A 288,358-nucleotide genomic window follows, 5' to 3' on the forward strand; every position below is an offset into this window, starting at 1 on the left:
TAGCATGTAACACTAACATCCTGTGCCATTTAAAAATGTCTGATTCAGGGTCTACTCCGTAACTGGTGACTTCACTCTAAAACCTCACTCTGGCCCTTCTCATTATAGGGCAGACAGTTCTTAGGTATTACATACTCCTGTTTAGTTTTTAGGTATCATTTTATTCTGGTGGAGACATTACCCTTCTTTTAACAAAATGCGCTACATTTCTCCTCAGGAAATGAAACAAAACCGTTAACGTCGATGTCGAAAATGTTTTTATAATTCCACTATCTGTGATCTTAAAGGATATGACTATATTCACAATGTCAGTTCAACTGATGCACAGAAAATTCATTCAATCTGCTATGGAACCGAAGCATTCCTGCGGCCAATTCAGAAATACATATTCGTAGATGTGAAATACTTAAAATTTCCGATTCTGCAGGTGTTTCTGTACAACAGAAATTGCTGTTCACCTGCGAACTCTTCTTAGCACCAGGACATCTAAATACCAGCACTAATATTTGTACGGGAGAATGAAGAATAGTTTCACTACAGAAACCGCTAGATCTTATTTCTTGGTGACTTTAAATCCTTGCACCAAACTAATAAGCAGATCACCCTTTTTTTTTTGTTTGAGACGTCCACTAGGGTTAATGGACAAATTATGACGAATGCTAGGGATAATAACACTGTCTACTATCGTTAATGATAGATAAAAACTCTAGACTAGACACGATGAGTAGTTTCCAGCTACAGCTACGACTTTATAGCATTGGGAACAACATCGTATTTTTTGCAGAAGTTCTCCAGTCGCCATTATTGCAAGTGAACACAGGGAAATATTGACTGTTCATCTATGCTGAAACCTAATCAGGTAAACTTTTGAGAAAATAATTCTGCTAGTTGTGGGTGCCATAATGTCGTCAGAAGACTGACATTTCGGACCAGTAAGCTAGTTTCTTTACGAAAATCGTTCTTAAAAATACGAATTTTATGCTCGGTTAAACACACAAAACTGCCTGTCAATTACTTCTCAAGATGGTCTCTGCGAATGTAATTTCAAGTGAGGCTTTTAAAATGCGACGCTACTTAGTATACTTTCCATGACAAGATAATTAGATGTAATTACAAAACTGTAGCTTCTGGGCCATTCGTGAGTTGCTTGGACACGTGTAAACAAGAGTATATTTATGTGATGTGAGCACGGTGCCACACTGTTCTTGAAGCGTTCATGTTGTCAGACACCTGTCGTGCTTAAATGCAGGTAATTTCATGCAGCTGCATATGGCAAAGCTTTCTGAGTCGGCTTCGACTCGTCGCATTATGTTATATTCCTCTCTGAAACTTAAATGATGTTATCGTTTAGTGTCCTTTTTTATTACGGAAGCTAACTCATTACGCATCGAAACTCATATGAGGATACCGAAAATACCTTCCTATCTTTCCAAGCCAATAAAATAAAAACAAGACGTAGATAAGAAGCGTCATAGTAGCCACTATGGTTGGCTGTAACTCTTCCTCAGATCCAAGTAAATTCAGACGTTCCCACGACATATACTATATGTCACGATCATGGTTTACTACAGTGACTGTCAGAAAAGTAGCGAAGGTATCCGAGATCGTTATTTATACAAAACTGTTAAGTTAATTCAGCCTGCAGATAGCTGCTTTTCTTCCAAATTGCCGGTTTGGGGCATTGTCACCCATCCTCAGATAACATATTCTAGCTACAGAGTAACGTTTCGTAAAGGAACTGTCAGTTTACTGATATCTAGCCAGCAGAGTGGAATAGAGGCGGAAGAAGTCACATTTGTAATGCCAACAGCCTAGTAAAAGGGAGCGGAAGAATGGACAGCAGTTCAATATATTTTCTTGCTCTTGCGACAGGAAACTAAAGCTGTAATAAATGGCATGAGGACGCAAGAGACAACGAAAACCAATGATTTAAGACTCATTAGGTGTATTCGCAGGACATGTGGCGTGTAAGCAAAAAGGGTAATTTCTCCAGTGGCAAAATATTCTGGATCAAAAGATTCGTGACTCCTGCAGCGGACTGTCTAGTGGGAGATGGTCATGAGAAGAAGAGGGAATAAGCAACGTAATTGCAACATTCTGCAAGTCTAAGAGTGGCACGCCAGAAGTTTGAAGTTGGCATGGAACTTAGAATATCTGAAAAGAAAAATGTTTAAGCTCAATCTACATACAGTAAAGGTCAACGAAGTGAAATGGACAAAAGGTACGTATTTCAGAGCTTACGGTTGTAGGATCATATCAGTAGCAGCAGACGATGGTATAAGGGTAGTTCCCCTAAAGGAGGAAGAATCAGCAATGATCAACGACATGAGGATGCAGAAGGCAATGGAAACCAGTGCATTAAAGACACGTAACGTGTATCCACAGGACATGTGGCCTGTAGTTGAAGAAGTGTCATGATGATCTCTCCATTGGCAAAAGATTCCGGAATAGTCCCCCATTCGGATCTCCGGGAGGGGACTGCCAAGGGACGAGTAGGAAAGTAGTTCTCATCGCAATTGATGCCAAACTAAAGCCGACAATAATAGTTCAGGTTTTCATGTCGACGTTGCAAGCAGAAGATGAAGAGACACAGGGTATTGAACTAGTAATTCAATACGTAAAGGGAAGTAAAAATGTAATAGTCATGGAAAACTGGAATGCGGTTGTAGGGGACGGAGCAGAAAAAGTCGGAGAATGTGGAATGTGTGCTTGATGGTGTAAATGAGAAAGGGGAAAAGACTAATTGAGTTCTGCAACAAATTTCAGGTAATAATAGCTAATACCCTATTCAAGAATCAACTGACGATGAGGTATACTTGGAAAATACCAGGAGACACGTGAAAATTCCAGCTGGGTTACATTATGGTCAGACAGAAATTGCGAAATCAGATACTGCATTGTAAGCCGTACTCATGGCAGAGACAGACACAGATGCTAATTAATTAATGAAGAATAGTGGACTGAAGTTTAATAGAATCATGCGCTAGGTGTATGTGGAAGGACTTGATATGTTAAAGTACTGAGGAACAATGGATAAGGAATACCACAGCAGGCAGTGAATATCTCTAAAAGCACCAATCGTGAATGTTGGACAGACAAAGACATGCTTAAGAATGTAACTGAGAAGAAACGTTGGTTAACAGAAGAAATATGAGAACGAAATCCTTCACGACGGCCTATTGGATCAAACATCTCGGACTTCTTGCAGCGACAGTTCGGGAAAAGACCTCGAGCTTTCGACGACGAGGTATGTCCTTGAATGTTTTATACAACAGAAGAAATACTTCAACTGATCGACGACTGAAGAAATACAAAAATGTTCCGGGAAAGAAAGAAATACAGAGAAATCCAGCAATAAAAATCACTTAGAAGATATATAAATAGGAAGTACAGGAAGCCAAAATGAAATGGCCGCAGCAAAAACGTGAAGAAATAGAAAAACAATTCATAGTCTGTAGATCCAACACACAGATAAGTCTAAATAATCGGAGGTGAAATGCAAAACAAGGGCCGCTACATTAAGAGTGCAATAAGAATTCCACTGTTAAACGCTCAGAAGAGAGCGGATAGGTGAAACGAGTACATTGAAGGTCTGTGTCAGAGGGTGGAATTTTCAGATGATATGGCAGAAAAGAAACTGGAGACGATATGGAAGATATAGAGGATCCGGCGTAGGAAAATGAGCTTAAAAGAGCTTTGGAAGACTTGAGATTAATTAAGGCAGAAGGGATTGTTGACACCTCATTGGATTATCTAACATTATTCGAGGAAGGCACACCATACAATTATTCAAGTTGGTGTGTACAATATCTGATAGAGGAAATATACCTTCAGTCTTTATGAAAAATAACATCCACCATCCATTCAATTCCTGAAACGTAAGTGCAGGTTACGTGCTAGAACTTTCATACAATCGGTTTAACAGCTCACGCTTCCAAGCTGCTGACAATAATAAAATAGAGAAGCGTAGAATACAAAACTGAGAAACTGTTTCACGACATGAGTTTGACTTTAGGAAAATTAAAAACGGGGGGACGGCAGTCTCCACGTTACAACTGATAGAGAAAGCAAGACTGAAGAAGGTTCAAGACAAGTTAATGGAATTTGTCGCCGTGGAAAAAGTGTTAGACAGTGTAAAACTGTGTAAATGTTAGAAGACAATATGTGCAACAACAAAGAGTGGACAGTAAGCCTGAGAGACCACGAACCAAATGCCCAAATCAAAAAGGATGTAAGGCAGGAATACTGTCTTTCTCCTCCACTGTTCAGTCTATACATCGAAGTAGCAATGGCAGAAATAAAAGAAAGGTTCACCAGTGGAGAAAAAATTTAGAGTGAAAGAATACCTTGGAAAAACAACTCATGACGGATGAAGCTAGGAGGACATAATAGCACAAGCACAGGTGCAAGTACAGGCACAGACAAAGAAAGCATTCCCTGCCAAAAGAAGTCTACTAGTATCAAACATAGGCCTTTATTTTGAGGAATAAGTTTCTGAAAATGTCGTTTTGGAGGTTACTATGAGAAAAAGATTGAATAATCAACGAAAGGATAATGTTCTACGAGTCGGCGCGTGGAATGTCAGAAGCTTGAACGTGGTAGGGAAACGAGAAAATCTGAAAAGGGAAATGCAAAGGCTCAATCTAGATATGGTAGGGGTCAGTGAAGTGAAGTGGAAGGAAGACAAGGATTTCTGGTCAGATGAGAATCGGGTAATATCAACAGCAGCAGAAAGTGGTATAACAGGTGTAGGATTCGTTATGAATAGGATGGTAGGGCAGAGCGTCTGTTACTGTGAACAGTTCAGTGACCGGGTTGTTCTAATCAGAATCGACGGCAGACCAACACTGACAAGATAGTTCAGGTATACATGCCGCCGTCGCAATCTGAAGATGAACAGATAGAGAAAGTGTATGAGGATATTGAAAGGGTAATGCAGTATGTAAAGGGGGACGAAAATCTAATAGTCATGGGCGACTGGAATGCAGTTGTAGGGGAAGGAATAGAAGAAAAGGTTACAGGAGAATATGGGCTTGGGACAAGGAATGAAAGAGGAGAAAGACCAATTGAGTTCTGTAACAAGTTTCAGCTAGTAATAGCGAATACGCTGTTCAAGAGTCACAAGAGGAGGAGGTATACTTGGAAAAGTCCGGGAGATACGGGAACATTTCAATTAGATTACATCATGGTCAGACAGAGATTCCGAAATCAGATACTGGATTGTAAGGCGTACCCAGGAGCAGATATAGACTCAGATCACAATATAGTAGTGATGAAGAGTAGGCTGAAGTTCAAGACATTAGTCAGGAAGAATCAATACGCTAGGAAGTGGGATACGGAAGTTCTAAGGAATGACGAGATACGTTTGAAGTTCTCTAACGCTATAGATACTGCAATAAGGAATAGCGCAGTAGGCAACACAGGTGAAGAGGAATGGACGTCTCTAAAAAGGGCCATCACAGAAGTTGGGAAGGAAAACATAGGTACAAAGAAGGTAGCAGCGAAGAAACCATGGGTAACAGAAGAAACACGTCACTTGATTGATGAAAGGAGGAAGTACAAACATGTTCCGGGAAAATCAGGAATACAGAAATACAAGTCGCTGAGGAATGAAATAAATAGGAAGTGCAGGGAAACTAGGACGAAGTGGCTGCAGGAAAAATGTGAAGACATCGAAAAAGATATGATTGTCGGAAGGACAGACTCAGCATACAGGAAAGGCAAAACAACCTTTGGTGACATTAAAAGCAACGGTGGTAACATTAAGAGTGCAACGGGAATTCCACTGTTAAATGCAGAGGAGAGAGCAGATAGGTGGAAATAATACATTGAAAGCTTCTATGAGGGTGATGACTTGTCTGATGTGATAGAAGAAGAAACAGGAGTCCATTTAGAAGAGATAGGGGATCCAGTATTAGAATCGGAATTTAAAAGAGCTTTGGAGGACTTACGGTCAAATAAGGCAGAAGGCATAGATAACATTCCATCAGAATTTCTAAAATCTTTAGGGGAAGTGGCAAAACAAAACAACTCTTCACGTTGGTGTGTAGAATATATGAGTCTGGCGACATACCATCTGACTTTCGGAAAAGCATCATCCACACAATTCCGAAGACGGCAAGAGCGGACAAGTGCGAGAATTATCGCACAATCAGCTTAACAGCTCATGCATCGAAGCTGCTTGCAAGAATAATACGCAGAAGAATGGAAAAGAAAATTGAGAATGCGCTAGGTGACGATCAGTTTGGCTTTAGGAACAGTAAAGGCACGAGAGAGGCAATTCTGACGAAGCACGGCTAAAGAAATATCAAGTCACGTTCATAGGATTTGTCGACCTGGAAAAAGCGTTCGACAATATAAAATGGTGCAAGCTGTTCGAGATACTGAAAAAAGTAGGGGTAAGCTATAGGGAGAGACGGGTCATATACAATATGTACAACAACCAAGAGGGAATAATAAGAGTGGACAATCAAGAAAGAAGTGCTCGTATTAAGAAGGATGTAAACAAGGCTGTAGCCTTTCGCCCCTACTCTTCAATCTGTACATCGAGGAAGCAATGATGGAAATAAAAGAATGGTTCAGTAGTGGAATTAAAATAGAATGTGAAAGGATATCAATGATACGATTCGCTGATGACATTGCTATCCTGAGTGAAAGTGAAGAAGAATTAAATGATCTGCTGAACCGAATGAACAGTCTAATGAGTACACAGTATGGTTTGAGAGTAAATCGGAGAAAGACGAAGGTAATGAGAAGTAGTAGAAGTAAGAACAGCGAGAAACTTAACATCAGGATTGATGGTCACGAAGTCAATGAAGTTAAGGAATTCTGCTACCTAGGCAGTAAAACAACCAATGACGGACGGCGCAAGGAGGACATCAAAAGCAGACTCGCTATCGCAAAAAAGGCATTTCTGGGCAAGAGAAGTCTACTAATATCAAATACCGGCCTTAATTTGAGGAAGAAATTTCTGAGGATGTACGTCTGGAGAACAGCATTGTATGGGAGTGAAACAAGGACTGTGGGAAAATCGGAACAGAAGAGAATAGAAGCATTTGAGATGTGGTGCTATAGACGAATGTTGAAAATTAGGTGGACTGATAAGGTAAGGAATGAGGAGGTTCTACGCAGATTCGGAGAGGAAAGGAATGTGTGCAAAACACTGATACGGAGAAGGGACAGGATGATAGGACATCTGCTAAGACATGAGGGAATGACTTCCATGGTACTAGAGGGAACTGTAGAGGGCAAAAACTGTAAAGGAAAACAGAGATTGGAATATGTCAAGCATATAATTGAGGACGTAGGTTGCAAGTGCTACTCAGAGATGAAGAGGTTAGCTCAGGAAACGAATTCGTGGCGGGCCAAATCAAACCAGTCAGCAGACTGATGACAAAAAAAAAAAGTAGTTTTGGAGAACAGCATGGTGTGGTTGTGAGTAAAGAACTGTGTTAAAATCGGAACAGAAATGAATCGAAGCGTTAGATTTGGTGCTACAAAAGAACGTTGAAAATTATGTTGATCGGCAAGGTAAGGAATGAGCAGGCTCTCCGCAGAATTGCCGAAGAAAGGAACACATGGAAAATACCACGACAGGAAGACATGACAAGATGATAGGACACTGTAGAGAGTAAAAAATGGAGACGAAGACAAAGACTATAATGCATTTAACAGATAACTTAATACATAGTTTTCAAGTGCTTCTCTGCAAAGAAGACGTTGGCACAGGAGAGAAGTTCTTAGCTGGCTGCATCAGACCATTCAGAAGACTGTCAACTATGCTGGATTTTTTTCATAGATCTTTACCTCGTTTGTATGTTGTCTGACATATATAACACCCACACGGATATTTATACAGACGGGTCAAAAGATGCAACTCGTACGTAATGACGTAATGTATACATCAATGAGCGGCAGTCAAATGAAAATGAGATAGACGAAAAAAGTAACTAAATGGTTTATTACTTCAGAATGAATTGCCATCACTGTGATAAAAGACAGTCGATGCTTCCATGAAAAAAATGGTTCCGGTTGCCCTAAGGAACAATGATTGTATCTGGGAATGCATTCCGTCATCCAAAGCAAAACAGCGGCCTCCAATGTATTCCTTAAGGGCTTCAAATATATGCAAAACGTGTGGGGAGTGATAGAGACTGTGTATTTACCAGCAAAAAGTCTGCAACGCAGGCGATATAACCTTAGTAAGTATTTGACCTTACAAGTCTCCCCATTTGATTACTATACTTTGGAGCCATGAAGGAAGACATTCGCGGCGGTCGATTTGCTTCGAATGATGAGGTGCACGCCCGTGGATTCGTGGGCAAGCTCAAACATTTTTCCTTGAAGACACTGACCGTCTTGTCTCACAGAGGAATGAGTTTATTAAGTTATGGCGATGAGTTTTGAAATAATAAACAGTTTGCTTACTACTTTCCCATCTGTCTAGTTTAATTTCGCTTGCCATTATAAACTCACCTCCGTAGTCTGCTGAGATATCTACTACGTCAACGAATTCAATTGAAATAGTACTCGTCATAAAGTACGTTTCGCAGGTCGAATTATTATTACGCTGTAGAAATCTTATCGCTTCTGTCTCTATGCTGTTCATTTTTGGAACACAACCTACGGCCAGCTTAGAGACAGAAATGATGACAGTTTGTGCAGGACATGACCATCAGTTTACAGGACACTGCTCAAGCACGTACAGTGCAAGATGTTACTGATTTGTTTGACTGATTGGGCTGCTAAGTGCTATACCACCTACTGTACTCCCCTGACTTAAGCCCTCGTAAGTTCAACTCGGTTTCTAAGCTGAAGGAAACACTTCACGTAATTCGCTTGAGAACTGCTACAAACTCGTCGGGCAATAGACGGCGCCGCTCAAACAGCCAACACAACTGGTACTGCTAAGAGTATCCTACGACTTCCACATCAGTGGTAACGGGGTCATTCACAATGCTGATGACTACCTTGAAGGTCAGTGAAACTTTGATACACGTATCTATTTTGTACAAGCTGTAAATAAATAGTTGCTACTATTAAAGTTCCAACCCTGGTATATCTCTGACTTCCTCTACAGTTTTTACCGCCTACGGCTTCCACTATTACCATGGAAATTGTTCCATGCTGTCTCAACAGATGACCCACCATCCTGTCCCATTTTCACGTCAGTGTTTTCCACATGTCCCTTTCCTCGCCTATCCCACTGAGAAATTCCTCATTGCACATCTTATCAGTGCACCTAATTTTCAACATTCTTCTGTAGGAGTACATAACAAATGCTTCGATTATCTTCTGTTCTAGTTTTCCCCACGGCCCATGTGTGACGAGACTAGACGGAAGACAGTGACCCCTATCTTTGGACACAGAAAAGTTTACACTTGCTGGAGTGCCTCGTTATCGAGCCTATAACATGGACGATACTGTACAGTAGGTTACACTCATGCTAGCAAGATGGCGATCGTTCCGCGCTGGACACGTCGTCCTTCTGCAGGTGAAAGGGACATGTCACTTTGTTTAACACATCCCTGTTTTGCTGTTGCTGTTTTCTGTGTTTTAAGTAACTTGATTAAGTCTAGCGCCGAATAGTTGCTTTGAAATACCTTACGCTGTGTATTGAGCGATATTGCTCCAGCTGTAATGACCTCGATACTGACAGAATATTAAACCCTGATCTTGCTCCCACTATCTTCCTGTGAACATATTCTCAATATTAAACTCTATCGCTGTGGAAAATCTTGTGCCAGCCATAAAGTTGACAGTATGACTCTCTCATTTACAGTTTTAACTCGGTCGTTCGCTGGAGTTGCTCCCTTATGGACGAGGCACTCTGGCATACACCTTCACGTTTCCACCTGGCAGGGACATTCCTCACGGCCTTAGGTTGGTGTTGCACTGAGGTCTCCCGTCGCACGTGACAGTGTACTACTTGGCCTACTTAGGCATTGTACCTCTGCAGCTCTCATCACTTGCTTTGGCAAGCGATTATATACATCCTCTCAGTTTTATTTCCTTTAGCCCATTCTTTCGGTGTTACGTATCTTTCACAATCCTTAACGTATAATGCGCACCTGCAATAACAGATTATTCGGTTAAAGGTTAATAAATGCAAGATAATTCTCATCACGTTGCAAACCATATGTAATTACATCATAAAGGGTCTCAACTTACCATAAGACATGGAGCTACATTTGCTAAGTGTTGTAGACACCAAAAAAACTGGTGGATTTCTTATATGTAACAAGGAGTATCTCATGAGAATCCTGTAATAAGCTGTGGTATATTTCACGTTAAATGAGTTTATTAACTTATATCTCGATTGTCCATATCAAAATACTCGTGAAGTGCAATTGGTAAATCTACGTCAGAAAGGCCAGACTTCTCTGAGTGTATCTCAGGGTGTTTAGGAACTGTACTGAATAATTTAGGCATTCCTTCTTGTAGTTGTGTCTTTTAGACTCGATACAAAGTTGCCAGAGTTTTATAAGGACTAATTTTTGGCTTTTGCAAAGATCGTGTGCACCTATAGTCGTGAGAAGCTGTCTCAACCAATTTGGATAACGTGTCTGTGCACTGAGAGCTACTAGTTGGACATTTTTTTTTTTACCAGCGCCTAGTTATTTCTATGCACGCAGAAAAAGTAGCTGGGTGTATTGGCCAAATGTTCACCGTATATGCTTGTGTAAGAAGCAGGGCAAGAATCCTGATCTAAATTTGAATTGCTGATTTTCACAAATTATTCTCGACAGTTTTTCACTTCACGAAATCATGGTCGATTCTCATCTCCATCTCTACCGAAACGGACCGATCTTGCGTCTTTAATTATTGTTAATATAAACAGGAAGTAAAAAAAAATTTCTTCATTTCCACCAGACCATTAGATGTGTCTCATTAACTCGCTCAATAACAGAGACTGAAATGGACTGTAAATGTTTTGAAAGAACAAAACTTGCATGAGGATGGCCAGACTTTCGTATTAGGACAATAACTATGAGTAAATTATTAGAAACAGTAGGCCTATACAGAGCCATACAGATATAAATTTTGTTCGCAAACTAATCTATCAGAACGTAGTTTCTGTTAAGGACGACATGTCTGGTTCCTGGATTATGACGACAAGTGAAGCAAGTACCATTAGAACCAAATTATTTCATTTCAGTGCTGGAAAATTATATTCTATAAATGGTAAACTACGACACTCTCTATAAAACTTGTTCTAATGGGCTTTTGGGTAGCTAGATTTATTCCAGTCATAAATTTGCATCACAACTCCTAGAAACAACCAATATTCTCATCAGGGTTAGTACAGACCTTGTCCATACACACAGTTTTTCTCTGTACATCTCTGTACAGCACCTATTTCTGGACTGCATGGCATATGTCACACAAATATGTGCCCTACTTTGAGCAAACCGTCTATTGCCTTGCCTTTTCATCCATTTTCTTCTGCGTCTTCTTCGTTTTTACCCTTTTTAGTCCAAATAATCTTATACCTTCTTGCAAGAATAAATTTCAAATGCAAAAGTTTTATTTTCTTCGCTTTCTCTGTGGAAAAACTTTATCTCTTGTGCGGCTCTGTTCCCCAAAAGCTGAATTTTAGTTACTTATTTCTAAATTCCGTATTATTGTTTCACAACACCGGCAGCCGATCGTTGGTGAATGATTTCTTTATTTACAAAAGCGTATTAATTCTGGCAGTAGCTTCAACCACCCTGCATACATTTATTTCGAAGATAGAAGAAAACTTTCTTGTAACGTAAATCTTGCAAATCTGATGTTTCGATTTTATCTTTGTTCTCTCTACAGTCTTAATTTTATTTATCATTGACCCAAATTCTTGGCTTAGAGTAGTGCCCTGTTCAATTGGTATCTCTCGTAAGGCTTCGTTACATCCAGCGAACGAGATTGCGTAAATTTCAGATACTATGTAGAACCAGAGCCCCGTATTCTACGGACATTAACAGGAGAATAAGATCTCTATTGTCTTTCACTTCTGGAGTGAGCATTCCTTTCACTATCTCAGCTTACCAACATAAAGAAGATATTTGGTTCCGCTGGCATGTACCGTTGGTAACAGGAGGTCTTTCTTAACATGGCTCTTCCATTTTTTTCAGTTTGATTTTAGTGTATACTACATGTGATTGATTGCTTTATATACTTTATCACTATCCGTCTAAAGAGTCTTAACGATCTAATACAGAAAAAACGACGCACCGCGAAGAGCAGTAACCGGAAAGTGCAGCCGAAATATCTCCGTCCTTCCGTAATCCTAGAATGAATTCAAATGGTTCAAATGGCTCTAAGTACCATGGGACTTAACTTCTGAGGTCAACAGTCCCCTAGAGCTTAGAGATACTTAACCGTAAGTAACCTAAGGACGTCACACACATACATGCCCGAGGCAGGATTCGAGCCTGCGTAGCGGTCGCGCGGTTCCAAACTGCAGTGCCTAGAAGCGCTTCGCCACCCGGCCGGCTAGAACGAATTAAGTGCAACTTTTAGGCTAGCGTCGCCCCGATAGCTGAGTGCTCAGCACTGCGGTCTATTAAGCCAATGGGCGCGGGTTCGATTCCCGGTTAGGTTGCAGATTTTTCTCCGCTCAGGGACTGTGTGTTGTGTTGTTCTCATTATCGTTTCATCACCATCAGTAGAAGGCAACGAGAAACCAACACTGGAATCATTTCCCTACACGCTCCTGCGGTGGACCTCTCTGACGAGGCTTCCCCCATGACAAGACCTACCGTAAGGCAAGACACGACGTAAAATTTTAGGCTAGACGTTGAAATGGATTTGAGAGGGGCCGACTTAAAACGTTCAGTGCAGAATTGCAACGTAATTTTAGACCCTACTGACACGAATTTATCGTTAATGTAGCAAGTTACAACTAAGGTATTTGTTGTGTCTTTGGGAAGTGTTGTATGTTTGAGGTTTTACCGTAGTGCAATCGCTAAGGCCCTGGCTTTAATGCCCAAGCCAAACACACACACACCCACACACACACACACACACACACACATACATGCGCGCGCGCACGCACGTACGCACATTGGCAGGCCGCACGGGAAACGGGAGAAAGAGCAGGGGGGGGGGGGGGGGGGGGGTATCTCTCTAGAGACGGTAGTGCGTCGGATGGGCACACATGGTGAAACAGGGAGCTGTATACGAATTTCCTTTGTGGCAGTACTACAAATTTGGTAGAAATTTCTTATATTCCGAGCGCTTTTGGGATGATGGAGGAATAAAAGAGAGAAGGGTGGACGGAAGGGAAGCCACACGGAGAATATGTGGGCGTTCTCTGAAGTGCCGTAGCGCGGAAGGGAGGGAGGGGCGGATGGCGCAGGTGAAACTGAAGAGCGGCGGCGGGCATCTTGGTGGCGGTGACCTGCGCTGGAGGGGCGGAGGCCGCTAATGAGGAAGCCAGAGGGGTGCCGTGGCGGCGCTGCAGACAGGCACCGCGCCCGGGGGCTGCGGGCGCCAGACGCGGAGGCGGCACGCACGGCCGCGCGAGCGTGTGAGCCTACTCGCAAACTTCGGGCCAAAAATTGTCATACATGGCGGCACTCAAATGTGATTAGATTTCCACAGTTAGGCGGCGCCGTCCCGGCACTGCCACGCCGGGATATGACGCGGGGCGTGCGCGCCATGATTACGGCCGAGTCGGCCGCTCGGGCCGCACTGCTGCCGGCTCTGCCTCTCCCGCCCACCCGCCCACCTCTTTCGGCCCGCGTAATCTATGGCAGCGGACGCCACCCTACAGGATGCCTCCGAAACTCATTTAACTTTTCCACGACGGAACTTTTTCCTCCTCTTGCGACTGGGCAGGCACAAAAAAAAAAAAAAAAAATCCGTCGCTGTTCACGGCAGCTAACGCGGATAGAGAAAGAGAGAGGAGGGAAAAGGGGAGGAGGGGGGGGGGGGGGAGTGAGGAAGCGAGGTAGGACGGTAGGACGCTAAAAAAAAATAAAAAAAATGGCAAGCTTGCCAGGAGGAGAGTAAAGGGAGGCTGAAAAGATAGCCGCCGTTGATATAATATTCATAATTTTTTACAGTTTTGTTGATCATTGTTTTTAATTGCGCCTAGTAACAAATTACAAAAGACGCACCGCCCGGGCGCGGGAGCCACCGAAATTGTCGCTCTACCGGCAATTATGTGTGGCCCCCCCTCCCGCATACTGTGGCCCCCTCCACCCCCGCCGCACCCACGGAGAGGTGCAGGCGGCGCGCCGCGGCGCTAGGAGGCAGGCGTCACGGCTTGCGGCCGCGCAGCGTCGCGACGGCCCGCGCCCGTGACAGCCGATCGCGGCGCGCAGGTCGGCGCATCGCTCAGCCGCCGCCGACCTGTTTTTCCCATTTGCTGCCCCACCGGCGGGGTATAGTTCCTCATTTGTTCCCATCTCTCCGTCCGACACGTCACGAATGACAGAATGCGCGAGCTCCGGTCGACGGTGCTTGTGGAAAGGTAATTTTCTCCCTGAATTCTGCCAGAAGAGGCCACTTTCACGGACTGGTACTTTACTTCTATTCCAAGTATACAAGCTCTGATGATTTGCATTGAGAGAAATAATATATTACAGTAATATAATTTCAATTCGTTTCGGGTCGTTATTTTATCCTACTTCAGATTCCAACAACGCTATAATTACAAAAAATGAGACGATTAAACTACACTGAAGGTATTTAATGTATCGTGTTCATCATGTAGTATGATCCCAAGATGCATCCAAGTTGACGCATCACTTATAGGCTCCTGTGTACCGACGAATGAAGTTAAAAGAACACCTAAGCCACACAGTTGGTATCAAGCTGTGATCGAAATGTGAATAGACATTGTATCAATAGAAAATCACGAAATGTATGAAAACGAATAGGTCACGAGCATGTCTATTACTAAAGACTAATCGAAAAGCCAGCCGGATTGACCGAGCGGTTCAAGCGCTGCAGTCTGGAACCTCGCGACCGCTACGGTCGCAGTTTCGAATCCTGCCTCGGGCATGGATGTGTGTGATGTCCTTAGCTTAGTCAGGTTTAAGCAGTTCTAAGTTCTAGGGGACTGATGACCACAGCAGTTAAGTCACATAGTGCTCAGAGCCACTAAACGAAAAGGAATTGTATCTTTCATCTACTACGACTGGTTCAGTTATTAAGAATTGATTAGGCTGACGATTCCACGTGAGTGTGACAAGAGTGCTGCTATTCTCTATTTACGTAAATGATTTATTGTACATGCTGAGCAGGGATCTTCGGTTGTTCGCTGATAGTGCTGTGGTGTATCGTATCATTGAGTAACTGTAGGGGGATACAAGATGACTCCTCCCGAACAGGCCATGAAAACCCAACGGTACCGACCGGCCGCCGTGTCATCGTTAGCCCATAGGCGTCATTGCATGCGGATATGGAGGAGCATGTGGTCAGCACATCGCTCTCCCGGCCGTATGTAAGTTTCTCAATCACGTAGATCCTCAGTTTGCCTGACAAGGGCTCAGAGCACCCTGCTTGCCAACAGCGCTCGGCAGAGCGGATGGTCATCCATCCAATCGCTAGCACAGCCAGAAAGCGCTTAACTTCGGTGATCTGACGGGAACCGATGTTATCACTGCAACAAAGCCGTTGGCAATTCAGGATGAGGTAGACAAAATTTCTAAAAAAACAAAATGGCTCTGAGCACTATGGGACTTAACATCTGAGGTCATCAGTCCCCTAAAACTTAGAACTACTTAAACCTAACTAACCTAAGGACATCATACACATCCATGCCCGAGGCAGGATTCGAACCTGCGACCGTAGCAGTAGCGCGGTTCCGGACGGAAGCCCCTGGAACCGCTCGGCCACCGCTGCCGGCTCAAAATTTCTAGTTCGTGTGACGACTGGCATCTATGTCCGAAGGTAGAAAAACGTAAGTTGGACAAAAATTCCATAGTGAAGGCGAATGAGCTACTTCAGTTTATTGGGAGAATTTTACGAAAGTGTGATTCACCTGTGAAGCAGACTGCTTATAGGGTACTAGCACGGCCAACTCTCTGAGTGCTGCTCGAGTGTTTGGTGTCCCTGTCTCGTCGTGTTGATGGACGATAACAAAGCAGTTCAGAGGCGGCCTACTAGATTTGTTACCAGTAGTGTCGAAGAACATGCAAATGTAACCGAGATGGTTTGGGAACTCAAATGGGCACCCCTGCAAGGTAGGCAAAGTTCTTTTCCTGGAGCTCTAGTGTGAGAACTTAGAGACACCTTTCCCTTCCTCTGTTTCCTCGTGGAACAGGAAAGGACGCAACTAGTACAATGTGCCCTCCGCCGAGAACCATTTGGTGACCTGTGGAGTGTGGATGCAGGTGTAGGCAGGTAGGATGGTAATCGGAATCTTCCAAGTCGTGGTCGAAGCGATGTCTTCTGGCCGTTGTGTCATCCTCTGCCCTGGTGTTTGCGGTGTGGCGGGATACTCCTCCGTGGTCCGCCAACCCCTCCCCCCTCCCCCTCCCAAGGCTGCCTTGGCAGACTGTCCAGACCGTAGAGTCGCTACTAACAGCTCCTCGGTTGACATCACGAGGCTGAGTGCACCCCGTAAAATTTCTCCCACCAAGGGAAAATTCTAAGCAGTAACAGACAGGAGTCGAACCCGCCTCCACTTCGCACGCCAGCCACCTGGGCTGAGCACGCAGCTATGGCGACGGACTAAATTCCTCGTAGAGGCGCCTAGAAATTATCTCTTAGTCACGTGGCGCATCTGCCTAAGATCGCATAAGCCCACAATATTCTGCAAGTTATGTAACAGAAGACTGCTGCCGATTGCTGCTAGTGGGGAAGGAGTCCTTGCTCGTTGCTCACCGACGGAGAAAGCCTCGTTGGCCGACGCCAGGAAAGAAATGATCCGTGCTCGCTTTTCTGGCTATGTCTCGCTTCTGACCATGCACTCAATCCGTGCGCTAGCGAGACGCCTTTACAATATTTTGACCACTGCTACAGCAGTAAATAAACCAACAGTCTTTCTAGTTAGCAGCAGTTTTGCCGTATTAACCTGTAGAGATGCAGTTCTTATCAATTCTGCCTGACGATCCTTCGTTTTTTGACAATGAGTGGTCTGAAAATAATATGGATAGTAATTTTATGTACATCTTCCTCTATGAGTGGCTCATATGTACACCGTTTCAGTGCTTGAATGCAAATGTATAATTAGCATTTGAAAGTTTCCGGCTCGGCAAAAAACGAAAAAGGAACAAACAGGAAAGAGAGAGATACAGAGACGTCTCTAGAAATATGGCTTTTATTTTGTATTTTATGCACTCTAAGACTAATTAATTAATTAATATCTGGCGAAGAAGTGAGTACTTAACACCCTGAGCAGCATCGTAACTGAAAGTTAGTCCTATTTCCTAGGTTTCCCACCTGACAATGTGCGGCGGCGCAGTTCCCTTTCGTCCTTTACTGCAACTATCTGTGAACTTGTTGCAGCAGATCGCCGGTAGGAAAGCCGAGCGGAATCCCACCGTACTGCAACTCTTACCAGGCTGCATACAACGTAACTATTGCAAGAATCCCGAAAAGGTCTCAATTTTGAAGAAAGGTGTAAATACTGGCGATACTTCGGTATATTCTGAAACTTGATAATACATACGTTCACTGACAAGCTCGTGCTAATCTTAACCTAGTCATGCACAAACCCTTTCATTCACATTAGCAATCGTTTGGTAACGTATTTCCCGAAATCTGAACAGCTACAAAGGACGGATTGTTCTTGAATGAAAATGCTCCTCATACTATTAAGTTTATCGGTGTCTAATGCACTGAAGTTTTTAGTCACTGATCTGCTCAATATGCCACGCGAAATTTCTGTCTTTTCTCAGAAACAAAATTACTTAAAAATCCGTACTTTCCAAAAAACTTACTGGAATAAATATACCTTCACTTTAAAGCACTTTTAAAACATGTAGCACAGCTAAATCGTTGAAAGCTGAGCTCCGACTCTTAGACTGCAGTAAGCATTCTCTATGTCTAACAGAAAAGATGCGCGAAGAATACTCTGTTCTGATTGGTTAATTTTCTTTAAGGTCAATAGAAAAACATTATTCCCCCGCGTTAGTCCGCGCTCTCGAACTGTACTTTTTCTCGGAATAAATTTGTAACATTCCGATGTTTTGTTTATACTTGACGTTATTAAATTTTTTGATTTGCAGTCGAATTAGCTTTCTTTTTACCATAAACTTACCTAACATACTGCGGTACAAAATTCCCCGTCGTGTGCATTCACACTGTCTTAAAATTTCTCACACTAGTTCGTACAGCGTTTATCAATAGAACAATGGAAATTTGTGGTACGGCCTTATGGCACCAAACTGCTGAGGTCATCGGTCGTTTAGCTTACACACTACTTAATCCAAGTTAAACTGACTTACGCTAAGGACAACACACACACCCATGCTCGAGGGAGGACTCGAACCTCCGACGGGAGGAACCGCGCGGAAATAGAACAATGATCTACATATTTACTCTAGACCAAATTCAAGCACCATTCACACAACTGAAAGCATAAACAAAACTGTACAGAAAAAAGTAAATAAAAGAAGCCTTCAAGAAACAAACAGAACAATCCACAAGAACATTCTCTTAGCCTGTTTCTTGAATGTCTCTGCGCACTACTGCCCTCTAGCAGATGAAAATGAAAACTACGAACTCGACTGCATCCGCTTCAGACCATCTGTCACTGTCCACGCATGAGTCATTTTCCCGATACACAGGCTGCAGACGGGAACGATATACGGCGTCACACCTCAAATACACTGGGCTGCCTGTCTGCATTTTCTGGAAGCTCGCGTTTGGCTCTCCACCTCTGCTAGATGATGACTGTTAACCAATAAGAGCTTCCATTGCAACAAGTGACCGGGCTGTCGCACTGTGGAGAAGCAGGCGTCCTCGTTTCTCGTGATACAGCTAGAGGACTACCGTACAACTCCATTCTCTTCCCGTACGGACTTTCCGTTACGAAAACAAATTTCTTTTCTCAATAGCCATGGTCCTCTGGCTCGTCTTATTAAATCTGCGAGGCGCCCAAACTCAAGTATTCATCCACTGTGCTTTCCGGTTTTCTTAGGAAGGTGGTCAGACCACATACATTTATTTATTTACAAATCAAGTTCATGGAACGTGTCAGTACATGAAATTACAACATAAAAGTAATAGCAAATAAAAATAAATGTTTATGAACCAGAAAAAAGTCAGTCCATAAATTTAAGTAAATGCAATCAACAATACAATAAGAATCAGCTTACTTTTTCAAGGAACTCCTTGACACAATAGAAGGAGTTGCCCATGAGGAAACTCTTCAGTTTAGATTCCAAAGCGAGTGGATTACTGGTAAGATTTTTGAATTAGAGTGGTAGCATATTGAAAATGGATGCAGCAGTATACTGCACACCTTTTTGCACAACAGTTAAGGAAGTCCGACCCAAATGCAGGTTTGAATTTTGGCGAATATTAACCGAGTGAAAGCTGTTATTCTTGGGAATAAGCCAATATTGTTAACGAGAAATGACAGTAAGGAATATCTATATTGAGAGGCCAATGTCAAAATATCCAGACTCGTGAACTGGGGTTGACATGAACTTACACCACTTATTGCCCGAACCTCTCGTTTCTCAGCCAAAAATATCCTTTTAGAGTGGGTAAAGTTATGCCAAAATATAATACCATATGGCATAAGCGAATGAAAATAAGCAAAGTAAACTAATTTTTGTGTCGAACGATCACTCACTTCATATATCATTCGAATAGTAAAAATGGTAGCATAAAGTCATTGAACAGGATCCTGAACCTGGGATTTCCACGACAGTTTCCAATCGATCTGAACACCTAAAAATTTGGACTGTTCAGTTTCACTAATCGTATGGCCATTCTGTGAAATTAGTAAGTCAGGTTTTGATGAATTGTGTGTTAGAAACTGAAAAAACTGACTCTTACTGTGATTTAGCGTTAGTTTATTTTCTACAAGCCGTGACGTTAGGTCATGTACTGCTGTATTTGAAATCGAGCCAATGTTGCACACAACATCCTTTACTACCAAGCTAGTGTCATCAGCAAAAAGAAATATTTTAGAGGTACCTGTAATATTAGAGGGCATATCATTTATATAAATATTGACCAGGAGTGGCCCCAACACTGAACCCTAGGGCACTTCCCACTTGACAGTATTCCCCTCAGACCCACATCATATCCGTTATCAATATTGTGAATAATGACCTTTTGCTGCCTGTTGTTAACCAGTTATGAGCTACCTCCCGTATTCCGTTAAGGTCCAACTTCTGGAGCAATATTTTGTGATCAACACAATCAAATGTCTTAGTTAAATCAAAAAATATGCCAAACGTTCGAAACCTTTCGTTTAGCCCATCCAGTACCTCACAGAGAAAAGAGAATATAGCATTTTCAGTTGTTAAACGACGTCTGAAGCCGAACTGTGCATTTGATAGCAAATCGAGTGATATAAAATGATCAGTTATCGTTACATTCACAGCCTTTTCAATAACTTTTGCGAAGCGTAATTAGTGAACCTCTAAGCGATCAGCAGCATTGTGGACACAGGGCCCTGACACTGGCACGGCTCGGCCAGCTAAGCAGTCGGCCATACAGGGTCGCCACACCTCGTTCCTAACCTAAGAGTGTGCTCATCCCCGCAGGTCTTACGGGATGTCGGACTCGCTGTTCATGGGCAAAGTTCCAGTCTGGAGTTCACCAGCTCCGATAAATTCATCATACGATTTGCTTGCAACTTCCACCAGCACATAGAAAGATGAGTAAGATATTAGATGACATCCTAACCCCGCAATCACTGAAGTTCCTTGTTATAACCGCGAACATCTTCAACTCAGTTCGATCAACTCAGACCAAATGAATTTAAATAAAATATTAAAATGAAACATGAGATATATCAGTCCGGTAATAGAGTGTGACGTATCAGATGTAAACAGCCTCCTTGTTTGTGTTACCAAACCATGAGTCTTCTGTCAACTGTGTCTCTCAAAGCACTACATCTTCAACACGACGCCAAATATGGGTTTGATAGTATATTTCTGAAAAGAAAAGAAAAAATAGACATCGGCATGGTTAGGTAGGGAAGCTCACACATTATGTCACACAAAGCTAGTATCAATACATGTGAGTGGATTAACTTTCTAATTAGTACCACCTATGTAGGCTACTCCTTGACGTCACCTGTAAATTCAGTAAAGCCTTCTTTAGTGCAAGTGACCCAGTCGAACCAGAGAATATTGTATGCCTATGGTATCAGCAGGCAGGCTACTTTCATCTGCCACAGGCTTCAGAAGGACAGTGACGGGCCTGTATCTGGCTGTCGGAATCTATAGGATTTCATAAACGACTTGTTTGTCCCATCAGAAAGATTAGATATAGCCTATATTGCTAAGAAAACTTTTTTTATTTCCAGGCAACACGCATTTATATTTCCGCAACTTCTTACTCATTGTAACTGCTATTACTAACAATCTAAAACGATGTCATTGCCGCAACAACAAATCATCTCGATGTACATTGTGACAGTCAACAAAGTCAGGACTGCCTCCATGAGAACCATTTCAGCCATGAACAATCAACAGTTTCCCAAAGCTCTACTGGTTACCAAGCCACCCCCAGTCACCCGTCCATGCTGACAGCCTGCAAGTTGGTTATTATTAATGGCACACTTAACGCTATGACTTTATCAGCTCCATCAACAGTGGTGATACCTTCCTTATACGACTCACAGTAAATTCCAACCAAACAACGCTCAAGCACAAGACTCTGATCCCAGAAAAATCTAATGTCTTACGAGTCTTCAGTCCGCTATATACATTCACGTCTTGATGATAACGATAGTGTCCCACTACAGTCGTAGCAATTACTATCGAACGTTTTGGTAGGTGGCGAGATCAGCATTGTTTGCTTTGATTCTAATATCACTAACGCAATAAAGTGTGACACATATTGCCATGGGGAAGTTACTCCACAGAACTCGTCGTGTTATCTGTAGCACCTGAGCAATACGGTCTGATGTGGCCCAGTGAGAGTAACATTTTACCTATCTAGCCTATTATACAAGATTTTAACTGACATAGATGCTGCTTTTTGCTGTTGTACTTCAACCACCAACAAGGAATTCTGCGATGGGGAAAGAACCTCGTTTATCTCAGAGAGTCCAGTCTTGTTGACTGTAGCTTCTCCGATGCAACTCCTATGTAGTAGCATGAATAATTAGCACACTGATTTGAAAATTTCTGCACAACGATGTTATATGTGGTTCCTACTAATAGTACTAAATGTCGTTATTTTCTCAAAAGTTAAGAGGCTGGAATGAAACATCGTCACTTATTTTGTATAGTGTAATATAACGTAAAAACAGCTTCAAGAAGCAGAAAAGTTCAGTTACTGTTCATTTGTTATCAGCATAGTCGATAATGAACGAATGATGAGTAAATTCAATCCTAAGACTGAGGACATCGACAGTGATACACCTGTTGATTTTAATTCTGGCTGGTCGACTGCACAGAATGAAATAAACGCCTTGACGGAGATGCGCTGACTCTTCTGTTTACACTACCATTTACCACTTTATGTAAAACACAGTGTGTTATTGGATGTGGCTGATGAAGCAAACACATGCTTGAATCACGGGGAATATAACTGGGTGTGTGACAGGGACAGCTTCTTTGTATGTTAATCACATGATTCCTGCAACAGATTACGTGTTTCTTTAAATGTGTTACCTGCAAACAAAGAAACGAATTATATGAGCTAATCAGCAAAAATATTTGTTTCCGGAATGAAATTATCGTCAACAGGGAAGAGTAGTCCAAAGACTCATGTTTTTATTAGATTATCTAAGAAACACTATTTACTACCCATTAATTTGTCTCACAGGTCATGCTTTGTTTTAAAAATATTTCTAATTTTTCTAGTGTATCTGTTCCTAAAATTTACTTGTTCTGTAATTGAATTTTATGAATAACGCTCGTAACTAAATACGCAAGCAACACTGCCACAATGATCATAAATATTAAAAATGTGTCCTAGTAACAAACATTCCTCCCTATTAGACTTGGATAAGATAGTGTTAAATTGTATCCACGACAAGCATTGAAATAGGAAAAATTCAGTTAAAACGTTTGATGAAATAACAACCAGTAATAACAAAATCCCAAAAACAAATAAAAAAGGAACAAATGAAATATTTTTGGGAAGCTGCATCAACGTAATTGATGATGTCTTATACTCACTGGCAGAGCGTCATGCAAACTAGATGTAAACGTAGTCAGAATAGCACAATGTTTAACCTATTCGTGTAACGATTTGTGTAATATTTTATAACATTTTCGTTACATAATTCGACAGAGTTGGTTAGGCATAAGATCTTTCTTATTTTTTATGTGAACAGTCTTCATGGTGATCAGTACAATAATCACACTTCCCCTGATGTTCAGGCTTTATCCTAATTTGAATGTTTATAAAATGCAAGAAAATTAATTGTTAGTAATGACATTACGTTACTGAAGCACTGGAGTCATAATACATGCAGCAATGAGAATTGTTTATTTTGGTAAAAATGACTCTTGTACGCTTCCTTGTAGCTGTTCCCTGGCATTAAAGAAGTCGATAATTCACGAAAAATTTCATAATATGTATCTCTACCTCATTAAGTAGCATAACAAAATATTCTTGGGATAAGAAAGATAAGGAGAAATTTTTAATATATGTAGGGATGTAGACAGCGTATTTGAGAGGTCCGAATAATTAGGTACTACATTTTAATTTGCTTCATATTATTGTAAGAACTTTTACACTATTGCACCGAGTGGCGTACTGGTTAGCATTCTGGACTCACATTCGGGAGGACGACGGCTCAATCCCCTGTCCGGCCATCTTGATTTAGGTTTTTCGCTTTAGGCAAATGCGGGGATGGCTCCTTAGAAACGGCACCTCTGACTTCCTTCCCCATTCTTCCCTGACCGATGACTTCGCTGTTTGGTCCCCTCCCCCGAATCAAACAAGCAACCAAACACTATTGCAGAAGAATTAGTCCCTAATCAAGTGTTGTGTGACCGTTATGTACAATCTGTTACTCATAAGCAAGTGATCAGAACTATATTGAATGGAATTTCTCCTAACAAATGGATACACAGCATTTATTCTTATTTCTTTGCTTGTGGAGATGAATAATTTGAGAGTTTCTCACATGCACAACGAAGTTAACCAAGAGTTATGTAAGAAATTATGTATACTCTTTCCAGAAAAATAGCAGTCTACACAATGATATTGCTTAGAAAGACTTGTTCTCGTTCAAAGTAGCTCGAAAATATGACAGAGGACGCAGCGGTACCAAACGAAAGACGAGAAGGTTCTTGACTGTTTGTTGTGTGGAGAACTAGAAAGTCGTGCTTTGGTGTATTACGAAGGAAGCGTCTGAGTCAGCACCCTCCTGTCAAAAGTTCAAACTAAGATGTATTCATAACGGAAGATACGGCAGTTATAACAACTGAGCGTGAGAAACTATAATTTTTAAATGAAGATCCTTAAAACTAATGAAATTTCGGACGAATCTTCAACTAATATCGTCTGTGTGGGACAGAAGTAAATGAAATGACAACCCAAAATAAAACAAACGCAGCCATCGATATTAGAGTGTGATATAATACTGCGAAAAATATTCAAGAAACAAAATGAACAATACTAGTCTCTGCAACACTTCGTCTACTGAGTGGAAGTTCTGAACTGCTGGAATAAATGCTTTAATGGCTACAGCGTAGGTTCTGGGTTTCCGGATCGAGTGATTTCATAACACTAAAGATAATACTTTACCAAACACATTCATATGAGAGCTGGAGAAAAAAATTTTTAACACAGAAATGTTTTCAGTCGAGTAGGAATTTTGTTAAGTTTCTTCCTTTAATAAAAAAACCGGTCATTACGCTATTTAAAACTTTTATATTCATCGAAAATTACAAGATCGTTAGAGGTTCTTGGATGTAGAATTGTTATTGATGATTTGCGCAGGCGTTATCCACTTGATGAAAATAATTTTCTTCTTTGTGGCAATAAATGCAGCAATTAATCTTACTGCATAGGATATTTCAGGAAAAACAAAAAAAATATTTGAGGTGAGGTGCTAACGATGATTTATGGTAAAAAGTTGCAACAAACATGAGTCTGTTTTTCTGAAGCATGGAAACAGTGAGGAGCACACTTTCTTCACGAACACGAACCAGCTATACAATTTCATTCATCGGTAGCTGGAGTGCGCCGATTAATTTAATTAATAGTAATTGCTACTATAGGTACAATCGTTTGTGACTTGCGCTGTAAAGTTTGTACCCGATAGCGGTCTCCAGACGACAGATTAACAACTTTCTTGAGACTGCTCAACAAACTGTTGTTACCTTAAGAAACAGTCTAATAGGATATATACAATGTGCTGTACAACGAGCTTCCGTTATCACTGCACACGTTGTTGACAGGAACGTTTCCTGCATCTGATCCTACGGACGAGTGATCACTAACACTGGCCATATGCACATTGGTGAAGGGTCACCACAATTAACTCTCTTTCTAATCTATGAAGTTTTTCGATTTTTATATATCCTTTCCTTTAGTTTTTATACATGCTACACATTTGTCATACTTTTACACGAGCTTTCTTCACGTTCTACTACTTGTTTCTTTCGAAAAACGTTGCATATAACACACTGAACCTATTGTGGATGCTGCCTAATTTACGATACATGACAGATATATCACTACACTATGTTATTCACAGGCAAATACGAAATAAATTTAGCGGAAAACCGAAATTATGTTGGTTGACGCATTCCTGACATTAACAGGTAGTCAGTTCAGTTGTAAGGTTCTGATGAAACTTCAAGTGACAAGCTGCGTAGTTGTATGACGTACTACAACTCAGTAAGTAGGTCATTTCAGAAGATCTAGAAGACCAAACTCTTCAGTACTAGTTTATTTCACTGACTGAACTGAACCGTGCTTTCTTCATTTTAGTAATTGTAATTCAAAGATATCCCTTAAACTGTTTATCAGGAGTGACACTGGCAGCAACAAGTGCCGTAGAAGATAACTGCTTGGTCATGCTGCCGTCCCACGTTAGAAATTCCCAAGTATTTTGTATATTACCTGTTGCTGTATCAGATTTTGAATTTAAGCAGTTACTTAATGTTAACTCACTGAACTGCAAATACGTCCGCTTCTGCCTTTCCCCAGAACACGATCTTGGCTGATTTATTCCAAACTCTTAAGCAGCCTTATATGTGGTATAATGTAAACCCAAAAAACAAAAGAAATTGAAGGTAACGAAGTACTATAAAATTGTGTGATATATAGTAAAGGGTGCATTACTTTACACGAAAATTAAAACTGTAGCCGTGAAACAATCCTGAAATATACTCCCAGTTTAATGAATAAAGCTCCAAACGAACGTTGTAATGGTACTGAGAGGTGAATATCGACATTGCAGGTCTTTATTTACATTCTGATCATTGTTTTACTCTTAAGAAAGGACACGGTTATATTACCAACAGTTGTGCTCGATGGCTGTTCGTGCAACATATTTTTTGAAAAAGCGCTTAGATTATTCTATGTGCTGCTATCGAATAACGGATACACTCCTACATCTCAGATCTTCGATATAATAAAAATATTTGGTTGTATTTTTGACTTGAAGTAATAGTAAATGCAGTGCATTATCAGTTCCAGCATAGTTAATGATTTGTTAATGTAATATCTCATCCCTAACTAAAGCCCATCTGCATTAAATTCTCTGTAAACGTTTCTTCCACATGGTATAATTTTATTGCATATATGAACATTTATCAGCAAACACTCAACGGAAACCTAACAAAAGCGTCTTGCGCTATAAGATCTGGTGGGTTAGTCAGCCTAATCGCTTAATCACTTCTTCAGTTTAATGACAACGGCAGTCACCAACATTTGCCCTCTTATTTCCAACATCGTTATTCATGAACGATATTCAGCACCTTATTAACCCTTGAATCTTTAAGAAACTTACGGATTCAAGCGAAAGAAATATCAGTTATCGGTTTCTTCCCAGGGCAACAGTCGAAAGGTTAAACGCTGATGGACCTAGAACCTCATTTGAAAGCATGTAGCAGCATACCAATAACACGTAATTGTATTTCTGCTTGAGTAGAGGAACACTTTTGGTGAATTGCAGAAGTCTCTCTCAGTGAAGATCATAAAAGTGGCTTCATTCGAAAAGAGACAAAAAATAAAAGACTACAAAAGAAGAAAAAGTATAGAAAGAGATTATATCTAATGAAATTCCTTCATTGGCATGTGTATGGATGAGATACGACTTGATTACTAACTACTTTGCGTCCAACCAAGAATTATGGAAATAAAATGATGACTTTCAGTTTTCTAAAAAAAAGTAATTTTTCTCATTGTACTTCCTTCACTGAATTGAGTGGCACACTCTGCCTACTATTCATAAGAAATCGATTTTCGAAGAACCTGTTCTCCTTTAGGTGAACTAAATAACATAATAAAAGTTCTTGGAATGTTTGTGAAAAATTCACGATGTCTTGTCGTTACGAGTACACACAGTGGAGATAATGTTGTTACAGATGAAGCAGATTCCTCTGAAGAGTGACTACTTTATCGTGCTTGTCTGATCAGTAACATATTCTTTCGTATTCATGTGTGTATAAATAAGTACCTCATCTACACTGAGATATAGATGACAACAACCTAAAATGGAAATACTAGTTCTGTTTTACAAATAAAAGACCTGGGAGTACTCACCACTCTTGCTTGAAACTGTTGTCAGTGTAGGTACGTTACGATTACGTATAATCAATATCATTGGTAATCAATACTTCAATGAGAGAAATTTTTATAATATAATGTTCTTCTATAGAGTCAGCCCTGACTTTAAAATTTATCTTAATTATAAGATTTTTTAATTGATTTACAAAAACGCAAGTTCTTATGTGTAACAAACGCAGTATGTAAATTAACAGATTTGGTTTTCACACTTCTCCTTCAGGAAGCTCCACTACAGTTTTCTTGCATTTCTGTGACATTGCGTAGTTCCGTAATGAATTGTCGATCTTCCCCTTGAGGCATTTCGTGTAGTCCACAAATGAGTTCGGCCTCTCTTGGAACAATATTTTGTTACTTTTCTTTCTGTAACGCCTCTTTGCGAAGTGTCAGCACTCAGCAACAATAATCCTTTGAATTATCCAAAAATTCTTGTTGCACACCCGTGTGACGTCACATTTTTCAGAATTATGTTTTCTGTGGCTGTTATATTTCTGTTTACTAAACTGGAAGGATGGCGGGAGTAGGTTTGCCAGTATTTATTCCTAAAAATTTAGGTATTACAAGGATAAATTACATGAGTCACTTCTCAAGTATATCCAGTATTTTGGAAATGTAAAGAAGAGCAAGGTATTATATAATTTTTAGAATCAGAAGATAAAATTTTATGTTTAAATATTCGTGCGTACCGGAAATTGTTTCCGATTTTGCTTCATAATTATCGCTGTCGAAAACCTCTCCAATGCTTTTCATATACAAAGGAACTGTCAGGAACTACCTGAATGTCGGAAGGTGAAGTACATTCGTCTGTCCGTGATGGAACTCTGGTGTACAACTCTATTTTTCTAACACAAGTTAGAACAGTTGTTTTTATTTAAGTGGTTTTCGAATTCATTTGAAGTTTACCGTTTCACCATTGCAGACGAAACGCACAGCAACTGAAGATACAAGAAAAACTGGTTCCTGTTCATGTGTTAGTAAATGCTGCCTGAAACCTGAAAGGTATTTATATAATTTTCAACAATTATTAACACTGAAACGAGTACTTTGAGATTCTACCTCTCAATATTTTTCGGTTTCATCACTTGTTTGGGATCTGCTTATATAGTCACTTCAATTGTTCAGGTTACATAAGGATAACATTATATTTTTTCATGCTGCACCACCTATTTCCCAAACAATCATCATACGTATCACCACATAAATTGAAGTACAATGAAATATACGGAATAAATATTACTCACAATAACAAAACAAAATCTGAAAGAATAAGATACCACAGTTTTTGGAGCTGTCACTCTCAGATGAGGAACAGAAACAACAAATTACAGCAAGCTCTAACTAAAAATTACACATTTACGGAGGAAGAAGAAAAAATTACACATTTATGGCGGAAGAAGAGTGAGGGTACACTGCGGCAGATGAGGTGTAATCGTCTACAGTAACCAATGCAACAGACGAAAATGAGTGATAGTATAAGATGTTAATTTGCAGAAGAAATTTCTGTTGTAGGGAAGTGGAACATGAGCTGTGTGAAATCTAGAAAGAAGAGAATCTAAACGTCTGGGATGAACTGCTATACGGATGTGTTCGCAGTTAGATTGAATGAGAAGATAAGAAACGAGGAGGTTCCCCGTAGAATCGGCAAGGAAATAAATATGTGGGAAACACTCACAAGAAAAGTATTAGAGGAAGCTGTAGTGGGTAAAAACTTTGGGTAAGACAGAGATAACTGAAGAAATTGCGTGTGCTATTATCAGATGAAGATAATGGTACAGGAGAAGAATTTACGGCAGGCCTTATCAAATTTGTCTAAGGAATGATGACCCTTGTTCATAATTGTAAAGTGTGATATAAGAGGGAACAATAAGAACAAAATAACAGAAACGTGGTAATTTAAAGCGTATGGAACTAGGAAATATCGACATGTTAGTGACCAGAAGGTTAGAAGAAAATATGCTTTGACTGAGTCAAAACATTTAAAACTTATTACACTTTCCTTTTGGATAATTTAAAAATATATACGATATTGTTTACTTACTACGAAAGGTTTTCCTTGCAAAAACAGAAGGTAACGGAAGGGTCAGGTAACTAAACATGGAAACCGAAGGGAAACAGTGCTAATGCAACCTTCGGTTCTCACTTTATAACATATGGATAATACTAGTAACAGAATGTATTATAAATTAAAGTTACGTAGATTTCAGCAGCAATAAATTAGTTAAAATAGGCATAACCGAAATTGTATAACAGACTTTGATTATATTTACTTTAAACATTTGAGGTTTAACGTCGACGTCGGTCTCTTGAGTCCTTGAATACAACGCAGCAATCTGAGAACAGATTGCCAATTGATTTATTTTTTATGAGCGTAACCCTCTATTAGACTACGCGTGCTGCATTAATAGCCTCTTATACTCATCGATAATCAAAGCTATAAATTTGAAAACTTGCTCACAACCTCGCAGTTCCGCCTCTTAGTGAGACGGTTTTACGAACACTTTGCTGAAAAGATATAAACCATAAGAACATCAGTAAACGTAAATGTAAAAGTAATTACAGCTGCATGGTAAATGTATTAAATTACGTGGTTTTTATTTCTTGTAAAAATATAATTTATTATAGCGCACCTTTAGAAAACTTCGGTAATCTGTCAGACAGAAATGATACTAGTACACCAAACTTAACAGTAGCTATTAGAAACAGCAGTACCGGAGCCATAAAAATTTAATTTTGAAAAATTTCTTAACTTTATCTGTACTACAAAACAACAGTAAATATTAGTAGCACTCTCAGTACTGTGTTATTATGACCCGAATGCGTCACCAGTTTAGCAGAGGTTCACAATTCCTGTATATGAAATAAACTGAATACTATTTATCTCTTCCTTTAGCATCCGCGTGTACTGCTTTCTCTTACGAAGAAAGTTTTTTACAAAAATTATCTCTTTAGAAACTTAATTTAAAACAGTAATTATCACGATATGCAAGAAGGAACGTTTGGTGAAAATTTTCCAATATAACGGTTTAAAATTATAGAAAGAGTAAACTAAAGAATATCAGAGGTGACCAGACACACTCTGGTAACTAAAAAACGCTGACAAAAATTACAGCTACACAATCAATCTACGATCGGCGGACTGCAGTCGGTCACTGGTAATAAAACTAATTACGTCGAGGAAAACACCAAAAATCACTTGCTTCTGTGTAGTCTTAAGTTACAAGTTACTGGAGACAAGAACAGAAATCTTAATAAACGCTGCTACATGAAATTACTGGTTAAATAAACCATCCATTTTTTAAAAAAAAATTATCTTAAGAACACACTGCTCTTACAATCTTCAAATATGAACAGCTCACTGTCAAATGTCATCCCACGTTCTAAAGATTTTCTCCTTTTCAGCGAGCATCTCGCTGCCTCTACGAAATATATGTAACATATTACACGAAACAAACTACTGCTTGATGTCGAATATTAAACATGTAAAAACAGGACACCTCAACACACAGCACGTTTCCTGTATAAAACTGGGCTATCGGAAGAAAACAAAACCGTAACAAAAACAGCAATAATTTGTAGCATTTTTTTCCAACTATATGCCGTCAGAATTTTCACCAAGACTTGAGGAATTATGTACTGTAAGCATCACATCTGAGGAGTTTCAGCAGAAGTCACATAAAAGTTCGTAGCATGAGTTCATATTTTTCAAGTTTTTTCATCTATCGAGGGGTTGGCTTGTGACAGAAATGTGTAGATGGCATTGAAATGTTGCCGTAGTTGGCTCTATAAAGGATGTTGTTCATGTTACGCTTGATAGTTTCCAAAGAGTTCGAAATTGTGTCGCGAAGGTTTCCGCAAGACAGAAACGTACTTTTTTTAAAATTTTATCCATTGTTTTTCAGTGTTTCGTCCGCGACTGTTTTACTTTCGTAAAATGAAAGAAGAAACCGCCTTCAATCACAAGTTGCGTTTATTTACTGCACTATGCATTTCGAGCCCTGGAGACTCATCTTCAGGTGCTTTTTAGTAATTTACATCAGTTTTTTTAGTTGTTTGCCTGTTGATATTACATTTTTGTTTTACAACATATTATATTGTAGATGTAAGTTTAACAGCGTTAGTAATATGAAACTAACTTACAGTTTAACATTGTATGATGTCTGCTTCTGTTGTGCAGTTGGTATACGCAATACACATATATCCCAGTATGTACTACAAAATTAAAGACGTGTATTGGGTATACCAACTGCACAACAGAAGCAGACATCATAAAATGTTAAACTGTAAGGTAGTTTCATGTTATTAACGCTGTTAAACTTATATCTACAATATACCATGTCGTACCACAAGAATTGAATATCAACAGGCAAGCAACTAAAAAAAATCCTGATGTAAATCACTAAAAAGCACCTGAAGATTAGCCTCCAGGGCCCGAAATGCATAGTGCAGTAAATAAAAGCAACTTGTGACTGAAGGCGGTTTGTTCTTCATTTTACGAAACGTACTTTGCTGCATCAAATTTATCAGTCAACACAAGACAGTCTGTCCGTCTTTGAATGAAGAAAACAGCTCTGTTTATCACTGGTTAGTGTTGAACTTCCACAAGTAACAGCCAAGAGGGACAGTAAAGTGTCCTGTGTGGCGTAAACATTGGATAGCAGTGTGGAATTTGCTCCACGTCGGCAGTTTTCCCCTAGATACTTCCTAAATTTCAAGGACTTGGAGTTGAAACCACTTTTTAGCAGTTGCCGAATGACGTGGAAATGTATTCAGCTCCGCAGATCGGTTATATTTGTGAGCGAATACTTTTATTGACTATGCCCATTATATGTCGAACGCCTATTTGATGAGTCTAACGCTTCGCTCTGTTCTATTAAGGATCAAAATGCCTTTATTGTGGGGATACTCTGCTAACCACATATCAGCAGCAGGATTTCTTGCGCGTCTCGCTGGCGTATTCACGAGAACATCTTGGGTAAGTGTAATTCAAACATTTTGGAAATGAATGACCGTGACACATATCCGAGAATCCCAAAAACTAGGTCAAGGTCGCCGCTGTTCACCCGAGAAAGACGGCGCTCCTTACCTGCACATCTAAGCCACTCGCCGCAAGAGCCGCAGACGCTGCTTTGCACAGGTCACCGAGGCCAGCACTGAATAGCCGGCCGCGGCCAGCTTGCAGAAATGCTTCTTTTGCCATCTGCACGGGACCAGCTCCCGAATGGGTCCGGCCTACGGACATTCGCGCGGGACCTGTTGCGAGGGCATCATTGTGTCGGCGGCAAAATTCTGCAGCCGCCAGCCAACTGGTGCATTTTGCATACGGAGTGACCACACCCAACAGAGCCCCAGGGTCGGCGGGATAATCGGACCCTTCCCAAAATCGCAACGGGGCCCCGCAGGACCGGTTGACGGCCAACGGACGCGGCCGGCGGGCCACAGCGCGCAGCGCCGAGCTCAGCTGCGTTTCGCAGAAGCGCCATTGTCCGAGGCGGTGGGCCGCCCCTACGGCAGGGGGCGCCGACTCGTTCGGCGGCCGAAACGCTGCGCGCTGCACTATTGCCCTGAACGGACAAATCAGCAACACCGCCGCTTCTCCTCTACTCGTCTTTTTTTTTTGCCTATGGCTCTCCAGTTAGACGTCGAACTAAGAAATTAGCAGTTCGAGCCTTTTTTATGAGTCAGTTGGAAGCTGTATTCGAAGGTGTGTTTACGTAGTAAAAAAGAGTACAGATTTTTTTAACGATGACCTGTTTCCGCTGAGAGGGTAACTTTACGTACTACTTTTACTTGCCACTAGCCAATTTCTACCTCGGCATCGTTACGAATCATAAGCATTTAACTAATTAAGTAGAAATAATCATAGAAGCGAGGAGTTAATATAAATTAAGACAAGGTCATCACAATAAATTTCGTGTCAAAGCGATTTAGAAAAGATTACTGTATGGTGTGGCAGGTGGCAGTTGACGCTAAATAACGAAAAAAGTGTGAGGTGACCCACATGAGTTCCAAAAGAAATCCGTTGCAATTCGATTACTCGATAAATAGTACAGTTCTCAAGGCTGTCAAATCAACTAAGTACCTGGGTGTTAAAATAACGAACAACTTCAGATGGAAAGACCACATAGATAATATTGTGGGGAAGGCGAGCCAAAGGTTGCGTTTCATTGGCAGGACACTTAGAAGATGCAACAAGTCCACTAAAGAGACAGCTTACACTACACTCGTTCGTCCTGTGTTAGAATATTGCTGCGCGGTGTGGAATCCTTACCAGGTGGGATTGACGGAGGACACCGAAAGGGTGCAAAAAAGGGCAGCTCGTTTTGTATTATCACGTAACAGGGGAGAGAGTGTGGCAGATATGATACGCGAGTTGCGATGGAAGTCATTAAAGCAAGGACGTTTTTCGTCGCGGCGAGATTTATTTACGAAATTTCGGTCACCAACTTTCTCTTCCGAATGCGAAAACATTTTGTTGAGTCCAACCTAAATAGGTAGGAATGATCATCAAAATAAAACAAGAGAAATCAGAGCTCGAACAGAAAGGTTTAGGTGTTCGTTTTTCCCGGGCGCAGTTCGGCAGTGGAATGGTAGAGAGATAGTATGATTGTGGTTCGATGAACCCTCTGCCAAGCACTTAAATGTGAATTGCAGAATAATAATGTAGATGTAAATGTTATGGTTCAAATGGCTCTGAGCACTATGAAACTTAACTTCTGAAGTCATCAGTCGCCTATAACTTATAACTAATTATACCTAACTAACCTAAGGACACCACACACATCCATGCCCGAGGCAGTATTGGAACCTGCGACCGTAGCGGTCACGCAGTTCCAGACTGAAGCGCCTAGAACCGCTCGGCCACAACGGCCGGCATTTCGCGTTATGAAATTATTTTGCAGAACGTCTGATCAAATATTTAATATACCTTGCAAGTGTTTAGTTTTCTTTTTTTTTTCTTAAGTAAGTTCAGTCTAAGCATACGTATTCAAGACTGTCTCTCTTTTCTGAATACAGTGCAAAGCCTAGATAACTTTTGTCTGTAGAATGGGGGAAGAGAAGAGCTAGGCATTATTTATAAAAGAAAAAAAAGAGTGAAAATTGTTCATTTTTAGCTCTCCGTATTCGTAATAGTTCTCATAAAAGAGATGCTTATTAGATTTCCAGTCCATTTCATATCTGACTTCATACAAAATCAGAGGTTAAGGAGAAAATAACTTTCGTAAGTACTGAAATATTCACAAATAGGCACGGTAATAGTTCGTGATAAAACTGTTTCTTTTTTATTTACTTAACCATAAATATAGATTACGCTTATGAAAACATTTTTGCCGTAATATTACTTTTGCAGATTTCTAAACAACGTGTTAAATATTATTTTCCTGCCTAATTGTGAACTATACTGTACTCATCGGTAGACCGACATTATTTGTTATAAGTGGAGTAACGACATTATGACAAGAAAGGAAATTCTGAAACACAAACGTATCTCTCAGCGCTACAGGTGTCTGTCGAATCTTAAATTCAACTCCGCAACTGAGGCTGTTAATTTTGAATTTAATATTTATACAGTTGCTGACAGGGCCGCGAAATGCTGAAAATATTGTCTGTCGAATATGTCTAACTATACGTACTCACGCCTGTCTCTCGTCTGTCAATACAGCGCAAAGCCTATTTAACGTATCATAATAACTGTCACAGGGTTACGCATTTTCACTTTCCTTCTATTTAGTTTGAAGTATAAAGGTGGTAAGATATTGTTACCGTACCTCATATTAAAAAGTTCGGCATTCCAAAGCTGGGCGCCTTCAGCTTAGAGAATGAAAAATTTAGTATTCACGTCTGATGGGCTAACTTTTTAGTTTTTGTTTTTAGTACATATTTTGGAAATAGGTATTACTCTCATTACATCAAGAGCTATCTCTTAAAAACAAATGTCGACACGTTTAAATCTGTAGACCAAACTGGTGTGGAAAATAGTGGGTGATAGAGAAGCGAGTGGTGACAGGAAAAATAAAATGGGAATGGGCTGCTATTGGTTTGCTGACGTCATGTACAACGAATGATCCATATTCTGCCAAATTAATCTACATCATTACAACCCAGTAACACGAAGTTGATGCAAAGCTCAATGCCTGAACTCAGGGTATTTATTACGCTGTGCAAAGAGTGTTTCTTGGTAATTTATACATTTCTTACATTTACATTTAGACATTTATGTATGTTATACGTCTACTGCTTGTGGACCAAACACAAAGTCAAAAAATTAAATGTTTGAAAGAATTCAGAGGCACTTTTCAAGCACCGTAGACGTAAGACTTCTGACCATGAGTTTGAAAGCGGCCAACAAAAAATGAAAGAACTATATAAACTAATAGTCTAAGATAAAAGACGTTTTCATTTAACCATTTACTTATACCTGTGGTCTCAGTTAAGAAGTGATCAACTGAAGAGTAGTGCTGTAGATAAGTTTGGCAAAATATGTATGTATGTGTTGATGGAGCTGTCTAAAGTTATGGTGACTCTACTGTACTACTGTGATGGTGTTATCCTAACGCACGAGCATCACCTGCGACCATTTCTGCGAAAGAAGCGCGACACTTCCTGTGCCACCCACCCATCATTTTGCACGACAATGAGAAGGCGCATACAGCGCAAGCTGTGGCTGCTGTGTTCGGTCGATGGGACTGGGAAGTACTGTACCATCCACCATACTCCTCGAACTTAAGCCCTTGTGACTTTTATTTGATTCCGAAGATGAAGGAACCACTTCGTGGCATTCGCTTCAGAAGTGTTCCAAAGATTCGACAGGCAGTAGACAGCTCCATTCGCACCATCAACAGAACAGGCTCTGCTCAACGGTATACTACGCCTTCCCTATCGCTGGCAACGGGCTCTACACAACGCTGGTGACTACTTTGAAGGATAGTAACAGGGGAAAACAAGTAACTCTTTTATGTCGGTTGTGAATAAATAGTTGCCACTATTTAAGTTCCAACCCTCGTATAAAATGCAAAGAAATTTTTTCGCCTTCCTCTGCTTTAGTTTATAAATTCTGTAATTTAGTATTCATTGAATTGTGTCAGTACAGGTGCTTTACATTATTTTAGTGGCCTTTCCCCACTTAAACTTATTAAGAGATTTCTTGTAAAAAACATATGTAAGGGAGATTATAACTTAAATAAACATGTCTGTTGATTATATGAAGCAGAACATGTTTTTTTTTCTGAAACTGTAGGTAAGTCTTCTATTTAATGCCTATCTTTCATATCATGTTTAAATAAATATCTAAATCCTTACATAAATAATTTGCAAATGTTGAATGAACGTTGATGAAAGTAATAAACACGCTGAGTTTAGGCACTGAACTTTGTATGAACTTCCCCGTGACGGTGTTGTAATGCTGTAGATAAGTTTGGCAAAATATGTATCTGTTGTTGTAGACGTCGTTATTAAACTAACAGCCCATTTCAATCTTAGTAGACCTGTCTTTATTCGCATCTCCGACACCCACAATTTACTATACTATTATTCATCAGTATATTTAAAAGAGCTGACATCTGTTTTTAAGAGGGGTTCTTCAAGTAATAAGTGCAATATTTATCTCCAAAACACGTCCTAGAAGCCAAAAACTAAAAACATTTTCCATCATACCTGAATTTGATTATGTTCTAAGCTCAAGTCGCCTGGCCTTGGATTGTTGAACTTTCTGATACAAGGTACACCAATAGAACCTTACCACCTGTACACTTCAACACAAGTAGACGAAAACTGCAACATCCATAATGCTGTCACACTTATAATGAAAAGTTATACACGTTTTTCAATATATTCAGAGAACAGAGACAGTTGTGAATACGTATGCTTACACTTAACTCACTAAGAAATTACACGTTTGACAGGCACCTGTTGCATTGAGAAAAATGTTCGTGTGTTAAAATTTCCATTCTTGTAATTAAGGTTTATAAGAAATAATATAAGTTTACAGCTGTGGATGTAATTGTTGACAATTAGACGGGAAAATAATATTTAGCACATTTCCTGCACCCCTCTGAAAATATATAATACACTGCATGACTAACATTAAGGCAAAATATCTTCATAAGCGTAATCTGTATTTGAAGTTAATTGAAGATGAAGATAAATAATTTTATCATGGGCTCCTACCGTCGGTTTTTGTAAATACATCAATTCTTTTAAAAATTATCTTTTGTTAAACCAAGAATAAAATGTACTGGAGATTGAATGAAATTATCTTTTGCGAAAGCGATTACAATTATGAAGAGCTACCGACAATTTTCAGTAGTTTTTTTTCTTTTACAAATAACTCCTTTCTCTTATTTTCATTCTTTCAATCCTGCGAAAAATTTACAAACTTGGTATACTAAATATCTGATCAGACTTTAATAAAAAATTTCATAGCCAGAAGTGTATTGTGTTCTGGTTGTCTCAATTTATGTTAACTTCTCATTACTAAAGTTATTTCCACTAAGTGAGTGAAATTTAGTATGTCTAAAGTACTCTGCAAAGCCTTAGTCAGACAAGATCAAATCTGCCATGTTGAAAATCAGTTTGACCTTAAATATCAGCATATCTATAGTTTCCATGCGAAAGTTAATGCCTGATGATTAACACACTAATAAAAACTCATTATACCTAACATGTATCAATTACGTTTTTTTTTCACTCAACGTTGTCATTCATTAATTTATTGGAAAATCTGTAAATCTTCTGTTGGAAATATTCAGCCAATGATCTAAAAAGGATCTGTACCATATAGATATTTTGTAGAACTGTATGCCGTAATTTATAAATATCTTTTCCTTTTGTCTATCGTTACTTCTTTCCGTTGCATCAGACAACTTAGGAATATTATCTGCTAATGCAGCATGCAATATCACTTACTATGATACAGAAACTATGAGACCTAGTTTATTTATTTTTAACTTATGATTCTAGTGGGAAGTTATGCACATTAAAACACACTAAGACATTTTACTGATATAGGGGTATGTTGTCACATTGTCATATTATGCACATTGGAGATACGAAAAAAGTTTTAGAACTGTTTTCACCTCATTTAGTCACTAGCGAACTGACAATAGCAAGCTCAAAATTTGACCAATGGATTGCAGACCACTACCTGGGTGATGAAAAGCGAATGTGTTGAGGAGCGAATAATAGATGGATTTTTCAATTGTCTGATAACGTTTGAACTCTATGATGTTAAGAGAAGTGAGACAATAATTATCAATAAAATATGGGGTATAGTACATTCTTGCTATTAGGGAACAATACGTTTACTGTTAAATGAAGCTAAAATCTTAAAAGAATATTTTTTCCTCTTTTAAAATCAACTTTACGAAGCCCAATATTGACTCATGCATAGAATCGGAGGCTATTTCAAATTTACTCTGCGAAATAGATGTGAACTCTACTGTGTAAAAAATGAATTATATTTTACTGACTGGTAGAAACTATTCAAGATACTGAATGTTGTGCACTATGATTAGGAATATATACAAAAATTATTCTGTAGAAAAAGACTGTGTGAGACGAGAATTAATAGCTAACAGTGAAAAACAAAAATTTTGAATTTTCTTCCGTTGATTGTATAGTTGTCAGCTTAACATTGAGAAACTGAGTTTTCAGCTTAACATTGAGAAACTGAAGACTATCTGTACAGTGAAATGATTCTAAAGTAAGGAGAACGGTTTCTCTATCCTTTAAGTGAGATTTCTAGACGATATACTTCTTGTAACAGCGTGTGCTAAAATCCTCTGGGCGTACTAGCGAACTACTTCCCACAACTTTTAAGAATTTCGAGTTCATTCCGACCACTAAAAAAATTTATAAAAAATACAATTTAGAAAGGACATAATCTTCGACGTGCAATCTTATTAAACGTATTTATTCACAATGTGTGGGGATTCGGTGATTGATTCCATCCTCGAGCGGCGACTGACTATGAAGGACGCCAGTACATATCGTTCCTGTTAACGGAGCACTGTCCTCATCTCAACTATGTTTAACTATTCCACTTTTATAATAAAAAGGGAGGAGCCCTCATTTTATATATACATAAAGGAACGTAGCACTTCATATAATAACTACTATGAAATCCACGAAACCTGCGCAGATAATTTTTCGTGTGCGAGTCCACCAGGTGCGGAATTTGAAAGCCCCAATTCATGACAATGATCAAGAAAACAAGGAAACTTGATAATAAATTATCACAAATAGCAGTCAGTCAGTTTCTAGTTTCTAGGCACTACAGTTACAAACAACAGAAGTTGATAATAAAAATAGTTATAGTATTATAAAGTAAATCAAAATTTTTGGAAAGCAGGAATTAGTAACTCACAAAGTGCATCTGCAATTTGTTACTATAGGACTACGAATGCTGCGTACTACAAACAACAAGCAAGACGTGCTCATGCACGAGGCAGCTGTAATAATGCAAAAATTAGGGGAGACCAGCTTAATAAGTAAGAAATTCATTGAACCAGAATATCTATTTGCCCACTGTGCAGACGAAGAAAACACAATACAATGGCCATTCAGTGTAATGCATTTATTTGCCTTCGAAGGAAAAAAAGTTGTTGACAGAGACATGAAAGAAATAGTTTCTTCGGAGAATTTAATAATATTTCCAAGAGGTAGAAAGATATCGAAACTTAAAGAAGAAAGTCAGAAACGTAAATACAGAACTGAAAAACACAGAGTGAGCTACGGGATGACAGAGTGTTATTTACGAAAATTTGTATGGTTCGTTCGTCTGAGTTGCACGAACATACAATTTATTATCCTCCTACATGTTTCTACCTTATCGTCAAAAACAGGTGTTTTCACTGTAGAAATGCAGTATCTACCAAGATAATGAATCAATCTAGATGAGTAAATTTGGATAGCATTAATAAAGAAGATGTCACGTTTCTCTGAGAAAAGTTTCATTTGAAATCCTTGAGATTCACCATGTACATAACTTCACACTTGGCAGATGTTAGTATATTTCTTCAGTGAAAGGGCCCATTTTTGACGATGACAAGTCTCCACGTCGGAGAATTTTAAAGACTGACAGAAGCTGAAGCAAAATCTTTAGCGGTACCACTTGGAACTGGCCCAAAGGCCGGATTGCGACTGTTAAATAAATAATTTCTACACTTAATGAAGAATACGCTGTCCTTCAAAAATTCTACACGACTGTGAACCCCGACCACGAGACGTTAAGTACTCTCATGGATGAGGTATGTGCCTATTGTTACACAGATGTAACGGAGGCCAGACTGGGTGTCTCGTCAATGAGAGTATTCGGTTGGTGCTTTCTTGTACAAAACTATTAATGCCTTTTGGCAACCAAGAGTGCGGTATGAGAAAGAGCGAGTCTACCAGAGAAAGGTAACCACCGCAGCGATGAATTGTATATTCATGCAAATGCGCCGCATAAAATAATTTTTATAAGAATTTTCCTCATCTGCCGGCCTACCATCACGAAGCAGAATATCTAAAGTGTGTTGTTTCTGTCACATCAAGAAGAATAATTTTCTTTTCCCCCGTCACGGGGAAGTTCACACAAAGTTCAGTGGCTAAACTCTGCTAACGGTATACTATTCCTTCCTCATTTCTGGAAACGTCTTCTACATAACGCTGGTGATTACTTTGAAGGACAGTAACGGGTGGAAACATGTAACTCTTTTGTATCGGTTTTGAATAAATAGTTGCCGCTATTTAAGTTCGAACCCTCGAAGTTGTAGTAGGAATTGCTGAACACACGCAATCCATTATTTATAGTAGCAGTAGGTACCGCTAAAGGACATGATGTTCAGTTTTGTAAACATTAACACCATCATGAAAGTTATGACCTGACTTTTGAAGAATTTTTGATTGAATTTTAGATATGTTACATGATTTTGCTTATCTTATCGCTTTTAAGACAGATCTGGAGCATCCCCAGAAATAGGGCAGCTGTAGTCTCCCGAAATAGCGTTAGACCACTGCTCTTTACACCTCTTCTTCAGGACTGCAATAGCTTTGTACGTCAGAAACTACTTCTCAGTGTTCAGCGAAGAAGTCGGGCTGGGAATCAAGGAAGTGTGTGGACAATTTTTTTTCTAACAAGACCTCAGTTCGCCCACAGGTTCTTAAAATTCTTGTGCTCCATTTCCATAGATATTGAGAAAAGATTTTTAAAACTTTCTGCACACAGCTGCCCCATCGCCACGTGACGTTTCATCTAACTTCTTGTCCCTGAAAAGCTCTTGAACCTATTGACCAAAGGAGATATTTTCTTGGACATTAGATTCATTCAGTCGTGAGGAGTTTTCACTAATTTGATTTTAGCCCTCGATGCTTGATTAATTCTGGTTACAAAATTGTTACGAATTACGTGAAAATCACTCGAGAACAAATTACAAACAGTATCACCTACAATACAAACTGTATAAATTGGTATCATCTGAGTGATGAAAAACGTTTTTGTTGTAAGGCTTCATTTTGGCCATATGTAACAACTACATACATTTCGCTAAGAATGCCTTCTGTTTTCCTTTATGGATGAAAACCTTTGTAGTACAAAACCAGAACTGTGATTAAATTTTTTATGTTGATTTTCTGCACAATGAAGCTGATGGGCATAAGCTTGTTTCTTGCAGTTTGCATTTTCATTGTTGCATGGTGTTATCGAAGTGTTATGTAAACATAAAAATTGTTGCAGATTATGTTTTAAAGGAAATAGATAATTATTGTCATATCATTGTACTGTGATAATAGAAATATGTGTACAAGAAAACGCGCTTTCTGATCAGTCCGGATGGAAAATGAACAGGCGGAGCTTCATCCGCTGGTTACTCTTGCGTCATTTATAATGTAGGAACGCCTTACCACAACACAAAACATTTGTGCTATTTACGGAAGAAAAGTAAACCAATTATTCGTGCATTTGTCTGGAATACGATTTCTGTCTTGAGGTGCACGAAACTTTGTTCCATTAAAGATACTTCTTCAGTCCTAGTATTTCTCGACACAGACTGGAAGATAACGGTAACAGCTATTCTTTGAACCATACCACTGCTGCTATAGGATTCTCTATAAAATATTCTTTAACAGAGATGACAAACACCAAATTTCAAAGATATAGCTTTGAAAATGTTTAGGCAAAGAAATATTCTCATAAAACGGTTCACCCTCTATTTCACTCCCTCAGAGGTCGAATTTCCAAAAACACTGATATGCGTATTTCAGTTCCATGTTTTATTTCTAATAGAGAAGACAAATGCAAATTTTTTTTTTACATTTGGCTTCAAAAAGCTTGCGCAGTGAAATTTTTCTGTACCATTTTTCACACTCCGTTTCAACTTTTTAAACAGCTAAACATTCATATCTTTATTTTAGATCGCGAAATCAAGTACCAATTCTCGTAATTCTAGCTTCAAAATTGCCTTAATATTCTTCAAGCTAAATTTTCATCCCCTATTTCGGCCTCTTATGGGTCAGCTAGTCGGTCAGGACATTGCCTTTTATATACAAAGATTTTCAGCTGAAAGAGCGGTAGAGCTCGTAAAAAATAATTTGCGGCCGACCCCATGACAAAACAAGTGAGCTACCAAAATAATTCTGAGCCGCACATTCGCCAAACCCACTTTGACTGATAAGTAACATCTCTGTTTAGCAAGAGCCTTCTAGGTAGCAGAGTAATATGGTGGGGCTGAATTGTTTCTTCATTTCTGTATCAATGAAAATTGTGGAAGTACCTTTCCGAGAATGATGAGCACCGGTCAGTGTTATGATTTGGTTGAAACATGTTGTTAGTTCTCCATAGTTTTCCAACATGCTAGACAGAAAATCATAATGTCTCGTATGCAGTACGCAGCAAACGCTTGCGAATAGCGATTTTTTTTCTTTGTGCGGTGCTCATGCACAGCCTCGTAAATTTAGTTATGATGCTAAGACGATAGTACTGAACAAAATGGTTTTCTTAATTAAGGTGTATATCGTTATTGGAAAAAAAATTCATTAGATTTCGGCAGCTAGAACAGGCAATTTAATTTTGTCACATGATTTTTGATATATTTCACTGTGGAATTTTCGTAATGTGCTGTTTTGGTTATTCTTCGTATTTCATACCTGCTAAAAACAGTCCTGTTCCTACAACACAAAATCAAACCTCGTTTCTTTGTCAGTCAATACTTTCGTTGCCTGCAACACGTTCGAGTTTAACGACTCCTTCACAGGGAACTACCAAATACCTCTATAGTCTGGTGGACAACCCAAAATGGGCCATCTTCTAAGGTAACGGGTTCCTTAGAATTCGCAGGAGAATATGAAAAAATAATCCTAATTAATTAATTCTTGCATTTGTGTACATCATAGTCTCTGTATTTTAATGTTGAGTTAATTTTTTGAAAATTCAGCTTCAGTACTGATGCACGGACTACGTAAGCGTAGGATCAATGAATTTCGCAAGAAGCTCCTGAAGAAATTCCTGTACCCCAAGAAATATTAGAAATTTTGTGTTGCGCGTTAGCAATTTTCATTTCCAAAGCGTCTTATTCCTCACATTTAACTGATTTATCTTCGTCGATACAGCCATTGTCAGTGATATATGACTGTGTGAAGCATTAAGGACTTTCTCAGCAGTGTCTCAAGGTGTCTAACGAAGATATGTAACATACGGGAATCTATGAAGACGAGCTATGCAGTTCATAAGGCATAAAAATCAAATCGCTTAGGGGTCTTATTTTTCTCGTAAGATCGAACCGTAACAGTACTGAAAACACGGATTGACTACGAAGAATCTTTTCATTCACAAAACAGCGCATATTACATTATGTGGGTATGTTTCAGAACCTATGGCTTCCTTTGTTAAATATTTCGTGTAGATTGTATTTTTTCTCTTGAGGAAGTACATTTCTCGTATTTGTGCATGTCTTGCGATTTTCCTATAGCCTTATTATTATTATGAGCAGACGTTACTAGATATTTGCCCATAGTAAAATAACAAAACCTTAATTACAAGACTGGATAGTAATGCGAAACATGTAAACGATCACTAAATAATTGTACGTATTTTTTTCTTCGGAAGTGATAATCATCTAAGAACACGAGTAGCAAAATAACGAAGTGAGAAACGATGGATGTATAAATGCATTGTCAAGGGAGTCGGGTCCGAGTAGACGAATGCGAGGAGCAACAGCACTCGCAGCCATTTCTAAGGAACCATTCTGCCATGCAGTTGATGCAAATGTGAAGAACCGTGTAAAATCGAAATTAGAATGGCTGTATGGCGTTTAGAATATCACATCTCCCAAAAGTATAGTCCCTCATTCTGACTTAGTGAACGTCGTACAGAATGGCATGGCCCACTGTACTTCCTTTAGGTGTACAAAAGCAGATCGTTCTCGGATATATTATGTAAATTAAAAGTCATTATCTGTAGCATTTACTAGTCATCTATGGACTCAACCATCATTACGTGTTTTATATGATTTTTTCCCACATGGTTCAAATTTGTTTTGCCGATCTTCCTGTGTACGCTCATAGGCTATAAGCTATGGGAAATTACCGCCTACTTAAATGAATTACAGCCGCCTACAGAACTACGACACGTTAATTATGACGAAGGTTTTGCTGACAGCGACACTGTAGGATAGGGTGGGGCGTGTTTGTACGGCGAGAATACAAGGTGCTCTAGTTGGCAGTTGTTGTTTCTAGCTTTGCTGTTTCTGTGCAGGGTCAAGTGTGCTGTCACTCATTCCTTACAGAACAGAATAACGACAACTGGCATATGTTTAAATTTGACATATATGGCCGCATTTGCTTTTCTGGCAGTTTCATAAAAAAAGTTCTTTCTTACGGCAACTGGGCCGAGTACTGAGACAGGAAAGAAACGAGTTTCTTTTCTACTGTTTGTATGGTACTTGTTGTTCTCGGTTTTTGCGATTTTGCAAATGGTTTGTGAACTTTTGTGGGGTTTTGTGATGGATGTCACTATTTTAATTGTGCCAATTTATTAACTGTAGTTATTTATAGGCAAAAGTGAAGACCTAAGTCTTTTAAATTCGTTTTAAATGTTTTACGCCTGTGTTTAAGGGAATGAATTGGTTCAGACTGACAGCTCATATTTCGTTTAGGCGCTCTCACTGGCTTCAGTATGTTGTTCAACACACGTTTATAGCTATCGTAGTATATGTGTACCTCCGTCATTGACGTTAGCGAATATTTTCAATTTAGTAACTGACCTGATAATCATCTGGCACATTAGCTATCAACTTTTTAGTACGCCTACAACCATGCTAATAAAAAGGAAGCTCAGAATAAATGTTTAGTGTCGTAGGAAACTAAACGTGATACATAACACGCGATGCTGATAATGACCTGTCGCTGACAATGGAGACTACTGTGTTCTTTCTGTTGGCACGAAAAATTTCAGTTACCGTAGATACTTTACATGGCACACATTCGTAACAAAAAATATTGCAGATTGCGTCACCACCTTTTTGCTTTTGTGCGAACGTCATTTCTTTACTGCTTTCTTCGGAAAGTAAATTTTCAGGTGATGTAATTTCTTCCGATTGGGTCTTTTATTTCTTCATGCACGTGATATATTAAAGTAATACTTACGAAAAGCCCGAATAAGTGGAACGATGAAGTGCAACTATTTGTACTGGCAAAATGACTGTTTTAATTTCGTTAATATTTGCAGATATAAACATTAAAAAATGCAACAGTACATTGTATGATATGATTACGAATATCAAATGAGAATGACGTACGTCTCTTAAAAACATGAATCATTAACAGAATAGCCAATACCGTGACCTTGGATTTTCCTTCAACGTAAAATTATTTGCAAATTAAGAAACTTTGGGTATGATGAAAATTCCCTTTTTACATCTTTAGATCTATTAGGTAATAAAAGGAACTCATTGGGGCACCAAGAAAACTGAATATTACCGATCTGTATGAACAAGTTGTTGACACACTTTGTTCAACTACAAATTCCTTGCTTTTCAATGGATGCGCCAATTCTCTTTCGACGTTAGCAGCATTCAAATTAATTTCTAACGCTCATGAGCATCATATCGGTTACTCGATAGTATGTACATTTTACCTTCATTATGCACACATCAAGAAAAACTCTCGGTTCCGAGAGTTCTGGAACCTGTGCAGAAAACTGGAATAGAGATCAACATAAACATCATATCCTCCCTTTTTATCGTTCATAAAAACCACACATGTTGTACCACCATACACCGATATCTTCAGAGGTGGTGGTCCAGATTGCTGTACACACCGGTACATCTAGTACCCAGAAGCACGTCCTCTTCCATTGATGCATGCCTGTATTCGTCGTGGCATACTATACACACGTTCATCAAGCACTGTTGGTCCAGATTGTCCCACTCCTCAACGGCGATTCGACGTAGATCCCTCAGTGTGGTTGGTGGGTCATGTCGTCCATAAACAGCCATTTCAATCTATCCTAGGCATGTTCGACAGGGTTTATGTCTCGAGAAGATGCTGGCCACTCTAGTCATGCGATGTCGTTATCCTGAATGAAGTCATTCACAAGATGTACACGAAGGGAGGGTGAATTGTCGTCCATGAAGACGAATGTCTCGCCAATGCGCTGCCGATTGGTTGTACTATCGGCCAGAGGATGGCACTCACGTATCGAGCCGCCGTAACGGTGCCTTCCATGGCCACCAGCCGTCTACGTTGGCCCCACATAATCTACCCTAAAAGAGCAGGAAATCTCCACCTCGCTGCTCTCACTGGACAGTATGTCAAAGGCGTACAGCCTTACCGGGTTACCTCCAAACACGTCTCCGACGATTGTCTCGTTGAAGGCACATGCGACACTCATCGGTGAAGAGAACGTGATGCCAGTCGTGAGCGGTCCATTCGGCATGTTGTTGGACCCATTTATATCGCGCTGCATGGTGTCGTGGTTGCAAAGATGGACTTGCCGTGGACGTCGAGAGTGAAGTAGCGCATCGTGTAACCTATTGCGCACAGTTTGAGTCGTAACACCAAGAACATTATTCATCTTTGTGACGTTGCTGGCAGGGTCCATCCCAGCCATGATCCATAGGCAGCGATCACCCACTACAGTAGTAGCCCTTGCGCGGCCTGAGCAAGGAACGTCATCGACAGTTCCTGTCTTTCTGTATCTCCTCCATGTCCGAACAGCATCGCTTTGGTTCTCTCCAAGACGCCTGGACACTTCCCTTTGAGAACCCTTCCTGGAACAAAGTAACAATGCGGGCGTGATCGAACCGCGGTACTGACCGTCTAGGCATGGTTGAACTACAGACAACAAGAGCCGTGTACGTCTTTCCTGGTGGAGTCACTGCAACTGATAAGCTGTCGAAACCACTCAGTCTAATAGGCGCTGCTCATGCATGTTGTGTACATCTTTGGGCGGGTTTAGTGACGCCCCTGAACAGTGATATGGACGGTGTCTGTGATACGATATCCACAGTCAACATCAGTCTGCAGGACTCTGGGATCCGCGGTGATGCAAAACTTTTTTGACGTGTGTATGTCCACCAAGAAATATTGATAAGTGCTTAGAACCTTTTCTCAGGTGCTAATGAAATTTCATGCTTTCAGTATACACTAGATCTGGAGTGCAAATACATGGTCGACTAGATTTTCAGTTTCTTATTCCTTTATTTGAGTATCGAACTTCAATTATTGTAATGAAGAAAGACCGAGAAATGTAGAAATACTGGGAATAGTGTCTAACACTCTAGATTCCATTTGCCATTGGAAACTTTTTAAGTCTGAATCGGGCTGCATCATCTATATCGTTTGAAGAAAGAACCTAAAGCAAATGTTGCAAAATTTACTGTACAATGCAGTGTATACTATGTACTATTGTTTGCTTTTGGGACGGACTGCGAACATTCTTACTACTGTTAATTTTAACAGCTTTTTAAAAATATTTCTATATTGCAATGCAGTTAACTGGATCTACAGCTGTGATATTAATCTGTATAGAGAGAAGAAATACCACCAGGCACCTACTATATGCATTTTTGTGTAAAATGACCGTAGGGCATTAGGTGCATAATGTATTTTCTTTTCGTTCCGGATGTTAACAATTCCGCTGTAGATGAACGTGAACATTGTATACCAATTGCAATATAAAATTTTAAACATTAAAAATTTTAATTTATCCCATTTGCATTCGTTGCTGACAAATTCTTGTGAAGAATGAATGATTCTATCAACATTCAGAAATAGTCCGGCCACAGGTAATGAATAAAAAAAAGGTGAGCGTCACTAAAATTTCCACACACACAGAGTACGTGGAAATGATTCTGTATTCCTTGACAGCACAGGGAAACATTAGCGCAACAGGCTCGAATCTGAAGAAATTTGCAGCACGTAGTTACAACAGTTTCTTTCACTGTTGAAACTCACATTTACGACAGGTTAGAGCAGTGTTAAGTTAAGCTAGGAACACGCGATGTTGCGGTCAGTTACTATCAACAAAATATTGTCAGGGGTATTTAATGTGCCATTGTCGTTGCAGCACCGTCATCAATTTTTTTTATCAAAATGAACTGTCTCCATATTTTTAACCACGTGAATTACGTAAAAGATCAAATAAAAATAAAACCTGCTAATGATATTTTACATGGTAGAATGTCTCAGATAATAACAGATATAGCTTACTACTAAATCACATACAGTAAAGGAAGTAGTTAGCCTATTCTTTATTCAAACTGCCCACTTTCGTCGTTCACTTCCTATTACAGTCTATGGAATGGAACTGTATCTCACATCATAGTAAATTATGTAAAAGATACTGACTAAGGCTTCGGGTTACTCATTTGCGACTATTGTTTACGCATTTTAGTTCACCAATAACAGAGAAAAATTCCTAATTGTAGCTTCGCAAAAATTACATGTCATTTAGGTGGTGGCATTCAGTTTTTGTTGAAAGGGCCTTACCAGTACCATCAACTATTGTGTAAGTAATCAGACATTTCTAAATATGTTTCATAAATGAGGCCTTATTGATATATACTTTTAGAAACTTGTCTATTGCTCCAAATCGTAGCGTACTCTTAAAGCGTCTAGTGGATGGCAGTCTATATTTATGTAACGTTTCTTGAATCTTTCTGATAAATATGAAATTCTAAGAGATTAAAGTGAATATAATATATTTATTGTAGTTCGTTAGATCAGCTAAAGAAATTTTTTATCATTGTGGGGAAAAAAACATGTGATAGGAGAGCTGGCAGACGTTTTTTCATCTAATACCTGTAACGAGGTGCAGAAAATTTAATTTTTTGGATGTAATATGTACGTTAAAGACAAGTATAGACCTCAGACTTAACGTTATACCTCGAAATTAAAAGAAATTGTATCTGGTTAGTATAACAGCCAAGTACGTACGTCATTCTCTCACAGCACAATATTATTACCTTTGCCAAAATGTTGAGAACAGTACTGAAAAAAATCGTTATTTTTCTTTAAGTTAAGTACAAAAAAAGGGTTCTAATGGCTCTGAGCACTTTGGGACCTAACATCTGTGGTCATCAGTCCCCTAGAACTTAGAACTACTTAAACCTAACTAACCTAAGGACATCACACACATCCATGCCCGAGGCAGGATTCGAACCTGCTACTGTAGCAGTAAAGTACAAGTAGAACATTTTGTTACCTACATTGTAGAAATGCTCCCTGATGTACTGAATGATATCATATCACTATACAATAATTATTAGAACTATAAATTTTAAAAATTTTTATTGGCTAAGGTCGAGCAACCATGCGGCAACTTAATTATAGGACGTATGTATAGCCAACTCGGTTGTACAGAATTGTTGTCAAATTGACCATGATTTCGACAGCACTAAGGCGTGTTTCATCTGAATAAAAATTACATAGGATTACATAGAATATCACCATGGGTGCAAAACATCTGAACAAAAATTTGACGAGAGCGTTTTTGATCAGATATTTTTCACCCATGGTGTGATTACATGTAATTCTATGTAATTTTTATTCCTGTGAAGACCGCCTTAGTGCTGTCAAAACCATGGTCAATTTGACAATAATTTTGTCCAACCGAGGTGGCTATACACACAACCTGTAATTATATTATAGTTAGTATCGTCTGTTGTCGAAATTCTAGATATTGTATCGATGTCATAAAAATTGAACTGCATATAACAAAATGGTGATCAACCGTACGAAGAAGTTATAGGACCTGATCCATGGTCTTAAAATGATACACTACACGTAAACCTGCATTTGCTACTTTAATCTGAGAATTAACCATAGCAAGTAGCGATTTGCAGCTATTACTGAAATAATTTCTTGATTTCTCTGTAACTGACCAGCCATTTGAAGCGCATCTTCGATGCAGTGCGTTTTTTATTTCAACGGAAACAAATTAGCTTTTGTCTTGTGAATGCAGCTGTATCACGTAAAGTTGCCTCAAATGCAAATGTTCTGCGTTGTAAAGTCTTCACTGGAAATCTATCAAACGGCAGTGAAAACTCTGAAATTTATATGGAATTCCATACCAAGTTTATTTATATGTATTTCTCAAAACAACAATAGAATCATCATTATCAGTGTCTACTTCAATACCATTACTTCACGTGCGCAAAAAATGCGTTCAACTTGATAGTATCCTACATCGACGTAAACCTACAATAGTTATACTTTCCGTATAATAGGTGACGTCGTAGCAATTCAAAATGAAGAACTTGAAAATTAGGGACTATATTGTAGTAGCGTCGGAAAATAAAGACAAGGTTTGTTCTGTTTACTATTGGAGAAAAATACGTTTTCCTGTGTGTATGTCTACTTTCTTTTGCCACTGTTAAGGTTACATATACACGTGATTTTTATTCTGTGCCCATCTATATAAATGCACATTTCAAATTTTATAAGTGCTCTCTTTTACAGTATTTCAGGTCTCAAAAATATAATATACCTGCAAACAGAAGTGATTAGATGAGACTGTAGAATTAGGACCTAGGTCATTTAATCTGGTTATTGTAATAAGTAACTGGTTGGTTAGGAGTTAATGAGTTGTTATTCTTGTACTCGGAAGCGATGGATTTATTTTGGCGACGTAATATGTGTTTTGTTTTTAAAGCAGCTGTTTTATTGGATGGGACGAGCGTTGGTCGTGTGTGTCTAGCCTCTGGTCCTGTATTGAAGATATGGACGCCAGGCGGAGGGGGCTACCGGTATCCGACGAGAAAGTATCTTCTGTTAAGTAGGACAATTAGAAAGTTCATGCTGTGGACAGGTTATCTATCATCAGTGTCACACAAACATCCTCACGGTCGTTAACCCAGCGCATCTTATAGTCATTAGAAACTGTACGCTTCAACCTGCTTCCCATCGTTTAATGTTTTTCTCGATCTTAGGAATTCAGTCGGCTGGTTTCTGGCCTGTCTTCCATGACACTGGCGTTGCCTCCAGACCGCTGCCTGCGAAGAACAAGTCGATCGCAGCGAAGTACTGTGATAGAGAGTTCTGCTTAGAGAGTGTGAAATGAAATTTGGAAATTTGTTTCTAGTACTTATGGGACAAAACTGCTGAGGTCATCGGTTCCTAAGATGACACACTACTTAATCTCATTTAAAGTAACTTACCCTACGAACAGTATACACACCCATGCTCGGGAGCCGCGCGAAGCGTGGCAATATGCCTCAGAATGCGCGGGTACACCGTGCGGCTAGAGTGAAACGAATGAGATTTTGTAATACGTAATTGCTCGTAGAAGTTTAACTTTTCAGTTATGTTATGGATCACATTACATTAAGTATAATTTATGGCCTTCTACGTTGATCGAATGATGGAAGTTAATGTGTGCTGAATGAGAACTCGAGGTATGATGCCTACATTCCGCGGATAGCCTTCTACCATTGAACCACCTGTGTAGGCCTGGCCGTACGACATATACGCATAGTCTTCTTTTGTGCACATATATTCAAATGTACTTTTCGAATTATGTAAGTTCCATTGGCCTCCTTGTGTAATTAATATTAAAGATCGGTACGCTATTTTAATTTCCGTTGTTTACCTATTAATATTATGATTTGGTGTACCATACGATTAGGATACGATATTATTTGCCGTGCTTTCTTTCTATTCTTTCCCAATACCGTCGAGGCTGAGGACTAGTACTTCCAGGGAAAAAGATGTAGGGGAGAATTTTGGACATTTATCATGTAATAGTTTTACAGTATGTTAATTCTCTCGGAGGAGTCAGTCCCGTGGTATTGCAGAAGTGGATCAGACGATTTAGAAGGAAATGCGGGGGTAGAAGTGGTAAACTGTATCCTCTGATCCGCGGTTGAGACTTAGTTGGTACTTCAGTTGATACCGTTCGTGAAGGGCAGCCATCTGCAATCACTTGTAGTCGACGAATGACTACCATTGCAGCATTTCAATTGTATAGCTTAAAATCAGTACAGCTTACTCTCTCTCAAGTGTGAAAGACTTTCATCTCATATATCTGTCTCAGTTTCTGACCTCCTAAGACCGCGGTAGTTAACATGGTTGCTGCGAAATGAGAAAAACATAGCTAATGACAGATACTCTGTGACATATGTTTGTTATTGTTGTATATCCATACTCCAACTGAAATAATGCATATTATGTTAAACCATTCTCTTCATTAAATCTGGAGTCGAAACACGGAAGCTAATAAGGATTTTTGTGATATCTTCCTCAGTACAGTACAACAGACAACTCCAATGGCACTCAAGATATAATGACACATCGCTACAAATGACCACTATTTGGGCTATCGCCATGTGCACTAATTTCGACAGCAGCCTTAAGGGGTTGGCAGCACTGAACCACAGCAAATAATCTGCAGCATTATTGTTTATAGACAAGAATACTTTGTGACAAGTGTAACTGACGTCGACCAGGTACTGACTAACGTCTTACCACACACAAACTAAGCATTTTAGGCAAATACGGTGTCTACCTTCCAAGTGTACAATTTGAGTGTTCTGGCGCGCAAGAATGCCTTTGAAACGCAAGTATATAAAATATAGGGGATAAACAAAAGATATAATGAAATCAATTTTATCTTCGTCGATTGCAATAAACTGTTTAATTATACCAGTGACTAAGAACAGTGACTGGCAACAAGAGACGAAGATCGGTCAGCGTATTTTGCTGCTCATGTGCTTGAAGATCATATAGGTGGGGACATTTATATACAGGAATACGTTTATGGCTCTGCCTGTTTCTGAATTCACTTAAGGGCAGGGTAGCTAATGTAGTTTGGAAATAGGCATTAGGCCGAGGTCTATCCCCAGCTCTTAGTGAAATAAATGATTTTTTTTTCTTGTGTTATGTAAACTTTTCTACGGTACACGTCTTTCATACCGTTTAATACAATGGACTTTTTGTGGAAATATTGCTCTCTCCTGATACACAGGTTTTTTTTCAAAAACACTGATCCGATTTCACAATTCTGTATCTTCTAACGAATGAAAACAGAGAAACGGTCTAAATTTTATAAACATTTACCCTGACACTTTTTGTAAATTGCCGGTATGTGTAGTAGTTGTTTGGGGTCCCCTTGGTACCGCTAGGTTGTTTCCCCGCTCGCTCGTTCATCGAAATCATTCTCTAATTTCGAGAACTTGCCTAAAATATCATTCTTTAACGGGACGGAGTACCATCGTATTTGCAGCTGCGTGTAATAGCAGTTCTTAGCAGTGGGCTACCTCAATGATGGACCACCCATAAGCAGCTCACATTGCACCACTAGCCTCCAAGGTTGTGTTATCTCATGAGCAATATTTTTTTTTTTTTTGATTGGGCCACATAATCGTCAAAAGGATGGTATGTTCTTTCCACGCATTGTGGATGTGATTGGCTGGCGTAATCCATAAAACTGCGACCACTAGCAACAATTTATTAATTTCAAATATAAAAATTAAGACAGTAGTCACTACCCAGAAAAAATATTTTGTGGTCTGCCAACCTGTATAACTTTATAATAAAGTCTGTTAGTGAATAATAGGTTGAATTTAGCAACATAACCCAGATCTGTCCAAGACCAAGGCCGTATTAGGTTGTTCAAACTTACACTTGCACACCAAATAGATCCCTGCTGTCAGTCTTGTAATCTGCGACAAAGTGCCAGTGCTGCATAATCACCAGATAAATATGCATCGGTCGGAGGTATATCACAAGTTTAGCAATTTTAGAGGCTTGCTGCTTGTCCGGTTTCTGAAGCGTCGCCCTCAGCACGGTGTCACACTACTCATCGTGGGTGGATGCCCACCAGTGAATACTGACTGTTTCTCTTCTGTAGGTCGCACTTGCTGCTCGGTGCACTATCCAGCGCCTAATTTCTCATGGTGGGTCGTACCTGGTTTCTTAGCCACTGTGTCTGTTTGCCAAACTTAGAGCAGCCAAAGGTGGCCACACCAGTTCAAACATCCCATTAGAAAAATCTATAAATTACTGTGCTGGTAAACCTCTTACGTGTCAGCTAAATGAAATATTCTAACTACTGAAGGCAGTAACTACTGATATGCATAGTTAGCAAAGGAAAGATTTTGATAGAGAACGAACAATGTATTTACCTTAATAGTGTTCAAAACTCATAATATCAGTTCATGACATCCATTCTTACAAATTTCGTTTTTCTGACGGAAACACGTCCAGATCGTCCGTTCTCAAAACTCTGCCATCTCTCTTCCCACATCCACCACAGCTGGCGGCTCACCTACAACTGCACAACGCTACGCGCTGTTCGCATCCAACAGGCCAACACTACAATAGCGAATATGCCGCATCCAACAGGCCAACACTACAATAGCGAATATTCCAACAATGCAAACCAGCCACAGATTGCACACAGCACATCCAGTGATTTTCATACAGAGCGCTACGTGGCGTTACCAACATAAAAACCTAAACAGCCTACTTCCACAGTACCCATGGCAACACACCCCATTGCCCATGACCGCCACGTGAGGCAAGGCCTTTTCTATACCCCTTTTTCTTTTCTTTGCTGAAACAGCTTTTTACTTATATAAAATAACATTTCTGTGAAATGGAAACATAAGTAAGTTGTTTGCTAGCTTAGAAATGGATAAACAAAAGATGTAACAGATGATAGGTTTCAGAACCTCCACCTCGATGCCTGCGTGGGATTACCTCGGTATTTGTCGCCAATGTGTTGATTCCCAGACACCACACTTCGTTGCATGTTAGAGGTAGGAAAATTTGATTAAGCTAGACCTCGCTTGTTGGATATGACACACAGAGAACTAATATTTTACACCTTTAGAGTTCCCTTGGTAACAATACATCGACACTGTTAAAAATACTAATTTTTAGTTATGTACAGTTTTACAGTGAACTTCCGGTAACAGTGACCGAACGCTGTTTAGGCTAATTGTATGTGCATGTAAAGAGGTAGATATTAATTTGAACGATACCACCAGATCATAATTGGACCGTTGAGATCAACTCCTGTACCTTGGCCGACAGCTCTCAGTAGCACTGCTCCACCGCATTTGAGATGACAAGGAACAATGACCGGTGAATAGGAAGATATTACTAACTTTGAGGTTTCCCAAAGACTGCGTGTCCAGGAAATTGTGATCAGTTCATCCACCATGCCTCTCAGAGAAACCACTCTGGACAGCTCGTGAAATTCAACAGCTTAAGACTGAAGATGTGTGGAAGGAGGCATGGAGAAACAACAGGATCGTACGTCGCCTCCGCCATATACTCGTATCTGGCTTGCTACTTGCTGGAAAACCTCGTGTCAACTGAACAGAATCCGATGTAGAACTATAAGAACTAAGTCCATCATGTACAAATGGTAACTCTCAGTTTTTGCATGCTGTGTCTGTTGAACCTTCAGAGGAGAACATCGTCCTTTTTACAGTGGTTATTTGGAGGATATCTATCATGAATTCGTGTGCTGTAGAGCTCAATGGATAGACTCTCTTGCTGGCACTGTGTAAGTTCGATTGAGACCAGAGTTCTTGCATATTGATTTTGTACTTTATTGTGTGCATACTACGGTGAACTGTACATGCATATCAATATGATAAATAATAATAGTTTAGCCCTGTGTATCTATATATTCTCAAAGCGTCTGGAGTTCATAGTAAGTTAACATTAAATGTCTTCTGCTTCTTCTTCTCTTTTTTTTTTCTTCCTCTCCTATCCCATGGGTTCTCTCATTTTGCTGCATACTGACTTGCCCTCTGTATGGCCTAGCGCTTACTGACTCTAGATTTCGTGCTGTCCTGGTGGATGAGTTGTACCAAGCACACCAGGCACCGCAGCAAGTGCGTCATGCGGGAATTTGAAACGCGCCGAAACATCCGGCACTCACTGTCTATATGCCTGCCTCTGGGTGAAGTGACACGCCGCATAGCGGCAACAGCGTATTCGCTAACTCCAGACATGGCTCGCAAAAGTACGGGACTGGTTGGATTACCGTCTGGCTGTTTCTTTTGCGACCGGTGTCGAGACACATGGAATACTTGTGAAAGGTAAATGAGAACTTTCACCCTTAACGTAATTGTAAACAAGTGCCCTAAAGTTTTGGTTTGATGCAGGTAAAAAATACAGCCTTGTGAAATCATGTGGCTGTTTTGAAGATCCAAAAAAAAGTTATCTTTGCACAGTGCTCAAAATAAATGTTGCTTATTGCGTTATTATGAGTACTCGAATGACGCGACATTGATTGTGTTCTGTGAGGTACAGTCATAAGAAAAGAAAAGTAAAGAAGAAAAACTCACTTAGATTGATAAACTAAAAAAAAAAAGAAAAATGAAACATTACAAAATATTCCAGTACAAACTCAGAAGTTTCTCCTCACTGTCATCTAGCATAACGCATTGTTTATCAACCGACAGGACCTCCTTGTACTGGAGTCTCTTTTGAATGTGGTACTGCTTACCAAATTGTCCAGATAAACCTGTCGAATACTGTCCCATTCGTCCACAGCGTCATCTGTGATGCCCTGTAGGGTCTCCGGTGGGACATAACGATTGTAAATCGCTCGTTTTAGCATGGCCCATGGATTCGTAGTGCAGTCGAAACCTGGAGAATGTGGGGGCCTATTCCATCCGCCTGATTCCAGGTTCCACTAGGAAGGTGTTCACAATATTGTGGCGTTGGGAGTCGTGCACTGCCGTTCATCAGAGGGAATCGCACCTCAGCTCGTTCAGTAAATGGAGCCACAACGCGTACAGTGATGTCACCCCGATCCTTCATGTCTATAAAGTTAGACAACGTTGTCTATGGAATGCATCGATCTGGTGCTACATTCACGTTAAAATCAACAGTCCAGATCGCGGTAATATTCGTTTTATTTACCGATTTCAGATTATGTTAAAGCCATCTTCAGAACTTTTGGCTTCCTATGGCTGGTTCTGGCGGCTCCTCGGTTTTCTCCTGATACCGCAGACAGTGTGCGAGAAAACCGACAAGCCGCCAGCACCAGTGAAAATTCTGAAGATGACTTTAACATAAGCCGAAACCGGTGAATGAAACAAATATAATTGTGATGTGGACTGTTGGTTTCATCCTAGCTCCTTCATGTATTGGCTCATGGGGTGTCCTGCAGCTATACATGTTGCCGCATCAAAAACGTGGCTGAATCGCCTTGATAATGGTGGCAGTCTACGGTATACCTTAGGTGTGAATGCCGTCCTCGTTGTCTCCACACACGACTACCAGTATTGCCAGAATGGAGACGGACACGAGTCTCATCAGAAAACAACTGGACTTCCGAGTCCACAAAGAGTCATACTGTACCCAAGCGAGACGAGCCCGTCTCCGATCCCGATTTCGAAGAGAGGCGCACGATGGAATAGCCGAGCGGTTCTTAGCGCTACAGTCTGGAACCGAGCGATCCCTACGGTCGCAGGTTCGAATTATGCCTCGGGCATTGATGTGTGTGATGTCCTTAGGTTGGTTAGATTTAAGTAGTTCTATGTTCAAGGGGATTGATGACCTCGGAAGTTGAGTCCCACAGTGCTCAGAGCCATTTGAACCATTTTCAGAAGAGACGCGTTGAGTGGTCTTGTTGGACGTAATCCCTGATCTTCGAGCCGATTTCGTATCGTTTGTGTAGACACCTCCACTCTTGTAGCTGCTTGAAACTGAGGCCGTAGACGGTAGCATTGTGTTCAGGATTTGTGGTTGCTGACATAACGCAAATATCGAACCTGGACATCTGCTGATTTTCTTCCGAGGCCACTTCTGTGACAATCCACAACTGAATCTGGTCGAAATAAGCTTGTTCCAGATTCCACAGATATTACTTTGACTCAGAGGAACATTCGTTTCTACAACCACCTGTCACATTCGATGGAGCATTGTATACGGGGCGTCTGATTATTATTGTTGTCTGAATCATACTACAGCAATAAAACTGTCATAATGGAGGACACAGTACGCGTACTGCAATGTTTATAGGTAACATGGTTGCCACAGACAGCACATACTTCCCCCTCACGATTGAATTTCAGTAAGAATTACTTTACAAAACAACTTATTTGTATCATACTGTGTTTCTGGATCAGAGTGTTCAGTATGATAGTTTCTGCACTACTCACCATTTATTTTGACCACTGTAGTAAGTCTACGTTGAGCTGGCCGGTGTGACCGAGTGGTTCTAGGCACTTCAGTCTGGAGCCTCGCGACCGCTACGGTCGCAGGTTGGAATGCTGCCTCGGGCATGGGTGAGTGTGATGTGCTTACGTTATTTAGTTCTAGGGCACTGATGACCTCAGATGTAAAGTTTGTTTGGTGCTCAGCGCCACTTGATCCACTTCAAAAAAAAAAAAAAAAATGGCTCAAATGGCTCTGAGCACTATGGGACTTAACATCTGTGGTCATCAGTCCCCTAGAACTTAGAATTACTTAAACCTAACTAACCTAAGAACTTCACACACATCCATGCCCGAGGCATGATTCGAACCTGCGATCGTAGCGGTCACGCGGTTCCAGACTGAAGCGCCTAGAACCGCACGCTCACATCGGCCGGCCTTGAACCGCTTCTCTACGTTAAAATTTATCGGTTCATGTAGAAGATACATTCTGTCGAAATCTGATAGATCTATTTGAAACTCTCTGTGTAGCATACATCTAGCTTGTGTGAGAGAATTTTCCAGCTCTAATTTTCCGGTTCCATCCAAGAATGCTTGATCTCCTTCACGAGAGATGATCTGTATGGCAACATCGAGCAGCAACGCATATTACTCTGCGCCTTACACCACATGGTGGATATTGAAGATGTAGGTGTAATCAAATAGCTTCCCAACCGTTATTGCGACTGGTAAAACATACCAGAAACGGAACTTACCATCGTCGCGTACAAAGCGTCAGCCGGCAGCGGGGCGCTCTGATAAAGCGAAGCGAGCCGCGCGCGGGTTTTACAGTCGGGACGGAGGCGCTTCCCAAATAATAGGAGCAGTATCAGGCGGTGATTAACGGTGCAGCCAGTGGCCACTCTGCCTGGGATGGGAAGCGCGGCGCGTCCTGCGCCAGCGAGAGCGGGCGCAGTCGCCAGGATTTAGTGCGCCACGCTGTTTGCGTAGCGCGTTCCGCTGTCGCGCCATTAGGGCTGGCGCGCCAGCGGATGAAGACGCCTCGCGAGGCCGGCGCCGGGGAACCACCAGGCGAGGCGCGCCGGGGCGCCCAGCGTCCGGGGAACCACCGTCGCCAGGCTGCCAAGGAGCGCCAGCCTAATGGCCGCCGCGCCCCGCATCCTCCTTACCGAAACGCTGTAGCGCGGCTGCCCGTGGGTGCCTAAATTTTTCGTAGAGTACCGGTGGAGGCAGAGGCGTGGGCGTAGAGCAGGGGGCGTCTCCACCCGGCGGACAGGGGGCGGGGCCACCCGGGGCGAGTACTAATGCGCTCCGCAGACACGCAGAGTGCTCCTGCGGGCCGTGCGTGCGCGCGTGCCGGCGCCGGCCGCCGCGCAATTGCATTTGCATGGCCGAATAACACGGGACGCCAAAAAAATATATGGCTTTCAGAAATTATGTATGCCAGCCTATTTAAAAAATAAATTGTAAAGAAAGAGCGCAATGGAAAAAGGCACTAAGTCTTTTTTATCCGGAGGGCTGAAGGTTTTATTGCGAATTGCGAAGATATGGGCCGCTGGAACCTTTCCCGCCCACTCGCTCCCTCCATTGTAGTGCGAGGCAGCGTGGTATTTCTGCTTCGCGAAATGCCGAGGCGTACGGAATATGCTGATAGTGCGGGGGTCGGGCGACGGCGAGAACCGAATTCTGGGGAGTGTCCGCTTTCAAACGCGATACGGCATTAGCTATAGTGGGCGTTACTGGTAACTGGAAACAAGGCCAAAATATGGAAATTCAGATGATGGCACGAAAGGGAAGGAGCACATTGGTACCAAACAAACCATTAGATGTCGTTTGTAATGTCTTCGTTGTCAGATGCCATGATTGTCCCATGGTATCTGTATACAACGTTTGATTTTACGGATCTGTGCTCTGTAAGTAAACACAAGAGCAACCAGCTTCTGTGCCCAATGTTCCTCACACGTGCTGGCTTGGAGATCGCGGACACAACCACAGCAAATTCTGACCGCTTCTTGTATCACTGCTGTAACCTCCTTCAGTGCCAGACTTCGACTCGAACCTCTAACCTTTCCTTTTTTTTGCGAGAAGGTATTCTACCAATGAGCGATGCACGACTCAAATCAGCGCAAACGCCGCTGCAGAGTGAAAATTTCATTCTGGAAACCATCTCTCAGGCTGTGCCTAAACTATGTCTTTACAGTGTCCTTGCTTACAGCGTAAGGCAGAGGAACTTATGTGAAGTTTGCAAAGTAGATTTTCAAGTGCTGGTCGAAGTAAAGCTATTACGGCGTGTCGAATTTGGAAAGCTCTGTGGTATATGCTGGTCCGGGGCACAGGTTTAATCTCCCACGAGGTTTGAAATCAGCGTACATACCGCTACAGATTAAAAATTTCATTGAGTTGTTAAAAATCTATATTCGGTGCGTTTGTAGCGTATCCCATCCTCAGAGTGTAGTGTCACATAAAGATATTCTGAACATCGATGTTCAACTTATTTGTAGAGGATCCGCACCGTTGTGGAGAATGTCCATCCTTGACGCTATAGTCGGTATTACCGTAGTTAACGCGTCAAATATAAATTTTTAACATGTAATCAATTGATTTTGAATGACCCATTGCAGCAGAGTGTTCAGAATTTACGTCGTGGTGGCAAGCCTCGTATGTGACCTCATATCGCAACTAGAGCAGCTACATCAGGTTCAAACAAACCCGTTTGAGGAAACTTTTATCCTGATCACTTGGCCACAACATGCAATAATATTGGTGGCGTACAGTCCCTGATCCGTAGCCTATGTCGCAATGGTCTCCACTCGACTTCCCATACGCTCATACGACCATCAGCAAATACGACGAACCATTTCCACACATATGCACCACGTTTCCATCTGGCAGTGTGTGTGGGCTTAGATTCCCAATAAGAATAAGAATAAGTTAAGTCTTATGAAAATAATACGTCGCTGTGAAATGAAAACAAAACAGTAGTAAAAACGAAGTCGTTTTCTTCATATCCGCAAATCTGTAAAACAGAATCCGATGCTTGGTCACCTCGTGCCATGCTTGGGTCTTCCTTGGCATGCTGATCACAAGGAGGTGGGGACATCGCTGATCAAGACTGCCTCGTTCTCAGATGGCGGCATTCCTGTGGCCATCCTGTGTAAGAGTTGGGTCGTTACGACACCGTGATAGTTAGGGTCCAAGCATGCCTAATCGTGTTCCTGTCAGCTGATGCTACAAGCCAGTCCATTCGGTCCATCCTATCAACCTGTAGATAGACGGGTGCGGAGTGCTCTCTACCGTATTGTTTGAACCAATCATCCGAATTCAGAAGCCTTCGACAGTTTTCTGAGGCCTCCTACACTATAACACCAATGTACTAATAGAATCCCAGAACTGAATTCCTGAGATGTGCATCGGAAACTAGCTACTATCCTATCTACGATGATCATCAAGCATTACACAAATCCTGCACTCCTCCGTGAAGAGGACTCTGTGCCATCGATGCAGGTAGCATTTCAAGTGTTATTTTGCTTGCTTTCCTGGACCATCATTGTGCTTTTGGATTGCACTGTCACTAGTAATGTATAGAAACGACTGTCTGCTGTCTGGATCCAAGTAACTCTTCCAGTTTACTCCAGGTAAATGGAACACCTGGTTCTGCTACATGTTTCACCGGGCACCTGCGAAAAATGATCTGCAGGTAGCCGTCAGAGACTGATGACCGCAGGCGACCACTAGGAGACAGATCTTCAACGTTCTGTGTCTCATTAGGGTGGCTGGATGCTCGAAAAACATGAGTTCGTCGCGTAACGTGAGAGTGTGAGTGTCCTAAGCCTGAAACGATTCTTCGACGCCTGTTAACAGAGTGAAAAGCGAACACGAGCTACATTTTTTTGTAAAAGCTGGACACAAAGCTGTCTCTTCTGAACAGCAATTAGAATGTGGGATCATTTTTACCTCCATTGCAATGGCACATGACGATTTTCTACGATCTAAAGGACTATTAAGAAAAATATTCCTACCGTAACTGTCAAACTATGCAAGCTTTCAGGCCGGAACAAATTTTTGTAGCAGATTAGAATTCGAAAACCCTTTCTTGAGCTTTAGTTTGATCGACTGACTTTTTCACGCTATACGATTTTGTCAAAGCCAACGATTCACCGCGTTCATCTTCAGTACAAATAGCAAATCTTTTCCGGATTTTGGGGCCTCACAGTTAAGATTTAACAGCTCAATCAAACTAAATTTTTACGAGTAAACAAAACATCTGCACGAGGACAGGAACAAATCATATATTTTTTATACGTACATTTATAGGTATGTTCCCACAGCAATAAACAATAAATTTACAATATGTGCCGTTGTAAAGATGCATTTGTGCTGATTTTCTTCGATTCCCAGGCAAGTGATGATACTGGAAATGGAAAGTGACAATAAGCGACAGCAAAAATGTTGCTTTGTTACAACAAATACCATATGATGAAGATTCAAGGTAGACTACTACATAATATCTTATATCATATTCACTTCAATTTCCATCACTTGTACTTCCTAAGAGTAATAAAAGGAAAAAGTCGTTGCATTAGAAAGGAATAAGCAAAAGCTGAATTAAAAATCAAATCTTGAATATAGGAGAAAACTTCGAGGGCTTGTGAGGCAATCGGTGTAAAAAGAAAGGAAATCAAAATATGAAAATACTCCTATAATTAACAGTAATTTACAACAAATTTACTGATTAACGAGCTAAAATTTCTCAGAGTGACATTTCAATTCATAATTGCAGCATAAATTAAAAATATCATAAGACTAACGTTTTCCAGGTTTCCAGGCACTTCAGTGTCGTTCAGTGTACATCAAAAATTATTAGACAAAAATATAATAAGTTGTAATTTTGTAAACCTAGAACAGTGTGCAATTTAAGAAAAATAGTTAGTGAATAAGGTACATATACGAAACTTACATTGCCCATTTTCAATCGAAGAATCCTTAATTGAACAAAGATAAACAAATCATGTCACAAAGACATAAGAAAGAAAAGAAAGTGCGTTATCACAGATAAGAGAAGAGAAAAATGTATACAGAAACATGACATTACAAAGGGACAACATAATCTGTGATATCACCTACACGGTTCAAAATAATAAGGTTAGTTTAACGGCACAAAATCGTTGAAAGTGGGAACAAATTGCCTACTTCTTCCTCTTAATTGATAAAGTAGATTTTTTTAACATTCTTCATCTCACAGATTTTTCGTAAGAGAAACGACAATTTTGATGTTTGAGTGAACACACTATCCTTTGATCTGTATAATCAGGTGTATTGCAGGAGTGTTGGCAGGGATACCTGGACCATGGTTCAGACGCCTCAGTGCAAAAGGTTTCCCTTATTGAAAGCACTGGAAAACTGTCTACCATAGTTGTCCAACTGCGAGTTTTATGCCTTAGGACTAACGTTTCACAATAGATAACTATGGTGTGTTGTTTATGGTTTGTCTTGTTGACAATGGTAACAAAAGAAAAGTATCAGCAGTCTACTCCGCATGATTCTTTTCAAGGATTATGCACCGTTAATTTCCCCACCTCAAGTAATCCTTGTGCACCCCACCCATAAGATAGCTGACAGGTTATAAAATTGAACCGGGGAATTAACGCTTTAAGTGACGAAACATCTTATCTAGCAAACAATGAAATAAATGCCAATAAGTCATCTTTGGGAATGGCAGTCCATAAAACTGTTAATTTGTTATATGTATTTGTAAGTGCCTCTTGATTTAATGGCTGGTAAATATTTATACCGGTAAATCAGGAGCGCAAAATTTGGAGCGAAGTTTGAAAACTCTAGACAAAATTAACAACGTCAACTTCTGTTAGTAAACATATGCCATAGGAAGGAAGACATTTAATCAGTAAAATTTAATGTCGCGAATAACTTATTTCACAATAATCTGTTTGCTTACATGTAGCGCACGGAAGAAAACAAGCTTTAAATATGCTCACAAACGATTCCCACGGTGAATACTTTGTAATGTACTTAACATTACTGTGAACTGAACTTACTGTGGCAGGTGATAAATGCTAGCCGAATACAAAACCAGCTCTGAAGACGACTGCCTCAAAGAACATCAGTAAATATTTATACCATTAGTCATTTATTCGCCGGCATCTCAATCCTGTTAGTTTGTAAGCACAAACATTCTGCTTATACTTATCAGAGAAACTATTGTGAATATATTAGTGCTAATACCATTGAGTGGTTGTAGCAAACAAAGTAATAAATGTCAGTGATGGCCAGTGATATATTTATTTACCAGTATTACTTAAAGGGATAATAATACAGTTTACAGTTCACGAAATGTACTTCCACACCACATCATAATCAGTGAATGAATTATATTAAGGGAAGATTACAGGATACTATGAGGTTAGTTTGTGGATCTACAGTTACCAAGCGTTAGCATTCCAATCGACTGGGTCACGTCTATGGATGAAACAATAAATTCTGAGCATTTCATGAACCAAATGTCAACATCAGATGAACTACATGCTAACTATTAAAATATTTAACTTAATTTTTTTCTATGAGCTAATATTTCCTGTGATCCGTCGAAAAGTGTCTCCGAAAGAAATCCTCATATGAAACTTTGTGCTAGAAAAGCAATGTTTCAGACTAGAATTATACATTTTTCGGAAACGTTATCAAGGTAATATTTGCAGAGAAATTTCCAGTTAAAGCCTTTGTGTGCCAAAAGCAGGTACACAGTTTGTAGGTACAGTGAATTCTTAGTAATTTTCATGGGATGATTTAGTTCCAGTGACGTGATTTTGAAGGTTAAAAAGACATCTTTGTTCAGCAAGATTAGCTGACAATATCTAGATTTATGTTTAATCTGAAAGCTTAAATAAATCAATACGCTTCTTCGTAGAAAACTCATTATTATTTACGTTAGTGCTATAGAGAGATATAACTGTGTCTATGCCTTAGTGCAGATACGATAATACAGACGAAGGCAGAAGCACTGTTATTAAGTTAATACGAAATCCATCTGCTTATAGTGAATAACACTAATGAACCAGTGCAGTGAGATACTTCCACAGTTTACGAAACGAGAGTCTATACAACAAAAAAGGGAAATATCATACTGAATTCATAGAAAGTGACTTAACTAATCAGGTTTTTTCTTTCTCGTTAATTTTTATACTTTGCAAAACTAGTCACTTAGAGTTCTACTCGGGCTACTCACCCTCACAAGAAATAAATTCGGATAATTATCATGTTTAAATTTTTGTAGAAGTTAAGTATTGTTTCTGTAGTGAAGGGAAAGTTATTGCCTCTATCGTAGTGACATGCTCTTCCCTAAAATGAAATGAATTTTTTTGCAAAACTAATTCTCTGGTTTTTGGGACTTCCATAATAAGAATCGTATGGTACTGTTAGCAAAAAATATGTTGTTGCACTGCCACTCGGTTTCAGATTTCAAACAGTTTTTTTCACAAGTAAACAAATTTTACCTGAACCTGAGCTGGAGGGTAATCCAGTTTCATCCTTCCTCGATTCCCATTGTGCTCCAAATACCTCTGCGGATCAGTTTCACAATGTCTGCGGTTATTCCATATTACCTCAAAAATTTTCTTAATAACCTACATTTGTCATCTACTTCCAATGAAACTCTCTACAACCAAAGACCTACAAACACTGAAAAGTTAGTTACTAGCTCTTTTTTTATGTGGCCTCCTACGAATCCGTGTCTTATGTCAACCTGCTAATCTCACAGTAGCATTTATACCCAACTTCCTGAGTTATTTGTTGGATGTATTCCAATCTCTACCTCTATTTTCCCTTTAGTCTTTACCCTCCACAGTTCCCTCTAATATCATGGTGGTTATATCCTGACACCTCAACACAGGTGCTACCATTATGTCGTCTCTTCTTGCCGGTGCTTTCCATATATTCCTTTCTTCACCGATTCTTTGGAGAATCTACACGTCCCATGTCTTTTCAATCCATCTTATTTTGAACATCCTAATATAAGACATTTCACACTCTTCGATTCTCTTCTGTTCCACTTTTCCCACAGTACATGATTCACTAACGTGCGGTACTGGGCTTCAAACATGCATTCTCAGAAATTTCTTCCTCAAATTAAGACCTAAGTTTGATAAAAGCAGATTTAACTTTACCGGGGATGCTTGGATTCAGTTCGTCTACTTCGTGATCCCCACTTTTGATGTTAAGTCTGTGCCAATCTCATTTCTGTGATGACTCATTACCTTTGTCTTCCTTCGTCTTCTTCTCAGTCCATATTCCACACTCATTAGACTGTTCATTCTATTCTTCATGTCCTGTAATTGTCCTTTGCTTTCACTGTAGAATCTTCAGCGAATCTTATCATTGACAGATCCTTGGTAGCTATATAGAAGCACAATTCCGAGAATGATGCTACACCTTGGGAAGCAACGAGTAATTAACAATTTTAAAATTTTGACCTCATTTCCAGACAACTAAATAGACGTGAAGTTTCACCCATCTGTTTTCCACCAGGAAATTATACTTTTATTAGAAGCCAAGGATCTTCCGTGTCACATAGTAGTATTCTACATTCGATCGCTAACGTCTACGTCCATTATCATTTTAGTTTAATAAATGAAGCTTTTGACAAACTGAGGACAATGTTTCCCGTTGTATTAACGAATGCAGTACTGCTCAAGAGATAGGTCCATTTCTCTGGGATTCTTAATTCATTTCTCAAATGTCTGTCTGTGGTTACTTCAAAGTTAATGTGAGAACTGCTTTTAATGTTCATTAATTTGACATGTCTTAGAATTTTTCATTCACTGGTCACCTTTTCAGAATGTTTTACATCGATAGAAAGTAATACAAATTTTCTTTTAATTTAATTTATGTATTTCTTTACCTTTTTTGTGAGGAAGATACAGAGTAGCCAGACGAACGAAAAACGAACGAATATTGGGTAAACCGTACAGATAATTACTTCAATAAATAAGAATATTGCTACTACTGTTGACTGCCGGGAATCTGGTACTGTAAACTATTGTGGTATCAGAGTGTTCTAGAGAATACAAATGCGAACAAGCCAAGAGCACAGCGGGTGTAAGCAACATCCTGAAGATACTAGTGCTTCGAGATGAATAGCCTTCATCATAAAATAGCTTTATTATGTCTGCATTATGTCTTTACAGGTCTTATTTTAGTTGAAGAGCACACTACATAGTGCTAAGCTTCTAGCTTTCACATTCGTATCTCCAAAATAAGGCCATTTCATTATAAAACCGAATAATTTGGAAATTACGGGGGCGACGGTTAGAGATACTCCCACCTACATCTATACAAATACTCTGCAAGTCACCGTACGGTACATAGCGGAGAGCACATTGTAGCACTATTAGTTATTCCTTTTCCTGGCAAATAGAGCGAGAGAAAAGTGACTTACTGTACACCGCCGTACGAGCCCTAATTTATATCTTCTCTTCCCATTCGTAACCAGAAATATGCTTCGACGACAATACAGTCGTTCTGTAATCATCCGCAAATGCCGGTTCTCTAAATTCTTTCACTTTGTGTCGCGCACAGCTTATTCTTACGGTGGATGGGTACGAAAACTTTGTTCAACATTACAACAATGGAAAGGACTGACGTACTAATAGAGTCTTCAACTGATCTTATACTTCACACTACTAAATAAATTCACGTGACACTAATAATGACATGTGTATTTCCACTGTCTGCTACACATTTTAGGTTTCCGACTTTTAGTAATCTTCGTTGTTGGAGTTCTGCAGTTACTACTTAAGACAGAGTACGACGTGTATAGGCACTTCTTATACCTACCGAGCTTAGGAAGCTTAACTTTGTGTTAGTGCGCTCAACAAGTCCTTATTTGTTAGCAGTACTCCCGCGCTGTGTCGCCTTTCACAGGAAGTGAAGCTCAGAATTATAGCTAGATACATAACTAACGTTCTTATTTCGTGTGTATTCGTGTTAGTAGATTTACTCCAGTGATTACATTTCTCACTTTAAAACCGCTTCCATATATGAAGAAGGTTTTATTGTCCTTCACTGGAGCGACGTACACCTATACCAATCCCATACATAATACGTATTTTCCTCCTATCTTTCAGTTTGTTTTTCAGTCCCGTTCGAAGAACAGTCTCTTAAGAAGATCTATAATAGTACTCAGGAAAAGCACCGTACACTCCTAGCGCTTAATGTGGCTAATTTTAATAGTGTTACTAATTTTGTTTATTCCTAAGCCCTGCACTTCAGTACCACATAACCTTAACGATAAGAGACTCTTGAGAATTACCAGGACACTACGCTTCCATAGTAAAAAAGTAGCTGCTGTTGCACACATTCCATTGCTTTGCATTAAAATATTTTAGAAATTCTTCCAATCCGTCTGTGGCATGAATCAGCAAACCAGTGTTTAATAGTATTTGTAGGAAACAGTCTTGGTTGTAATTTTAGTTTTTTTATTTATTAACTAAGCGTTTCACCTTATTTAGGCATCTTCAGGCTGATATTAATTTGGTATTTTCTAGGACGATCCATTAGACAGTGTAGCTAAAGGGCTTCGTCGAGTACATCAAGCTAACATCACCTAGGCTAACGAAGGCGATATTGGCCTGATGTAGTCGACGATGCCCTTTAGTCTAATGGATCGTCCTAAGAAATACCAAATTAAGATCCCTCTGAAGATGCCTAAATAAGGTGAAACGCCTAGTTGATAAATAAAAAAAACTCAATTACAACCAAAACTGTTTTCAACTAATACTAAAAATATTTTCTTTAATAATAGAATAAAAAATCCAAAAACCTTTTAACGTCCACGATTTTAGGTACTGTATGGACGTAACGTTCAGAATTACTTCCGTTTCTGAAAGTGCCATTTGCTCTCAGTAGCAGGACATGTACCTCAGGAGTATAGAATTTTTGTTTTTTGTCATCAGCCCACTGACTGGTTTGATGCGGCCCGCCACGAATTCCTTTCCTGTGCTACCCTCTTCATCTCAGAGTAGCACTTGCAACCTACGTTCTCAATTATTAGCTTGACGTATTCCAATCTCTGTTTTCCTCTACAGTTTTTGCCCTCTACAGTTCCATCTAGTACCATGGAAGTCATTCCCTCATGTCTTAGCAGATGCCCTATCATCCTGTCCCTTCTCCTTATCAGTGTTTTCCACATATTCCTTTCCTCTCCGATTCTGCGTAGAACCACATCATTCCTTACCTTATCAGTCCACCTAATTTTCAACACTCGTCTATAGCACCACATCTCAAATGCTTCGATTCTCTTCTGTTCCGATTTTCCCACAGTCCATGTTTCACTACCATACAATGCTGTACTCCAGATGTACATCCTCAGAAATGTCTTCCTCATATTAAGGCCGGTATTTCATATTAGTAGACTTCTCTTGGCCAGAAATGCCTTTTTTGCCATAGCGAGTCTGCTTTTGATGTCCTCCTTGCTCCGTCCGTCATTGGTTATTTTACTGCCTAGGTAGCAGAATTCCTTAACTTCATTGATTTCGTGACCATCAATCCTGATGTTAAGTTTCTCGCTGTTCTCATTTCTGCTACTTCTCATTACCTACGTCTTTCTCCGATTTACTCTCAAACCATACTGTGTACTCATTAGACTGTTCATTCGGTTCAGCAGATCATTTAATTCTTCTTCACTTTCACTCAGGATAGCAATGTCATCAGTGAATCGTATCATTGATATCCTTTCACCTTGTATTTTAATTCCACTCCTGAACCTTTCTTTTATTTCCATCATTGCTTCCTCGATGTACCGATTGAAGAGTAGGGGCGAAAGGCTACAGCCTTGTCTTACACCCTTCTTAATAAGAGCACTTCGTTCTTGATTGTCCACTCTTATTATTCCCTCTTGGTTGTTGTACATATTGTATATGACCCGTCTCTCCCTATAGCTTACCCCTACTTTTTTCAGTATCTCGAAGAGCTTGCACCATTTTATATTGTCGAACGCTTTTTCCAGGTCGACAAATCCTATGAACGTGACTTGATATTTCTTTAGCCGTGCTTCGTCAGAATTGCCTCTCTCGTGCCTTTACTTTTCCTAAAGCCAAACTGATCGTCACCTAGCGCATTCTCAATTTTCTTTTCCATTCTTCTGCGTATTATTCTTGCAAGCAGCTTCGATGCATGAGCTGTTAAGCTGATTGTGCGATAATTCTCGCACTTGTCCGCTCTTGCCGTCTTCGGAATTGTGTGGATGATGCTTTTCCGAAAGTCAGATGGTATGTGGCCAAACTCATATATTCTACACACCAACGTGAATAGTCGTTTTGTTGCCTCTCCCCCTAATGATTTTAGAAATTCTGATGGAATGTTATCTATCCCTTCTGCCTTATTTGACCGTAAGTTCTTCAAAGCTCTTTTAAATTCCGGTTCTAATACTGGATCCCCTATCTCTTCTAAATCGACTCCTGTTTCTTCTTCTATCACATCAGAAAAATCTTCACCCTCATAGAGGCTTTCAGTGTATTCTTTCCACCAATCTGCTCTCTCCTCTTCATTTAACAGTGGAATTCCCGTTGCACTCTTAATGTTACCACCGTTGCTTTTAATGTCACCAAAGGTTGACTTTCCTGTATGCTGAGTCTGTCCTTCCGACAATCATACCTTTTTCGATGTCTTCACATGTTCCCTGCCGCCATTTCGTCTTAGCTTCCCTGAAGTTCCTATTTATTTCATTCCTCAGCGACTTGTATTTCTGTATTCCTGATTTTCCCGGAACATGTTTGTACTTCCTCCTTTCATCAATCAACTGAAGTATTTCCTCTGTTACCCATGGTTTCTTCGCAGCTACCTTCTTTGTACCTATGTTTTCCTTCCAACTTCTGTGATGGCCCTTTTTAGAGATGTCCATTCATCTGTGTTGCCTACTGCGCTATTCCTTATTGCTGTATCTATAGCGTTAGAGAAGTTCAAACATATCTCGTAATTCCTTAGAACTTCCGTATCCCACTTCTTTGCGTATTGATTCTTCCTGACTAATGTCTTGAACTTCAGCCTACTCTTCATCACTACTATATTGTGAGCTGAGAAAAGACAGAGAATAGTACAACGATACTGTAATATTTTCAAAATATAAGATCTACTACAGCTAACCCTCGCCTAAAAGTAATACAAGTTAGCTGCTTTGTAGGCGTGTTTGCGTAGTCTAGTTTCGGGAAAAATTAGTCGAAATAAATATTAATAGAATGAAACATTTGTCCGAATATCTGTGAAGGGCTGCATTTAAGGAACTGGACACAGTGAAGATGTAAGGAGATGTCACCACGTGGTTCAGCGTTCATTCATCGGTCACCTACTACATGTGGTAAGAATTCCAGTTAATACAGACTTACTCAGACGATTGAGATGGCTTCTGAGCACAGATGCAAGTAACCATCGACTATAAATATATTCACAGAGCTATTCTCACCAACTTTCACTTCACAGCAGTTGTATTTTCTTGACGAATATCTGATAGAGTGGCTATATGGTGCTTTCACTGATATCGATGCTCATTGTACTTGTTTATGTATCTAAAAGAGTTAATTCTTTGACTTGCTTGACTTTTCCAGTGTACTTATGCAGTTGCTATTGATTTACGAGATTGAATCAGAAGGTGACTACCGGTGTTCATGCATGTGTGCAATTCTTCCTGTTTTTGTTTCCGGAACCGCTTCCATGGTGCTTTTACGAATTGGTTGTTAGTGTAAAAATACTTCACAGTAACTCGTTATGAGTATTAGATAAAGTTCCTAGTTTGCTAACATTTTTCTGTTTATTTTTTTTCTATTTGCAGCTATTGACAGTGAAAGCAGCCGTTTCCTTTCCGCAGACTACATTAAATGGGGTTACAAATAAACAATAAGGCAAAGTCTTCTATCGACGTCCAAAGAGCATATTATTTTGATAGCATCGCCTAAATTTTGTGCCTTTTGGGTGCCAACAGATTGTACTACACTAGTGAATTATTTTTGCATCACATATGATGGAAGAAGATGATGAACCACATCAGAAATCGGGCTATTTCCTTTGTGGCCTCTTCAGCCGTTTTGGATGGAGATAGTTCTACAGCCAGATAATGGAGTTGGTTTATTTAGCTTATGATTTGAAGAATTACGAAGTTATCTTTCTGAAGTACATACATTGAGTTCATGCAAGGTACAATAAAAAGAAACAGTAGAAGCATATGACGTACTGAAAACTGGGGAAAAGGCTGTAGCTAAAAGAAGTTGACATATCCATTGCCCATCATATGTGGATTCCTAAATACTCTAGCCAGGTGGTTGTTGCAGGTGTTTCTCTCGCATGTCTTTTCTGGCCGACATTAATTTTCTTTTCTCGGCGGTACTTGAAAATGTGGTCCAGTGTTTGCTCCGCTGTTCCGCATCTGCACTGGCCGTCATCGGACATTACCCACTAATGCGGTGTTGCTTCGGTCGTGGAGTGGCCATTTCTGACAGTTCCAGGGATAGAAGGTTTCAAAAAATCTTCAAATGTATGTGAAGTCTTATGGGACTTAACTGCTAAGGTAATCAGTCCCTAAGCTTACACACTACTTAACCTAAATTATCCTAAGGACAAACACACACACCCATGCCCGAGGGAGGACTCGAACCTCCGCCGGGACCAGCCGCACAGTCCATGACTGCAGCGCCATAGACCGCTCGGATCATAGGTTTCTGTGGTTTTTTACCCAGCCTGGTTCAACAGATTTTAGTCGGGTGCATGTTAAGCCATTCGACGTTTCATGAATTTTGTAAGACCCTAGATATTTTGTATTTCTTTGATTCGTGTGTACTGCTTGTTACAGCCGGAGATTTGAAGAAGTTACTCTGGCAAGTACTGACATTCATGCTACTAGCGAAGATTTAACAGCTCCTATCACGATCCTCATTGCTTCTCTTAGCTGGGTATGTGTTTTGTTGACATGGATTAGTTTACTCCAAACAGAATACACAAGTGCTTTTGCGGTAGTTCTAAAAGTGTTTGCATTAGATCACCTGCTAGCACTAGCCAATTTCCTTAATGTGTTATGGATGGCATAATGCAGTGACGGAATCCTTGACTCCCAAGAGAGCAGCTGGCGACCTCCTCGTGGGCCACCCCTACTTGAAACGCGGAGAACCAGATCTCAGCCCCCTTACCCCCGGCGGTGGAGCGGTTGTCGCCTGGCCTGGGACGGCAGGCCCACACAATTCTGTGTACGGCAGGCACCACACGTGCGTCCATCGGGAGGTCACAGGTCAGCCCGAGGAAGGCGGCGGCTGACAATGGCTGAGGCAGTGTACACTGCGCACCGCCTTTGTTGACCCTGGGCGAAGAAAGAAGCTATTGTGTGCCGTTCTCGGCAATGGGGTTGTAGCACAGGGAAGACGAACCTGCTGACCCTGATCTAGATTCGTGGCAAGGTCGAGTGGCTATGACTGCTCTAGGTCGCTGCTACTGACTTTCTGCTCACTCAAACTCTCTGAACTGTGCTTTTGGTTACAGCTTCGCTGCTGTCAACGGTGGCACTGGATAATTACACAGATAGCAGACTGCGGTCTTTAAGGATGCCGTACATCATGCAGTTCAGTCACCGCAATAGTGCGCTAACGGATGCCACCTTTACAAATCTACGTACTATAAGGAACAAGTTCATATCGAAAACAATTCCAGAGTGCTGTGGAACTAATAAAAGATCCTGAAGAGTATCTTCTCCTATATCAGTATTACATGCAATGTAGAAAAATCATCTTGCGCTATAATGATTTAACCTCATTTCAGTGCAGTGATGGCGTTACCGCTACGGTCGCAGGTTCGAAACCTGCCTCGGGCGTGGATGTGTGTCATTTCCTTAAGTTTTAGGTTTAAGTAGGTCTAGGGGACTGATGACCTCAGATGTTAAGCACCATAGTGCTCAGAGCCATTTGAACGATTTCAGTGTGGTGATGAATTATTTCATGGCTGTGGAGAATGATATAAAGAAGACGCGTCATACGTACAATCATGATAACACGTTTTAACTGTTGTTGTTATCTCCGAACATATAACGGTAGCCAGAGTAGTTCTCCTCGAAAAGTTCCTTCAACTATCCGTAACTACCCATAAATGACAACACAGTACGTTTGTGGAAACGTATTAGTAGACAAAGTTTCTTTCATTTTATTTCGTTTTCATTTGACGAACTACCTTTACCATGTAGTCATGAATCTCTGCAAGTTTAATTGGTTCTGGGATAACATTGTTACCGTCTCAGACAGAAATTAAGAAGTGTGTGTGTGTGTGTGTGTGTGTGTGTGTGTGTGTGTGTGTGTGTGTGTTTGTTTCCACGTGTGCGTTTTCGATGTGTGTGTGTGTGTGTGTGTGTGTGTGTGTGCAGGTACAAGAGCGCCAATACGTTAGTTTATAGGAGGGTGTTTCAGTTCTGAGCCTGTTAAAAGCCTGCGTAATACACACTTTCAAATAATTTTCTTTAACGAAAAACACCTGACTACACTAAATTTTTCCTTTTCCCCACTCCCCCCTCACCCCCGTGTATGGGCGCTCTTGTGTGGGCGTACTTCTCTTGACTTCTGCATTTAGCGCAAGAATCACAACATAACTAGCTCCAACATAATTTTCTCCTGAAAGGCTTTGTATATCAGTATTAAATTTCTCTTGGATTGTCCATAGAAACAACCACTTAGTTTTAATAAATGGGTTTAATAGCGCATTTCCTGTAATCTAAAGTTAGCTTGTTAACTACGTTTAAATATGTACATATGCAGGGAATATCGCCATCGGTACCTTCTCTTTATGTAGTTGTATATACGGGACGTCTCGGTCGGCATGATGTAGCCCGAAAAATACTGGATGCTGGCATTGTTCACTGCTAATGAATTGTATCGAGAGACTGTATCAAAGTGTGCTGCCTGCATACCTCTGCAGTGGCCGGAAACAAATGATACACAAGCTCGCCCCGTCACCTTTGGGAAATAAGTTCGTGGTCATCTCATTACCGTATGTTGTGGACATAATTGTAATTTATGATAAGCACATTTTATGATGAATCACCACTGTGAAAAATATTGATCCGAAAACATTTACGTTACGTGCTTGCTGGTACTGAAGAAATGCATTATGTGGTTTAGCACAGTAGTGAATCGAAGAGATTTTTTTTAGCCATCCTAACTTATTAACCAGTTTTCCCTTATAGAGAAGATTTGTTACTCAAAAAATATGAGCATCATTCCGATTCATCAGCAATCTTTACGACCACCGCATACCTTCTTTAAAAACGAACTCAGCTGTTCACATTTTCATTCACGGTTATAACTGGTTCACTTTAACTCAGTAAGAAATGTTATTGTTATTTAGATTAGGTTGAAATACGGCTTGGGCTTTACTGAGTTATGAAGCATATTGTGAACCCTAATGAAAATATACATTTCCGAGAGCATGTTTGTTAATTATTGAAACATTCTTCATATTTTATTACTGTACTACATTTGCGTGAAACTATAACTAAAACTTTCAAACATATCATGTATGAATAAAAAGATACCAGGGACAGCAATTGTTCGTACTAGTTCATTTTCCGACATGTGGGGTAAATAAGAAGCTGATATATTCTGCCACTCAGGCAGCTATCAAATATCCTTGAGTTTATGACGTAACTAAAGCTGAAAGTTTTGCTAAAACATTATACAACACTTTTTCATTATTTCGTTATACACACAGTTATTAAACATCACATCCCTCCCTCCCTCCAGTCGAATAACTGAATCTGAGTTTTAACTTTTTCCAGTATCATTTGTAACAATGAAACGATAGGCGTAAGAGTCAAATTGACTATTACTATTCTGCCACATTCCTGTATGTCACATATGTTTCGAAATTTCTTGCAGTGTCAAGTACTTTTCGGTCAGCATATATTCTGTCCTTTCCGGGAGAACAAACATGAGGTTTGGCTTGGATCATGCTTTGTGGTTGCCACATACTGGTGCACTCAAGTGACCCTCATGATTTCTGCGCCAATGCGCTACCACCGCTACGACGCCAAAGTTTTTGAATACTTCTGTAAGGGCGGTCTACTCTTATTCAAAAGATACCAAATTCCAATCCAGTCTTAATTCTAATCGACAGGATGAAACTCATGTTGCCCAACCGCCTCTGAGATGTGACGCTGCGAAGGCCGAAAGAGGCTTTCATTGGCAGGTACAACATCTAAGAGCCCTGGCAAAGGGACCTTTGATAACAGTGAGGCACGTTGGCATGCATTTCCTTCCTGAAGTGCACCAAAAATAAAAATTATCAAGCGTTCGAAAACATTAGAGATGAGGATTGTAGAAAGTTATAACGTAGAAAAATGGATGTCAGGGACTCTGATTTAGGGAATCAGTATTTTTAAAAAAATCTTCAGTCGTTGGGGAAAGAATGAGCTCGAGTACAGGAACAAAACTAGTCGCTTAGAACATAGTGAATTTTGAAAGACTATTGGTATCTCTTCCTGTACCAGTAATTTCTGGGAAACGTCACTAAAATCAACGCCGCGAAGTCACAAAATCGGTACAGGGTTTCGTCATTGACAGTAAGTGTGTGTATACTCCGTACATACCTCTGAAGAGGAACAGAAACGAAAAATAAGGCACTTTTCGAAACGACTGGAGCGGCACTAAGACAAAATTAATAAAAATGAGCATTTCATCGTAAGCGTCAATTTCAGTGATAGATTAGGTTATGCACCAGAGTATTTTGAAACCTAATAATACTGGAAAGGAACCTTAACGATTCGGCTGCATGTATCATTTAAGCATCAGAAGCCTATTTTTCGTGGATACGGATATTTACAAATACATGTAGTGTGCACAGCTATGTTAGACAAATAATTCCTGTTATATGATTCAGAGGAGATGTACAGTTCCTTGCAGAATGCTACATTGCCCCAAAACACTACGTAATAGCGTCAAAGTATGAACAGTGAAAACAATGTATGATTCGAATTCCTCGATAACACGCTTCACGAGGTAACTTTACAATATGAATATACTACAACAAAAAAGTATGAAATAACTCTATGGCAAAGTACTAGTGAAGCAAACGTTTTAAACACCCCCTGAAAATAATCTGTAGACGAACCGGCAGCGTGTTTCTCACTACACAGAAAAATCAGTGTTAGAAATTCCTTGGGAGAAAGAAGAAAACTAAGAATAAAAGGCCTGAAATGTCAAAGGAATAAATTTAAGAAATTGTAAGAAAATAACCCACACTACTTAAACACAAAATCTACAAAGACTGTCGTAAAGTTCTGAAGTAATATAGACGGGAAAACAACGGTGCTGAAGAAATTTTTAGAGAAGTGCTGATTATCTGTTTGGATCAGTACATAAGTGAGAGTAATAATGCAGCAGGTAAAATACCGTAGATGAAATTTTTAAAGGTATTTTGTCGATTGAGAAGGATACAATAAGAGCAGACAGATTCAATAAAAATAAATGGATTAAATTCTGTGGATGAAAAAAACCTGTGGTACACACCAAATGAGAAAACGTTGAACTGCACGAAGACAATGCAATCACAATCCTTAAATGAAACGAAATACAAGGAAGAAGTGGAAACAAATAGAGACCATAGTGTTAGGCAAGGAAACCGTGTGCTATAGAAAAGGATACTGCTCATAACCGTCAGTGCTAACGATCACATAAAATGCCTGGTGCATGGAAAACATCGGAAATAAAATATTTGCTCAAGAAAGATAACATTGATGAATGTAAAAGAGTCTGATATGTACATATTCTTAGCTTGGAGTACAAGACGTATTCGATTTAATTAATATTTGGCTTAAGTTATATGACAAATTTTCATTGGTGATATGTCGGCCGGAGTCTTACCGCGTCCCCCACTACATTGTACCTGGTGGGTGAGTTACCAATAATAGATCATTATCGTCAATCCATCTTCGAGTAACATCCAATTTAAGTTATTTTATAAATGGATTGCTAATTGTAAATTAAAACCGGAAACCAGCACGACGATGCAACTTCAGCTGTAAGACCACAAATGAAATTGTGAACGCAAATGGTACACTATCGCAGACACACAGAGTACAAGACCATGCTATAGACCTCTCCTAGAAAACGTCAGACGCCATAAATGGCTAAGCTGTAGTTGGTTGCCAACTAGTTTGTTATGTTCATCAAACAACATTCATTATGCTTGGCAGAATCGTATACAGTCTCTCTTTGATTCGAATAAAGTAGTTTCGAGTCTTTGATTGCAGCAAATGATGGTTTCACACTGCTGAAAACTCAGTAATTTGTGCATTTGATATAACACTTCCAGGCTGTGCTCTCTAATATGCAGTGGGCCCGAAGATGCACCTACAAGTGTACCTTGAATTATTGAATTATTCAATGTAAACAATTAAACATTAATTTCTCCACGCAATCTCCATCGAAATCGTAGCATTAGGCACAAGCATTATTTCATTTTTCCTCGCATAATGAGAATATATTCGCTGCTTATTATTTCTGTGGGTGGTAAGCTGCTCGGAAGAGCACTTCCTGTAATTGTGGCATTACAACAAAGTATGGGCAGATATATATGATCTGTGACGCGAAAGCACTCGTTTCACAGCGATATTCGCCGTCCTCACTCCAACACTGGAAACGTTGGGATACTTTTACACAACAGTGCGCACTACTACTCTTATCGTTTTACAAATATTCAGGAAAATGTCTATTAAGCCACAAAATACGCCAGCTGTCACTTTTCTTACTCATATTGTTTGCAATTTTTCAAAAAATGGTTCAAATGGCTCTGAGCACTATGGGACTCAACTGCTGTGGTCATTAGTCCCCTAGAACTTAGAACTACTTAAACCTAACTAACCTAAGGACATCACACACATCCATGCCCGAGGCAGGATTCGAACCTGCGACCGTAGCAGTCGCACGGTTCCGGACTGCGCGCCTAGAACCGCGAGACCACCGCGGCCGGCTGCAATTTTTCGATGCACTTTCAATACACCAAATGTCTTTGGATTCATGAGGTACTACACTCCTGGAAATGGAAAAAAGAACACATTGACACCGGTGTGTCAGACCCACCATACTTGCTCAGGACACTGCGAGAGGGCTGTACAAGCAATGATCACACGCACGGCACAGCTGACACACCAGGAACCGCGGTGTTGGCCGTCGAATGGCGCTAGCTGCGCAGCATTTGTGCACCGCCGCCGTCAGTGTCAGCCAGTTTGCCGTGGCTTACGCAACTCCATCGCAGTATTTAACACTGGTAGCATGCCGCGACAGCGTGGACGTGAACCGTATGTGCAGTTGACGGACTTTGAGCGAGGGCGTATAGTGGGCATGCGGGAGGCCGGGTGGACGTACCGCCGAATTGCTCAACACGTGGGGCGTGAGGTCTCCACAGTACATCGATGTTGTCGCCAGTGGTCGGCGGAAGGTGCACGTGCCCACCGACCTGGGACCGGACCGCAGCGACGCACGGATGCACGCCAAGACCGTAGGATCCTACGCAGTGCCGTAGGGGACCGCACCGCCACTTCCCAGCAAATTAGGGACACTGTTGCTCCTGGGGTATCGGCGAGTACTATTCGCAACCGTCTCCATGAAGCTGGGCTACGGTCCCGCACACCGTTAGGCCGTCTTCCGCTCACGCCCCAACATCGTGCAGCCCGCCTCCAGTGGTGTCGCGACAGGCGTGAATGGAGGGACGAATGGAGAAGTGTCGTCTTCAGCGATGAGAGTCACTTCTGCCTTGGTGCCAATGATGGTCGTATGCGTGTTTGGCGCCGTGCAGGTGAGCGCCACAATCAGGACTGCATACGACCGAGGCACACAGGGCCAACACCCGGCATCATGGTGTGGGGAGCGATCTCCTACACTGGCCGTACACCTCTGGTGATCGTCGAGGGGACACTGAATAGTGCATGGTACATCCAAACCGTCATCGAACCCATCGTTCTACCATTCCTAGACCGGCAAGGGAACTTGCTGTTCCAACAGGACAATGCACGTCCGCATGTATCCCGGTCCACCCAACGTGCTCTAGAAGGTGTAAGTCAGCTACCCTGGCCAGCAAGATCTCCGGATCTGTCCCCCATTGAGCATGTTTGGGACTGGATGAAGCGTCGTCTCACGCGGTCTGCACGTCCAGCACGAACCTTGGTCCAACTGAGGCGCCAGATTTAAAATGGCATGGCAAGCCGTTCCACAGGACTACATCCAGCATCTCTACGATCGTCTCCATGGGAGAATAGCAGCCTGCATTGCTGCGAAAGGTGGATATACACTGTACTAGTGCCGACATTGTGCATGCTCTGTTGCCTGTGTCTATGTGCCTGTGGTTCTGTCAGTGTGATCATGTGATGTATCTGACCTCAGGAATGTGTCAATAAAGTTTCCCCTTCCTGGGACAATGAACTAACGGTGTTCTTATTTCAATTTCGAGGAGTGTATTTCCAATTACAAATTTGGATTACTCTTCTTTGGTCATTTTATGTCCGGAAAAACTGACATGGCGATCATCTCATAGGATTCTTCTTATGCAGAACCTCATTCAGAGTATCATTTACTGTTTCAAGTAAAATGTCTACTACCACTTTAATTTCATCAATCGTAATAAGGCCGTTGTCTATGGCGAGATGATGAGCTTCATAAACATTTACTTTGAAATGTACGAAAGCTATATTTCTCGTGCAGCTACCTTTAACTTAATGTGGACAGAGTCTCTTCCCTTCGCTCGGTTCGTATCTTTAGTACGACCCTTGTTTTAATATATTAAAATATATTCTTTTTTTTTGGGGGGGGGGGGGGGGTGCTGCGTGCTACTTCTCCGTGACACACAACACCGAACACAACCACCAACGGAAAACTGTGCGTTGCTTCTGCAAAGCGTAAAAAGGATCAATGGCTGCAGTGGAAGTTTCTAATTTCGTAGATATCTGCTGGCGTTAACAGTCGCTTGTTACTGTTACCTACAGTAATGGTTAACATCTCTCCACAACTCTCTTTGCAACGGGGATGTAAAAGAAAGATTTACGTGAAGGCTTACGACTCTAGCGAGACAAAAGTCTATTAAATTTAATGAAATTGTTTACAACGGCCTTGTGTTTATATTATAGACACTGCTACTAATTTATGGATTAGTACGTCTACCAGTCGTATCATTCCGTCTCCCTCAGTTCTTTAAGCCCGCCTGTCATAACAAAAAATTGTTAATGTCTAGTCTCTCTCAACGAATAAAATATTTGACACAGATCACACTGTGAACACAAAAGTGGAAGTATCTGTTCCGAGTTGACATTTACCAATTTTCAGAAGACTCCCACTTTCGCGGTGTTATTATTAGCGGTTAAAAAGTTTCATGTAGTGGTTAATCATGTTTCACGCCTGCTTTCGTAGCCTCACCTTGACAGACTCATGCATATTTACTCAGCGTCTCATGTGAAATTCAGTTTCTTTTATCGCGTCAGCGCATCATTTCCCGTCAATAGGTAGATGCCACTCTCATCAACGCGGGATCATCCGTGCGCGCCTGCCGTTTCGTGCAAAGTGCAGTTCGGTGTACTCCACATCGGTTTCCTGCATGACCCGAAAGCTTCCCCGCTGGGAACACACTTCAAGTATTGGGAGCCAAGGCGGGGACGCTGCTGCGCACGCGCCTCCTGGCGTTACCACTGTTCACGAGTAGAAGTAACAACGGGAGTACCAGTGTGGTACAGTTCTTCTAGTCGCCGCGCACGATATTGTCGTTTCACAGTTAGATTAGTAGTCTTGGATGTTCTCTCTCCAAAAGCCTTGATACTCAAGTTTCTTCATATAATTACTTGCAAACCAATCGCTCAACTAAATGACAACAGCTATACAACCGACAGTTCCAAGTAGTCGTGGGATCCGACGTCAGTTCCCCAAGAAAAATAAAAAGAGCTGTTAGCCAAAGGGATCATGCGCGCTCCATTTCTCTTCAGCATATACGTTGCAGATATACCCGACGAGATGGTACTTGCAAACAAGGCGTAGCTCATTTGAAGTACCTAGATCTAGTGGGAAAGTTATCTCCGCAAAAGGAGACATCGACGAAACACACTACAATGGAGGTTTCCTGCTTCGACCTAAATAGTAAACTCGCCGAAAGAAAACTCAATATACAATTTGAAAACACTTCACTTATTCACAATAAAACACCAATGTACCTGGGAATAGCCCTTGACAGAACTCTTATGTTTCAGAGAGCAGCTAAGAAAAGAGGACGACGAATTGAAAACAAGAAATAAAATCATTAACTAGCAATGTGCTGCAATATGGTGACCATTAGTATCTACCCTAAGTTCTTCTGCTCTGTGTGAGGACTCCTCAGCCGGCCAGTATTGTGCCACAGTTTGGCTAAACAGCTCTTACGCACAAAAGCCACATGTCCAAGTACACAACGCCGTGAGAATGACTGTTAGTGTTATCAAATCAACGTTTATGGAATGGCTACCAGTACTAAATCAAATTCCCCACTCTCAACCTCGGCGCATAAGTTCTCCCACGAACGAGAACAAAAGGATCAAGGATAAAAAAATTAAGCGGTGCATGAAAATGGCCATTGTGGTAACAATAATCGACTCCGCCTTAGACGACCACCAACAACAGTAGAAAGGGTTGCTGTGGAAGACGAGTTCAACCTCACTAAAGCATGGACTCAAGAATGAACTGGATATCAAAATAATAATATGCCATGTATAACCCAAAACCCACATGATCAGTGTTAAACAAAGTTAGAGCCAAACATGTAAGATATACGTATTTCTTACACAAAGCAACCATCCCCTCTTCTTGACAGCGGAAAATCGCAGACCATCAGCCACATAGCAGAAGAATGACACATAAAATCAAACGATGGCAGAGCAGAAGACTTCCTGATGAAGTCTAGGTTACGTTAACGCTCTAAATGTTTGTTTATAAGATTTTGTATTGTAAAAATTATGCTCTACACTCTATGTACGTTTTCAGTGTGTCAAAAAGCAATGCATTAACTAAATAACTGTATCTTTATTATAAGTGAGTGAGGGTTATTTGTTATTTGAGAAAAGAAAGAAGAACAACAAGAACAGCACAGAAGTCAACAGTCAACTGACGGTCGGAATAATCTACCCTTAAGCAGAGGTACTCGTTTTATGATCAAGCAACGTAAGTGTAGCTGAGACTTGGGAAGGAAGGGTACTCAAGAACGGGGGAAAGGGGTGGTTACGGGTTCAACGCGAAAGAAAATGGTCAACTCAAGTGCTCTATTATAGTTCAAGAAAATTAGTATCTGAAATATTGTAGCATTCATTCACGACGTCTACAAGTGTAACGTAACGCAGCTAAAAGATACTGTTCCAGAAATGGTAGCAATAGATTTTCCAGTTTGTGTAAGTTAAAAAAAAAAGAGTTTGAGAGAGATGCTTATACACAGTTCCAGAACGGTGAAGACTTCCACAGCATGCGCCATGTAGCATGCAGTGACCAGTGTGTAGAAAGAGAATTTCTGTCGAGCACGCATACGCCGTTGTAGCCTTTGTGCAGCATCTGTAACACCAGAGAGTGAATGCAGGTAAGCGTTTCGCTAGACGAATATACGAAATCTAGTACATATTGAGTGTGAGTGATGTGTCAGCTGTTCTCTCTTACTTCAAGTACGATGCCTTCCACCTTGCAAATGCTTATTTGCTTTATCCCAATGCCATAGGAATGTAGTGACGCAACCACAAGACGGGGACAGATGCTGCAATGCGAACACTCTCCGACAGCGCAAGTTCAGCAATTAATTTATTTTAGACAACATAGTGGCGTGGAGAAACAGCGATTAATTTACTTATAATCAATTATTGAAAATAACAGTCACACTCGCATTAGTTTATTTTGCCACCAACCGGCTTCAACCTGCGATGGGGTCATCTTCAGGGCAATTTACACTATTTGGTCGCTCGCTGGAGTCATCACCCTGCCTGTGACGGCAAAATAAATAAATGCGATTGTGGCTGTCGTTTTCAATAACTGGTTTAGAATTTTCGTCTTGCCGGTAGCTCCTTCCAACAACGGGCAAAAACCGATGTTATGTCACGCCTGACCTCCCCTGTGTAGTATAAAATCAGGCAGTCCGGCCAAATTGGCATTTCGGCTGACCTGGGCTTCGAATCGGCGTCTGCAGTATGTTGGCTTCCCCCGAGTGGCCACCAATGTCAGTTCGTCGTCCCTTCGGGAGCTCCTGAGCTCCTGCTGGGGTCCTGCCGCACTCTGGATGTACCTAGGGCCGATCCTACGTCCTCTCAGCTCCAGCCACTGGAGACGGTCAGCGCTTCGTCGCCAGCGAGTAACTGCTCTCGGATCCGACCGGGGATCACCTACTTTCACCGCTGTAGCCGCTCGACAGCCCGTTCCTACCGCAGCTAGGAGAGCAGAACACTGCTTCCTGACGCTGCACGGAGACGAATAACCCACCGCTAGCAAGGTCTTTGCCGTGCTGTATTGACGGAAGCGCTGGGTTGCCGTCCTCCGCCACTGTCCGCCTCTTGTAGACTCAGTATCTATGCCTGTCCAACTTGTCAATAAATTGTTTGTCACCACTGTCTGACTGGCTGCCTGCCTCTTCTGCACTATCCCACAAGCGCTCCCGAGAATCACTCATACACCTTTACACACACATCAAAAAAAGTTTTAGATAATCCCGGTTTCCAGAACTCCTGAAGATAAACGTTGACTGTGGATATTGTATCACATACAAAGTCGCTTTGACTGTTCACAGATGTCACTGAACCCGCCCAAAGATGGAAACAGCCATGCATGAGCAGCGCCTATTAGACGTAGAGCGTCCGACAGCCTAGCAGTTCCAGTCATTCCACCCCGAAGGAGGTACACGGCTTCAACCATGCCAAGACGGTCAATACAGCGGTCCTATTGCGTCCACATTGCTACTTTGTGCCAGGTCGGGCTCTACAGAAAGTATCCTGGCGTATCGGAGTGAACCAAAGCGATGTTGTTCGGAGATGGAGGAGATATAGAGAGAAAGGAACTGTCGATGACATGTCTCGCTCAGGCCACCCAAGGGCTACTACTGCAGTGGATGACTGCTACCTATGGATTATGGCTCGGAGGAACCCTGACACCAACGTCACGATGATAAATAATACTTTTAGCGCAGTCACAGGACGTCGTTTTACGACCAAAACTGTGCGCATTAGACTGCTTGATGCGCAACTTCACTCCCGACGTCCATGGCGAGTCCATCTTTGCAACCACGACACCATTCAGTGCGGTAGAGATGAGCCCAACAACCTGCCGAATGAACCTCTCAGGATTGGCATCACATTCTCTTTACTGATGAATGTCGAATGTGCCATCAACCAGACAATCGTCGGAGACGTGTTTGGAGGCAACCCGATCAGGCTGAATGCCTTAGACACACTACCCACCGACTGCAGCAAGATGGAGGTCCCAGCTGTTTTGGGGTAGCATCATGTGGGGGCCAGCGTACTCCGCTGGTGGTTATGGAAGGCGCTGTAAAGGCTGTACGGTACGTGAACACCAAATTCCGACCGATAATGCAAGCATATCGTCATTATATTTGCGAGGCATTCGTCTTCATGGACGACAATTCGCACCCTCATCGTGCACATCTTGTGAATGACTTCCTTCAGGATAACGACATCGCTCGACTGGAGTGGTCAGCATGTTCTCCAGACATAAACCCTATCGAAAATACCTGGGATAGATTGAAAAGGGCTGTTTGTGGACGACATGGCCAACCAACCACTCTGAGGGATGGACGCCGAATTGCCCTTGAGGAGTGGGACAATCTGTGCCTTGATGAACTTGCGTGCCTGTATTCGTCGTGGCATACTGTCCACATGTTCATCAAGGCACAGATTGTCCCACTCCTCAAGGGCGATTCGGCGCCGATCCCTCAGAGTGGTTGACTGGCCATGTTGTCCATGAACAGCCCTTTTCAATCTATCTCAGGCATGTCGATAGGGTTTATGTCTGGAGAACATTGATGCGTGCCTGTATTCGTCGTGGCATACTATCCACATCAATGAAAGGGGATGTGCTACTAGCTATTATAGGTACTTGTGCGTACTGCAATCTGGACCGCCACCTCTGAAGGTCTCGCTGTACTGTGGTACAACATGCAATGTGTGGGTTTCATGAGCAATGAAAAGGGCGAAAATGGTGTTTATGTTGATCTCTATTCCAATTTTCTGCACAGGTTCCGGAACTCTCGGTACCGAGGTGATGCAAGACTTTTTTTGATGTGTGTAGTAAACAGAGGTACGAAAATCTCAGATGAGCTCTCAGACTCAAACGATTTTACTCGCCCACAAAAGATATAATACCCCTGAGTTCACCGTATTACTTCCTCTGCTAATCCTCAATGGCGTAGAAACAACTTTATTTTCTTCCAAAAAAAGGCGATAACGTACAATTACAGTCTCTAAGACGATATCGGTATCTCTCTTCGCCATACAGAAACTTAAGGAACTGTATTCTTTTCAACTACTGTCGATGACTTACAAGTAACCCCTTTTCTTAGTTAAGGTGTTGCCATTCTTCAAGGCGTGTCATGTGAGAGCTCAAGCTGGGCGTAAATGACTAAGATTTATTCTCTGCTTTAAATCTGCGGTGGTTGTATCACAGCCTACGAACCATTACCATGGTTGCGTGCTGGTAATCGTGGACTCCATCGTACCATCTCTTTGTGCTGTCATCTGATTTTCTATTTCACACCATTTTTACTTATTTTCAACTGGAACACTCCTGTGTGAACAGCACAGTGAGATAGACGTTCCAAACAAACAAAAAAAAAAAATAATAATTATTCTCTACGTCGCTACGTACCCGAGTCTGGTATTACCTTCGTCAAAATCTCTGTGACAGTACATACCTTTACAGCTTGAGCCACGGGATAACCTTGCGGTCTCAGACGTCTTGTCACGGCTCGCTCGGCTTCCCCCGTCGGAGGTTCGAGTTCTCCCTCGGGCATGGATGTGTGTTGTCCATAGCGTAAGTTAGATTAAGAAGTGCGTAAGCCTAGGTCCCGATGATCTCAGCAGTTTGGCCCATAGCCCTTATAACAAATTTCCAACTTGAAAACACAGTTAATGGTCCACTTTCTATGGCGCTAACTATATGTTCCACCCTCTTCTCTGCATTTTACTCTAAATAGCTGGGTCCATATTTTTTCGTTTCGCCCTTTCTATTGAAACACCCTGTTTCTTGTTAACATTTACTGTCACTCTCATTTCAGTCTTCTCCTCTGTCACGATCCCTTCTGCTTCTGATGATGTCACACAGTGCTCCAAATATGCTAAAATAATTACCAGTATTGCTATTCTTAGTGAATCCTATTATTCCTATATAGCTATTATAGTCACCAATGTCATCAAAATTGTTCAAATTGCTCTGAGCACTATGCGACTTAACATGTGAGGCCATCAGTCCCCTAGGACTTATATCTACTTGAACCTAAGTAACCTAAGGACATCACACACATCCATGCCCGAGGCACAATTCGGACCGGCGACCGTAGCGGTTGCGCGGTGCTGGACTGAAGCGCCTAGAACCGTTCGGAGACACCGGCCGGCACCATTGTCATCGTCATTACTTATCAGTGAGCCACAAGTACGCTTATAAAGTGAGAAGCCTAGTAAACAATGATTTGTAAACGTTTTCCATTCATATAGTTGCTAGCCCGATGTAGAAGGCTTCCAGTCTAGCCAGTATAAACAATATATATATATATATATATATATATATATATATACAACTGACTCATTTGCGAAATGTCGACACCAATTTGCTGTACTCTGTCTTTCGTTATGAGAAAAGGGTCCCAAAAATAGGGAATGGGATGAAAGTTCGAACAATTCGTACTTCACACTGTTAAACACCTTTGCGAGAAGGTGGTTAGTCCAAAGGTAGCCGACATTTTTATTTTGCAATCCACGTACCGTCTAGTATATTTTGTAACACACCTGGTCTGGAGCACATGTATTTTATTCACCAGTTATCTGTTTCATCTACTTTTAAATCCGCAATAAAGAGAGAATCTTGGCCATAAGCTTCTCTGCAGATGAAGCTTAGTTTCCCACTGTCGTTACAAAAACGCTGACTTCTTCATGCGACTATGACTGCAATTTCGTCTATTCCTTGAAGTATTTCATTAACATATTATCCACAAAAAAAGTCGCACATAAACTCGACTGGATTCTGTCGAGATGCATCCAAATGTTTCTGAGAACAAAACATGTGGTCAGGTGAACATCCGCAGCTGAGGGACATTTAAGAAAAGTAAAACTCGGCTTCAGCTGCCCATAATTTTATTAATTTGTTCCACAACCGGTTACGAAGGTTTATGATATGATACATGGGTGGCGATAGGGCAAATCAGTCATCGGAGACGACGCCGTCGTCAAACAAACGCATGGGATCAGCATGGGACTAGCAACCACAGTGCTCGCCCGCACAGTACGACACGGAGGGGCTCCTTGTTACTGTTCGTGGTCTGCATTTTATATCGTCTCTATTTCACCCATCAATAGTTGTCTTGCTAATCAGATATCAGAACTCATCTGTCATTTTTAGTGTTTTGGTTGCTGTTGTTGTGATCTTTACTTCAGATACTGGTTTGATACAGTTCTCTATGGTACTCTATCCTGTGCAAGTTTCTTCATCTCCGAGCAACTACTGCTACTCACATCCATCTCAATCTGCTGGCTGTATTTATCCCTTGATCGCGCTCTTCGATTTTTACTCTTCACGTTTCCCTCAAGTACTAAACTGGTGAGCTTCTTCTAGTAAGGTGCATCACAAATTCTTTTTCTCTCGAATTCTGTTCAGTACTTCCTCATTAAACACGTGATCTACCCATCAAACCTTCAGCATTCTTGTGTGGTACCACATTTCAAAATCTATTCTCTTCTTGTGTAAACGATCTTCCAAGTTCTCGGCAACAATTAAAGTTTTATATTTCTTGTACCTGAACTGTAGTTTCATTTCAACAATATTACCAACCGGTTTCCTTCATATTCTATATACAGACTAAGTAGCATTTGGGGTATTTTGCACACCAGATGGAAAATTTTAGTCATGTCTGGCTCTCTCAATAATCTCAGCTACAGTGTGAGTACTTCGTCTATTCAGGGGGGGGGGGGGGGGGGGGGCTTGTTTCCATTAAGGTCTTTCGGAGCTGCCTCTCTCTCTTTGTAACACTGTTCTCAGATTTGTTCCCCTTACATAGACCCACTGTATATTTTCTCCAACACTCCCCTTCTTTCCTTAGTACTGCTTTTCCATCTGAGCTTCTCATATCCTTTTTCCCAAAGGTCTCTCTAATTGTTCGTTAGGCAGCATCTATCTTTCTCCTCGTCATGCATGTTTCTACAACCTTCCACTTATTCTCTAGCCTTTCCTCCTTAGCAATTTTGCATTTTTTGCCAATCTCATTATTTAGACGTCGGTATTGCGTTTCGCAGTTTAAAATGCACTATAATTTATAATTACTATTGTTAAGAAACAGTTGTTAAGTTCTCTGTTATTCTGACTGTAGACATTGGAGTTGCAAATTTCTAATGACGTGCAGCGACACAGAGACGATTCACAAATCAAAAATTTCTTGTTGTAGTGCCGTCTGTCTATGAAGTCATATGATAATCGTTTTCGGCTCACATCTGGTTGAAAAACAAAATTATTTGTCATGAAGAAATATGGTCATGAACATTCATTCACAGTATTAACATTTACTCCCAACAGATAGAGTTTACAATCGTTATTTATACAACCTATGCAGAACCTTAGCAATTTTAGACCTAAACTAAAATAGGACCTTTTGTACATAGCTGTCTACAGCTCTTAGATAATTTTAAAAAATTACATTTTTTGCTTTCAGCTGTGGAATTGTTTGTTACTTTATAACATTACAACATCATTTACGTAGCTTGTACCATGAAATACCAAATTTGGTTTACGTACTATGCCCCAACCGAACAAGTAGTCCTGTCACGGAAAAGCCACGTATAACACTACTGTCCTCTACTGCTGTACCATAACCTTAAAGATGGAGGCAGGTTGTGAAAAAGATTATCTTATTAAAGCAATTATGGTACAAAGCAACAGAGCAGTGTTACCTTCTGACAGGAATTTTGTTATGTTGACCGTGTTGTACCTAACGGAGGTGGCTTATCGGAAGTGAACGTCAGAATTACGTGAATATTCAAACAGTAACAAATAATGTTTTACCTAGCTACACTGTTTAAAGAATAAGGAAAACGGTCGCCAGCCTAATTAGGCAAGAGAAAGATTAACGTTCTTGTTAAAGAAAGCAGGTATGAGTAACTTTAACGGATAACACAACCTATATTTTACCACGCGCGATTGCAATGAACTCTGACACCTGCATATGTTAACGTTAAGGTTGGAACTAACAGCTAGAGCAGCACAAACTATTTGCATAAATATAACAAATAACGAAACACGCTATTACTATCAGTGCTTATTCAAACTGAATGGTCTTTATAACGTTATTATTACTATTCACTGCAGAATCATTAATTGAACATAGGTTCAGTATTATTGCTCAAATATTTTCCTAGCTGACGTAATTATAAATGCAGTTCACCGCATTTTTATGAACTGGTCACAGGTTAAATATCTCTGAACTAAATCCTATTCTATTTAGAATGAAAGTTAAATGGAATCACTAACAGGTTACTTCTCACTGTCTTTTGAATAAAGAAATTATGGTTTTCATAAATAGTAGTCTACCCATTACTTGTTACCTAGCACTAGCACAACAGACAAATTGTGGATCCTGTTATACTATTAATATGCACATCCAATACACAAGAGAAACAAACACTTAGCAATCATGAACATATAATTTTCTACTATTCCAGTTTTCCACTTTTACTACAGTGAAACACAATGTTGGCAAAATGGCAAGAAACTGACTACCTTTTAAAATTTACTGCAGGCAGCGATGTGATCGTTTACTACGCAAAATTTTATAAGCCTCAGTTTTATGAACTTTTAATCTTCAAAAGACACCGCAAATTGTCTTTATTACCACAGTCTTCTACTTGCAAGTAAATGATTAAACAGGTGGCTTTGAAACTCCACGAAACCATAAATTGGACTATTTCCATCACTACCTAAACTACATTTACTACATCCCACAATTTTATGAAATCCACAGGAAACCTGAATACTCTCTTATTACCAAAGATCAAACAACATCATTTAACGTTTTGAGGCTTTTATTTTTTCCACAAACTAGGACACTCGGTAACCATAGTTCAAATGGAGAGGAACCTGAGATGTGTTGTAATAGGGAAGAAATCAAGGTAGGTACATGAATTCAGTTATAAGTTACCTTATATTTGCGCACGCTAAAACATCCAATTAGCTGATCCTTCACTGTACATTATTATAGCATTCCGATACAGTGATTGCGCAAAGTAGTGGCAACTGCATGTTGGTAGGTCGATTTACGGGCAGAATTGCTGGACACTGTCCCTTCTTGGTGGCGATGATGGATGCCAATTCCAGAATCGTTCTAGCTATTTATCCATCCATCCGAGGCATTGGAAAGTGGCAGAAAAAGCCCCTCTCCGAACTAGCACAATATACAACATTTACACGGCAGTGCACAGTTTGGTAGCTCGTCCCCGACCGACTCTTGTTCCACCTTTTCTACCTAGGCCAACCACAATTTGCGCGCGCTACACAGTTCCGTTCCCGAGGGGAACCACTACACCTTTTACATACAAACTAACTAAGAACACTAAGTGAAGGTCAGCAGTTCACATAACAGCAAACCATCATTTTAAACAAAATAGAACCTTTGCACATATTGACATTTCTATAAAAATTATTTAAACAAATTCCAAATATATACAGTAAGTTTTGTCTCCCTCCAATTCGGACAAAGAATTTAAATGACAGATATACTACATTGCATAGAATCAAACCACGACATCAAAATTTTAACAAAGAAAGGAGTACACAATTTTGTGTTATCGATTCAAACACGTTTACAGATACTCAATGTTATAACATTAAAACAAAGCAAAAGGCAAGATAAATCAGTAGAGTATTAGAGCTATGGTGTTACACCTTCTCTACCTGTTTCGATTGTTACAGTCATGTGCCCAGGAGGAAACTGTGAGGTAGGAAAAAGACTAATATAGAAATATACACAAGCACCATAGAAAAATACGGAATTAAAGAAATCATTTTTAAAACCATAGTACTTACACAGTGTTCACCAATGGACCGAACATACATTTTGTCATATATATGACTAACTAAGAACACTAAGTGAAGGTCAGCAGTTCACATAACAGCAAACCATCATTTTAAACAAAATAGAACCTTTGCACATATTGACATTTCTATAAAAATTATTTAAACAAATTCCAAATATATACAGTAAGTTTTGTCTCCCTCCAATTCGGACAAAGAATTTAAATGACAGATATACTACATTGCATAGAATCAAACCACGACATCAAAATTTTAACAAAGAAAGGAGTACACAATTTTGTGTTATCGATTCAAACACGTTTACAGATACTCAATGTTATAACATTAAAACAAAGCAAAAGGCAAGATAAATCAGTAGAGTATTAGAGCTATGGTGTTGCACCTTCTCTACCTGTTTCGATTGTTACAGTCATGTGCCCAGGAGGAAACTGTGAGGTAGGAAAAAGACTAATATAGAAATATACACAAGCACCATAGAAAAATACGGAATTAAAGAAATCATTTTTAAAACCATAGTACTTACACAGTGTTCACCAATGGACCGAACATACATTTTGTCATATATATGAGCCAACCAATTGTAGAACATACGTAATTGCCATAATAGTCTGTCTTAACACAGTCCACATAAATTTGCTTTGCCTTGGCACTATTATACTTGTGTACATTTGGTGATAATTCCACACTTAATAACTGACGCGTTATATTATCAAAGGAAGAAATACTACGCGTCTATAAGCGCATAAGGAAGCACTGTCGTAGATGACAGTTGAGGCAGCCAGCAGCTCATTGCCTACGACGAAGTGAAACGCATGGCTCCCTAAAGTTCACTCAGTGTTATAGGGCTACGTTGGCTTGGAAAAAGGAACACTGAATCGTAACTGGCCCTTGGAGAGTAAGAATAACACAAAAGAAAGTACGTGACACTGTGACCCACTCCGACAACGGCTCCCCAGAGTCTGTAGACTCTGCGCTACGTAAGCTTCTCCCAGGGTCCACCACTCGTTAAAGACGAGTGCACCAAAGAGCTTTAGCCTGATATTTGATATACTCGTATTTCTCTATACTCAATTAAGAATATATCTTTACTGAAAGATAGCCATCCACTAGGCTAGAAGTGCCCGAGTATTGCTCGGTAAAGTAATTAGTAGTGGAACAGTTGTATACATCACAAGTTTTATGACTGATCGCAGTCCTAAGCAGAGAAAGTGATTGTTGCATATAAAGCTCTATGCAGGATACGCAGACGCACATTTGAGATTCTTTGAGTGTAGGCCCGTATGCTAAGAAAATATGATTTATTACTTCTAGAATATTATCCCTTGGTCTCATACGTTTATCAAATTGGATTAACGTTTCTCACGGATGGCTCTCCCAAGGCAGTCAGTAGTTCTGAAGGAATGTCGTTTACTGCAGGAGCCTTGTTTCGACTTAGGTTTTTCAGTGCTCTGTCTAATTCTTCCCGCAGTATCACGTTTCCCACCTCATCTTCCTCTACGTCCTCTTCCATTTCAATAATATTGCCTTCAAATTCACCTCCCATGCTTAGATCGTCTATATATTCCTTCCATCGTTCAGCTTAGGACTGGCTTTCCAGCTGAGCTCTTGATTTTGATATAGCTGATTCTCTTTTTTCCGAAAGCCCCTTTAATTTTCCTGTACACGGTATCTGTGTCTCCCCTCGTGAAATATGCTTTCAAATACTTACATTTCTCATGCTTACACATTTTTAATTTCTTGTGAATCTCACAATACGTTTGTGTTCCCTTTCCTCTGCTTCATTCGCCGCATTTTTGTATCCTTTCATCAGTTAAATTCAGTATCTCCCGCCTTGTGTAAAGATTTATACCAAGCCTTTCCATCTATTTCATCCTCTGCTGCCTTCACTATTTCATCCCTGAAAGCTACCCATTCTTCTTTTATTGTATCCTATACAAATATTGTCAAGTACTGAATAGTCAACCGTCGTCTACTACTTCCTATGAAACTCACAACAACCTACGATTCTTTCAACCTTTCCAGGTAGCTCTTTTGACATCAAAGGACTCAATATCAGTAGGATTATGGTGGGTTGATTCTCGGAAAGAGACCAAACAGCGAGGTCATCGGTCTAATCGGATTTGAGAAGGATGGGAATGGAAGTCGGCCATGCCCTTTCAAAGGGACCATCCCAGCATATGCCTGAAGCAGTTTAGGGAAATCACGGAGAACCTAAATCAGGGTGGCCGGACGACGGTTTGAACCGTCGTCCTCCGAATGCGAGTCCAGTGTGTTAACCCTTGCGCCACTTCGCTCGGTAAACCTATCCACGTCCCATCTTGCTAATTTCCTACTTCGTTGCAATTTCTTTAGTTTTAATCTGCAGTCCATAACCAACAAATTGCGATCAGAATCCCCATGTGACCCTGGAAATGTCTTACAGTTTAAAATCTGGTTCCAAAATCTCTGTCTTACCTTTACATAATTAATCCCAAACCTTCCGGTGTATCCACATATACTATCTTTTATTGCGATTCTTAAGACAAAATTATACCAGGAGGCTTCCGCTTTCATTCCTTTCGCTTAGTCCACATTCACCTACCACTTTCCTTCCCCTACTATAGAACTCCAGTCCTCAAGCAAAATTTTTTTTTCTCCCTTTACTAAGTGAATCATCTCTTTTATCTCACAAAAAATGTCTTCAATTTCTTCATCACCTTTGAGCTACGTGGCATACAAATTTCTATTGCTGTGGTGGGTGTGGACACTGTGTCTACTTTGGCTATAATAAAGCGTTCACTATGCTGTTCATGGTAGCTTAGCCCCATTCTTATTTTCTAATTCATTGTTAAACATACTCCGCGTTAGTTCCATTCTAGGCGCTACAGTCTGGAACCACGCGACCGCTACGGTCGCAGTTTCGAATCCTGCCTCGGGCATGGATGTGTGTGATGGTCCTAGGTTAGTTAGGTTTAAGTAATTCTAAGTTCTAGGGGACTAATGACCTCAGAAGTTAAGTTCCACAGTTCTCAGAGGCATTTTGTTAGCACCGTTTGGATTTTTTAATTTATAATCCTGTATTCAGCTGATCCGTAGTCCTGTTGCTCCTGCCAGCGAAGTTCACTAATTCTCATTGCATCTAACTTCAACTTATCCATTTACCTTTTTGTATTTTCTAACTTACCTACGCGATTAAGTGATCTAACATTCCACGTTCCACTCCTTACAACGCCGGTTTTGTTTCTCCTGATGACGATACCCTCCTGCATGATTTCCATCCAGAAACCCGAATGGGGCAATAAGGATGCTATCATTTAATCATGCAGAGTGTTGCCCTTGCTATTGCTGAAAAGTCCGGTGCCCTCCTTTATGAACAACACATTTGCCTGGCCTCTCAACAGATATACCTCCGTTGTAGTTGCAACTGTAACAAGGCCAGATTCCAGATTCATGGGTGACCATGAGGCTGATGTTCATTTACAGAAACAATCTAGCAACTGGTTTTCTCCTTTATTTCTAAAATTTATGCTGTAGTGTTGTACATTGTTTGAAAACCGAACTAATTTGTAAAGACTATGGTAATGTGCTCAAGGTTTTCTTTTTCGTGAAAGTCAGTACATGGTTCCGAATTTGAAAGAAATGATTATAAATACACATGGTGGTAGTATACTGGAGGAAATTGCAACAGAGCTGCTGTTACAAAATACAAAACTGGCGTAAAAGGCGACATGCATTACTTTGTGGCACTATTGTTGCCGCAGTCAGTTTATTTCACCAATGTATTACAGCTGTATGAAGAATCTATTAATTCAAACGGTACTTACATTACAGATCGGGGACAGTAAACTCTATCAGTTCTAAAATTTGCGATACGGGGTGAACAAAAAAAGATCGACGTTAATGTGGTGGTTTCATTGTTTCATATGTTCTTCGTAGGCTCCATCACTAGAATACAACGTGCAAAACGTTCGTACAAATATGTGAAATTGGTGTGATGTTAATCGAGTTGCACGTGACACTTGTTTCACTGTCGCCGAAGCCTTGATCCTTCAAGTACGTTTCTGCATATCGTCGGTAGGTTCGTACTGGTAACACGAAACTCGTCACATGTTATAATTTTTTTCCAGAAAAGAATTATCCACATTTGCTATTTCAGTCAATTCGTGGAGGGTGTTCAAGCGTTGCTTTTATTAGGAATCAAGACGCGCGCTGCAAACAGTGAACACACTTTTCTCTTCTTCGACACATTCCGGTGAATGCCTCCAACACTTGATTTAGAGATGCTGTGCTCGTTGCTCCATTACGATTTTTGACACAACGACGTTGACACATCACGGTCGCGAGTCCAGAACTGAACGCATCTATTGTTTACTGGTGTTAGTTGAAACAGTTCTTAATGCGCTGATGTTGCTTGTACGGCAGGAATAAAATCAGCCGCACAACTTTCGCACAAACGGTGTAGAATGTGTAAGCGACTATGGTATCACTAAAGCGGAAGGTATTGCTTTATTTGCCTCGGGAGAATAGTAGGGAAATGCGAGAACTCAGAAGAGTATTGTGCTCCTTTCATTTGTATTTAGATAATAGGTGATACAGACGAAAGATACAACAGAAATTCTCTGAGCTTTCCCGTGACACTTAGAAAACCACGAACAAAAGTAGATTTTTGTGTCGTGTGAAGAATCTCACTGCAGCCACAAATCAAGTTCTTTCTCTAATTCTTTCACTTCCGACTCAGCCTAAAGATGTACTTTTACTATTTAAGTACGCTCCTAACGCAATTAAAAATTTAAGGGAAATGTTCAGCAACAATACTCATTTTTACTTTGGCAAGGAAGTTAAAATCTTCCAACTTTTTTGTGAGGAAATATATCTTGATACGTTAAATTAGTTGGATATGAGTATAGTCGGAGTCGTTGCCTACAAGTCACCGATAACGCTCACAATTCTGCGGTACTTATAATACCGTACTTCAGGCAAATCTTGTACGGGATAACATATGTAATATTTGAATATTTAAACAAGTATAAAACTCATATTAGTATTAATAGCTATAAAGAAAGATAACGGTTGTAGGTCCATTGACAATATCATGGCGATCAACAAGATTGTACATAAAAAAGAAAGAAAATAACACTCATTGAATATGTGCTGTGGTAGTAGAGGTAATTATAGCAGTTAACCAAGGATATAGAATAAAACACACTTGAAAACAGAAAGGAAAGAATAACCACGTAAATACTTTTCTATCATAGAAGACGACCAAACGACCTGAGAGCTGGTGTAGCGTTCACAGTTGCCAGAACTACCCACTGCCCGGAATTAAGACGAAAACCCCTCCACCTAAGCCACCCCCTCCCTTCCGGGACAACTGAGTGAGGTACAAGTTGTGGGAAATTCAAATATGGGGACGGGGCATCGTTCCGTTTGTTGGGAGAGATGGAAGAGTCTGTATAGTTGGCAGATTTTCCGTGTCTATTTATTACCGAACTATGTTACTATCTATAACCTATGACTCACGTTATCTTAATGGCTACCATCATCCATTACTTGCCGCGCGGGGTTAGTCGAGCGGTCTGAGGCGCTGCAGTCGTGGACTGTGCGGCTGTTCCCTGCGGAGGTTTGAGTCTTCCCTTGGGCATGAATGTATGTGTGTTTGTCCTTAGGATAATTTAGGTTAAGTAGTGTGTAAGCCGAGGGACCGATGACCTTAGCAGTTAAGTCCCATAAGATTTCACACACATTTGAACATTTGAACATCCAATACTTGGGATTATGAAAACGCAGCTACCTCTATATTTACATCACCCTTATCTTATGTAGTATAATTTATGACTCATTATGGCTTTCTGTTGCTTTTCCAAGGAACCCTAATCTTAATTAGTATAATTTATGACAATGAATCTTAGGCCGTGGTATTAAGCGCGGACGCGTAAAAGCGGCAGGAAATGAAAAAAGGAAGTCGATTTATGTAGTAGTATTTCTCCACAAACATTCGCATTAAAAATCTTACTGCATATGGTACACAACAAATCGCTAAATTACACAAATATCCCACGCTTCCTCGGTTAAACAATTTTCCCCACCCAGTTACCAGCTGACTTGAGCTCTTACCACCTCCACGGGGGTCTGACAGGAACAGTTATGACATCCCATATGGTGCTCTGTATGTGATACAGTCCGAACCGTGGGGGTGCCGGATATACAGAGCAAAACAGTTCACACCATTACTAGTGTCACTGCGATTAGAATCCTACCTCCTTTACAAGTACAGCTCCGCAACTTCAGTGGCGGGACATGCAGGGCAAAGGCTGCCTGCTACCAGATACCTGAATAAACTGACATTAAGCGCCGCCCCACACAGCAGCAGCAGGAACGGATAAGCCTCTCTTCAAGCCACCTCGTAGCCCACTGCAGGAATGGACTGCCTGACCACCGTATTTAGGGAGCAGCCCTAAGTCTCACGCACATAAACATACTCCAATTTCATAATTGTAGTATTTCCAGTAACGTGACGTTATTACTGAATAACATTCATCAGTCCAAATGTATACTACACCTAGCTTGATTCTCATGCGTAGAGCTCCATACACACTTTGGTCACAAAAATGCGGTAATTCTTGTACAGTAACTGCATATATTACGTCTCTACTGGATTATAGATACTTGGTGTCATCTCCCAATTATATCACAGCCTTATTTGACAGAATGTTCTTTCATGATTTAGCTACATCTACACATTATTTATTCTCAGTATGTCTATAGCAGTTACCACATAAGTGTAGAAATTACAACTACGTGTTGCATGGCACCAATCTCACTTTGTTTTTGTGCACAGATGCACAGAGATTTTTTTCAGGTATAATAATAATTGATATTACATCCTCTGGGCAACACAGGGGTTGAGGCATCAGAAGAAATCAGATGTGTAACTCGTGAATAATGCACTGTATATTAATTTTTTGTAGAAATCATTATACATTCATTAGTTTAGCGTCTGCAGACAGGCGTTACTTCGTATAACAGTATCTTCCTACAAGGTGGTAGCATACACACAGTGCAGAACTACTTTAGGAGTATGTGAAGATTTAAAGGATGAATACTTGCATTGTTCAATTATCCCACATCCTATTCCAGTCCATAATGGTTTTTATGACTGATATCAGATCTGGACTGGGGCATTAGACATGTCATCCCATATAGGCAGCATGCATTTGTATGGTGGGAGGGAAAACAGTTATTTCAGAAACAAACTCGTTACTTACACTTATTTATGAAGAGAGAACTGATTTGCGGCTAAGAGCCTCTAGGAGACATGCACATGAGTTTTGTAATCGACTATATAGTACATACATGTGCATTATAAGTGATCTTCTATGCATTTTAAATGTTTCGTGTAGCATAATATTCTCAGTGGATCTCTTGGAATCCGGTCAACGTGCAACTCTAATGTTCCATTACGTAAAATGCTGTCTCAGTCCCAACCTCTCCAAAAAAAAAGAAAAACAGCTTCCTTTATAGCGTCTACCAGAGGAATTTGTTGGTGTCTCCACAACGATTACTTGATGAAACATGTCAATCTTCATTGGTTCTTCTCTATCTCATACATTACTTAAGCCTGATGAAGGCCCCAGACTGATAGATAATAGTCAAAAAATAATGTCTGACTATTGTTTTTCAGGCTACTTCTTTCATAGATGAATCACATTTCTCTAAGATTCCCCCAATGAACCTCAACATAGCATCTACTTTGGTCATTCTACTTTAGATCAGTCTGGACGGATATTCCCAGTTGTTACATGGTAGGTAGCGTTATCAGTAACGTATCATAATCGTATGGTACTGCATTTATTCATCTATTTATCTGTAGTATCTACATTTACATACTACCAGGTCTGACAGTAAATAGCACCAACGATCGACCGCTTTAGCGCACAGTATTACGTATTTCACACACACACTGATCAGGTAAAATAAATGGCAGTGTATTTGCTGTTGAACATGCCCAACTCTCTTTTATCTGATTATTATGGTCGTTATGCGAGACATACAGTGACTACAGAATAATGGTCTCAAAATCACCATTAAAAACTGTTTCTCTAAATTTACGTAATAGATATTTGGAAAAGGATGTTCTTTTTTCTTCCAAGAATCACCTGAGCATTTCTGCGACTTACTTCGAATGGGACATACTAATCTGATATGATCCAAGCAGTTTCGTGGAGCTTCTGACATTATCCATTGGATCCTTTACATTGATACATTTACATTGATTGGATCATTTACATTGATTCTTGGATAAGAAATAACAAAACAGCCACGTAAAACTATTCTGTTGGAAGCCATGTTCTTGTTTGATTAATGTTTTTCTTTTACTGCTGCAGAAAAGTAAGTTAGAACAGTTGTGCCACCTTTGTTTCATAACCGAAATGCTACGTGTTTTGAAGGCTAGTAACAACACAGTTTTTATTTTTGGAACAAGTTAGAACTTTCTTTTCCATTCATGATCAGAGATGTGCAATCATACTATCGTTTTACAATAAGTAACCTGTGTATTTTGTACAGTTAACATTACTGTCCGCCCCAGGAGCACGTAGTTAAGCAGGGAACCAAGTAGCATATATTTTTAAAGCTACAGTTATATTTTGACAGGTATATTACATCATGGTGCACATAGTGTAAAACACCATTCAGGGACCCAGGTAGACCCACCCGTACCGTCCTATTGCATTCATCTGTCAACACTGGCGCCACTGGATGCAGTATGAACAGGTGTGAGAGACTAGCACACCACTCTCCCAGCTGTTGTCGGTGTCCACGATCTTCAGCCACTGTTACACAGTTGGCTGAGTGCAGCCTATTCCAATCCGCCCACGAAGGAATAATCTGTGACAGGACCGAACACTGAACGTGGACGGTCCCCTTGGCACTCAGCCGTGCTCACCACTCAGCTAAGGTGGCTGCCCACTTAAACGTGTACACAGCGTTAAATTTACTGCGTAAATAGATGATTCAGAGCAGACAGAAATGGTATGTGTACAAAATACAAAAGTATAGTTTACTGTAATACGCTAGTATGTTTACAGATTTCTGAGGGTGTAAAAAAATCAGTTTTGTGCAAAAAATTCTATTATTGTTATTTACCAAAATATATAATATTTCAAGTACAAATCCAAGGTGGCCCTACTCTATAACATACTTGGAAAAAATACACTTGGGTCATGTAACGGCATTACTACAGATGAAATCTTCCTAGCTGATTATATGATTCTGGCTGATCTAAAAATATAAACGATTCGGTGGCCAATGTTAGAAAGAAAGAGCTTACAAAAATGTTGTAAGAACTATTTTTCGAGTATATTGTTCATCGGTCTGGGACCTTTGTTAGGTAGGAGTAATAAGAAAGACAGAGAAGACGGAATGAAGAGTGGCATGTTTCGTCATGGTATCGTTAGGGAGTGCTCAAGAAACACCAGTGTTAGGCATTAGAAGAAAAGCGTTTTTTTTCTTTTTTTGACAGGGCCAAGACAGCCTTTACATAACGGTAAAATAATGATGCATTGTGGTCAGGATACAAGAAAATCACTGAGAATGTTACGCTAGGCAAAACAGTTAAAGTTTGTAGAAGACCAATTGTAACGCACAGGTGAGAAACCAGGCCAGGAATGTATTACGACACTCAGTTCAACATGTCATAATCGGTCATAAATGGTGCGCTCATGTCATCTAGAGACTTTGAACTGCAGTTCAATTCTGTACTCAGAAATAAATGTAATACTTGGTTCTCATAACCCATATGGCATAGGATATACAATACCCTAGCCTAAATTTGGAATAGCACGTGGGACAACTGAACAATGCATGTATTAAACCTCCAAAAATTCACATACTCTTAATCACTTCTCAGAAAGAGATCGTTGCAAAAACTGATGCTTGTCTGCAGATTCTATGCTAAACAATTTATAATTATTTATAAGTTAATTTTGTATGTAGTACACCATTGAGGAGAATGCTCTTAATGAAATTGAATGAAAAATAAAGTGTGAGTCACATATTTGACTCCTTTTGTTAGCTGTTGGAAGTAACAAAAAAGGCAGAAAACATTATTACATCTGAAGGAGTCCCTAGGCTTCTGTACACAGAAAAAAAAGATCAAGAGATCAAGATGAGACTGGTGCCATGGAACAGCTAGTTTAATGTATAAGCTTATGTGCTGACTGCTTTAGATGTACTGTTTATAAATATTGTGTAAACATAACTAAACGATGTGAGCACATGCTGTTAAATACGATTACACTACAGTATAAGAGGTAAATGACATCGACAGTCTATACTTTATAGGAGATATTGCAAAGCTGTCATAATATATTGCTGAAGTCGACCATATATCATAAATGGTATGCAGTTACTGTAAAAGAGTTTCTTCCTTTCTGTGAACAAAGTTTGCATAGAGCTCTTTATATCAGTAATATTCTAGGGATAATATGGATGCCGGGTGATGAATGTTAATAATAACGCCTCGCCATTGTAAACATCACGATTATAAAATTAGAGTGTTTTTAAGTGTGTACGAGTGGTGAACTACATACAGTGGTCAGTCAAAAATGTTCAAATGTGTGTGAAACCTTGTGGGACTTAGCTGCTAAGGTCATCAGTCCCTAAGCTTACGCAATACTTAACCTAAATTATCCCAAGGACAAACACACACACCCATGCCCGAGGGAGGACTCGAACCTCTGCCGGGACCAGGCGCACAGTCCATGACTAAAGCGCCTGATAGCGCTCGGCTAATCCCGCACGGCAGTGGTCAGTCAGTCAGTGCCCACAGGAACTGGGAGAACGGTTCGAAGAGAGGCTTGTCTGTTCCTGCTGCTGCTGGATCGGATGACAATTTTTCTGTGTTTATTCAGGTGTCCGGCAGCAGCCATCGTAAGGCATGCAGTCACACTGGCCATCACATAGGTATGCTTGCAGTGAGAGGTTGATTCTAGCAGCAGCAACAGTGTGCTGTGGCTTGTTGCGTTGGCTTGGTGTCCCATATCGGCACAGTGTGACCCGAGACACTTATAGAGAGGACTGCATTAAGGGCCACATTTTGTCTGTTTATAAGAAAGACATCGTAATTATTCCTGTCCTATCCGAATGGTGGTTGTAATAGCAAATGCTGGCGGGCAACTATGTGTGGGGGTAATCGCTCACATGTGGAATCATGGAATATGTGTACTTTGGCGATACTTTGTGTGCCAATTGCAGTGTGTTTTTTGAGTATACTGTCGAAATGCTACTAGGCAAATAAACTAGGATTTTACTAATTCGCTGCTGATTCTACACATTGATGGATTCACAGTTATGTCATGGTGTGAGACCCTTAGGCTGCCTTGTTTGATTGTTATATCGTAGTGTCCCACAAATTATACTAATTAAGATATGGTTATTTTGGAAAACCAACTCATACCATACTGAGTCGTAAATTATACTATCTGACTAAGGACGACACAGAATGGAGGTAATAAATTATAGCCCTTAAATACGAGTCATGGATTCTAGCCTTTAAGATAACTAGGTAATGAATACGCAGAGAAAAATCTGGCAACGATGCAGGCTCTCGTGACCATCAGGACCATATACCATCCACCATTTTGGGATTTCCCGTCCTTCATGCCTAACCCAATTTGCCTGTGAGAGAGACTGATTAGGTAGGGTTGAGGTGTACGTGTGATGTTGGCCCTGATCGTCAAGCAAGCAGGTTGCACAGTTTCATACTTTGTCCTCTAATGCCACCACCTTAAAACAGCAGACCAAGTAGCTATATTCGTAAATGGATCCTATGTTGCAATTCTTCACGAGTTGTGACAACTTATTGGTTACGGATATGACTGGAGTGTAGTTCACCAAGTATGTTGTGTATAGTGAAATCTCATTACAGCTGTTTCTCTCTGTCTTAGCGGGTCATCTACAATACCAATGGAGTGAAAGTTCTGGTTTAAGAGGTGTTGTCAACAGATCAGTACAGACTAAATACTTCTAGTCAGAACTTGCGGTGTAAAACAAGGTATACCTCAGTTCACTTGCTTTATATCTTTATACCCGAAACAGAGGTTTATCTCTGGACTCATTCTCGAGTACATCCCTTAGTAAGTGAAATGATTCTTTTCATCTGCACTTAATAAGAAGAAATATCAGGATAAGATACTGTAACATGTAGCTTCGATGCGATGAACAAATGTAAGTAAAATATCAGTTCTAGCCTTGTCATCGTATTCAAGGCGAATAACTTTAAGGCGTTCACTGTAACCGAAACTGTTAGAGGCACTTTCGATTAAGAAATTTACAACATAAATCTGTGTACCTTAAATATTTGCTTGATGTTTACGTGGCTAGAGATTGTATACTGCTGCTAGTACCTCGCAGCAACATTTCAACGTTGCTGGAATGTATTATTGTAGAAGTGGAGGGTGCCATTTTCAAACGTCAGATTTGTGCACGAAAAAATCTAAATTTATTACACTCAATTTGTTTCATTCCACCTCATTTCTGAGTTACAAAATTTTTGTTGCAGGTTAATAAAACAACGTACTTCTAAATGTCTATAGTATGAAAGAAATAATGTGTTAGTCCACGATTTAACATCCTGAAACTGTCATGTAGCTGGACCTGTTGCAAAGGAAATCATAAAATTCAAAAGGAGACACGTCTATCTCGTGTAAATGTCCCGTTGTGCCCTTTGGTTAGGAATAATAATAAATTGTCGCCCAAGTATCAGATAAGATAATTTGTAAATAACGTCAGTTAATTATTACATCGATAGTATTCATCTTTTCTTAATAAATTATTAATGGTTTCCCAAAAATATTATTAAAAATGAAAGAACTTGAATAACAGACCCTGCTGGAAGCGTTAATCGATTATAATAAGAAAGTACATTTCATTAATTTGTCGAGGCCTACAAGCAACATTTCTGAAAGTAGCATGAAGCTCCTTTACATTGTCGCAAGCATATATTTCGAGGTGCTTGGTTAGGTCAACTGCGTCTACTACAACGTAGCTTCCTGGAAGGAAAGAGTAACTCAAAAATTTTGGAAAACCGAAACAAATTTTAAGAATGAGAGGATTAGAAGAAAAGACCACACAGATCCCCCACGTTTTATTGATCAGAAACTCATGTAATTATTGCAGATATCAATATTATCAAGCGTTATTATTAGGTGCTAATGTCAATGTCATGGTCTGGTGTATATCACAAATATCGAGTGGCGCTATAAAGATCAAAATATGAAGCACGTGTTACATTCAAAGCCTTGAAAATTGAATCTAGTCCAGAGACATGTATTTTATCATCATTTACTTTTTGTGTCTTATCTTTTGACTGGTTTCATATGGTCCACCACAACTTCCACTCCTATGCCAACACCTTCATTTGAGAGTAGGCTTGCAACCTGTGTCCTCAATTATTTGCAGGGTGTATTCCATTCTCTGTCTTCCCCTACAGCTTTTATCTACACAGCTCTCTCAAGTACGATGGAAGTTATTCCTCAGTGTCTTAAGACATGTCATGGCGTTCTGTCCCTTCTTCTTGTCAGTGTTTTCCATATGTTCAGCCTTCTCATCTCTGCGGAGAATCTCTTCATTTCTTATCAGTCCACCTAATTTTCAATATCCTTCTATACCATCGCATCACAAACGCTTTAATTGTTCCCTTTTCCGGCTTTCCCACAGTCCGTGAGTCATCTCAAAAATTTCTTCCTCAAATCAAGGCCGATGTTAATACTAGTATACCCATTTCGGCCAGGAATGCCCTCTTCGTCAGCATTAGTCTGCTTTTTACGTCCTCTATGATTCATCCGTCAGTGTTATTCTTCGTCCAAGGTAGCACAATTAATTCACTTCATTTATTTATTGGTCGCCAAGTTTGATGTTACTTGTATTGGTAATCTCATTTCTGCCACTCCTCATTACCATTACCCATTTGGGCCAGGAATGCCCTCTTCGTCTGCGTTAGTATGCTTTTGACATCCTCTCTGATTCATCCGTCAGTGTTATTCTTCGTCCAAGGTAGCACAATTAATTCACTTCATTTATTTATTGGTCGCCAAGTTTGATGTTACTTGTATTGGTAATCTCATTTCTGCCACTCCTCATTACCATTACCCATTTGGGCCAGGAATGCCCTCTTCGTCTGCGTTAGTATGCTTTTGACATCCTCTCTGATTCATCCGTCAGTGTTATTCTTCTTCCAAGGTAGCACAATTATTTCAATTCATTTATTTCTTGGTCGCCAGTTGGTAATCTCGTTTCTGCCACTCCTCATTACCTTCATCTTTCTTCGGTTTATCTCAGTGAAAAATCTGTCGTCATTTGAGATTACAATGTTCATTACAGCCATCAGTTATTCTAAGTCTTCTTCTCTTTCACTGAGGATAGCAACTTCACCAGCGAATCTTGAATTTTAATTCCACTCTTGAACCTTCCTATTTTATTTCTGTCATTGCTTCTTCTATATTAGGATTGAAAAGATCTAGCGAAGTGTTGAATCCCGTCCCTCACACGTTTTAATCGGACTGCCTCATTTCTAGACACCCATATTCATGTGTCTCTCTTGGGTTTGTAGGTGATGTATTTAACCCGTAGCTTCCACCAGTTTGTCTTGAGTTTAGAAGATTTTATCCCATTTTATATCCTCCATAGCTTCTTTCCGTTTGAAAAATCTTATAAACTTGTCGCGATATTCCTTCAGTCTTGTTGCTATTACCAAGCGGAATATGAGAAATACCTCTCTTGTGATAATAACTTTCCTAAAGCGAAATGGATAATCATCCAACAGGTCCCCAATTTTATTTCTTTTCGATGGTTTTAGTCCTTACTCTACATATTCACTTTGCAATGCCACACACTTTTCCCGACGATTGGTAACTTGATTGAGTCCTTGGATGTAGAAGTTCGCAGATTGGCCGAGCGGGAATAGTTCTACCTCGAAAATTCCCACATCTTCTCACTATAAATGTCTGTCACGAAATTTTTCTTTCTAGCAGGTGGTTGGAAGAAGTCACTGAGTGCTGTGTCATGGAAAGACGGGATTATTGAGGAGAAATTTTATGACCGAATAGCGTATCTTGTGCCACTGTGTCTTGTGCGCAGCCGGCCGGGGTGGTCGAGCGGTTCTAGGCACTCCAGTCTGGAACCGCGCGACCGCTACGATCGCAGGTTGGAATCCTGCCTCGGGCATGGGTGTGTGTGAAGTTCTTAGGTTAGTTAGGTTTAAGTAGTTCTAAGTTCTGGGGGACTGATGACCTCAGAAGTTAAGTCCCATAGTGCTCAGAGCCATTTGAACAATTTTTGAATTTTGTCCTGTGAGCCATTAGCTTGGTTGTTGTCGTGCAGCAAAAACCCGCCCTTGACAGCTTTGCCGAGACGCTCCGTCCTCTTTAAAGAGGATGATTCGTCACTATTTTCTGTTCTCTCAAGTCTAACCTCGTCTGTTATATGCCGGCCTTGGAGCATCATGCTCTGGCTATTAAGTCTACATATGACAATTATCTCAGAATACGAATAAGTGTTGTTATTTCATAAAGGATATTTTGTATTCTCCTAGATACTAGACAGCGGCAATATTTTAAATCTATTGTCCTCGTTGTGCGTTGTGATTTACTATTGTCTCAGGATAACGATGTCACTTCACGTGAATCTTGAAAACGTACTACTGGCAAACCACGACAGATTCCTATAATTATTTCACTGCAGTTATACTAGTGTAATGTCCATAATCTCGACTGGTGGTTACAGTGGAACCTTTCTCCTTACTGGACTATTGGACGATGGTGGAAAAAAATGGCAGTTGTATTGTCACGGTGTTCAGACGTAACGTTAAAGCAACCAGCTACTCGTACGCAGTAATCTTGAAGAGGTACACATGGAAAATTAATAACATCAAGTTTCGTGAGACTTTTATACAAGATAGAAAAGAAGTTCATGCTGCCTGAAGTTTATATAAAATGTACAAGACTTATTTTCTTTTTCTCAAAAACACCAAACTGTGACAGGTGTGAAGGAGATATTAACTAATGCACAAAATATTGAGGCATTCTTAAAATAGTTGTAGTCGTCTACTTGTCGTTTCGCATGATGGTCAGGCGCGAGCACTGCTTCGCTCCCACTGCACTCTGGAGTGGATTACAAGACCGGGCTGCCGCGGCGTAGTGGGGCAGCAGCCGCCGGCACTACACAACCCAAACTACGGCGTGCCTCATCGACGCCCGACATTCTTTCTCCTCGTCCAATTTCCGTTACACCACCTGATATCAGAGTTTTTTCCCGATGAACGCTGTACTCCTTCGCTGGGTCGCGATGGAACTAGCCTTTGTTTTTTTTTTAAAAAATCATGCAATTTTTGTTTTTGTTCTTCATTCTAACAAAAAAAATTTCTTATTACAAATAATTCGGTGCTATGTTTCCAGTCGAAATAATGTGGAAAAAAAATACTATAACGACCACATGATCCCATACAATTATGTGATGTCACATCCGATGAGCCTGTTTTATTGTGAGCGATAAAATTGGTTTTCCAAACTACGAAGGACAGATAGAAACTACTTGACATAAAAGGGATTGGGGGGGGGGGGGTTAAGGTAGGGAATTTCCCCGTTCAGGCTGATGGAGGCGTGCGAAGCTGAGTGGCCACCGTGTCGTCCTCTGCCCAGTGATCATCTGGACATGCTATAGAGGGACATAGGTTCAGCACACCGGTCCCTTCTTGCTTTCCAGACGCTGAAGCTGCTACTTGTCAATCAAGTAACTCCCATGTTTGCCTCAGGCAGCTGAGTATATCACGCCTCCTTCCTCGCACCAATGAAAATTTCGTGGCAGAACTGGGAATCAAACCCGGATCCCTCTTAGAGCAGTGCGACGCACTGACTACTCTGTTTGGGACGTGGACTTTAGATAGCAGAGTTTCCAGCGTACCAGCTTTTGGGAGTTTTATTTGCGGACGAGAGTAAAATAGTATTTGGAATACTTAATAAGATACTTTGCTACAATAGTAATTTTCGAACATTTTGGCTTTCAGCATTGAAAGAGAAGAAGCTTGTAATGTGAAGTGAGTGTAATATTTCTGAATTTGACTGACGACGTTGGTAAAGTCTGAATTGTAAGTGACGAGCCCATTCACTACCTTCACTTATTAATAATACACCAAACTCTTCTTCAGGCCTCACTGGTGACTATCTGGTGATTTAACTGCAAGGAACAGTGATTCGTATGGAAGTAACTAAGCAGCTCCGACGAATGCGGTCAATCGACGATGTTCAGGTAGACTTTTTATCACCTTCCAGACATTCTTAAAGTTTTATAATCGAATATCAGCTCTGAGAATATATTAGCCATCTATAAACACGAATAAAGCCTGTAATTGCCATACTTGTTTTGTCAGTAAAACTGCCTTTTCCTGCTACTTGTATAGCTGTTCGAAGAACTCAACTGTTTTTTATACGTTTTCTGCAAGAATCAGAACGCTATTTTGCATCATCTGTTAGTATACGTGTCGGTCATCATTTGCTGCAAAACCGTTATACTGGAAAGTACGTCTTTTTGTATATTATAACATTCAGATAAAATGTTTTTATTTATGTCCTGTATATAAATTACTAATATGTGTAAGTTCTCTACAGTGCAACACAATCAACCGTTTTCGATCCTTTCAAACAGACATCACTTGATAATTTGTTCATTGCATTCTTTATTTTTTGCTACAACGTACGTAATAGATATTTCATGGGACTTTGAATGTTACGTGTAGTTGCAAAAAACATTACCCTAACCTTGTCATTAAGTAGGAGTATGTGAGTAGTGTCTTCCGGGACGCATATGATAGTCCGGAACCGCGCGACTGCTACGGTCCCAGGTTCGAATCCTGCCTCGGGCATGGATCTGTGTGATGTCCTTAGGTTAGTTAGGTTTAAGTAGTTCTAAGTTCTCGGGGACTGATGACCACAGATGTTAAGTCCCATAGTGCTCAGAGCCATTTGAACCATTTGAACGCATATGATAATTCATGGAATCACGATAATGTTGAAAACTGTTGTGGAAGCAATAGTCGTACAACTGACATGCTGTTTGGTTACTCTATTTTTGAAACCGTAATTCTGTGAATATCATTAACATCTATAAATAATATCATTATCATAAAAATGGTTCTGTCGTTGCGTATATTAAAGGACGGTCTGCGTTAGTTCAGTGCTTTCGTTTCAAGTGAGGTAGTCCGTGTACGCCCTTTGGGTGGTAAGTACTTAGTGCCAGTATCACTTAATATGTATAACTTCCAGTGTAAAAAGTTTTTAATGTGAGGTGATTCAACATATGTGAACCAAAGAAACTGCGAATGAGCAGCAATTACCTTATTCTTAGCAAACTATTTTATTTGTTACATCGATTACGTATGACTTTCCCGCCCACTAATTTCATTTATAATTATGAGCAATTTTTCTGCAGCAATTCTGATAATATTCAAGCAACAACAACTATCCACTTCTCTGAGAAATTGGAGATTTCTGAAACTTTCGGTCTTAGCACTCCAGAAATGTTTTACGTTCGGACAAGCGTTTCACTATACTGACGTTACTTGTATCCTCAACTACCGCTAATATGAGATTAAATTTCAGATGAATTTTTCAATTCCCTTGGCTTTTCTTATATATCAATTCCTGTGGTATAACTTATGATAAGAAATTTATGTATCTTGGGGTTACCCGAATGTCTAAGACGAAGAGACTCTTAAGTGTATCACACAGCTTGCTTTACACCAATGCTATTGACAGGTACCAAAACCTGAGTGTGAGTTCTTGAAGCGGTTGCGGTACAGGTCCTGAAACAAACGCTTCTCAATAAGTATTCAGTCATGCATTTTGTCATTTGTGTAGTTTCAAAATTGCTGGTGGTGTGTTCATTGTTTAATTACTTCAGCACAAACGAGAGGAGCTTAACGATGAGGGTCGACAATAAACCTGCAGCAATCCAGAGTGAAATGTTGTAGTAACGTACAAAATCTATTCTAGCCTTTTCTTCGGCGTTTTCTGGACCAGGATGCATCGTCTCGGTTGATATGCGTTATCTTCATTCTTACAAGGACATTACGGTGTACAGAACGAGTAGAGGCGGTGAGTGAAACACCGGACTTGCTTTTAAGAGAGCTCTCTTCCTGAAGTTTAGTGCTGTGTTTATTAGTAGCTCCAAGCGAATTCCTGATGAACGATACATGATGTCGAGGCTTTTCCTCATCATTCTACTGGGGCCCTAGCATTTTGCCTTAATAACCACACTTTATGATTATGAGACACTAAGAAAAAATGTGTGGTATAAATGTTACATGCACAATGCAGAGATTCACAGTGGTGCGTCCTTTTCCCATCTTTCTTCAGGGGCGTTAATCTACTCACGTAATAACCGGGGTATGGTGTGATGAGACACTAAGAAAAAATACATGGCATCAAAGCGACATGCAGGATGCACGATGCTGGATGCACGATGTTGGGTCCTTTCCCCACATTTTTCAGAAGCCCTAATTTTCTGCCTTAATAATCAGACTTTGTAGTCATGATAAGAAAAAGTATATGTCATAAAAGCGACATGCATAATGCGGGATGCAAGAAGTCGGGTTCTTTCCCCATCATTCTCCAGGGGCGCTAATCTTCTACCTAAACGACGAAACTTTGTGGTGATGCGAGACTGTATACATGCAGCGTTTATGACTGCACTTCTACAGAATGTTTCATTACTTATAGCGAAAAGTGACACGCTTGAAAATAATCTGAAAGGAAAACATTTCATCATCTGCAAACCAGCCGTTGGAAAGATATTTGCGAATGTATGGGTGCTCTTGTACCTACACACACGAGCATCGAAAACGCACACTTGGAAACAGACACACAGAGAGATACACACAGACACACACACACAGCCGACCGTGGATGCCACGTGGTTCTAGGCGCTTCAGTACGGAACAGCGTGACTGCTACTACCGCAGGTTCGAATCCTGCCTCGGACATGTATGTGTGTGATGTCCTTAGGTTAGTTAGGTTTAAGTAGTTCTACGTTCTATGGGACTGATGACCTCAGATGTTAATTCCCATAGTGCTCAGTGCCATTTGGACCTTTTTTTGTGCGATTATGAGCCACCAGTGACTTCATTATGAAGTACTTATTGTCCTACTTAGTCAGATGTACCGGAAATTTAAAATTTTCTGTTGAATTCTCATCTAATGGAGCTCAATTTCACTCATGACCTATATTAACAAGATTTAAGTACTTGCACTTACGTAAGCAGTTAGTTATGAGTTCTTCTAACAGACCAGGTTCATCTAGTAAATCTTCAAAATGTTGTATAATTCGTTGTTCCAGTTTTTCAGACGTATAAAAGGGAGTGCTCGACTTCACTTTTGAGAAGACCCCAGACAGAAAAATCCGTATGACACAGCAGGTCATCTTGAAGACCAAAGAACAGACTCTGCTAGACCTATCCATTTTGAACCACACTGCCACGTTAGGTACAAGCAGATTAATGTGCCTTTGTGCCGTCATGCTTCTACAATGCTTAATCGAAAAATTTACGTCTTGTGTTCTTTTGCAATGACTAAGACCATACTTCTTACTGAAGAGAGTGGCTGCTCGAAATCACACATCAGAAATTATCTAGCATATGGCTCGTCTGCGGACCAGTGTCTGCCGGGACGTTTCTATTTTGTCGCGTCCCACTACAGACTGTATGGCCAACTTTGCTCGAAGGACTTTGGCGACCAGAAACAGAGTGAGAGGTAGAGAGCCTTGTAGGATGCTTAGCACAGGTGATTGAGGAAAGAGGAGGAAAAGTTTTTGGTTTGGCATGAAGTAAATGGGGGCACGTAAATACGGATATAATTTAATAACAATCTATTCCCTCATAGCTAAACCGTACTCGGAGAACTGTCCTACAGTCTCTTTATACCCCAACAGTTCAATGACTACACACAAACACCGTGTCGTAGTCCTTCCTCGCAAATCATAACTCCATCTTCCGATACCAGAGATGAGCCCTCTGCTTGCAACTTGTCCCGCCAATACACTATCAAGTCTCTTAAACGCAATGGAAGGCAAGAGAGTGGCAGACATTGTTCCTCCTGGTCTTCTCATACAAAACATATCCTATATTAGTGGGTCAGAAAAGTTTCTTGGAGTAGTAATTGATTATGTTCATATTGGGTCTCCAGCAGTTACATAAGGTCATCCTGACACAATGTTTTGGTAGTCCAGGTGAACCACCGATACATTGCGTCAAGATGACGTTACGTTCCGGTTGGAGACTCGATATGAATATCAACGCATATTAGTCGAGTCGTTGCCACTATATAGAATCACTGACAGTTGGAAAATTCTGGAAGACGAGTTGACTGTCTCTTTATGAACTGGTTTTACACGGACTCTCGTGAGAGTTCCTGCTGAAGAGATGTCCCGCCCCACTGTTCCCCTGATTCTTCGAGAATATTCCACTGCGGGACAGCGATATTTCTTGTTTATATATTCTGACATACAGACTATTAGTCGTTGCTACTGCTAGAGACAAACGCTATAAAGCTTTATTCTTCATAAGAGGCAGAAAACTCAAGATAACAATTGATACTGGGTACGTATCTGAAACTCAATTGTCCTCGGTCGGATATGTACAGACGTGAAGCTTTTACTGCATCAGTATCAAAGTGTCAGTCCATAGTGACTACTCCGACGTCTCGGCTCTTGTACTGCGCCTAGTTGCTTCCTAGTACTAACTGTTTTTGGGGGGGAGGGAGGGGGAGGGGGCGTGCTTAGTTTGTGTGTGGCTTCAGCCTCCACCAGTGAAGTATCCGTTTCTACAGGGTAGTAAGAAACAGTTTGAATAGCTTGTAAGGATGTTGCTGGGTAGGTTGTGCCGAGAATTAACCATTAAGACAAACTTAGACACGTTGCGCCATTTCCTAGTTGATTAGCACTGAAGTTAGACAATCAAGCTCTTGCGTGCGCAAATGGAAGCGGCCCGCTTTTTTTATGGTGTAGATGATAGCGGATGAAACGGCATAAACTAGAGAATTTTTCTTAACAATTATACCTCAACACAACCTACCCTGCAACACCCTCGCAAGCTTTCAAGACTATTTCTGTCGACCCGGTACACTGGATTTTCAGGGGCTTTTGTTAGACATTCTCTCATCGACATTTTTTCTCGGCTATCGCCCGGAATTCTTCTAGAACCCACAAGGATAATTCTGGCTGGATGCAAGTCACTTATGACAGCCGCCGTGGTGCTCGAGGGTGTTGTCCCTGTCTAGCCATTACGGCATCGCCGCTTTTCAGCAGGTTGTCAACATGTCTGAATTCATACGGAGCACTGGCCCTCGTCCTGATGTCCGCCTGCCGCCACAACTTGTGCGTTGTTGTTACAAAAGTTTCTCTCTTTTCCTCGCAGCCATGCCAATTCCCACATAAATAAAATTTTATAGTCATGACGGCTTTCTTACTTTGCACTTTAACCCATCTCAGTTTTCACTACAAATTATCATACATGCTGTATAATGTAGTTGTCCTGTCTCGATCTAATACCTAATTTTTACTCTACTTTCTCCTACGCTCTTCTTCCACTATTTACTGTCAGAGCACATGAATCCAAATCGTCAGAAAGTAACTCACCAGAACCATAAGTACCAGGGGGGGGGGGGGGGGGGCTCTTCAGGAATGGATCAGGTTGTGTCTTCAGGTTCAAGTAGACTGACGAAAAAGATTTGAACACCAAAAAAAATTTCATGGAGAGTAATGAATACATTTGTGTAGGTAACATGTTTAACACTGTAAAGTCACTGGTTAATGTGAGCGCCAGAAAAGGCATTACAAATATGAAATGCTGCAACATTAATAACCGTTGCAACCCCTAGAATGTTGAGTGCAAGCATGAAACAAGCGTACAATGTGGTGCCCAGGTACCAGATGTCACTTTGTAAGACGTAGTTCAATGCCTGTGGTACTTCGTCGGCCAATATAGGGAAGTTTAACGTTGTTTGAGGAAAAACCTGGAGTTCTCGTCACCTACGTGCTCGATTGGAGACAGATCTGGTGATCGAACAGGCGAAGGCTACATGTCGACGCTCTGCTAGAGTATGTTGGGTAACAAAAGTGGCAAGTGGGCGACCTTTATTCTGATGGAAAGCACCCACTGGAATACTGTTCATGAATGGCAGCAGATCACAAAGCATTCGTACAAATTTGCAATCAGGGTGCTTGAAATGCTCCCGTTGTTATATGAAATGGCACCTCAGGTTTTGGTCCAATGTGTCTAGCATGCCGACAGGTTGATTGCAAGTCCTCAACTGGCCTCCATCTACCCAACACACAGTCATCACAGGCACCGATGTAGAAACAGCTTGCATAAGAAAATACAGCAGACCTCCACCCTGTCTTCCAATGAGCTTTCACGTTGTTCTACTTAAGTCACTAATGGCGGGCATTTGCGGTCATTGGAACGCACTGTGCAGGGCGTCTGTCGCTGAGCTTGTCTTGAAGTAACCGATTTGTAACATGTAGTTGTGTCACTGTGTTGCCAACTACTGTTCAAATTGCTGCTGTAGATGCAATACGATGCGCCAGAGACGTACGCCCAACACGATGGCTTTCCTTCTCGATAGTGCCACGAGGCCGTCGGGAGCCTCGTCTTGTTATGACCGCACATTCTCATGAGCACCGCTGCCTGAAATTATGTACAGTGGCTACAATATTGTCAGATCTTTTTGCAACTTCGCAGAAGGAAAATCCAGCTTCTCGTAGCCCTATTACATGGCCTCATTCCAACTCACGGATATTACAAAATGGTTCAATTGGCTCTGAGCACTATAGGACTTAACATCTGAGGTCATCAGTCCCCTAGAGCTTAGAACTACTTAAACCTAACTAACCTAACGACATCACACACATCCATGCCCGAAGCAGGATTCGAACCTCAAGCGCCTAGAAGCGCTCTGCCACAGCGGCCGGCTGGCGGTTGGTCACAGTTTTATCAAGACTGATTCACGCGCTATGTGTAAACATGCGCACACCGCGCTGAGTCTCTCAGTCTTGGCTTCGCAGCCGTTGAGAATTGAGCTCCCGTTGGATGTTACCAACGAGTCAAAACTGCCCGCAGTTATTCGGTTTTTGAACGCAAAGGGCACTGCGCTGATTGGAATCCATCGCCAATTGAAGTGTATGGTGAGTCGTGCATGGATGTCAAAAATGTTCTTAAGAGGTGTAGAGAGTTTGCAGCTGGCCGGATCGAAATTCACGACGAACAAAGGAGCGGGAGACCATCAATTTCTGAGGATACAGTGTTGAAGGTTGAGCAAAGTATGTGTGAAGATCGGCGGATCACCTTGGATGATCTCTGCACGTTGGTTCCTGAGGTTTCCCGAAGCACCGCTCACAGAATTTTAACAAAGACATTGAACTACCGGAATGTGTGAGCAAGATTAGTGTTACGCATGCGGACTGAGGACCACATGCGGCAACGAGTTGATTCTTCCTGCGCAATTCTTCACCGCCTTGCAGCCGAACAGGACAACCTTCTGGACTCAATTGTCAAGAGTGACGAAACCTGCGCATACTACTTTACACCTGAGACCAAGCAACAATCACGTCAGTGGCGGCATCCCTCTTCGCCAAAGCCTCGGAAATTCAAACAAACACAGTCTGCCGGTAAAGCGATGACAACCGTGTTTTGGAATCGGAAAGGAATATTGTTGGTCGAGTTTATGCCCAAAATGTGTGTGAAATCTTATGGGACTTAATTGCTAAGGTCATCAGTCCCTAAGCTTACACGCTACTTAACCTAAATTATCCTAAGGACAAACACACACACCAATGCCCGAGGGAGGACTCGAACCTCCGCCGGGTCCAGCCGCACAGTCCATGACTGTAGTCCCTAAGACCGCTCGGCTAACCCGCGCAGCTCGACATTATGCCCACTGGGTCCACAATTAACGCTGACAGGTATTGTGAGAGTCTGAAAAAACTCAAACGGGCAATTCAGAACTGGAGAAGAGGAATGTTGAGCAAGGGAATACAGATTCTCCTCGCCTACACATCGCTTGGAAAAGCGTTGCTCTTCTGCAACAGTTTCAGTGGAACGTAATCACCCATCCACCCTATAGTCCTGACTTGGCGCTCAGTCACTATCGCCTGTTCGATAGGTCAAAAGAACACTTGGCCGCAAAGCAATTCAGCTCCGACAACGAGGTGAAAGAAGAGGTTCATAGCTTTCTGAACAGCATGACGGCTAGCTGGTATGACATGGCCATACACAAACTGCCACACCGTCTACAAAAACGCATGGACAGAAATGGTGATTATGTCGAAAAGTAGCTAAATGTTCAAGCTGCAAACTGATGTAAACTATACTAGAAATAAACAGGTCTATGTATTTAAAAAAAAGTGGGAGACCTTACTTTTGGGATTACCATCGTAAATCGACTATTATGCGACTGGCGCGAAATTAGAATAGTCGTCATTTGTGAGATTTAGAAACAGATCTACCAACTTTAGTTTTTGTCGCATAACTCCATCTCGGTGCTGCGATGTTTTTCAGTGAGTAAAGTTAACTATACAAAGGCGATGTACTTGAGGACAATATTATGGAAATAGAAGAGGATGTAGATGAAGATGAGATTGGAGAAACGATATTGCGTGAGGAGTTTGACAGAGCACTGAAAGACCCAAGTCGAAACAAGGCGCAGGGAGTAGACAACATTTCATTAGAACTGCTGGCGGCCTTGGGAGAGCCAGTCCTGACAAAACTCTACCATCTGGTGAGCTAGATGTATGAGACGGGCGAAATACCCTCAGACTTCAAGAAGAATATAATAATTCCAATCCCAAAGATAGCAGGTGTTGACAGATGTGAAAATTACCGAACTATCAGTTTAATAAGTCACAGTGGCAAAATACTAAAGTGAATTCTTTACAGACGAATGCAAAATCTAGTAGAAGCCGACCTCGGGGAAGATCAGTTTTGCTGTATCAAACGAGTCTCAGGACTAAAGGACCACCACACACACACACACGCACACACATACACACACACACACACACACACACACACACACACACACACACATAGTTAACTCCCTGATTGATACATTTATTACTTCAGTTCTAACAGTCTGGAACGGTGAAGTGTTTGTGTTCTTACGTCGATTGATACATGCAGATACTGCGCATGCTCTTCTTCCCCGAAAGTCGGCACTGTGTTGGGGCGTCGTGTGGCGCAGCAGCTTTCCCAGAAGCTGGCGTCGGGGTCGCGGGTCGCAGGTCGCGGGTCAGCGGTCGCGTGTGGGGCGGCGGGCCGCGCTACCCCGTGTCGCCTGCCCGCCTGCCTCGTGTCGCGGCCGTCACCCGCCGCTTGTCGCCACGCGCCCACCTTGCTGCTCGCTGCTTGCTGCCTCAGCCGGTTCCTCCACCCCTCGCCCTACGACCTCCACCTTTGTTGTGGCCGTATCCTCAACCAGTCGTCTTCGAGAAACACCTGCAATATAAAGATAACAACAAGCCCATCTTGTGTCTTAAGAACAAACAGCGCCGTTCCTGGTTTCGAATTGACAGGTTGTAACCTAATCATATTTGATAAAGACGAAGCTGAAATCAAAAGACTGCTTTTTAAACATATCTGTTGCAGTCGACTGGTTCTCGTTAATGCTGTCCAATACCTCAAGAAGCAAAATAAAGATCAATATTAGATTTTTTTTTTAAATTATGGGTGAATATACACGGTTATGTTTATCACTTAAATTTTCACCCGTTAACCCGCCAAGGTAGCCGGGAGCCCCAACGCACTGCTTCCTGGAGTCGGGTAGGCGCGCCGGCCCCAGATCAAATCCGCCTGGCGTATTAACGACGAGGGTCGATGACCTGGCCAGCCTGGATGTGGCTTTTAGGCGGTTTTCCACATCCCGCTAGGTGAATACCAGGCTGGTCCCCACGTTCGGCCTCAGTTACACGGCTCGCAGACATCTGAACACATTCACACTATTCCATGGCTTACATTTGATGCAGAAGGGTAGACTAATTCTGTTCAAAATGGTTCAAATGGCTCTGAGCACTATGGGACTCAACATCTCAGGTCATCAGTCCCCTAGAACCTAAGGACATCACACACATACATGCCCGCGGCAGGATTCGAACCTGCGGCCGTAGTGGTCACGCAGTTACAGACTGAAGTGCCTAGAACCGCTCAGCCACACTGGCCGGCCACTAATTCTGTCCCAGGGGGTACGGGGTGGCGGCAGGTAGGGCATCCGGCCACCCCTTAAGCATTAACATGCCAGATCCCATTAACGATGGCTGACCCTGCGTTAACAGCGGGATAAGGCTCAAGCGATAGATAGATAGACTTTTCACCCATGTCCATAACCAGTGCTTTATATCCTTGCCACAGTTGGACTTGAGCTATGATGTTCCATGCCTTTAGGTTTCATATACACTATGTGATCAAAAGTATCCAGACACCTGGCTGAAAATGACTTACAAGTTCGTGGCGCCCTCTATCGGTAATGCTGGAATTCAATATGATGTTGGCCCACTCTTAGCCTTGATGACAGCTTCCACTCTCACAGGTATACGTTCAGTCAGGTGATGGAAGGTTTATTGGGGAATGATAGACCATTCTTCATGGAGTGCTACACTCCGACGAGGTACCGATGTCGGTCGGTGAGGCCTGGCACGAAGTCGGCGTTCCAGAACATCCCAAATTTGTTCTATTCGTCAGGACTCAGTGTAGGCCAGTCCATTACAGGGATGTTACTGTCGTGTAGCCACTCCACCACAGGACGTGCACTATGAACATGTGTTCGATCGTGTTGAAAGATGCAGTCGCCATCCTCGAATTGCTCTTCAATAGTGGGAAGCAAGATGGTGCTTCAGACATCAACATAGGCCTGTGCTGTGATAGTGGCACGTAAAACAACAAGGGGTCCTAGCTCCCTCCATAGAAAAGACGACCACACTATAACACCACCGCCTCCAAATTTTACTGTTGGCACTACACACGCTGGCAGATGACGTTCACAGGGCATTAGCCATACCCACACCCGGTCATCGGATCGCCACATTGTCTACCGTGATTCGTCACTCCACACAACGTTTTCCACTGTTCAATTGTTCAATGTTAACGCCCCTTACACAACGTGAGGCTTCGTTTGACATTTACCGGTTTGATGTGTGGCTTATGAGCAGCCGGTCGACCATGAAATCCAAGTTTTCTCACCTCTCGCCTAACTGTCATAGCACTTTCAGTGGATCCTGACACAGTTTGGAATTTCTGTGTGATGGTCTGGATAGATGTCTGCCTACTACACATTATGACCCTCTTAAACCGTCGGCGGCCTCTTTCAGTGAACAGATGAGGTTGGCCTGTACGCTCTTGTGCTGTGCGTGTCCTTTCACGCTTCCACTTCACTACCAAATTGGAAACAGTGGACCTATGGATGTTTAGGAGGGTGGAAATTTCGCGTGCAGAAGTATGACACAAGTGACACACAATCACCTGACCACCTTCGAAGTTAGTGAGTTCCGCGGAACGCCCCATTCTGCTCTCTCACGACGTTCAGTGACTACTGAGGTCACTTATATGAAGTACCTGGCGGTAGGTGGCAACTCAATACAACTAAAATGAGAAACGTATGTGTTTGGTGGTGTCCGGATACTTTTGATCACATAGTGCACGACTATAAATGATACGTTATAGGAATTTAATTTTCTTTGGTATTTTAATAAATACTTCTTAATTGAGTCGCCGCGAAACAGCATGTCTGTCCACAACATACATCATATTACAACGTTCTTCTGTCTACAACACATTCTCACCACAACCGACCAAAGATCCATTCATCTGTATCAAGATATTATTTGAAACTAATATCGATGATTAACAATAAAAATACTTTACTTTTCACTTATGGCCATTACAGTGTACATTATTTATACTGTCAATGATAACAAAAATGTTACTCATTTTTTTAAAATTACAAGCGATGATTGGTGATTTTGGTCTTACTTTATTCGACTGAAAAATGATTCTCCCACACTAGTACAAGTGCAAACAACACGCCAACTTCCAGATGAATGCAAATAAAATTGAATATTCATGTTATGCAAGAAATATCATTGGATTGGGTAGTGAATTAATTTATATATCATATTGTAAACCGGAAAATGAAAGTATACCACTAACCAGTTTCATTATAAAGCTAATCGTCACTCCTTTGTCCACGTTTAAAATACGTGTAACATATGTTGTGTGCTTGATGTTGGCTGGTTTTCATAAAGACGAAACTTCCTTGCATTGATAGCCTATTTAAAAATCAATGTAAGAGAAATAAGTACTTTACTCTAACTGAGCCTAACAATCAATTAAAACCGAAGCAAAAATTTTCTAATATATGAGATGAACTAGTTGGCTGTTATGTACACACAAAAGCCTGCGTCCTTTTTATACAGCTCTGACTGCTTCTGAAGATATACAGAAAAGTAAACCAGATTTAACAGGGCTGATGGTTTTAAACCGACAGTGGACTACTCCCTTTTAATAAACTGCTTTATTAATAGTGGCTGGTTGTGGTTTCCATCTTTTAAAAATTAATATGTATTTTTGCACAGCTACGACTTCATTAGTTTCAAAGAAAGAGCTGTAAACATTGAGTCACGTCTTTCGAGAAATGTCATGCTACAAAAATTTGATCAAAAATAGTAGTGTCTTACACGTATTCAGTACCACTTACTAGTGGGGTAGGAAAAATAGACGATACGTTATCGAAATGATTTTCTTTGCAAACACAACATTTAGCAAAACTGGCACAATCTATTCCAGCGATTTTTTTAAATGATTGAATGAACTGTCCAAAATATTGACTAGTGATGTATTCCTAGTGCGGTTGCACAAGCCACAGTTTAACAAATTGCACCCAATGCTTAAAATCACTTATATGTTCTTTCCTCAAATGAAGGGCTTTCGTTCCTGGTATTCTCTTAAAGTCTAATTTGAAAATCACCACTGCCGTCTCATGTGAAGAGTTAACCGACGAAGAGCTGAAGTGTGGCAGATATATACAATATGTCAGTCACAGAGCTTCGTAGCATCATCAGGGTCGCTATTCGACTGGTGACAGGACACTGAAAAAAACTGTTGTGGAGTTCTTTCGAGAACCTGTTCTTATACTTATTTGAAAGTACTGTATGATAAGCATCTTTTCTTTTTTATATTAACTGTTTGATGCTGCCCTCTACGATCTTCTGTTCAGCTAAACTCTTTCTCTGAGAGTAACACTTACACCCAAGGGCTTCAATTATTTGTTGGGTGTATTCCGAACTTCGTCTTCTCCTACAGTTTTCACTCTCTCAGCTCCCTCTAGTACCATGGAAGTTATCCCCTTATGTCTTAACACACGTCTGATCATCTTCTCCCATATTTTTGCCAGCGTTTTCCGTATCTAACTATCTTCACTAGCCTGCAGAGGCCCTCCTCATTCCTTACCTTATCAATCTATCTAATGTTCAACAACTTTCAATAGCAGCATCTCTGAAAGACTGATTCTCTTCTTTTCCAGTTTTTCCTAGGTCCACGATTCACTATCACACAATGTTGGCTAAAGCCGGAAGATAAGCTCAGCCGAAATTTTTGGGAAGAACCTAACGGTGTTCCGAAAGGATAGGCTAAATACGGTTGTCGGTGGAGTGTTTGTTGCTGTTAGAAGTAGTTCCCCTTGTCACAAAATGGAAGTAGATAGTTCCTGTGAGCTAGTATGGGCAGAGGTCACTGTTGGCAACCGGAATCAGATAATAATTGGATCCTTTTACCGACCTCAAAATTCAGATGACACAATTGGTTAAACGTTCAAAGAAAACTTTAATTTCAAACACGTACCCGACTCATTCGATTATAGTCGGTGGTGACTTTAATTTACTCTAGATATGTTGGCGAAAATATATGTTTAATTCTCGAGGTAAGCATAAAACATCATCTGAAATTGTGCTAAACGGATTCTCTGAAAATTATTTCGAGCAGTTTCGTCGTGAGCTCACGCGAATAGTAAACGATTTTAAAACGACCCCTGATCTGAATTAATAACGAACATCAAAACGTATACACGGAATAGTGAACACAGTGTTGTCGTAGCGACACTGAGTATTGTAACAACAGAACCCTCCAACAATAAACGAGAAATATAAGTATTCAAAAAAGCAGATAAAAATTCTCTTGACGCTTTACTGAGAGACAATCTCCACACCTTCCTAATTAACAATATAAATGTAGACCATACTGGGCTTCAATTCAAAGAAGTTGTATCGAGAGCAATTGAGGGATTTATACCAATCAAATTAACAATCGGCGGAACTGATTCTCCTTGGTGCACAAAACGGGTCAGAACACTGTTGCAGAAACAACCGAACTAAAATGAAAAAATTTAAACAGACGCAGAATACAAGCCAATGGCTATCTTTTACCGAAGCCCGAAATTTAGGGTGGACTTCAATGCAAGTCGTTGTCTCGAAACCTGGCAGAAAATCCAGAGAGATTCTCGTCGTATGTTAAGTATGTCAGCGGCAAGAGACTATCAATGCCTTCTCTGCGCGATAGCAATGGAGATACTTTCGAAGACAGTACTGCCAAAGCAGAGCTACTAACCACAGCATTCCGAAATGCCTTCACAAAAGAAGACTAAGTAAAATATTCCTGAATTCGATTCAAGAATGGCAGCCAACATGACTATCGTAGAAGTAAATATCCTCTAAGTAATGGAGCAACTTAAATTACTTAATAAAAGCAAGTCGTCTGTTCCAGACTGTATACCAATTAGGTTTCTTTCAGAATATGCTGATGCAATAGCTCCATACTTGACAATCTTATACAACCGTTCGCTCGACGAAAGATCCGTACCCACAGACTGGAAAGTTGCACAGCTCACTCCACCATTCAAGAAATGTAGTAGGAGTATTCCACATATCATTAACGTCAATATGCAGCAGGATTCAGGTACATATATTGTGTTCGAACATTATGGATTACCTCGAAGAAAACGGTCTGTTGATACACAGTCAACATGGATTTAGAAAACATCGTTCTTATGAAACACAACTAGCTCTTTATTCGCATTAAGTATTGAGTGCTTTTGACACGGGATAACAGACTGATTCCGTATTTCTGGATTTCTGGAAATCTTTTGACACTCTACCACACAGGCGACTTGTAGTAAAATTGCGTGAATGAGGAATATCGTCTCAGTTATTTGGAGTCGTGATTTCTTGTCAGAGAGGTCACAGTTGGTAGTAACTGAAGGAAAGTCATCTAGTAAATCGTAAGTGACTTCTGGCGTTCCCCAAGATAGTGTTATAGGCCCTTTGCTGTTCCTTGTCTATATAAGCTATCTGGGAGACAATCTGAGCAGCCATCTTAGGTTGTTTGGAAATGACGTTGTCACTTATCGACCAATAAAGTCATCGGAAGATCGTAACAAATTGCAAAACGATTTAGAAAAGATATCTGTATGGTGAGAAAATTTACAGTTGACTCTAAATAACGAAAAGTGTGAGGTCAGCCACATGAGTGCCAAAAGAAATTCTTTAAACCTCGGTTACACGACAAATCAGTCAAATCTAAATGCCGTAAAGTCAACTACACACCTAGAAAAAACAATTACGAACTGTGAGGAAAGCTACCCAAAGACTACGTTTCGTTGACAGAACACTTATAAAATGTAACAGGGATCCTTACTCGACAGGACTGAAGGAATACATCGAAAAAGTTCGAAGAAGGGAGCACGTTTTCAATTATGGCGAAATAGTGAAGAGAGTGTCACTGAAATGATACAGGATTTGGGCTGGACATCATTAAAAGAAAGGCGTTTCTCGTTGCGGCCGAATCTTCTCACGAAATTCCAATCACCACTTTTCTCCTCCTAATGTGAAAATATTTTTTTGAAACCGACATACTTAGGGAAAAATGATCACCATGATAAAATAAGGAAAATGAGAGTTCGTACGGAAAGATATAAGTGTTCCTTTTTTCCGCGCGCTGTACGAGATTGGGTTAATAGAGAATTGTGAAGGTGGTTTGATGAACCCTCTGTCAGGGATCTAAATGTGATCTGCAGAGTATGCATGTAGATGTTGATGATGTCCTCCAGATGTACATTCTTGGAATTTTTTTCCTCTGATTAAGATCTATGTTTTACAAAACCAGACTTCTCTTCACCGGGATGTTCTGTTTTCTGAGCTAATTTGTTTTTTAAGTCCTCGTTCCTTCGTCCTAAGTGTGTTATATTGTTTCCAAGGTATCGGAATTCCTTCACTTCGTCTACTTCGTGGTTCCCAAATTTTCTGCTAAGTTTTTCGCTATTTTCATTTCAAATATTCCCCATTACTTTAGTCTTTCTTCTGGTTACTCTCAGTATATGCTCATGAGACTGTATATTCCACTGAACAGATCCTGTAATTCTTCTTCACTTTCGTTAAGGATAGCAATATCGTCAGCGAATCTTATTACTGGCAACCTTTAACCCCGAATTTTAATCCCACTCTCGAACCTCTCTTTTATTTCCGTCATTGGTTTTGCAACATACAGGTTGAAAACTAGGAGTGAAACATTACATTCCTATCTTGCACGCTTTCTAATTCGAGTACTTCATGCATGGTCCTCCATATTAGTTGTTCGTCCTTGGTTCTTATACATATCATATTTTATCCGCATATAACTTACTCCTACTTTTCTAAAAACTGACATCATCTTGCGCCATTGTATAATATCTAACGCTTTTTCCAGATCAACAGATCCCATGAAAATGTCGTGATTTTTCATAAGTCTTCCTTCTGTAATGCTTCACAGGAGCCCCAAAGCTAATGTCCTAAACAACTAATTGCTTGCGATGATATTCACTATTTTCATTTATCCATTATTTAATGCAAATAATTCGTAATTAATATCTTGTTGCTGTTCACGGTATAACTATGACCTGATATCAGCAGCATTAGATCTAACTACTGGCTTGTTTTTATTTTGATAACAGGAACATTGGAATCTGAGGAAATACTCGAAATTCTTCCCTTATTGTGTGCGGACGTAGACTGACTGCGCTTCCTTCGGTCACGCCATCTACATCGTACGTATTAACACAAGCCTTGGTGTGTTTAGCTCCACACCGGGTGTCGCCTTAGACTCTGCGGTTTATTTCAGAGATCAAGCATAGGTCGTGCAGTTCTATTTGCATTGCAAAATTAAGAGTCGATAATGGTCTGTTCAGTACTAATGGGTACATAGTGATAAAACCTTTGTAACCTAACACGTGAACTCTACATCTGCATTCTTGCCTATGATTTCTGTATCATGTCTAATTTTAGAACCACGACATTCAGTTATCCCAACGAACGCAAATGAGATGTTTCAAATAGGGATTCACATTTTTTTAAAATTTATGTTGACCTGTATTGCATCGACAATAGCACTACATAGTACAAAAATGAATTGAGACTCGTTAAAGGTTTCTACCGTTCACAGTCATCTGGTCTTTACGTTTCCTTTTTGGATGCATAGGCTTTTAAAGATTTTGAACTTCTATAACTTATACTACGGATGTGTGAAAGATGGTCTAGAAATAAGAACCGAAAGTTACTTGCTGACATTCAGTATACGTCATGTGAAGAACCACGTTCCTAAAGTAGAAGAAAAAGCTAATATAACACAATGAAGGTCACATCATGCAAGTCACACCCTATGATGCAACAATGCCGCTTGAAACAAAACAAGTAATATTGGCAGCTAATCCTAAAAGCGAAGATATGGTAGAAGGATGGCTACTGGAAACGGATGACAAGACATTACCTAACATTGTAAAACGGAATGTTGACGTTGCTGAGGGAGCCGGTGCTAACGTCGAATCCGATAGGTGAGAACCCTGAAACCGTACTGTTAATTTGAGAAAGTCTGATAGAATTTTGCTCTTAAAACGGACAAAATATCTAAAAGAAATATAGTGGTGTTGGCTAACAAGACGATTGTGGCTGCAAAGATCGCTGACGTACCGCACGTGAGTTATTAAATTAATGGCTTTGTAATAGACTTGAAGCAATTAGCTATATAAACTCGATGATTTCGTGTAGTATTGAGAATAACTTATACACGGAGTGAAAGTGTCTTATACTTCTCGAGCAACACCTCTGAAATGGCTTAAAAAAAGGATTTCCTTGACATTTTGTTTAGAGTGGAAGGACAGGTAATAGAGAAATGATACTTGGAGCAGCTGTTGAGAATATATTTACGTATATTACAAAAGAACTGTGTCGGAAAACATTACAAAATGGCGACACTGAGCAATTTTCCCAAGGTATGCCAAACTGCGGCACTCACTATAACTGGTGCCAATTTGAGTATAAGAAAAAGAAAAAAAAACATAACAACATCAGTGTATCTAGTGAGCCATTTAGGGAATTTTAGAACTACTTATTTTTGTGTAATTGTTGAGTGTTTGAATGACGTACTTCGACTATCACCAAAAAAAGACAGTCGTTTTTTTAATAACTATAGTTTAAATTAACGAATCGAAAATCCCCTGCGTGGTTCACTTTGAAATGTTATTTCAAATAAAAAGATTTCAAATAAAACGACTGAAAATTGCTGTATTTTGCTGCACGTTGATTTGAAAAATCATGTACTGAGAAAAATGCGTTTCAAGTTTTGAAATGTGTTACAGACATGAACAAATAAAAAAAAAATCTACTTTTATAAAAGTTTTAACGTTAACCTGCTATTCCAGGACTTTTGCCACTGTGTTCGAAATCTTATCCACTTGTTTATCACTAAATGATTCAAATATTGGTCGTGGCAATTCCCTGAACTTACAAAACTTTACAATTCTGTTTAGCTCTACTTCAAACACCCTCGTTGCTAGGGAGTCGAAGTTTGATTTCATGTGTTTCGTATGAACTTACTGCGTAGTATAACAACTTTTAGGCAGTTTGGAGAAGCAGTAATTATTGTGAAGCATAAGCCTCGAGATTTCGTTCCTGCAACGTGATATCTGCATTGCACTTATACATTTCACGTCTTTAGAAAACAAAGAGAAAACGGCAAAAAAACTGCAGTCCTATAGCTCAATACGTAACTCACATCAGAATCTTAGTCGCTGTATTTCGATATCGTAGCAGAGGCGATGATTCTTTCCCAAATGCTCTCAGCCTAATATCTGTTCTTGGATGCTTTGATGACATACTGCTTCGACGCCCAGTAAAATATATCTTCGTACCTTTTCTGCTCGAGTACACTTTCTTACCTCATTCTTAATCGAAAGACGAAACTGAATCCAATTCCGTAACAAATGCACTATCAAAAGACAATAATTCATACGAGACTCAAGATTCGAAAAGAAAGAACGTAGCATTGCTGGGAAATACATCTGACTCTATCCAGACACGGCACGGTATATCGAATTGGTGCAGGTAGGTCATTTCGGGTTTTCCGAGGCGCTAGAGGAGGATCGGTATTCCATATAAGAAAACTTTCATAAGTGAGTAGACACTTTGCCTCTTGTTGCAGAAGGTGCGAAACTTTTTTATGTCAATTAGAAAATAATTTTTTGATAATTCTGCAGTGTGTTACCGCTTCAACTACTTATCCTGTGTAATATCAAGTACAGTTTATGAGGACTGCATAAAAACTGAAACATCATTCTATGCATCGTACTGTTAATCACACAGACTTTCAAGCAGCCATGTATCTCGACGTATGTAACATACATGGTCATGTTTGAGAAAATAAGTAACGTAGAAATGGACAGATAATGTTAGTCATTTTCACAACAACAGTAAAGAGCGGTTTGTGCAAATAGAACATTACCTGTTACACACATCTAAGGCTCTTTCTATTTTAACGATGGTGTTATTAAACATGGTTAAAGTCCTAACGAAACAGGAATAAGGAAATCTATTTCCCCGTATTTATCAATAAACAGGGCAGGTGCAGTCTTAATACCAAAGCATTAATTCCTCTCATCTGAGAATGTCATCCGATAAGAATACTTTTTTTCTAATTCGGACTCCGATTGGTTTGATATGACCAGCCACGATTTCCTCCCCTGTACAATCTTCACATCTCAGTACTTAATCCAACTTTCTCAGTTATTTTTCATTTATGTTCCCCTCTGCTGCCGTCCTGTGCCGTCTTCTAGTTGCGGTTTACACACACTTCTGTATTCGCTGAAAATGTGGAGAATCGTAGATTTGTTGGAATAGTTGTGTGAAAATATAATACATTTGTAAAGAAAATCACATTTAAGACGCTAGTGCAATGAATTCCAAAGTATTGTTTCAGCGATTGTAGTGTCTATCAAATATGCGCTATGACAGTTATCGAATGAATTCAAAAGCGTGATTTTACGTTCTTAAGTTGTTGATAGAGCCCTATGAAAGTGTAGCGGAGAACGCAGTTACCGTGAAACATCATTGGACCAGTTTTCACAACCTGCATCCGAAGAAGTCTCTGTGACCATTGCGCTGCTATTAGCCTGTGTCTCACCTACGGAAATGAGGGTACGTACAAGATTATACGGACAGTCAGCGTAACATCTCTAGTATGCAACTGAAAAACGGAAGAAGACTAAAAATATCAGAACCATTTGCATCCACCATATTCCGTACATTGTAGAGTGGCTTCCCGAGTATTTATCTAGATAGTAGATTTAGATGTAGAATCTTTTAACAGTCGTCTTACATTTCGGCATCCTTTTGTAACACCAAGTCTCACTGATACTGATCTTCCGTCAACTGGTAGACCAACTGAGGTCGTTCGAAGAAAGATACGTGGAAGTTTTAAACTAAAAGGTAAATTGTTAATCGAAAACTTTGGCCATGATCATCACGGACATATGCTACTTGATGGAAACGTTTATGTTTTCTTTATGAATTGCTTTCGGGGAGACAATTACATAGATTTCTTCGTTGGACTAATGAATTATTTCACAGTAGGTTTCCAGACACTGTCTGCTGAGACGGTAACATTAATTGGCGTGCTACCTCATGAGAGTATAACCTAGAGTTTTTTCTCAGCCTCATAATGTGAAATACTCCAAATAACAATTTTTAGACAAACAGAAATGTTACTATAATTTAATCAGGTTCCCCTTAAGTTACATAGCTCGAAGATTTGGTCTTTTCATGAAAGCACGCTGCTGGTGATTCCTGCTGAATCATCTCTTCACGTTCAAGAAATTCGTTATGAGTGATTACTAATTTCATTCACAGTTACGTTTTACTATAGGTGACTACCGATTTCGGTCTTTACCGGCCATCTTCATATGGTTGCTGTGGTGCAGAATAATGTGTCAGATTTGTCGCCGAGTGTTCCAACTTCAAAATTAACATTTATATTAACTCTTCATGTACACAACGGAAAATTTTCGATATTATACACATACAGCAGTTTATATGAGAGTCTTTGTTTTAAGACACTAGGAAAGATCCTTGCTTCCGTTCTTTTGCTTTTTGTGATTTGTATGTAAAACAATAATTTCCAGTTTCGATTACCGTTGAACTAGTAGCAGTGATTGTTAATAGCTTATGACAGCTATTAGACAGCATGAGGTCTGTTGAAGTTTTACACTTTATTCTATTTTCTTTAACATTATAAGCGCATTCAAAAAAGATTCCTTATCTAGGCCACACTTTAAATCTTCAAATAAATCGTGTACCCATCGGGATTGAGTTTTCATTCTGATATCTGCGCTGTGCAGACTCTAATGTAGTAAGTACTTGCTACGTATCAAAATACGTATTCTCATCTTGTTCGAACACCTTTCCCATTCATGCTTGTGATTAATGTATGCTCACATTATTACATTTTGTTTAACTAAATTGATAATAAGACTCTTATTTCTGGTATTTAAGAACCGAAATAATTATCGGTGTCACATAAATAGTCATGAAAATATAACATCCATAACTGAAATAATTTTTTTTACATGTTATTCTGAAGCATTCGTCAACTTTTTGAGGTACTTCCCTAATGATTCTCATTCATTTCGTCTGTGTGTGTGTGTGTGTGTTTTTCTGTGAATTCTCTTTGCCAAATTTTGCAAGAAAATTTAATCTATGGGTATGTCACTTCTGTATCTCTTCTGACAAGACTTTTAGAATTCTTTCTGTCAGAGTTTACCTCTTTTAAGTGACTCAACTGTAGATTCTTCATGAAACATGGTAAATTAACTAAGCAAACACTGTTTTTTGCTTAGAGTCACAAATTTTATTATGTTTACTGCTCAGACTTGGTTTCGGGCTATAAAAACATTGTCCAGTACGTTACTAATTCCAAAGATTAAGTAATGTTCTTGGATATGGGATTATAACCCAATGCCTAGGTATACAGTAATCATAGTAAACTTTATGAAACAAGGCAAAAATAGTGTTTGTTTATTTACTTTATCTCTTTAGATTGCTTTAAGATGTCTTCAAAAAATATACAGTTATCAGCCTTCTCGTCATTATGTTCATAAGTTACCGAACTTTGTAAGGATTAATTTTCATATCTGATTTCTCTTTCATTGCCAAATCTACAGTCACCACTTCCACCAGAAAAAACTCTTAACAATAAATTGCAAAAAGAACAGCAGATAAGTGGATACTGTGAGGCGCTCTATACACATACATATTTTAAAACGGAGCTGCCGCGATATTACATTTTATTTCTCCAGGCAAAGAAACTATTGGGATCTCAGCCAATAATAACGCACTAATTTGGTCAGAGACAGCTGTAAGCTCACCACCCATGAAATGTTGCTACGACTAACGTACCTTATATCAGTAGGGCTTTTTAGTAATATATTAAAGCATCCAAAGTACTCTTTTGTGCCATTCCCCAGGAATTATGTGTATATGATCTAATTCTGCCGCTGTGTATCTCCTTCAACGAGTCTTCCTAAGGTGAAGCGATAACTTAATACATTACAAAATAACTGACGACTGGTGTCGCGAAATATTTCTGTCAAGTATTTCAGATTTGCATTATTTCATTGTCTCTATTTAACAAAAGTTAAGTGTGCAGTAACTGACCGATGTAACATTAACATAAAAAATAATAAGAATATAATCTTAAAAGAATGCTCCGTAAATTACATGCTATGTAGCTGCAGCGTGTCCATAATCGTGTACTGATTTGAGTTTCACCGTGGAATGTTAGTTGTATTTAACTGCTCCTTACGATTTTCTAATACTGTAATTATTATACTCACCTCTTGTAAGACAATATATTGCTTAAAGGTTCTAGTAAGACATGAGAACTCGAAACAGTTTTTCTGACAATTCACGAAACCGCGAAATTCATTTCTGTCCCACAACACTGACTACAGTCGGGTTGAGGGGGACACGAACGTTGAGTTTACAAATCTCTACGCATTAACTAATCAGCACGCTCTTCTCGTCACTTTTCGTCAGCAATGTACATAAAGATTCTTTGCAGCTTCTTGGCAGCAATGAAAATAATCGAGCTTAACTGCTGCAAATATTAAATCACAAATTTCTGTCATAGATTACTTGCATTCAACTGTTACAGGTCTGAAGAAAACCCTGTTCACATTTCATTAACGTACATGAATATAGTTATGACATTTTCTTTCTGCAGTAAATAAGTGCAAAGATGAACTCGAAATTAATGGTAACGTAGGAATACTCAATTATATTACTGTATAATTATTCAGTCTCCGTTCTATATAATTCACATTTAAGTAGACACTTACTGTTAATATCAAAATGTTTACATCAGTTGCATCGGTAATTGTCCTCATGCTGTGTATGTACAGAGACAGACAACTGGACAGGCGCTGATGCAGTTGTACATCATTAAGTACCGTTCCAAATTATTTTAGCTGGGCCAGTATGCTAAGCGAGTGCAGTTAGCGTATTACAACATCATGTCAAATGTCAGTTATCATGAGGGGCAACATAAAAGAAAACGTAATGGTTTCCATTTTAATAGTATCCTAATAAATAAAAACATAATTAGGATTCGAACAGCAAAGCACTCCACACATTGAGTAACTCTGCTGTCGAATAGATATCATTGTGGAATCCAGTTTCTGATAAAAGAAATGATTAACCGTAACTGTATCCATCGGCAGCACATACATTACTTTATGAGTTCAGAATGCACTCACAATTATTACCAAACAATTGTCTAAACTCTCGTTTTAATAAGTATCATTTGTTTCACCTTACAGAATGAGTAATTAGAAGGAATTCTATTTCTACTCATTGTTTCTGAATGTCAACGTGAACCTTTTACGATTAAAATTTTGAAACAATTCTAAACATATCTACAACCAGTGACGCCTCTGATAAACTTGTGTATTTTGTTGTCTCTAGAGCCGTGTGGAAGTAAAACATCTAAAGGACATTCCGCCACTAACTTTCTATGTTGTTTATGGTCTAAATATTGTAAATAGAATGTAAGTTTATGAAACGGGTATCATAAAATTAGCAAGGCTATCTGTAGGTCGAAATCAAATGGTAATGTAATTCTTCAAGCATATGCACAAGAAAGTGGTCTCGCAGTTTGAACCCGCAGTTATAACGTAAGCCACACCTCAATGGTAAATATTATGTCTTAATTTGGTGCAAAATATTCTCAATATTACCATACAAACTGTGCCCTGCTTTGAAAGTAAGTAGTGGAATGACAAATGAGGAAATACTTTAATTAAATAGTATTTCTTAAAAGACTTGTAGTATCTTGAGACGCCTAAGCATAAGAGTGCTGGGTTAACGTAAATAATAAATTTATATTCCAGCAACTGAAAAACAGTTGTATTGAATTGCGGCACAACAAAACCCCAAAACCGCGGAAGATATATCGAAAAATCAGTTGTAGAGTTTTCTAAGAAAAGAACTGAATCAAGCTGTCTCATACGTTTAGAACAAAAAATCCGGAATCTTACTATATTAGGGCCAAATAAGTGAACTATAACGTATTTCTGCTCAAGATAATATGTGAGTTCTTTAATAGTGGAATACGTAGATTGCAAGAGCAACCAACCATTAACATGTGATCCTACTGAAGGCTCTGTGTCAACTGTGTACACGAAGTTATACAAAGTGCAAGAAGGAAAATGAATAAAGTGATATGAAATATATTTCTTGGAAGGAATAGGCACACTTACGCTACGTTTTCACTGTTATTTGTGAAGCACAGAAATTTCAGTGCCAATACCTACACTTTATTCATGAAGCAACTATTTGCGAATCATTTAGGAACAATGATCCCATAACAGAGCGGGGTATATTGTACCACAACACTAAACTAGACTGGCATACCATACTCAAATGTTAAAGGATTAGCATCATCTCAGATATCCCATGAGTTGTAATATGTTTTACAACTATTGTTATATGAGTATTATTATTTACAGACATGGAGAATATGTGCTTTAGGACAGCCTTGTTTGAAGGGATAGGGAAAATGAGTTGCATAGCATCAGCAATAGAGAGGCATGTAACATAAATGAAACACACAGATAAATGTACTCGTAGCAAAATAAAACATCTTATTCCTGCATTCTCACTCGCAGTGAACTGCCTAGACGCAGGCAACCGTAACTCGTTATGAAAAGTCCCCTTCGCAAATCAAGATCCAACAACTGAGATACGGCTCTTCGGAACTAATTCAAAAATCATATCAGATGACAACAGCACCAAACAACTTCTTATTCCAACATTTTACTCTTTAATCATAAACCACGATTTCACTGATTCGTAGAACGTAGACGTTATCACTATCCTGTTTTCTTCGAAGCTTACACTACAAATATCCCCACAGAAAGTAACTAATTTGCAAACAGCTCACGTAAGATAATATTTTTGCTTAGCTATTCGTAAGGTCGTGAGCATGTGGTGATCCAGTGTTGTCTTTCGTAGTGTACACTTTCTTTCTTTTGACTCGTTTAAGTCTACGAAGAATGTCGAGCTTAAATTTTGTTATTGTGTTTGTCTTTCTGTGGTTGTGCATCTTCTACATTCAGCAATTCGTTTTGGTTTATAATCGTCTCCATCACTTTTAAAAGGCCGTTTTAACGGTGGTTTCACTGCCGTTAAAGTATTTTCCAAAACAGAAACTATTGCCGGCAAAACAAATATGGATTACAAAAACACATTGGTCTTTGCTACGGCGTTTTTTTTAATACGTAGAGTTCACCAGGCGCATATTTTCCTAATGTTATCCTTGCACCCGCCGTCCGTAGCCTGGGAGTAATAATATAGAGAAATTCGTATTAAAAGTTTGGTTCTGCAATTTTTTTTCGATTTAACTTTTTTCTCACCACGGGACATTATAACCTTTCAAATTACCTTGCATTAATACTTATATATTATTCGGTTAAGTCAAAACTATGAACAATAATGTGTATCTGTAGTATCTCTTATAAAAAGCAAATAATAACTTACTCTTGTAGCTTTAATTTAAAAATATTTCATTCAGACCCTATAAGTACCACATCTTGTCTTCACAAATAAGAAAAGTACAGATGTAAACTGACAGCTATGGCACACTAGTGCGTGTAAATAAACATGTAGCATAATGCGACATGTTTCTCACCGCAATTTGTTTCTGAGAGAAGAAAGGTTAGTGGTCAAAATTAGTTAATGAAATATTTAATTTCCTGAAACAAGAGACCTTATTATGACTTGAATTAAACTAGTTCAATCGTTTTCAGCACTTGCTGTGATGTGGCAACAGTATTTTCAGCAGAAGAATCACCTTACCTGCCAGAAGTTAACTACTGCCGTTCTTCCGCCTATTAAAATACTGTGTGCACATTTTTCAGTCTGTTTTTCCCAATACAAACACACAAGTTCAATTCAGTTGCGGCTGTGAGAACGTCCATTTTTTGAGGTCATCTCTGAGCTGTATAGTGGTATTTTGAAGACGTGTCCCATGAACTTACTATGAATAACTTTTATATCACGATAACATTTAGCTTCGTTTTATTTCATCTGGATGTGCAATGTAACATAAATTTTTTTTAAGAGGTTCTTGATTTCGTTGCGCGGGGATAAGTTCTCTCTACTGCCCTCCAGGGCATTTAATCAGTTATTACGCAAACAATTGATTTTCATGGAGCTCATCTTCTTTGTAGACAATTAATGCACTTCATCTTCCATTCTTCCTGTCAGTGTTCTTTTAATGATTCCTTAGGCTCTTCTAAAATATTTATTGTTTTATAGCAGTGCCGCTCCATATCATAACACGCTTATTATTGCAACAATGATTGACAGCAAGCGAAAAATAAAATCCAAATTAACATTTTTTTAACAAGTCAAATGTACAAAGTTCCTCTTTCATATTAGTGAAAGAAGGACAATGGGAACAAATCAGCGAAAGGCATTTAGAAGCAACTGGCATTAAAACAACAATAGAAAATGTAATGTGAGATGACGAAACTAAGTGTACGGTAAGACTGCAGACTATTTATATTGGATATATGTGTAGAAACAAATAGGAAACGAAATAACAGGGCTCCAAAAACTATTTACCTCTGGTAGTATTTGGATAACGAAGAGCATTAGTATGTTTGTAATAACCGTTGAAAGTTTATTGCAAAGACAGGTCAGAATGTTTGGAGGTATGAAGTAGTAAAAAGGTAGAACAACTGACGATGTTTCATGAAATAGTCGTTTTGGCATGAATTAATGGTAATTTCAGAAAGAAAGTACATATTAATAACGAATGTGACAATATCACTTTACGACACGAATGTGATATGAAAATATATTTCTACTGAATTCATAGAGGAAAACAGTTGTCTTGATATATTCACAAGTTCATAGAAAACATTTCGGTGTTTCTTGTTTCATCAGAATTTTGGAAGATGCTAACGTTCAAATCCCACAAACACACGTTATTTTCATAAGATAGTATCATTGCTAGATTAATTTCTGTTTAATTGTCAACTGTAATACAAGGACATAATTGTTACTTAGCAGACAAGGAAAGCAGAAAAGAAGCAGAGAAGTTGAGTAGGTACGTGGTACTTAAGATCTGAGTAACGGAATTAATTGCCTACTAACAGTCTTAACAAGATGAGTTGTAATGGTGATAGGCATCCTCTCTGGTAGATTTCAAATGTTTGTTTTCCTGTTGTGTTGGAAATGCTAGACATGAGGTAATTAAATTAAACTTCATCCAGTCTTCCTCACCTACTTTCAACTATGTTTGCCATGTAGATATGAATAAATATCACCCATGTTTTGTGACTAAATTTTCATTATTGTTCCTACATCTACATCTACATTTATACTTCGCAAGCCACCCAACGGTGTGTGGTGGAGGGCACTTTACGTGCCACTGACATGACCTTCCATTACTGTTCCAGTCGCGTATGGTTCGCGGGAAGAACGACTGTCTGAAAGCCTCAGTGCGCACTCTACTCTCTCTAATTTTTACATTCATGATCTCCACGGGAGGTATAAGTAGGGGGAAGCAATATATTCGATACCTCATCCATAAACGCACCCTCTCGAAACCTGGACAGCAAGCTACACCGCGATGCAGAGCGCCTCTCTTGCAGAGTCTGCCACTTGAGTTTGTTAAACATCTCCGTAACGCTATCACGGCTACCAAATAACCCTGTGACGAAAGGCGCCGCTCTTCTTTGGATCTTCTCCATCTCCTCCGTCAACCCGATCTGTATGGATCCCGCTCTGATGAGCAATAGTCAAGTATAGGACGAACGAGTGATTTGTAAGCCACCTCCTATGTTGAACGACTACATTTTCTAAGGACTCTCCCAATAAATCTCAACCTGGTACCCGCCTTACCAAAAATTAATTTTATATGATCATTCCACTTCAAATCGTTCCTCACGCATACTCCCAGATATTTTACAGAAGTAACTGCTACCAGTGTTTGTTTCTCTATCATATAATCATACAATAAAGGATCCTTCTTTCTATGTATTCGCAATACATTACATTTGTCTACGTTAAGGGTCAGTTGCCACTCCCTTCATCAAGTGTCTATCCGCTGCAGATCTTCCTGCATTTCGCTACAATTTTCTAATGCTGCAACTTCTCTGTATACTACAGCATCATCCGCGAAAAGCCGCATGGAACTTCCGACACCATCTACTAGGTAATTCAAATATATTGTGAAAAGCAATTGTCCCAAAACACTCTCCTGTGGCACGCCAGAGGTTACTTTAACGTCTGTAGACGTCTCTCCATTGATAACAACATGCTGTGTCCTGTTTGCTAAAAACTCTTCAATCCAGCCACACAGCTGGTCTGATATTCCGTAGGCTCTTACTTTGTTTATCAAGCGACAGTGCGAAACTGTATCGAATGCCTTCCGGAAGTCAAGAAAAATAGCATCTACCTGGGAGCCTGTATCTAATATTTTCTGGGTCTCATGAACAAATAAAGTGAGTTGTGTCTCACACGATCGCTGTGTCCGGAATCCATGTTGATTCCTACAGAGTAGATTCTGGGTTTAGAAAAACGACATGATACTCGAGCAAAAAACATGTTCTAAAATTCTACAACAGATCGAAGTCAGAGATATACGATGGGTACTATTTATTGTTATCTACATGATGAACAAGAATGAAGTATCAACTGAGGAAGAATGCCTGAAAAAATTAACGATATACTGGAAAAAATTACGGGCTGCATGCTGAAATAGGACAAGGTAGGATAATGCCTTGAACCTAACTACAGGAAAATGCCTCTTGTCACTTGTGTAGCAGTATTTCATTTGTTTCAGATCCTCTGTTCTGGAACACGTGAAGTACGAAGACCGAGACTAGTAGTAAACATCCAGTTGCCGGTAGTTGGTCTATAACTGGATTATGCGTATATTTTGGAAGGAAAATCATTTGATTCTGTCAACCAGAACAAATTCAGAAATCCAAGAAGCTCAACCGTTTTAGCCCCTGAAGCTATTGGCACTTTCACCATTGCTAGTGAGGGAAACAAAGAAATCAATATTTCAGTATATTTGAAATCTGTATATGCAGACACTAGAGACTAGGCAGTTGTCGTAGGACATGAAATGAAGGGCGTAATTGAGAAGGTGTGAGGCAGGTTGTAGCCTATCCTCAATGTTGTTCAATCTATGAATGGAGCAAGCAGTAAAGTAAACTAAAGAGAAATTTGGAAACTACTTAGTATGCCTGTCGCCGACGGAAAAGGACTTAGACAATAAGTTGAAAGGAATGAATTGTGTTTTAAAAATAGGGTATTAGATTACCATCAAAGGATAACTAATAAAGAGGACTGAATTAAAAGAGATATAAAAAATTCCGAGTGGCTGCGAAATAAATTTAAAACATAAACTTAAATTACTTTTTATTGTTTCCGTCTCTTCTAAAAATGCGTTTCTAATTAACTGTCTGACACATGTGGGAAACATCCGACAAATGTACCATTGCATTAAAAGTCGTGCTTTTTTCGGAACATTAACTCCTTGAGGCAGTAAGTGACTATCTAATTGGCAGCAAAGGAAACCCAAAATCCTATGTGATTGAAAGCTGAGACTCTCATTTCTGCCTGCAGGTGTGGCCGTGCGGTTCTAGGCGCTTCAGTCTGGAACCGCGTGCCCGCTACGGTTGCAGGTACGAATCCTGCCTCGGGCATGGCTGTGTGTGATGTCCTTAGGTTAGTTAGGTTTAAGTAGTTCTAAGTTCTAGGGGACTGATGACCTCAGAAGCTATGTCCCATAGTGCTCAGAGCCATTTGAACCATTTTGAACTCTCATTACTCTCAAATACATACCGTCACCGAATGCCGAGGGAATAATAATTCTATCATAACTTAGTCGAACAATACCAACATCAAACTTTCCAAACCGCCTAGATAGCTGCAGAGAAGCGGATGTCGTTGAAGAATTGTGCCCCATGAGCAGACCCATATCTTTCCCAGCCGATATTACTACGCAAAAAGTTAGACCCATGTCAGTTTTCTGATTGAAAATTGTATTGCAGCACTGAGAATAGAGTATTTCGATTTGAAGATGATTTTGTGCCTTACAGAAGCTCGGTGACTGCCAATTCTCGCTTGACACTTTGGTCCATCAAATGCCTGGTACCAGTAGCTGGTTTACTACGTGACATGGTGTTACATGACTTGTCTTCTAATAATCTGACACCATCAGTTTGCTCCAATTGGTTTTTCAGCTTATGTGTTTCGTTGCGGCATTTTACGAAGCTAACTAGCAGATCGCAATCTTTAACTGCTCACACATGCTTCGTTTCAAGTGCCACCGTACTAACTGCTTTCAGAGTAACACAATACAGTGAACGTGTACGTCTATAATCTGCACCCACCTTACATTTTTCGCTCATTGTACTTCTGGCACCAATCTCCTATTTCCTCTTCCGTTCTCGAATTGTGAGCTGTAAGAACGACTTTTCTGAGTTCCCCACGAGCACCATTTTCGAGATCTACGTACGAGCAAGTAATATGTAGTCTTACTCATCTTGGAACACGCAGAGCTGTACTTCTGACAGTCATCGCCTTCGTACCTCTGCTGCTGGAATTTGGTGGACAAATTGGTTACGCTCCCACGCTAAAGAACGAGCCCATAATAAAATACGTCACTATTCTTCGGATTTTCTCTGCTCCCTCTTAATCCTACACGGTACGGGCCTCGAACGATACTTAAAAACAGACGCCACGAACTTTGTATACGTCACTTCTTTCATGGATGAGTAACATTTACTTACGATTCTGCAAATTAATCTCAGACTGGCATTTGCTTTTACGATAAGTGATAGTGTTTCCTGAACTTTACATCGTTCTGGATGGTTGCTTCCAGATATTTTGCTCTTCTTACTGTTTCTAGTAATTTTTCGCTGATAGTGTAATCGAACAATAGTGTGTCCATACACGTATTTAAGCGTAAATGCTACACTTGTTTACTCTCAGTGCCAACTACGAAAACTGTGGTTTCCCGCTGGCCATCCTCCATTTCACTTGTGAGAATCATGTTCGCTATCAATATGGATGGGCCATACATGGATTTTATTAACTGTGTGCATTTTATTAGCTGTGTGCATTTTACCAACTGGATTTTTATCAAGACATGCAAACGTAGCTCTAGTGCCTTTTATGCTTTGACTTCATGTTATGTAGCATCACAACTTTTTACCAAGTTTCATAAGCTCAGGTGATGGCAGCATAAGAACTGTTGAAACCATTCATTCTGGAGCAATAAAAGTGTCTACACTGCAATAGCGTTGTACGAACTATGTTCATTTCGAACCATACCGATTACCGACTGCATTGTATATGAACCTTCAAAAAATGAACAACGTTATCTTCCTGCAACCATATGACTGTACTTCCAACGTTATCTGTCTTGTGATTCACATACGGGGTGTAAAAGAACTACGTATATAAAATTTTAGAGAGTTTATACGCTATAGAAAGAAACACTTTCCGTTGTGTAGTAAAGAAGTCGCAGGCGCATCGTTTTCTCACTTTGGGTTCACATAGGTTTTGATGCTACTGATGTTTAGAGATGGTGCTCAAACTGCCGTGTGATGAGTATCGTTTTAGAAATGTTGTTAAAAGAGTTTTCGTTTACATTAATGCACAACTCGCATCTGGGTGATAATAATTCCCTAACACGCTCAAAACAATCAAGTGTTTCACGAATAATGGTTACACATCAAACAAAAACACAACCAGCTCTTCCGGAGTGATTATCTATTTCTCGTCCACCAACCGCTTCATCTACGCCCATAAAAAGAAATCCGGAGGAGGTCAACAACATCTGTAAAAGAATATCCGTCACACGACAGTTTGAACACCATCTCTGTACATCACTAGCTTCAAAATCGGAGAAACGTTGCACCTGTGTCATCTGTATATCGTGAACAGCAATGCCGCTGTAAGATTCCCTTATGGTGTTCCCAAATTTACTTCTAGATTTAGTGGTTTCCACTAGAACACACAGTGAGCCCTGTTTAGAAGAAAGTCGTGAATCCAGTCACAAAGGTGGTCCGGTAACCCGTAAGATGATGGTATGTTCATTAAGTGACAATACGAACTGCAGTGCCATCAAGAAGTAAAGCAGTACCTCAACGTCTGTCGTTGAGATGTTCTGCTTTTCACGGGTGAACTGAGCGTGTTAGTTTCATAAAATCTCTATTTGCGGAATTCATGCTGATTCTCATAGAAGAGATTTTCGTTCTTTAAGAACATAATTTGAGTGCCAAAGTATGTCACATACCTGTGCGAGAGACTGTCGTTGGTAATATAGGTCTACAATAGTGTGGCTCTGTGCGACGGCCAATTTTGAAAAGCCTTTTATGAAAACATGAATGACATTTTCTCGTCGTTTGGAACCCTTTGTTGTTGTAGTGTGCTTGCGACAACCTGCTACCTGAAGGAAGCATTTGTTTATCACAAGCGGCACGGAACCGTTCAGGTATCACATCAGGCCTACGTATATTTCCTGTATTGAGCAATTTGTAATTAAATTTCTACTTCGCGATCCTTTATGTCAATATATGCCATTTCGGCGTTCGTGCGACTATACGAAGAAAAAACCCTTACTGACTTTGCATAAGACCACAACTCGTTGGGATATTTCGTTTGATTAGTCTACAAGATATTTGCGTTATCGTATAAAATTTCTCGGATGTGACCTTTCTAGTCACAGTTTTAAATGATCTGATTCCCTACTCACATGTTTTTTGAAATTACGTATTTTAAATAATACGTTGCACTTGCTGTCGTGGATTATATTTCAACCTAAGTGGTTGAAGCAGGCACCTGTTCTGTTGGTAGATCATTACAGCAAATAATTTGATATTTTCCTGTGAAAGAAGAAGAAAAAAAATTATTTTGCTTCTGCATTTCCTGTTCATAATAAGTTCAGTAGCGTGTGAGTTCGTTAGATGTCACTCTTTTCATAAATAAATTTCATCAGCACCAAATGGATATTTTCACCAGCAAAACAATTTTAATAAGCCCACTCTGATTTAATGGAGTGAACAGTCTTATCTTAGAGTTCTACTACTTGACAATATCGTGAATAAAAATGCTGCATAACGTTGCAGAGATATTGTTGTTTTAGAAAAACAATAGAATTCATAACCAGTGTCTCTCTGTATAAGCTAAATTTCACAGTCCTCGAAGATTCCATCCATTCTTATTGTTATACTTTCCTACGGTCTTCTTTACGAACTTAGGTCGTGAGGTATTTGTTGTGGTTCACATGTTATCGTCGCCAGAGTTAGTTTCTATAAAATTCTTCTCGGTTTATAGACAGCCTCATATTATAAAACGATGAATCTGCCTCTTGGACACTGTCACGTTATCAGGTTATGCAGTAGCTTTATAATCTTATTTGTCTCGCTCATATTATACTGTAACATTTAAAACGTTTCAGTTCAATTAATCCTCATATGTTTCTTTCATATACTACAGTAGCATGATAAAACTGTAAATAAATGATTGATATAGAAAAATTTCTACTTTTGTGGAAAATTTGCTCCACTTGTGGGAAGTTACTTTTATCTTACATACAGTTCTTAATCAGTCCGCTCTTCTACTCTTCATTACCATTTTTACATCGTTCATCCATTAACGAACTCTAACCTGAAGTGCCTGTTTATCACACTTCCTTTACATAGCAGGCATTCCTTGCTTTCTGGCACAAGCAGAAGGTAGTGTGGTATGCTTAATACTGGTACATCCTCATCATATAAATATAACATTGCCTGGAATTGTTCGTTCATTTTCTTCGCTTTTGCACATCGGAAGATAAAAAAGTATCTAAGACTGAAATCATCTTTAAAGAATAATACGACGCTTTTCATTATTTCGCATTTATCCCTATAATTTTTTTTCGGTGTTTGCCACCTGGCAGTACCAAAACACATTATTCCACCGAACATAAAGGTAGCCTATGATAGCATTATAAATTTCATGAAGCCAGCAAATTATATTTCATTCTTGTTTCTATTAGCATCGATAAAATTGTAAACACGTGTCTGGTATCCCCAATTTTACGGGATTTGACCTAGCCGTGTCCTCTCCTTGTATCGCTTGTATAGCGTTTTCATTCTACAAATCAGGTCAGTAATTTTCTAGCGCAGAATATCCCTGTCCGTTAACATTTTACTCTACTTGTTGAACTTTCCCGAGTAGACTGAAGGTTATACGTTCCAGAAAAAGTTGGTGATTACGTTACTCCGTATTGCTACGTTGACACTCAGGATTTTGAAAATAATGCACTTCGTGAAAGCCATCATTCTCTTGAAGCATCTCCTAACGGAAGTTGTTGACCGTTTATGTGACGCTTTCACGCAGACGTAGCAAACTCCTTCTCCTTTCAGTCTGAACTTACCAGTAATCGAAGACAGTAAGCTCTCTAGACCGACGAACAGTATTTGATAATTCTTCGAAGAAGGATTTTACAACTTCCTACGTAGCCAAACTGCCGAAATGTTCTTCATTAGCATTCTTCCGATAAATCCCAATCTGGAATCTGCCTTCGCTGCGACTAGATTCCAGTGAGCTGTCACTGACTGAGTAGTCTGCGAAATTTTTGGAGACATTTTGTTTCTGTTTCATTCTCAGTGTATTTATTTCTAACTTTTATGTATTTCATGTTATTTTGTTAGCCTTCATTTCGGTAATGGTAATGTGAAGAGGCTTCTGTTACAACTTTATTCAAGACTGTTACTTTTGGACGACAAACAAATCGCTTGCATGGATAACTAAAGTGACTAATGCAGTATGAAGTAATTCTCAACACAAGAAAGATTGGAAAGGATTGTAAAGAATTTGTTCAGAAACGCTTGCAAACATCATCTAAAGGAAATGGCGACGAGATTTAAAAGCAAATAATAAACTGTTATTAATGATGCAGCAACAATAAGACTATCTTGTTGATCTGCACGTTAATATTTTATGTTGAACGTATGAGAATGACATTGTCGAAGATCTGATAGTTGATAATTATTTACCGCATGCTTCGTCTATGCGTACCATACACTGTGCTCTTGACTGTGTTTATAAACATTAATCTCCTAGTCTCACTTCCTTTCGACATTATGTAACCTACTGAAACGGCGAAGCTAATTTTGTTTATCTCAGAGCCTACAGTAGTCACTAGTTAGCCATCATTTTGATTTATTGGCACACAGTACTAAAATATGAATGTCGAGAACCGTAAATTACTAAGATTTTTGTTTTGAAGAATAATGTCTTAGATATGATAGGTGCGATGCTTAACGAATTGATTTTAAACCGGTTTGTACAATATAAGAGGGAGAAAACTGGAAGTTCGCTCTTGCTCAGTGACGTTTACAAGAATCATGCTAGATCAAATGTTTCTCAAATTTTCCAATCTTCTTAAGACATATGTGAAAAAAATAAAGTCTGTATCTCTCGTAATTTATAAAAATCCTTCCTTCCCATAAGTGAATTCCGACACATTTCTCTATAAGGACAACGTTACAGAAGGAAGACATACTAAGAGATCCTGCATAATTTTTCTCGGGAGTTTTACATTGACCTCTAATATTTTATTTGTTTTCTTAAGCCATTTTTCAATTTACGCTGGTCGTGCAGACGTATTTTAGAAGGTTCATTGTTTTTAGCGACCTTCATTTATCGTTCTGGTATTTTTTCTATCATCAGGCAAGACTCTTCTTTCTGCTTCTGCTTTAAGTATCCTCTTTTCTTGTGTGAGAGAATTACTTTATGTATTTCATCTAAATTTAGTTGAGAGGATCATTAAGGAGGACTATGATGACCAACATGCGCTTCTAGCATCAACAACGAGCGATTTGTGGTACCTGCCTGCCTGATTGTTGCTTGATTTATGTTACTTATCACCAAATATATTAGAAATCAAGTACTAATGTCAACAATAAAACTGAAGAAGTCAGTCTCTGCATTAGAAAAGAATAAGGCCATTAAATCTAACTTGCAAAGCTAACCCACAGTCAGAAAATATACAATATTGTCCGAAATTAAAAATTACACTGCTAGCTTGAGCTAAGGAACTAATAATTGGAAACTAAAGATTAGTATTTTACTAACATAGACAACTTCGATCACGCAAGGAGAACTTCAGTTCTTAACATTCTGGCAAAGTAATGATCACCACTCTCAAAGTTGCATTGCAACTGAGCATAAAATTTGGCAAAACACTCTCAAATGTCTCTAAAATGAATCCAGACAGGCACCTAAGTTATTATCAGGCAGAAGAGAGCTACGCACCCTTAACACCCCCTAATCTTCCACTGTTTCGATTTAATTCTATTAAACACTTTTGATTATAGACAGATGTACGCTGATTCGAGCACAAATCTTCGAGATACCGTTATAAAAAACCTAAGTCCAATTAAGACTAAGAATATTCTTTAACTGCAAGTATTAGAAACCCACCAAAATGCTGATTGAGTTTGGGAAAAAATGTGACACTATGTACAAATGTTAGGGAACCCACATAGGTAGAAGAATTTGTAAATTAAAAAAAGCGTAGCCCTTAACTAATCTATGACAGGAATTGCATCTCACGAAATACACAATTACTCAACTATACTGATACGTACGTACTATGTGATAAATCGGGCATGTTTGACTGGTTCAAATCGTTAAAATGGCTCTGAGCATTATGGGACTTAACATCTGAGGTCATGAGTGCCCTAGAACTTAGAACCACTTAAACCTAACTATCCGAAGGACATCAAACACATCCATGCCCGAGGCAGGATTCGAACCTGTGACCGTAGCGGTCGAGCGGTTCCAGACCGAAGCGCCCAGAACCGCTCGGCCACACCGGCCGGAGGGCATGTCTGAAAGAGAGCGTATGTTTGCTACTGAATTGTATTGCTGCAAAATCTGGTACCAACAGCTCAGCCAGCACGGTTGCTCAGCGTGTTCGGTCAGTGGAGTAGCCAGCCTCAGTAGTGAAAAAAACCGAGTGATGTTCTAATCAACTGAACATGAATGACGCCACGTGAGATCGTCACAGAACGAGTGACGAAAAATCTACTAAACAATAGAGCGAAGGGAAAACACATTAAGTGTTATACTGGTTACCCTCGCTGGCTGGTGTGATACGGGTCTCAGGTTCAAACCCACTCACCTTTAGTTACTTATTGCTTCGTACTTATTTCTTGAAGGTTCTTGAGAAATCAGGGGTTTGTAATGTTAATGAACCAGGAATATTCTATAGTTATATAAATACTAGCTTCATTGAATGTTCGATGTTTGTATAAATAACTGAACTCTCCGTGCAGAAAATCATTTTTGTACTGCATCTTTTTGATAAAGGTGTCTTCAGTGCTAAGTGTTGTATTTCACTGACGAGCTAGCTTTCGGGTTGTTCAGTGGAGATAGTGGATAACTCAGAGCATCTATATCGCCGTGGCTCCAATTAGGCAATGCAAAAGCTTTCACCTACGTTGACAGACGCATGAATACAACCAGTACACCGTTCCCACGGCCCATATATTCAGGGGATCAATGTATTCCAAGCAGACGTAAGTCAGCTGCATATCAGATATTCATCAGAGTTCTACAGAGATGCTGGTCAAGAATCAACCAAATGGCTGAAAGGTATCGACGGAGTCAGCAAATACACCAGGTGGGAAGAAACAATGTCTCTGGCAACTGTGTACTTCTACTTGAACGGCAAAGTCAAGCAGTGGTTCGAGAACAACGAAGAGGATCTCCATAGCTAGGCCAACTGAAGAAAACTCTTGGCGACAAACAGCAGTAAATTCGATTACCGGAAGAACAACCGAAGAGACGGAACCAACGTCGTGGGGAAACGTCATAATCGTACATACTGATGTTTTTGTCGTAGGCCACAACCAAATGATAACGTGACAGAAGCCGACTAAATGTCACATTGAAAAGTGTGGCTCAAGACATGCATCCAGTCCTTCTGGTAAAAGATGTCACAAAGACTCAGCAGTTTATCAAGCAATGCCAGTGAATCGAGGAAATGCGATGCAATGGAGACAGACAAAAGAGGTGTTTCGGATTGCCGAATGTGGAACCTATGTGAGTTGTGGAAGATGCCAACGGCACATCCATGTGGAAGACGCACGACAACGAGCAGGTTTGTTGCCACTGTGGATGCTCTGGACATGTTGTTTACTCCTGAAGAGAAAGACGACAAGTGTTCGACGTCTATAATGTCACAAGACCTCAACCACAACAGCAATATGTTCAGCCGACAGGAACATGTAATGAAAGAATAACTATTAATGATAGAACACAGCCTTTCGACTTTGTCACTTTAACAGTAAGTAGGCATTATGTTATTCTCGGCTGGAACTTTTCGCAGATATCACAAGCAGTCATAGACTATCGAAAACCAGAGTTTCAGATAGACGAAGCTATTCCAATAAATAAGCATCACATAGATCGCTCAGGGCGACTGTGTGCCGTTGAAGACGTTGTTATCCCGAATTCGTCAACGAGAAGAGTTCCACTCTTCAATATAGACATGCAGATAAACGGGTGTCCATGGGGAATTTCGGATCAATAATTGTCATCGTCATCCGTAACTTACCCATGAAGGTAACCCGTTTCAGTGGGTTGGGATTTGCCTGAAGCGATATAGGGAAATAATGGAAAACATAAATCAGGATGGCCGGAAGTGGAATTGATCCGTTGTCCTCCCGAATGCGAGTCCAGTGTGCTAGCCACTGCGCCACCTCGGTCGGCTCGTTTTAGTGTCATCAGTTAAGAATCCTGCTCCGCTAACACTACAGATAATGGATGGGAGGAAGCTACACTTGAATGCCAATAGGCTCTTATCTGATCAAGGAACGATACCCTGTGTCAATTTTCAGGTGCATTCAAATTCGGAATGAAGAAAAATTGGATCTAGCGGCCCACGATAAAACACCGTGTCAACACTGGAGTTCATCCAACAGTTAACCAGCTGTGGTGTAGAGTGTGTAAGATGGCTATTATTTGATGATGTTCTTGGACTTGGTAATATTTCTAAAAGAAAATAGTATATTTAAAGACCTGTGGTCAGAGAAAGAGTTCTTCGAAAACAGTATCTGCGTCTGCGACTGCAGCACTTTGGAGTCGTAAAATCTTTGACAGTCAGTAGTGGATAGCTGCGGTGTGCAGCAGACGGGGAATCGTATTTTTATTTTTATTTTTCAATTCACACTTCGAGCTCCGTAGAACCAAATTGAAGTGCAAATCACCAAAGTCATCAAACGTGTCAGTACATGAAATTACAACATAAAAGTAATAGTAGAAAAAAATAAAATATTAATGAACCCGAAAAAAGTCAAGCCATAAGTTTAAATAAACACAATCAACAATACAACAAGAATCAGCTTAATTTTTCAAGGACCTCCTCGACAGTATAGAAGGAGTGACCCATGACGAAACTTTTCAGTTTCGATTTGGAAGCGTGTGGAACACTGCTAAGATTTTTGAATTCTAGTGGCAGCTTACTGAAAATGGATGCAGCAGTATACTGAACACCTTTCTGCACAAGAGTTAAGGAAGTCCGATCCCAATCAAGGTTTGATTTCTGCCGAGTATTAACTGAGTGAAAGCCGCTTATTCTTGAGAATGAGCTAATATTGTTAACAAGAAATGACAGTAAGCAATATATATATATATATATATATATATATATATATATATATATATATATGTCGACAAGAGGTTCATGAACTTACACCACCTATTGCCTGCAGCGCCCGTTTCTGAGCCAAAAATATCCTTTCAGAATGGGAAGAGTTACCCCAAAATATAATACCATATGACATAAGCGAATGAAAATAAACAAAGTAAACTAAATTTTGCGCTTAATGATCACTCGCTTCAGATACCGTTCGAATAGTAAAAATGGCAGCATTAAGTCTATGAACAAGATCCTGAACGTGGGCTTTCCGCGATAGTTTACTATCTATCTGAACACCTAAAAATTTGAACAGTTCAGTTTCACGAAACATGTGGCCATTCTGTGAAATTAAAAGGTCAGGTCTTGTTGAATTGTGTGTTAGAAACTTTGGAAACGGAGTCTTACTGTGGTAGAGGATTAGTTTATTTTCTACAGGCCATGAACTCCACTATTTAATACCGAGCCGATGTTGCACACAACATCCTTTACTTCCAAGCTAGTGTCATCATCAAACGGAAATATGTTAGAGTCATCCGTGGTACTAGAGGGCATGTCATTTATATAAATAAGGAACCGGACGCGACCCCTACAGCCATACCTGTGGCACTCCTCACTTTACTGTACCCCACTCAGAACCAACATCACAGTCATTCTCAACACTGTGAATAATGGACCTTTTGCTGCCTATTTCTAAACAGGTGAACGATTTGTGAGCTGTTCACCATATTCCGTAATGGTCCAACTTCTGGAGCAATATTTTGTGATCAACACAATCAAATGTCTTAGTTAAATCAAAAATACGCCTTGCGTTCGAAACCTTCGGTTTGACCCATCCAGTACCTCACAGAGAAAAGAGAATATAGCATTTTTAGTTGTTAAACGACGTCTAAGACCGTACTGTAAATTTGGTAGCAAATCATGTGATATAAAATGATCAATTATCCTTATATACACAGCCTTTTCAATAACTTTTACCGAGCGAGGTGGCGCAGTGGTTAGCACACTGGATTCGCATTCGGGAGAACGACGGTTCAATCCCGCACTCCGGCCATCCTGATTTAGGTTTACAGTGATTTCCGTAAATCGCTCCAGGCAAATGCTGGGATGGTTCATTTCAAAGGGCACGGACGACTTCCTTCCCCGTCCATCCCTAATCCGATGAGACCGACGACGTCGCTTTTTGGTCTCTTCCCCCAATCAATCCAATCCAATCCAATAACTTTAGTGAACACTGATTGGATAGAAATAGGTCTAAAATTGTTACATTATCCCTTTCTCACTTTTTATAAAGCGGATTTACTACCGAATACATCAATAGTTCTGGTAACTGACTATTCCTAAGGAAAAAATTACTAATATGGCTAAATACAGGGCTAACACGCGCAGCGCAGTATTTTAATATCCCTTGAGACTCCTTAGTCTTCAGCGATTTAATTATTGACTCAATCTCCTCCTTGTCTGTATCACAGAGGAGTATTTCAGACATTAAACTCGGAAAGGCATTTGCCAAGAGAGTTATGTGATTCCCTGTAGAAATTAAATTTTTATTTAATTCACCAGCAATGCTCAGACAGTGATTGTTAAACACTATACATACAACTGAATTATCAGTAACAGAAGTATGTTTACTACGAACTGGTTCAAATGGCTCTAAGCACTTTGGGACTTAACATCTGAGGTCATCAGTCTCCTAGACTTAGAACTACTTAAACCTAACTACCCTAAGGACACCACACACATCCATGCCCGAGGCAGGATTCGAACCTGCGACCGTAGCGGTAACGCGCTTCCAGACTGTAGCGCCTAGAACCGCTCGGCCACCACGGACGGCTACTATGAAGTGACTTTATATCGTCAACCTTGTGCTGTTCACCATTCACAACTGACCATATGATTTTAATTTTATCCTGTGAATTAGCTATTCTATTTGCTTACCACATATTCTTTGCCTTCCTAATAACATTTTAAGGACCTTATGGTACTGTTTATAATGGGCTACTGTAGCGTCATTGTGACTACTTCTAACATTTTGATATAATTCCCGCTTTGTCCTGCATCATATCCTTATCCCAGTTGTCAGCTACCCAGGTTCCTTTAGAACGTTCTAATGGAAAGCAACTCTCAAAGAGCATGAGAAATGTGTTACGGAAAGCATTATTTTTATCCTCTGCGTGGTCGGCACTATAAACATCTTGCCACTCTTGTTCCCTGACGAGGTTTAAATAACTCTCTATTGCTGTTAGTTTAACTTTACTACATAGTTGTAATTATATGTGACATTTGTTTGAGTACAATAGCCTTTTAGTGTTGAAATTTGTGCGCCATGGTCTGAAAGGCCATTCAACCTTTTACTAAAAGAATGCCCAACTAATAGTGAAAACCGAATAAAAATACTGTCTATGGCTGTGTTACTGTTCTCCTGCACCCTATTTGGAAAAAAACACTTTCTGCATCAGATGAATTTAGGAGATCTAGGAACATACTTCGCTTTTGCACCATCATATACAAAATTAATATTGAAGTCACCATATATAACTGATTTCCGATACTTCCTATAAAGTGAATCAAGAACCCTCCCTAGCTTGAGCAGAAGTCCTGTAAAGTCAGAGTTAGGGGACCTATAAACAACACCAATTAGAAGTTTAGTTTTAATAAATTCAACTGTCACTATGCAACATTGTAATACCTGTTCAGTGCACTGCGTGATACGACTATAGACTCAAATGCAACACTATTTTTTTACGTACATGTTCACTCCCCCACCCCGCAAGGAACTCCTGGTAAAGGAAGCCTCTGAATTATCAAATTATTTAAATGGTGCTCCGATATACCAATAATTTCAGATTCAACATCTATAAGCACTTCACTAACATTATCTCTAATACTTCTTATATTTTGTTGAAATATTCCAATTCCTTCTCTGCTTGGAAACATGACGTCCTCTGAACGTGATCTATTAGTTAGAGGGACTTCCTTTAAGAAGGTATATTTATCAGCTGACTTCAGTCTAAAACGTTGCACCTCTGACACCAACTACAACAGGAATTTTTCAATGAGTAATCCCACCACAACCCACTACAATGTCACCTATAAGCTTTGCCAGCCTTCCCTTCCAATACCTGTTCAGGTGCAGGCCATGCCTAGTGAAACACGATATACTGATAGACTCAACTGGCACCACCGAAATGTGACCCAGCCCCTCTGCCATCAGTGCCTTCTCCAGCCCCATGTTAACACGGCTAACATCCACATTACGATGATGCCGATCAGGACTGAAACAGTTACACAAACTGCACTTTAGTGCCACCAGGTTGAGGAGCTATCTTTACCAGGTCATCACGTGCATCATATTCCCCGTCCCAATCAAAACTGTTCCTTTCTGCACCCACTATCACTACCTGATACTCCTTCGTAAAATTCCTGCATAACTCCCCTATGCTGTCAGTCACCTGAGCCAACCCTGCGAAATGCGTCACAATGCTGGTTACCTAGTACTTATTCCCCATCACTTCCTGCAACTGCTGGCTCACACCTCTACCGTGCGGACTCTGTAGCAGCAGAACTCTCTCCTTTCTGTTAGACTTTGCAACTGGCCTGGGCCTCCTAACTGCTGAGGACTGTTCCGTGTTCCCTACACCTACAGCTACAAGAGGCTCCTCTCCGCTCAACTCTGACAGTTGGTCAGATCTATTGCATATACGCAAAGTACATCTGTCTGAATACCTCCTCCTTCTAGCTGCCTTCTTGCCAGATACTAGTTCCCATTCCCCAGCACCCTTCATCCTCCTCAATCTCTCTAGTTCCACCTTTGCGCGTTGTAACTGAACCTGAAGGGCCCAGATCTTACACTTCTGTTCCTCTATCAACTTATTTATAAGACAGATTCAGCATTCAGAGGACAGGATCTCGCTAGAATGATCACTGGCTTCCCCCCAATGAAAACACTTTGAACAAATCTCACACCTTAACCCACTACTCACAAACCTACGACAGAGCCCACACATCTCACCTATGGTAAAATTTTACAGTTATTATTATACAACTACGTTACCTACGTTCAGTTACACCAGTAGAACTATTTAGAGAACTAACAGTAGCGGTCTCGAAATTCTCTCTTCACTAAGAAAGCAACTACATGTATTAATACAACTAATACCAGTACCAACAAAACCTCAAAAACTAGCTAGCTAAAACCAAAAATTCAACCGGCCACTGGAACACTCAAGGAATTTAAAACAGTGAATGAAAATTTTACCGAAATATTTCACTAGAAACAATAAGGAACGTAGGTTGAAAACTAAAGCACTAAATTTACTAAACGACTTCAGCGTACGGGAAAAAAATTTGAGCGAATGTTTCCGGAAGTTTATTAAATTGAATCGTTATTTCACCGCAAAGAGCACGAAACACTGCTGAAAACTATTAAATTTAAAGCTGTATAACAGTGTACAAATAATTTTGTCAGTACTTAGCTTTATAGCCGCGTCAGCTGCAACTGCACACTTCACAATGTAAACACACTACAGCGCGTGTAGAATGTACATTGTAATGCATGAAGGCACATCTTGAACCGTTTGAGTTACAGACTTATTACGAGGAGGAATGATGATTCAGAACAATCGTTGGATAACAAAAGAGCCCAAAAAAGGTTTTGAAATAAAAAAAAAGAATTATTTGATGAGGCAAAAAGTTTATTTTTAGTTTTGTAGACTAATATTGTTGCTCCACTTCACTATCGTAACAGTAGATTTCTTGATAATTATTCTATTGAATGACAGTCTGAGTTAATTTACTGTACCATGGTGGTTATTAGAATAAATGAATTTTTATTAGATTAAGTGAATTTTCTTATAAGAGTCCATAGTTTTTTTCATTCGTAAGTTTCTTCCTAACTGAAATTTCAGAAGTTCAAGGTTGAGTCGTATATCATTGGAATTCGGTGTCAAGATAATGACTTAAGTCACTCTGAAACGACTGCAGTTAGTTTTTAACAGCATTTTTTTTTTTAGCTTCTGCGGAGTCTTGCTGTATTGCTGTTTCTACCAGTACTCCATTTTGGAGGTGAGATTCATTCCTTTGCGCAATGTAGGTTCTGTCAGTTTTTTCATTTTACGCGGGGCATATGTCAGTGCACAGATTTTTTTGTTTCAGGTTACATTCTTACATAGATCGACATTACAGTTTTTTTATTCAGTTATGTTCTTTTTTTCATTCAAAAAGTTTGCACTGCCCAAGTCTACTGAACGTGATATAATTGATTTGATTTTTATTTATTTATGAATGAGCTCGGTTTTCACACACACAGGATTCTTTTCAGCTTTATATAAGTGATGTGACTTTGAGCAGATTTACGTTATCTTAAATATATGTAAGATAACACATACCAAAGTAAATGTTACACACTTACAAGTGTCACCCGCTTAAGGACGAATAATCCGGGACGAGTAAGTAGAGAAGATGTTGAATATGACATCTTTGAACTTTTAGGGAGTTCTTGGACCTCTCCGTTAGACCTTATGCAGAAGGAAGGTACATGGCTTTTGTGCATCGTCTACTGACAACTCAAAAAAGTCATAAAGAAACATATGTATCCAATGCCGTGCGTTGGTGGCATTCGGGACTGATTGAAAAGAGGAAAGTATTTCTTTAATATAGACATTTAGCCAGGAAACTGACAAATCGAGCTTGACGAAACTTCCGGAAAACACTGCCTTCTAGCTCCTGACAGCCTCAATAAGTTCAAAGTTATGCCACCGTCGAATGTATGATGCACGGCCTGCTCCAAAATCTTAAATGGACTATTCTTACTGGCCTTTGCTATCTGCATGACAATTTCATTCTTTCGAAGACATCTGAAGACCTTCTAAGCGGATTAACAAGCGTGCTGAAGTGAGTTTAGACTAGACATGTCTGTGTGGATGCGAAACAATGCCTCTTCGTCGCCCAAGAAGTAAATATCCTGGGGCATCAATTGATTGGCAGTAGGGACCAATACCGATCCACAGAAAACAAGAGCAATCACACATTTTCAGATTTACTGATACATTCTTGATGTACGAAGTGTTCTCGGGCAGTGTTCGTAGTACAGGCGATTCATAAAAGACTTCTGTACCAAGAGAGGTCTTTTCTAAGAGATGAGGCAGAGCCACTCCAAAATTTTCTGAAACGATTCGCAGAATAAATGTTTAGTTGCCATTCAGAAAACGCTAACATCATCTCTAGTTGTAGCACTGTATGACGCGGATAACGAGACAGAACTTCACAGCGGTGCTAGATGTTTTGGGCTAGGAGCATCTACAGTAAAAATTCAGGAATATGCTAAATAGGTGATACCTAACGCCTCCAGAGTGCTCTCCAAGTCCTGTTACTGTTCTTAAGAATCTAATTTCGGCTGCCTGTGTCTTGTTTTTATCAAGTTTTTAATGTCCTTGTTTCAGCCCCCTAGAGAAAAGCAGGCACAACTATTACATTTTAGAAATTCGTTCGATTTTTTTCTGGTTTTTGTTATTAGGCTTCTGTTAATCGTACCGCATACTTGCTGGAACGCGGGTAATTTATTTTTAACGTCCTTTTCATATTTATAAAAGACATGCCTTCGTAAATAACTAAAAGCTGTAGCTAATGTTAATATACTCTTACTGTCAGTGAGTACGGTTCTGGCTTTAACAATATGCTGGATGGAAATTTTAAATTTATAATTCTCACATAAATTCTGTAAAATTACCCTGCTCTTTACACCTCCTACTCAGATGTACTTATAATAATTTGATTATCAGCAAATAGCATCTTCGTAAGCGTAAAATCTCGTGCAGTAACAAATGCCTTCCTTAATTCTGTACAGCCATTCCCTAATCAAATGACCTATATAAACTGCAGAGAAAATAGGAGACTAGCTACAACCACGCCATACAGCTTGCTTTACACGTACTTGTAATTTTTTTTACTATACCTTCCATTTCCGACATATAGCTGATTGTTGTACCTTTATGTATACAATTTAGTAATTTAAGACGGTGATGCAGATGTCCTGTCTGAGTGACAAATTCTCATAATTTTTCCCTTCTTACTTAATCGAATGGTTTTTCGAAAACAATAAAATCTATCAACCTCAAGGTTATAAATTTTTCCGTTTTTTCCTCTGTTATCTCCTACATTGTGAATGTGTTTTTTGTACAGGATCGTCCCTTTCTAAACCAAATTGTTCTTCTTGTAGTAAAACAGCGGTGACGGATCTTACTCTTTAATATAACTGCATATATTATATATACTGTACTTAAGAAACTTACTTCCTTAAAATGTTCACATCTTTTTTAAAAATAGCCATAATTTGGGCATGCGACCACGATCTTTCAAATTGATTTATTATTTCGCATCCATAACTCCATAATTATGCATTTATTTCATCTAATGTAGCCTTCCTATTCTTCAATTCTTTCAATGTCACAACCGTCAAGTAATGGATCAACATTTTCATAAATGGGATCCTCGTTTTCTCCTTTTTTCGGGAATTTATTGGGCCACATATCTTTGTAATTTTCAGTCCATTATTCTTCTTAGATTACATTTATATTTGCTACATAGCTTTCTTCGCTGCCTAGACGCTTCAGAGCTTTATAGGTCATCGTTTGTCACCCATGTATATCATCTTCAACGATGCTTGCATGTTCTTTTTTTTTTTTTTTTTTTTTTTTTTTAACCAAGACTATTGGTGAGCTCCGACTCAAACATTTTTTGCTACATTTCGTTTCTTCCTGTGTATATCTCTCTTGTTGTTAATCCTTGTAGATGCTTTTGGAATTTCTCATTCCATATCTTTAATCCCTTATTCTCCCAGCACCTCCTTGTCTTACCTACCACTTTATCAGCTATAGCTCATACAGCTGTTGTAATGTTATCCCTTTCCCCATTGTCCATCAACATAATGGACAGCTTCTTGTTTTTGTAGGTACTCAGGTAACCATTATTGTAGCATTTTTTTATGCTTTCTTCTTGTAACAGATATATTGGGACACTTCTTTAGTCTCACTTTCACTGCTTTTCATTCTATTCTACCTGATTAGAAAACGTGTTTTTCATTTTAGCAAATAGTGACACGTTGATATAGACTGTTATATATTTTACTAGCGACGAAAACTTTTTAGTCGCAATAACATTGTCAATTAGCGATCTACGCCAGTAGCTGCTCTATGGTCTTCAATATGAAGTGCCGTCTTCATCATATTTTGTTCCTTCGAGATTATTTTCGTTTCTGTTAGAACCACTGTATTATATTATATTATATTATATCATATTATATTGTATTTTCTTTCCTACGATTCTTTAATAAGTTCTGTTCCCTTATTAGCTAAACCAAGATCATCCCATGCTGCCAACAGCATTTGTCGTGAATGGTATCAGAGTTGCGACATTACCCACAGAATGACAATTACCTGTCACCCACAGACAAACGATCGCACAAAAAGCTTTAATAAGACTGTCATAGACATACTCCCGATGAACACTGCAGTCGAGTAGAGAGACTGGGGTACAGTGCTCCCCGTCGTGACATTCGCATCAGACGCAGTGAAGTAAGACAGTAAGGGCATGACATTGCTCTTTCTGTTTCACGGTCGTGACACGACAATGGGAGGATTGTTCCCTTGAAGGCCACACGATACTCAGGGTGACAACGTGAAACGCCTGACACTAGAACAAGAGAAGTAAGGCAGCTGGCTCGCATGCGGACCTTGGACGTCCAGGAGAAAGATCAGAGCGCTATAGCACCATGCTCCGACCAAAGAGATACTGCCCGAGAGTCTTGGTGCGAAACTGGGACGATCTAAAAAGTTACCAAAGCGCTACTTTGGACTGTACAGTATCCTGCGTCGCTTGTCGGACGTCGCACATGAAGTCTAGGATTATGACGCTTCATCAAGAAGACATCCTTCGATGTTCATCATAGTGAAGAGGATGTAACCATAAAACGAGTACGCGTGGCTTCACCAGTGCTGCCACAAAGAGGACTGTTGACAAAATTTAGATCCAAGGTACTGTATTCGGCTCCAGTGAGGGCTCCTGAAATGGTGGGTCGCTGTTTTTCTCTCATAAGAGGGAGCAATGCAGCACTGTGGCGCATGCAGGCTGATGTTACCTCTTATTCCGTATTTATTCTTTCTGGGAGGTTCTTGACATTTCTTACTCTTGTAAGGTTTGTGTAATATTCGGTGACTGTTTAAATATTAGCTTTCTGTTCTGTTCTTTGTATAAATAACTCCAATCTTCAACCAGGAGATGAGTCAGAACAAAGTAATAGAGTAAATACACTTGCACTTAAGTAGCACGAAATTAACAAGCCAACATAAGTGTGAAAAGTATTTGATTTAAGCATCATCAAACACTTTCTTACGAATATAAAATATTAGATTTAGAGCCCACCAAAACGAACAATAACAAAATTTAAGATAAACACTGTTTGATGAAGTAGTTTTGTGGAAAATAGGAAGAAATCGCCAGCATAGAACAGAAATAGTTACACAATACAGATGTCACGATACGAAAAAAATATCTTTGGAATGAATTCGAGGCCTTTAGCAAGGTTTGTTCAGAAATGTAGAAAATACCAGACATCAGTATTAAAGGAGCCGAGAATATTACTCCTTTGTAAGCAGCCTGGCTCAGCTGAAACCCTGTGATACGTTTAAAAAGTGTATTACTAGCAAATGCAATATGTGAATATCTGTTTGCGTAAAGAAAAAAATGCAAGAACCGTTTTTACAACGTTTTTCAAGATACGTAGCTTAAGAAAATATTTAAATATTAAACCCACTAGTCAGACTCATCATTAGAATACCTTAAAGAAGTGGTACACACGGTTAACACTGACTCATTCAATCTGAGTAGTTTATGTTTTGGAGAAAATCGCACTAATTTGTTATTTTCTAGATAGTTTGAAATGAAACAGTTGAATCATACATCTTCAGATTGTTTGTTTACAGCCGACTTTTACCTGTATGGCTGCGGCACCACGTTCCCCTGTTACGGGCTTTATACAAGTCATGAGTGGTTTTGAAATTCCATCTCATCTCGGGGTCCCTGTTTATGAAGCTCAGTTCGTGTTGTTTGGCTGCGCTTTTGCAGTGACTTTCGCTACTGTCGTTCTCTTATCATTCGTCACAGCCCCATTCACTGACCGTCCACCACGATCACTCAACGCACACTTTGGTCTACGTTGATGATTTCTGCTTTCCCTGTTCGTGGTATAAATCGTCGACATGGTGCTTCATGAAACACTAACACTTCGGGTGCCTTGGTTTCTAAAGAACCGGCTCGCGAGCGTCAGCAATTTGGCCAAGTTCGAAATCACTTAACTACTATAAAACGCACTCACAGGTGCACAGAACACTGTTCAGACCACTACTGGCTCTTGCAACGTACTGAGGGCATCACTCACAGGCAACGTGCGGGGTCAAACACAACAGTGCAACTTGCAGGCTTGGCTAAAACCTCCATTTATGCCAAACATGCCCTTCCCGCAGTGTTTTCATACTTTTGTAGATATGCTGTAGATCTGCAATTTAGAAAGAAATCTTAGCTGCAGTCGGACTGATCTCTGCGGCAGAAGTCTATTTAAAATGAAAAAATAGTTGGGAGGAAGAAATAGTATACACCAGTAGTTACAGGGTGACATACAGTTTAACGTGGGATCCAACCCATCCTGTTATCTTCCTAGTATGTAACTCGTTTCCATGGGAGAATGAAGACGTAAATGACAGAAAAATGTCGTACGAGTCCAGACAGAATATGCAAAATAATAAGCTTCGACGGCCGATGGACGCTGCAGCGCAATTTCACCGCGCAGGTGGCAAGAATAGTAAACAGGGCACTTGCCGATATCAAGGCATAAAAAATTTATGAATTTCAATACCTGTACTTAGTTCGGTAGTTGACCTCGCAGAGAAGCATGTAAACAACATATGCAACTGTCAGCATTTGAGAGAGGATGTATTGTCCGTCCATAAGAAACCGGTTGGAGTAATCTGCGCATCGCTAGACATTTGAATAGGATCGATGCCACTACTTGATGACGCTGGTAGGAATGCGTGAACTATTGCTGAACACCGCAACGTCAAGAAGGAAGCGGTCGACCTAGTGAGATAACAATACGTGAGGACGGCGCAATCGTGAGAGAGGCACTCAGAGCTCTGGATTCATCAGTGTCATCGATCCGACGTGCAGTTGGTGGTTCATTGAGCACACGTACCATTGAATGTCGGCTCACAGAAACGGGCAGTGAACTCACGGCGCTCCTATTGCCGACTACCATTGACCTCTGTACACCAACAAGAACGTTTGCAGAGGTGTTGGGCGCATCCGTCCTGGTACGTCACTGAGTGATGTAAAACTGTCCTCAGTAATGAGTCCCGCTTAGAACTGACCACCGTCTCTGTAGACGTGCTGGGCAGATGTGGGGTGCAAATCTGAATGTCGCCCGTCATACGGCATGACAGCCAGGACTGCTGGTGTGTGGTGCCCCTTCCATTCATAGTGGGACCCGTTCGGACGTCATCCGTTGCACTCTTAGAAGAAGCGGCACGTTTATGATATTCTACAACCCGTTATTATACCCTTCACAGCCAGCCATCCCGGGCTTACATCTCAGCAAGATAATGCCCCCGCCATACGGCGAGAGTTTCTACTGCCTGTCTTCGTGTCTGACACACCCTTCCTTGCCCAACACGGTCGCCAAACCTCCCCCCAATCGAGAACCGTTGGAGGTTTATGGGCATGGCCCTCCAACCAGTTCGAGATATTGATGATCTGATGCACCAATTGGACATAATTTTGTATGATATCCATTAGGAGTATATCTAACAACTCTATCAACTAATCCTAAGCCAAATAACTGCTTACATAGGGACAGAGGTCGAGCAACACTTTATTGACGGGCTCTTTCTCTTGAATAACTCATCCGTTTTTCTGAGATCTCAATCGTTTGTTTGTATGCAAATCTAAATCACAGCAACCGATTTACGTCGCATGAATGGAATTCTTCCGTGGTGCGTCATTTTCTTCCTTAGTTATTAGAGTATATCTTGGTATTTCCTGTATTCAGACGTTATTTAGTTACATTGAATTAGATGGTTCGCGTCTTCAGCATCATACATATATCTTATACTCATTCAATCTGGTAGCATGTGAATCGAATGCCTGATTTGTGTTGAAAACATTTGTCACATTTTTTGTTCGTTTTTTAATGATGCTTCTGCCATTTAGCTGTTATAATTTGTATTTTATTGTTATACGAACCAGATTTCGGCCTTAGGCCGTTTTCAATTACCAAACCCTACTTATGTGTCAAAACACATCATACTGATATGGAATACAAGTCCTTGTGAAAAATAGTATACCTAGATCATATAACAATAAAATAAAAGTTATTACAGTCAAATGGCAGCAGCATCATTCAAAAGACTTACCACGTCTGTGGCACCAGTCAAAATAAAAATTATTATTTGTTATAGAGAAAGCTTTTGACAATGCTGACTGCAATACTCTGTTTCAAATTCTGATGCTGGGAGGTGTAAAATACAGGGAGCGAAAGGATATTTACAATTTGTGCAGACCCAGATGGCAGTTATAAGAGTCGAGGGACATGAAACGGAAGCAGTGGTTGGGAAGTGAGTAAGACAGGGTTGTAGCTTCTCCCCGCTGTTATTCAATCTGTATATTGAGCAAGCAGTAAAGGAAACAAAAGAAAAATTCTGAGTAGATATTAAAATCCATGGAGAAAAAATAAATAGTTTGAGGTTCGCGATGACATTGTAACTCTGTCAGAGACAGCAAAGGTCTTGGAAGAGCAGTTGAACGGAATGGACAGTGTCTTGAAAGGAGGGTATAAGATGAACATCAACAAAAGCAAAACGAGGATAATGGAATGTAGTCGAATTAAGTCGGGTGGTGCTGAGGGAATTAGATTAGGAAATGAGACATTTAAAGTAGCAAAGGAGTTTTGTTATTTGGGGAGCAAAATAGCTGATAATGGTCGAAGTAGAGAGGATATAATATGTTGACAGGCAATGGCAAGGAAAGCGTTTCTGAAGAAAAGAAATTTGTTGACATCGAGTATAGATGGACGATAACTAGTTTGGACCAGAAGAGAATAGAAACTGGCGAAATGTGGTGCTACAGAAGAATGCTGAAGATTAGATGGGTAGATCATATTACTAATTAGGAGGTATTGAATAGGATTGGGGAGAAGAGAAATTTGTTGCACAGCTTAACTAGAAGAAGGGATCGGTTGGTAGGACATGTTCTGAGGCATCAAGGGATCACTAATTTAGTACTGGAGGGAAGCGTAGAGGTAAAAATCGTAGAGGGAGACCAAGAGATGAATGCACTAAACAGATTCAGAAGGATGTAGGTTACAGTAGGTACTGTGAGATGAAGAAGCTTGGACAGGATAGAGTAGCATTGAGAGCTAGATCCAACCAGTCTCAGGACTGAAGACCACAACAGCAACATCTTTCTTCTTATTAGATAATTATGTAGAGATGAGGCCTCTGAGAGACACTTCATGATAATTAGGCCAGAGATAATTACAGCCCTTGTGATTTCTTGTTGCTGAAAAATCTGTCACGTGCATTCGAGGCGAAGAGTGTGGCTCCCTGAGGATACCAGACTGTCCGCCAGCCCCCTGCCATGGTTCCCACGGACGTATTCGCATTTTCGGCGGTGCGGAGCGGGCAGCCCCCCCAGAGGTAACGGCGTTTCGCGTTGCAAGCCTCTCGCCTGCGAGGTTGGCCGTGCAGACCGGCCACCTAGCCACCCGTCCACCTGGCTGCAGACGTCGGCCCCTCCCCGTCGCAAACCTGCTGTCGTGCTGGCGCTTCTGCAACAAGCGGCCGCTTTCTTTCGCGATCCGCCGCGCCGCGCCGTTCCGTTCGATCCGCGGGCGGCTGCCCCGGGCCGCGGGTCGAAGATGCGAGCGAAGAAGAGGAGGAAAGGGAAGGCCAGGGGAGCAGGAGGCAGGAGGGCCGAGGGCCGAGGGCCGAGGGCCGCCACTCCCAACAACGCCAGAGAGACGCGGGCGCCGAATAAGGCCGCTGGGGGGGTGGGGGGGGGATGGGGGAGGAACGGGGGAGACAACGAGAGAGGGAGCGAGAGAGAGGGCATCCGGAGAGCGGAGCAACACAGGAGCTGAGAACACTCTTCTCCCTGCACCTCTCCCCATTTTTTATTTTATTCTTTTTTTTTAGGGGAGAGGGAAAGTCGCCATTACTATTATCAGGGTCCCTTCAGCGACGAGAAAGAGGAGGCTAAAGGGGAAGGCCGCTGGAGCGCGTTGCCATATATCAGACGGCCGCTCCCCCGCCCGTGCCGTGGTCGCCAGCGAAGCGGAGGGAAAGAGAGAGAGCCCGAAGGGCCAGACCTCATGGAAAATTCACACTTGTACAGAAATCTGCACTATCGCGAGAAATTGGCGGCGCGCCGGGCGACGGTGTCAGCGCCGTATCGCCGCGCTGGCCATTTGCTGGCCGGAAATAGCGCGCAGACGCCTCCCCTGTCTGGTGGCGCGACCTCGCGATAGTCAGAGGCGCCGCTAAGTCGCACCGTCCAGTTTCTTTGCTGCGATTCCTACAACTTGAAAAAAGAAAGGCCAGATTTCCCCCTTTGGCTATATTCATATCCCCGAGGCCAAACGAATCGTACAGCTGACAGCCTTGTGGAGGTCTTCCTCCTTTGCACTAGGTGGTGCTACCTTCGCGTCAGCGACCTGCCTGCTGTACGAGTAGTCTACGAAGACTTAAATGAAACTCTACGGTCCCTGAGAACTCTTCAGGTACATGTACATACACACCGAAGTGATGAATGAAAATTTGTATCATAACCAAAATTCGAACCCAGATCTTTTGCCCACTAGTCAGATGCAGTAACCACTACGGTACCCTGGCACAGAGGCTTTGCACACCTACACGGACTACCGTAGAATGAGCCCCTCCCCTCAAACAAAATTCCCATTCACGCCTCAGCTCACCTCGTATTCCACCTAAACTCCAACAGCATTCCAGAGGCTCTCCAACTGTGTCGAACGAAACGTGGAATCCTACAGAAACACGAGCGTAACTGCTTTCAGCGAATGAAACCACCAACTGGGCTAAGACCAAGAAGTAGACCTACCACGAAAACTATGATGGACTTTAGCGTTCAGAAACAGACTCGTTCAAGGGAATGTAGAAGATTTCTCACTGAGCATTTTCATTCGTTTCCATTAAATTTTGTAAAGTTATATCGGCTACCAGCGACCTTTTCTTCTATTTTTCCTTTAATTCGTAATCTGTGATCGTGGAGACATGGATAGTCACATATAACAGTTCATGCCTAAGCTACAAGCATCTTGAGGCACCAGATGCCTATATGTCATCTAGGCAGTCCAACAACTAGGATTTTGATGTATAATATTTGCGGCTAGTACAGAAAAAAAGCAGAGGGAAATTTTCGGAATACTGCATATTTTTCATAAACTGTTTCGGTATTCGAAACACTTATGTCGGGAGACTGTTATTAGAACAACTTCTTTGTTTCAATTGCAACTTAATTATCTCCCCAATTGAGCTAACTTTGGATTCTTTCCGATCTATAATTAATTCAGTTATCTTCCCGCATTACAATTGTATTTTGGGAGGTTTAACGGTTTACTCTTAGATAGTATTATAAACCGTTCTACACGCTCTCTGAAGAGAGGCATTTCTCTCTAAAAACTAAGTTTAAAACACCGACGTGTCTCTTCATTTATCTGTCCTAGTGAAAAAATATTTTTATTTATTTATTTTTTACTTATTTACCTCGCATCTGATCAGAAATATCACATACACAAAAATACTACATAACAACCGCAATGATAATAGCTTCCATTAATAATAAAAATATTATTCTGCATTAATAATAATTACAATAGAGATATTAATATTGATGATAAAATAATGGAGGAGTTGAGGGTGATTGGGTATTACATAACAAAGTAATAGTAATTTGCATTTCAAAAAAGATAATTTGCAATATTTATAGTAGTCGTAACAATAATAATAATAAATTAACGGAGGCGTTAAGAGTGATATTAATTAGTTCAGCGCTTTTGAAGAACCGAAAGTGGTAATTAAAGAGGAGAGGACTGAAATGAAAGACATTTGTTGCTAGGAAAGAAGAGAATTTCAATGGAGAAATCTGTAGACATGGGGAGAAATACGTGGTCGAGGAAGGAGGATTGGCACCACGTCTTCTTGTGCCTTTCTCTCGCAGAGTTGATCGGTCCATGTAAATCGTAATCCTTCTCAAGAGATTTATAAATACCAAGGCCAGCCTAAGACTGTAACGCCAGAGATTATTCCAACTAAAATCCAACAAAAGAGAGAATCGTAGTTGAGCCATTACACGATGACGGATCGTATGAGTTCCATTTCAAGGAATAGTCCGATATGCATTTATACACGAAGAAACTCATAAAGCAACACTCCAACAAAAATAATATTGTTACATTTCTTCCGATTTCCAAGTTCACTTAGTTAATATGCATCATAATCAGTCGATGAAAAAAAAGGTGGGTTCAGAATTAGTAATGAATTCCTACTATACATGGTGATTTTTTCCACCACGTACAAACTCTAGGGATAGATGAGTGAGAGGATACGGAACGAAGAACGTCTAATGAACTTATGCCCGGAAATACATAGTTTTCATGCTGGTGACCATTTATTCAATCATACCTTGTTACAGAGACTGTGGTGTAAAATGCGCTGTACCATGAGGCCACAGTTACAGTATGTGCTGAAAATGGTTCCCTAGTGCTTCAAACGCATAAGTGTATGCGCCGTAACATGTTCTGTCTCACAAGTTCACATCGGTCAGGCTGCATCGAAACAGTATCAAGTGCAGCATCTGGAATGGGTTCTGCGTACACGATGCTTTTGAGATGGCCCATAACCAGAAATCGCACGGGTTTAGATTGAGTAAATGAGTAAGCCGTGCAACTTGGCACCTCCGGCCGATCCATCGACCAGAAAAGACTCGACTGAGATGATTTCGGACGTTAACGACGAAGTGGGCTGCATCACCACCATGTAGCAGGCACATAACGCTACGAATCATCAATGGAACTTCTTACAGCAGCCATAAGAAACACCAATAATCCAGGCCCATATATTCCGGCTGTAACTATGCTGATTATTCGCTGTCACTATACCATGGGGGTTCTGCTTACTAGCCTACAGATGACTGTTATGAAAGTTGAAGACACCACTCCTTGCGAAGATGGCCTCTTTTGTGAATAGTATGGGTGGCACAAATCGCGGTATCGCGGTTGCCTGGTGAAGAAACCAGTGACAAAACTGCTCCCGATGTGGAAAGTCTGTCGCTAGTAAGCCGTGCACACGGTGTAGGTGACAAGGGTTGCAACAATTGTCATAGACAATGTTCCACACAGTTGTCAGGCTTTTCCTGTATTGGCGGGCCGACTGCCTGGTACTGACGGATAGATCGATTTCGACAACGTTACCCACATATTCCTGGTGTCCGAACATTTCGAGTACGTCCTTCATGATTTCCTAATTCCTGAAACGACCCTGTATGAGGCAAACGGCCAAACACTGTTGCAATCAGTTATTGTCGGCGGGGATAGGTGCGTTTCCGGGCATAAGTATATTGCACCTTTCTGGTTCCGTAGTCTCTCAACTGTCAATCCCTAGAGTTTGTACACCTTGTCAAAAGTCACCCTGTATACCAGTCTTATCCTTCCCCATTAAATCCAGCGGGCAGCTTTTACTGGGAATCACAGAAATGCTGTACAGAACGCCATATCTTTTCGTTGTTCATAAAATATCGTCAATATATTTCGAGCAGCTTCAGAGAAAAGGACACGGTTCTGAGGGTTTTTGCTTCCAATCAATTTTGTATCGCCCTGAACGAATGTAAGCATGCTTGTAGCATTTGAAGGCAAAGCTCCTTGTAGCAGCAACACCGTTATTCCATCCACAGAAGGTGTGAAGCGTGAAGATGGGGGTCAGGGTTGGGCAGCATTCGACCTTCCCCTCAGTGTCCCACTTAAACTGGCCTAGTTACAGGTTTAGCACCTCGCTGCGGCGAACAACTTGCTTGGCAACATTCTTTGTTAAGTAAATCCGCTGCGGCTGCGCAAGGGCCCTTCCACCCTTCTTGGTGCGCCGCTCCGCCTCAGGAAAACTCTTGCACACCCAATACATCACTCCTCTTAAGCCCTTAACGTCTACGACTTTCATTACATGCAAAGCTTCTAAGATATCAGCGGCAAGGATGAATTTAGGCTGCATGGACTACAAGAGTCTGGCGTGGAATTTAAAACTAAGATGAAGATTATGTGGAGAAGTAGAAATAAGGATTTTTTCTACCTTGAAAGAACCTTCATACAGCAACTCCGTCCGAACATGTCTCGGGAGGCCCAATGGTACCGACCGATCGCCATGTCATCCTCAGTTGATAGGCGATACTGGATGCTGCTATGGATTGCGCATGTGGTCAGCACACCGCTCTCCCGGCCGTGTCAGTTTTTGTGACGGGTGCCGCTACTTCTTAATCAAGTAGCTCTTCAATTGGTCCCGTAAGCGTTGATTGCACAGTGCCTGCCAACATCGCTCGAAGTCTCGAATGGTTACCGATTCAACTGCTAGCCAAGCCCGATAGCACTTAACTTCGGTTATCTGAAGGGAACATGTGTTACCACTGAGGAAAGCGTTCCGCTTGATGGAGTAAGGGAGAATAATATTGGCAGTGTCAAAACAATCTTTAACTGAAGAGACCTACTAGTATCAGTTATTGTATAAATTTGAAGAAAGAGTCTTCATCAATATGTGGACGTCAAATGTGACCCGTGATCGCACTGGAGAAAAAGGAATTAGACACAAAATATATGTAGTGTCAAGGAAGATGTTAAAAATAAATCACACCGACAAACTAAGAAATGCATAGTTACTAGTAAGAAAATACGAGTACATGAGTAGAATCTATAGTAGGAAGAGGAAAATATTTGCAACACATCTACTAATGTATTAGAATAATTAAGAATAGATACATTGCACGAAATCAACAGCTAAGGCTTCTAACTGAGTAGCTCTACGATGAAGCAATGTATAAACATACCGAAAAGCATACCTCCGAACAGACTTCATTCGTTATATATCCATCTAAGGATAAATTAGACCTTTGGCGAAACGTAGCTGTAAGTCTATGCCATGACTGTCTGCAATAAAACACCCATGCTTCACCTTTATTCCAAGAGACAACATGAAGCTAGCAGGACGTATATCTCGAAATAGATGTTTAACTTTACAACGTTAGCCATCAAGTAAATTTATCTGGACATTATTCTTATGCTCAAGAACTGACCGTTTTGGAGAACTAACTAAAGTGTACCATGAAGTAGAGGTAACGTTCACTCCCACGTAGAGATGGAAAAAATCTTCTATGTTTCCTAATAATGCAGTGAATTCCACAATCTTTCGTTTGTTTAGTGACTACTATACTACATAAAATGCAAAATAAGAGTAGACCACACGGCTATAATATTTTGTGCATGTAAAAATCTACTTATTATTGCACATAGTCCTAATCACGACTTTTTTCCCAACCATTTAAATTATATTGCTACATTGTACAGAATATAAACCTAATTACTTTTTGTGTTGAATACTGATTTTCTTGAAAATATATGAATACAGGTGGCTTCTTTGGTATTGATAATCATGTAATTATAAATATCAAGAGTAGGGATTGTGTAAATCTGTAACAGAGAGTAACGATATATGCGAAGAATAAATATCGGCCGTAACACGATTTCTTCGTATAAATGTAGGCAGAGAAAATTAAAACTAAAATACAAAGTGAGAGGTGAGCCTCAGTGGGTCAGAACAGTGATCACTTTTAGCAATTTGACATCCACTCTTGGATGAAGTCCTGCTTCAAACTTCTCCAGTCTTCAGATTTAAGTATATCTTTTAATGTCATCTACCAGTCTTCCATCAGGTCTGTTTCGAGGCTCTTCGAGTTTAGCACAGAGTTTTATTGGTGCTGCAGTGGCCATGATTTAATGTGGCTACGTCACATATGAAGCAAAATATTTTTATTTTGGTCATATACGTTCAAGTCTATTATGTTTAACTGTTTCTGTTAGTTATTACTGTCTCCACTGCTCGCTAAGTAAACCTAAAATTTAGATGAGATGCACATCTAAAGTTCAGGTGTACTTTTTAAGCGTAAAAAGTGGTAAAACATGCTGTTTGTAATTTTTTCGTTACTCACTTTGGTATTTAAATTATATAAAGGTGTTTAGCTTACCAAAAGGACGCTAAGCAAACCTTTACTCTTTTGTTTGTTTACTTTTTAGTACATCCTGATGTTATCTTCAGTTGCATTAAAGAGGAATCTCTGCAGTCAGATCTTTGAATTCATTCTTAAATTCTACGATTTTCTGTCATATTTCTCGATTTTTTAACATTTTGGTCTTGTTATGACTGATTTTTCATACTGCTTTGAAACTTCCTGTATTAAGGAACACAAGGCTAGTGACATTAACCTACAGCACAGACAAGGAGTACAACGTTACTTTTAAGTCACAGTGAGTTCAGGTATTTTCCAGTAACAGGTGTTCCACCCACCTTTCCCTAGTTCAACGACGTGAAAATCATCTCTACCGCTGATGAGTAAAGATTTGCGGATATGGAAAAGCTGTGATAATAAGCTGCTACATTCAGGAACTCAGGGAATGTGTAAGCTTCCATTATGAGTTCCTGAAGCTAACAGCGGTAAATACAGGGAGCGAGAAGCAACGTACAACTTGTGCAAGCAGACTGTAACCGTAAGAGCTGGGTAGCACGAAAGGTGAGCAGCAGTTGATGAGGGATTCAGTTAGGGTTGAAAACTCTGTCCGATGTTATTCAATCTACGTCTTGAGGAACCAGTAAAGAAAATAGACGACATATGATGAAGGGGAATTAAATTTGAACAAGAAGAAATAGAAACATTGTGTGCATCTTCACGGTTTCGGGGAGAAATTTTATGGAACATAAAATTTGTGGTTTGCAGATGACTGCAATTCAGTCGGTACGGCAAAAGACGTTTCCAACAGCAGTTGAATGGAATGGATAGCGCGCTGAAAAGAGGCTATAAGGTAAGTACCAACAAAGGTAAATCAAGGAAATGGATTATAGGCGATCTAAATCAAATGAAATGATAGAATTAGATTAGGAAATGATACACTAAAGGTAGCAGAAGAGTTTTATTAACTGGGCTATAAACTAACTGATGATGGCCAAGGTAGAGCATATACTGGCTGACAATGGCATGAAATTTTTTTCTGAAAAACAGATATTTGTTAATGTCGAGAATAAATTTAAGGTTTCAGAAGTTTTTTATTAAGATATTTGTGTGGAGTGTAGCCTTTTACAGAGGTGGAATGTCAACGATGAGCAGCTCAAACACGAAGAGAATTGAATCTTTTGAAATGTAATGCTGAAGAGGATTGTCAAATGTCCTCGAGTAACTAATGAGGAGACGTTAAAGCAATTGGGGAAAGGAAATTTCGGGTGCAATGTCATTAAAAGAAGGGATCTGTTGGTAGGACACATCCTGAGGTATGAAGGCGTCGTCAGTTTGGCAATAGACGTAAGTGGAGAAATTGAAGAGGAAGGAGCAGGTCCTTATAGAAGTGGATTGCGGCAATTTTTCAGAGATCAAGTTGCTTGTATAGTCTAAACGAACGTGGGAAACTGCAGGAAATCAGTCGTTGTACTCAGAACTACTACTACTGTAAAACAACAAAGCAGTTACGTAGACGGACGCCTTGTTTCTGAAATGCTATTGGTATACAGTTTGTTGAAACTGAGTAAAACGTTTTGTCAAGATCCATAAGTGGTATGAAAAGTGGCAGTTCATCAGCATTCCTCAGTTTTATAACCTTACACCTGACTTGTAAATTTATGACTATGGTGCATCCATTTCCATTACCAGAAAGTTTAAAATCCGACGCTATTATATCGAACTAGAGGTGATTTTCTGAGTATCTTACACGTTACGCAAATGACTCTGACAGTTGTACGGTTTTTTTACCGCCCGTTAGTCTATTTTCGTACCAAGTAGATCATTTATATTTTTATCTAGTTTTAGGGATCGTCTACCTATCCAGATATTTGTAGTTTTATTTTTCCTCCAGTTGCAGTAATTTCTATTGAATTCCAAATGATCTCTCATCGCTTTCCCTTTCTTTATAATTAGAATGGAGTAGCTTCCATAATTAAATATTTCCATTGCCAACAACATGTGTTATCTCTAGAAGTATGGAAACACTGAAAATCATGATACTAACTTTATTTTGGAAACTGAAAAATATTTTCAAGTGCATATGCATTTGTGTTACTTGATATACTTTTGCTCTAATTTTGTATCATTGCATTCTTTATGGACTGTTAAGTATACCTTTTTTAGACTTTCTCATATGTGGCCGGCCGAAGTGGCAGAGCGGTTCTAAGCGCTTCAGTCTGGAACCGAGGGACCGCTACGGTCGCAGGTTCGAATCCTGCCTCGGGCATGGATGTGTGTGATGTCTTTAGGTTAGTTACGTTTAAGTAGTTCTAAGTTCTAGGGGACTGATGACCTATGATGTTAAGTCCCATAGTGCTCAGAACCATTTGAACCATTTTTGAACATTCTCATATGTATTTTCTGATATTTTTATTTATTCGAATATTTTCCGTCATTACCGGTCGTGGGACGTCTTTAACTTTTTTGTTGGCTCGCTCCATTTAATATTTTCTTTTCTTTTGCGTTCTCCATGCCTGTAACATCTTTTGCTGTTTGGCTAAGAACCTCTGTTAAATAAATGTCCCTTTGACATATATTCAAATGAACCTCATTTTGTATAATGCTGAAATAGTATCTGAAGGGGGGATGTAACGGAGCTTGGTCCAAAAAACCGATTTTCCAAAAATATTATTTACTTGATCTACACAGTTTAATCTATGTTGTGTGTGAGTTTTCTCGTGATAGCAGCTTTAGAAATGCCTTTAAATTGTTAAACTAACTCTGCGCTGACGGCCACTACCACCTGTTCCGACATTTGGGAAACAGCTTGCTTCAGCGGAATTTTTGCCGGTGTGAAGGCTATTTTCTTTCGATACCTTTGGCTGACATCTGGCTGACATCTATATTGTTGCCTGAAAACTTTCTTCCATGTGCTTGAAGGGAGAAACTGAAAGGTGGAAGGGAGAATACGCAAACCTTTACATGGAAGACACGATTTATGCGTAATGGACGGAGGAAAAACTGTGTTTAGGAAACGGTAGTTTCATGGAAATCGGTTTACCAACAAAAAAGAGGAAGGAAGCAGCTCGAGATGAACTCTCAGCTTCAGCATCGAAACTTTGGACAGAATTCTTGTATTCAGGTTTGTGAATGATGTTGATATGGATTCCAATGGATTCGTACTTATTAATTTAGAGCTTTTCTGTCGGGCTATAAATTTCTCAAGCTCATGTGTTATGTGTAAAAATCGGAATGCATGATTGTTGTTGAAGAAAGAAGAGTGGCATCAGCTTGCGATTTTAAATTAATTTGTAGTTCCTGTAGCTATGAATTTTCAGTTTCCTCCTCCAAAAAAATTGACCCAAGTACCTATGTAAGCAATTTTAGGTTAGCATATATTCTGAGATGCCTTGGGCAGGGCAAGGAAGAAGGTAGTTTATTGTGTGGTTTTCTGAACATATCTCCATCTTGTGCAAGGTTTGAAAAAATAAACAAAGAAATGTCTGATGTTGTATGCGATACTACTAAAATTTCTCCATCGACGAGAGCAGGGTCAAGAAAGCTAACAGATCAGTGTCTTACCTGCAAATACAGGCCAGGCAGACTCTAAGAGGAGAAGATCGAAAGCTGGAGGATTTGAAAACTGAGATAAGCTTATAACATGTAGAATTATGAGTAGGAAATCTAAGAACCTAATTTTCTCGGTTTTACATTCTTCACGTTATTAGAAGCCTTTCATCAAAAATTATATGCCCTAATCCAATGAAATTTTCAGCAACTGTTCGCAACGTGTTGCTGTCTTTCTGGAACTAAAAATACGAGATCCTGCAATTACATTTTGATTTTTGGACGGTTTATGAAGAAAAAAATTAATTTTACATGTGCAAAATGAAAAAAATTTGATAGTGATACAATTTGTACCATAAATTAATAACTGTAGTTCAGTGGTCTTATAACCTCCTCAGGACACCACAATAAAATTTTCAGATTAATTTCGTGATTAGAATTTGAGTTATGTCTTTTTATAAAAAGGGAATAAAAAAATTAAAAAGTGAAACTTCTGGAAAACATTGATCCTGCGTATTTTATTATATTTTTCAGCTAAAACACAGCTCTTTTGTTCTAAACATGCAAAATTTTACATTTGTACATCGGTAAATATGGCTGTAATGATTTTTTGAATAAATGTTTACGTTTTCCATTACCTACTTAAATTAATTTTCATAATATATATTTCAGACTTCTTGCCGGGTGCTATTTTATAATGACTCAAAAATTTTAAGTGGGTTAAGATAATTCTATACTCCTCAATGTCCTTAGTGTTTCATGAAAATTGAAAAATTAATGTTAGTTTTTTCCATAAATTAAATAAAATATGATCTCAGTCACTTCTTACTCCATTGCCTAACACTTGCCCTTAATTATAGTTGTTAAGTTTCTATGCAACTTCATCGTTAAAATCTTCCAGTGATATACCATTAGCATTTTTTGTTATTTATAACCCCCGTTTATATTGACTTTTTCTTCAATTGAGCGTGAGCCGGTTGATGCAGAGACTTGAACAATTTCTATGTACTATCGAGTAGACATTTTAAAGATTGATCAATAACGTTAATTATCAGACTTCAAGCTACTCATAACGCACTCAGGTCCTCTTTGGTAGTTTTAGGCATTGAATCACTACGCTGTCTTCAGTTTTCGTTTGTCAGCGCCCTAAACTCGTTTGTGCCCCGTCAATTTGCAAAAATGTCTACCTAACAGACACTAACATCTGATTAGCGTGATTGTCAGCTTTAAACATTGGTATCTGCCTTTGTTGGATCACTTCATGCTCGCGAAGATTAATTTACAGGCTTTTTCTTCACTTTTTGCGGCTAGTCTGCAAATGTGGCCTGGTGTTTCTTACAGGGGACGTATAAGAGGAACAAGATACTAACAACAAACAAGTTTTTGAAACAATGTAGGATAGTTCCCTAACTCTTAACAGACTACAACATAATAAATAAGACAATATTCTACGTAAATACTTTACCTATATAGTACTGTACAAGTGTAGCACAATAAACACAGATATACGTTAAATGCACATGTCTAACGACTATGAATATTGACTGAAAGTAAGATTTTGATCTTATGGTTACTTGAACATTGGGATTACGCTTCGAGATGAAACTGGATGCAAGGGTGACGACCGTCACATCAAATTATGGAGCAGTCTTTCGAAAGATATTTTTTTTTATTTGTTTATTCTAATATTTATTTGCATCAGGTTTTATACATCTAGAACAGCTCAATAAAAAATTCACAAAATGCTTCCTTAGAAAATTAATTTTAAATTTTAAAACAAATGTGATTTCAACGAGGGATGTTTTCAACATCACATGTCAAAATCTGCCCCTTATCTTTCGTGTATCCGCTATGAATCATCTGTGCTCGAACCGACAGAAAAGCGCACAGCTATCTGTAAAGTATATGTTGTACGATTACAAACAACTTTTTTTCTCTACAGGCAGCGAATTCTACAGTTTCTTCAGAAAGAGACCATATTATTCAAGTCTCTCGGCGCAAGGCTAGCAGAAGGAAGACAGGGGTAGTAAATGTGGACTCTTGTATATTGGCCTGCACAAAGACCTCTAATTAACAACACAGAGCGTTCAGGATGCTCATTTCTTAGCTGAGATGGTTCCATGTGAATGAAAAGAATGTCCACGTATGATACAGTAAGATATGTTAAACTGAAAGCAAAGCAAGTAACCAATACTTCACGCCCTAGTTTCATTGGAAGTGGGGATTATTCATCTATCGAATATAGCACGATTCAGTAAACATTTAACAACAGTTCCTTTTTTAGGTGTTTCTAGTTTCAGCTGAACAGTACAGATTTTTTTTTTCAGTTAGGTGTTAGACATTCAAGTACTTTTTAAAATTTATTCTGGTTCAATATCGTCTTATAGTAAGTACATGAAGTTTTTAATGCTTACAGATCCCTCCTGTTTCAGAAAAACTTTATGTCTGTTGACAGATTTACAGGGGGAATTTCGGAACGATGGCTGTATGATTCGATATACTGAAACCCCAGCTGCTGTGCTTCGTTATTTTCGGCACGCTGACCGCAGGCACCTACAGACCTTTTCTTAAAATTTATTTCTACAGCACGTGGAAGATACACTGTTCAGAATGCGTTGGATTTTATGCTGGAGAAAAGACCTTGTTAATTAGGACCTACGTAAAAAGTAAAATTTTAAGTTCCTCTATAAATGGCTAGGTAAGTGAGTTCGATGATAGGAGGAAGGTAACGACGTACTGGTTCCGATAGGACCATGCGTAGTAAAGCACTGTACTGTTCAAACCAGCCTGTGGGTTCAGACTGGTTTTAGTTTTCTTTACATGTAATAACGCAGACGTTACATTTCAATGAATTTCCATTGGCTGTCAGCTGTTACAACGCCACGGTTGCATCTAGAGTATTGTCAGGCACAGGCAGTGGTAGTCATAACTTTGTTACTTTGAATATCAAAATCCATCTATGTGAGCAAGACATGTGTAATACCTCAACATAACATCGTCAGGGCATAACCACTTTTAATACATAATTCCCCTCATTAAACTCATTAGCAAACGTTTCTAAATTCATCTGTCTTATCCTCTAAAAAGCAGAATCAACCCATCATCAACAACAAGCGTGAGACTGTGTTGAGGTCACAGCACTGAATACATCCTCCTCAGGGTCCTCATCTCAAATCGGAGGGGAGTCTCAATGCAATTTCCAAGGAATGCAAACAAGTTGGCGAGAGACTGAAGAATAACTTCTTCTCTGCTGGGTGCATAGCTTGCGTAAGGTCATAATACGGAATCAATTTTATTCTTATACAAAATTAAGCACAAATCTTTTGTTTCTTGTTGATTTTACGTAGGTTCACGACAAGCTTGTTTCGGCAATTATGCTATTTTCAACTGTTCTTACTGACATTAGATTTATATATAATTTTATTCTAAGTTTTCTTATCTGTACTTTGAGATTGTTACCTTATATTATACATAAGTCTAGATGGAATCACGTCCTTAAAACATCTTGGGATATAATTTCTTTTCTACTATGTTGTTAACACACTTCCCATATTGAAATTCTATAGATTTTTTTTGACAGTTGTCAAATGTCAGATCGATCAATTGATGCGTTACGTTTACAAATAAATTATATTTTAGGTGGTAAGAGACAGTTTTTGCCAGAGATATTGTGCATCATGTAGATGTGCAACAGTAATTCCGCCTACTGTTTTTTCTTCATCGTGATGTGTTCACCCCTATTCTTTTTCTGCTACGTTAACAATGGATTAATATCATGTTAACAGAATAAGAGATGTAGACAACCAATTACACAAAATAAACAAATTGTTAAAGATTACGAAAATACAACTACAATTTCTAACTACAAAAAAAGATACATCACTGATATTTCTAATCTGTGCATGCAAGACTTCCTATAACGACTGCAATAGTTTCTTCATTAGACAAATAGGACGAATTTTTAGTATAAAATTAAAAGAAATACCCAAGAGTTTGAGAAAACAAACAATCAAGATTTTATCTACATTCAAGAAATTAAAATCAGAATAAACACAGTCGAAAACTGGTTGAAAATTCTACATAGGATACCAAAAGGTCAAACCATGAACATTTCGGAAGAACTAGAAATTTATGCACACACGGACAGCTATCCGAATGATATCTTAAAATAACAAATGGACCTCAGATTGCATAAAACTACCTGAAAAACTTTATTAGCATAGTTTAAAAAGAAAAGGGATGAACACAACACGATTGAAAAAAAACAATAGACAACGTTAAGATCTCACGCGTACGTGATACAAAATATCCCTCGGGAAAAATATCTTTGACTACCTAAGATATAATTGCAAACAGAGTACAATTGAACCGTGTGTCATTTGATAACTGTCAAATAATAGCAGGAAATTTCTGAAGGATGTAAATACTTGATTTATTTTAAGAAGATTGTAAATAAAAGAAATTACCTTCCAAAGTGTATTACGAACGTCACCTATCTAGACGTAAGCATAAGGTAAAAGTTTGATGGTACTAGTACACAGAGCTAGAATAAAATGATACATAAGTGTTGTGTCAACACTAACGCTTGAAAATGGCACAAGTGCACAAAAAAGCTTGTCGTGGGCCCATGTAAAAACAACAAGAAATAAACTACTTGCAGCTAATTTTGTAGAAGTATAGAGATGATGTCATACTGTGAAGGGAATAATATTTTGGTTTTACGTCCAGTCGACGACCGGTCATTAGAGACGGAGTAGAAGCTCGAACTGAGGAAGACTGGGTTGGGTCGCACCCTTTTTAATGGAACCATCCCGTTATTCGTTACATCGAACTTCAGGGAAATGAAATGAAACCTAAATCAGGGTAACAGTCTGGGAATTTGAACAGCTTCCGTACTGTGAAATTATTCAGTGAAATCTTTTTTTAGTACTGATCGTTGTAAACCCGCACGAACTACTTTGCTCTACTCAAGTAGTACGAGTCAACGGTACTGGTCGTTGGCAGGTCTTCGGGCTATTAGCTTTTGATATTCCGCCGATGGCATGATCACTAGACACGGAGCACTATCGTAAAAATGACAAAGAAGAGGAGGGGCATAAGCGGTATTTAATTTCATTGGAAACGTTCCGAAATTGGCTTCAAGTGACTGAGCGAAACGCAGAAAAAGTTGCGTCGATTATGTGACCATGGCTTCCCCCGACTGGTAAACTCGTTCCGAAGTTGTGTGACTTGAGTTTTAAAATAACACGCTGCTTATCCATAGATGGCAATGTTGGTCTAGGTAAGTCATAATATTTCAAAATTTGTTTTCATATAACACATTTTTCTCAAAGGAAAGGAAATTTATACTCTCGGGCCCGCCGCCTAAAATCTCTTTTCGTAGTCAAGTGAATGGCAAATAACAAGATAAGTTTAGTGTCCATAAAAACTGTGGAAACTCAATAGATAATTTTGCTTCGTAAATCGAAGATAGTGGATTGCTTCTTAAGCTGTGGCGTACAAGTGATATTAGGCATAAAAATCACTGAAAGCATTCGCAATTATTAATTAGTTCCGCGAGTCCATGGAATATTCTGTAAAGGTACTGTGGAAGTAATCTGTTATCTCCGGCATACAAATGTTTTAATGGCAATCTGGCGGAGCCTTGGGCCGGGCCACTGGCGTTCGCGGCCGACTCGCCCTACGCGCCCCACGTGCTCGGCTGGTGTGTGTATACACGGCAACGCGAACCTGTTGTGCGCATCAGCTATTCCAGCGTTGCCGGGTCGGCATCCGGCGCGTATGTAGGTCAGGACAATTCAATTAAAAACCGATGATACGTTTACTGTTGTCGCCGGTCGGTAAACGTTACTGACCCCGCTCTCTGCTGTTGGTCAATTAAAGGCTGTAACCGAACGGCTCGCCAGCATGTTGTCTCGTGCAATAATCATCGCCCGTTTCCACACAACTGGGAACGCTTTTTAACCGATAGCTTGACTGTGGTTACTGTACACCGTACTGACCGCAACACGTTCAGAAATACCGACAAAGTACTAGCCGGAAAAGCTTATTGTTACCTGATACGTATGACTATACTGCCCGGTAAGAGAGAAGAAGTATAATGAAGTCACGTTTTAATTTTTCGTTATGTGTAATGGGTATCTGTGACGATTTCAAACTACGGTCCTTGCTCTGAGTCGAAAGCGCACACCTTTCGCAGATCGGACTCCAGGTACGTATCACTGGCCAGTTCTAAGTTTATACTTGCGCATCCAGTTCACTACTTCAGTTGTCACCGCTTAATGTATTCTGCAGAGAGCAGTTTCCCTGTAGAGAAAATCTGAAGACGCTCTGTGAGTTTTGCTGGAGATGTTAATACGTCTCAGACGAAGTAAGGCATTGAGTTAATCCATCAGGCTTAGCCTGTTGGCTCACTCTAAGAAGAACATCTTGGAGGAAGGCAGTTTCCATTCTTGTGGTGAAATTAATTTCATCATCATAATTTCGACAGCATTAGAAATAGAGATCGCATGTGCTGTCCATCGGAATCTATAACAACATTTAGGATTTGAAGAATATTACCCTTGATAGTGTCTGTACTAAGAATCAACCGATTCATGAGAGGCTGATACGAGTCCCTGGTAACGTCGAGAAACAAGAGCATGAAATGCTACACAATTACATTCTACGAATAAAACTGAAATAGGTTATCATTGCGAGAAAACGTCCACAAAGTATAAAATAGTATGTAATAGCTAATCGCATAACAGAAATGGTCTCCTTTCAACAATGTTACAAAATAAGTGTGGACAGATCAACAAATCGAATATTCTACTATTTTAGGAAAAAGAGACAAAGCGTAGTTTGGGTCCAGCAAACAGAAAGAAAAGGATGTAATCACGAATTTATGAACCAACATACCAAAAAGAAACTGTTTTAAAACTGTTAAAACTGGAAGAGGGGCTGTGCGGCAAAAGACATCTCAGTTGGCATCGGTGAAAGAAAGAAAACGAAAGCATGAAGATAAACTGACAGAATTGCTGATAAGTAGCAGATAACAAATAACGCAGCGGTATTGGAGCAAGGTCTTTCTTTGCCTACACAAAATGAAAAACAATAGGAAAAGAAACCAGAAGAAAGCATATATAAAGAAGAAATACTAAAAAAAAACAAGTTGGTGTCTGCGTTTGTATCATCGTTCACCAGATACGTTTGGTATCTCACAGGTAAATGATAAGAGATTTTTTTCTAAGACGAAGAATGTTGACGCAGTACTGTAATTTATTACAAATACATATTTAAATTAACTGTATCATGAAGAGAAACGGATCCTGAATATTTTCTTTGGAAAAAGAATCTACATCAACTGACACACATTCCAGTTTTTCAAAATATGTAGATGTTATTAAATTGCTTAAACTTGAAGTAAATCCACAAAATATCATAGCGTTCATAACAAGTACGCTTTTAGAAAGGGGGGTCTATGTCCTCGCAATAACTGAACATTAAGGTAATCACTTTTTCCATTATTGCAAGGCAAAAAATATATTTATTGTTTGTATCCACTTCATGGTGAATGAGCTTATTGTTTCTGTAACGCTCTTAGAAGGAATGTGTCAAGTGATTCGTACACCTTTTGTTTACTATGAAGAAACAGACTCGTATCTTTGTAGTTTACTGATAAACTGCATCATGTATTTGGTATTTCTAATAGTCAATAATTAATTTACAAAGTTGATTTTAAATTGGATTCTACCTTACTCTGCACTTTGATGCACAATCATATTAACGTAGGAGGAACAGTGGAAATAGATACCATAGTCTGTCGTTTTAGGCAGACAAAACTTTAAGCAAATTTGGTAAAAATGATGACAGGATTTTTTTTCATAACATAGTATCATCAAACCCGAAGAACAACATATCCAACAGTTTTGTATTTTGTTATGTGGGTATACGAGTAACTTATTGACCAGAATATTGTAAGAAAAACTAGTTTAATAACTATGTTTCACGTTATGGGAGGATGGTGAAGTGTATCCAAAAATTCAGGCACCTGTTTTATGTTGAAGGTACGTTATTGATATCTGAGAAATTAGCATATATATTTCATATTGCTTGGTAAAATTTGTAAACAATGTCCTTTTGATATCATGTTGAGTGAACTTTCAAAGACAGTCATCTACATGCCGTTCTTTCAGTGATTATGGGTGAAATTAAAATTAAAAAAAAGTTTCCATCTCAGAATAAACTCTGCTTATCATCAATTTACATAACCAGAGAGACAACGTCCTTGCAATAATCGATATAGCTCTACTTATTCAGTAACGATGCATGTAATTTTACATTGTACTTTTGATGGCGTGAAAAAATTCTGCAGCCGTAAAATTCTGGATGGGTAGTTGTTACTGCAATATATTAATTTTTCAATAGCAGCTATATCATATACTATAACTGCCTCCAAGAAAAAATGTTCATCTGATACAGAAATCTGGCCATCAATACACTGCCTAAAGATAGTGAGAGAAATCCAATATTACTAACAACATTAACTTTAGAATAACTAAAGGTGATAAAAAAAATTTGAATAGATTACGACAGAGACCGTACTTTGAACTTTCTTGTAAAGTGAAGAAACATCGACATGCAAACTGAAAATCAATAGCAATAGTCTGCTACACATAATTCGTTTTTTAGCTATAGCTGGAAGACATGTAGTGAACCGTTCCTCAGAAAATATAAAGACAATAGATGGAATTCAAAGCGGGTATCTTCGAGATGAGGAAGAAAATCGGAGCGAAGGTACTTGATCTGTTCGTACTTCCGAGACAAATGAAGACTAGTCCACGAAAACGTTTAAGTGTTGTAAAAAGGACTAAACTTGTCTCACTGATCATTACATAAAAACAAAAATAAATAACGCGACATTAAACAGTTACAATAATGTACGTTGACTAGAACCTTAACGACAAGACTACTGGGAAGTGGGTTATAAAGTCATGATGTAAAATCCTATTTCAGCTGGAACTGTATATTACAAACGTTCCTATAGGTGGTGAAAGGAAGTGATACCTCGGAAAGTAACGGTGTTTACTTACAGGTAAATAGCTGACTGACATGACGGTACAGAACAATTACAAGAAAAAGTAGAAATGCTGGAATTTGATTCGTCTGCGAAGCAGCCCGTATGAGAAATGTAAATAAGCGAGAACGATACGAATAAAAGGACTAAAAAGAGACATAGAACAGAATGAAAACACAGTGGCTGTTATTCCTACAATAACGAAATTAGCAAAGATGAAAAACAACTATGAAAGATACGTTGTACCATGTGAACCCTACATACATAAATAATGTTATTAGCTTTATAGGGAAGGTAAAAAAGAGAATCATAAACTGAAATCGGACCATACACTACGTAAAAAGAAGGACGTGACTCACAGATCTCCTGGAGGAATTGCCCAAAGATAAGAATTACGGACACGCGAACGTAAAAATGTTAAAGAGTACATACGGAGAATCGAAAAAATCTTGATTATCCTCATTCAAATGTGATACAGTCAATGTACTTGAACTTACCACTGAAGATGACTGTCAACAGCAACCAAATATATAGTTAAATATATGTCAGCAAAAGCAAAATAAAATATATCCCCTTTCAATAAAAAATATTCAGACGTCCACAGGCTCCGGTACGTTGATATATAACACAGTGACTCAAGGAAAGTATGTCACTGACTATAATCTAACGACAGAATTCGTTTTTCACACTACAGCATTTGCTATTTCAGTATCCTGAGCAGTAATTTTTTCCTGAAATGGGACTATTTACATGTTGCACTACTCATCGTTTTGTTCACATTATTTTAATTGTAGTAATATTGTGTATGTTACGAACGCGAATATTTTATAGGATTACTTTATTACAAGCAAGAGTTGCCGGGAGACGGTGAAGAACTGTAAGGAGTTAAGAAATGGGAGCCTGAATTAAAGAGTGATAACAGGCGTTACAAATCTGCAAACACGTCAGGAATATGTGTTACATGTTTTTGAAAATCAGTGATTAACGTTAGAGATATCGATGATTACATTGACATATCAAAAGAGAGGATACTATAATATTTACATGAAGAATGAACCATCAAAGTGGTTTTAGTGCAATGGGGCAATATCTGTGTGTCATAAAAGAGATGCAAAAATAAACATGTCAACAATGGTTTAATGCAATTTGAAAGAATTGTTTCCAGTATTACATATTAGATTGACAATGCAATTACTATGTTAGAGGGTTCCTTCACAAATATGTGATTCGTTCTAAGAGTAAATGACCACTAAATTTCAATTTATTGAAATAGAAAGTTAAAAACGGTTCACTAGGTGTGGTCAGCAGTATTGACAGTTCGCTGACGATGCCGGTGTTCACAAAATACGGACCGTCGTTGTGAAATGCAGAAAGACTTTGACATTATTTGCAATTGTAAATATAGAGGAATTGAATATAATGTTCATTACAAAAGTAAAGAAGAAGCCGAAAGTTCACTAAAAATTTAAAAAAACTACTGCAGCCATTTGATTGTATAGACAAAGAAACAATAGATAAGGTCATTAGAGAATTTGATGTTAAATCAAAATTATTAAATATAATTCGTGAAACCCTGACAGGTACAATATCTAAAGCCAAATTTATGGGAGAATTATTTTAACCATTTGAAATAAAAACTGCTGTTAGACAAGGTGATAGTTTAACACCTTTACTGTTTAATTGTGTTCTAGAAAAAATTGTAAGGATCTGGAATTCGAAGCTAAAGAATCACAAAATTGAACCAATATCTCAGGGAAGGAAAACAGATGGAATCTAGGTTAAGTGCTTGGCTTTTGCGGATGATTTAGCAATACTTTAAGAAAACCTGACAGAAGCAGTTATTCAGATAAACTTTCTGGAAAAAATAGAAAACAAAACGGGTCTCAAAATTTCAGCAGAAAAAAATTCATTACAAATATAAAATTGCACTAAAATTAATAGAAACGCAAATAGGTAAAATAGAGCAATTAAATAAATTTAAACATCTTGGAGAGACTATACAACAGAATAGACTAGAAAAACCTGCAATAGATGTAAGAATTAACAAAATGGAAAGAGAATATGTTTTGGCCAAAAATATTTACAACAAGAAATGTATATCTAAAAAAACAAAACTGAAACACTACACTACAGTGGTACGAACAGAATGTTTGTACGGATCTTTATGCCTAACGGTGAACTATAAGATGGACTGACTAGAGGTACTGGAAAGAAGAATTATTAGAACAATAATGGATACAATAAAAACTGCAGGGCGTTTCAAAGTAAGAAGTAATGAGGAGATCTACAAAAATACAGAGAAAATATCTGAAGTCAGGGCCAAACGAAAATTAATCTTTTTCGGACACCGCTACCGACTGGATGGAAACACGTTAACAAAACAAATCTATATTTCTGGAAGAAGAAATCGACAGTAGCATGGGTTACATAAGTAAGGAAAGCTCTAGAAAGAAACAGCATCAAATAATCAGAAATAGCAGAAAGAAACCGTTTTAAAAATAAAATACTTATTTGGAAGGCTTTCAAAGCAGAAGAAATAAAAAGTTGGGAACAACATGGACAGAAGAAAGGAACAGACATCATGAGGAGAAAATGAGGGAATACTGGAAAAATAGGAAACAACAACAGAAGAAGAAGAGGATCTGAAGTTGCAACGTGACCCTAGTTAATTATTACGATTGTAAAAAGTAAAAAAATGAAAACTGCAACCAGTGACATGGTTTATATGTTTGGGCATGGTAGCAGGATGCAATATGAAATGGAAGGAGGTCGTAAAACCAGCAATTGGAAAATCGAATTGAACTTCTTGGCAGGATAATAAAAACGCGCGATGAATCTACTAAGGACATTCCGTATGTGGCATCTGAGCCACAAGTTCTGTATTCTTGCTGAAACTTTTGCTGTCCGTGTCAACGAAGCATCGCAGCAGACACCGAAAGAGTCTTGCTGCTAACGAGGACGACACGGCAAGTGTCATAACCAGATTTCCCAGAAACTTCACTCACGGAAGAGGAGACAAAATAAGCTAATACGCACCTCAGCTTATCCGTAAATATTCTATCGGTTATGAGAAAACGACCGTGATTGTTTTTGAAGCGCTTTACTTGCGGTTCCTAGCGTAAGAAGCTCTGCTTGACTTGTAGCAATTGGATTAATGTTTCGGTGTCTCACTTTCACATCCCATGTTCGACACCGGATTATTATCTTTATTTTATCATTCATCTACACATTTCGGTAGGAAATTACTACACGAATGTTTCCTATGAAGTTAGGACACAGAAAGGAGTCTTATTGTAAAATTACAAGTGTATTTCGCAATAAATGACAAACGTTTATTACATAACATATTTACATATGTTATTTTAGGGATTACAACCTTTTTAAATTTTTATATTTTATTCTTATCTAAATTCTTAATTATTCTGTTTCATTCTTATGTTTATTTTAATAACACTTGTTAACACTGCTGAAGATTTAACTCCTTGGCAATAATTTCGCGGCAAACCACGGGACACTTTTCCGAAAACTGGCACTTTCAACTGATTATGGTTCAAATGGCTCTGAGCACGATGGGACTTAACATCTATGGTCATCAGTCCCCTAGAACTTAGATCTAATTAAACCTAGCTAACCTAAGGACAACACACAACACCCAGTCAAATTGATTATGAATCAAGAGACAATATAGGAATTTCACCGACATTAGTTTCATATGATTTTTCTGTTCATTTAATATCTTTTATCCTTTTTTTTTCAATCCATTGAGTTAGTGGACGGAGAAGGACAAAGGCACTTCAATATACGTTGGAAAATATTTGTGGCTAATCTTCTTCGGACATGGGTAGATACATAAACACAAAAATATAGCCATGGCTTTGTGTCTTTGCTTCGGTTAGACTGTTTACTTGTTGAAAGGCAGACAAATTACTTCGAAAACTTAATTGTCGTTTTCTCAGAAACGGCTGAGTATCTATGGATAATCCGCGACATGTGTTGGCTTGTTTTGTCCCGTCTTCCACCGAGCGAAGTTTTTAGGACATCACGCTATGGCACTTGCTTTATTCTCCTTATAAAACCTAACAGGTTAATGTGGCGCATGTGACAGAGTAGCAGATATGTTCCAGCAACGCAAACGGGGTTTGTCAGAACAACTACATAGTGCTCTCGAAGCCCTGTTGGGTAAATTTAGAGAACCAGTAATTTTCTACGTCCATCGTATACCTTGCGTTCTCGTCGCGAGAACAAGAGAGAATGGCAAGTAATCTTCCCTCGGTTTTCATGATAAAAGAAAACGCCAAAAAATCTATAAATTCCTGTGGAGTACCCTCTGTAGAGCACTTAACGGTGCTCTGTATTAGTGGTGGGTTTAAAAGCCACGGTATACGACATCGGCTGCTAACTCATATATATTATTTCTCAAGTCACTGTCTCCTTTTCTCAACACTTTCTAATCGTAGAGTGATAAACAAGGTATCGTTAAAGAGGTTTTCTAACCGGCTTCTGACGCTGCATATGGATTTTGCGCAAAACCTTTTGTTTGTGGAAAATTAACTTTTATTTATCATAACCCAAATGATGTTATTGATATCCAGCTTCATACCTATATTTTACGATGCCAACTTATTAGTCACGAATAATAGAATCGCTGTCTTATTAGAAATACCATTTTCATTGTTTTATATTACTTATTAACTGAATAATTTGTGTGTAGCACCTGTCGTAGATAGTAACACTGGCCACTGCGGTATTACATTAAGTGTGCCCGTCGTACAAACTGAGTTTTCTAACGAGCATTCTTTCCGAAAAGACTAACATATTTGACATTATCACCATGAATTGTGATTTAAGTATTGATACTACGGCCTGACGTGCTTATATAAAGTACGAACCACACTTTCTTTTCATTTCGTTCGTTGTTGATCGGTGCGTTTGGTCGTTGCGGACGTCACATGACATCGGTTAACGTTCTTGTTGTTGATCGTTCCACTCAGTTTTTTTTTTAATTTTATTACAGAGGCCAAGCAGCACTCTGACCGAACACGCTGAGCTACCGTGCCGGCTAGCACTTAAAATCTCAAAATACAGTTAGAGATTGTTGTGACAGTATCGACGTATCAGGTAAGAAGGGAAGATTACGTTCTGAACTATACATTCCAAATTTTTTTTCTTCATATTGTATTTTTATATTTCGCATTTAACTCCTCTTCAGCAACACGTAAACGTAAATATTGGGGTAGAAAGCCATGCAGTAATGCATGGAAAAAAGTGATAGTTTTGCATAGGTCCCGTGTAAAAATAATTAAGTAAATATAATTACTGGTGTTGCAGATTGTGGCGAAGCTATGCACGGTAGACATGAGGTAGGACCAGAAAGCCTCAAGACGAGTCTCCGTGACCAAGACATGGGGGATGGGGCGGTGTAGAGGGTGCGTGACCTACATTCGGAGCGGGTTGCGACCCGCGGAACAGGTCTGTCGGCGGCCGGTAGCTCGCTTTCTGCACAGTGCGGCAGGCTCAGCGCGCTGCAGCCGGCTGCAGGAGCCGTCCCGCGGGCCAGCGCCGCACCCGAAAGCCGGGCCGGCCCTCCCGCGCTGCCTGGCAACCGGTAGCGGTCCGCCGTCCTTGGCCGATTTTCTCGTCAGCCTGTAACTCTGTTGCAACATGGAGTCTATCGTCGAGGTATTCAATCATTGTTTTGGCACCGAAGAGACGAGCTTAATACCTCAAGAGACAGGTGAAGTACAGGAATTTCCTTATTTCTGAAATTATTACAATTTTTACTCCTGGTAGATTTTCTCGTCAGCCTGAACCACTGATGATACTTTTCATGCCTCTCCTAGAGATTAAACCATTCTTCTGCTACGTAATTAAAGAGATCGGTCTCTTAGTGTCAGGTTAACTACGGAAATTTCCTTATTTTTAACAGAAATTCAGAGCTATCAAATACGAACGGTTAAAAGTAAATAACTTCTATCATTTTCGCTAGAGAACAAATGCAGAAATTTAGAGTAATGACAAGAAAAAACTTAAATAATAATTATTTAAGTAATTTTTTTTAATGTACACGTTTTCAAAACCTACGAAAAAATGCAAAATAATTTCTCCTACCTCCATAGATTCCTAACCCCATACAGAAAGTCCTGAAAACTTGTGCTTTGAATTTATAATAGGTATTATAATACTACTAAAATTTAAAATAAAAACACTCTGCTCATACAATAAATAATAGTAAGAAGTCGAAAGGGCAGCTATCGTCCAGAATAACTAAAGGACAGTTCATATTATTTACAACGCAGTACCGTTGTTAATGACATAGGTGAAATATTAATGCATGGAGTATATATTCCATGCACCCCATGTTGTCGTTGTTTTTTTATTATTTTTGATTTTATAACTGTTGTCATAGCTATTCAAAATTCACCGGCATACATTTTCGGAGCTAAGATAAATTATTCTATGCTTATCAGGACATTTGAAGAGTGTTACATTAAAAAATTTATTAACATAATTTTTTGTCCTGTTTAATCTTCTTTGTTTAAAATTTTTCAATCGATGCATTTTGATAAAACTATGACAGACATTTGGTTAATTTCAGTTTTATCTCAGTTTCTCTTGATTTGCATCATCCAATGTGTTGTTTGAGCCCACGTAATTCTCACGAAAAGACTACGACGGTAAATCTTAGAGAGAATCGAGCTCTGACAGAGGCTTACCAGCAGTCATTCTTTCCGCGAAACATTCGCAACTGGAACAAGAGTAGGAGGAAATATGAAAGGTACACGAAGTTCGCTCCATTACACCCCGAAAAAGTAAGCGTATTAATTTTCCATTGTAATCCAGTGCTGATCTGTATTGAAAGTTCCAGTCCTCTACCTCATCGAAAAGGTAGCTTGAAATCAACAGCAAAGTTTGCACCGAATAGACAAACAGACCAGAAAGTGACCTAATTAATAAATGTTGCAATCACTGCAAGACCCCAGAGGCTGTGCAGATTAACAGTACATCTGGTCGTGACTAGTTTCAACCACGAGACAATTTTCTAAGGATATTTGCAATTTTTTTTCTGGTATCGACAATGCCTGTTATTTATCCAGTATACGAGAAATTTAATTTACATCGTAAATGAATTCCCCCATCTAACGACGAGACTAGGGCTGGTACATTCGTAGCTGTATAAATCATTAATTCAACGACGTTTTGTCCGTTCCACAGATCTTAATTGTTCTTGTCAGAAACTAAAAGATACCGACCAAGACGTAGCTGGATATATATTTCGAGCTTTCCTCTGTAAACCTATCAAGTGACATTTATCTGAGTGTATTGTCATCCTGCAACTGATAGAAGTAGTTTCGGGAAATATGTATTTTCTTTGCTTTCTTTATTCCTTTTACCCCACTTTGGGGTACGTTAAATCAATTAATTTCTAATGTTCTGTGCATTATCTGTGCATGTTCAGTGTATTTCATTCATGTGATGTAGATTTTTTTTATTCTTCAGAGATCTGGAATATTCGTTTAGTTTTTGTTTTGACTTGGGAACTCTCTTTCTTTTCTCTCGTTATTTTTTTCAGCTTTATCTATGAGCATATTTGTCTTATTTGTTTTCTTAAATCGTTTTCCGTTTTCTTAAACCAGTGTGGTTGGTTTGTTTTTTTGCTTTTTTTTGACGTGGAAGAAGCCACAAAAAAATTTTTTGTTACACTTCTGGGGCTTACTCTGAGGATGCATCTGTAAAAATTAAGTCTTCTTTTCCTCATTATCGAGCTAAAATGTCAACTATCATGAACGTTAAAATTACGATATTACTGTCCTATATCCATGGTAGCTGGAGAAGCCTGCCACTGTCGAGGTTTACGGACATGATGGAGCACCGCAGCAAGTCGCAAGATAGTCGAATGAACGACTTGTTCCTTTATTATTCGGGTCGGTACTACAGACGTCGACATAAATTCCTCGTACCACTTTCGTATTACTTTCCATACAGATGAAGAGCGGTTTTTTCTAATTAATAGAGAACAGAAAATTTCTGGGTTTTATAACACTATTACTCTGTATGGTAGCAAATATGTATCTTTTAACACTTTAACGTTGTTGATATGTCAGTCTTCACTTGCTTTAATATTATATTAATAATGTGGTGCTACGCAACTGCATAAAGACGATATTTGTTTGCAAGACGCGTTTCGCCTTAATTTATTAAGGCATTATCAGCGGCTGCGAATTTTGAGATCGCTCTGCATAAGCTGTTTCTGTATTGCATGTGAAGCTGCGATTCAGTCTGTAGTACTAAACACCGTTTATACGAGCATTGGATACAACCTGCAATATCCTCCTCCAACAATTTAATTTTTTTGTGTATATTACGTATTTTGTAATAGGAGCGTGTCGCCATCTGAAAACGAAAGTCGGTTTCAAACTAGTTACATCCAAGCAAAGCACCCGTCGCAACTGAATTAAATAAATACGACGATGTAGCTCCGCTGAACAATGTGACTTGTACAGTAACCACCCCAGCATATGTCTGTTGGTTTATTCGAAAGGAAACTTCATTAATTTCTGCTATAGATAGTTATAGTGTCATCAAATATATACAGTTCAAACTATTTTATTAAATTCCGGTCGTTACACAATTCAACGACATTTTAAAATTATAATTACGGCGACAGCTTCGACGAATGTACTATTTGTTTACTGCTATCTTACGTCGTGTCTAAGATCATCGTATACGGCACATACACGTTTTATTTAAAGCAGACGTTTCCATTCATATTTCTATTCATTCTAACAATGCGGCACTATGAGAAAACACGCAATACGTAACATTTTGTTAAAGCCACATTCAGCTTCACTTCATTTTAAGAAAAGGATAAAAAGCAAAACGAACAAAGTTCTCTTTCTCTCTCCAATAAATTTGTACAAAAAATTACTGTCATTGATTAAAGTTGGTCGGTCATATGATTATAACTAACTACAGTTTAACGAAAGGAAGAGAAAGAACGTCAAAATGTAACGTCACGTCTACACACAGTTCTTTTGCATCGGAAGACTTGCAAGGTGGCCAAGTATGGGTAACGAAATCAGTTGTGAACGAGCTGAGGTAATCGTCCTATAATTTGTCTTAGGTTCTGTCAGAAACGTGATTAATCATACTGCTACCGGTCAAATGTAGATATTCCGGTATTTTAAAGTTAATTACGGTTTCATGCAATATTGGCTTTTAAAATTTCTTTATGTTATCCATTGTAGTTGGTAAAAACAGAAATTGCTTACTGTTTTAGTTATGAACAAAATTAATACTACGTCTGATCAAAACATCATTTATTTAGTTGTGTATCGTTTACGGCTACAGCATACAAGGATATATTATGTTGAAGACCCCGAGGTTTGTACTAATTGAATATAGCTAGAAAATCGCAAATTTTCAGATTATAAATTATTGAAATTTGTATTTATGCGAAGAAACGATACGGTGCGCAAGTTAGCGTCTGAAAATGGTGAATGTCGTGTTTTCCCTCGCCATCTTTTTGCATATTTTCTTTCTCATCTCTGTAAGTTGAAGACTCAGGCTTCGACAAAAAGTTTGCTTACGAGGTTATAAGTTCTCACGGAACAAAAACTTGTGTATAAAAGTTCACACTGGCCTTACCTTGTGAGAACTGCGCGAATGAAAATGATTCCTACTTACCTTCGGATAAGATTTTTACTGATTTGTGAATTGAAATTACACAGTTTACAGAAAACACTAACTCTTACTTGCTAAAGATGACAGTAAAATTTTGCCACAACTGAACTTATGAGGGTAGAGCTATTACAGTGTGTGGCGAATTTAGTGATTTGGTACTGGTAGTTGTTCCACAAAAAATGCTACATATTCAGTACTATTTTTCTGAACTGGAAGCTTTCTGTCTTAAGAAACATTTCATAATTAGCATGAAAAATTTGTGTAGCTGTATATTTGCGCTGATATTTGGCTACAGGTGTATAAATAAATTCACTCGGAAGTTGTGACGGTTGTATCTGTCTTTTTCTCATTAGTGAATCTAAAATTAATTTTCTACAGACTATACATGAACAGCAATGCACTGTGATTCCCCGTAACCACTCACAAATGTTAGTTAACCGTATGATTCTCTTTCGGTATGTACGTATTCCAGCTTCTTAAAACACGTTATCTTGTCTTTTGTGGTTGTGTGGTCACCAGTTTCTAGTACATCTGCTAGACATACGACGGATCAAATGAAGCGTTGCTATAAAAGTAGCTGAAGACCACCTCTCGTAGAGTTTAAATTCACATCTAGACTGTTAAAGTTACTCATGTTGAGTTTCACACATACCCGTAATCTCTATTTACATAGTTTTTATTCGGTGAGCCCAACATTTTCTACCGTTTCCAAGTACCAAAATTCACTATACGTGGATAGAACAATCACGACACAGTAATTTCTACAACCGAAAATTCCACGCTAGAAATCTGTCTTTTAAGAAGAAAAGGAAAAGTTGATAAATCTAAATCGTAAGGTATGCGTAGCTATTTCCTTCGGCACACAGAAATTTATATTGCAAAATATTCGTTGAAGCTCAGTTTAGTCTCGTTTTATAATTTTGAGTCTCATTTTACAATTTTAAACGTTGAGAGTAAATCTTCACTTTAAATGCGAACGTTTTTAGGTTAGGCTTTACCGTGACTGTTATTGACATTAAATGAAACAATAAGTTTACTGTTACCAGTCACTGTTTATTTGTTTCCACGACGCGTTTCAAAGGTTTAAACCTCCATCATCAGGTGGATATACATCAGTTAATATGGCATTTGTGTGTTTGTGTTGTGTTACGATTTCTTTGGAGGAAGTTGTGACACTGTCTAGTGGAGAAAACAAAACAGTATTTCAGAACTTGGTCTGTTTTGACAAAAATTGAACTTGTATCTAGCAGTAAACATAAATTAAGTAAGATAAAGTACCTCCAGTGGTCACAGGATCCTTTCACAGTCGTAACACATCACATGAACACTATCATATTGTATAAACAAATATGGCGTCGTAATCTATTAGGTGCATGGATCGTACAGCAAAAGAGAAAATGTTCTCACAAAGTCCAGAGAATATACGTCCTAACAACATTATTACAGAAAACTTTTTTAAGTACAATAATCATATTGGCTACAGTGATAAAATAAAATAAAATAATATACAATTGACCATTCTTATAGGGGTTCATAGGTAGATATGAAAGGCTGGAGGCAGAGGGGAAGGAATATAAAGAGAACATGAGAGGGAGGGAGAGGGTGGAGAGAGAGAGATTGTATGACAGCAAACTTTACAAGGCAAAGGATCCTAAGATTATGTCTGTTGCATGTATTAACTGTCTAAAGGTTGTGGTAATACATTGGTAAATGCTTAAAAAGTGCACATGGATGTGCATTTGTATCAGCAGTTGTATACATAGTTTCAAGCTGACAAGGGGTACAAACTGTTGGTGTGATTGTATATCTGTAAATGAAGTCAATCTCCTGTACACTCAGGGCTGTTATGGTAACATAAATAAATATTAGTGGTAAATCTTAGGGTGTGTGTGTGTGTGTGTGTGTGTGTGTGTGTGTGTGTGTGTGTGTGTGTGTGTGTGTATTGATCATTTATGGAGTAGAAGAGACGGACACCGAAGTACTGAGGGCTACATGTAACTAAATCACTAGTCAACAGTTTTATGTATAATTACCGGAGCTGCACTGAAGGTGTAGTAATTAGAGGTTATTACGAAAGCAGCTTTTGGGAAGAAGCCTTCAGGCTCATTGTATTCACACTTATAGGCAAAACTCAATTACTCAAATGAAAATTCTTCATGCCAAAAATTTAGAAATTTCTTCGTGAAATGTAAATACTGTGGCTGTCTTCTTGGAACATAATCAGTAATTTTTCTGTATCTGAAAAGTTAAGTTCACCGCGACACATTCGTTACACACACACACACACACACACACACACACACACACACACCCTAAGATTTACCACTAATATTTATTTATGTTACCATAACAGCCCTGAGTGTACAGGAGATTGACTTCATTTACAGATATACAATCACACCAACAGTTTGTACCCCTTGTCAGCTTGAAACTATGTATACAACTGCTGATACAAATGCACATCCATGTGCACTTTTTAAGCATTTACCAATGTATTACCACAACCTTTAGACAGTTAATACATGCAACAGACATAATCTTAAGATCCTTTGCCTTGTAAAGTTTGCTGTCATACAATCTCTCTCTCTCCACCCTCTCCCTCCCTCTCATGTTCTCTTTATATTCCTTCCCCTCTGCCTCCAGCCTTTCATATCTACCTATGAACCCCTATAAGAATGGTCAATTGTATATTATTTTATTTTATTTTATCACTGTAGCCAATATGATTATTGTACTTAAAAAAGTTTTCTGTAATAATGTTGTTAGGACGTATATTCTCTGGACTTTGTGAGAACATTTTCTCTTTTGCTGTACGATCCATGCACCTAATAGATTACGACGCCATATTTGTTTATACAATATGATAGTGTTCATGTGATGTGTTACGACTGTGAAAGGATCCTGTGACCACTGGAGGTACTTTATCTTACTTAATTTATGTTTACTGCTAGATACAAGTTCAATTTTTGTCAAAACAGACCAAGTTCTGAAATACTGTTTTGTTTTCTCCACTAGACAGTGTCACAACTTCCTCCAAAGAAATCGTAACACAACACAAACACACAAATGCCATATTAACTGATGTATATCCACCTGATGATGGAGGTTTAAACCTTTGAAACGCGTCGTGGAAACAAATAAACAGTGACTGGTAACAGTAAACTTATTGTTTCAATGAAAGTAAATCTTCAGTTTGACTGAAGGCTTCATCCCAAGAGCTACTTTCGTACTAACTTATGTTTTTTGTTTTGTTTTGTTTTGTTTTTGTTATTTACCCGAAGATATATCAAAACACTTATAGGCAAAACTCAATTACTCAAATGAAAATTCTTCATGCCAAAAATTTAGAAATTTCTTCGTGAAATGTAAATATTGTGGCTGTCTTCTTGGAACATAATCAGTAATTTTTCTGTATCTGAAAAGTTAAGTTCACCGCGACACATTCGTTACATTCCAGTTCTGCGTCTGTATAGTGAGATTACGCTAGAAAGCAGAAAAGGAAAAGTTGATAAACCTAAATCGTAAGGTATGCGTAGCTAGTTCCTATGGCGTACAGAAATTTATATTGCAAAATATTCGTTGAGGCTCATTGTATTCCCATTTTGTAGTTTTTAGTCTCATTTTATAATTTCAAACGTTGAGGGTAAGTCTTCAGTTTGACTGAAGGCTTCTTCCCAAAAGTTGCTTTCGTAATAACCTCTAATTACTACACCTTCAGTGCAGCTCCGGTAATTATACATAAAACTGTTGACTAGTGATTTAGTTACATGTAGCCCTCAGTACTTCGGTGTCCGTCTCTTCTACTCCATAAATGATCAAAAAAGTACTTAGAAGAAAATAAAATATAATTACCCTGTGTATAATTTCCCCCAGATTGCTATTTAATTATGTTAGTAAAGATGCAGAAAACAGTCGCCTTATAATTCCCATCTGTCAGAAGGACGTATGAAACGGTAGGTGTATGAGGGAACAATGTATAGTTCGTAATAAATATCAAAAATCATTTTCTACAGGCGGCACAAATTTTCTGTGATTATGGAATGATTATCACTGCGAAGAGAATTAAATTAATTTAAGCTTCTACTTACCTGTTATCAGCAATTAATGTTTTTAGCAATTATTATTTTAATTGCTGCAATGATATTTTCAACCAAGTTTCTTGCTGTTTCCTAATACGCACATGAGGAAGGTCCTCTTGATCTTGTTTTTCGATCCGCACTTTACGTAGCTCTTCGTGCGTGTATGAAAAGCGTAGAGTGAAAGAAAACAGAAATATTATTTTTATGCGGTCGTCAATTTTCGTGAGTTGAATGTTGTGTCTTGATTTTCCACTTGGAGACAACGTAATAGAAACACATCGGGAATTATTTATTATCCTAATTCCAGCTGGCGTAAGCAGACACTCACCATAATTTAGAATTTTAGTAATGAATTATTGGCATTAGACGTTAACCATTTCGCACGGAAACATCTGCACAGATTCAGACACCGAAAGAAAGCTAACTTAATAAGAAGTTTTCGAAACATTAATTTGTTTTACAGAGATTGATATTCTCTCCATTGCGTGTATCACTTGAAAAGAAAGAAAATAAGGTATTTTTTTGCACACGTCATTACTTGAACAGATCTTCTAAGAAACGGGTAATCGGCTAGTATTTTATGTAGTTCGCAGAACTATTAGGTTCCGTTTTTAATAAACCACCGCATCTAAGTTGTTCACGTCTCTAAATTCTTAAGAATTGTTATAATCCACAAATAAATCGAAGGGTGCAAATGTTGACCTCTTAACATTTATTTTATCAGTACAAAAAATTATTGTTGCCTAATGTCCAACCCAGCACCCTTAAGCATATTTCTTTCCACAGTACAGGATTATGTGAGTATCACATAATCATGGTTAGACTTTGATTCCAAACCAAATTTTTTAAATAACAGGGAGAGGGGTCGGTAAATTTTAGAGAATCAACTAACGTTATAAGCTCATCCGTTTAGTTTCTGTTGTGTACTGAATTTCCATTTCATTGCCTAGATACGTCGAAAATTTTTTTTTTATTTTATTTATTTATTTAACCTGATCAGATTAGGGCCATCAGGCCCTCTCTTACGATGGTGATGGCGATGGCGATGGCAATGCTCTATCATATTACTGGACTCCAGTTTGTTATAGCTCTCTTTATAATTTTTATGTGGACACAAATATTACCGAACAATTTACTATGCAACAGTGTTCAGGTTACTAGTATAAAAATTGTAGAGTTACTACTTTCTTTCAGGCGGAAATTATCGCTGACTATTGCTAACAGCAATTTGATTGATAAGAGTGAAAACGCACTACAATCAAACACCCTGAATCCTTCACTATAATTTGATGATGAAAAATAAAATATTTTTCGTGAAATTCTGGTTTCAGTACTGTAGTCTGCTTGGCACGTGCAACAAATTAAAATTAGACTCTCTAAGTGATTATCGATGCAAAACGTACACAACACCATATTACAATATTTACTGCTCATAGACGTGAAAGTAGCAACATACACTGATCGTTACACCACTGTTTTTTACACACTTGATTTCTGTGAGGTTTCATTTGGTATAAGGTGATTTTCACTGGTTAAAAGTGGAATTACAATTTCCAATTTTCAACAATTTTTATTGTTCACAACCATCTTTGATAGAATCGGTACAGTAAACTAGGGCAGTAGTCAGAGGAATATGTAGCAAAAATAAGTCTAGTACTTAAAAGTATACTAGAATTCTTACGGCCCCAAAGAAGATGACAATTAGGGTTTCGCTCATACCTCAACTATACTGTAAGTGACACGTAATTTTTCTTATAGCTCTTTTTACTGATGAGGCTGTCACGACATACTACGAGAAGCTGTTGGAAAGAGGGGCTTAGTTCCTGATGTATCTGGCTGTTTAAAATGACCCGAATACAGGTCTAAATTATTTGCGTTAAACGGTATTTTTATCTGTCATATGTTAAAAGTCAATGTTTTGCGCGTTAACATCGTACATTATTTTATTATGCATTTTATACTTAGTTAATCATTCAAATTATATAATACCTCATAACTAATGAACGAACTTTTATGTCAAAGTTACTCGTTTGTGGACTCCTTTCTCAGAAGCAGTAATACTTTATTTTTGTGATACCGACATTATTACTGTAATTCGCACAGATATAGTCAATACTTTTTCCTTAAATTATATGCTACTGTTGGACTGTCTGTTCCTTGCCGAGAGAGGGTGCCTTTGAAATGAGAGAACGAAGACTCGTCTTCTATCCCTTTTGTTGGAAGACCCTAGAAAACGTATTGTGAATAAATACAAGTGGGCGAATTTCAGAGTTAAATATCTCGAATACGCAGGAACGTAGAAATACCGGTGACACCATTCTTACCAAAATTGATTTTCCACATTAGTGGTTAATGTATATATATATCCTGCGGTGCAAATTAGGAAACGTTTCCACAATAAGTACTTACTAACAATCGGTATAATTTCGTTTGGCTCGACGTTCATTTTATTCCAGTTTCTGAAGATCCAAGCAACTACTACGCCTTTTAGGTTCTGCCACTTTCCATCCTCTCATCGTTCTACGTAACTCTTATCCTCGATTACTTACAACAGGGACAAAGTAGTTAGTCTCACAAACAAATCACCTAAACCTTCAACACCTTTTTAATGCATATTTTGTACATGGCTTAGTTCTATATTTTACCCTCATCCTCTTAGTTTGATAGTTTATGTGTGCAGTTATATTTGAATGTCGTTCTGTATTGAATATTTCATACGGATAAATTCCCTCCTTTTTATTCCAACATCAAATATTTCATAATTTTTACACTTACGGGCGTTTGGTATTCATCCCAAGCAACCAGTTTCGTACTACATCTCATGACTAGAGAATATGTATGGGTTTACACAAAGCTTATGGTAGTGAATGACAGCAAATACAAATCTTGTAGGTGATAACGGATAACATTCAATGAATAGTTCAAATCCCGTAATTTGTAACTGTGCGAAATTACAGTATTATTTTCGTGTTATGAGATAGCTTCCATAAGGTAAATGTTGAATAATACGCAGATGCGGCACTAACGCTTTTCAGACAGTCCATAAGAAGATACACAAATTGACTAGGGAAACAGAAATTCGATCGTATGAGCAGGTTACAATAGTTTAAAATCACCTGCATAGTTCTGTAATGTACTGTACTTCACTATACAAATAAATAGGTAGCGCTAATAGCAATCTGTTGTCTCAACTTGATTATTCCCTTTCTGTTAGCGATACTGCTCGGACGATTAGACTAGTTTGTAAATCAGGTACTGATAATGAATCACAGGAACAACTCTGGGATTCTCTGACGCCTATCATGTGCATGTAAATGAGGAACTTGCCGCGATAGATGTGGTCTCTTATGATGTCACGTGAGAAATCCTCATATCAAGGTTTACATTTCCACTTTGCTGCTGTACATAATTGTATATATTTGGAAGGAAGAAAATTCACAAAAAACAAACACAGGAAATGTACATCTACATCTACCTACATACTCCGCAAGCCACCTGACGGTGTATGGCGGAGGGTACCCTGAGTACCTCTGTCGGTTCTCCCTTCTATCCCAGTTTTCGTATTGTTCGTGGAAAGAAGGATTGTCGGTATGCTTCTGTATGGGCTCTAATCTCTCTGATTTTATCCTCATGGTCTCTTCGCGAGATATACGTAGGAGGGAGCAATATACTGCTTGACTCTTCGGTGAAGGTATGTTCTCGAAACTTTAACAAAAGCCCGTACCGAGCTACTGAGCGTCTCACCTGCAGAATCTTCCGCTGGATCTATCATCTCCGTAACGCTTTCGCGATTACTAAATGATCCTGTAACGAAGCGTGCTGCTCTCCGTTGGATCTTCTCTATCTCTTCTATAAACCCTATCTGGTGCGGATCCCACACTGCTGAGCAGTTTCCGAGAAGTGGGCTAACAAGCGTACTGAACCCTGCTTCCTTTGTTTTCGGATTGCATTTCCTTAGGATTCTTCCAACGAATCTCATTCTGGCATGTATAGTGCATTCGATTTGTGTATTGTACTTCAAGCTGTCGTGCAATTTAAGACATCAGTTAATACGCCATATTACCAAAATTTATGAAGTATCCCCGATCTCGTAGAGCGATGCTTCTACTAAGCCGTTAGCAGTCCAGTGATCTTCCAAACACCGTTGCCTATGGTTAATCACGTAAGTAGCGCCGTAAGATTAAAAATCTACACAGCCGCTTTTGATAAGTACGAAATTCTTAGTTTCCTGGACTGCAAAAAGGAATCTCTTTTGCGAAAGATATGTCTCGCGTAATTAATGTACGGCTTGCGTATGTCTTCCCAACACGTCGGTGCTGTTAATAGTTCAGAGAACATTTGAGTATTGTAAGAAAAATACGCAATGTGAATGATATGTAGAAACATAAAATTCTATTCCGTCAAATTCTCAAAAGCAAGGAAATTTCCAGAAAAGGCAAACAACGTTAAAAAGGAAGGCTAATTGTTGTAATATAATGCTAGCATGTGCCGTGTCTGTTCTTTTGATGCGAAACGAACTGCAATTTCTTTATGCGGAGCTGAAACAAGCCTTAAGTATTTCTGACTTAGATCATCGTGGTTTCGACAATATGACAGTATTCCTCACCGAAAGACACGGATTGTGACTCAAGTGCATCTTTTCTTACGTCTATAGCACGACTGCAATGCGAAACAGCTCCTTTCTGTAACTGTAGGTTCACGGCTAAAAACCAGGAATAATTATAAAGAGCTTACAGCGTTACAACTGTTTATTCGTTAGGGCCTATATTAGGTTCTATATTATTACACGGAAGAACACTCTCTATTCATATTTCTTTACATTTATCAAGAAGAATCTGTACAAATTTCGTATATAGCCTTTAAGTTGAAATGTTATGTTGCGCCACTGACAAAAACGTTTCCAACCCTGAGTATAACAACGAAAGTGTTGGCTGAGGCAACAGCTTAACACATTTTCAGTGCTGATACATCAAAATGTTAACATCTACAGATTCCGGCAGAAAAGAACAAGCTCAAAATCGAGTGGCGTCTTCGTACGGACAAAATTTTACATCAGTGGTGTTAGTAAAATATCATAGTTGGGAAAAAATAATTCGAATGGGTGTGATTTTTCTCTTTTTGGTGTAATGTTTATAAGAACTTTCAGCATTGCAGAGTGCAGTGGAGAGCCTGTGACCCATCGCACGTTGGCTGGGGCGAGGCAGCACACACAGTTAAGTAGTGTTATTGACTTGGTACGGATGTACCGCGTAATGTTAATAAATGTTACGGGGACCTGCCGTTGTGGGTGTTCATTTTAGAAATTGACTATGCCCATTTAGGCAAGCTGTTTCTTATTTTGTTCTGAAGATGGTGTGGTTATCCACGTTGAAACCTGGGTAAACACCGGGAATTTTCGCAATCGAAGCGGATTATTCATAATTTATTTTGTAATGTTTATTCTTCAGGGAAAAGTACTTAACAGTGCTTCACTATAACTAATTCAAAGCTGAGGAAACTGAACTCTATGGCAGTCAGTCTTTGTGATCAAAAGATCTGCCCACATCTTGGCGTTTTTCTCCTGACAGTCAAATAGGTTTCACAGCTTTAAGTATTAAATAAATATAAATCGTAATATGGCTGCAAATTACTTTCTCCTTTCTAGTACTAACAGTGGAACAATACTGTCAAATGTTAAAGATGTTTCAGTAGTTAGAATTATTGCTTATGATCGTTAGTCTTTATTGATAATTCGTAAGATAAACACATCAGGATGATGAATCGTGAAGAGGACACTACTACCGTCGCAACATTTTCATAGCTTTTCCGTCCCGTTACTTTATTCATAGAGAACACTCCTGTGATGAACCCCTGATGATAACATGAAAAAGTGGTGAGTGATATGCTATACGGCATGCCACTTCTGATTAAGTCTGTGGATTTCCCGTACCTACAATAAATACAATAGCAGACCAGTATATTTTTTAATAGATTACATTAGAAATTCATTTAAACGATTTCTTATCAACACTTATTTTAACGACGAAAATGGCATAGGATTTTCACCAGGAGCCATAAGGAATAAATATAAGAATTTATAGTTTACTTTCGTTTCAGTAGGTGCTCTAAGCAAGGAAGAAACTAATTATTTCCATGTAAAATGTAGTAGATCTTCTCTAACGTATATCTTGAAGAATTCTGCACTTCCTTCTGTTTGAAATTCCGTTATTGGACTGTAATGGTTTAGAGACATTATTAAATCTGCAAAACAATACTGGCAGGCTAGTGTTTCATGAGTTGTCCGTGTACTGTATTGCAAATGTGACTAGTACGTTAAACACAAAGAAAAATGTACAGTAACGTACTCCCACGAGTAAAAAATGCACAAAAGCCTATATTCGCTTTTGAGACACGATGAAGATTCTTAGGTAAAGCTCAAATCCTCATATTATGTTAACATTTCTTTATAACAAATGGCAAATTAGCGGTCTCCAATTATCTGTGTACACTAGGAAGATATATTTAGTTTCCGTGATTCAGCTGTGTCTGAATTCATTTATGACATATAAAAAACCACAGCACCTGCTGGTTTTTATAATTTGTTGCTTTAATTATCTATTCAAACAAACAATTTAACAAACAAACATAGCCTGCCGATATGTAACGTAGCAAGAAGCTGTGGTTTTAATGTGGCGTATAGAACGTAGTGCTCAGAGGACTTCAGGTTCAAATATGAATAAGATAGGGAGGGAAGGTAGCCTTAATCTTTTGAGTGAAGCCCGGCTAAACCAAAGTCTGGACTGCAAGATCGAGGTTTTGGCCATGATCCTCATAAATTAATGGCTAGTCTGTTAACCACTATACCGTTTCACTCGGGAGCTATGTCACCCAATTTTGAGACACATGTTCACCAATTGCAGAAGCGTGGCACTTGAAGGGAACATGCATTGCTAGCTATGTCCGCTGTTTGAACAAAATATACTACTATTAAGGAAGCGATGCGAAATCGAAAGATCATATCAGAAGTATTTACTAGTAGTCAATTTTCCAATTTTGAATGCTTCATGCAATTCAGGAAGCCAAATAAGTGTCACTGACAGAAGATACAGATATTCCAAGTGATTTAAACCACTATCTTTTTCACAAGCCGTATGGTATGCTATGAACAACTCAATTTCGTTGGAGTCTGCCGCAGTTACTTTACAGTCGATTTTAATGATTTTTCTAAATGCTACAACGTTCCTCTACTGCAAAAAAAATCTAAGAGAGCGGTAACCAGCTTTATTTGAGTAATCAGTCGTCTGACTGGTTTGATGAGGCTGTCTACGATTTTCTGCGAGCTGCCGATCTTTTCATATGAGACTACGGTATCCTGCAGTCCGTGAATGTTGTTCCTAGATGTCTTTATCCTGTCCAGTCTTCTAGTCAGTGTCTTGCACATACACGTGCCGGCGCATCTTTCATTTCTGAACTTAGCGGACTCCTTAAGTTTTATACTCCTTCACTACAGCCACATCAGGAACGCTTCAGATCTCTTCTTCTCCCCTCTGCCACTGTACGTGATTCATTTACTTACCATTCTGTGCTTCTGGCGTATGTTTTCAGAAATTTGTTTCTCAAAATAAAACCTCTATTCGATACTAGAATTCCTCCTTTGGTATGGGAGGCTGTCTTTACCTGTGTTAATCTGCTTCATATATCCTCTTTTCTATAAGAGGTAGTCAAACGAAAACGAGACAGTAGGAAAAATGTAAGTAAACTGTTAATTATTGCAAAAGTAGTTCACCACAATTGTCAAACAAAACGTTCAATGCCTTCATGGAAAAATATTTCGGTTGCCTGTGCAACCACAACTGTACCCATGCGTGCATCTCTTCGTCCAAAACAAATTGAGGGCCGCGAATGTCTCTCTTCATTGCTCTGTAAATATGGAAATCGCATGGGAGAGATAGGAACGGTTTGAAGGATGTTTGAAGATTTCCAGCAAAGATTCTGTAGAGTACTCGAATAAACCTTGTTCACGTGTGAGAGGACCCAGATGAAGGTACTGATCGTCTTGTCTCGCAGTGGGATAAACGTATTAACACTTCTGGAGTTTACTTTCGAAATACCAAACAGTTTACTTACTTTGTTTCCCACAGTCCCGGTTTTATCTGCCAGCCCCTCATAATCCTACGATCATAGTCATTTCACTAAGATTTGAAGCTCCTATTTTCGTTCTTCCGCGTTTTCGATTGAAAAACTGGGTTGTTTTGGAAATGAGCCTAATCCAAACACAAATAGTTTATTTTTATATTTACCCAGACATGTGTCGACACCAATGTGTCATTTTCTGTTGGTCAAATTTTTATTTCTGTAAAGTACAATATGGCATTCGTAATAATTTAACTGCTGTAGGACTAACAAATACAATATTTGCTATATGCTTCGATTAGACACTCACCTTAAAATAACATAGTTAACTGAATTATATCATTATACATTGATTTTAATGCTCATTTCCTTCGTTTTCTTTGACAGCATGTCATCTCCAAACCAGCCATGAAAAAATTTATTGCGTATTTTTGGAGAGCTGTTTCGAGGGTAGAGGTTATTTACGTTTCTGTACTTACATTTTCTACCAGAGACGAACAAGTGAGCAACGACAATAACATAACACCTCTCACTGAGTGTGTTGTCATAAGGGTCTGTTCAGATCACATTTCGACACATTTTGAGTAAGTGCATGTGAGGTGAAGTAGTGAGCGGAAATTTGTGAAAAAGTGAGTGAAAACAATGCAGTAAATAGCATTTGACTGAGACATCAACCAGCGACACGAAACATGATGAAAAATGTAATTACATAAATGTACATAACCTTTACCCCGAAACAGCTCTCCACAAATATGCAATAATTTTCTTCGTGGCTAGTTTGCAGATGACATGCTGTTAAAAAAACGTCGAAAACGAGCACTAAAATCGATGTGTATTAACAGAATTCAGTTAGCGATGTAATTTTAAGGTGAGTGTCTAAACCAAAGGAGGAAAATTGCAAATATTGTATTTCTTAGACCTACAGCAGTTAAAGTATTAGAAATGTGATATTGTACATTACAGAAATAAAAATTTGACCCACAGAAGATGACACATTGGTACCGACACATGCCTGGGTAAATATAAAAATAAACTAATTGTGTTTGCATAAGGGTGATTTCCAAAACAACCCAGAGTACGATAACTTTTTCAAATCCTTATGGTACATAAAACCGTACTGTATCGACTTGGCACTGATGGAACAATAGCATCCCACAAGTATGAATGTGTAGGCACAGTTCTGAAACTCATTGAAATAGGTTAGTTTGTATAATGACTTTAAAACCTCCAAATACACTCACAGCTGAGATAGGACCAGTTTGCTTTCGATGTTGGTTTCTGGTGGAGTCATTACAAGAACAGTTCGTTATCGTTACTGTGACGTTTGAGACAATGCTGCCATTATGCAGTTACACGTACAGCTGAATCAAAGCATTAATTAGAGAAACTTTTGATGAGATATATTTCCGTACAAACTTCATTTGCAAATAGAAGTCTACTATCTAATCATAAATGTGTTCACAGTGTATTTTACCAACAGATGAGATTTTAAATGATTTTGGGATACGACTAGTCCCAACAAAATTGAATGTTTTGCATAATTTTAGTCAAGGTTCTTCCTTCCTATTTTGTACATAACCTTGCGATTGCATCTGTTTATTTTCAGATACATTTAAAGAACTGTTGTGTTTAGTGTCAGATACCCATAATTCGCAAATCCACTTTTGTGTAAACAAACTTACTGAATTCTATCAACTTAAGTTACCAATAAAATGTAAACAAGTTTTTTATACAAAAGTACAAGATGATATATTCACGCAATTACTCATATGTCGTCGATAGTGATACATAAAATTACAAGAGCGAAATCTCAGCATTGTTGATGGTAGAGGTACGGCGCGCATGAATATGATGACAATTTTGTGTGTAGGTTATAGCATTACTTTTTGATCAACTAGTGTCATTTGATAACGTAAACGGATTCTAGTACATACCGAGCATCATCGAGACCGAATGACGAGAGGTATGCTGCACGAAGCCCGTCGCAACGATGAGGAACTTTATGACCTCATCGACTCAGACCCAATTATCGGAAACAAAACCGTTCTAGTAGGAGAATGTGAGGGGTCTGCTGTGTTTGAAAATAAAGCATAAAGACAAGCGTCCGCCATCCTTGGAATATCAATAGATGATATTAATCTTCAGAAGTAATTAAAAAAAATTTCTTAGAAAATGGGTTAAAAAGGATTAGAAGTAATTAATGTGATACGTGCCAAGTGATGCATTATCAGTTTTTCTTTAGATGTTTTGGGGAAAGAGTAACAAATCTCTTAAGACTAACAGGTATTCTCTATTACATTACTGCGTATTGTTACAAGTGAATCGCACTGCGTCTCTGATGAAAGATAGGTATCGAATTGAAACTTCTGCTAGCAGACATAATCGTGATCCTTGAATGTAGATCGCATTGTGTATGGTATCAGCCACAAAATTCTAAGGAAAGCTTTGGTACTAGCAGAAAAACGCATTTCGCGCCAAAGGGAGGTCTTATTGAAAAACTAGTTGCTTTAATTTGCAGTATGAAGCAAGTTTAAGGTTTTTACCTATAATATCGGACACTGAGGATATATATTGACACGTTTTTTTTTTACTCTTGGACACAAGAAATAAATTGAAATCACAGTAAAAAACTAAATTAAGGAGCAAAAAAATATTAGAATCGATGAAATAATCTTGGGAGAACTTGTTTTCGACGTCAAATATTTATTTTAATTTAGGTGAAGAAGGCCACTGACAAACATTTGTTCCTCTTTCATTTGTGTATGACGAACCTCTTACTGACATTAGAGGTCATTACCAGGTCATTTGCTACCTTATAATGTCCAACAAACGTACTATTGAAAATCGACAGTTTGTTTGTTTTTCGATCTTTAATATAAAATTGTTCTACTCGGAAGTGACGAAAGAATCCATTAATGTTGTTAATTTGACTGCCAGGCAATCACCCTGTTATACCATAATAACAAAGTGCATGAACCGTGAAACAACAGAGTTACATTCCAGCTGCATTCACGCAAGGGGATCATTCTGGGAAAATATTATGTATTGGCATATGAAAAGAAGATCAACAATATTTGCTGAAGATGAAGAGATGTGAAAAATACTTCATGAAATTCGCAAGAAGTTGCCTTTCTCTAAGTGATTATCGCCTTAATAGAATGCGAATCAAGCAACACAGCTCAGACATTAGGACACTGATCCTACTAGAAGCCTACCTTTAGCATTCAGAAGCAACAAAAACATGCATATACGTGTTGAGAAGTAATTTTTAATGACTGTTGACAATAGTGTACTTCTTTTCGTGAGCATGTTAAGAATGACGTTGAGGTTCATTCAATCATACGATGTGCCCAAATATTTTTTTTTTTAAGTTACTGCAGTACAAATGTAACGACATTGAAGAAGAAATGGTTATCGGAAGCACAGACTCAGCACACAGAAAAGTCAAAACAACATTCGGCCACAGTAAAAGCAAAGGTGATAACATTAATAGTACAACGGGAGTTCCACTGTTAAACGCAGAGTAGAGAGCGGATAGGTGGAATGAATACATTGAAAGTCTCTATGAGAAGGAAAATTTGTGTGATGTGATAAAAGTAGAAACAGGAGTCGATTCAGAAGAGATAGGAGATCCAGTATTAGTACCACAATTTAAAAGAGCTTTGGAGGACTTAATATCAAATAAGGTAGAAGAGGTAGATAACATTCCATCAGAATTTCTTAAATGATTGGGGGAAATGGCAACAAAACGACTATTCAAGTTGGTATGTAGAACGTATGAGTCGGCGACATACCACCTGACTTTCGGAAAAGCATCATCCGCACAATTCCGAAGACGACAAGTGTGAGAATTATCGCGCAATCAACTCAACAGCTCATGCATTCAAGTCGCTTACAAGAATAATACACAGAAGAATGGAAAAGAAAATTGAGCATGCGCTATATGACGATCAGTTTGGCCTTAGGAAACATAAAGGCGCTTGACTAAAGAAAAATCAAGACATGTTCATAAGATCTGTCGACCTGGAAAAATAGTTCGATAATGTAAAATACTGCAAGATGTTCGAAATTCTGAAAAAAGTGGGGGTAAGCTATAGGGACAGCCGGGCAATATACAATATGTACAACAGCCAAGAGGGAATAATAAGAGTGGAAGACCAAGAGCGAAGTGCTCGTATTAAAAAGTGTGTAAAATAAGGATGTAGCCTCTCGCCACTACTGTTCAATCTGTATATCGAGAAAGCAATGATGGAAATAAAAGAAGGTTCAGGAGTGGAATTAAAATTCAGAGTGAAAGGTTATCAACGATACGATTCGCTGATGACATTGCTATCCTGAGTGAAAATGAAGAAGAATTACTTGATCTGCTGAACGGAGTGAACGGTCTATGGGTACAGAGTACGGGCTGAGAGTAAATCGTAGAAAGACGAAGGTACGAAGGTAATGAGAAATAGTAGAAATGAGAACAGCGAGAAACTTAACATCAGGATTGATGGTCACGAAGTAGATGAATTTAAGGAATTCTGCTACCTGGGCAGTAAAATACCAATGACGAAACGAGCAAGGAGGACATCAAAAGGATACTAGCAATGGCAAAATGGGCATTCTTGGCTGAGAGAAGTCTACTAATTCAAATATCAGCCTTAATTTGAGCAAGATATTTCTGAGGATGTACGACTGGATACAGCGTTGTGTGGTAGTGAAACATGGACTGTGGAAAAATCGGAGCAGAAGAGAATCTATGCGTTTGAGATGTGGTGCTACAGACGAATACTGAAAATTAGGTGTACTGATAAGGTAAGAAATCTGCAGTTTCTGCGCAGAATCGGAGAGGAAAGGAACGTGAGGAAAACAATGGGACAGAATGATAGGACATCTGTTAAGACATAAGGGAATGACTTCCATGGTACTGATGATGTTCATATCTCGCGCAGAGTTTTTTTTAGCAAGCCACACAAGACTTTCAGCTTCAAACCATTTTCTGTCAAATTTCGAAGGACTTTACAATTTATTTTTCCAGTTTCACCATTGCACTTCATTTCCTAGATCCACGTTCGAAATGCCGATATGGATTTCTTCTGTCAGATGATAAACGTTTTGCAGAGTAATAAGAGGAAGTCATAAAAAACACCAGCAATAAAGATGTGGCAGAAAGATATGAATTTCTTTTTAAAAACGTAGACGTCTGCAAACTGTTTTGTGGTCTCAGGGACCCTGTGTCATCCAGTGAATAATATAAAAGTTGTTAATTATTAGATTATAAGATCGTCGACATTTTAAACACATGTTTCATATTCACTAAATTACAATGGGAAGTTATCAAAAACTATGGATAGAAATGTTTCAGTGTTGGAGACACTGTAGCAGTAAATATAGGAGCTGGTTGAGAGATTATACGGGAATAAACCGCTATGTGCCAGTCCCAACAAGTCTGATTCAGGAGTACGTTTACAATAATTTTAAAGAAAGTAAAAGTAAACTAATACTTCAAGGAAAGATGGCCTGAAGTCATAAATACATCAATAATGCAACAGGAGTATAGATCAGTACCGTATATGAATTCCTCCTTGACGCAATAGTTCCACTTACACAATGTTGCAGACCAATGTAAGAGATGTGAAAATTACATAATAAAAGTTTTGTTGTGTCGGTGGTACAACACAAATTTAATTTTCTGTTATTCCTAAAAGCACGAATCTACTTTCATTCAGAAGCAATAGAACAACCATTTTCTTCATCCAGACTTGCCTTAGCTGCACATATTACAACTGTCATGCATGCAGATCAAATGATCCGGAAGGTGTTTTATTTTCCTTTCCACTTTCATTTTGTTTAGCAGTTCTATTTACTTTCATTTAATTAACATATTATTCGTTTCTACTATACGTGATTCCCGCATTTGCGCAAGTTTCTGACCAAGCGCCTTTCTAAGCATAGTCCACAGCACGTCAATTCTGTAGCAGGAGACTTCCGCGCTCTTTGTTCAACAGCTCTGTCAAGTACTGTTTAAACCATTCACTACTTCTCCCTCCTTATCTCGTCACAGCGTTCATCATCCTTTGACTTACGTCCCTTTCAGCACTCATTCTGCCGAACTGTACGTAGCTATCATACAGGAGAGAGAGATGTATGTGCTCCTGCTCAGACAAGGTGAAGTGTTTCACAATTTAAATGCTGTTCTTAAGACTTATTTCATTCCCTGTCATAATGACTTTAGCGGTAACACAAGACTATCAGTATCGTCTACTGATCTGTCAACAACTAAATCATTTCGATCTGCAAACCGTTTAATATTAAAGTCCATTGCTGATTCTGTGTCTTGTACTTAAGTCTGCTTGCAATTTACGAAAGAAGGTGCCATCTCTGCCACTGATTAATGATTTTTCTGTGGTTTTGTCTTCAAATGTTCGATTGCCACAGAAATATTTCTTCAATGAACCAACAATCGCAATACCGTTTTATCTGACACCATAAATGCCATTCCTTATACATAGAACTAATAAAATTTCCTTCTCACTTTGTTACTTCACCACGTACAGAAAAGTAAGGACTGGTTAATGGTCTTCATCATCTCAAAATTGTATTCGTGGCAGTCACTTCAAAGGAATGAGTGTAGGATATGACGATAAGCGGCTGAGCATAAATGTAAACAACAATTGTGATACGCATGAACCATTATGACCACAAGGGGATCAAATGGATGTCGTTGTGGGCAGAACTACTTTCTTGCTGCTCAGTAAGGACCTTCTGTAGTTCTTAACGAGCGCTGCATCCTACACTGTCTGTTGGAAAGAACTACAACTGAAAGACCAATTCTCCTAGAGCCGTATCCCTGAGTGTATTGTCAGTTTTGTTATGTGGTTATTTTATACGTCATATGTTATAAAATGTAGGAAGTCTGGTCCGATGTTAATGAACGTCTTAAGACCTTACTTTGATTATAGGAATAATTATAAAAACTTTCACACTGGACGTCTAATTCGGAATCAGTGTCCCACACAGTAATGCGATATGGATTCCGTGCACATTCTTACGATTTTCTTTGAAATCAGAAATGATTCCCGATGTACTAAAACTAAGGTACGAATATATTTCGGGGCGAAAAAAATTATCAAAAACACAGAGAAAACTTTGTCTGTTTTTGGCTTGGTGCAGTCTACTCTTCAGTCTTATCATTTGTTACAGCAATCGTTCATATACAGCGGCCATGTTTGAGTTGCCTCCTTCCATAATTGCTATTCGAGCTTCCACTTCATTTAGTGACTGTAGAAAAGTAAAAAGCTATCGTATGTCACCCAACGCCCTGGATCATTTGTTGTACTTATATACTCGAACCTGTCTTCCACCGAAATTTGTGTCCTTGGTGACTTTCAATAGTACCACGGAAATTATTTTCTGAAGTCTTAATAAGTCATACCATCCTTAGCCACTCCCAGTAATTGAATATATTTCAGCTATTATGTGATTAATTGAACTGTTATTTTCGTTTTAACAGTCATAGGGTAAAAGAAACGGATATAGTGACCATTTCGCAACACTGAGACGTTTATGCTTATTGCGTGGCCCTTCTTACACGTGTGGGTTTGTATGTGTTTCAACCATCGCAACACTGCCTTTCACAGCGTCGTCAGAAACAGTCTGAAAAGCTCGTAAGAGTGTTCAGGTTAGGTTGTGCTGGGAAATAATTTTTAGGGACAGTTCTATACTTTGATCCGTTGCAAGTTAATTACCATTGAATATAGCCAATCAGGTCGATGTACACGTACGAATTCAACCGTCTCATCAGAGATGGTGTCGCCAAACGTGTTCTTCGTTTGGTTTCCTAAAACCGAACAAGAGGGCGATAAAGAAACTATACATGAAACGGTAGTAAGGATCGATCCCGAGCCAAAGGCTGAGCAGTCTCGTGTGCTACCGTCTACTCTATGAGAATAACCGACACTAGCTTTCCTGGCGACCCTCTGGAATTTGCGTACGCAATGGCTTGACTGGATACCTTCAATGATAATTAACTCGGAAATGGCACGATGTATAGAATTTTTTTTCTTTACAACTATTTCTCAGTACAACCTTCTCTGCAAAATCATTTCACGGTTTTGGTACTGTTTCAGACTTCCCGGTGTATGTTGCTACTAGCCAGAAATGTACCTCTGGTTGAAGTATGGTTCAAAATGGCTCTGAGCACTATGGGACTTAACGTCTGTGGTCATCAGTCCCCTAGAACTTAGAACTATTTAAACCTAACTAACCTAAGGACATCACACACACCCATGCCCGAGGCAGGATTCGAACCTGCGACCGTAGCAGTCGCGCGGTTCCGGACTCAGCGCCTAGAACCGCGAGACCACCGCGGCCGGCTGGTTGAAGTAAAACTGTCCTAATGTTTATGGAAGAGCTTCTCATAACGGTGATCTACCACATCCATTGACATTACAACTGTAACTCAACGCCCAATGGTTTATCGAAAGGCTTATGATCTTCGGAGCTAAGTACATCTTTGACAAATTCGCAATAGATGTTTTATTTGCCAACTGCGACACTTAGTAAATGTTACAGTGGAAAAAAAAAATTCTGGTTTTATGTATGTGACAGAAAATAATGTGAGGAGCACGATATGTATTTAATGAGACGAAGACTAAAATAGGCGAGAACTGGTAGCCTTTAACAGAAAAAGAATTTTTCTTTACTTAAAACCTTATTAGTAACTGAATAACATGAATCGGTGTTGTATGGATGTAAAGTAATTTTCCGTAGAATAAAAGGAGGCTTAGGAGAGAAACTCTTCAGATAGTGATTGAGACTTGTGTTTGTCACTATACACCTTCATTTGCAAAGGTCAGTTAAACAAGTTGGAAAAATGCTCTTACGAGACATTAGCTGTATTGTGGCATCAGTGTTAGAATTCGCACTTATTGTACGGTACCCACGTGAGGTTTGTGAAATAACGACATACAAATCGCAGACGGTACGCCATTGGTGCCAATAGTGTCGCTCGTGCCTGGACTCAGCCGATCCACCGTAATACGCAAAACGACGTCACGTACGGAAAATAAACCAATTTACATGTGTTACAGGTGTTCAATGGCGACTCCATTTCTCAACATTCACAGGACTATGTACCTTTTACAAAACCTTCCTATTTACTCTGTATTCCGAAAAATCTCAAGCCTTTTCCGTATTAATTACGCTACTAATATTACCCACAAAAACTATGAATCACACTTCGAACAGATAGTTCTCCATGGAACACTGGAAGAACGAGAGACCCATTTAGCGCATTCTGCTATAAGCCACCAATCTATTTTAAGAAAAGTACTGGCCCAAGACTGAAACCCTAAATGGAATTGCACGTCGCAACATACCAGTCATATGTATTTCGTTTCGTGCCATTTTACTTATTCGAGTCTGTTTTTGAGTACTAACTATTTATTAAATTTCAAAACATTTGTATTCCTACAGATATGAATAGCAGTGAACCACCTGCTGTGTCTCGAAACTATATGTGTGCGTCTGTTTCCTCTACTTATTTCCTTTAAACAATTCAATATAATTCAGAAATAATGGTGATATCGTCAATTATAGCACAAGAAATGCGTAAGCTTTATTAGTTTCCATTAAGATCTGACATTAATTTTGAAATGAAGATGACATTCTGTTAGAAGGACGTGTTATAATTTACCCGTGTATGTAAAATGCACTGAACTTACATAATATAAATTTAAACCAGCCGACAAACCTGAGTGACTGCTATTCCATGAAATAATATTAATCTTGAAACATTTAGCTTAGGTCGTATGAAGGAGTTCAGTATTTATTTCTAATATTAAGTCACGCTTCACCGTCACTGTTTTTCGTATGTAAGTCATCATGACACACAACATTTAAATACAAATTATGTAAAACATCCTGCAACCTAAATTTTCCACTTCGTTACGATACAGTATAAAAAGATTTCTCGAACAATTAACTAAGCTGCAATAACGTGAACCCTGTGTCGCGTCAGCAAATGTAACACAGCACTGATCTCTCATATGTGACAAGTTAATCACTGGCTCACTGTTTCCATATTCAGCGGTTCATGTTCTGATATAGGTAACGGCTGGTTAGTGAACAATCTCCTACTTTACGTATATCATATTTTGCAGATTAACTGACTGAAAAAATTTGCAATAACAGTTGGGGTGCGTAGACAGGGATACATCTATGGGGGGTCCACCATTCTCATACTGCTGTGAACGACCTTGTGGAACATCCTATACTACTTTGACACGTCAAAACAAGGCTGATACCATCATTTTGTTTATTCATCCGTTGCTAGGTACAGGCACGTCCATAGTGAACTCGCATGCATAACGTATATGCGAGTTAATTAAATATTCCAAGTTTTCTTTCAAAACGCCTAAGGGCGGCCAGTAGATACAGAAATCGTATTCCTCAGACACGTCAAAGAGAGTGACTCTTTTTCATCCTCTCGTGGGGTCGCCGCTTTGGTCGGAATTGCCACCAAACGTGCTGGAAGCTGCGCTAGAGGCACATGACGACCAAAGTCGGAGCCCCTTTGAGCATGCGCCTGCCGCCGCCGCTGCATTGTTAATAAGTTCTCCGGCCACTGTGCTGCGGCCTAACCTTTAGCTGCGAGATGGCGTTCCGCGCCATACAGAGAAATAATTTGCGGACTCTTTGTATCTTCAGTGTAATTTAACGCACCAGAATTCTATCGCCAAAAACAGTAGTATTTAAGAGCCAGAAGACAAATTTCACTTCATGTGTGGAGGTGTTCTTCTGCTTTCCAGTACACTCTTTCCTATGCACAATCCTATGTTTATAAGGTTAACTTAGAACTAGAGGGCAGTAATATTTTCTAATCTGATTAATGTATTCTGATGTTCCTGTGCCACTGACTCGATAATACGAGTACTAGCGCTGCCCAAGTTTCACAAAATTTTATCATGGAACAACGATTTAACATAAATTGTTTTACAAAATGTAATTACACTTGTAATTATTAACTGTGCCCACACAACACTTTGAGGTGGGAAAAAGTCAATGTTCATTGTTATTTGTTCTCTGGTACTTGATTTCTGCCTGAACAATCTCTGAACACTTATGTATTAAAGAAACGGACTTCCATATTTCTCTAAGATACTATTTACCAAAGCGAATCTGAGTGGACGCTCTTGGATCCACCTACATTTACTTAGCAACCACGAAACAACATATATGTATGTAAATTGTGTTACAAATCAGTAAGTTACTGTTATGAAAACCTTATTTAAACTTTTATGTAGGCATTAAAGGAGATGTTACTTATGGAATATACAGTCCCTTAAACTAAAACGTTTAATGCTGAGCAACCGTCTTAATTGTGGAATGTCATAAAGGTGGAAATCTGCTTGTCCAGAGAACTTGTATTAAAGGTGATTAACATTACAGTACTATTTCGATAACGTTATTTGATGGAAGCAGGTAACAAACACTCCAGTTTCACCAAGTCTCATAGGAAAGAAGTGATCAAGACGGAAATATTTAGGCAGCCCAAATAAAGGTGGCTGAAAGCCTCTTCTTCTCCACACGTGTACGTGGGAGGAATATCCAGGCCAGTATAATGGTGGTGTTTCCTGACGTGCCCATTGTTGAAGCTGTCCCAAGAGATCGTCGACTTGACCCTTTGAGACCCAACACTTTTAAAGAATAATTGATTTCACAATTTATCAAAAAATTCTTTTTCATCAGTATAGTAAGCTTACAGCACAAGAAGAAATTAGCAGAAGTAAACAACTAATATTTTAAGGAGGTGGTTTCACGTTCGGATATAATTTTAAAAATTTTAGTAAAATTATTCTTTATCATCATAATAAGCACAAATACAAGACATTGGGAAAACGTAAACAATCTGTTTTAAAATTGTGGTTCGTTTTGGGAACCATAGGGAAATAGAGTTTTTAGCAATATAACTTTTTCTGAGATATATCTCAAAACAATTTCGCATGTTCCCTAGGCACTATCTCGCATCTCGAAACATCCATCAACTTCTAATGCCTAAAACGGACTACAGTCCTAAATAACAAGCACAAATATGTTTAAAATTTATCTCAAAAGTAAATACAGCTTCAGGGTCAGCTTATCAGACTACACCATGAAAATGTCAAACCCTATACAGCAGGAGAAAATCAGGAAAGTGGGTTGGAAAATTGTTCCTCATCTTCCCTACAGTCCGGACTTAGCTCCGTCTGTTTTTTACCTCTTTGGTCGTCTGAAGGCCCACCTGGTAGGTAAAACATTTGATAGTGAGAAAGACCTTATTTTCTGTGTCAAGCGTTGGTGTAAATGTCTGTCCCAAGAATTTTACCAAAGTGCTTTTACATCATGGAAAGAACGTTGGACCAGATGCGGCACAGCTAATGGAGGCTACATTGAGTAGGCTCAATGTATAGCTAAATGTTCCAAGTATATTCACAAAGAAATTCATTCTCAACCAGCAAAAAATTAAAAAAAATAGAGACGACTGTGCAAAACTTTTTGAACGTCCTTTGTAATCATTATCACTATACTCCCAGTTGCCTTATTAATTTAATGACCGCAGTATAATATCCAACGATATTGCTCTTTATTTATTTATTTACGTGAATCCATGGGCTCGCATTATCTCCCTGTTCTGTGCCGTTCTCTTCTTTCATGGTAGCTCTAGGATCCAGCGTCCTCAGCCATTTTTCGGATATATTCCAGTCTCTGGCTTGCCCTACGGTTTTTACCCTCCAGAGTTCCTCCAGCACCATTGTCATTACGTCATGAAACTGTTCCTCGTCGATTATGAGGAGAACTTCTCATTTATAATGTTAACAGCTCACTGAACTTTCACAGTAGTTCTCTAAATCGAAATCTCAAAAGCTTCGTCTCTCACCTTTCACAATTTTCCAAGAATCTGTGATGCACTTCCATACAACACTTTGCTCCAGATGTACATTCTCAGAAGTTAACATATATTTTCCTTCAAAGTGAGTAAGAGGCTGGTTGAATAACTTCCTGAACGTGGATAAAATCCTAAATATATGCACACGATTGGTAGCAGTTTCAGTGACAGATGGGATGGTGGTGACATGGGAAAATTTCATATGAGTAACTCATAGTTTCCCAAACAGCAAGACACAGTTGGCAGTTACCAATTAATGAACCTCATAGTAGTTTAATCCGAGCCAGTGAGCCCATTCACCGTCTGAGACTTCGATACAATGCCTGAGTAATCTGTAGGCAGTACTTGAGGTCAATATCAGTCAACAGCAATCTCCAAAGCAACCTTCTTTGCTCAATAACGAATGGTAATGGGAAAATGATCACTTCGTATCAGTGTTAATAAATGTAATGAGCACCTTCATCACAGATTAAAATCGGAAACGTTGACAAGACTTTCGTTAATTAGTAATACATGACTATATATTGCTTGCCTTGGCTACTTAGTACAATAAAGAACTATCACAATTACAAAAAAACTATGGTGAAATATTTATACTTGTTCGACATGGTACTAAGAACTCAAGAAACATGACTTCACGGAAACTAAAAGAGGCAGATGAATACAACTGCAGGGTTGAGTGTGATAGCACATGATAACAATAGCCAGTTAGTAAGGTTCAAATTTTACATTTAATATTTTCTTATGTTCTTCGAAGTAATAAATCTAATATTTTCGTTCTGCCAGCACAACTATTTTTAGGAGCTGCTGCTTCTGTGCCATCGTGTGCGATTATTTTACATAACTGTGATTTATGAATGAGGTGTTACGATTAGTATATTCTGTAAAATGGTAAATTCTAACCATTAAAATGTAGGATAGTCGTTAACGAAGGATATTAGCGTCAATGCAAAAACTAATTTTTTATGCGTGAATAAAATGTAATCTTGCTTTGTGTTTTACATGTCGTATTTTACAAAAGTAGGTGCTGTGAAAGTATGTATGTCACCGAATTAGTTTCGAGTTGCACTGTTTACCCCGTTTGTCTCCTCCGCTGTATGAAGATAAGGGACAAAATAATTGATAACAGAATTACATAAACTCGGTTGTCTACAATTCGCGATTGGCACTGTGGCGTATTACTCAGATATATTGCTCCGTTACAGTTGTGAAGTGTCTAGCGTACATCTTTACGTTTAAATGTTTCCGAGGAAAATGTAAGGAGAGCTGACATCAGGTAATCGTATCGTATTAACACTTCTGTAAAAACTAAGAGTGATATATGACGTGTAGACTGTGAATCTGTACGCAACCTCTTCCACAGTATACGGCAGACTTTGATACAGCTAACGGTAATGGGTCCAGTTCTGTTTGTTTACATCCCATCTGTATTCCTGAACCACTACTAGTTGTTTCCTTTCCTATTCCCCTCGGAGATAGAACGAGGGAAAAACTGTAGTCTATATGCCTCCATATCAGTACTAATTTCTTGTATCTTACCTTCAAGGTCATTATTGGTATGTACGTTGGTGGCAGTAGGATGTTTTTGCAGTCAGCTTCAAATGCCGGTTCTCGAAATTTTCTCAATAGTGTTTCTCGAAAAGAACGTCAGTTCCCTCCACGGATTGCCATTTCAGTTCCCGAAGCCCACTCATAACACTTGGGTGTTATTCTAACGTACCGGTAAGAAATCTAGCAGTCGGCCTCTGTATTGCTTTGATGTCTTCCTTTAATACGACCTATTGCACATCCCAAGTACTCAAGCAGCACTCAAAAATAGGTCGTACCAGCGTCCTATATGCGCTCTCCCTTGCTGATGATCCACACTTTCCCAAAATTCTCCCAATAGACCGAAGTGTGCCATTCGTCTTTTCTACAACAGTTCTCTCATACTCGTTCCATTTCGTTACGTTATGCCCAGATAATTAAACGACGTGACTGTATCAAGCAGGACAATATTAATGTTGTGTCCAAACATTACGGGTTTATTATTTCTAAACATCCGTCTTAACTCCTTTTTTTTCTACATTTGCAGCTAGCTGCCATTCACCACATGAGCTAGAAACTTTGTCTAAATCATCTTATATCATCCCGCAGTCACTCATCTTCGACACCTTCCCGTGCACCAGAGAATCGTCAGAAACCAACCGTAGATTGTTGCCCACCCTATACGACTGATCTGACCATTTATGTAAATAAAAATTAATAACGATCCTTCAAAAATTCCCTGGGGTATTCCAGACGATAGGCTCGTCTCTGGTGACCACTCGCCGTCGAGGACAACATATTACTTAGTTCTATTACCCCAGAAGTCTTCGAGCCACTGACACAACTGGCAACCTATTCTGTATGCTCCTACCTTCGTTAACATCTGCATTGTCAAATGCTTTTCGGGCATCTAGAAGTGTGGAATCTGCCTGTTGCTTTTCATCCATAGCAAGAAGTGTATCATGTGAGAAAAGAGCAAGCTGAGTTTCACTCGAGCGTTGCTTGCTAAAGCTTTCCGGACTCTAGGAGTTTTATGACATTCGAACTCAGACTATGTTCTCTATAAGGGGGATCATTCTGTGAGCTGGGTTCCTCCATGAAAGCAGCAATTAACAACAGCCGTGCAAGTCATTCTCAGTATCTGCTCATATCTGGTACCGATTGTGGAGCTGTAATTAAACTGTTTCCGTAATTACGGACAGTATTCGAAGACTTCTCTCTCCTTTCGGTACTGGGAGTATATTGCTGCTCCAGTGTACCACTGCTTCCGTTCTTGCATTTCCGAGTGATCTGTTGTGGAAATATCGGCCAAATCAGGACCAGTACAGAAAGATACTGGTAAGCGGCTAACATTCCTTGCAGCGCAGCAACCGTGACGGCAGTGGCGAAGGGACGGACAAGTAATACCGGTATGGTCACCTTCCGCCTCACACTAAGCGATGAATTGCGTTCTGCGAATGTAGAACGCCTTACTCAAGACGTCTAGTGTTCATCTGGAACCTGACCTGTTTCTAGCAGAAGGTCTAAGATTTTCGACCTCATAAGCAGCCAGTGATGGCCCTATAAACTTTAGTATACAGTTGTTCGTGCGCCTTCCGCAGTGCTACAGTGATATCATATTAATACACTGAAAGTTTTTATAAATTTTTCTCATTTACTCTCTCTACTATGGTGCTTAAAGCTAACGACAGTTCCACTTCCTGCTGAAAATTGGGGAGAAATACTCGTATGTCATGAAACAACACTAGAATTATTTGTGTTGCAACGGTCTGGGTATAATGTAGCCGACGACAGAGAAACGTTTTCAACTGTCAGCATCCTTGCAATGACCGTCAATCAGGTGCTAAGAACCGCAATTACGAATGTCTGAGTTAACGACGCCATTTTTCCTCTAAGGCTGCATCTTTATTGAATAGTTTTATTTTCCGTTGGCCAACTTCAGACCCATGGTCATTATCAAGCATTTACTTGTAATAGGTCACACGTCTATTGTTTGTAGACCACACATAAATTTAAAAAAAAATGGAAGAAACGCGGAAGCATTTTCCAGGCGCGTTACGGAACTATAACATATTGACGTCTGTCATTGAACATAACTTTACACTCAAGTATTTTCATATAAAAAAATTGTTCCACGGAAACACGTCTTCATTTAACCGGTATTTGATGGCTGTGGGGTCAGTTATGAAGTGGATAACAGAAATATCTCAGTAAGGAACTTGTTTGTGGAGTCATTTTGGTGGATGTGTGAGAGCGCTTCTCTAAGTTCTTTTCTAGACGTATTTTGTAGCAGCAGTCACTATTAAATAAATCAAAGTACAAAATGTGTCGGTTTACATGAAAAATCGTCACTCAAAAATTCTGGAAAGACTCTGAAACTTAAATGCGCTTATGATATTTCGCTTCTCTTCTTCTTCCTCTTCTTCGTCTTTGCTTCCAAAATTAAATTAATAAAACATGTCAAACTTTTGTTCCAGCCAACTGCTCCTTTGAACGCCAGTATACCTGTTGGTTGGTATTTAATTTCTCTTTCCAGCAAATTATCTTCACTAACATTTTCCATACGTTCTTTCCAGGTCTATGAAATTTCCTGCATTGTCTCATTTACGGAGTATACTTGTAAGTCGCTCTTTAATTATTTTCTTTTTCCCATAAAATTTATGTTAGTTGAAAGTATGCTTGTACTGTTTTCCTTACTGATTATCCGCGATTCGTTACAATATGTTGTTCCTCGAGTAGCCATTATTTTGTAGTATTTATTTTGTTACCTTTATTCTTCGTTTCTAGTTTTTGTGAGTAGTACGACGTATATTTCATATTTATACAATTTTATATGTTCTTCTTTAATCATAGCTCCCTCCTTGCTAGACGAAATTTAAGCCTTCCATAAAACAACCTACCATTATAGAGAGTTTCTGAGTTCTCAGTGCACGGATTGAGTGATATATTTTAGTGTGCAATACAGTTTTAAAATTTCGTTAAATTTTATGATGAAGAGCCTCTCTTGTGTCTAGAGAAGTTTTCAAATAAAGTACCAATATCTGTAGTGTGAACCTATTTCGTTAAACATCACTTTTCTAGAAGAGTTTATTTTACTCGAAGTAGGGACCTCTTAGTATTTACAGTTTCTCAGATAGCGAAAAAGTACGCTTAGGTAAATAACAATAAATCGTAAGCCTGCAAATGTGATGCAGAACGGCAATATCTTTGTATATTATTTGTATAACTGAAAATGTCTATAGTGCTACGGATGATACCAATGAAAGTGAACATTGCAATTAATTTCATGTTGGCTATATTTCTTGAATATCAGAATGTTAATCGTCATACATACTACTGGATAATATTTGTCCCGCTTGTTTTATGAAATTAACATTCTCAAACTGCCCTCATCGTATCTCCAAATTATTTCTAGAATTATTCTTAACTTCGTTTCCTAAGATGTTAGTAATCATGAATGGTATTTTAATTTATTTCTGAAATTAGCAAATAGGTGAAAGCTAAAGGTAAATTTAAAACGATCTATATCATATTATTGCAGTAATTTAATAACTTTGTTAGTGGTAAAAAATAAGTTTTTGTTAAAATTGAGTAAATATGGCACATTTCTTGAAACGTTGTGAGCGATGTGTGATCAGTAACTTACTTACCACTGTAATAATGAATCGTTATTGCCATTGTGGCAAAGGAAGTATCGATAACGCAGCTGACACCGGAGTTGGGCGCGTAGAAACTGATTGATCAGCTCCATATGACCACCTGAAACTAAATGGTAGCGGAATTACGATGTAGATACTAGAGTTAACTTTGGATAAGTAGCATCACGAATAAATGTATGTGTATTCCCATACCAGCAATTCTCATAGCACGGATGGTAAGCTGATACTGATCACATGTCATGATAAAATGTAATTCTTAGTTATTAAATTCTTTCCTCCATTAACATAATAGAGTTTTGTTGCAAAATATCAATTACAATTCGTGACTAGTGTTACATAAGATCCAAAATGTTCAATCAATCAACAAATAATGGAATGAGATTTAGCACACTATCCTAATATCAACTTCACGTTATGGTCTTAAGTTTCCAATACAAATTCACAGTGGAGGTTCTCTGTGCTTGTAAATACTTATGACACCACAAAAATTGTTGATCTGCATTAGAAACAAATAACATCTCAAAGACCCTGCAAAACACAATTCATATGCAGGAATCAATTACTTAAAAATCTTTTTATTTTCTCACTGACAAACGCTTTCAACACTTAATACAACTGATTCATCCACTGAGCATCACAATAATGAAGTTAAGAAATAGCAGTAAACAGGCTAGGACGACAGATGGTCAGTCTCAGAAAATACGCAGATTTATATTTCATTTTTCGATGAATGAATTCTTGACTATCTCCCCAAGAAAGAAACATTCACATAGCACCTGTATTTTTAAGTCGCCCTTTCTCATTCGACCAGTTCATGGGGACTGTACGAAACTGAAACTATGTCTGCAGAATACGATACCCGGACCTAGTTTAGCCTGCTTTATCATATTCGGAAAATTGTGGATGCGCTTAGAAACATCAGTTAACTAAACACATACTAGTCATTTTTTCTTTCTACTTTAATCTGAACATATATACCTTTACTACATATATTCAATGTCAAACATATGTAGTAATGTATAGTTAAAATTGTGTATAAAATATTAATTTAAGTATGTTTACTTTCATATACATAATCATTATTATTACTATTATTATTCTTTATTGTTATAATTATTTTTTATTGTTATAATTATCATTGTACTACTGTTATAATATCTATTTTTTTCTTTAAGATCAATACTGCATAATAGGCTATATGTCCTTAATGTTATGTAGAAACTGTAACTCGTTCAATCTGAGTATGCCTGGTTAGGTGTAAGAGAGGGCCTGAAGGCCCTAATCTTTCCAGGTAAAATAAATGCATAAATAAATAAATAAATAAATAATTTACGTCCCTTTCAGTTGCCGTTGCAGAATCTCCTGTCAACTCCGTTTAGAATTTAAAGACGATACGAGAACTGTGAGTAAGCTGTAATATATTTTATTTTCCACTTCTGTTGCATAATGCGACAGGTAGATTTTGCCAGGATTCTGTTGACACCATTGCAAATATAGACGAGATGTGGCTCAAATTCAAAGATATAGTAGCAACAGCAATTGAGAGATTCATACCTCATAAATTGGTAAGAGATGGAACTGATCCCCCATGGTACACGAAACAGAAAAACGCAAAATCCCGAAGTTTGGCTAAAATTTACAGACGCGCGAAATTCGGCACGGAATTCAATGCGAGATGCCTTTCATAGGGTCCACAACGAAACATTGTCTCGAAATTTGGTAGAAAATCCGAAGAAACTCTGGTCGTATGTAAAGTACACAAGCGGCAAGACGCAGTCAATACCTTCGCTGCGCAATGCCAATGGTACTGTTACCGACGACTGTGCTGCTAAAGCCGAGTTATTGAACGCAGTTTTCCGGAATTCCTTCACCAGGGAAGGCAAATGGAATATTTCAGAATTTGAAACAAGAACAGCTGCTAGCATGAGTTTCTTAGAAGTAGATACCTTAGGGGTTGCGAAGCAACTCAAATCGCTTGATACGGGCAAGTCTTCAGGTCCAGATTGTATACCGATTAGGTTCCTTTCAGATTACGCTGATACTATAGCTCCCTACTTAGCACTCATATACAACCGCTCGCTCACCGATAGTTCTGTACCTACAGATTGGAAAATTGCGCAGGTCGCACCAGTGTTTAAGAAGGGTAGCAGGAGTAATCCATCGAACTACAGACCAATATCATTGACGTCGGTTTGCAGTAGGGTTTTGGAGCATATACTGTATTCAAACATTGTGAATCACCTCGAAGGGAACGATCTATTGATACGGAATCAGCATGGTTTCAGAAGACATCGTTCTTGTGAAACGCAGCTAGCTCGTTATTCACACGAAGTAATGGGCGCTATCGACAAGGGATCTCAGGTTGATTCCGTATTTCTGGATTTCCGGAAAGCTTTTGACACCGGTCCTTACAAGCGACTTCTAATCAAGCTGCGGGCCTATGGGGTATCGTCTCAGTTGTTTGACTGGACTCGTCATTTCCTGTCAAGAAGGTCGCAGTTCGTAGTAAGAGACGGCAAATCATCGAGCAAAATTGAAGTGATATCAGATGTTCCCCAGGGAAACGTCCTGGGATCTCTGCTATTCCTGATCTATGTAAATGACCTGGGTGTCAATCTGAGCAGTTCTCTTAGGTTGTTAGCAGATGATGCTGTAATTTACCGTCTAGAAAGGTCATTCGAAGACCAGTATCACTTGCAAAGCAATTTAGAAATGATTGCTGTATGGTGTGGCAGATGGCAGTTGACGCTAAATAACGAAAAGTGTGAGGTGATCCACGTGAGTTCCAAAAGAAACAGGTTGGAATTCGATTACTCGATAAATAGTACAATTCTCAAGCCTGTCAATTCAACTAAGTACCTGGGTGTTAAAATTACGAACAACTTCAGTCCACTAAAGAGACAGCTTACTCTACACTCGTTCGTCCTCTGTTAGAATACTGTTGCGTGGTGTGGGATCCTTACCAGTTGGGATTGACGGAGGACATCGAAAGGTGCAAAAAAGGGCAGCTCGTTTTGTATTATCACGTAATAGGGGAGGGAGTGTGGCAGATATGATACGCGAGTTGGGATGGAAGTCATTAAAGCAAAGACGTTTTTCGTAGCGGCGAGATCTATTTACGAAATTCCTCTTGCGAATGCGAAAATATTTTGTTGAGCCTAACCTACATAGGTAGGAATGATAATCAAAATAAAATAAGAGAAATCAGAGCCCGAACAGAAAGGTTTAGGCGTTCGTTTTTCCCGCGCGCTGTTCGGGAGTGGAATGGTACAGAGATTGGTTCGATGAACCCTCTGCCAAGCACATAAATGTGAATTGCAGAGTAGTCATGTAGATGTAGATTGCCAATTCAAAATGATCCAGTTCCACCTGTATTCACCTCCTATGAGCTTCGTGTGTCAGTTTGGTAAATGACAAGTCAGTTTGTTAAATTACATGTAACCTAAAGATAATCGTAAAGGAAAATTAAATAAGAACTATTCTCCATAAATTTATGGTACGTCTCGTCAGTTTTCCTTTTGTGCTACTTCTATATGAATAGTATTTATACAATAACATTACTTTGTGAGGATTATTTTGTGGATCTCAACTATTTATAATTATATGCTAATTAAAGCTCTAATAAACCGTAGTAATATTCGAGTACCGCAGCTGCCTTCCCCGGGAGTTATAACGTTAAGGTGCATTAAAGAAAATGAAAAGAAATGGTTCCAGAATAGTTTATCCATTACACTGTGTCGATCATACTATACTAGGAACAAAATTTAAGTCTATTTCTTCAATTGGCGATATAATTTTAGGTCATGATTATGTTATACAATTAATTGCTGTCATACTGTTGTTAAAAAGAACATTCTAAATGCTTTGATCTAATATCACCCAACATATGTTGTACAGAAATCTATCATCTCATAAACACTTACTGGTTACTTTTTTGTAGAGTTGTAAGCAAAGGTGATGATGAAATTGTTGTTTTCTTTCCGGAAAAATCAGGAAATATGTAGAACACATACTGTCACATTCTTTTTTCTTGTAGTAAAACATAATGCGAACAGCATAGATTTATACAGATGTCTAATAACTACCATTGTAGTCAGCCTTGTGGTCGTTCTGATAAATACTGAACAGAAAACGAACGAGTTAAGCTACCGATTATTTATTTAAAAGAAAATGTTTGATGCTTGTTTCTGGTAACGAATAGAATAATACAAGAGATCTTTCCCTCAATGTGAGAATGTCGCTGTTATTTACAGAACATTTCATGGATAACGTCCAGACGAGTAGTGTAAAGGTTCCTGTAATCTTCTCAAAATGTATATCTAACAACAATGACAATAAGTTTGTTATTTCCAAGCGCCTGTAGAAATTAGTGTTCCAAAAAATGTAAATGAAAAAAGACGATTCAACTAGTCAGTTTGTTTTTGGTATGTGGGCAAGTACTGTATTGGTAACAGTTCGTTTTCGAGAAATTAATATAGTTTCTACTAAGGTAAGTAGCACACTTCAGTTTTGGTAACCCTCTTACCCATCTCATCGTTTTCGCTCCAGTTGACTTTCTCTACTAACAGCTCGAATCTAGAAGTATCACATACAATAAAATAATATTATCCCTCTTTATATACACTAACATCTTAATACATATAATAAATGCGACAGGAACAAGTAAAACAGGCAGAAACAAGAAATGGGCGTTGAATTTACAAAACGAATATTTATACTCTTGTTGTGTATGGTGTTCATGCAAAGAAACTTGCTATTCCCAAGTGTTTCACCATTCGGTGCGGTATGTTTTTGCAATTGTCAGTGACTACAAAACGTTTCTGGAAGTTTAATTCCCATCTTCGAATGAACTTAGAGCTTGCCCCAGAAGAAACATACTATCTGATTAATGCATACTCTATTGCTGTGTGATAATGCTAGAGTGATACCTGACTAAACAAATACTGTGTGAAGTGAATAAATAAGAAAAACAGCTAACCTTTGTAAGCTGTACAATGATGTGATGCAACAGTCAAGGTTTACCTAGTACTGCTTGTGCCTATGTGCATTGCCTTTACTTCACAAAACGATGCGTATAGGCACAAGAGGTGCTTTCATAGCATTGTACAAAATTTGTAAACTACTTAAATTTTGGATTTGTACATTTTTTGGACACAATATGATAAAAAATAGCCACTTATAGGATTTGTACATTTTTTGGACACAATATGATAAAAAATAGCCACTTATAGGAATTCTTAGCTGCAGCTTCAGAAATAAATTTCCTGTATTATATAGTCAACATACGTATTTATTTTAGTAGAAATATACCCTAAAATACATTATGTAAGAACTTTATTAATAACACTGTATCACTAATATGAAAAATCATATTTATAATGTTAAATTTTTTGCACTTTTCAAATTCAACATTTTCCGTGTTTTTACACTTCCTTAGAGAATATATTAAACACACGAAAAGAATCCACTAATTTACAATGAATAAGGAATTTCATATGTACAATACTATATAAATATTTACCACGGTATATTTTCTAATCTAACATTTTAACTGGGTTTTTGATCAAATCATAGCTCGACTACACATTTCAGCTTGGCATGTCACTTATAAGACACATCTGAAGCGTACTTAGAAATAGTATGGCAGTTGTCGGGCACTTTTTTTCCATGAATGTGATAGCCTGATTAAACAGCTCGTCATGTTCGTCAATAACACCTCATTTATCAAGGAAGAAATTGGGTTGGGCTTAAAGACAACGTATTTTTCAGAAATACAGCCAAGTTTCTCAAACCATGGAAAAAATTCGCCCACAAGGCTCTTATAAATTTTATCTCTCGAATTTCTGAAGAAATTAAAACCAACATTTTTAACTTTCCCATTCTGCATTCTCATCACCGGGCATCATTTCATCAAACAACTTGTGCCTGAAAAGTTCTCTACTCTGTTGACAAACGAAGACACTCTTTTTGACTTTGGATTTACTTAGTCGTGGTAATTTTTCCGTTGAGTGCTTATAGATCTCGCCTTCGTGTTTCATTTTCTTTGCAAAATTTTTTATGAGATTTAATGTCGCGAGTAAGGAAATAGTTTCTTTGAGAGATAGAGAAGTGGCTCTAGAGTATTTTCTTCACACTTGGCTGTAGTTAATTTACTCTACGCCAGTAAATTTTAATATAGTCAACTACACGAGCCCTACTGTTCTCTTCCATTAGAAAATGAGACAATAGACTGTAAACTAATCGCATGACAAGAAGTCCTAAAACCTTAAGGACACCCCACATCTGCCTGACCTTCGCTGTAACTGTTGACTTCAAAACACCATATCATACTTACATTAGACACTTCGATGTAAACAGCATACACAATTGGAACTGAAGGAAGCTCATTACCAATATGGACAAGCACAGCCTTTAAATTGCGCAGGGACGAATCAGTGAGCAATCTGCAATCTTCGTGATTATACTTACTATAGCTTCCTTCAAGGTATGTTGGTTGGTTGGGGGGAGGGGAACAAACAGCGAGATCATCGGTCCAATCGCATTAGGGAAGGATGGGGAAGGAAGTCGGCGGTTTGGCTGTGCCCTTTCAAAGGAACCATCCCGGAATTTACGTGAAGAGATTTTGGAAAACCACGGAAAAACTCAATCTGGATGGCCAGACAAGTGTTTGAACCTACGTCCTCCCGAGTGAGAGTCTAGCTTGAGACAAGCTGCTTCACAGATAACTCGATAAAGTTTTTCACTCTTAAGTTCCATTTACGTTACTCCTATTTTTCTTATATATCGTCCAATCGACCCAACTTCTTACGGTTACAGCTATGAATAAAACCTGCTTTTCTCTCTGTGAATGTACTGCATTTTCTATGGTATTTTACATTTAGTCATTACTACGTATGCGGAGGCATAGATTCAATACTATTTTACAGCAATTTGTACTATACCTGAAACTGCAATTTCACTTGTCGATATTAACTTTTTTGAAAACCTGTACTCGTTTTAGTAGTTACAAGAAAGAATTTTCGATTCATTCATAATACACGGTCAGTAAAAATGTTTCACTTCTGTTTTCTCTACCTCCAATGAGGACTTTATAGCTTAAGTATATTTTATAGTCTCATAAACGATAAAGCCGTAGACGTTACTGAGACTTTATCGTGCAATGTAAAAACAGATGTTCATATGAAGAAAACGATACCTGAATGTAGAGAAGAAGTCTTTAAAGAATTAATTATAAATTTACCCCAAAGTGGTTTGTAACATCTTTGTAGAATAAATAATAGATTTACAATATTGTACTAGCTCAGTGTAGTGACTTTCGTGGACACATAGGATGAGAAAATTATGTACCAGTTTAAGATACAATCAGGAAGAGAAAATTTGGGGAAAAAAACGTGTTAGTACGTTTAATCTGCAGAAACTTGTACATTGGTGTTGATGTGGTTACTACAAGAAGTCACTGTATTTTCTAGCGGCTGGATTTGGAAATTTTAAGCAGCAGTATGTACTTAGATATGGGTCGTGAGAAGCCGAATAGATGCGGAATCAGTGGTAACCCTGTCTGAAGTTAGTCAACAAGCGCTGCGAAAGCTCGAATTCCTTCCTCGGTACGCCTCGTTCAAAAATATAATATTCCGTTTTATAGCATGCGAAGAAGCAATTCTCAGAAATCACTGACATATTGTTTATTTCTGCTTTATTTCCAATGAACTATTTTAAAAGCACAACAAGTGGCTCGAACTGAATTCGATTCATTGCTGATAAAATCTGAAATTTATAATTTCTTAAGAAAGAAAGATATAATACAGTCTACACTATAGTCCATCAATCGAATACCCGGTGTCATGAATACAATATTACGCCAAATGTTTAAAGAGATTAGACTGAATATCTGAATTTTTGTCTGACTATGAAGGCCAAAAGACGTAGGATCAGCATACATACAGTGTGTGCAGTTAGTCACATTATTCTTATCTAAAAACAGCTGTGTAGTTATGGAATAACCTTAATGCCAATCTATTCTTTCCCTGAACCACTATGAATCGAACTCATTCGGTAGAACAATGTGAATGTGAAGTGAAAGCAGTATTCACCAATGATTAACGTGAAATGCTGGTGAACTAGTGTCGTTTGAGAATCCTACCACTTGAAACACAAAATACTTAGTGTACTGGCTTTTATTTTCCCTAGGAAAAAGTGTTGTTCGTGTCTTAACACAGAGTTACAGTTTCCCAGTATGATTATTGGATATAATATTGGAGTACCACTACAGTAAACAAAGAAAGAGTAAAACCATTCGTATGTGGAGGAATGAGAACGGTTTACTGACTTTGGAACCGAATATGCTACTCTCAATCCTCAATACAGATATTCGAGATGTTATTCCAGATTTCGCGGAATAATTCGGTTCATCCTCATCATTTACACTATTACAGTAAGATATAAATGAAAGATACAATTCATTTACTGTCTTTTTCAAGTTTCAATACAGGTAGAGAGAATAACGATTATTCATCTGTTCTGCCCAGAAAATCTTGTGTTCCAGTCATGTTAGAACAACATTATTTTATAGACTTGTTCAACATTACTTTTAAATGCATTGAACTTCTTTTTAACTGTTTTATTTTGATAATTATAAATTTCAGGCACACAATTTTCATCCCTTTGCATGTGGATATGGTTGTATTTCCACGTAACCCATGTGATGCCGACCTCCAACTTTCGTGGATGTTCCATGTTACAAGCCACTGATGTGTACATTCTCAGCTCACAGACGGACATTAGACTATGTTGTAGTGAACACCTATCACAAACTGTGCAGAATGTTGTTGAGTCCACAGACTGTCACACTAGTAGCTGCGCGAAAAATTCATTGTTTTACATTATCGAAGCTAGTTATACAGACAAATACAATCAAGTTAACTAATAACTTGATCATGGGCATCACTGACGAGTCCTTTCGTATACTTTGGTCGGATGTATTCAATGTAAGGACGCCAGTATCCGATAAAAATAATGCACCATATGTATCTAGGCTCAGAGTAGTTTCAGGGATAAGACCAGGCTGCAACCTGTCTTCACTGTTGTTCAGATAATTTATGGATCATATGTTGAAAACAATAGACTGTCTGGGTGAGATCAAGATATGTGAACACAAAATAAGCAGTCTTGCATATGCGGATGACTTTGTTGTGATGGCAGATTCGATTGAAAGTTTGCAAAGTAATATTTCAGAGCTAGATCAGAAATGTAAGGACTATGGTATGAAGATTAGCATCTCCAAAACGAAAGTAATGTCAGTGGGAAAGAAATATAAACGGGCTGAGTGCCAAATAGGAGGAACAAAGTTAGAACAGGTGGACAGTTTCAAGTACTTAGGATGAATATTCTCACAGGATTGCGACATAGTGAAAGAACTGGAAGCGAGGTGTAGAAAAGCAAATGCAGTGAGCGCTCTGCTACGGTCTACTCTATTCTGCAAGAAGGAAATCAGTACCAAGACTAAGTTATTTGTGCACCGTTCAATCTTTCGACCAACTTTGTTGTATGGGAGCGAAAGCTGGGTGGATTCAGGTAACCTTATCAACAAGGTTGAGGTTACGGATATGAAAGTAGCTAGGATGACTGCGGGTACTAGTAGATGGGAACAATGACAGGAGGGTGTCCACAATGAGGAAATGAAAGAAAAACTGGGAATGAACTCTATAGATGTAGCAGTCACGATGAACAGGCTTAGATGGTGGGGTCATCTTACACGCATGGGAGAAGCAGGGTTACCCAAGAGACTCATGGGTTCAGCAGTAGAGGGTAGGAGGAGTCGGGGCAGACCAAGGAGAAAGTACCTGGATTCGGTTAAGAAAGATTTTGAAGTAATAGGTTTAACATCAGAAGAGGCACCAATGTTAGCACTGAATAGGGGATCATGGAGGAATTTTATAAGGGGGCTATGCTCCAGACTGAACGCTGAAAGGCATAATCAGTCTTTATGATGTATCTAGGATACTTAGAACCATAACGTTTGAGAGTAAGTCATTGTCTTGAACTTCCTGTGGCGTTCTCATTAAATGAAATCAAAGCGTACGTGATTCCTAACGTTCATATTCATCGAAAGATGTAGACCTCGTTCCCAGTAGTGTTTCCTTATACGTGTTGCGAAGCTCTAACTGCTATTTTAAGAATGGTCCTTCTGCTATATTTCACATTTATCAATGCATACTGTAGATGTTCTGATTTAATTTTTAATTCCACATACATATCTTCATTGTAAAGTCAATTTAACATTTTCCACACAACATGAATTGCCTTTCTGCAGATCGTATTTAGCTTTCTTCTTCGCCTGTCAGTAAACGTATCTCATTTCCATACAGCAAGGTAGATAGAATTTTAAATTTTGAAGCTTAAGTTTTGTTGCTCTCCTTGCTCTGTATTCAAAGTCTTCTATTAATTCTATTATTTTGTTGCTTATATCACCAAGAATTGCAAGATGTTACATTCGAAACTCTAAAAAATTTAACTAGTGTACTTGTGCAGGTTTAGAGGAATTAATAGTCCTTTCTTAATTAACTGAATATATTCACTTAAATATGGAGGTACTTAAATTTCCAATATACTTTCTTCAGTGTATGGGAAGCTGTTTGAGTTTATTTTCACTATGGGTTGAATTATTTCATCATCAGCAAAACAGGAACAAAAAAAAAAAAGAAACAAAACGCAGAATTGGTTACCCCTATACAAATTGTTCATTTTGTTTATTTTGTAATGTTCTCATCATTTGTGACTGTCTAACAATGATCGAGCTTGGAAAGGGACTGTATCCTTACCATTGAATAAGGTAGTGGGGATATTTAAATAGTGTTGATTTGGTTTTAATCGTAATTTTATGGGATGAGTACCTCGTTAAATGTGTTCAAAAATGCAACGCATTTAGTATGAAACATTTGTAGTATTTTTAAGTTATATATAAGGAAATTAGTTCATTCTGAAGCAGGAATTTCAACAAATTTTCATATTAAAAGATCTGAATGAACATCTAATTCATGCAGTAAATTAGTAGGACAGAATGTGTGTGACTGCGGGATTTTTTTACTCCTGCGTTCCTCATCAGTACTGAAAAGCTGTGGCTTTAATGTAGCAATCATTATTTCCACGTGACGCCACAAGGTAAAATATTGACTGCCACGTGTTACTCTGGAAACTGTCTGGTAACTAGTGTCCGTTTAGAATGACATACTGAAATTAACGCCTGGATCATTCGTCTTTCTAGAGCTCAGTATTTATGTGCATACGTATTACAGTCAATGTAACCTATATTATTATGATATTATTCAGCAGCCTTCGCCGTCGTCATCGGTAAATCGATTACTGCCCTGGGGCCTTAATGACGCTACTACAGCGTCTGTAAAATAATGTGCGATTGATTTCCAAAAAATAATAACATTTTCGTTGGAAGGTACGAAAGAATACAGTAATAGACCAATACTCAAAATTTGGCATTTGTTAGCGTGGTAATTCCAGTAGTTTTCGCCTATTAGAGATTATAACTTTCAGAAATGAATGCAATGGTTTGAGGAAAAACGAATACTGAGATAATAATAAAAAAATGCGTGACATACGTGAGCAAGCAGTTTTCATATCTTTCAGATCTTTGCAGATAATGCTTATCATCTTCTCACAAGTGTGCGTGCCTCTCCATGATGAGCAACAGTCAGACTGGTACCCCACCATTGTTCTGAGATTCTCCAGAATCTCATGCCTGGAGTACAATGCCCTTCAGTGATGAGTCTCACTTCGAACTGAGCCTCGATGATCAGTGAAGACGTTTCTGGACACGTCGTAGGGATATCAACAAGACTGTCGCCCGTCTTACGCGCCGACAACCACACTGGGGCTCATATCTTTTCACAGCAGGACCTCTTTGGTTGCCATCCACGGCACCCATAGAGCAAAGCGGTACGTTGGTGATTTTCAAAGTCCCGTTGTGTTTCCCTTTATAGCAAGCCTTCCTGGACAACATATCAGCAATCTAATGCCCGCCAACACACGCCGAGAGTGCTTTTCTTCGTGTTTACCGCCCCCTCCCCCTCCCCCCTTGTCCGGCAAGATCGCCGGATCTCTCCCGAATCGAAAACGTTTGAAGTATTACGGACAGTGGCTTCCATCTGTCTTCGGGGTCTTGACGACCTAAGACGCCAATCGGACAGAATTTGGCACGATATCTCTCATTAGGGCATCAGGAGGGTATTCAAAAACACTAACAGTCAATACCTAGCCGAATAACTGCTTGCATAATGGCCAGAGGTCTTCGAAGCTCATTCTCTTGAACATATAATCCAATTTTTCTGATACACCGATTTCGTCCCATTCGAATAATTCCTCAGTGGTGCGACATTTTTCATCTTTCCGTGAATTTGTAATGCGTTTCATGTGTTGTTACTTATTTTTATACAACTCTACAAAAGTCTAGTACAGACAACCTTCTGTTTTCACTGTGAAATCTGTAAAATATAATGAGAAAGAGCACATACGCTAGTGTGTTTACTTATGTGTACACTTATTATTTTCGTAAAGGCAGCATGCTTAGTTGAGGGTATAGAACAGTTCGCCTCATCACTGAGACAGCGACGAAATGGTGGTACAGAATGTAATCCTATGGCGACATCAACTTAAACAGTGTGAGCCGGCCTCTGATTTTGTGTGTACCTTTCATCTTAATTTTTAGACATTTCTTTAGGTCATTCACACTGTTAGGTTCTATCGGAATTCTGGTAGAGCGAGTCACTACGTACTGAGGTGTGATGTGAAATATTAGAAATGCCCCTAGTGCCTCCCAATTATTATTTGGCATAGGTCAGCTTCGTCTCCTTGGGTAGCTGGAATTTTTCATGTTCCATATATTTTTAAATTTTTATGTAATTTGCGCACAAAATAGTCGTGTAGCAAAAGTTTGTTTCATGTAATACCTTCTGCACTTTAAATAAAAGTATAAGAAAGACATTAAGCGAACACTTATACTTTAACACCCTTATATAACTGTGAATTGTACACTTCTTATTTTTGTAAATTCAAAAATGTGTATTCCTTGAAAGACAAAGCCATTTTTGTTCGTTAGCGCCACCTGGCGGAGCTACTTTCCTTTTAGTTCAACGGTCATACGTAAGCCAGTTTGTAATTATGCTTCATATAATAATCTTCGACAGACTGTTTTGTATTAATCGAATTTTAATAGATGTTCTCCTAATGCCTCTTACTCTTGCCGTTTAGTCGATTATGTCTCTTTATGACCCCATGAGCCAAGTGACTCTAACTTCTTCTGTTTGGCACTATCTTTCGAAGAGTTCCTCATTGGAAACCATTACTTCCGTGATACCATCAATCCATGGCGTCGTTTGCCATCCTCTTTAACACTGTGACTTCGAACTTCCACAGCATTAAGATATTTTCTTGTGAGCCATGTTTTCTCACGATATTCCCAAAGTATTTTTGTTTCAGGATAAGACCTTCCACGCAGCAATCTTGTTTTATTTTCAGCAATCCTGACCAATTCTCCTTGCCATGGAGCTCTAAAGAGTTCACTTCTACACTAAAATTCTAAGGAATCTGTTCTACGATGTACAGCATTCCTTATGCTCTACGTCTCACACCTTACATCATACGAATTTTTGTTGTTAAAGTTATTGACTAAGTTGAACATTGCCTTTCTATCACGTGACAAGTGTCTCTTGATTTCCTGATTGCAGCCTTCATCAGGAGAAATCTGGGAGCCGAAGTAACTGAGCAAAGAAGCTATCTTCATAGTTTCTTCTCCTACATGCCATCAAGTAATAGGTGTAATTGCCATAGTTTTCATTTTCTTGATAATCAAAATTTGACCACCCTTTGTACTTTCTTATTTCACATGTTGTAAGAAGATCTTTAACTCTTTTCAATTTCTGCAGTTAGGATGTTACCTTCTGCATATCTAAGACGATTTACATTTATCCAAGCCAGTCGTCTATGCAGACATTCCTCATAACGTGCTCTGCATACGGTTTGAATAAATAAGGTGAGAATATCTGCATACATACTCAGTTTTGGATGCTGATTCATTTAGTTGTTCCATAAAAGGTCCTCACCGTGGCTTATTGCTCGGAGTATAGTTTCTGTATGACACAAAGGAGGTGATTTGGTACTCCCATGTTTTTGAGTACTTGCCGTTAATTATTGTGTTCGGCACATTCAAAAACTGTAGCATAATCTGTACTGTACAGCACAAAAACACATATTTCTGGAATCCTTCTTGCTTCTTCTATAATCATTGGTAATATTGCAATTCGATCTCTGGTCCGTCTTCTCGTACTAAATTTAGTTTGTTCTTCAGGTAGCTCTCAGGCAATCTGCTGACGAAGTCTGTTTAGTGAGGTTTTAAACATGACTTGATATTTGAAATAAGTGCTGTTCCTCGATGATTCGAAGAGTCTTTAGAAATGTCCTCTCTTTTCAAATAGGAGTGAATGCTGAAGGAATCGGTTTGAATACTGAATTTTTCCAGTCTTTTGGCCATTGTTGGGTTCTCGATATTTGATGACACACTGAATGCCACAGTTTCACCTCATTCTCTCCTATGACTTCGAAAAATTGTTCTGGAATTCCATCACGTCCATTAGCCTTGTTCTCTGTAACATTTTCTAGCGACCATTTCATTTTTCTTCCTAAAATAAATAATTCCAGTCCTACAATCTTATCAACATTATCACATACATGCAATGCTTTGTTTTATAAATGGTATTCCTATACGTCCCCTTGGTGCTAATAAGGGAAAAGATTATGCTGCTACCCGAATATGGAAACAACAGTGGAACAAATAATGCCAAATGCAACTACATTATTGGAATAATAGTACAACATGCACATCAGTGTGTTTTATTTGGCTGATGTTACCAGTTTCGATCCACGTAATGATAATATATTATAAAGTAACATTCCAGAAGACTGTTATAAATTATTCACGTACGCAGCGTGAAGAGAATCACGGTCATTACATCTATTAGCGAGGTTCTGCTTACAAAAGTTCGTATCATTCCGTATTCAACCCAAACGAACCATAGGACACTCCCAAAATGCAATAAAATTTAGCTTAATTTATCGATGCAATAATGGAAACGTTCCATTCCATATCATGCCACAGCATTTTCTTAAACATATCGCTGTGAGTTTCATGTAGCATCTTTACATTGTTGTCAGGTGTTTGTAGAGAAAACTACGATTTGTGATGAAATAGTGGTTTATGTACTCAGTTTGCGAAGTGACAGCGGTTTATTAAATGCCACTCGCAGCAGATACTGTGTGCATGGCTACTTATAAACAGCGTTTCTCGTTGCTGCAGAAAATTCTTACGCAAAAATTAAAGTTACATAGAATACTCAATTGAAGAATCAAATTTTAGATACACTATATACATGCTGGTAATTTCTGTGATCATTAGAGTTTGCACTCTCTTGTCACTATGTTAAGATTAATGACGCACCATATCACGCTGAAGCAAGTAACCAGTTTTAGCATACAGGAATTTATTAATTCCGCGCTCAGTGATTTCACGCAGACGCAAACGACTCCATTAAGAGCTAATTAATCTGAATCAAACCGTCCCAATTCAGCTATAAAGGCATTTTTCTCTTTCATTTTTGAGACAGTTTCGATTACAATCCTACAATGCTTACATTTCTTGCAGTTCCTTACTCTGAATCTAAACGTAGCCAGCCCATACAGTTAGGTAATGACTAAAACCATAAATGTCAGCTTCTTTACACCTGACTCAGGAACATCTGTGCACAATCATATTCGGCTACTCACTAATGAGTGTATTCAGTTTGGCGCTTGTTACTGTGGGAGAGTGTGTTTCACCTTGAAACATTTTTCATACTTTCGCGTGTAGGTAACCCAGTAATAGAAGTTTAATATACTTGCTCTAGTGTAGATTTAGTGTGCATTACCGGGAGGGTCTTTGATTAGTGCGCAAAACTTTCTCGGTCCCGAATTCGAATCCTGCCACTGCTCAAATTTTGATTAATGATCACATTGGCGGCCTAAGACTTCCGTCATTAGAAGTCACCTTCGTTCTGCCAACGGCCGCCTCAAAGAGGGCGGAGGAGTGAGCGGAGGTTCAGGGCACTTTCTTGTCCTAGGGATGGGAAACTGCCCCTTAAGGCGGAAGAGTCAGCAGTGATCAACGGCATGAGGATGTAGAAGGCAATGGAAAACACTGCATTAAAGACACATAAAGTAAGTACACAGGACATGTTAACGTGTAATTATAAAGCGTCATGATGATCTCTCCATTCGGATCTCCGGGAGGGGACCGCCAAGGGAGAGGTGATCACGAGAAGAAGACTGAATAATCATCGAAAAGATAACATTCTACGAATCGGAGCGTAGAATGTCAGAAGCTTGAAAGTGGTAGGAAACTATAAAATCTGAAAAGAGAAATGCAAAGGATCAATCTACACTCCTGGAAATTGAAATAAGAACACCGTGAATTCATTGTCCCAGGAAGGGGAAACTTTATTGACACATTCCTGGGGTCAGATACATCACATGATCACACTGACAGAACCACAGGCACATAGACACAGGCAACAGAGCATGCACAAAGTCGGCACTAGTACAGTGTATATCCACCTTTCGCAGCAATGCAGGCTGCTATTCTCCCATGGAGACGATCGTAGAGATGCTGGATGTAGTCCTGTGGAACGGCTTGCCAAGCCATTTCCACCGGGCGCCTCAATTGGACCAGCGTTCGTGCTGGACGTGCAGACCGCGTGAGACGACGCGTCATCCAGTCCCAACCATGCTCAATGGGGGACAGATCCTGAGATCTTGCTGGCCAGGGTAGTTGACTTACACCTTCTAGAGCACGTTGGGTGGCACGGGATACATGCGGACGTGCATTGTCCTGTTGGAACAGCAAGTTCCCTTGCCGGTCTAGGAATGGTAGAACGATGGGTTCGATGACGGTTTGGATGTACCGTGCACTATTCAGTGTCCCCTCGACGATCACCAGTGTAGGAGATCGCGCCCCACACCATGATGCCGGGTGTTGGCCCTGTGTGCCTCGGTCGTATGCAGTCCTGATTGTGGCGCTCACCTGCACGGCGCCAAACACGCATACGACCATCATTGGCACCAAGGCAGAAGCGACTCTCATCGCTGAAGACGACACGTCTCCATTCGTCCCTCCATTCACGCATGTCGCGACACCACTGGAGGCGGGCTGCAGGATGTTGGGACGTGAGCGGAAGACGGCCTAACAGTGTGCGGGACCGTAGCCCAGCTTCATGGAGACGGTTGCGAATGGTCCTCGCCGATACCCCAGCAGCCACAGTGTCCCTAATTTGCTGGGAAGTGGCGGTGCGGTCCCCTACGGCACTGCGTAGGATCCTACGGTCTTGGCGTGCATCCGTGAGTCGCTGCGGTCCGGTCCCAGGTCGTCGGACACGTGCACCTTCCCCCGACCACTGGCGACAACATCGATGTACTGTGGAGACCTCACGCCCCACGTGTTGAGCAATTCGGCGGTACGTCCACCCGGCCTGCAGCATGCCCACTATACGCCTTCGCTCAAAGTCCGTCAACTGCACATACGGCTCACGTCCACGCTGTTGCGGCATGCTACCAGTGTTAAAGACTGCGATGGAGCTCCGTATGCCACGGCATACTGGCTGACACTGACGGCGGCGGTGCACAAATGCTGCGCAGCTAGCGCCATTCGACGGCCAACACCGCGGTTCCTGGTGTGTCCGCTGTGCTGTGCGTGTGATCATTGCTTGCACAGCCCTCTCGCAGTGTCCGGAGCAAGTATGGTGGGTCTGACACACCGGTGTCAATGTGTTCTTTTTTCCATTTCCAGGAGTGTAGATATAGAAGAGGTCAGTGAAGTGAAATGAGAAGATGAGAAGGATTTCTGTTCAGATAAGTATAGGGTAATATCAATAGCTGCAGAAAATGGTATAACGGGCGTCGGATTCGTTATGAATAGGGAGGTATGACAGAGAGTGTGTTACTGTGAACAGTTTAGTGATGTGGTTGTTCTTATCAGAATCCATAGCAAACGAACACCGACAACGATAGTTCTGGTATATATGCCGATGTCGCAAGGCGAAGTTAGAGACAATATATGATGATATTGAAAGGTTAATAAAGTACGTAAAGGGAGACGAAAATCTAATAGTCATGGGAGATTGGAATGCAGTTGTAGGGGAAGTAGCAGAGGAAGAGTTTACAGGAGAATATAGGCTTGGGGCAAGGAAAGAGAGAAGAGAAAGACTAATTGAGTTCTGTAACAAGTTTCAGCCAGTAAAAGCAAATACCCTGTTCAAGACTCACATGAGGAGGAGATATGCTTGGAAAAGGCCGGGTGATGGTGGAATGTTTCAGTTAGATGACATCGTGGTCATATAGAGATTCAGAAATCAGATACAGGGTTGTAAGGCGTACCAAGAAACAGAAACAAACTCAGATCACAATATTCTATAGTAGTGATGAAGAGGAGGTCGAAATTTAAGACTTTATACAAGAAGAATCAATACGGAAAGAAATGGGATACAGAATTACTAAGCAATGACGAGGTATGGTTGATGTTTTCTAAGGCTATAGATACAGCAATAAGGAACAGCTCAGTAGGCATTGCAGTTGAAAAGGACTGGGCATCTCTAAAAAGGATCATCACAGAACTGGTAAAGAAACGCATAGGTATAAAGAAAGTAACTGCGAAGAAACAATGGCTAACAGAAGACACTTATCTATGAAACGAGGAAGTACAAAAATGTCCCCGGAAACGCAGGAACACAGAAATGCAAGTAGCTGAGGAATGAAATAATTAGGAAATGCAGGGAATCCAAGACAAATTGGCTACATGAAAAAAATGAAGAAATACAGGAAAGTCAAAACAGCCATTGGTGACATTAAAAGCAAGGGTGGTAACATAAAGAGTGCAACAGGAATTCCACTGTTAAATGCAGAGGAAAGAGCGGATAGGTGAAAGGAATACATCGAAAGCCTCTATGAGGCGGAAGATTTGTATGATGTGCTAAAAGAGGAAACAGGAGTCGATTTAGAAAAGGCGGGGGATCCAGTACTAGGATCAGAATTTAAAAGAACTTTGGAGAACTTAAGATCAAATAAGGCAGAAGGGATAGATAACATTCCCTCAGAATTTCTAATATCATTGGGGGAGTGGCAACAAAACGACTATTCACGTTGGTGTTTAGAATGCATGAATCGGGCGACATACCATCTGGCTTTCGGAAAAATATCATCCATACAATTTCGAAGACTGCAAGAACTGACAAGTGTTCGAATTGTCTTACAGTCAGTTTAAAAGCTCATATATCCAAGCTGCTGACAAAAATAATATACAGAAGAATGGAAAAGAAAATCGAGAATGTGCTAGATGACGATCAGCTTGGCTTTAGAAAAGGTAAAGGCACGAGAGAGGCAATTCTGATGTTGCAATTGATAATGGAAGCAAGACTAAATAAAAATCGAGACAGATTAATATGATTTTTCGACCTGGAAAAAGACTTCGAGAATGTCAAATGATGCAAGACGTTCCAAATTCTGAGAAAAATAGGGGTAAACTATAGGAAGCGACGGGTCATATACAGTATCTACAAAAGCCAAGAGGGAATAATAAGAGTGGACGACCAAGAAAGAAAGTGCTCGTATTAGAAAGGGTGTAAGACAGGGATCTATTCTTTCCACGCTACTGTTCAACCTGTACATCGAAGATGCAATGATAGAAATCAAAGAACGACTCTGAAGTGAAATTATAATGAAAGGTGAAAGGACATCAGTGATACGATTCACTGATGACCATGCTATCCTGAGTGAAAGTGAAAAAGAATTACATAATCTGCTGAACGGAATGTAAAATCTAATCAGTACAGAATATGGACTGAAAGTAAATCGAAGAAAGACGAAAGTAATGAGAAGTAGCATAAATGAGGACAGCGAGAAACTTAACATCAGGATTGTTGGTCAGGAAGCAGACGAAGTTAAGGAATTCAGCTACCTAGGCATTAAAATAACCAATGACGGACGGAGCATGGAGGACGGCAAAAGCAGACCATCAATTGCAAAATAAGCCATTTCTGGCCAAGAGAAGTCAAACGTTGGCCTTTATTTGAGGAAGAAATTTCTGAGAACGTACGTCTGGACTGCGGAAAACTGGAACAGAACAGAATCGAAGCATCTGAGATGCGAAACTACAGACGAATGTTGAGAATTAGGTGGACTGATAAGGTAAGGAATGAGGAGCGGAAAGGAATATGTGGAAAACACTGATGAGAAGGCGCATTATGACTGGACATCTTTTAAGACATGGGGTACTAACTTCCACGATACTAAAGGGAACGGCAGAGGCCAAAAACTGGAGAGGAAGACAGAGATTGGAATACATGCAGCAAATAACTGAGGACGCAAATTGCAAGTGCACGTCAAACCAGTAAGAAGTCTGATGACACCCCCCTCCCCCCCCCCCCAAAAAAGAGAACTTTGTTACTCCATTTTGAAATGAATGCAATGACTTTATGTTTGCTGCAGTCTTTTACTAAAAATAAAAATGTACGTTGATAGATTGAAGTGTTTACAAATTGAATACCTATTCCAACGTAGAACTTTGTCATGTACCTAGGAACAAGTATCCTGTTCAAATTCAAAAGTGCTACAGTCGAGTAAATCTTTCAAATACTGTACTTAACAGAATATGTGTTACTTTGCTATACAGGAATAATCAATAAGTGAAATCAAATTAAGAAGTAGTATTGTCAAAAACCAGTTGCAAGTCAAAAAGTTTTGAAATAGCAACTATTGGCAATTAAAACAAATTAGCGATTTCAAGAAAGGAACAACTATTATGACGTTGAAGAAACTCTGTTCATTTGTAGATATCTAGTGTGCCATGGGAGAAGACCTTCATGGTTTCAAGGTACAAGATGGTGCATGACCGACGAAGTGTGTATTAACCGTGCACACGTTATGTAACTATTTTTAAAAATATACAGAAATCTACTTACCATAAAACTCTGTGTCTAAAGAACCAACAATATCCTCAAAATAGCTTTACTACTTTGTACAGCATTTCAGAGTGGATAATTCGTAATATTTCCAAATGCACAACCTCATGTCTCACAACAACAAAAACAGAAGAAAATACTGTAAACTGCTTACTGCCGTTTTTAGTGTGTGTTCTTTCATGAGATTCTACAATTTGCCAATAGACTGAAAAGCCAAAAAGGGAACATCGTGTGTTCCTAGGTACACTATCCTCTAGGTACAACACCCTCTCCTACTATATATTCGGGCTTAACCTCTTTACATTTACTTTGCATGACAAGAAAATTTGATTCTATTCCCTTGTGTAAGGTATTACAACTTTAATTGTATTTCCATGCTGTCTGGGAGTAGATACTCAGGTGACTGATAAATATTTATGATTTCCGTACCGAAAAGGACTTCTTAAATTTTTCTATGGGAACCTATGAGATTAATTCGCTTATGCCACCGGTTATCCGCCCTGCTACAGACTACACACGGCTTAGTGAGTTTTCCTGCGTCAGATTCACGTGCCTAATTTGGTCTCGGTAAACAGATAATAGCCACTCCTTTCGCCGAGCTGAAACAATACGAAGTTCTAATTAGAAATTATTATAGTTTTCTGCCGGTATAAATTCTTCATCGATACCTGAATATTCTGCACGTAATCTGGTATTGTTGACGTTTCTGTTTGTTAAGTGATCAACGTGTAACATCTGCAGCAATGGTGTCACATTAACATATCATTTTGCACGGTCCCCTTACCAATTTTCTTGTACTGTTATATAAGATTCGAGTCAACATAAAAGTGTTTTCATACTTTTTAATTTTTTCAGCCGTCGTTCTTTCTAAGCTGTGTACATACGACATTCCAAGGTGAATTATGAAGAGGTTGATAACGAAATGTAAGTTATGTTTTATCTTCTCTTGATTGCACCTACAGTTGCCATTAAGACTCGTAGTGTTGGCTTGAGTGTGTCCAGACACGTAATTATTTTGCTTCTTACACATACGTCATTCAGATCCTAAAAATGACAAATAACACCACCAGAGGATCGTGAAGCCTACCCGTTCTCTTTCCGTTTTTGTAAAATGGATTCACCGAACTAGTAATTTGTTTCAGTGCCCCCTCCCCGTTTTTTTAACAAAGAGTGGCTGCACCTGTGCCGCTATACACGTATTGTCGGTGACGTCCGCTTTCTCCCATCTCATCTACCTAATGGCTTCCCTCACATCAACTTTCGAAATACTTCGATTCACGTCCCCGTTATTTTCATGTATCATAATATCATCCTCCGGTTCACATGATGTTTTATGAATCCCTTATGAATAGGACTGTAGGACTCCAGAAGTTTGTAAAATCTTTGACAGGTCAAAGGGTTTTTATATATTAGAATTGCTTGAGACATAAAATCCTTGGGTTCAGTGCTAGTTATTAGGAAATGCCTTGTTTCTGTGTTTCCAGATGCAAGGAAAGCACGAGGCATATATCCAGTGATGGATCTGTTACATCTTTGAATATAAATACCAATACGACATATAAAGTCAGTATGTTTCAATATAACCAGGCAAATTCAGTTTATCAGCTGTTTCCAAACCAACACAATAAACACTGAGGCTGGTATCTGTCAACTATGACCCTCTGTTGTATCATTGTTGGAAACCTGACATTCAACCGTTACACGATATGTTCCCTTGATGTGGTCGCGACATAAAAGCCATTAGTTGAGGTAGATATACTTACCAAAACTGTGCTATAAATTGATCATTCTGTATTTCTCGAAATTTACTTCAAATGTGCTGTAGAGGATACTGCAACAGGATCTTTGTGTTTCTTAATACACCGAACAGAATAGTAATGTCGTCTGTACAATGAGTGTCCTAACTTACGACGTCTTCAATGAGATCACTTCCCTTTTATTTTTAATAATCAGTCTCTAAGTATAACAAACGGTTGTTTCAGTTCAGAAAGCAAGAGAATGTATTAAAAATACCATCTAAAGAATTTTGAGCAAGTAAAATTACCATCAACACCCGTCACTGAAATGAATAGAATTATACAAATCCAAAAACACTAAAACTCAAGTGTTATTGATGGAATTTCAAACAGAATTCTGAAAAGTTCTTCTAACTTAATAAGTAATATTCTTAGTTACATACGTAATGCATTACAGCCGCAAGGAATTTTTCCAGATAGATTACAATAAGTAGTTGCTAAACTTCTTGTAAGAAATGTGACAAAGACTTAAGTTATTATCGTCCAGTTTTCTCACAGACATATCTTCCCAAAATATTCCAAACCCTTTTTATAAGTGTTAGTCGTGGAAAAAACAGATGAATCAAGCTCTTGAAATATTTTGCAGGTTTCCACTCAATTATGTCTTTGCATCCAGTATCTCATGAATTAGAAATGGTGCATTAATTGCACAAAAGTGTGCAGCAAGAATAATATGTGGTATTCAAACGCAGTCGTCAAGCAGTTGCCCCTTGAGAAACATTTCAAATACGCAGTCGTCATAAATAATCCATCCAGCACATTAAACACTAGAGGAAAAATATATCTTTATTGTTGTTGTTGTTGTTGTTGTTGTCTTCAGTCCTGAGACTGGTTTGATGCAGCTCTCCATGCTACTCTATCCTGTGCAAGCTGCTTCATCTCCCAGTACCTACTGCAACCTACATCCTTCTGAATCTGCTTAGTGTACTCATCTCTCGGTCTCCCTCTACGATTTTTACCCTCCACGCTGCCCTCCAATGCTAAATTTGTGATCCCTTGATGCCTCAGAACATGTCCTACCAACCGATCCCTTCTTCTAGTCAAGTTGTGCCACAAACTTCTCTTCTCCCCAATCCTATTCAATACTTCCTCATTAGTTATGTGATTTACCCATTTAATCTTCAGCATTCTTCTGTAGCACCACATTTCGAAAGCTTCTATTCTCTTCTTGTCCAAACTGTTTATCGTCCATGTTTCACTTCCATACATGGCTACACTCCAAACAAATACTTTCAGAAACGACTTCCTGATACATAAATCTATATTCGATGTTAACAAATTTCTCTCCTTCAGAAACGCTTTCCTTGCCATTGCCAGTCTACATTTTATATCCTCTCTACTTCGACTATCATCAGTTATTTTACTTTCTAAATAGCAAAACTCCTTTACTACTTTAAGTGTCTCATTTCCTAATCTAATTCCCTCAGCATCACCCGATTTACTTTGACTACATTCCATTATCCTCGTTTTTTTATCCTTTATTGTCCATTACTAAATCTGTCAGGTGCTAATAAAGGCATTAATCAGTAGGCAACAAAAATGTTGGCTCACTTGCCCATTTACATACAATTTCTTACAGATAACGAACGGAGTTTCAAATATAAACTAACGAAAAGTCCTCATGTTCCATGGAAGGTGTTTTATTTATAACCTGGTAGCTCGTAGAACGAGAAAAATACATACTTTCAAGAGAAGGATTAAAAATGTTCATTAATGTTAACAGCAAACATGTATACATAACCTGTAAACTGAATCATTTCGAGTGGTTCAAATGATCTATGGAACATGCAACAAACTAAATAACTTAAAAATACAGATCTACGGGATGAATGGTTATGAGCAACTATCAGAGATATGTAGTACCCTACAGAGTTCGACTGAAACCTACTACTGTCACAGAGACGGCGGGAATATTGAGTAAAAAGGGACATATTCACTTAGCGTTGACATATGGCTTAATTTAGTCCACTTCAGACTCTGCATAAGTAGAAAATCACTTTATTATAGTAAACTGAGATACTGCATGTTAAACCAAGTACATTAGCGTAAAACCTATTGGACACTACCTTTTCAATTAGGAGACGCAATAAAAACCCATATCCTACAATAAAAGAAATTTGGTTGCTTGGTTATGTTAATAATGCGCTCTACCAGCTGGTACGTTAAATGCGGTACTAGCTGTTATCCTTACTGGTGAGGTATGGCTGTAGATGGAGCGCAGAGGGGGGGGGGGGGGGGGGGGGGAGAGGGGGTTAGAGTTGCGTTTCAAGATCAGTTTTTCAGGCTTTTCTTAAATAAGTGCAGTGGCGTCTAGCGAAAACGTGTACGAGTGCAAAGATGAACTACATAAAATTTCCTACTAAAAAGATCAATTTTTTCTATAGGGCTAATAGCTTTCGCGTAAAGAGCGAGAGAATACGAGAATCTCGCACGTTGTTTCTGAAGGCCAGATATAACAGTAAAGGTTACATAAAACGACAGCGGTAGGAGCAGCTGCAGCACACTGCATTGTATGAGAAACGAGAGGGTTCTGCATTCACCAACTAACTCATTCGGTACGAATTCAATTTACTCGATATCTTTCGCTTGAGATCCTTTTGGTTCTCTCACGCAGCTTGCTGCAACACATTTTTCATTACTGCTACAGTTTCCTTCGGTCCACGATACGTAGTTTTCTGTTTTCCGGAGAAAATAACATAGCCTCATGACTAGTATATGCCTTTTAGTACTTCTAACAACATCCGTCTTTTATGTTCACTTGTGTTACTGTGTGTAAGTTTCACTACCAATAGGTAGTGATACTAGAACCTATAAATCAATGAAAAAGGCTTCATCGTGTTAATATGTGCCCCAAACTACGTTTTGAGAAACATCATAGAGTATATTGTGTGAGGTATGTGCTAGTTACGTAAAGTCCGTGGGTAATTTTATATATATGATATAATTGTTTAGTTGTGCAAGTTTCTTTTAAATTTCACCGTAGATGTAGTATAAACGACGCCAAAAGAAACGAGGACTCAGTCTCATTATAAATGTTCAACAATTCCGAAAGATCACAAGAGAGCATAACATGAATGAGAAGTAATATAGTTTAATATTAGTAAAAAGTCCTTAAAATGCAACACTAAGTCGCATTTACATTCTGCAACGCTTCAAATTAAAAATATGATTTAAACCACCTTCCCCAGTTTTTTCTCTTCCTTTAGCATAGTTTTTCTACCATTTTATTTATGGACTGTCCCTACATTTGTTTCCTGCGTTGATTCTCTGTCTTCTGTCCAAGTGTTTCTTCATCGTTTCTCCACGATTTGTGAAACAGTTATTCATGGAACTTAGAGCTAGTAAATAAACCTTTCCTTGGTCTCTGACTCCTGCAGTTATCTTTCACATTTCTTGAAAGAGCCTCGACTCATCTTCTTCTACACAAAATGCAATAAATACCGTGCGAAATCCACTGCGATTTGCCTGGGACATCTGCCTTTTAAATCAAATTATTCAGTGGCATACCGAACCGCTATTGTTTTTGTGTATACTCATACGGTGTGACTGTAACACTTCTTAGATGGCACGGAAGAAATGAAATTAGCCACCCTGTGTGTGTCTTAATACGTATTGTGGGAACAATTTTATCCTTCCTGGTCATAAAACGTCTCCAGATGTGCTATGAGCCGCTCGCACGTTTTTCGTAGAGTTCTACAGTGTTGCTCTACTGTTGGCTTGGGCCTTACAATGGTGGTAAGTTGTCTAAGCACATTCTTGAAAACAGTATCAAATCTCCTAAAACTACTGAGAGATGCCGTGTTTTTTTTTTTTTTCGTAATACGGTAAGTTGCTTTAGATACGCATATGGGATGTGGAAATGTCATCACGATGCAAGGAAAATCTCTTGTATATGAGGACAGTGGTCGCACTAGGCCTGAAGTGTTGGGGTTTCCGTTCAAGGCTTCTATTCTGTTTGCTGTTGTAGCAACTTGATTAATCAACCTATTACAGCACTTAAGTGACGGTCAGGTACAGTCTTCAAAAAAGTACAGTCATTTATGAAATCCATTTATTAACGGTGTGTAGTAGCCCTCTAATGAAAGTGTTATTTCAATATGTTTTGAAAATATATCTTCGGTTGGTAGGTCATATTTTGAGGCGTCAAGGGATCACCAATTTAGTAGTGGTGGGCACAGTGGAGGGTAAAAATCGTAGGGGGAGACCTAGAGATGAATACACTAAACAGATTCAGCAGGATGTAGGTTGCGGTAGGCACTCGCAGATGAAGAATCATGCACAGGAAAGAGTAATATGGAGAGCTGCATGAAACCAGACTCTGGACTGAAGACCACACACACACATCTTCAAGATGGCCTTCCATTCTGCTCCATGCATTTGCAGAGTCGAAATCGGAAGTTTCGGTTCACATTGTCCAACAATTTTCTTTCTTTGCTTGAAATAGCAACATGATTATTGTTTCGGAACGCTCTCAAGGTCCGTGAACGATTGGTATATACCAACGATTTAAGACAGCCGCGTAAGGAAAAGTCACAGGGGGCTAAAACAGGCGAGAGTGCTGCCCACTGAAGATCGCTCCTCAAGGAGATGATTCGGTTGGGTTAATGTTCACGGAAGAAGGTTATTAACGTTCGTGCCGTGTGAGTTGTAGAGACGTCTTCTTGAAACCAAACATCCGGCGTATCCACTTCTTCAAGTTTATGGAGAAAAATCATCTCCTCAATCATCTGAACATGACTCTCAGAAGTGACCGTAAATGCTCTGCCGGGCAAATAATGACTGCTTTTGACAATGCACACCAAACAGTCGTACGTTCTGTATACTGCGGCTGTCCATGAAGTTCTCGGGGGTTCCTGTCATTTCAGTGTCGCATGTTTTTCCACGTTTCTAGATAAATGAAAATGTCTCTCGTAGCTGAAGGACAGAAGGCAGTCATGAGGCAGATTCTGGATCACGGATTCACAAGAATTATTTCGTGCAAAAAGTGGAGTTGATTTAGTATGTACACTAATGCCAGTTCGTATGGAAGAAATTTCATGATTTCATGAAGAATTTGTCTCACTGTGGGATCAGAAACTGATAGAGCAGCATCATGTTTGCGTGCAGATCTCATGGGGAAATTCAAAATCGTCATCGTTAATCTCTTGTCGTGTGTGGTGTCTTAGTGGCTCCTGAATGTCCTAGTTTCTTTTTCAACACACTAGTAGGCTTCATACAATTGTTCACCCACACAACAGTGAATTTTAGCTCTGTAGTTGCTATATTAAAATGTTACCTGAGTGGACGCTGGGCTCCGATGACCCAACGACCTCTAGAAAAGGAAGTCGCCTTCGCGACTCTTCTCTTTTCCACTGCATGGTCGCTATTAAACCAGCCTAAAAAAAGAAAATTAGGTCCCGCCCTTTCACCACAACCTCATACAACGATGAGTAAATACTAGTTGATGGTAGTTAATGGTTGGAGACATAGCAGCGCTTTTACAGTATTTTACGAAAGCCAGTTCATGAATAGAGTTCACCCCCTCAGCGTCAGTATAGGTCTGAAGAAGGTGTATTGAGTCGCCGAAAGTGGTTACAATATAATAAAACATCATCAGATCGACGGCTGTAGGTGTTACATTGCATTACGGAGTGGGAGATGGGTAGATAGGCTTAGAACAACGACAACGAAACTTATAGCGGAAGGTCATAACACTTGCGCAGGTTTCGATGAGGCCTTTGTCCATCTGTGGGTGTCGAATGGCGGAAGATAACGATGCCGACTAATAATTTATTAAATTACTGTTACTATTATCGCAAAAAGTTTTATACATTTTTATTAACTTTTGTTAAGTTATCTCTTCATCTTTGGTAATTGGTAAGCCAATTGCACATTGTCTGCATCCATCGCAAAGAAAAGCATGTCGAAACTCGTCAGCGGTATATTCTTCTATCTATCAGACACCCCAGGCGTCTCATTCTGACCCCATGCGTCATTTGGAACGAAGTAGCTTTCAGCAGTACGGCGAAGCGAAGCGGGGATGCGCACAGGTATGTGCGGCTGGTGTTAGCTCGCTGCTCTAGCGAAGTCGTGGTAGGCAATATGTAGCTCGTACGGGTGAAAGAGCAGGCACGAGTCCGGCGGGGCGGGGCAGGGCAGGGCAGGGCAGTGGGCGGCGCATCAGTCAGCTGGATATTAATTATGAACTAAATAATTCGCCGGGTATTTTGGTGGCAGCGCAGCGCGGCCCGTAATGAGGCGACCAGTTTGTTTTTCGGGCGGCGCGGATCGCGAGCGGCTTTACTTTTAACGCGGCGCTGCGCGCAGCGGCGTGCTTCCGCTGGCTGACCCGCGCCGTGACCTGGAGCACCCGGCAGCCCGCCACCTGCGGCGGGGCCCGCATTAGCATAGCCACCTGCCGCCAGCCACTGCCCTCGGCTCGAGGACGCAGGGCTCCTCCGGGCACGTGCTCTGCTGCCGAACGCGCTCGGCAATGCTCACCTTGACATGTTACCAACTCCTGAAGGTGGTGGCTAAACTAATTTCTATTTAGTGTGAAAAATAGCTGATTGCTCTATGATCGCCTCCTATACTTCACTTGCAGAAACATAAAATGTTCCCGCCAGTTCTTACTGATGACCTCCCCCCCCCCCCCGCACACACACCGTGAACCTTGATTTATGACCTCTGTGTCGAAGGAGAATGCACTCTGGAATAGGCAGCTCACCAGATCTACCCCATGAAGTGTAGTCAATGAAAACAAAAGCACCATTCGACTGTCCAGTCAACTACACTCCTGGAAATGGAAAAAAGAACACATTGACACCGGTGTGTCAGACCCACCGTACTTGCTCCGGACACTGCGAGAGGGCTGTACAAGCAATGATCACACGCTCGGCACAGCGGACACACCAGGAACCGCGGTGTTGGCCGTCGAATGGCGCTAGCTGCGCAGCATTTGTGCACCGCCGCCGTCAGTGTCAGCCAGATTGCCGTGGCATACGGAGCTCCATCGCAGTCAATAACACTGGTAGCATGCCGCGACAGCGTTGACGTGAACCGTATGTGCAGTTGACGGACTTTGAGCGAGGGCGTATAGTAGGCATGCGGGAGGCCAGAAGGACGTACCGCCGAATTGCTCAACACGTGGGGCGTGAGGTCTCCACAGTAAATCGATGTTGTCGCCAGTGGTCGGCGGAAGGTGCACGTGCCCGTCGACCTGGAACCGGACCGCAGCGACGCACGGATGCACGCCAAGACCGTAGGATCCTACGCAGTGCCGTAGGGGACCGCACCGCCACTTCCCAGCAAATTAGGGACACTGTTGCTCCTGGGGTATCGGCGAGGACCATTCGCAACCGTCTCCATGAATCTGGGCTACGGTCCCGCACACCGTTAGGCCGTCTTCCGCTCACGCCCCAACATCGTGCAGCCCGCCTCCAGTGGTGTCGCGACAGACGTGAATGGAGGGACGAATGGAGACGTGTCGTCTTCAGCGATGAGAGTCGCTTCTGCCTTGGTGCCAATGATGGTCGTATGCGTGTTTGGCGCCGTGCAGGTGAGCGCCACAATCAGGACTGCATACGACCGAGGCACACAGGGCCAACACCCGGCATCATGGTGTGGGGCGCAATCTCCTACACTGGTGATCGTCGAGGGGACACTGAATAGTGCACGGTACATCCAAACCGTCATCGAACCCATCGTTCTACCATTCCTAGACCGGCAAGGGAACTTGCTGTTCCAACAGGACAATGCACGTCCGCATGTATCCCGTGCCACCCAAAGTGCTCTAGAAGGCGTAAGTCAACTACCCTGGCCAGCAAGATCTCAGGATCTGTCCCCCATTGAGCATGGTTGGGACTGGATGACGCGTCGTCTCACGCGGTCTGCACGTCCAGCACGAACGCTGGTCCAATTGAGGCGCCCGGTGGAAATGGCTTGGCAAGCCGTTCCACAGGACTACATCCAGCATCTCTACGATCGTCTCCATGGGAGAATAGCAGCCTGCATTGCTGCGAAAGGTGGATATATACTGTACTAGTGCCAACATTGTGCATGCTCTGTTGCCAGTGTCTATGTGCCTGTGGTTCTGTCAGTGTGATCATGTTATGTATCTGACCCCAGGAATGTGTCAATAAAGTTTCCCCTTCCTGGGACAATGAATTCACGGTGTTCTTATTTCAATTTCCAGGAGTGTATTTCGCGACACCAGACTAACCACGATTGGTCGTGTCGTGGTGTCAGTAGTAGCCTAGCAACATACACACGTTCTTTATTACTTCTGCTGCAAGCAAGCGGTTTCCAAGGGTCCCTGAAGACAGCAGATGCAACATGCGCTAGGATTTCGTCCCCGGACGTTGTTCTAACCGCCACCGCTGATCTTGACGATCGTATGTACTACCCGGGCGCCCCAAACCCTGATCTGCAGGCGTAGGGACATTCCACAGCTCACTGCTGGAACCAGCGACACACCACAAGGTATGTAGCAATCTGTCGATACCTCCCTCCGGTTCCCCGCTGGCCCACAATGTGTCCCCGTTCAAATAGATGAAGCTGTGCAACAGAACTATACACACTACTGGCCATTAAAATTGCTACACCTAGAAGAAATGCAGATGATAAGCGGGCATTCATTGTACAATTTTATTATATCAGAACTGACATGTGATTAGATTTTCACGCAATTTGGGTGCATATACCCTGAGAAATTAGTACCCAGAACAACCACCTCCAGCCGTAATAACGGCCTTGATACGTCTGGGCATTGAGTCAAACAGAGCTTGGATAGCGTCTACAGATACTGCTGCCCATGCGGTTTCAACACGATACCTCACTTCATCAAGAGTAGTGACTGGCGTATCGTAACGAGCCAGCTGTTCGGCCACCATTGACCAGACGCTTTCAATTGGTGATAGATCTGGTGAATGTGCTGGCCAAGGCAGCAGTCGAACATATTCTGTATCCAGAAAGGCCCGTACGAGACTTGCAACATGCGGTAGTGCATTATCCTGCTGAAATGTAGGGTTTCGCAGGGATCGAATGAAGGGTAGAGCCATTGGTCGTAACACATCTGAACTCTAACGTCCACAGTTCAAAGTGCCGTCACTGCGAACAAGAGGTGACCCACGCTTGTAACCAATAGCACCCCATACCATCACGCCGGGTGACACGCCAGTATGGCGATGACGAATACACGCTTCCAATGTGCGTTCACCGCCATGTCGCCAACCACGCATGCCACCATCATGATGCTGTAAACAGAACCTGGATTCATCCGAAAAAATGACGTTTTGCCATTCGTACACCCATGTTCGTCGTTGAGTTCATCGCAGGCTCTCCTGTCTGTGATGCAGCGTCAAAGCTAACCGCAGCCACGGTCTCCGAGCTGATAGTCCATGCTGCTGCAAACGTCGTCGAACTGTTCGTGCAGATGGTTGTTGTCTTGCAAACGTCCCCATGTGTTGACTCAGGGATCGAGACGTGGCTGCACGATCCGTTACAGCCATACGGATAAGACGCCTGTCGTCTCGACTGATAGCGATACGAGGCCGTTGGGATCCACCACGGCGTTCCGTATTACCCTCCTGAACCCACCGATTCCATATTCTGCTAACAGTCATTGGACCAACGCGAGCAGCAATGTCATGATACTACAAATTGCAATCGCGATAGGCTACAATCCGACCTTTATCAAAGTCTGAAACGTGATGGTATTTCTTCTCCTTACAGGAGGCATCACAACAACGTTTCACCAGGCAACTGCGGTCAACTGCTGTTTGTGTATGAGAAATCGATTGGAAACTTTCCTCGTGTCAGCACGCTGTAGGTGTCGCCACCGGCGCCGACCTTGTGTGAATGCTCTGAAAAGCTACTCATTTGCATATGACAGCATCTTCTTCCTGTCGGTAAAAATTTCGCTTCTGTAGTATGTCATCTTCGTGGTGTAGCAATTTTAATGGGCAGTAGTGTACCAGTCGGTTAAACATGTTCATGGACTAGAATGAATGTTGTAAGCACTGTTCATCTCTAAACTCAACACAGTAGCTACCTGCAGTCAAATCAGAGGATGCACAACCTGGCCACCTGAGGGCCATCCAATCACCGGTATTAATGTTTGGCTTGTGGGGCGCTCAACTCCGCAGTTATCAGCATCCATACAAATTCCCAACTTTTGCTCGGCCCAATCTCGCCACTTTCATGAATGATGATGAAATGATGTGGCTAACACAAACACCCAGGCATCTCTAGGCAGGTGAAAATTCCTGTCCCCGCCGGGGTCGAACCCTGGACCCCGTGCTCGGGAAGTGAGAACGTGACCGCGAGACCACAAACTGCGCACTTTAATCGCCGATAACCATGACACAAGACCCTCCCAGTACGTACATACTGCTGTACATTCTGGTGTCACTGAGCACAGACTTAGAAGCTGTTACATTTCATTCCGGCAGTGGAGGACACCATTAAAGATTGAGCTCACCATTCTAGCCATTTTCCGAAAACCACATCACAGGAAAGTGAGAAACGGTTCTGACTTTAACCACCAAATAGCTGACACAAAATGTATGCCTTCAGCTGAATTGAGAGATTCTGTTGATAATCTCACAGAATCGAAGTCAGTTTTATTGTGTTCGCGAGATATTGCGTTAGGCGATGCTTCTGAAGACTGAAGAAAGCTTACGATTAAACGATTCATCAACGTCAAAGTTATTGGGGATCGATCTACTGCGGTCAAATTCTATACACGACCGAACCTTATTAATATGAGATGCGAAAGGACAACTCCATAGCGACGTTTCACTATATGTGGATGCAGTTAAGGAAACTTCTAGAAAATTTGTGGGAATTCGGGTGGTAATGGCGCCTGTGTGAAGGTGATATACAAATAAGCAGATAAATACAGCAAATACAGGCTACTGTGTTCTCAGTGACTTTTGTAAAGAAGATCCGGTGTGAGTCGCTAACAGTGTCTCTCGTCTTACCATGACGTATAATCATTCCCTCAATGAGACAAACAGTTCTGGATCCATAATATCAATAAAAGCTATTATTAATCAAAATTAGATATGCAGTCAGAGTATGTGTCAGAAATCATATATCAGTACTTCCTTGCATCATTCAGGTTGACTTTAAAAAGTGCCCATCATCACATCTTTTCAAAATCAGCTTTTCGGTATGAGGCAAATTGTCAAAATTAGATGGTGTGTAAGATGAAGATGACTGTAGACTAATGCTTTTGATTTGTATCTCCACGCTCAAAATACCTTAATATAAGCATTACATTAAAATAATGCGATATTTAAGCGAACGATGTGAAGAATGGGTCGTACATCGTATTTTGTACATCCGGAACTGCTTCTATTTTTATCACAAATTCATCATGGATACATAAACCCCGTAAAGCATTCGCGTTAGTCAGTCAGCACAGAAGATTAATTTTTTGGTCGTCCAGTCACAGTTTCTCGCTCTATATCCCTTCAGGCGTGTTGGCTTGTGTGTAACATTATTTTGAAACTAAGTCTCATGAATGGATTTACGGCAAAGATACGTATTCATAAGCTTTTACTCATTCTTGGCGTTTCACTTTTCACGCTTATTTTTTCCCGTTAGTGGTATTACATCTGTACACCAACAGTATGTGGCTCTCTCACAATTTAATTTGACCTCCATTCCAGAATTGTTCAGCTCTGACGGACAAGACATTTTACGTTTGGCACTTGTTCATGCGAGATAGAATTTCGTACCACGTACGTCACTGAAAGCCACAGGACAGAGAGAGTTTTCCTTAAAACTATGCTACGTGGTACACCTGAAGATAGACAAACTATTACACCAAAGTTTAGAAAATAAAGCCACAGCAATAGTAAATGAGTGAACTGATTGTACACGTGGTAAAATAAGAAAAAGTTTCTGTTTTTCTTTTGGTTTGATTAATTGTGTAGTGGTTTTCTCTTTAATCTCAGTTCTCTACTGACGGTTTTGTCATTGCTTGCAACGATTGCGATCGCACTATCGATTATCGCTCTTGATAGAGGACAAGTACTGTGTTTACACGTTCACCTTTCTTGTGGAGTGGCCCTGTCTTGACAGCCTACTTTTCTCGCCAGGCGGTCGGCTGAATGCTACTGATCGTTGTTTCTGCCTTTGGTCTTTGACATTACGTACGACTACAAGACTGTTCCTATCATGAATTTAGCACGACTCAGTGAAGATTTACTGTAAGTCCGTTGTCAGTACTAGTTGCTTATTTTATTCGTTAAGATGCCGTTGATCTAGCCTAATTTCCGTTTTTGTTTAACTACATGCAACCCAAAGATGTTCTAAAAACGAATGGTGTAATAATACGGCTGAAGTGTCTTTCATTAGTGTCGACTTTGGTACTCAACATTATCAAGATTTTGGGATATAATTCAACGCTTAATCCAGACCTAGTTATAGAATGTCTGCATCGGCTTCTTTTTCCATGTAGAAACAGTTTCTCTAAATGCATACAGCTGTCCATGAATTTTACGTAATTGCCAAACGACACGCTCACGCAACAAGACATTTATATCCATGCAGCAGAGGCGTCTGTCAGTCCACAAATAAGTTAAAGAAATGAGTTACATAAGACCAAAGAAGTGTAAAAAGACATATCTAAAATAATCCCTTTCAGATTGTCTGCTATATTTTTTGCCTCGCGAATGTCTCGTCGTAAGGATCCACGTACATCTGATTTTAATTCGTCATACTAGATAAATGTAAGTGTCAATTTAAATCATTCATATGTCTTCGGTAGATCAACTGCACGAGCAATCGAAACAGACGGAAATTTGTTTCTGATGGTTGCCAACGACCAAGCGCTACTCACTTCGTCTTAAATCATAGCCAAGATTCTTCGCGATTCATTCAGGACACAAAATCACGGCAACTTTCATAGAAACATATTGAGAGAAGGCGTGGTGGCGGTCATGCTTAACACTGACTTCGTATAAAGAAGCAGATTTCTTTCATTTAAAAACGTAGCTAAAAGCTCGCCCTATTGTTTTGAAGAAGATCGTTGAGATCCACATAAAACGAATGTATTGTATTTCTTTAAAAGTTGGGCCCATATTCATGCCAGCGGCAATACTTTTAGTTTTTAAGTGATTTTGACTCAACGGTTTTCTGGACTTTCTCTTTGACTGTGTATTCTATACTAATGGGTTCCATTCAGTCAGTTACTCAAGTGTAGCTAACATACAGGTAGCACAAAAAAAATTCATTTCTCTTAATATAATCATGAACTGTTATCTAGTGAATCAAATGCTTGTGTGTATAATACAATACGTGATTTATAACCTCTATGAAATCAAGAAGTATAACAACGTAAATAAGAACAATCGAGCCATCAATTTTGTTCGGAGGATCTGGGATATTTACATGTGAAAGATGGAGCGACAGAATGAAATTTTAATGTCGAATTAGGTGGATTGGCATTATACTACAGAAATTGTAGAAAACATACAACTGCGGGATAAAAAGGTTACATTGGCACACAAACTTATGTTGTAGATGTAGGGCTAATTCACGTTTTTTAAGGCTAAATGAGACAGAAATCTGAAACTGTTATTTGCTGAAGCCCGCGAAGTAATTTCTTGTTACAGTGCTTAGAAAAAATTTTATTACTAAATTCTTGATGATCCTTGTTACCTGGGCATTACACAGTGCTTTTGTGCCCATCATTTCATCTCCCAATGCTGTAGACATAACCAGATATTACTGTGACGCAGTTAGCTTCTTCAAACTTAAAACTCAGTGAGTAAATCGGTTTATACATAACGGCGTAGTTTTCGAGTAGTGATCTCTCGCGCTGCCATCTCATGAACAAAATTCATGCTTACCGAGTATTGTACCAGATTTGTGACTGAATTCAGAACTTCCTTGCATATAGAACTCATCAATTCGCTCTTAACGGAACCAAATCTACAGAAGTAAAGGTAATTTCGGGGTAAGCCAAGGAAGTGTGATAGGACCGTTACCGTGTACAGTGTATACAAATGATGTAGTAGAATGTGTCAGAAACTCTTCAAGTTTGTGCGCAGATGATGCGATTGCTTATAAAAAAAAGGAGTAACGCCAGGAGACAGTAGCAATTTGCAAAACGACCTACTGAAGGTAGATGAATGGTGTTGGCTCTCGCATTTGACCCTGAACATAAAAAATGTAATATAGGAGTAAATGTACATAGGAAAAGAAATACGATACTGCACACCTACACTGTTGATCGCAAACTACTGGAAATAGTATGTACTGTAAAATATCTAGGACTAACTACCCAGGTCCGCAGCTCGTGGTCGTGCGGGTTCCCGGGTTCGATTCCCGGCGGGGTCAGGGATTTTCTCTGCTTCGTGCTGACTGGGTGTTGTGTGTGTTGTGTGTTGTCCTTAGGTTAGTTAGGTTTAAGTAGTTCTAAGTTCTAGGGGACTGATGACCATAGATGTTAAGTCCCATAGTGCTCAGAGCGATTTGAACCATTTAACTACCCAGAGTGATCTTAACTGGAATGACCACATAAATCAAATAGTAGGGAAAACAAACGCCACACAGAGATTTATAGAAAGAATCTTAAGGAAATGCAACTCATCCGCGAGAGAAGTGGCTTACAAGGTCCTTGTTCTACCGATTATCGAGTACTGTCCATCAATCTGGACTCTTTTTAAGAGATGGAGAAGATCCAGCGAAGAGCTGTGCGTTTTGTCACAAGGTCGTTTACTGAGCGCGAGAGCGTTACAGTGATGCTGAGAAATCTACAGTCACAGACGCTGGAAAAGACGCGTGGTGCATTGCGGAGAGGCTTACTGTTGCGATAGTACTTTCCGAGAAGTTTCTGACAACATATTACTTCCTCACACATGTTGCTGTTGTTATTTTTGTTGTCGTCTTCAGTCCGGAGATTAGCTTGATGCAGCTCTTCATGCTCCTCTATCTTGTACAAGCCTCTTAATCTCCGAATAACTACTGCAATCCACATCTTCCTGAATCCGCTTACTCTATACATTTCTTTGCCTCTCTCTACGATTAAGGAAAGGCAAACCTACGTTTCTAGCATTTGTAGACTTAGAGAAAGCTTTTGACAATGTTGACTGGAACACTCTCTTTCAGATTCTGAAGATGGAAGGGGTAAAATACAGGGAGCGAAAGACTATTTACAATTTGTACGGAAAGCAGATTGCAGTTATAAGAGTCGAGGGGTATGGAAGGGATGCAGTGGTTGGGAAGGGAGAGAGACAGGGTTGTAGCCTCTCCCCGATGTTATTCAATCTGTATATTGAGCAAGAAATAAAGGAAACAAAAGAAAAGTTCGGAGTACCTATTAAAATCCATGGAGAAGAAATAAAAACTTTGAGGTTCGCCGATGACATTGTAATTCTGTCAGAGACAGCAAAGGACTTGGAAGATCAGTTGTACGGAGTGGACAGTGTCTTGAAAGGAGGGTATAAGATGAACATCAACAAAAGCAAAACTAGGATAATGGAATGTAGTCGAATTAAGTCGGGTGAAGCTGAGGGAATTAGATTAGGAAATGAGACACGTAAAGTAGTAAAGGAGTTTTGCGTTTCTGAAGAAGAGAAATTTGTTAACATCGAATATAGATTTATGTATCAGGACGTCGTTTCTGAAAATATTTGTGTGGAGTGTAGCCATGTATGGAAGTGAAACATGGGCGATAAATAGTTTAGACAAGAAGAGAATAGAAGCTTTCGAAATGTGGTGCTACAGGAGAATGCTGAAGAATAGATGGGTAGATCACATAATTAATGAGGAGGTATTGAATAGAAGTGGGGAGAAGAGGAGCTTGTAGCACAACTTGACAAGAAGAAGGGATCGGTTGGTAGGACATGTTCTGAGACATCGAGGGATCACCAGTTTAGTATTGGAGGGCAGCGTGGAGGGTAAAAATCGTAGAGGGAGACCAAGAGATGAAGGATGTAGACTGCAGTAGGTACTGGGAGATGAAGAAGCTTGTACAGGATAGAGTAGCATGGAGAACTACATCAAACCAGTCTCGGGACTGAAGACCACAACAACAACAACACACGATATTTACCACTCACACTTACCTCCAGTAATAAACTGGAGATCCCTTTATGTCTCAGAATGTGTCCTATCAGCCGACCCCTTCTTTTGGTCAAGTTGTGCCACAAATTCCGAATTCTATTCAGAAACTCCTGATTAGTCATGTGATGGACCCATAATCTTCAACATTTTTCTCTAGCACCACGTTCCGAAAGCTCCTTCCCTTTTTATATAAACTGCTTATTGTCCACGTCTCATTTCTATACATGGCTTCACTCCAGACAAGTACTTTCAGTAAAGACTTCCCAGCACTTAAATCTATATTTGATGTTTTCTTCAGAAATTCTTTTATTGCCGTTGTCAGTCTATATTTTTTATCATCATTTATTTTGGTGCCCAAGTAGCAAAATTTCATCTAGTAGTCTAATGTCCTTAGCATCACCCAGTATAATTCAACTACATTCCACTAGCCTTGTTTTGCTTTTGTTGATGTTCATCTTATACTCTCCTTTCAAGACACTGCACATTCCGTTAAAAAATTGTTCAAATGGCTCTGAGCACTATGGGACTTAACATCTGAGGTCATCAGTCCCCTAGACTTAGAACTACTGAAACCTAACTAACCCATGGACATCACACGCATTCATGTTCGAGGCAGGATTCGAACCTGCGACCGTAGCGGTCGCTCGTTTATAGACTGTAGCGCCTAGAACCACTCAGCCACCCCGCCCGGCCATTCCGTCCAACTTCCAAGTCCTTTGCTGTTTCTGAGAGAATCACGTCATCAGCAGACCTCAAAATTTTTATTTCTTCTCCCTGGACTTTAATTTATGATCGAAATTTTTCTTTCCTTTGATTTACTGCTTGTTCAATGTACATGTTGAATAACATCGAGGATAGGATACAACCTTCTCTCATTCCCTTCTCAACCACTGCTCTTCTTTCATACCTCTCGGCTCTTATAACTGACGTCTGGTATCTGGACAAGTGGTAAATAGGATTTTGCTCCCTATATTTTACCCTTGCTACCCTCAGAATTTCAATGAGAATATTCCAGTTAATATTGTCAAAAGCTTTCTCTAAAGCCACAGATGCTATAAATGTAGATTTGCCTTTCCTTAATTTATCTTATAAAGTAAGTTGTAGGGCCAATGTTGCCCCGCTTGTTCCTACATTTCTCCGGAATCCAAACTGTTCATCCCCGGAGTATGCTTGTACCAGTTTTACGTTCTTCTGTATATAATTAGTATTTTTAAATTATGACTTATTAAACTGATGGTTCGGTAATGTTCACACCTGTCAGCAACAACCTTCTTGGGAAAATGAATTACTACTTTCCTCTTGAAGTCTGAAGTTATCTCGCCTGTCTCATATATGTCGCACACCAGATGGAAGAGTTTTATTATGGTTAGCTCTTCCAAGCCTATCAGTAGTCCTCCCACATGAATCTCGCGAAATGTTCACGATGAAAAAATTTTAGAAATTAGAGCAAACACAGAGGCTTAACGAAATTCATTATTCCCACGCGCCATTCGCGAGTGGATCAGGGAAGGAGGGATCAGTTAGTGGTACAAGAAATACTCTTTGCCGTACACCGTCAAGTGATTTGCAGAGTATTGATGTAAATGTATATGCAGATACGCAAGATCGTGGTTTTGCGCAGACATGTGTTTAGGAGGTTGGATTGCGGTACACTTAGCGCCGAAATTTATCTCTAAGTCCACAATTATTTTAATTCTAATACTTCTTGCTTTCTATTCAGTTGTATTTCTAGATGTCTGTGTGCTCTACGAATACCCTATAATATTAATGTTTGGACCTTGACAAAGTTGTAGTTTCGGAGAAACGAATTTGTAGGTTCCCAGGCTAATATGTGCTTTGCCCGTTCATCCGTTTTCTAGACGACAAATGCTCTCGTGCTATTTAAGCTGGGTGTAAATGCTGATTTTAGTAGTTCCTACGTAACTAGATAGCGTGTGTAAAGAATATTTACTAAAGAAAGCAATGCGAGTTTATGAAGACAACTGCAGCAGTGTAGAATCCGTCGGTACCCGTAGTCAGAGGAGCAAGTAGCGTTCGTGTCCTCTGGAAGACACGTACGTGTTTGAGATCGTGGGCGCAGCTGTGTCCAAGCGACCTACGAGCAGACTCGGTTCGAACTTGGAGCGCGACAAGAGATAATTACCGCTTTTCTGCTGCGCTCCGGTAACAATGTTTGCTCCGGCTTACCAATTAAATTCAGATTTAATCATGGCGCTAAAGGTGCAGTCCACGGCTGCTATTAGCGTTCGCCCGTATGGAAATTTATGAGCCAGCTCTCCGCTTAGCCAATGGCCTTACTAGCTCGCAGTTCCCTTTACCACTCTCCCCACCCGCTTTTTTTGGCGAATTTAGTCCAAATGAAGGGCCTTTTTAAAATGTAAACTTGGAGATACCTACCATTAATATTTACAGTTAATGCAATTTTTTGAAGCAGTATTTGCTTCAAAGAACAGTGGTCTGAATTTAAAATTCCAGTAAAATGACTCGTGGAAAATGTTACTCATGTTTAATGTGCCAAAAAAATATTGTTATATGAATACATTCTTTTGTTATTCGGTAATCTATGTGAATTACGTTCAGAAACAGAGGTACACCAGTAATTAATGAATTCGTTCAGACAACGTGTCCTGCTGATGGAGTGCAGGGGCAACGACTATGAAATACGGTTTGTCAAACCTTGTATTAGATTAGCACCTGTGCTACTGATGCCAATAGCCTTTGTGAAGTGAAAGAAGAAAGAAATTTAATATTACGGTTACCTAACATTTCAGGAGAAATTGACCTCGTCTTATCAGAAATATAATGTTCCTGCCACAGAAGTATTATTTGTCCAGATCGCGGTAAATACATCTATAGACAATTGGTTTCGGCAAATCTTAATGATGATATGAAGACGAAAATTAAAATTTGCCGGACCTAGTCGCCTATGGATGTAACTACTGAAATTTGAAGAAATACTACTTCTCTAAGAATAAGATTATAGTTTTTGTAATTTACTATGTAGCGTAAAACACATCAATACTGTTTAAACACGTTCTTTTCGAAAGACACCACAAAAACTTCTCTTTTGTTACAGCCTACGTAGAAAGAACTCTTTGATTTGTGATTAAAGCACTTTCCATCTTCAAATGGAATGATAAGTTAGAGATTTCAACGTTTTAGAAAAAGCCTAAACCTCTTAGCAAAAACTTCCGAAATTACTTCACCTTGTTGTAAAACGGTGTAATGAAAAACTTGCAATTATCCACGTATAACTGCTGTTATTAATGGATTAGTATGAAAGTTGTGACGTACTGGTTATGGCAATAGACTCACATTCGGGAGGGCGGCGTTCATCTGAGCTTTCAGTGGTTTTCCTAAGCAAATGTTTCTTTGAAGAGGAAACTACAGATAATCTTCCTCCAATCTCTGCTTGTTCTCCGTCATTGATGACCTCATCGTTGATGACTGGTTACATCCTAACGTTCCTTCACAAGATGAATTAGCGTTCTATTATTATGATGATAGGTGCTAAAATTTCGCAATGCAGCGAAGAACTGTATTCGCGCTTATCCTAAGGAAGGGCAGCTAGTGAACATCTTGTCATCCTAATGCACTTTAAATTCGTGGGGAACGAGTGACGGGGATTTGAACCTCTTTACGTGGCATCAATGTCATAACCACTTCGTCGACTCCCTTTGTCCTTTGTGATAAGAAATCTCACATCCATTTCAGAAGGAAAAAACTTGAGATTGCTAAAAGGTCCCTCTTGTGTTTCATGAATTGGCTTGGAGAATAGTCTTTGTAGCACGTAATTCATGCTCGGTACATCTTAGCAGCTTTGTATGTCTTAGTCGAACAACCCTTCAAGCATGTACAACGATATTTGAGCTGGTTACATACACAATTTAGTTTAATAACGTTCTGTAACTTTCAGATGCCTTGACCATACACTGTTATTTCCAAAATCGTCCTACGCGTTTCGACATTCCGTCATTTTCAAAGGCTGCCTAATGCAACACAATACTGGTATCGCAATATATAAAAAAATCTTCCACTTCACCATTGATTAGAGACATAGTCTAATGAGCAGAATCTGGTTTTCTAACTTCCTAATGTGCGTAAATCACATAAATTTGTTCAATATGCTCAGCCACGTGAGTGGAAACTGCTACCAAGGAACCAATTAGACTAGACCGCTATGCGGCTCTGGGTACGCGGTACAAACTGCAGTTGTTTCTTCACAGCTACTTTTTCATCGCTGAATCGTTTTACGCAACTTCATCAGTAAACAATTCATGGCTGTCGCCTTACAATATTTTACAAAAATTTAGTTTTTTTTACGAATCTCTGCGTGACTATCCCGCATCATATTATGTAATTAGAACCCGTTAACCCCCAAACAATAGTTTCATTGTACCACCATCCAAAGTATAATCATGTAAGAACCAGGGCAATATTACTGCTAATGATCCACTGACAGTTGTGCTCCATTACACAACTTACATTAAATGTCACAATTTTTCCAGTAATCAAAGGTAAATTTGCCATATGCTATCCACTGTTGGAACTGGTGTGTGGGTTTCCAAGATTGTGCAATCTAAAAATATTTAAATTTCCTGTATGGCGCTTACGCGTTTGCTCCCGGTGACGGAAATAAATGACATTGCACTGTTACAACCTGTTCCTACATGTCTCAACTGGAATTTATACACTTTGTAAATTCTTATAAAATGTTATTTATGAACTTTAATGGATGGTAGTAATGCATGTGCTGTAAGTTGTCAGAAACTGTTTCTTAGCAGACAGTTGGCCTCTTGTACATCAGCGCTTCTCAGTGGGCTCTTGCAATGTATCATTTTCGACCATTCAGAAGTTTTGTTACGCAATGTTTTGTAAAAAATACCTTTATGTAAGACACTATAAAGTTATTTCCATAAATTGTTTACTGATGAAATTATTTTACACGATGTAGCGATGAAAATGTATTTGTTTGCAAATAAATGCAGCGTGTACCACGCACCAAGCACCTCCTAGAGATGAAGTCGAACTGGTTTCCAGATCGTTCCTTGGTAACAGTTTGCACTTGTCTCGTGCTTGAGTATGCTGACGAGATACAATGCATCTACTGAACAATTTTATATGATTGAAATAGCATTGGTAAGCTAGAAAACCGTATTCTACTCATGAAGTATGTCTCTGATCGAAGGTGAAATGTAACATATTTACATAGCTTTCAATACTACTGTTCTCTTGTGTTTTATAGATTTTGAAAATTATGGAATGTCGAAATACATAAGGCGATTCTGGAAATAAAAAAAGTGTGCTGAAAATATTTGACAGTAATTTAAGTGCTTTAAAATAGCCGCTTCGTCTCACAGCACTTCCCTGCAGGTTGCAGCTGACACACGATTCAAATTGCGGTACCTGGAAATAATAATGTTACTACCTGTTGTCCGGTTATGGCAAAATTCCATTTTTCTTCTGTGGACAGAAGAACTGTAGGATGACAGCAAAGGTTGTTAATGTAAGATGAAACGGTACCTTCAATGCGACAGTAACACAACAAAAGTAGCCACTATGGCGGAATCTAATGTGCCAGTTTCAAGTACGTTAGTTTCGTTTAGTTTCTCTACCTCTCATTGTTTCTCTCATGTCCTCTCTCTTTCTCAGAAAACTTACATCTTAAGACTGATTCATCTGAATTATCTTAATTATCATTCGCCCCAGCTGACGGAACATACTGTGTTACTCTTTTTATCTACGTATGCGATGAGAAAGGAAGGAATTCTAGATATGTTACCGGCATTGCAGTGGCATCAACCAAACTTTATTTATGTTTTGTTCGTACACGTTCCACATTCCAATAAGTCAAACGTAAACTTAATTTGCACATAGTGCAATCAAAGAATGTTTCATTTTCGGGGAGTTATTATCAACAAAAGTTAGTCAAGGTAGTTTAAAGTGTCTTACTAATTAGCTCGCGTTCTCATGATGTGTTTCATAAAACTGCAGTCATAGATGATACACCAAAAAATAATTCACTCTGGTCTATAAGAGTGCCTATTAAGGAATTAAAAAGTAGCTGACACCATGGACATGTAGTTGTAATTACTACACCTTTCAATTAACTAGAGGCACGGTGGATGCCGCTTTTTTTGAAGCCGATAGCACTACATCAAGTAATATAAAGTCGGTTGTGGGTTTGTTAGTAAATTCATGGATGCGAAACCGGTTATTTTGGTTCCCATCCTTGCAACTGAAAAAGTTGATGGTTCGTTGTGAGCTAGTCTTCTGAAGAAATTGAAAGAAAAATTTTCGAAGGGAAACTTGGACTGTAAAGACAATAGTAATAATGGAATGAGAAAATAATCATCTTATTACATTACAAAATGTCAACTGCCATGAAAATTGTTCCTTAAGGAGAAATGTGAGGACTTTATGCGCGAAGAGTAGATCCACCTAATGGTAAGATTTGATATTCTCTAGCCCTTCCGTCGCGTCTAATGAAATTGGTAGGTGAGAAGCATTTTGAGTCAAATGAAGAACGAAATCTGTGTGCAGTTATTTCATAACCTTCTCAAATGCTCTTTCCAGGGATGGAGTCTGCTTATTGCAAAAACGTTAAGCAAAATGTTTTCACACCCAGTGGAGGCACTCACTGCTAGGCTTAGAGCTTTCCTGCCCTATACTGTCCACACCCATGTCCAATAAGTTTTATTACATTACAGACTGTGTTTGCTACATCTTTTTCTCTTTTTCCCCTCTATGACATTCATCCTTTAATGCTTCGCCTCTAGTGCTCAGAAGTTCTTCCTGCACACCTGGTGTGTTGAAAATTTCAGTAAATCGTAAAGTTGTTACGGCTTTCTCCAACCACTGTTAGTAGATAGCCCGTATGGTATAGGCAGCTACCACACTATTCTATACTGGGTTGTAAATTATATACTCAGCAACGTAAACTGAAACAGATTATTTGTTTTCTAGCTGCTTCGTTGCCTGACACTTCCCCGTAAGACAACAGCGGTGCCATTGCAATATGTAGCCTTCTAGCCGTCAACCACAGACATTTATTATTGCCGCAACAACCACCCGCACGACGGTAGCCTTTCTTGCTTAATTTTTCTGCCGCTTTTGTGCTAATGTGGACCGCTTTCAGCGAGAGGGCCGTGTCACGAATGACACCGAGTTTCACTTTTCGGAAGAGCGAAGACGTCAAGACAACACGTCGGCGAGAGCAGAGAGGTTTTTTTGAATCAATAGGCGTATTTGCAAATTTTATGCACCATAATTCTGGCGGACACGGTTCCGGCCCCGGGAGCTGCCAGTTAGCGTTAAGCCTGGGCGAGGAGAACACGCCTAGGAGCTCTCGCCACACCCGGGACGGCCGCTGTCAAAATATTCCCAATACCGTACTGGTAAGCCCTCGCGGCCGCGCCTCGTATGGAAATTTGTAAACGGTACCCAGCGACGCCGCCGACTCGGAACGTCATCCCGGCATTACGCTTACACAGCCCTCGCGGAAAAAAACAAAGCGGCAAGTCGGATTCCTACTTAAATGCAGCTCCCGGGAACAGACTGCTACGTCACAAGAAATTTCCTTTCTAATTGAAGAAAAGGACAAATGGAGAAATGGACATTTCTGTGCATCCCGCTGACAGATCACTGACGTTTCGGATGAAATAATTTTGGTTACAGTGCAGCGTTATTTCAACTATTAAAACAGATAAAATGCCGATGATTGGACCTAGTTGGTGCGGTCCCTTTCAGGGCGATTCACTGCAGTATCCTGGTGACTGTCTTCCTTTATATATTGACATTTTCGATTATCTGGTCTCTACCGACTTCACATATCTGGGGTCATTCGACAATTTGAAGAGTTTGTTATGAACGGTTGGCATACGATAAACTATTGCCTATGCTACCTCGGTGAGGACGTTTGTAAGGCCACTCTAGTAAGTGTTTGGTAGGAACGAACGTAGCGTCTGTCTCTGGCCTGTGCACCAACGCTGCTGGTTCTGAAAGAGAATGTGTTCCGCCGCACAATATCTTGCTGCAAGTGGAGCAGAATACTTATTTATCATACTTATCTCTTGTACCAACAGATTCTCAGTATTCAGAGTGGCTCCTTGCCCCGATGTTTGACGTTTTCTTCCTCTTGTTTGGAATTTCTTTAAAACTTAGCACAGCATCTCACACATTTGCTACTAACATATATTACAACAGAACCACCGTTACACCACGTAAGTAACTGTCTCCCTTGCTTATGATGATAAATATTTGTACACTACCGACTAATTAAGAAACTGATCCATTTCGGTCGGCGTGTCTTTGTATGAATCGTATACTGAAATTATTCTCACTAACAACGGTGCCGCACAGTTGATTATGGGAAAGACCATGGGGATCGAAGGCGAACTGTTTCCCAACGAATATCAATCCTTGTCTTCACTGCAATGGTTCAGTTTCCATGCTGTTGGTGTCGAGGCATAAGAATCGCAGGCAGTTTCCCAGCGCAGCTTTCTTAAGCGATGCTCAAGGAGCTAAACAGCCTCTCGGTTAGTGAGTGCTTTGCTGCCCTGAACGGTTTCTGCATAAAAACTGTACCACTTGTTCTCAAAGGGGAGGAATACGTCCCTTGTGATGAACGTAAACAAATTTCTTTGATAGATAGTATGAATTGGTTCTTATTCAGCGACGTATTGGAGCCACCTTGAAGGTAGTCGAAAAGCTCCACTTCCTGCTAAACAACAAAGAGAGTTACTACAACATTTTTGGAAGAATTCTGACCTTATGTAACGTGGGACATCTGTGACTATATATGAAAGAAATTTCGATGATATTGAGGCAAAAATGAAACAGTAATGAGAACTGAAGTTCGTGGGAAACTTATATTTCTAAGAGGAATCAAAATGAATGTAATGAACCATTCCCCGTTTGTACAATTAGTGCTCATGTAAGTAGATGCTGGGAACATTTGAGCAAATCGTTGCTGTTCAGTGATTTCAACAGAAAAACCTTGTAGTCGGATTCTGAGCATAAAGTCATGAAACAAATTTGAATGGATCCCCTATGAATTTTCATTTCTTTTCACAAGAAATGCTTCAAGGATCTGTCGGATGACAGCTTTCTTCTTCTTTCTTCTGTATAGCTGAGAAGTCCAACTGAATTCCTGACTTGAATAGCTGTTTGGTCGCCACTTCCCACAGTGATTATACAAATTATTTAACTTTATTAGATCGCGAAGCTTCCAAACATCCTTCTGTGTCTGAATCTAACACTGGAACGTCGTCCAAATCGACGTGAGGTCCTTGTGTTTGTGACGTGGGTAGACACTTTCTGTTTCTCGCTTACGCATTGTGTGTTTTTTTCCCACTGATTCGCCCTCTCTCTCTCTCTCTCTCTCTCTCTCTCTCTCTCTCTCTCTCTCTCTCTCTCTCTCTCTCTCCCTCTCTGATTTGAAAAATGTTTTGTCTTATGTGCGTGGTGAATCTGTTCTCCCGACGATCAGTTTTTTCGATTTCTTCGTGTGTAGCTACAGCTTCTTTGCAGGTTCCTTCTGTTTCTTATGTGATCTCTGTTGTCCTGTTTCTTTCCTTTTCCTAACTTTCTGTGTTTTACCTATTAGATGATCACTAGGAATACTTCTTTCCTTTGCCATAAATCCTTATCTGTTAGTTTCCTCATCATCAATTGCTCCCCAATTGCACTGCCTAATGTCACATTCACTTTTACAGTACATACCAATACTCAGAACATCAAAGCTCCAACATCATTTGTCAGTACTTTAGTGCCACTGCTCCTTAGAGAACGATTCTTCCTGACAATGCTCTTAAATTGTAGTTTACTCTTCATCATTACTAAACTGTGATTTTAATCTACGTGCTTTTTAATCAAATACCATAGTATGGAATCTGCGTCCTTTGGTGATTAATCCAGTTTAAATATTCTTTTGGCATTTTCCAAGTGTATCCATTAGAACTAATTATTTCATTGTAATCATGCAAGTGCTTCTCGAGCCTTGGATAACGCCTTTGCGCTTATCATATGCAATAGGGAAGCTGTATCACCTTTTTCTGACGTTTCGGGGAGGCAAGAGACACAAGCAAAGACGAGCATCGCGGGCGTGCCTAAGACTACAGGCGCTTGCCAGTCCCAGGAAGCTTTGTGCGTACATATTACTGTCTCAGAGAAAACATGAATTATGAGCATAGAAGAACCAGGAGAATGGTAAGATTTATCTCAGTCTTCATTTTATTACAGATATAATAATATCACTATACTCCATCAGTATTCATGTACTGGGATTATCCCTGACATTTTCATTATTTCTTTAATTATTTTATTAGAATGTCGTCATTGATAGCCTGTATCTATAGGGCGAGTGAATGATTGGGAATAATTCCCGTTTTCAAATACAGCTGACCTGTTTAGCTAATACAGAAAAAACTGCGTCATTTTCATTACCGGCAATGCATAACAAAAATTATCTCCCTACTGATTCAGTAGGTCACAGTCAGATTAATGTGCTTACCACTCAATATATGCTTTGAAACAACAATGCATTTCACTGAGAGTTGCTAGTGTTACATTGAAGGAATTCCTTCTTATTAGTAGGTTTCTGTAAGCTGAGAATGTTCCTTAATGATCTTTAATAAAGGTCATTAACTACACAACTAACTGAAACTAATCTTATTCCGCGAATGTAAAATACTCTGCAGCACTTCTAAATGAAAACAATATTAACCTAATTCTTACTATCTCTGAAAAAAAGTTTGTTTAACCGTATACTCTATTAGGTTGATTTTCAGTCAGCGTATAATTCACATAACATATAACGAAGTCCACACTTCTATTTGCGTAGGGTGATAAATAAGTAACTATTATGTAGTTATTCACTCTTAACGTCCCATGTGCAAAGTAGTACTAGTCACGATCACTGAAGGATAATTGTCCATAACAGCTCTTACCAAAGTGACGATTTCTTCATGTCTCACGACCTATTCTACCAGCCGATCTCCTCTTTCAGTCAAGTAGCTTGATAAAGGCCTCGTCTCCTCAACGCGATTCAGTATCTCATCATTAATTGCCCAATCTATTCACTCAGTCTTCAGCATTCTTCCGCAGTACCTTATTTCAAAAGCCTTCATTCTTTTCTGGTCTGAACTGATTTTGATCCAACTTCCGCACAAGACTGCACTCTGGTCTAAGACCTTCAGAAAATTTATGTTAGACGTTAGCAAAATCCTCTATTTCTAAAATGTTTTTCATTCTATAGCTAGTCCACATTTTACCATCCCCTCTACTGCAGCCGTACTCATTTACTTTATGATCACTTGACAAAATTCATCTTCAGTTTATAGTGTCTCATTTCACAATGTAATTCCTTCAGGGTAACCTAATTTAATTCGATTACATTCGATTCCCCTTGTTTTACTTGTGTTGATGTACATCTTACAGCCCTTTGCAAAACACTGTTCATTCCATTTAACTGATATTCTAATCCGTTTACTTTCTCTGACAGACTTACAATTTAATCATCAAATCTCGATTTACTATTTCTATTTTCTAAATCTTAACACATCCCATATTATTCGTTTGTTTCTTTTATTACTTGGTCAATGTAGCTGTTGAATAATATAGTCCACAGTCGTGCCTCACTCCGTTCTCAAACACTTCTTCTTTTTCACGTTCATCGTCTCTTACAGCTGCAGTCGGGTAATGTCTTTACATTCTAAATAACTTTTAACGCCTCGTATTTCATCCCTGTTACCTTCAGAATTTCAGAAAGTGTACTCCAGCCATCCTTACGGGAAAGTTTCTCCATATCTACACACCGTATAAACATGTTTCCCTCTCTTCAACCTGTCTTCTTCTAAGGTAAGTCATAAGATCAGTATTGAGCCGACTGTTATCACATATCTCTGGAACGTAAACTGATCTCCTGACATCGGTTTCTAACAGTTTTTTCTCTCTTCTGTAATTAAAGCCTGAATTTATTTCATGTCATTAGAACTGACTTCTCTCGGCACCTGCCGTCTTTGAAATTGAAATTATTACATTCTTGTAGATGTCAGAGAACACCAGGTGTATTTATGTCATTTCTGTGTCTCCAGGGTGTCTTAATAATTCTCAGGGAATGTGGTATACTCCAAGGTTATCTAGAACACTGTCAAATTCTTATAGCAGCGTCATATATCGTATTTCATTTTCACCTCCATCTTTTCCTTCTCTGATATTCCCCTCAAGTTAATTTCCCTTACATAGATCTTTAACATATTCATTCCACTTTTCGTCTTTCCTTTGTTTGCGTCGTACCGGCTTGCCAGCTGAGCTCTTGAAATTTATACAGCAGCTGTCCTTTTATCCAAATGTCTCTTTAATTTTTCTGTAGACGGCCTGTACTTTCCGCTTGGCTGTGCATGCCTTTACGGCCAGGCATTTTTCCTCTAACAAACATTGCTAAGCCATTTTGCATTTCCAGTCAATCTAATTTTTTGGTCGTTTCATTTGATATATTTTTATATTTTCCCCTTTCATCTCTTGGACTGATAATGGCGTTCGTTTTCCGTAGATTTCTATTGCGGTTTGCCATTTTCGGTTTCGATCCTCGGATGCGATCACTAGTTTATCTCTTGAAGCTACCCATTTTCCTTGTAATGCATTCCTTATTCCTCTTTCAGTCAGTCGCTGCCTAACATTCCATGTGATACTCAGCAGATTCTAATTCTTTCAGCTTGTCCAGGTCCCACCTCATTAATTTTCTACTTTTTTGCAATACCTTCCTTTTCTCTTTGCAATTCATAGCCAATAAGCTATTGCCAGAACGCACATCTGTCCCTGAATATGTCTTACAGTTTTAAATCTGTTTCCGAAATATCTCTATTGATATTATACAATCAACGTGAAAGTTCCCGTTGTCTGCAGGTCTCTTCCACGGATACGATCTCGTTTCATGATTCTTAAACCAACTGTTAGCAGTGATTGTATTATGCGCAAAGTTGTATCAGGCGTGTTCCTCTTCAGTTCCTTTCCCCCAATTCAAGTTTCCTACAGTTAAATTCTCGTCTCCTTTAGCTATCAATTTTTTTAAAATCTCATAACAAACTCTTTCCGTCACTTCACGACATGCAGAGCTGTTTGTCATATAAACTCGTAGTGCTGTAGTGGGTATTGGTATCACATGTCCTGGCTACTTAATCACTGTTTATAGAAACTTACCCGCTGTCCAGTTATCCTAATCATTACTACTCCAGCTAGTGCATTACCGCTGTGTGATTTTGTGTATGTAACCCTATACTCTCCTGTTCTTACTGTCACCGTAGCTCACTGATTCATCCTACGTCTTCTTCAACTTACCCTTTTCCGTCTTCAAATTCTGTGTCGTACTTAACCGATTAACCAGTCTAACATTCCACGCTCTGACCTGTAGAATTAAGTTTTGTGTTCCCAATGACATCCTTGTTAGTAGTCCCCACCTGGAAACCGGAATAAGGGGCTATTTTACCTCTGGAATATTTTACCCTAGAACTTGTCAACATCATTTAATCATACAGGAGGGCTCCGTGCCCTTACAAATAATGGGGCTGTAGTTTTCCATTGCCTTCAGCTGTTCGCGTTATCAGAATGGCAGAGCCACTTTGGCTGATGTTACAAGGTCACATGTGTCAGTCACCCACACAATAGCTCCGGCAACTACTGAAGGGGCTGCTGTCTCTCTTCAGTAACCATAACCATATGTTAGTTACTCTAGCCCCTCCACAGACACATATCTCTATTGTTGCACCTATGATATGGCTATCTGTGTTGCTAAGTCATGCAGTCCACATCATCCAGCAAAGTTCGTGGTTCATGGCGGGTAGCAGTAAAATCCTCTGAATGCCGAAATGTGCACTCTCTCAAGGATAATTATAGTAGATCATGTTTTGTTACACTATGACCGCATTTTACTAGAACATTTCAAAAACTCGTTGGGAGACATTGACGAAAAGATTTTCTTAAAATAAACAAGAAGAGTACAGTACGCTGATATTATAAACATTCCGATATGACTGTTCATAATTGATACAAAATTTACTCCAAGTAATTATGAAGAACATCTTTGAATAAAATATATTCTCGCGTGGTTTTATTTTTAGACCAGGGCATCTGTACAGAAAAATAACCAATTCCACGACATAAGTGCACGTGGAATTAGCGTACTGCACATGATTTCACATTATAAAACAGAGTAACCAGAACGTTAATGAAAATATGGGTTGGCCGCAATTTCTAGGAAGATACTTCCAAGTTAGTGGAATCTCTGAACAAAGTTTCATTAGTTTACAACTTTTTCCATGGTGTTTTTTATGCACCGATACTGTGTATTTCAAATAAAAATAAAGCGATTTCTCACATACTGTAGTCTCTGAATAAGAGCAAAGCTTATTCAAATGGTCCTAGAATATCCCCAATGCTGGTTTGAAAGGTAGCGTAGAAAAGGAAATAAAAATATCCAGGTACCATAGTCTTGTTGTACATGTATATAGAAACACATTTTCGCTCGTGAAAAATATTTGGAGGTTATATTAATTTTTTTCTTACCTTCAGTTACTAGGTAGTTTTAAATCTACACTATTAGATTTACCCTTAAAATGAGGACTTACACAGTGCGTAATTATAATGTTTATACGTCTTGTTGCGATTCATCATTTCTATACAACTTTTTGAAACATTGCTAATTTGGTTGTTAGAAGTGTGGCGATGTATTAAATTTGTTAATGAAAATAACTTGGTGTCAAACTGTGAGCCCATGATTCGTGGCCACTAGAGTCCTACGTCTACGTATATACTCCGCTAGCCACCGAGTGGATTTGATTAGTGTCGGCCAAAATTTGGCGATCTGTGTAGACAAAGCTGACAGTGAAATATACCCTAAATCAAAACAATATACACACTTCTTACTATAATAAGTGTATAATTTTTTTCTTTCTTTTTTTAAGCTGCTCTGTGTTTTATAATATTGGAAAAAGAATTGAAAATTGCGTGTACTATTCTAATTGCAGCAAATAAAAGCAAGCATTATAATGTCAGAATTTTACAAGCAAGTTTTGTATTTTTATAGAATCAAAAACATTATTAACAGTCATAGCACTGTTGAATTTTACTGTGTAAATAACCAACAACATAAAGCTGCTATTAGAGAAGAGTGTCAGTGACAGTTAGTTATATAAATTTATTTTATGGTTCACCAAAAAAACTGAAACTGTTCGGTAAATAGTCACAGTTTCTTACACTCTGTTTAGGAACCAAAAGTTCATTAACAAGAGAATTGATGAAATGACGAATAAATTTATATCTTTGAAAAATGACGTGTTCCTATAAAATATGCTACATTCTACAATTTTAAGATTTTATTTTAGCCCCGGATCAGTTGAAACTAAATATATTTTGAAAGACTGACATTTTCCGATGCTCACTTCATAACAGTTTATGTGTATATTAGCACTGAAAGCAAAAGAGGAACTCATTAAGCGTTACGTCACAAGCTTAAAAGTGACGTGATGTCTTCGATATATCCCTATAATAACATCTGTGTGAAATCCGTGGGTCTACATTTGGTTTGTCTATAGTTGGTATTGTAAGACGTCAGTTTGTAATGGGGTGTTCAGTCGACATAAACTACTTCAGGAGTAATACCGGCCTAAAACAGCAAACTGTTGTTTCTAGGCAAGATACAACTCTTCAAGTGTATAAAGGCAGTGGGGCCTAATTTAGAAAAGTTTTCAAAACAATTTCAGAACGTCTAGAAGCCTTCTATAAGTCGATACCGACAACTGCACTATTATTAACAAATGAAATACACAGAATAGTATCGCAAATATACACTTCAGGTAATAATTCTGACTTTCCGAGTAATACGTGTAATGTTTTTGCCTCCAAAAGTATGAATGTTATTGGAAAATAATTCCGTATGCTATGTTGTCTGGCAGTAAGTATTATTTCTGCAATAGTTATTAAAATATTCAGAGAATGTGTCACCTGCAGACGCACATTTTACAACTTTAGTCTGTGTTATGGTACAATAGTCTCAATATTTACATCGGTAATCCTGCAAAGAAATTTCATTTGTACAGCAGCAGTACCTTCTCCACGTCACTGCCAAGAAAAGGTCACGTAGAGATGTATATATACAATTTGAGGAGGAAGACAGTACAAAGTATTTCAGAAACAGTTGTTTTTCCATTGTGCTGTAGGCAAAGCTGAATGTTATCAATATTTCATTTGTAGTGAACAGAATATAGGACGATTACTATTTCCATTTTATCCAAATGTGACATGCTAAGACTGTGTATATAGTCACCCAGTAAACAATGGTTAGTCGTTTAGGCGTTATGGTGCTCGATAAAATTATGTGTAAAATGAAACATAACTCATCCATTTCACATTCGTGTATGTTACTGATATGTCTCATAGACTTACGATTCTCGAAGCTATTTCACTTAAAGTCTTTAATTTACAAGTGCAATATCTCCTCGGCATTGTCGGCCATGTTAGTCAGTACGTCTCGTGGGTTCCATTAACACTGGGTTATTGCTTACTGCTATCTCGTACTTCAGTGGCAGAAAACTTCGAAAGAGCCGGACGGAGTGGCCGTGGGGCTCTAGGCGCCACAGTCTGGAACCGAGTGATCGCTACGGTCGCAAGTTCGAATCCTGCCTCGGGCATGGATGTGTGTGATATCCTTAGGTTAGTTAGGTTTAATTAGTTCTAAGTTCTAGGCGACTGATGACCTCAGAAGTTAAGTCACACATTGCTCATAGCCATTTGAGCCTTCGAAAGACAAACCTGTGATTCTGCTGTCCACTTCTTCAATACGATTTAGCATTACTTATGTTTTATAACAGTTCATGGTTACCACAGCTGAAATATAGTAGAACCTAACAGAATGAGATAGCAGATAAAACGGAATGTTTCTGTAACTCGAAACTTCATTTGTAAAAATTCAGTTTCGAACTAACTTTGAAAGTTAAGTTATTGGCTGTAGGTAGTATCTCAGAAGTGGAAACCGGAACGTCGTGAAATTACAGATCTATGACTTCCTTCGTAATCAGATGGATTGCTTCGATTTCGTAAAACCGATAGGACCAACTCCAAAAACTATTGGTCCCACCAAGACGTGGAACAGTGACATACTGCTAGTGTTTGGGAGTAGTAAATACGAATTTAGTCCAACTAGAAACTTATGTATTTGGACTCCAGGTGAATGAAAGCGAACTTTTTGAAGTAAGAGTATTAGTATCCTTTGTTTCGTTCTCATGATGCTTTCCATTTCGGTTTACTTCTGTATATACACACGTCTAGATATTGCTTTTAGTATGCTGAGGCTACAGTTGGAACGAACTTCTAATAATAATTCGATTATTGAAAAGCTCCGTTGTAAATACGTTACGTATCCACTGCTAAAGCAAAGAAGGAATGAAATTAACATGTGAGTGCAGGTTTTCTCGGCGAATTTCATATAAGAAGTCTTCACGGGTTTTCACCTGAGTAGCGTCGTCGTCTCGTAGGACGCTGTGAGACGACGACCCTAGTCGGCTGACAACCCGTGAAGACTTCATAAAAGAAATTTATGTTTAAATGTTTCTTTAGCCAGTATATTAAGGTAGATGGAATATAGTGTTCGACTGATTGGGGATGTGGTGAACATCGATAGTGGCAACCTTCCCAGTATTCGGCTAAATTCTTACATTTAAGAGGTACTTTTGTTTTATTGTAGGATGAAAAGGGAATATTGTCATTCCCAAGAAGTGGTACTTATTAGATCTATGAAGATCGATTTTACAGCCGAAAATACAGGTTTTGTCCCGAATTGTATAGTTTCCAAAATCTGTGCTATTACTGGTACTAATAATGGTAAATGTTAGTTGTTAAACTATCAAAAGCAGGTAAGAAGTAGATGCCGTTCATCTCTGTTTCGGTTTTTGATTGTAAATACGTATTTGTTGGCAAACCGTCTATCTTCCCCCTACCCCCCCCCCCCCCCCCCCCACTCTCCAAACCACACCACCTACTTGAAAAATGATGCATATGATCTTGGGTCGATCACAATATAAAATAAAATATGTCAGTATCTGCTCTGAAAAGGTCAGATGCAGCACGGTGATGCAACTGTGATAGGACGCTTTCGGTCGTTTTCACAGGAAGCGTTCTGTTCCGGACGGTGATCGGTGCCACGTGATGCGGGCGCTCGGAGCCTTGTTGCCTAAGGCAATTACTAGCTGCGTGGCGTTAATTATTTTAGCTTACACAATTCACAGCCTTTGTGCATCGATATCGTCTACGTGGAGGTAATATTCTTTGATGATGTTGACACACGGACTCGGTCATGCGTAAAGAAATAACGAGTGGCCATGGCTCCACAAGCAGTTTTTAACAACGCTGAGTTTTCAAAAGATGGAAAAGAGAGAAATTATTTGATTCATACTCGTTCTAACTGTCTTTAATGATCTTATATATGTATTATTTGCGAGATTTTTATTGTAAGTGTTCGCATGTTGCTAAAATTACGTAATTAGTAAATTGTTAACGGGATGTAGAAGAGACAGAACTTAGCCACTCTCTTTATCCACAGTGGTAGTACCGCTACGTTATGCAGGATAAGGTCTGTGAAGTTTGGAATGTAGGAGATGAGGCACTGGCGGAAGCTAAACTCTGAGGCCTGACGTCAGTTTTTTTTTTGTTTTTTGTTTTTGTTTTGGATAGCTCAGCAGGGAAGGTCTCCGTAATTCTGTCGGAAAACGCACCATTGTACGTCATAGCAACAAACTTCCGACAGAATTGCGCAGACCTTCAGAAAAACGAAAATAAAAATTGGTTTTCAGACGAAAGGTACAATTGTTTGCAGGCTACGGTATAAGGATGACAACGAGAGCAATGAATATATGGAGGTCTGCTGTTTATAAGATCAGCTGCCAAGACTGTGACAGTTTATATTGGTCAGACAGGAAGGAATTCCCAGACTACTTTTAGAGAAAATAGGTATAATCAGAACAAGAGCGCTTTCGGTACTCATTTAGACAGAGAAATACTTTCAGTAGGAAGCATAGACAGTAATATGAAAGTGTTGCACAGGGCGCCAAATGGACAGTAACTGAACTTACTCTAAGAAATGGAGATTTATGTGCACAGATAACGACAACTGGAATTGCTGCTGAATGAACAGAATGAGTTCTACATAAATGTTCATTTTGATATATTCAGAGACCTACTAGTTTAAGTAGCCTACAGCAACCCAGTGGGTTGACGTGCGTCAGCCGCCGCCGCCGACGAGACTGGGCCTTCTTCCGTAAGCTCCACCACAAGAAAACAAGGATAACATAACAAGTCGCCACTGAGACCACAAGCTGGATATAATATCGACTATCGACTTCTTTACTTTAATGTGTAGTTAATATTTTATTAATTACACTACAATTATGTTTATGGTAACTTATCTGTCAGTCTGGAAGACTTTTTTAGATATTTTGCTTTATTGTTACGCTTTTTATACTAGCTTTCATGTAAGTTGTATGTTTTACCTAGTCAGGCTAGTGGCTTCATTATATTAGTATTTGTACTTTTTATGGTGTTTTAGGTATGAATTTCACATCAGAAAACGTTATATTGTCAGACTCTCGTTTTACTATGGGGAGTAATTTTAAAAAAAATTTGCTCATGGCTGTGCATACCTCCATTTAATCATCACACTGGTGACACTGGTTTCGTATGCGTTCTAACTACAGTGCCCTTTGCTGGCATTAGTTTCTTGTATAAATACCAGTCGCAGTCGGAGTATTACCAGCACGTACCATGTACCGGAGTTATTGAACGCAGTTTTCCGAAATTCCTTCACCAGGGAAGACGAATTGAATATTGCAGAATTTGAAACACGAACAGCTGCTAGCGTGAGTTTCTTAGAACTAGATACCTTAGGGGTTGCGAAGCAACTCAAATCGCTTCATACGGGCAAGTCTTCAGGTCCAGATTGTATACCGAATAGGTTCCTTTCAGAGTACGCCGATACAATAGCTCCCTACTAAGCAATCATATACAACCGCTCGCTCACCGATAGATCTGTACCTGCATACTGGAAAATTGCGCAGGTCGCACCGGTGTTTAAGAAGGGTAGTAGGAGTAATCCATCGAACTACAGACCTATATCATTGACGTCGGTTCGCAGTAGGGTTTTGGAGCATATATTGCATTTAAACATTATGAATCTCCTCAAAGGGAAATATCTATTGATGCGTAATTAGCATTATTTCGGAAAACATCGTTCTTGTGCAACGCAGCTAGCTCTTTATTCGCATGAAGTAATGGCCGCTATCGACAGGGGATCACTAAAACAAGACGTCTGCGAAATTTAAAATATTATTACGAGGGTGAGTCAATTATTATCCGCGAAGTAGTTATAAAATTTTATTCTAATCAAATAGGAAACGTACGAGAACACCAATTTCCCACATAGTCTCCTTGCGTTTCAACGCACTTACTCCAGATTTCTACAACCTTCCTGATGCCCTCATAAAAGAAGGTTCTCGGTTGAGCTGCGAGCCAGGAATGCACCGCTCCTTTCACTGCTTGGTCCTAAGCAAATCGACGGCCCCTTAATGCCTGTTTCAGTGGACCAAACAAGTGATAATCAGCAGCGGCAAGATCGGGACTGTTTGGAGGACGGTCCAGTACTTACAATTTGAGTTTCTGGAGCGTTTCAGCCGTGTGGGCAACAGTATGTGGACGGACATTTTCATGCAACAACACAACACCTTCTGACAGCAATCCTCGGTGTTTGTTTCGAATTGCAGGCCTTAGGCTGGCAGTAAGCATCTCACTGTACGGCACACTATTTGTTGTTGTACCCCTTTTGCTACAATGTCCCAGTACTGGACCTACTGCGTCCAAAAACCAGTAAGCATGTTGTCCTGCGGACGGTTGTGTCTTGAACGTTTTCTTGCATGGAGGATCTGGATGTTTCCATTCCATACTCTGCCGTTTACTCTCCGGCTCGTAATGATAGATCCATATTTCGTCACCACTAATGATCCTAATGATCCTGTCTAAGAAGTGGTACCGTTCGTTACAGTAGCGACCTTTTTTTTCAGATGTGGACGCACGTTTGTTTATGTAACTGTGTGAGTTGTTTTGGGACCCATCTCGCACAAACTTTATGAAACCCAAGTCTGTTGCTGATGATTACGTAGACCGAACCGTGACTAATTTTCGGACAATGAGCCACTTCGTCAGTAATTAATCGTCTGTCTAAGAGAATCAGTTCACGTGAACGCTCAATGATTTCTTCATTTGTGGCGGTAAACGGTCGTCCGGGACTCCTCCATCGTGTGTACCACTTGTGCGACTGTTTAGAAATTTTTCAATCCACTCCGTTGTGGCAAAATACTTTTCCCGTTCCTTATCGAAAGTCTTCGATGAGTTTCGTCCCTGAAGCGCCTTCCGATTTCAAAAACGGATCACTGAACGTTGTTCTTCTTTGGTGAAAATAGACAGCGGAGCAGCCTTGATTAACAGCACGGCACCGATAACGAAACTAACAAAGCAGCTTGAAAACTGCAAAGAAGTAACAACAAATAAACAAAGCATGCTTCATTACCGTAAAACGACAGTACTACCAAAATAAACAAAAATATAACTAAATTGCGTATAATAATTTACTTATCCTCTTATAATGTATTTCATACCTTTAAGTGACCATTGAGAAAGCAAGTTATTTTAAATATGCTGTTTGTGGACCTGGCATGAATGACACAAAGATATTAATTCCATTACTAATTTTTCACCGGAAATGTACATCGTAAACTAACAGTTCACGTACCCCCAAGAAACGGAAATAATGTGTATACACTTGGAATGATAAAACGGAGATTAATTCTTTTTGTATCTCAGTACGCCACTGCAGGGATATGAATCCGCACATTTCTTGTTTATAGTTTCCAAAGTGTATTCTGTTCCTTTATTGTTAGCTGAAGTGATATCATGTCTAAGTTGTGGAAGTCTGATTCAGGTAACATTTTCCGTAGTAGCAACAGGTAGTGCATGAGGAATGGCATAATACGTAGTCCCTATGGGCTTATGGAATTCGTAAAAGGCATTTTTGCTGTCCCAGGTTAGCTGGGTGTATGTTCCTTACCAGAATTTTCTGAACATTATTCATGCGCTGTTCCTCCTTTGGCTGGAGAAAGAAACTTTTGTTTCATTTACCAGTTTTATTTCATTTTAAAACGTCGTAACGCTATTACTAACTGTACCGAATCTTTCCTTTCTTCTATTGTAGCTTTGGTTTGTTCGACTTAGGGAATATCTAATGCTAAATGGACAGACCTAAGCAAAGAAGTGAAAGCCGAAAGGTGGAAGGAATATATAGAAAAGCTGAGCAAGAGAAATGTATTTGAAGACAATATTATACAAGGAGAAGAGGAAGTATATGAACATGAGATGGAATGTACAATACCTAAAGAAGAATCTGACTGAGCTCTGACAGTCTTAAGCCAATACGAGGTCCTTGGAGTAGATAGCATTCCTTCAGGATTATAGATATCCTTGAGCGATCCAGCCTGAACCGGTTGTTCTTCTTTGGTGAAAATAGACAGCGGAGCAGCCTTGATTAACAGCACGGCACCGTCCTACAGCATTTCATTCCTCAGAGCTACCCATTCGTGTTTTGAAGTATTCCTTTCGCCTGTTCCAGTCCAAAGCTCTCTCTGAAAATAGGAACAACATTTAGTTCCTTCAGTTTACATTTTTTAAATTTCTTCAGTTTTCCTCTGCAGTTCGTAAGCAATAAATTATTATCAGAGTCCCCTCTCCGCCCCTAAAACATGTCTTTTAGATTAAAATCTGGTTTCGAAATATGTCTTACCATTATATAATCAAACTAATATCCTTAGCGCCCGGATTTCTCTCCCACGAATACAACCTTCTTTCAAGATTCTTAACTCATATGTTAGCAACCGTTTCGAGGAAGAAGCAAATGTATGAACATAAAGAGTTCACTCGGTTAGCTTCCTCAAATAAATTTACTACATGATTTACTTGGTTACGATTTTGTACCAAACAGGGGGAAAAATTAATAATGGAATTAATATCTTTGTGTCATTCATGCCAGGTCCACAAACAGCATATTTAAAATAACTTGCTTTCTCAATGGTCACTTAAAGGTATGAAATCCATTAATACAATACGGGCTCTTAGATTTCACATTTAGTTCACAATGTCTGCATGAATCTACTCTTGTTAGTATTTTGTTACCCTGAATTAGTAAACTGATGGTTCCGTAATATTCATAAGTATCAGCACCTGCCTTCTTTATAACAGAAATTGTTAGATTCTTCTTAAATAGTCAAAGTATTTCGTCTGTCTGAAACATTTTGCATATGACTTGGAAATATTTTTCAGGCAACGATTAAATCATGCGAAAAAGTCCACCAGGCAGCTTCCGCTTTCATTTGTTCTGAAGGTCTTTTGCTCTTCAGCAAGTAATAGTAACCTACTATTTTTGCTGCTTCAGAAATACATACCTAGAACGTAACAAGTACTTTTATTTCCAATTATTAGCAAATTCCTGCATTAATTCCTTTATGGCGAACCTCTGCACGAAAGTCTATAGCCACAATGTATGATTTCTCTCCATCGGGTAGTAATTGCTATAGCTGTCACATTCGCCTCCGAAAGAATCAAAAGCTGCATTCATATTTAAAACACTTCTCATTTATTCTTCAGGCTCAGTTGCCAGTATTAATTAGGTGACTTGTTTAGATGCTTTTGCGTCATCTTAAAAGTAGTGGCGTCACTAACCTGAACTGTCTATGTCAGAACCTCATATCGGAGTTAGTAATTGGCTGTATAATAAGTATACTTTGGCGGTCTTCTCATTTTTTTCTCTTACTTCTGGGCCAACTTGGCGGAAAAGCAGCATAAAATGCCCAGTCAACACGGAGATAAACTAACACTGGATCCATGTCCATGATAATCACGAATTTCCTTATCTCACTTGAAAAAATCAGTCTTATAGTGTAATACGGTGGTGCAAAAGTTTTCAAATTATTGTGTTGATCAACAATACGATAGGTTTTGCCAAGACCATAACAGGAAATATGGACAATAGGTGTTGCCAAGACCATAACAGGAAATATGACACGCACTTGTTACAGATCATAATAGATTTTGTTGTGACGTCGTCTTTGAATGGTGTAATGGAGAAATAATGAAATACTTAAAAATGAGTAAAATGGAACACTATTTGAATTACTGTATGGTCTCCACATTTAGAAGAAATATTATTCCCGTTTCTTACAACTACGATGATGTACCCATACATATGACCAAATTAATTGTAGAGTATGGTAACTACCATTCAGTCTAAGAAAATGATCGCCTCCAAAACCAGTATTCTTAATACTTGGTTTTAGTGACCCAGCACGCTTTTTGTTGAAGGCATCATTGTGTGACAATCGATATATTGAGCTACGAATTCTGCTTACTTTCTTGTAACAGTACAATGGCAAGAGTAAGAGCTTACACGTCTCTATTACTGGGATGTAATTCAAAACGAAATATTTGAAAAAGGTCTGTTGATCAGTGTGTCATAAATCCTTTCTATATATGCAACCATTACCAAACTGATAACCATGTACTGAGTCCACTATATGAGATAAAATTTTCGCACTTTTTAGGCCGAAGAATTAACGTGACTCTGTTAGACCTATTATAAGCAAACAGAAGAACACTTTCTTTTGATACAACAATAACAAGTTTCAAACCGTGTAACCGACAAAGGTGTGCGTTATCAGTGACGGAGAGGTGACAATGAAAGTATGGCTCTATGCAAGAGTAGCCATGGCGCACCTTTGAACTTTTTTTATATACCCGTTTCGTTTCTCGTGAACATTTTCGTCTAGAAGACCCTCAGTAGGTGTATAAGAACCAAACAGTCACGATGAAATAGTATTCTGTTTATCCGTAAATTAACCGCGTGAAATAAACTTTCGTACAGAAAGAATGTATTTGCACAGTGTCACTACCTTCTCTTGATTCACCTGACCGAATCTTGTCATAACTGCAGGCCTGGGCTCTGTTTCCTTATGTAAATATGGTTTTCCGACATTTGTCCAGCGCCACTTCTGTGTCATACATCTGACGCTCTTAATATGTTCGTATGTTGTAAACAAAGTGAAACATAGTCTAAAGACATGATGCC

Source organism: Schistocerca gregaria, chromosome 1 (genome assembly GCF_023897955.1).
Source record: "Schistocerca gregaria isolate iqSchGreg1 chromosome 1, iqSchGreg1.2, whole genome shotgun sequence".
Taxonomy (NCBI): Eukaryota; Metazoa; Arthropoda; class Insecta; order Orthoptera; family Acrididae; genus Schistocerca; species Schistocerca gregaria.